This window comes from Ornithorhynchus anatinus, chromosome 11 (assembly GCF_004115215.2).
Source record: "Ornithorhynchus anatinus isolate Pmale09 chromosome 11, mOrnAna1.pri.v4, whole genome shotgun sequence".
Taxonomy (NCBI): domain Eukaryota; kingdom Metazoa; phylum Chordata; class Mammalia; order Monotremata; family Ornithorhynchidae; genus Ornithorhynchus; species Ornithorhynchus anatinus.
This window is the reverse complement of record NC_041738.1, coordinates 16,871,409-17,152,128: the sequence shown is the minus strand read 5'-3', so window position 1 is coordinate 17,152,128 and position 280,720 is coordinate 16,871,409. Positions and strand designations below refer to the sequence as shown.

The window sequence follows — 280,720 nt, the reverse complement described above, 5'->3', positions numbered from 1 at the left end:
TAATAATAATAATGTTGGTATTTGTTAAGCGCTTACTATGTGCAGAGCACTGTTCTAAGCGCTAGGGTAGACACAGGGGAATCAGGTTGTCCCATGTGGGGCTCACAGTCTTCATCCCCATTTTACAGATGAGGTAACTGAGGCACAGAGAAGTGAAGTGACTTGCCCAAGGTCACACAGCAGACAAGTGGCAGAGCTGGGATTCGAACTCATGACCTCTGACTCCAAAGCCCGTGCTCTTTCCACTGAGCCAAGCTCCATTTAGAACCTCTGATAAGGACTCCTCCTGGGCCACCCACTAGCTGCCAGGGTACCCTTTCTTGTCCCCCAGGGGCCAAAGAGGCTTCTGGGAAACTGGCAGCCTTTTGTTACTCGATATTGATATTCATATTTATGTTTATTTGTTGACCCACAACGGGCAACCCCTCCTTAATTATCAGCAATACTTTCTGGGAACACCTCTCTCCTGCTTGCTTTCCCCTTTTTCATGCAGATGGACAGAAAGCAGCCATTACGGAATCACGGGAGCGAGGGGGTTTACCACAGCATGACCCTGCTCCCCGGGGTGTTTGTTTTGAAGGGAGTGCAAACACAAGCAGCAGGCAGCAGGAAGATTTTCGGTCTCCTTCTCAGTCAACTCCTCTTCTCGGGTGGCAGATGTGTGGCACAAGAAGACGTGACCCAAGAAAGTTCTCTTTGACTCCGTTTCAGCTGAGCATAGGTAAGAAGGGGAAGATCTCGGTTGGTCCATTTTGTGAAAAGGAAGGAGAAGGTCTTAAACTTAGGATCATTTAAAAATAGATAAGAAAAATGTAGCCAGTTGTTCACTCTAGAGTTAATTTTGGAAGAGTTCTAGTCCAACTGGACAGACTGGTTTCCCCCATCAGGTACCAGGTCCTAGCATCTCCAAAGCTGACCTCGCCAGGGACCCCAGCAGCTTCTGGGCTGAACCTGGGCTACTCTCTTCCTGTGGACTCATGGCCAACCCAGGGGTAACAAGGAGATTCCTGCAGAGAAGAACATGTGATAATGGCTCCCCCCTCACCTTCAACAATCTGATTCTCCATGCCTCATCCCCTCTTCATGCGTATTCTTCCACTGGCAGAGATCCCCCCAGATGCAGCCTCCAGGTATCCCACAGTGTTCTACAGCCCTAGGAAATGGGACATTTCCCATCCCAAGTTCATTCATTCATCCATTCAATCAGATTTATTAAGCACTTACTGTGTGTAGAACACTTGGGAGAGTACAATGTAAAATAGACGCATTCCCTGTCCACTGTGAGCTTACACTCTAGAGGGGAGAAAAACATTAAAATAAATAAATTACAGATAGATACATAAGTGATGTGGGGCTGGAATGAATAAAGGGAGCAAGTCAGGGCAATGCAGAAGGGAGTGGGAGAAGAGGGCATATTCAGGGAAGGCCTCTTGGAGAAGATGTGCCTTTAGTAAGGCTTTGAAGGCAGGGAGAGTAATTGTCAGAATTTTTGAGGAGGGAGGGCATTCCAGGCCAGAGGGAGGATGTGGCCAAGGGTTCGGCAGCAAGACAGATGAGATCGAAGTATAGTGAGAAAGTTAGCATTAGAATACTAAAATGTGCAGACTCAGTTATAGTAGGAGATTAGCGAAGTGAGATAGGAGGGAGCAAGGTGATTAAATGCTTTGAAGAAAAAGGTGAGGAGTTTTTGTTTGATGCGGAGGTGGATGGGCAATGACTGGAGCTTCTTGAGGAGGGGGGATACATATCCTGAATGTTTTTACAGCACAATGATATGGTCTTCAGAGTGAATTATGGACTGGAGTGGAGAGAAAGAGGAGGCTGGGAGGTCAGCCAGGAGGCTGATACAACAATAATAATAATAATAATGGTATTAGTTAAGCACTTACCCTGTACCAGGAACTGTACTGAGCGCTGGGGTGGATATAAGCAAATCAGGATGGACACAGTCCCTGTCCCACGTAGGGCTCACTCTCAATCCCCATTTAACAGATGAGGTAATTTTACAGATGAGGTAAATGAGGTACAGAAAAGTGATCTGACTTGCCCAAGGTCACAGAGCAGACATGGGGCAGAACTGGGATTAGAACGTATGAACTTCTGACTCCCAGGCTCATGCTGTATCCACTACACCATGGTGCCTCTTAAGTAAACAAAATGGCAGTAATGTGGTAGCGGTTTGGATGGAAAGGAAAGGGAGATTTTAGTAATGTTGTGAAGGTGGAACCCCAGGATTTAGTGATGGATTGAATATGTGGGTTGAATGAGAGAGAGGAGTCAAGGATAACAACAAGGTTACAGGCTTGTGAGACAGGAAGAATGGTGATGCCGACTACAGTGATGGGAAGTCTCCACCACCTCCACCGTCTGCCAGGTGTTCATGATATCCTAGCCCAAGTAATAGCAATGTCAGGGCCCTGGGCCACTTGGCACCATGGAGAAATAAGAAATTGATTTCCTTCTGGAATTTCTTCCCCACCTTCCTCTCTTCTTGGGCATGTCACCAACAAGCCCTGCTGGAGTGTGAGGGACATTATAGAAGTGGTACTGGGGCTGACATCTTGAGAGGGGTGCACTCCTCTCTACCCACAAGAGCGGGTCCATTATATTTAGTAAGCATCTTTAGTCTCCTTTAGGATTTTTCAGGTCTCATTCAAGCATATTTGTGCATATTTAACTTGTAGTTGGCATATACTTTGTGCAGTATGTTCTTTGCCAGAAATTTGCCTAAGTCTACACAGACTGGGGAGTTGTTTCTCAGGCAATCTCCAAGCCCTGTCAAGATTTCATTATTGCTTTTGCCCAGATTTCTCTTCCTAGACCACTTCCCCCACCCATGATCACTAGTCCTGATTTCTTCTCCAAGGATGGGAGAGGCCCTAGGTCAAAATTCAGTGGATGATGAGGCAGGCCAGAAGAGGACAAGACAGGTGGCTGTGACTCGGCACATGGAGGGAATGAGATGTCCTAAGAGCAGTACAAACCAGAGCAGAGATGGGAAGGACTGGATCTGAGGAAGAAGATAGTGAATGAACACGAACAGTGGAAGTCTTCATTTCCTTCTCTGAGTTCTGGATCCACCCATGCCCCACCTGCCCCCTCCCACCCTCTTGACTTGTGTTTCATCTTCTCACACCTGATACTCACCCATCACCCACACATGCACCTGGGCCTTACCCCTTTCCTGCCCAGACTAAAGTGCACCCAGGGCCACCCCCCACCCCCAAGCTGATGAGTGATGAGTCAAGCAGGAGAACTAGGAAGGGATCACCTAGAGTGAGGGGATTGAGTGACATCCAAAAGCAGCCAATTGGCATTCTGAGGAGATTCCTATTTCTAGGGAAAGCCTAGTTCCAGGGAAGGAAAACGGTCAGTCCTCTCTAGGAAAGGTGAATGGAAACCCCTCTCTTGCCATCTGAGAAGCAGCAGAGCCTAATGGAAAAAGCATAGGGCTGGGAGTCAGAAAACCTAGATTCTAATCCTGGCTTTGCCAGTTGCCTCCTGTGTGACCTTGGGCAAGTCACTTAACTGCTCTAGAACTCTGTTTCCTCATCTGTAAAATGGAAATTCAATACCTGTTCTCCTGCTGTGAGGGACAGGGACTGTGCCTAAGCTGATTATCCTATTTAGCTACCTCAGTGCTTGGCATATAGTAAAGCTTTTCACAAATACCACAGTTACTATTATTCTGATAAGATGAGCCTGCCCTGTGCCTGGGGACCTACTATGTTGATGAAGAATTAGAGGAGTTAAGATGGATAGGGATGGCAACCTGTTGTTTTCCCTAACCTCCTCCCCATCGCCAACACATCCCCCTCCCTCCCCATGTCCCTACCTCATGTGTTAGGCAGGGGAACCTGACTGTGTGGGCAACTCTCATGATTGTCTGCCTAGGGCAGCCCCAACCCTGGAACAGGCAAGGGGTAATGGAGAGATAAACTTTGATCTGGATAATTTCTTCACAGTCAAAATGTATTGTTCAAGCCAAACAAACCTCATTTTTCCACCAGTCTACGCGTACTTTTTTCCAGAACTGCTCAGAAAATCACCTCAACATTCCCTTTCATCTAGCCTGTGAAGATCCTTCTAATGCAGCACCGTGAAGCATCTGTCCCTCTCCCCCCTGGGCCTGAGATTTCGCCAAAGGATCAATTAATTAATTAATTAATTAATTAATTAATTAATTACCACTCCAGGTACATGAGCATCCTTCTCATTGCATTATGGGATAACTCCTAGAATGCCCAACTTCTGACTTGGAGCACTGTCACAGACTAAAGTTGACATTTGTTCTACTAAGAAATTCTGAAATGAGGCTGCACAAATGCATACTTCACTAGGAAAATTATATTTCTAGGAAAGGCAAGAGAAGGCAGGCAATGAACTGGCAGCCAAGGGTAGTTAGGAACTCCAAAGTCCTTTAAAGTCCTTTGAAAGGTCTTAAGTAAAGAACAGGGGAAGCAGCGTTGCTCAGTGGAAAGAGCCTGGGCTTCGGAGTCAGAGGTCATGGGTTCGACTCCCGGCTCTGCCACTTGTCAGCTGTGTGACTGTGGGCAAGTCACTTAACTTCTCTGTGCCTCAGTTACCTCATCTGTAAAATGGGGATTAACTGTGAGCCTCATGTGGGACAACCTGATTACCCTGTATCTACTCCAGTGCTTAGAACAGTGCTCTGCACATAGTAAGCGCTTAATAAATACCAACATTTTTATCCCTCCTGGAGGCGGGGGCTGGGGCCAGAGGTGATCAAATGGGAGTCTAGAATGATAAGGTCCTTGACCTCAGAGAGCTTCCCACCAAGCTCGAATGGGGAGACAGACAGTAGTAGGAGTAGCAGTCGTAGTAGGAGTAGTAGTAGAAGTACTAGTAATTAGTAGTAGTAGTAGCAGCAGTAATAGTAATAGTAGTCATTGTTTGAATAGTAATGACATTTGTTGACTGTCTACTGAATACAATCCACAATACTCTGCACTCAGGCAGTACAACAATTGCAGAGAACCAATTCCCCATTCAGAAACAACAATTATCATAATAATTGTGGTATTTAAGTGTTTAGTATGCATTAAGCACTGTTCTGAGAGCTGTTGTGAGTACAAGATTGGACCCAGTCTTGTCCCACATGGGGTGCATAGGGAGAATCTATACAATCTGTACAGTACACAGGTAAACAGGTACAAGACAGTACATAGACTAGAAACTTTGGGGCCTTGAGAAATGATTAGTGGTGTCCCAGAATATGCAATCTGGGAAAATGCATATCTGTACTGGGAGGAAGATGACTTGGAAATGTAAAGGGATTTAGAATCAAGGTTCAGAAAGCCCTGCTAGTAATACAACTGTGAACTTTATTTACTCTTTCCATAGAGTTGGAGGACTAACCAAGAGAAGCAGCACGGCCTAGAGAAGGAGCATGACCTAGTAGAAAGAGCACAGGTCTGGGAGTCAGAGGGCCTGGGTTCTAATCCTGGCTTTGTCAGTTGCTTGTGGTGTGACCTTTGGCAAGTCACTTAACTTCTCTGTGCCTCAATTTCCTCAACTGTAAAATGGGGATTGGATACCTTTTGATCCTCCTACTTAGAGTTTGATTCCCATGTGGGACAGGGACTGAGTCCACCCGGATAAACTTGTGTCTACCCCAGTGCTTAGTACAGTGCTTGACTCAGAGTAAAGTGCTTAACAAATACCATTTTTAAAAAGTTGTATGAATACTCTAGATCTGGAATTTTATCTGGTCCATCCTGTCAGGTGGTTGCCAGAATCCAATCGTGTTCTCTGAAGTGTGACCACAGTGGATAAAGGAACATTAAGATTTCAGATTAGCAGCAATCAGTCATCCCAGGAGTGCTTGCAGAGAGAAGCAGTCTCTGCTTGCCTAGACATCCTTCTCCAGTGTCTGCAGAAATGCAGCCTTGACCTTCACTGCATTAGATACAGAAATTTAATGACAAGACCCCCAAATTTATACTAGAGATTTGAATAAGAATTGTGGTATTTGTTGATCATTTACTCTGTGCCAACCATTGTGCTAGAGTAGATAAGAGATACAGTCCCTATCCCACACAGGGCTCCCAGCCTAAAGGGAAAGGAGAACAGGTATCTTATTCCATTTTATTGATGAGGAAACTGAGGCACGGAGAACTTTAGTGACTTGCCCAAGGTCACATAACAGAAAAGTGGCACAGTTGGGTTTAAAACTCAGGTTCCCTGACTAACAGCATATGCTTTTTCCAGTAGGCAACCCTACCTCTCAATTAACTGGGTTTATTCAGCCTGGAAAAGGGAGAGAAGACTTCAGTAATTATTTTTAAAGTCTGTGAATGATATTAAATGAGAGGCAATTGACTGACTCTCTGTGTAGTACTGTGCTCTGTACATAGTAAGCGCACAGGAAATACCATTGATTGCTGTACAAAGGGCAGGACTTGGTGGGGAAGGAGTTGAAATCACAGCATAAAGGGCTTGGGTTAGACTTTAGGAAGAACTTTACAATTGCATGGGTGAAGAAATCCTGGAATGCATGATTAGTGGAGTCTGTAGAGATGGGAGTAGAGTTCTTCCAGGGAGTGAGTGGATGGGGGCTTTCATTCATTTCATTCATTCATTCAATCGTATTTATTGAGCGCTTATTGTGTGCAGAGCACTGTACTAAACGCTTGGGAAGTACAGTTTGGCAACAGATAGAGACAATCCCTACCCAACAATGGGCTCAACAGTCTAGAAGGAAGAGGCAGAAAACAAAACAAAACAAGTAGACAGGCATCATCCCATCAAAATAGATAAATAGAATCATAGATAATCATACATCATTAATAAAATAAATAGAGCAATAAATAATATATACAAATATACACAAGTGCTGTGAGGAGGAGAAGGGGGTAGAGTGGAGGGAAGGAGTAGGGGTGATGGGGAGGGGAGGAGGAGCAGAGAGAAAGGGAGGGATCAGGCTGGGAAGGCCTCCTGGAGGAAGTGAGCTCTCAGGAGGGCTTTGAAGAGGAGGAGAAAGCTGGTTTGGCAGATGTGAGGAGGGAGGGCATTCCAGGTAGGACATGGGCCAGGGGTCAATGGCGGGACAGGCAAGAACGAGGCACAGTGAGGAGGTTAGTGACAGAGGAGAGAAGTGTGTGGGCTAGGATGTAGAAGGAGAGAAGGGAGCTGAGGTAGGAAGAGGCAAGGTGATGGAGAGCTCTGAAGCCAAGAGTGAGGAGTTTTTGCTTCATGCGAAGGTTGATAGGCAACCACTGGAGGTTTTTGAGGAGGGGATTGACATGCCCAGAGTGTTTCTGTAGAAAGATAATCCAAGCAGTGGAGTGAAGAATAAGACTGAAGCAGGGAGGGACAGGAGGATGGGAGATCAGAAAGGAGGCTGATGCAGTAGTCCAGTAAGGTCATTATGAGAGATTGTACCAGCAAGGTAGCAGTTTGGGTGGAGAGGAAGGGGTGTCTCTTGGTGATATTGTGAAGGTGAGTCCAGCAGGTTTTTGTTACGGATTGGATGTGTGTGGTGAATGAAAGAGCAGAGTCAAGGATGACACCAAGGTTGTGGACTTGTGAGACGGGAAGGATGGTAGTGCCATCCACAGTGATGGGAAAGTCAGGGAGAGGATAGGATTTGGGAGGGAAGATGAGCTCAATCTTGGACATTTTGACTTTTAGGTGGCAGGCAGACATCCAGGTGGAGATGTCCTGAAGGCAGGAGGAGATACGATCCTAGAGGGAGGGAGAGAGAACAAGGGAGGAGAGGTAGATTTGGATGTCATCTGCGTAGAGATGATAGTTGAAGCCGTGGGAGCAAATGGGTTCACCAAGAGCGTGAGTATAGATGGAGAACAGAAGGGGACCAAGAACTGACCCTAGAGGAACCCCTACAGTTAGGGGATGGGAGGAGGAGGAGGAGCCCACGAAAGAGCCCCAGAATGAGCAGCCAGAAGATAAGAGGAGAACCAGGAGAGGACGGAGTCCATGAAGCCAAGGTTAGATAAGGTGTTGAGGAGAAGGGGATGGTTGACAGTGTCAAAGGCAGCTGAGAGGTTGAGGATTAGGATAGAGTAGGAGCCATTGGATTTGGAAAGAAGAAGATCATTGGTGACCTGTGAGAAGGCAATTTTGGTGGAGTAGCGGGGACGGAAGCCAGATTGGAGGGGGGCCAGGAGAGAGTTGGAGTTGAGGAATTCAAGGCAGTGAGTGTAGATGACTTGTTCTAGGAGTTTGGAAAGGAAGGGTAGGAGGGAGATAAGGTGATAACTAGAAGGAGCAGTGGGGTCAAGAGAGGGTTTTTTTAGGATGGGAAAGATGTGGGCATGTTTGAAGGCAGATGAGAAGAAGCCATAGGAGAGTGAGTGGTTAAAGATTGTAATTAAGGAGGAGAAGAGGGAAGGGGTGAGAGTTGTTATAAGATGAGCCCGATTGGGGACCGAAGCACAGGTAGAGGGAGGAGATCTCCTCTGAAGAAACTGCTGGGAAGGATGGAAAAGTAGAGGAGAGGTTTGAGAGCAGGACGTGATGGGGAAGGGGAAGGTGTGACTTTGGGGAGCTCAGACCTGATGGTGTTAATTTTCTTATTGAAGTAGGTGGCCAGATGGTTAGGAGTGAGGGATGGAGGAGGGGGAGGAACAGGGGGCCTGAGGAGGGAGTTAAATGTCCGGAACAGCTAGCGGGGGTGATGGGCATGGGTGTCAATAAGGGGAGAAAAATAGTTTTGCCTGGCAGAGGAGAGGGCAGAGTTAAGGCAGGACCTGGGATTTGGTGTAGGCACTCCAGGATAGTCCTCTCTTGTCTCAGCTTGGATTTATTCCAGGTCAACTCAGTCTTTGTATTCTTCATGGCCCACAGCTTCCTGCTATTACAAAAATAATTTTGCTGTTGGTGCAAGAACCTTCTTTGCATCCTACCCTAGTTTCTTATGCTCCTTGTCCCTTGATCCTCCTGTCCACCTCAGTGGCTGCCAATCTCTCCCTTTCTCGCTATCACTCGGTGGTATTTATTTGAGTGTTTACTGTGTGCAGAGTGTTGTACTAAGCTCCTAGGAGAATACAATGCAATAGAGTTGAAAGTCATGATCCCTGCCTTCAAGAAGCTTTTATCTGACCCACCTCCCACTAATTTCAGCCATGCATCTTCATCTTAAAAAGTGGAATGAGAGAAAAGAGTTAAGGCTAAACCCCAAAATGAAGGTCTAAGGAATGCCTTTCTCTCAGCTAGCCATTCTATAGGGTGAGATAATCCCTAATAATCCTAATGATCCATTTATATTTATGGAATGAGAGAATGAAGGTTGAATCAATCAATCATATTTATTGAGTGCTTACTGTATGTGGAGCCCTGTACTAAACACTTAGGCGACTACAACACAATAATATAATAGATACATTCCCTGCCCACAACAAGCTTACAGTCTAGAAGGGGAGACAGACATTAATATAAAGAGATAAATTAGGTATATATATAAGTACTGTGGGGGGCGTCAATAAATGAGGCAAGTCGGCGATACAGAAGTGAGTGGGGAAAAAAGGAAAATGAGGGCTTAGTCGGGGAACGCTCTTCGAGATGTGCCTTCAGTATGGCTATAAAGGTGGTGAGAGTAATTGTTGAAGTTATGCAGTTTTGTTGGGGTTTTTTTTTTTCACTCAACCAGTCAGAAAGTTCATGCGTCATGACCATTGTCTTCTTGATCTCACCAGAGACGCCTGCTTTAACTCAGCACAGTGACCCATCTTTGAAACAATCGCGCATTTTATCGCTTTCGAGGCTACCAGCAGAGGGCGCATAGCCCCCAAAATAACAAAGCCGGGCCCCCAACCTGTTCGCCATGGTTGCGGTTCAAACCATAGGAAGTCAGTCAGTCAACCAGCATCCATAAGTGTATATAGAAGGAGTGTGGCAACTGACTCCGATTTTCCCTACGGGAATCCAGACCTACTGCTGTGCCAGGCCTCATTCTTCGTGAACATAACAACATAAGGCCAGCAACAGTGCCACAAATAATAACAATAATAATAATTATAATTGTATTTGTTAAGCACTTACTATGTACCAAGCCCTGAAGTAAACGCTGGGATAGACACACTACAACTGGACCTAGCCCTTGCCCATCATGGGGCTCATAGGAGAGAACAGGTATTTAATTCCCATTTTACAAAAGAGGAAACTAAGCTACAGAAAAGTTAAATGATTTGCCCAAGTTCACACAGCCGGTGGAGCTCAGGATTAGATTCTAGGTCTCTAGACTCTGGTGCTCTTTCCACTAGGACATGCTACTCCTCATTAGAGGGCTAGACCATCATCCCTATTTTTTCTACACTTTCAATACTAAGCACTGGGGAGAGTACAGTAGAGGTAGCAGACACTGGTCCAGCTGCAGGGGCTCCCAGGCAACTGGGGTCCCGGGCCTCTGAGTGCCTCAAGGCCAGGAGCTGAGGAGAGAGGTGGGAAAGGTAGCAGATGTGGGGCAGCCAGGCCAGGGCAAGGCCTCAGGGACTGGGGCAACAATCACCGCTGCCGAGGCTGCCATATGCCATCTCCAGGGTGACGGGCCACACAGCAAGATGGCAAAGGAGAAAGACTACACAGAAGCTGTGGTAGCAGAGATCCAGAAGATCAAAGATGCTTTTGAAGTTTTCATCCATGAAACTGTGGGTGTCAGGGTGGTTGATACAATTATCCAGTCACTGGGATGTTGCTGTGAAGGAGAGCTAAATAATCTAATTGCAGAAGTAGAAGACAAGCTAACTGGGTATATCCATTTGGAAAAATTTCTTCCTCTGATGACCAAAGTTTTTATGGAAAAAAGGTATTGAGAATAGGGCTTTGTGAGCCTGTGGGTAACTGCATGTTCCCAGATCTAATTAATTGCAAGTGACCAAATCCCATGGGCATTTAGTCCAGGCCAGCAGGAGTGAAGCTTTAACTCACCTTTGCTTGTTCATGGAAAAGGTTTAGTTCAAGATGAATAATTCTCTGATTATTAAACATCCAATGAAAATACCAATAAATAATATACCCCATTTCAGTCATATTGAACCAGAAAATTATTGCCTGCGAAGTTGTTCCTTCACACGTCAAAATCCCGACTGGGTCTTTGTAAAGAAATTGCAATTTACAGTATGTCAGCACCTTTTCTCAGATTTCTGTGGTTTCTTCTTCATGAATTAAAATAAGGGTCATCGCCCCCAAATTCTAGCAACATATAAGGTCCTTCTAGACTCTACGCTTCTTGTGGCCAGAGGACATGTCTACCAACTCTGTTATATTGTACTCTCCCAAGTACTTAGAATAGTACTCTGCACACAGTAAGTGCTCAATAAATACTATGGATTGATTGATTGATTGATCCAAAGAGAAACAACATAGCCTAGTAACAAGAGCAGGGGCTTGGAAGTCAGAAGACGTGGATTCTAATCCCGTCTCCACCGTTTGTCTGCTGCGTGACCTTGGCTAAATCACTTTAACTTCTCTGTGCCTCAGTTACCTCATCTGTAAAATGGGGGTTAAGACTGTGAACCCCATGTGGGACAGGGTCTGTGTCCAACCTGATTATCTTGTATCTACCCCAGTGCTTAGAACAGTACTTAGCACATAGTAAGCGCTTAACAAATACCATAATTGTTATTATTAATCCTAGTGGACCAATAGTCCATCATGGACCTCTAGACCATGAATTTATCCAAATTCCTTCTTGAACTCACTGATTAACTTCCTGTGGTAATGAATACCATGCTCATCACTCATTGAGTAAAGAAATGTTTCCTTCTGTTTGTTAATATTTTTATGTTTTTGTCCCCATTAGAGTGTAAACACCTTTTAGGCAGGGAACTATCACTTTATTCTATATTTCCCAAGCACCTAGTATAGTGCACAGTACCAAGTAGATGCTGTACAAGAAATCAATCAATCAATGGTATTTACTGATTGCTTACTGTGTGCAAAGCACTATACTAAGCACTTAAGAGAGTACAATGCAATAGAGTTGATACACAGTCTCTAACCTCAAGGATCTTACAATCTAATTGGGAAGATAGATATTAAAATAAATTACAGGTTGAAGCAGTGGAATATCAGTGATGTGGGGGTTGGGATAGGGTGAATATCATAGTGCTTAGAGGGTACAGAACCAAGTGCAGAGGTGATTCAGAATGAAGGGAGGATAGGGTTGGGAGATGAGAGATTAGTCAGGGATGGCTTCTTGAAGGAGATATAATTTGAATAGGGTTGAAGAGGGGGAGAGTTGCAGTCTGTTAGATATGAAGGGGAAAGGAGTTCCATGCAGAATGAAGGTCAAGAGCAAAGAGTCACCAGCAAGAGAGATGAGGTACAATAAGTTGATTAACTTGATGAACTCAATTTGCTTATTTCCACCCCAGCACTTAGTACAGTGACTTGCACATAGTAAGCACTTAACAAATACCATCATTATAATTATTACAATTATTAGGTTGATGTTAGTGGAATGAAGTGTGAGGGTTGAATTGTAGTAGGAGATTACTGAGGTAAGATTGGAGAGGGAGAGCTGATTGATGTGGAGATTTATAAGCAAGCACTGAAGGCCTTTGAGGAGTGGGAAGATATGAACAAAATATTTTTTTAGAAAAATGGTCCAGGCAAACAGAGTGGCCTGGAAAAGGGAGAGGCTGGGAGGTCAGCAAGGAGGCTAATGCTATAGTCGAGGTAGGAGATAAGTGCTAAAACTGCCGTAGAGGCAGTCAGGATGGAGAGGAAGGGGTAGATTCTAGAGATTTTGTAAAGGTTACTTCTATCATTTCAAATTTAATGGATGACCCTAGTATAATCTTCTCTTAAATGATATGAGACACTGAATCCAGTGATCTAAAGTCTCTGTTCTCTGTAAGGGGGTAAATGGCATTGTTGAGTCTGGCCCAATATTTGAATGTGTCCAACTCCAATCTGCCTTCATGTAAACACATTCCTGATAAGCAGTCCAATTTATAATTTTGCATTTGAATGGCTGGTAAATGTATTGAAACTTCATTTTCTTTGCTTTTCTAATCAACCCAAAAAGGAGGTTAACTAGAAGCAGTTGGTCTCTGGATCATGTCTGCCTCTGGAACCTTGATCTGCATCTCTGAGATCTAGCAGCCTAGCTGAGAACTGAGATGGAATCCAGCTTTTCCAACCATGCTTTTCACCTGTTTCCTCAAAGGATAAAGCAGAAGTGTTGCAGATGCATGCCAACATCTCCAGGGCATTTTTCTCTGACTAGTTACTGACATTTCCTTGGAGCACTCAAAGGCTTAGGGCCCACATGCATGGAACGTGGAACCTCCCATTTAAACCCAAATAGAGTTGGTAGTGACCAAACCCCGGGGTCAGAAAGGCTGCTGCATTCATCACTCTATAGTCCACCAGGCTATAAGTACACTAATTTCAAAATAAAAATTTTAGGAGGAAAATGTATTCCTAACTTCTTCCTTTTCGAGTCTTGATACATCTTTACATACAACCCCACGAGTGGTGCTACTTGCATCTGAACACTGCCTGAATGATCTTGCTTTGCAAGCTAAGTGGACTACCAGCAGTGTGGAAAGCCTCAGAAAGCATGGATCTTGGAAAGCATGGATCTCGGAATCCTGGCAGCATTGAACTCTGCTGATAAGAGGGTTGTTAAAGGCTGTTCAGATAAATGGCTGAAAAAGGTGTGTCACGCAAATAAATACAGTGTTTAATGCACTGTGATGGCACAGAGGCCGGAGGCTTTTATGTGAAGGATGGCCAGCAGGTGGATTTGAGTGGGCCAAAGATCACAACAGAGCACAGTAAGAGATGCTGGAGAGGAAAAGAAGAAGGGAAGGGGTTGGATGGGTAAGCCCAGGACCAGGCACATCCTTGGATTCAAGTGACATCTAGGGATCACATTTAGCTTTTGAGAATGGGAGTGTGGTGCTCAGCTCTCCATTTTCCACAAAGATTAATGCCTTGGAGTGACAATCTTCTGTTCCTCCTTTCGGGAAATTCTCAGGCCCACCTTTAAAGGTCAGTTTGACCCAGGAGTCAGAGGTTAATTGGCTGATTTAATGTAAGGCTTACTAATGAAATAGGTAGTGAATTATTCACAGTGGCTCTTTCCCAGAGTTCTTCCACAGATTCTCCAAAGAGAAAGGAAGGCATTTCATTCGCTTTCTTGGGCCTCTGTTGATGATGGAATTTCCCATTAGAAATGACATGCTAGGTGCAGTGCAGTGAAGAAACTGATTTTAGTGCTAGAGATTTGCAGAGCACCCTTGGTAGCCTAGCACAACAGACATTCCCACTTCTGCCTGTTTTACCTCTGCCCCACCACAGTGAGGTATACTGGGACTTTGAGGGGTGCCACCAGGCTCTTTGGCCTACACATAGTAGGCCAAATTATTGTCGTTGTTTTTTCAGTGATTTCCCTTTAGCCAGAAAGAAGACTTGGCTTTCTCCCGGGAAGGAAGTTAAGAGAAATCTCTCATTTTCTTATCTGCCCTCATAATGATCCATCCTAGATAGTTGGAGAGGAGTTCAATATTGCCATTTAATTGATAGAAAAATTAAGGTACAGAGAGGGAAAGTGGCCTGCTAAAGGTCACATAGTATATGAGTGGCAGTACTCAAGATGGGTCCCAGCTTACATTAAGAGGTCAGCACTTTTTTAGCCTTTTACCAAACAATAAGAGTTTGTTTTCTCAAATACTTTTTGACTGTGTGCCCAGGCCTCCTCTATCTCTGTTTAATAGAAGCTCTTAAATCAGTTATCATGAACTGAGCTATTCTGTCATTGGGAGAGGAGAGATGAGATGGGACTGAAGTTTTGAGCCATGTGAAACTTGATGGCTTTGGGTTGAGGGAAGGAATCAAGGAGTTGGATCCTCAGGTGATCAACTGTGATTGCTGAGAAGGCTGGCTGTACCCTGAGACACTGAATTGCCAAGGCCTAGAGTTCAAGTGGCAGAAGGACTGATTTTGCAGAGACTAGTCACCAAGTCTTGACAGTTCTTCCTCCACATCATTTCCAAGAACAGTCCCTTCTTCTCCATCCAAAAGGTTCAGTCACTTGTCACTTCCTGCCTGACTACTACATCAGCCTCTCTCCATGCCAGTTGATTCTTAACTCCTCTATTCAGATCATTTCTAGACTGTGAGTCCACTGTTGGGTAGGGATTGTCTCTAGGTGTTGCCAAATTGTACTTGCCAAGTGCTTAGTACAGTGCTCTGCACATAGTAAGCACTCAATAAATATGACTGAATGAATGAATTAATTTTCTAGAACGTTGTTCTGCATACTTCTCTTCACTCCTCAAAAGCTCCAGTGGGTGCTCATCCACCTCTACATCAAACAAATACTCCTCGCCATTGGCTTCTCCACCACCTTGCCCCTCCGAACTCACCTCATTACTCTCCTTCTACAACCCAGCCCTCACACTTTGCTCCTCCAGCGCTAACCTTCTCACTCTGCCTTGGTTTTGCCTGTCTTGCCGCTGACCCCAGCCCCCATCCTGCCACTGGCCTGGAATGTCCTCCCTCCTCAAATCTGACAATTACTCTCCCCCACTTCAAAGCCTTGTTGAAGACAGATGTCCTCCAAGAGACCTTCCCAGCTAGGCACCCCCTTCCTCTTCTTTACCTTCTGCATCACCCTGACTTGCACCCTTTATTCTTCCCCACTCACAGTCCCACAGAACTTATGAACATGTCTGTAATTAATTTATTTGTGCTGATGTATGTCTCCCCCCCTAGACTGTAAGCTCATTGTGGGCAGGGAATGTGTCTATTTATTGTTATACTGTACTTTCCCAGGTGCTTAGTACAGTACTCTGCACACAGTAAGAGCTCAGTAAATATGACTGCACTGAATTGTAAAACTGTAAAATTCCCCCTTTTATAGTAGAGGAAAATGAGGCACAGGGAAGTTAAGTGACTTGCCCATGGTCTCACAGCAAGTAATTGGCAGACCTGGGATTAAAACCCAGGTCCTCTGACTTCCAGGCCCATGCTCTTTCCACTGGGCCACTCTGCTTCTCTCTCTCCCAACACAACAAATTAGCTTGCACAATTTATTCCTCTCACAGTAATCTACTCACCGTGCTTCATTCTTGTCTCTCCTACAACTGACCTCTTGTTTATGCCCCTCCTGCTGCCTGGAGCTCTCTCCACCTTCATGTCTGACAGACTGTAGCTATCATCCTCAAGGTTAATCAGCCTCCTTGCAGACCTCCCTGCCTCCATCCTCTCCCCCACTCCAGTCCATACTTCACTCTGCTGATGAGATCATTTCCTAAAATACCATTTTGCACACATCTCCCCACACTTCAATAACCTCCAAGGGCTGCCTATTCCTCTCCACAGCAAGCAAACACTTCTGACCCTTGGCTTTAAGGCTCTCAGTCAGTGCCTTTGCCTCTAGTAGTAGTGTCAGAAATAGTTTTATTAAACACTTACTGAGTTTATGGCACTCTGCAATACTTGGTAGCTAGACGAAGTCCATGACCCATCAGGAACTCACAATCTAAATTACTCTCTGTATGTCATTCTCATCATTCTCACCAAGGATCTTTGACTCGTGTTCTCCCTCCTGCTTAGAATTATCTTCACATCCAGCAGAGTCCACTGCTCTACCCATATTCAGAGCCCATCTGAAATCACATCTCCTCCAGAAGGCCTTCCCAAATTAATCTCTCATATCCCCATGCTATTTTCCTCCACTGACCCTCCCACACTTCAACTTCTCCTAAGTTATTATTAATAAGTGTTGTTGAGACATTTCCAATTCATAGCAACTCCATGGATATATTTCTCCAAAACGTCCTGTCCTCTGCCATAATCTGCAACCTTTCTAATGGGTCTTTCGTTATCATTATTATGGTTTCTATCCATCTAGTTGCTGATCTGCCTCTTCCATGTTTTCCCTGGACTTTTCCTAGCATTAGTGTCTTCTCCAGGGAATTAGTCCTCCTGATTATATGTCCAAAATATGCTAATCTAAATCATCATCTGGCCTTCCAAAGACCACTTTGGCTTAATTTGCTCTAAAATCCTTTTGTTTGTTTTTCGGGCAGTCCATGGTATTCGCAAAGCCCACATTTCAGAAGAATCAATGCTCTTTCTATCCTGTTTTTTCACTGTCCAGCTTTCAGCTCCATACATTCTCACAGGAAACACCATAGAGTTGACAATTTGTATTTTTGTGGCAAATTTTGTGGCAAATCTCCTCAGTACTAATCCCCACTCCCTTTAGTCTTTAGACTCTGTTCCTTCCTCCTACCTGAAGTTTACTTTAGTATCTGCTCATCTGTTAGTAAACCTCTTGAGAGCAGGGATCATGTCTATTAACTGTTGTACTCTTCTAACCACTTATACAGTCCTTTATACGAAGTAAGCATTTCATACATATTATTGTTTGGTTGATCGAGGCAGGGGAGGGACAGGGAAATCAGGAAAGTAAGACGAATTAAGGAAAAGCAAAAACACACATCGACCTCACTGTCCCTCTGGTTGCTCCTCAAAACCTGCCACAAAAGGTCAAAACCCATTAAAGCCCATGCCCCTCAGCCTTGAACGGGCAGTCTCAGAGTCAAGGCACCTCCTAAGGAAGGGGTTGGGCCTAGGAATAGGCCCACCAGAGTGCCCTAACCATCCAGGACCTGAGGACATTATTGTCCAAAGAAGAGAACACCAAAAAGGAGATTTAAAATCAGTCTTCAGATATGGGAAGAGAGTATTGATTTATCACAACAGAATTAATCGATTAGTCATAAGGGATATAGGTTAAAACATCCTGATTCTAAGGGTTGTTAAATTTTGAAATGAATCACCAAGGGAACTTGTAGAGTCTCCTTCCATGGGACCCAAGAAAAGACAGCCTGCATGGAGGCAGGGCTATGGACTAGATGACATCTGAAGTCCATTCTAGATATATAATTGCAGGAAATTTTTATCTGCTTCTATGGAATTTTCCTGAAAGCAAGGAGGGATTTAAGTCAGGACCCATTATAATTGTTACCATTATTATTATATTTGTCATGTGCTTACTATGTGTCAAGCACTGTGCTAACCACTAAGATAGATACAAGTCAATCAGGTGGGACTTAGTCCTACATGGGACTGACAATCCAAAGAGTCAGCCATTTCAGTCTGATTATGCTTCTCCCCCTAAAATCAAATATCCAGAAGGAAAAGGGGAATTAGAGGGAGGCTGAAGGCACTGATATAGGGCAGGAGGAAGCCTTCCAAATCTGCTGATTTAGAATTAAGCTTTATTGTTTCTTTCTTTAGTCAGCATTTTCTTAAAGAATGTTTTCAGAATTCTCTGATATAGTTTGAATTGATGTTGATGCAAATTTATCCCAGATGCAGATTTATCCAGATGATTAAAGCCTGGACTGCATTCCAGGTATTCCAGTTTTCTTTTCAAAGTGATGTTTCAGGAGCATGGGTCCTGGGAGAGACTGGGACTCTAACAGCTGAGCCAAGGGTGTGGTGCTTGGCACTGTGGGTGCAGGGATGGCTCACTGATCACCCCACTGGGGTTGCTGGGATACTAGATAAGGTTTAGTGAGTGCAGACAGATAACTGGGCTTCCAGACTTAGAGTGGTTGAATATCCATAGTGTAGAAGATATGGTAGCTGGTTTAGAACAAGACAGTCTGGATTTACAGGCTCTCCAGAAAATTCATCCCCTTCCCTTCTTTTCTCCCTGCTCTCCTGCCCTCCACCTCCTTGCCATGATAATAAGTGTGACAGTTGGAGCTTCAGCTGCTCTGCCCAGCCTCGACCATCAGTTTGGGGGTGTTAACCAGCAGGGAAATTGCCCAAAATGTCAGCTGTGTGAAAACTGGAACATAATCCCTGGAGGCAGAGAGAGTAGGAGGGAGCCGCAGTCTCTAATCAAGGCAGGCAGAGGGGAATCCTGGGATGGTTCCTGATGCTCTTTAAGAACCAAGGGCCAGGAAACCTTGGGAACCCCAAGGAAGTGCTCTTTAGAAGGGATCACTTGGAATCATTTAGTTGTCAGATTGGAAGGGACTTTGAGCTGTTACCTGATCTATTCCCTTGCCTCTTGGAAGGCTTGTGTTTCAACCAGCCCTGACCCAGAGCTGTTTGCCCTTTTCTTTCAACCATCCAAAGGTAATGACTTCCAGCTTCCACCTACTCCAAGCACCTAGTCTGAGCATCATCAGAGGTGAAAGGCTGCTATGATGACAGTGTGTTCAGTCTTTCTCCTTTCTTTAATGGTGACCAGTATTTTGAAGCAGCATATTGCCCCGGGTACATTCAATGACACCTCCACCCTTATTGGAGCAGGGTGGCAAGAGAGTGTGTTGGGCAAGACTAGGAACTGTTTGGTTACAAGATACTGGTACAAGGCTGGATCATAATTGGTTTCTACCAGCTTCTACAACAACAATGTCCCCAGAACCTGAGAGGAAGAAGATGAGGAATGGGCTACTTTTGCTTCAAAATAGAGATTTGACCTTGACATTCTCCTTCTGTTTTTATTGATGAGCTCTGGGCAGACATTAGGATCAGCTCAGGAACAACAAAAGCCCCTCCCCACCTTATCTTTTCACTTGCATGTATCTGAATAGGTTATGACTCTGTATTCTCAATCATATAGTCTTCCAACCATTTCACTGTCTCTCAAGTGAAGCTGTTAGTCAAATGTCTTTTGTTTCTCTCCTCTTCTCTTCCTTTCCTTTCTCTTCTCTTCCTTCCCCCTCTCCACTCCCAAACCCCCCTACTTTTGCCCTCAGCTTCCTTCCCAAGGACTGGTGCTCCCAAGTGCCTTTGAGCACTTTTCTGAAATGACTTTTTGGGGAACTATTGAACAACATGTAAATTCCAGCTTTTTAAAGAGATGAGTGCCTCTCACTGGCAGTTGGGTGCAGAAAACGGTAGCAGAGCAGAAGGCCTCCACCCAGGACATGCTCAATCAAAAAATAAACATTCCTCTACCCCTTTCATATAACCCCTCCCCTCTAGTTCCTCCATTCCCATTTTTCCCAGACTGAAGTTATCAGGAGAAGTCAAAAGGGACTAAAGGCCAGCTCCCTTCTCTGCCTGACTCCACAGTGAACTAAGGACAGTGCTGGGTGCTGGGGGCAGAGGGAAAATTTCCTTCCCAATATCCCCTATCACACTTGGTCTAAAACTTAATCCGTGGTCTGGAAAGAATTGACACTTGATCTTTCAAGAACTGTCCCCAGAGACGTGGAGGTCTCTGGGCACTCATCCTTGCCCCATCACAGTTTGTTGTTCAAGATGCTCTCTCTAAGCTGACTCACTGCGGACAGAGCCTCTGCCTTCTCTCCTCTCCCAGTTAAAGTCAGCTCAGAGCTTCCTAAGTGTCCAGCTTTGATGCAGAAAGCATCCAAACTCTGTCACTGTCCAACAAGGAAAAGTGCATCTCTGAAATTTAGCTAAGAAACTCAGGACAAATCATGTGGGGATCCTCTACATTCTAGCCATTCTGGTCCAACTCTCACAGCTCTCTGTCTCATTGTTTGCCTTTCCAAGAGAGGGAGGCTCTTTAGAGGGGCCTGGATCAATTCAAGAGTGAGCAATCCCTCATGAGTTAATAGAAGGAAAGAGAGAGATATTCCTCTAAGGGTTCTGGTGCCACTGTGGGAGATAGAATGCAGAGCTGGATTGGTCTAGCCTAGGAATGACTTTGTTAATAGTCATATGTTCTTAGAATTCTGGTCATCTCCATTCCCTGAAAACCTCTATTAGACCAGCTTTAGGCCCGGCTTTCAACTGGGGATGCAAGACCCCACTTGGATCTTAACAGGGGAATTGTATCACAAGCTCTTTCTTTGATTCCAGGGATGGACCAAAAATAATTTTTAGTATTTGCCTTGAAGTGGAGGGAGATCAGTTACAAGTCTATGAGCCTTCATGAGGTATGGCTTCAGAACTGAGCTTCAGTGAGAAGGTTGGTGTTAAGAGGAGAGAAGAGTGCAAGCTGGGTTGTAGTAGAAGAGTAGTGAGGTGAGGTAAGAGGGGGTAAAGTGATTGAGAGCTTTAAAGCCAAATATGAGTAGTTTTTGTTTGACGTGGAGGTGGGTGGGCAACTACAGGAATTTCTTGAGGAGTGGGGAAACATGTCCCAAACGTTTTTGTAGGAAAATGATCTGGGCAGCAGAGTGAAGTATGGACTGGAGTGGGTGAGACAATATTTTTTGGCATCGTTATGGCCACTACATTATTCCTTGATGATGCTAATGAGGAGAAAGATCATGAGGAGAGTGACAATAACAATGAAAACAATGGTGAAGATGATGAAATCTTTCTTCACAAAAGACAGAAAACTTCCTCTAGGTAAATACTGACTGGAGAGTCTGAAGGTTTTCCTCCAAGGCTGGAACTGGAAACCCCATAGCATAAGCCTGCAGTCCCAGTCTCCACACCCCTGGGCTTTCAGCTTCTTACCTGAGCCACACAAGTCATTGTTCTAGAAGGAGTGGTCTCCCGACCCCAAGACCAAGCAGGCCAGTTCCTTGCCTCTTAGGTCAGGTCAGGAATGGAAAGTGCATCGCCAGTCGACTGGTGATCTTGGCACCCCATCTGAGTTACATTTAATTGCAGTCTTGCTTTGGCTTGTGTTTAACAAGCTGCTTGACTGGTTTGGAGTGGCCATTCCAAAATAGTTAGCATAATTCTCCATCAAATGTTCTCACTGAGTGGAAAGTGGGTTAAAGGTCTTGAAAAACTAATTTGATCCAGAACAGCTCAAAAGCTATTACCCTACTGAGCTAACTAGAGGTCAGCCTATGCTCAGCACCATAAAAACTTAAGTCTGAGCAATAAGTAGTATTCTGGGGTCAGACCAATGAGCCATCAACCATCTGGCCCATTATCCTGGCTGACTCTGACAGTGTGCCCGGATCCTTGAGAAAACTATGCTTTGATATATGCCCTCCTGGACATCCAACCTCATGACTTGGTTGAACGTCTAAAATCCTTAAACTTTTCCTTCTACATCTCTCACTCTCTCTCACTCTCTCACTCTCTCTCTCCTTAACACATTATGGACTGTTCATCAGTGGACCTATCCAAAACCCCCACACCAATATTTTCAGCATAAGAACAGCCACAGGAAAGAGCCATTGTTAGTCTCTTCTCCAATTGTCCCATTTCTCCTTTTTTCAATACTCTGTTTCTCTTGTCTAGACTAAGCTTCTCGAGAGCAGAGTTTGCATCTACTTAGTCTACTCTCCCAAACACCAAGTACAGTGCTCTATGAAGAGTAAGTGCTCACTAATTGCCATTGATTGCCTGACTCAATTAATTTACCCACATATTTCTTGGACTTTCTCTTCTGTATTGTATCCTCCAAAATCCTTGGTACAGTGCTCTGCAAAGAGTAAGTTCTCAAGAAATACCTTTGATTGATTGGAGCAATTGTAATTTTTTGACTTCCACACTTTCTGTGGTAAATGCCATATAATAATAATAATGATAATGATGGCATTTGTTAAGCGCTTACTATGTGTCATGCACTGTTCTAACCTCTGGAATAGGTTGTCCCATTTGGGGCTCACAGTCTTGATCCCCATTTTACAGATGAGGTAACTGAGGCACAGGGAAGTTGAGTGACTTGCCCCAAAGTCACACAGCTGACAAGCCGACAAGTGGCAGAGTCAGGATTAGAATCCGTGACCTCTGACTCCCAAGCCAGGGCTCTTTCCACTAAGCCACACTGCATATGTTTACTACCTGCTGAGAAGACCAGTTTCCTTATGTTTATTTTTAATCTACTACCATCAAGTTTAGTGGGCTCTTCCAAATCCTGGCCATATATGGGATTTGATAAACAACAATAGTGTGTTTATCCTGCCCATATCCCTTTATAGTTTTGTAATCATTCACTCATTATTCCCTACACATCAGTGTACCTGAAAGATTCATTATCCATCTTTACTTAGAGGGAAATAAAAGACAGAGAGAAGTTAAGTGGTTTCCCAAATATCACAATGAAGCCATTAGAGAAAGGGTCTCACTTCTGGGACTCTTTAACAGAAATAGATGATAATAGTGATAATAATACCCTTGACTTGGCACTTACATTGTTTGAAGAACTATACTGAGTGTTGGGGAGAATACTTGAGCTGTGATTCAGAAAGAATACCAATCTCAGAAAAAGAAACAAAATGCAATACTCAAGTGCTAAGAATGACTGTGGTGTTAATTCAACTATGGTGGCAGGCTAATTAATAAGGGAAGGTTTTTGGGATAAGGTGGAACTTTAAGAGGGCTTTGAAGATCCTCAGAAGCAGTGAGGCTTAGGGGATAGAGCACATACCTGGTTCTAATCCTGCCTCTGCCTCTTGCCTGCTCTGTGACCTTGGGTGAGTCATTTAACATATCTTTGCTTCAGTTTCCTCATCTGTAAAATGAGGATGGAGTATCTGTTCTCCCTCCCCCTTGACCTGTGATGAATGAGATGGGAACAGAAACTGTGTCTGATTTGATTATCCTGTATCTACCACAAATACTATAATTATTGAAAGAGCTGTGGTCTAGCTGATTTCATGAGGATGGAAAGGAACAACATGAGTGAAGGGATGGAAGCAAGAGAGTTGAGAGCAAGAGACAGTTATGAGGGGAGTTGAGAAGAACAAAGAGTGTGAGATGGGGAATAGATGGTAAAGGGAGGTGATATGTAGGATCGGGAGAATCGGAGAGAGTCTTTTGTCAGGCTAGGCTCCTACAAAGATCTGAGATTCAGCCCTCCTTGCACTCCTGGGTGGATCCAGACCTTGCCCTCCCTGCACACTGGAGAAGACATAAGGTTGGGCAGAAGGATGACAGCTGAACTGACCACCATACCACTCTGAGAATTATCCAGAGATCGGGTAGCATGAAGGTTCTTGGAGAATGATAATCTTCTGAGTGACTCTTCTGAGAGACGTCACTTGGTTCTAATTAACCTTAACATCCCAAGTCTGCATGGATCCAGATATCTGCCCACCCTGTGTTCCTGTGTGTATTCAGGGCTCTTCCCATCTTGTCCTCAGGGCTGTCTTCAAATGGTAAGCAAGGTAATCCATCACCTTAGGGAGCCATGTAGCAGAGCCCAGCATCTTGAGATCTTGGAAGTGGCATGGCTTCGCCCAAAGATAGTAGCTGAACAAAGATGATCTGCAAGTAGGGCGCAAGCTGGGGTCTTGGAGCCAAACTATTGAAGGGTTCAGTGGCAGTGTGGTGGCTGGAGTGGCATCAGGGAAACACCTGCACCAAATTTTGTGTGTGATGTCATTATATTATGATATGGATGAGTGCAGCTTGTCATGTTGATGGAAGCAGCGTGGCTCAGTGGAAAGAGAATGAGCTGGGAAGTCAGAGGTCATGGGTTCAAATTCCAGATCCGCCGCTTTTGAGCTGTGTGACTTTGGGCAAGTCACTTCACTTCTCTGTGCCTCAGTTACCTCTTCTGTAAAATGGGCATTAAGACTTTGAGCCCCATATGGGACAACCTGATCACCTTGTATTCTCCCCAGCGCTTAGAACAGTGCTTTGCATATAGTAAGCACTTAAATTCCATAATTATTATTCTTGTAATATGGAACATGGGCACTTAGCTACTTTGGCCCCACCTCAGAGTGGTAGAGCAACTGCAGTTTAGTTTCTGCATGGATTGAGGTCTTTGTACTTTTGGCTTTCCCATAGAAGGTGAAGCTTACTTCCCATGGGTGCTAGGTGCGAGATTGGGGGCAATCCAGCTGTGATTCAGACCACCTGCCATGTAGCATAGAGACCATGTGTTAGGGAGGCTCTGGCTCTCAGGCATCCAGCAACAAAATATTTCCAGTCTTCCCATTAGCCCACTAGGCACTAACATCCTTTTCACTATCTGTCCTTCTATCTGAAACCTAAGGATTGACGTCGGCATTCTGAAGTGTTTGGAGGTTTCTATCACTGTGTCTGGCTTATTGGTATATTTGTGCCTGTGTAGACTCTAAACTGCCCTAAGACAGGGACCAGTGTGACCTAGTAAATACAGCACAGGTGAGAGGCAGAAGGACCTGGATTCTAATCCTACCTCCTCCATTTGTCCCCATTTGTGCCCAAGGTCACATGGACAAAACACTGAACTTCTCTGTGCTTCAGTTACCTCATCTGTAAAATGGGGATTAAGATGGTGAGCCCCATGTGGGACATGGATTAGCTTGTATCTCAGTACAGAGCATAGTACAGTGCCTGGTACAGAGAAAGCACTTAAACAAAATACCATAAAATAAGTCCTATCCCTCCTCTGATTACCCAAGATGGCTAGTCAGGCTCTCTGTATCCAGTGGGTGTTCAGGAAATGCAACTGACTGGCTGGCTGGCTGACTCACTGGGAACCTCTCCTCCCCATTTCAACTGATTGCTATGTTCCCTGTAAGAATGGGGATTCCCGGGCCATATCGTTCCTGCTACACCCTGGAAGCTCCAGCCCCAACAGGAGTGCTGGGCTGAGGCCTCTTTCTCTCCCCCAGTAACCAGAGCCTTTCTGTCTGCACATGGTTGAAAATATGGGGATGAACTGTGGGCCTTTTTTTGCTGGGAAAGGTGGGGATGGCAAGAACATTACGCTTAGGAAGGGCAGAGGCATGACTTTTTAGAGGGTGCTGTCCACTCCAGTGCTCAGGCCTGTGAGTCAATTGTGGGGGCTTCATGAGGATTAACTTTGAAGGGGTTGGGGACGGGAGCTCCTAACATGAGGTGACCTTACAACTGATTTCGAAATGCTAAGCCTCAATGAGAGAACCCGTTATGATCCCACATTTGCCAGCTGCAACAACCTCTGCTTCGTAGCCATCACACACTTTAGAGGGCATTCAAGGAGATCCAGTCACTCTACACCTTCCCTATTCCTGATCAGGGTGTTTGCAAGGGGACACCTGGACCAAGATGACCTCCAGAAGCAGCATGGCTTAATGAGTCTGGGAATCAGAGGACCTGGGTTCTGCCACTTACCTGCTGGTTGAATTTCGGTGAGTCACTTGGTTTCTGTAAAATGGGGATTCAGTACCTATTCTCCCTCCTACTTAGACTGTGAGCCCTACATAAGTCAGGGATTGTGTCTGATCTGAAAGTTTCAGAGAGACTGCATAAGAGCTTGGGTTTGGGAGTCAAAGGGCATGGGTTCTAATCCCGGCTGCACCACTTGCCAGCTGTGTGACTTCGGGCAAGTCACTTAACTTCTCTGTGCCTCAGTTCCCTCATCTCTAAAATGAGGATTAAGACTGTGAACCCCACATGGGACAACCTGATTACCTTGAATCTACCCCAGCACTTAGAACAGTGCCTGGCACATAGTAAGCACTTAAAAAATACCATTATTATTATTATTATTATTATTCAGTTGACCCCTGGGGAAGAGCTGAGCTGCTGGTGTGCAATCCACTAGGAAGGGGAACCTAGATTTTTTGGAACCTGTTTCCTCTCCTGCACAGAGGAAGCAGGAGTGTCAGGAAAGGAATCCAAATGGCCCAAACAACCAGGCTCAGGTCCCCGGTGCCAAATTTGTGGGGAGCAATGCCACCGCACCAGTTCTAGAGACTGGCCCTTTGTTTTCAGCTCATCAGACATAATGACACCATCTGGTTCGGGTTCCAGAACCCGGGAGGAGGGAGAAACCAAAACAAACTGGGTGGCTGCTTCCTGGAACGAGGAGGCGGTAGCCATGATGAAACAGTCCTCCAGAGGAACATTGAAGAGGTTTGGAGCAATCTGCTGAACCATGGGGACCAGAAGGATTTCTGTGGCCTCCAGACTTGGTGTTTTCCTCCCTGGTGGAGAGGATGGACTTAGGTGCCTCCTGATCTGACTTAGAGCTCAGAGCAGCTGTCAGCCAAAGACCTACTTTCTCCTCTCATCTAGTAAACACATTTTAGGTTTATGGGATGACTAATCCTATTAGAGAGATAAGCAGAACTCCCAGTAGCTGAAGGCTCTAATTTGGCTGAGTTACAATAAGGGTGTCTAGCCAAGCTCTAAATTCAAGGAAATAGCATGAACCCTAAGATAACAAACCACACTTCTGGAAACCTCAGTGGGTCAGATAAAGGGCCTGGCAGATGCAGCTCTGTGAAATCAATCCATCCAGCAATCAGTCAGGGGATTAATGGTCTTAACTGGCTGCCTACTGTTTGCAGAGAGCACTGTACTAAGCTCTTGGGAGACAGCCAATTGAGTAAGAGATCCAGTCCCTGCCCTAAATGAAGTTTACAGTCTGGGGAGACTGATAGATACAAGCCATTCACAAATGGTTAGAGGATGAGAAAGAAACAAGATTGAGGCTGTTGATAGCACAAGTATGAAAGGATAAGTGAATAAAGGGAGAAGTACAATAATAATAATTTATAACAATAATAATGGCATTTTTAAGCACTTATTTAAACACTGAATTAGGCACTGGAGGAAGTACTCGATTAGACTGTAAGCCCATCAATGGGCAGGGACTGTCTCTATCTGTTGCCGATTTGTACATTCCAAGTGCTTAGTACAGTGCTCTGCACATAGTAAGCGCTCAATAAATACTATTGAATGAATACAAGATAATTAAATCAGACAGAGTTCCTGCCCCAGGTAGAGCTAAGATTAGCTTATATGTCTCTAGAATGTGCATCAGTAGTAAGTTGGGTAGACATCAATTCTAAGGGCAGCTTTAGGATGGATGCAGCCTGGGAAGATGATGTTTAATCAAGTGAAGTGGATTTAATCAAGTGAAGTGGATTTCCAGGAAGGCTTGGAAATCCATCTTAGGAAGATAAAAGTCACCTCCCCTACCCTGCTGGGATTGTTTGAATAATAATGATAACTGTGGTATTTGTTAAGCAGTTACTATATACCACACCCTGTACTAAATTCTGGGATAGGTACAAAATAATCTGGGATGGCACCTCATGGGGTTTACAGTCCAGAGGGGAAAGAGAACAGGTATTGAATCCCTATTTTACAGTTGAGGAAACTGAAGCCCAGAAAAGTTGAGTTAACCAAGGACACTCAAGGTTCAGGTATGGGTCCCCTTCTATTCTTCATCTACATCCACTCCCTTGGAGAATTAATTTGTTCCCATGGTTTCAACTACCACTGTTATGCAGATGATTCCCAAACCCTACATCTCCAGCCTTGATCTCTCTTCCATCTCACATATCCTCCTGCCTTCAAAACATCTCTATTTGGATGTCCCACCAATATCTCAAACTTAACATGTCCAAAACAGAACTCTTCATATTCCAAACCCAAACCCTGTCCTCCCCATAACTTTCCCATCACTGTAGACAGCACCACCATCCTTCCTGTCTCACAAACCTTACAATATTGGATTATCCTTATCTTCTTTCATTCAACCCACATATTCAATCTATCACTAAATCCTGGCCATTCAACCTTCACAACATTGCTAAAATCTGCCCTTTCTTCTCCATCCAAACTGCTACCACATTAATCTAAGCACTTATCCTATCCCTCCTTGTTTACTGTATCAGCCTCCTTGATGACTTCCCTGCCTCCTGTCTCTCCCCATTCCAGTCTGTACTTCACTCTGCTGTTTGGATCATTTTTCTACAAAAACATTCAGTCCATGTTTCCCTAATCCTCAAGCACCTCTGGCGGTTGCCTATCCACCTCTGAATCAAACAGAAGGTCCTTACCATCGGCTTTAAAGTGCTCAAACACCTGGCCCCTTCCTACCTTACCTTGTTGCTCTCCTACTTCAACCCAACTTGCACACTTAGCTTCCCCAATGCTAAACTACTCATTCTACCTCGATTTCATCTGTCTCACTTCGGACCTCTTGCCCACATCCTACCTCTGGCCTGGAATGCCTTCCCTCTTCATATCCAACAGACAATTACTCTCTTCACCTTCAAAGTCTTATTGAAGGTACATCTCCCTCAAGAGTCCTTCACTGACTAAGCCCTCATTACCTCTTCTCTCACTCCCTTCTGCATCACACTTGTACTTGGATTTGCTCCATTTTTTCAACCCTGCCTCAGCCCCACAGCACCATATCCATAATTTATTTATTTATAATGTCTGTCTCTCCTTCTAGACTTGCAACCTCATTATAGGCAAGGAACATATCTACCGGCTCTATTGTACTGTGCTCTCCCAAGCACTTAGTACAGTGCCCTGCACACAGTGAACACTCAATGAATATGATTGATTGGTTGATTGATTAGTCACTAGGGAGGCAAGTGGCAGAGCCAGGATTAGAACACAAGTCCTCTGACTCCTACTAGGCCATGCTGCTTCTCAAAGCCTCACCAAGCAATAAAAGTTGTAGTTAAATGTAAGAGGGGGATTGGAGAATGTCCCTCTGGTGCCTGAGGTGGAAGACACCTTTAGACAGGTGTACCTGGGGTTGCCATCTCATTTACCTCTGCATACTCCATTAGATTACGAAGCATTTTATTTTAATGGTTTCCTCCTAAAGGTCTCTGTCTTCCCTGCTCTCCCTTCCCCCTAATCAAACTCTTCCTTCTACTTTTCTCCTTTGCATTTAGCTAAATTGCTCCCAGCTTTGTTGGTGCACTACCCTTGATGGACTCCTGAGGAGCTCAAGTTCTGGGTTGTGAACAAAGTCATTCCATGTGCTTTGAACAGTCTCCATCCCAACAGCACACTTGGGCAGCTATGGATCACCCAAGCACTTCTCACATCTCTAGGCTTCAGAACGGAACACATCTCATCTCCACTTCCCAGGGAAAGAGGGTGGGATTCAATATCCCAAAAAGGACACCCATCCTGGCAAAGAAGTTTCCACTGGGATCGTGACCAGTCTAGTGTCATGCCTACATGGGGCTCTTTCTCTGTTACACATGATAGTCAGGGCCAATAATGCCTCCCTTGGACAGGGGAGAATTCTCTGGATGCTATTTGACCCATACACCTGGCAGTGACCTAGGTCTTCTGGATATCACCCTCATAATAATGGTAGTATTTGTGAAGCTCTTACTATGTGCCAAGCACTGTTCTAAGCACTAGGGTAAATACAAGGTAATCAGGTTGTCCCACGTGGGGCTCACAGTCTTCATCCCCATTTTACAGATGAGGTAACTGAGGAACAGAGAAGTTAGGTGATTCACCCCAAGTCACACAACTGATAAGTGGTAGAGCTGGGATTAGACCCCAGACCTCTGACTCTCAAGGCCATGTTCTTGCCATTCATTCAATAGTATTCATTGAGCACTTACTATGTGCAGAGGACTGTACTAAGCGCTTGGAATGTACAAATCGGTAACACATAGAGACAGTCTCTACCCTTTGACGGGCTTACAGTCTTTTCGGGGGAGACAGACAGACAAGAACAATGGCAATAAATAGAGTCAAGTGGAAGAACATCTCATTAAAACAATAGCAAATAAATAGAATCAGGGTGATGTACATCTCATTAAACAAAATAAATAGGGTGATGAAGATATATACAGTTGAGCAGACGAGTACAGTGCTGAGGGGATGGGATGGGAGAGGGGGAGGAGCAGAGGGAAAGGGGGGAGAAGAGGGTTTAGCTGCGGAGAGGTGAAGGGGGGTAGAGGGAGCAGAGGGAAAAGGGGAGCTCAGTCTGGGAAGGCCTCTTGGAGGAGGTGAGCTTTAAGTAGGGTTTTGAAGAGGGGAAGAGAATTAGTTTGGCGGAGGTGAGGAGGGAGGGCATTCCAGGACCGTGAGAGGACATGGCCCAGGAGTCGACGGTGGGATAGGCGAGACCGAGGGACGGTGAGGAGGTGGGTGGCAGAGGAGCAGAGCGTGCGGGGTGGGCAGTAGAAAGAGAGAAGGGAAGACAGGTAGGAAAGGGCAAGGTGATGGAGGGCCTTGAAGCCTAGAGTGAGAAGTTTTTGTTTTGAGCGGAGGTTGATAGGCAACCACTGGAGTGGCTCAGTGGAAAGAGCCCAGGCTTGGGAGTCAGAGGTCCTGGGTTCGAATCCCTGCTCTGCCACTTCTCAGCTTAGAGACTGTGGGCAAGTCACTTAACTTCTCTGTGCCTCAGATACCTCATCTGTAAAATGGGGATTAAGACTGTGAGCCTCATGTGGGAGAACCTGATTACCCTGTATCTACCCCAGCGCTTAAAACAGTGCTCTGCCCATAGTAAGCGCTTAACAAATACCAACATTATTGCCACTAAGTCACAAAGCAGAGACCCTAGTCAGCCAAGTCAGAGACCCTGGTACAGAGCTGTTCCTGGGTCTAGGGGAGCCTGGGGTAAGAGGGCACAGAGTGCCAACCCTCCCTCATAATTAATGCAGAGGTGAGGGGACCCTCTTGTACCACTACTACTGGGGCACTGTCTCAGGCTGCCAAATGGACACCACAGAAAAGGATTGTAGGGAGGAAGTGTTCATCACAGCACTGCAGGATTCGAAGCCCCAAAGGGGCCCAGGCCCTGCCCTGAGTCCTGCCCTGGGTCCTGTAAGAGTGTTCAGAGTTTTGGAGAAGGTGCCATCCCTGTCCTTGTGTATTGTCTTCAACCTGAGCCTGGGTGTAGTCTGTTTTGAATGCAGACATTAGAAACTCCACTCTCCTAGCCCCTGTAATAATAAGTTGTGGTATTTGTTAAGGGCTTGCTATGTGCCAAGCACTGTTCTAAAAGCTGGGGTACAAACAAGATAATCAGGTCAGGATAGTCCCTGTCCCCCACAGAGCTCACAATCCATGTAGGAGGGAGAACAGGCATCGAATCCCTATTTTACAGATGAGGAAAGTGAAGTCCAAAGAAGCTAAGTGACTTTCTCAAAGACACACCACAAGCAAATGGCAGAATGAGCCAGCCAGGTCCACTGGGTCCAAGGCCCATGCACTTTCCACTAGGCCACACTGCTTCTCGCTTGACTGGTTTGTAAAAAAAAAAATTCGTTTTGTGTTTATCCCCATCCTGTCTCTATGCTTTTTGGGTGTTCTTATTTTGTCTTTCTTTTTGTGTCTGTCCCCTTTCCCCTTTTGATTGTCAGCCTGTTGACAATCAGTGTGTCTAATTCTCACTTGGGTGTTCTTTCCCAAAGCTTAGTATAGTGCTTTGCACACAGGAAGAGCTTAATAAGCACTTGCTACAATTTAAACAGAACTGATGCTTCTTTTTTTAAGTTATTTGTTAAATGCTTACTATGTGCCAGCCACTGTACTAAGCTCTGAGGTAGGTACAAGTTATTAAATCAGACACAGTCCCTGCCCCAAATAGGGCTCACCGTCTTAATCCCCATTTTACAGATGAGGTAACTAAGGCACAGGGAAGTCCAAGGTCACACAGCAGACAAGTGGCGGAGCTGGGATTAAAATCTAGTCCCTAGACTGTAAGATCACTGAGGTCAGGGAATGTGTCTGTAGTTATATTGCACTCTCCCAAGTGCTTGGTAAAGTGCTTGGAATACAGTAAGCACTCAGTAAATACAACTGAATGAATGAATGAAAACCTAGGTTCTCCTGACTCCCAGGCCTTTGTTCTATCCACTAGACCAAGCTGTCTCTCCAATTTAGGAAGTTACTTCTCTGAGATAGAATGGGGACCCAGGCTAACGCTGCTTCCTGGAAGATGCTTAGGTACTAGATGAACCCAGTTCAATAAATAATTAGCATACTGTGAAACATGGCTGTTCTCAGGACAGTGCTGAACCTGCCAGGACACTCAGTCAAAATCAAAACAACAGACAAAAGGAACACATAGATCCTGGTAGGTTTATGTCCTGTACCTTTAAACAGACAAAGGGCAAGGCTAAAATATCTAAGCACAGAAAGACTGGTCCCTCCACAACATTGCAGCGATTCTCTATTCACCCCCATCCCATCTCAAGACCCGTGGCCCAGAGTCTTGAAGGCAATCCATTTTCAGGGTGCTGAAGGAGTTAATAGGGATCTTTATGGCTTTTTCTCTCCAACTTCATCACAAGTGGTGACTTGTATCCGCTTCCCTTGATTTAAGTCTGCTTGTGACCTCTTGGAGGACCTGTACCCTTCAGGTTAGGGTGGCCATTGACGACATTCAAGGACCCTGGACTCCCCTATGTCATATGTCAATTCCCTCCATTTCATGCACACAAGCACACACACACACACACACACAGAGAGAGAGAGAGAGAGAGAGAGAGACTGGGGCAGGTTGGCTGAAAACTAAACAAATGGCTACTCTACCCAAGATAGACCTTCAACACTTATTGGTGGAACAAAAAATGGCCTTAAAGGGGCACATAACATTAATGAAAGTCTGTGAAAGTCTTATAAAACCATACTCTCTTTTCGGTAACAACCTACCCCTTTCACCCTGCACTGCACCCCTTCTCTGGCTCTCATCCCATACTCGCAAGTCAGCAATTATTACATTTAATAAGATGTAGTGATTTTCCCAATATAATTCCTGCACTAGGTCCAGCCCACTATTCAGAATAAGAAGCAACATGGTCTTAAGTGGAAAGAGCATGAGTCTGGGAGTCAGAGCACTTGGGTTCTAATCTGGCTCTGCCACTTGTCTACTGTATAACCTTAGACAAGTCACTTAACTTCTCTGTGTCTCAGTTAACTCATCTATAAAATCTATAAAAAAGACTGTGAGCCCCACATGGGACAAGGATGGTGTTCAATCCGATTATTTTGTATCCACCTCAGGGCTTAATATAGTGCCTGGCACATAGTAAAAACTTAACAAATGCCATTTTAAAAAATCCTTTATGAAATCCATAATGGATTACTAGGGGGATGAAGGGATGTATAAGGAAAAGTTGGGAGAGTTGGATGGTCCATTCTGAATTTTAAGATTGGATGAGCAGGAGCAGGAGCCACACATACATAGTTCCTGTAAATGTCCTCTATCTTATGCCAGAGACATACACCTGGATTTGATGGGTCATTGTTCTGAGTCAGTATGGCACTATTTAAGGTTCTAAATGATATTTTTATAATAATAATAATAATGTTGGTATTTGTTAGGCACTTACTATGTGCAGAGCACTGTTCTAAGCGCTGGGAGAGATACTGGGTAATCAAGTTGTCCCACGTGAGGCTCACAGTTAATCCCCATTTTACAGATGAGATACAGAGAAGTTAAGTGACTTGCCCACAGTAACAAAGCTGACAAGTGGCAGAGTCGGAATTGGAACCCATGACCTCTGACTTCCAAGCCCGGCCTCTTTCCACTGAGCCGCAATCATCAGTCTTTAACTCTTTACTGTGTAGAGCCTTTCAAAGTTACACCATCCATGGAAACCCATCCAGAAGGGGCAATGGCCAAATCTGGTTGGCTTTTTTTTCCCAGAACCTCTCCCTCCTAGACCCACTTCTTTACCTGCACTGCTCCTCCCCACTCCTTTACAGGTTAAGCCCCAGTTCTGACTACCTTCCTGCTCCTAATCTCTGCTCCTCTAAATCACCACAAGCTTGGGAAAATGTCAGCTTTCAGATATTTCCTCTTCTGCTTGTCACTGGCTACAGCAGGGCCAAGGGGCTCATTTGTCAGCACTTCTGCACATAGTACATGCTCACTAAACACTATTGATTACTTATTTGATTGGTTTGGTAGCTCAGGTATTAACATCATCCCAGAAGGACAATTAAAGTCACCCCTCCAGCAAGCTCAGAGCAGTTGGAGAAGGAATGCTGAGATCTGGGTCAGTTTTTCCTCTCATTCTCCCTCACTCCCTGGTCACAGTCAGCAGGAATCCTTTCACTCATCACTCCATTCTGGACAAAAATCCCAGAAGATGGAGAGGGGCTGTCTGGAGCTAGAAGCACCAAATTCAGAGAAGGGTCAATGCAGGAGCTGCTTGAGCAGCATATTCAGCTCGGTAAATTTTCATTCACAGCATTCATCCAGAGTTCCTCCATGAATAGGCCTCATTATAGTCAGTACAGACTAGTCTCAAGTCTGGATATCTCTTCTTGTCAGCAAGATGATGAAGAGCCTGAGGAGGAAGTCCCAGTTGGAGAAACTCAAAGCACAAAGAGATTAGGCAACTGATCTAAATCATAGCTAATCACAGGTGGGATGAAAGTAATAAGCAAGTTTTGCTAGCTAATGCAGCTGGGTTGGGGTTTGGGATGCTGTAAAGAGTGAAGGAGCCAAGCAGGTATCTCAGCTGGAACGTTCTGCATGTGCCCGGCAGATCCCCGTGGCTGTTATGAAGAGAATGAAGGTGAGCCCGGTTGGAATTTGAGATAATTAAAGTCTTGTGGTTTCAACTCCACTGTCAGATTTTCCACATCTGCCTGGCAGTTGTAACAACATTTCAAAGGAGAGGTGACATTTCTAGTTCAGTGAGAGGGAGCGGAAGGAGTTGAGGAGGGGAAGTGAGTGGTCCAGGTTGGTGTGTGAAGCAGTTTGCGGCCCTGGAAGTGGGCATGAAAGAGGGAGAGAAAGAGTGGAAGAATAGGGGAGGGAGAGAGAAAGAGAGAGGAAGAGAGAGAGAGAGACAGAAGAGACTGTGTCTGTGCGGTCAGGTGTGCTCCACAAATCGACTGCCCTCCAAACCAAGTAGGAATTCATCCTGTATCTGAAGTCTTCCAGATACAGAAAAGCAGATTCCACCAACCAAAATAGTATCATGCTCCCTCTCAAGGAGATTTCCTTTATTTCTAACTAAATCCTTCAAGCTGCACTGAAACCCACTTCATTTGGTTTGAAGAAGAGGCAGAACTAGCTCCACATCCTGGATAACAACCCTCCTCCAACAGGCTCAGGCCAAGTCCCTGCACTTGACCGTCATGTTGCTTTGAGCATTTTCCCCTTTATTTCATTCATTCATTCATATTTATTGAGCACTTACTGTGTGCAGAGCACTGTACTAAGCTCTTGGAAAGCTCTTGCTCTACCCTGCCCAAAAGCATTTGTATGTATATGTACATATTTATAATTCTATTTATTTATATTAATGATGTGTATACATCTATAATTCTATTCATTTATATTGATACTAATGATGCCTGTTTACTTGTTTTGATGCCTGTCTCACCCCTTCTAGACTGTAAGCCTGTTGTGCACAGGGAGAAGCAGCAGGGCTCAGTGGCAAGAGCACGGGCTTAGGAGTCAGAGGTCATGGGTTCTAATCCTATCACTCCCCTCCTTAAAAAGCTCCAGTGGTTGCCTATCAGCTCCGCAGGAAACAAAAACTCCTCACTCTGGGCTTCAAGGCTCTCCATCACCTTGCCCCCTCCTACCTCACCTCCCTTCTCTCTTTCTACTGCCCACCCCGCACGCTCCGCTCCTCTGCCGCTCACCTCCTCACTGTCCCCCCTTCACGCCTATCCTGCCGTCGACCTCTGGCCCACGTCCTACCGCTGTCCTGAAATGCCCTACCCCCCTCACCTCCGCCAAACTAACTCTCTTCCCCTCTTAAAGCCCTACTGGGAGCTCACCTCCTCCAAGAGGCCTTCCCAGACTGAGCTACCCCTTTTACCTCTGCTCCCTCTGCTCCCTCTCTGCTCCCCCTCCACCCTCTGCTCCCTCCCCTTCACCTCCTCTCAGCTAAACCCCCTTTCCCTATGCTCCTCCCCCCTTCCTTTCCCTCCCCTCAGCACTGTGCTCATTTGTATATATTTTTATTACCCTATTTATTTTGTTAATGAGGTGTACATCCCCTTGATTCTATTTATCGTGATAATGTTGCCTTGTTTTTGTTTTGTTCTGTTTTGCTCTGCTGTCTGTCTCCCCCAATTAGACTGTGAGCCCATCATTGGGCAGGGATTGTCTCTCTCTATTGCTGAATTGTACATTCCAAGCACTTGGTACAGTGCTCTGCACATAGTAAGCGCTCAATAAATACTACTGAATGAATGAAAGTACAATTCAGCAACAAATATAATAATATTAATAATGTTGGTATTTGTTAAGTGCTTACTACATGCCAAGACTGTTCTAAGCACTGGGTAGATACAGGATAATCAGATTGTCCCACTTGAGGCTCACAGTCTTAATCCTCATTTTACAGATGAGGTAACTGAGGCACCGAGAAGTGAAGTGACTTGCCCAAAGTCACAGAGCTGATAGGTGGCGGAGCAGGGATTAGAACCCATGACCTCTGACTCCTAAGCCCGTGCTCTTTCCACTGAGCCATGCTGCTTCTCCCTGCGAACAACAGGCTTACAGTCTAGAAAGGGTGAGACAGGCATTAAAACAAGTAAACAGGCATCAATAGTATCAATATAAATAAATAGAATTATAGATATATACACATCATTAATATAAATAAATAGAATTATAAATATGTACATATACACACAAATGCTTTTGGGCAGGGTAAAGCAAAGGGAGTGAGTCGGGGTGATGGGGAGTGGAGAGGGAGCAAAGGAAAAAATTTGTTAAGCTCTTACTATGTGCCAAGTACTGTTCTAAGCACTAGGGTAGATACAAGATAATAAGGTTGTCCCATGTGGGGCTCATAGTCTTTAATCATTTTACAGATGAGGGAACTGAGGCACAGAAAAGTTAAGTGAGTTGCCCAAGGTCACACAGCAGGCAAATGGTGGAACCGGGATTAGAACCCATGATGTCTCTTCTTCTTTGCAGGATGAGGGGAAGGAGTGGAGGAAAAGATGGAAGTATTTAGGTTGACACAAGGGCTGGCAATGACTTCCTGGGTGCCCTGGTCATTTTTCCTAATACCTCCTGGGTGAAAGAGATCCCACATCATGCCTGCTTCCCTTCCTCCTCTTACCAACTCTGTTATATTGTACTTTCCCAAGTGCCTAGTACAGTGCTTCTCACACAGTACTTGTTTGATTGATTGATATCCTCACCTCTTTCTATTTCTCCCTGCTCTTCTAACAGATAATTTGCCAGCCCTCAACAACAACAACAAAAATCTCTGAATGCTGCTTATTCCACCTTCCAGTACCTTGGCTTCCTTTGAAGGGAACCAAAAAAGTGATGGAAAAGAGAAAGCTGTGTATTCAATTTCCCGGTGCTCAATTTCCTTGTGGTTACTGGCCTGATTTCTGTAGTCCCTGTGGTCAGAATAATCAGACAGGAGTGGTATAACTTCAGTTTAGTAATCAGCGCCACCAAGCGGGCCCAAGCAGCACTTTTCAGCACCATTAGTGCTGGAGGGAATCACGTAGAGGGTACCCAGAACCATGAGATGAAGAGCTCACACTATCGCAGATGTGGTGATAGAACCCCTGGGAGAGCAGAAGCCTACGAGCCACCGGCAGAGGAATGGTCAAAAATGAATTCAGGAACCTCTGTTCCATGAGAAGAACACATTTTTAACACCCATCTCCCACGCCATCCAACTTGCTTGTCATCTCTTTCGTGTGTTGCTCCCGGGACGTAATACTCATTATGAAAAATGTGGTATCTTTATTATTAAAAATAAAATAAATTAATCATTTATTTATTAAATTCTGGAAACCTGTTGGTTCTACCATCACTAAAATCCGCCCTTTCCTCACATCCAGACTGCTACTGGGCTAATACAAGCACTTATCCCTAGTGTGGATATAAGCTTGGGAGCTGGACCTGGGTTCTAATCTTCAGTGGGTTCTAAGCTTTGTCACTTACCTACTGTGTGACTCTGCACAAGTCATTTAAGTTCTCTATGTCTCAGTTCCCTTGGCTGCAAAACAAGGATTCAAAATTTGTTCTTCCCTCCTACTTAGACTGTGAGCCCCAAGCTGGACCTCATTATCTTATATCTAACCCAGAGCTGATTTCAGTACTTGGCACATAGTACATGCTTAACAAATACCATAATTATTATCTTATCCCACCTTGATACTGCATCTGCCTCCTTGCTGACCTCCTTGCCTCCCCAATCCAGTCCATATTTTACTCTGCTGCCCAGATCATTTTTCTAAAAAAAGTTCAGTCCCTGTCTCCCCACTTCTAAAGAACTTCCAGTGTTTCTCCATCCACTTCCACACCAAACAGAAACTTCTTACTATCTACTTTAAAGCTCGATCAGCTTCCCCGCTCCTATCACCTGGGGCTTAACGTCCAAAACAGAACTTCTTATCTTCCCATCCAAACCCTGTCCTCCTCATGACTTTCCCATCATTGTAGATGGAACCACCATCCTTCCTGTCTCACAAACCCATAAACTTGGTGTTATCCTTCAAGCGGCATGGCTCAGTGGAAAGAGCCCAGGCTTGGGAGTCAGAGGTCATGGGTTCGAATCCTGGCTCTGACACTTGTCAGCTGTGTGACTGTGGGCAAGTCACTTAACTTCTCTGTGCCTCAGTTACCTCATCTGTAAAATGGGGATTAAGACTGTGAGTCTCATGTGGGACAATCTGATTACCCTGTATCTACCCCAGCGCTTAGAACAGTGCTCTGCACATAGTAAGTGCTTAACAAATACCAACATCATCATCATCATCCTTGACTCCTCTCTCTCATTCAGCCCACATACTCAATCCATCACTAAATCCTGTCGGGACCACCTTCACAACATCGCTAAATTCCTTCCTTTCCTCTCCAACCAAACTGCTTCATGTTAAGTCACTCATCCTATCCCACCTGGATTACTGCATCAGCCTCCTTGCTGACCTCTCAGCCTCCTGTCTCTCTGCACTCCAGTCCATACTTAATGCTGTAGCCCAGATCATTGTTTTACAAAAACATTCAGACATTTCCCCACTCCTCAAGAAGCTCCAGTGGTTGCCCATCTACCTCCACATCAAACAAAAACTTCTTACCTTTGGCTTCAAAGCACTCAATCACCTTGACCCCTCCTACCTCACCTCACTACTCTCCTATGTTTAATGCTAACCTTCTCAATGTGCCTAGGTCTCATCTATCTGGCCACTGACCCCTCCCCCACACCCTACCTCTGGCCTGGAATGCACTCCCTCCTCGATTCCAACACACAGGATTCCTTTCCCTGCTTCAAATCTTACTGAAGGTACATCTCTTCCAGGAGACCTACCCTGACTAATCCCCCATTCCCTCTTCTCCCATTCCCTTCGGTACCACTCTGACTTTCTCCCTTTGTACTTCTCCTGTTCCAGCCTCGCAACACTTACGTACATATCTGTAATTCATTTATTTATATAAATGTCTGTCTCCCCATCTCTAGACTGTAAGCTTGTTGTGGGCAGAGAATATGTCTGTTTACTGTTGTATTGTACTCTCCCAAGAGCTTAGTACAGTGCTCTTAATACAGTAAGCACACAAAAAATATGATTGAATGAATATCTTCATTGATGATCAATGAATCATCAATGAATATCTTCATCCTCACTGATTTCTTACTACAGCCCTTCGCTCCTCTAATGCCAGGTTTCTCATGGTGCCTCAAACTCATCTGTCTCACAACTGATTCCCACATCCTCCCTCTGTCCTGGAATTCCTTCCCCCTCCATATACACGGGACCACCACTCTTCCCACCTTCTAAGCCTTATTAAGATTGTATCTCCTCCAAAAGACCTTCCTCAATTAAGCCCTCTTCTCACCATTTCCTCTCCCTTCTGCAACATATATGGTCTTGGATGTTTGATATTCACCCCTCCCTTAGCCCCACAGCAGTTATGTACAAATCTGAAAATTATTTATATTATTGTCTATCCCTCATTCTAAACTGTAAACTCACCATATGCAGGGAATGTAACTACCAAATCTGTTGTATTTTATGCTCCCAAGTGCTTAGTACAATGCTCTGCACACAGTAAGTGCCCAATAAATACCACTGATTGATTGAATGATGCGAGGGGAAGATTGAGAAGCATGACATCTCTTATTGAAGGGGATTTCAAAAACAAGAGAGCTAATCTGGCTGGGATGGATTAGCTGCAGCCCTTGCTTGAGGGTAGGCAGATAAACCAATTGACCTCTCCCAAGGCTACTTCCAGCCATAGAATGGGTGGATATGAATGGCTACTTCCAGCCATAGGTGTCTCAAATCACCAATGCTGTTCAAAGCCCTAATACAATGGACAATCATTGAGACATCACTTAGATATATCTTCTTAGATACCAGAATGAATTGGCATCTAGTACTTTGACAATTACCTCCAGAGTCGCTGAGCCCCTGAAGGCCCCTGGGAACAAACCAGATCACAGCTGGTTTTGAACCAGTTCCAAACTCCCTACTCTTTTTCGTCTCCCTCCCATTTTATTTCTGGAGACATTTATATGAAGCAGGCTTTGAGTCTGTTCTACTTTCAGCTCTTCTGACCGTTTCTGGATCTCTTTCTGTTTTCTGTCCCTTTGACCCCTTCTTCCCCAACCCTGCAACTCCTGCCCCCTGCTCCTCACTTTCCACCACAGCATGCTTCCAGCCTGCCTCTGAGCACTAGTCACCCATCCCTCCCAAGTGCTCCAGTGTCAACGTTATTTGTTCCTTCAAAGAACTAAAGGAGGAAAATTCAAAGCACTCTGCTCTGAGATTTTGCTTCTTTCTCCGCCCTCCTGACTGCTGCCAAAACTCCTACCCCAAACTGCACATCTCAAGCTGAGTAATTATGTAAGATGTTCACCAGCCAAGCCCAGAGTGATTTGCTGGCCTGAAATTGCAACTTGGCTCTCTAGAACTCTCTTTTTTTCTCTTGGGTCCTGCCTTCAACTCCCATGTGTTCCTGCTGCTGGTGGCCTGTCAGAATCCAGGGTATGCCAAGATACAGAACTGAGTAAGATTTCTAAAGAACATTTCTGGGACTGAGACTTGGGTTTCCCAGAGGAGGAGTTAGGTATGGAAAGGAAGATCTGGAGTCATCTAAGTTGGAGTTAAAAATTACAAAAATTACAATTACAAATATGTTCTCCTAGGCTGAGCTCCCCAAATCCTCTGTTTAGCCCTCTGCTCTGTCCACCAAAAGTGAAAAATAGCACAATAACAAAGATGTCTTGGACTCCTGTGGTTTTATTTTTCCCAGAAACTTCCTCCTCCAACCTCCTTGTCAGGTTGAGAGGGGCAAGAATCGTCAAAAATAATGACAGTACTTATTAAACACTTACCTATGGGCCACCTGCTAGGATACGTAACAAATAATCAAATCGGAAACAATCCCTAACCCACACAGGGCTCACAGTCTAAGCAGGAGGGAGAATGGGTATTTTGTCCCCATTCTTTTCATTCATTCATTCATTTAATTGTATTTATTGAGTGCTTACTATGTGCAGAGCACTGTACTACGCACTTGGAATGTACATTTGGGCAACAGATAGAGACAATCCCTGCCCAACAGCAGGCTCACAGTCTAAACGGGACTGTGATCCCATTTAGATGAAGAAACTGAAGCACATAGACATTAACCTGCCCATGATTACCCAGCACACAAAGCCAGAACTAGAACCCAGGTCTCCTCACTTTCAGTCCCTTGATTTCCACAGACCACACTGCCACCCCATGAGCCACCATTTTACAGGTGAGTAACCTGAGGCCTGGAAGGATTAAGTGATTTCCCCCCCCCCAGGCACACAGCACTTCAGTGGCAGAGCAGGGCATGAAGCCAGGCTTCCAGACTTCCTGACCCCCAGCCTTCCCCTTTCCCACAGACAGCAGTGCCACTGAAATCTGCACAGTTCCTTCAGATTTGGAGTAAGTATAGAACTCTGACAGCTGACTGGGAAGAGGCCTGCCAGTGCTATTTCCCTGGGTTGAGAGAGGCTAAGTGTTAGGTGTCTTAGAGGGTCAAGGATGCTCTGCTCAGCAGCTCACCTTATCTTCCCCTTCCCCTACAACATTAGAGAAACCCAACCCCCAACCCAAACAATTGAAAAGCCCTCTCCTGCTCCATCCTGGTCAATTGTCCCCAAATACAGTATGTTTAGGTATTTTCTGAGGGTACATAGAGTAAATAGCCACACCTGAGGGACCAGGAATCCATGATCCTTACCATTGAGAAGCTTATAGTTTATCAAGAGCGAACCCTCTCCAATGCATCAGGAGGGTTTTCAGGATCTCACAGGAGATGTAATCATTCTCATCTCCTGCCCAAACCACTTCTTTCCTTCACCTCTCTTCTCTGGCTGTAAATACAATTGAAGCCACATTCATCCTCCTCTAACACTTCCCCTCTTTACAGCTGGTCTTGGCTGCAGGCTGGAAATCAATACCAGCCTCTTCCCTCTTCAGAGCACCACCCTGTTAAATGTAAGAGCAAGATGTGATCTGCGATCAGAGGAGATGAAATGCGTAGGTTACGTTCCTCCTCCTCATGAACAGTGAACGGAGAATTCTTGCCAACCTTCTTAATGTGGCCCAGCATAGCTTAGTCAAAAGATCTCAAGCCTGAATATCAGAAGACCTAGGTTCAGGTCTCACTTGCCTTATGGGTGACCTTGGGCAAGTCACTGAACTTCTCTGTGCCTCAGTTTCTTCATCTGCAAAGTGGGGATAAAATAACTGTTCTCTCTCCCTTTTAGACTGTAAACCCCATGTGGAGCAAGGAGTGTGTCCAATCTGATTATTTTACATCTAGCACAGTACACATACTAAATGCTTAAAAAATATTATTTTCATTATCATTATCATTATTGTTATTATCTTAGTGGAGGCCAATATCACACTAACAGCATGATGAGGTCATATTTGCTTTATTTTCCCATGTTCCCATATTCCCATGTTGAAAATACTTATAAAGCCATTATAAAGGTGATTGAGTGCTTTAAAGCCAATGGTAAGGAGTTTCTCTTTGATGCAGAGATGGATTGCTAAACCCTGGAGGTTCTTAAGAAAGGGAGAGATATGGACTGAACATTTTCTTTTAGAAAAATGATCTGAGCAGCAGAAAGTGGGAAGAGATAGGAGGCAGGAAGGTCAGCGAGGAGGCAACTGTGGAAGTCAAAGAGGGAAATGGTAAGTGCTGGGATAAACATGGTATAAGTTTGGATGGAGAGGAAAGGGTGGCTTCTAGAAACGTAGTAAAGGTAGAACTTACAGGATTTGGTGACGTTGTATATGTGGGTTGCATGAGAGATGAGTCAAGGATAATGTTTAGGTTATGGGCTTATTCATTCATTCATTCATTGAATAGTATTTATTGAGCGCTTACTATGTGCAGAGCACTGTACTAAGCACTTGGAATGTACAATTCAGCTACAGATAGAGACAATCCCTGACCATTGACAGGCTTACAGTCTAATCGGGGGAGACAGACAAAAGCAATAGCAATAAATAGAATCAAGGAGATGAGACAGGGATGACTGTAGTGCTGTCTTGCTGTAATGGGAAAGTCAGGGGAAGGAAAATGTTTTCAGGGGAAGATGAGAAGTTTTGTTTTGGACAGGTTGAGTTTGAGGTGTTGGTGGGACATTCAAGTAGAGATGGTAGGAGGTAGGAGGAAATGTGAGACTACAGAGAAGGAGATCAGAAATAGAGGGGAGTGGTAGATTTGAGAGTCATCTGTATAGAGATGGTAGTTGAAGTCATGGTAGCGAGGGAGTCCTCCTAAGGAGATGGGAATCCAGAACAAAGCCTTTTTTTTTTATGGTATTTGTTAAGCATGTACTATGTGCCAGGCACTGTACTAAATGCTGGGGTAGAGACGATGTAATCAGGTTGGACACTATCCATGTTCCACATGGGGCTCATAGTCTTAATCCCCATTTTACACCCCACAGTAGGGGAGTAAGAGGCAGAGGAGGAGTCTGAGAGATTGAAAATGAGTAGCCAGAAAACAGGTATAAGACAGTGTCAGTGAAGTCAAGGTTCGATAATGTTTCCAAGAGAAGGGGGTAGTTGACAATGTCAAAGCAGGAGGATTCAGATGAAGTAGAGGGCATCGGATTTGGCAAGGACTTGTATTCCCATAAACTTTTATCTCTCCTCAGAACCAGCCAATCTCTTGCTTTACATTAGCCACTATTTTTTTAGAGCTAAAAACAGTAATAATAATAATTGTGACATTGACTAAGAAATTACTATATAGTAATAATTGTACTAAGCACTGAGTTAATTCAATATGATCAGATCAGAGATAGTCCATACCCGACATGGGGCTTGAGGGGGAGGGAGAACAATTAATAATGATAATAATAATAATAATGTTGATATTTGTTAAGCGCTTACTATGTGCTAAGCACTGTTCTAAGCACTGGGGAAGATACAAGGTAATCAGGTTGTCCCAGATGGGGCTCACAGTCTTCATCCCCATTTGACAGATGAGGTAACTAAGGCACAGAGAAATTAAGTGACTTGACCAAGGTCACACTGTTGACAAGTGGCAGAGATGGGATTAGAACCCATGACCTCCGACTCCCAAACCCATGCTCTTTCCACTAAGTCACGCTGCTTCTCAACAGTTATCTGATTCCCATTTTGAAAAGTGAGGAAATTGCGGCACAGAGAAGTTATCTCCGTTCCTGAAGAGCCAGTGGTCGGGCCCCAATGACTCGTGACCAGGCTTATGGTCAACTACCTCCCGGATGGACCCTCTTACCAAGGACACCGGGATCCACGCCCAGGACACCGAGGCTCCCCCACCCCCACCACCCACTGGCCCCAGGGCTGCTCAGAAGGGCATCTACCTCCAGGATGGACCCTCAAGAGCCGATGCCTTTGCTGACCATCCAGCACCCTGGGCTGGGAAGCCCTCCTGTGGTGACTAGAATTCACTCTTTGAAGTGACCACTGCCCGACCAGGTCACCAACAAGAACTGTGGGACATTGTGTTCCCCAGCTTCCCCCAACTCCGAGAAGCGGCCATCCTCCTCCCCCTCCCTCTTTCCCTGATTTCGGACCAGGTGTGGTTGGCTACTCCTCCCTAAAAAAAACCTTCCATTGACTCCACAGCCCCCTCCAGTTATTGCCCCATCTCCCTCTTACCCTGCCTTTCCAAACTCTTGGAGAGAGCCATCTACACTCGCTGCTTCAAATTCCTCTCCTCCAACTTTCTCCTGGAGCCCCTCCAATCTGGCTTCTGTCCCCTCCACTCCACTGAAACCACCTTCTCAAAGGTCACCAATGACCTCCTTCTTGTCAAATCCAACAGCTCCTACTCCATCCTAATCCTTCTCGACCTCTCAGCTGTCTTTGACACTGTTGACCATCCCCTTCTCTTCAACACGTTATCCAACCTTGGCTTAACTGACTCCATTCTCTCCTGGTTCTCCTCATCTCTCTGGCTGTTCATTCTCCTTCGCAGGATCCCTCTCCTCCTCCCATCCCCTAACTGTAGGGGTTCCTCAAGGGTCAGTTCTATTCTCAATCTACACTCACTCTCTTGGTGAACTCATTCACTCCCTTGGCTTCAACTATCATCTCTATGCAGATGATACCCAATTCTATATCTCATCTCCTGTTCTCTCTCCCTCCAGGCTCGTATCTCCTGCCTTCAGGACATCTCTACTTGGATGTCCTCCTACCACCTAAAATGCAACATGTCCAAGGCTGAGCTTCTTATCTTCCCTCCCAAACTCTGACCTCTCCCAGACTTTCCCATCACTCTGGAAGGCACTACCATCCTTCCCATCTCACAAGCCAGCAACCTTGTTGTCATCCTTGACTCCGCTCTCTCATTCACCCCACATATATAATCCATCACTAAAGCTTGCCACCAAGATCATCGCCAAGATCTGCTCTTTCCTCTCCATCCAAACCGCTACCACAATAGTACAATCACTCATCCTATTCTGACTGGATTACTGCAGCAGCATCCTTTCTGACCTCCCAACCTCCTGTCTCTCCCCACCTCAGTCTTTATTTCACTCTGCTGCCCGGATTATCTTTCTACAAAATCTTTCTAGGCATGTCACCCCCCATCCTCAAAAATCTCCAGTGGTTGCCTATCAACCTCCATTTCAAGGAAAAACTCCTCACTATTGGCTTCAAAGCTCTCCATCACCTAGCCCCTTCCTACCTCACCTCTCTTCTCTACTTCTACATCCCAGCCCACACACTCCTCTTCTAATTGTACCTCATTCTCACGTGTCCCACTATCGACCCATGTCCCACCTCCTACCACTGCCCTGGAATGCCCTCCCTCCTCAAATCCTCCAATCACACTTCCCACCTTCAAAGCCATACTGAAGGCTCACCTACTCCAAGAGTCCTTCCCAGACTAAGCCCCCCTTCTCCTCAGCTTCCTCTCCCCTCCCCATCACCCCAACTTGCTCCCTCTACTCAACCCCTCTTCCCACTCCACAACACTTGTGTATATAGGTATATATCTATAATTATATTTATTATATTTTTATATTATAATTATTATAATTATATTTATTAATATTAATGCCTATTTACTTGTTTTGATATGTATATATCTATAATTCTATTTATTTATATCGATACTACTGATGCCTGTTTACTTGTTTTGATGTCTATCTCCCTCCTTCTAGACTGTAAGCCCGCTGTGGGCAGGGATTGTCTCTATTACTGAATTGTACTTTCCAAGTGCTTAGTACAGTCCTCTGCACACAGTAAGTGCTCAAAAAATACAATTGAATGAATGAATGAATGAATGAATAAATGGATTTATCCAGGGTTATAAAGCAGGCAAAATGGTGAAGCTGGGATTAGAGCACAGGTCCCCTGAACCCTGAGGTCCAGAATCTTTTCATTAGGCGAAGTTGCTTTTTGGTACAGTAATCATTTTTCCACATATGCATCCATCCTAGGTACTGCACTTTGTCAAAGATGGCTCTTCATCATAGTCCACCATCCATGACAACACTTCCCAGGCCAATAGTTTTTCAGGAGTGTGCATGTGGCAGACAAGATCAATGCAGGACCAGATGTCCTTCCCACTCTGCAGGCATGTACAGATTTATCCCATAGCTTAAATATGAAGTCAATAGAATCATACCTGGAGCAAATTGTGACTGCTTCTGAAATGCAGGTCCTGCTGAATGCATAGCAAGAGTCTCTTGGTTCCCTTTGGCCCCAGGGTGGAGATCCTAGAAGGGGATTGAAGGGCCTGACTGCTGGGAGTTGCCAGGAATCAACCATACAACACCTCCCCTCTTCCCACCTCTAGCTAAGCATGCTAGAAAACATAAATCAATCCATTTTTCCTTTCAGCATCTTTAAAAGAGGATCAAGAAGGATGGGAGAAATCTATCTGTTTCTCTTCCTTCTTAGCAGTTCCGAGAATGGTCATCATAAACCAGGAGGCAGCTTGTCTGTAGTGGCCAGCTCTGTTTCTGGTTTTTGAGAATCCAAAGCAAGAGAAAGAAAAGACATATTAAACCCTGTTTGGGGACAAATTCCTTTCTGTCTTCAATTTTTTCCCTCATTGACGCTCATGCCTATCACCCCCGCCAATTGTTCCAGACATTGAACTCTCTCCTCAGGCGCCCTGTTCCTCCCCCTCCTCCATCCCTCACCCACAATGATCTGGCCACCTATCTCATTACAAAAATTAACACCATCAGGTCTGAGTTCTCCAAAGTCACCCTCCCCCTTCTCCATCCCCCCTGCTCTCAACCTTCTCCCCTACTTTTCCTTCCTTCCCAGCAATATCCTCAGAAGAAATATCCTCCCTCCTAGCAAGTGCCACTCCCTCCACCTGTGCTTCAGACCCCATTCCCACTCACCTTATAAAAACTATCACCCCTTCTCTCCTCCCCTCCTTAACTTCCATCTTTTACCACTCAGTCTCCAATGGCTTCTTCCCCTCTGCCTTCAAACATACTCATGTCTCCCCCATCCTAAAAAAAAAATCTCTTGACTCCACTTCCCCTTCCAGTTATCGTCCTATCTTCCTCCTGCCCTTCCTTTCCAAACTCCAAGGAGTCATCTACACTCTCTGCCTTGAATTCCTCAACTCCAACTCTCTCCTGGACCACCTCCAGTCTGGCTTCCGTCCCCTTCACTCCACCAAAACTGCTTTCTCAAAGGTCACCAATGACCTACTCCTCACCAAATCCAATGGCTCCTACTCTATCCTAATCCTCCTCGACTTCTCCTTGAAGCAACATGGCTCAGTGGAAAGAGCACGGGCTTGGGAGTCAGAGGTCATAGGTTCTAATCCCGGCTCTGCCACTTGTCAGCTGTGTGACTTTGGGAAAGTAACTTCACTTCTCTGTTCCTCAGTTACCTCATCTGTAAAATGGGGATTAAAACTGTGAGCCTCATGTGGGACAACCTGATTACCCTATATCTCCCCCAGTACTTAGAACAGTGCTCTGCACATAGTAAGCGCTTAACAAATACCAACATTATTATTATTATTCTCAGCTGCCTTCGACACTGTCGACCATCCCCTTCTCCTCAACACTTTATCTAACCTTGGCTTCATGGACTCTGTCCTCTCCTGGTTCTCCTCATCTCTCTGGCCACTCATTCTCGGTCTCCCTCGCGAGCTCCTCCTCCCCCTCCCATCCACTAACTGTAGGGGGTCCTCAAGGGTCTCTGTTCTCCATCTGTACTCGCTCCCTTGGTGAAGTCATTCACTCCCACAGCTTCAACTATCATCTCTACGCAGATGACACCCAGATCTACATCTCCTCCCCTCTTCTCTCTCCTCCCTCCAGGTTCATATCTCCTCCTGCCTTCAGGGCATCTCCACCTGGATATCTGCCGGCCACCTAAATCTCAACATGTCCAAGGCTGAGCTCCTTATCTTCCCTCCCAAACCCTGTCCTCTCCCTGACTGTCCTGTCACTGTGGGCGGCCACTACCATCCTTCCCGTCTCACAGGCCCACAAACTTGGTGTCATCCTTGACTCAGCTCTCTCATTCACCCCACACATCCAATCCGTCACCAAAACCTGCCGGTCTCACCTTCACAGTATCGCCAAGATCCGCCCTTTCCTCTCCATCCAAACTGCTACCTTGCTGGTACAATCTCTCATAATACCCAGACTGGATTATTGCATCAGCCTCCTCTCTGATTTCCCATCCACCTGTCTTTCCCCGCTCCAGTCCATTCTTCATTCCGCTGCCCAGATTATCTTTCTAAAGAAACGCTCTGGGCATGTCACTCCCCTTTTCAAAAACCTCAAGTGGTTGCCTATCAACCTTCTCATGAAACAAAAACTCCTCACTCTTGGCTTCAAAGTTCTCCATCACTTAGTCCCTGCCTACCTTACCTCCCTTCTCTCCTTCTACATTCTAGCCTGCACACTCTGTTCCTCTGCCACTAATCTCCTCACGGTCCCTCATTTGTGCCTGTCCCGCCGTTGACCCATGGCCCACATCCTACCACTGACTTAGAATGCCCTCCCTCCTCTCATCTGTCAAACTAACTCTCTTCCCCTCTTCAAAGCCCTAGTGAAAGCTCACCTCCTCCAGGAGGCCTTCCCAGCCTGAGCCCTCCTTTTCCCTCTGCTCCTCCTCCCCTCCCCATTCCCTCTACTCCCTCCCTCTGCTCTTTCCCCTTCCCCTCCCCACAGCATGTGCATATTTGTACATATTTTTTATTACTCTATTTATTTTGTTAATGATGTGTATATATCTATGATTCTATTTATCTTGATGATATTGACGCCAGACTACTTATTTTGTTTTGTTGTCTATCTCCCCTGTTTAGACTGTGAGCCCGTTGTTGGTCAGGGATCGTCTCTGTTGTTGAATTGTGCATTCCGAGCGCTTAGTATAGTGCTTTGCACAAAGTAAGCGCTCAATAAATACAATTGAATGAATAAATTAATTTCAATCTTTTGCTAAATCTTATGGGTTCAAACTCCACAATATTGCTAAAATCTGCCCTTTCCTGTCCATCCAAATCCAAGCATTTATCCTATCCCTCCTGGATTACTGTAATCAGTCTCCTTGCTGTCCTCCCTGCCTCTTGCCTTTCCTCACTCTAGTGCATACTTCACTCTGCCACCTGGATCATGTTTTTTACAAAAACATTCAGGGCATGTTTCCAATTCCTCAAGAACCTCCAGTCACTATCCTTTCCCCTCTGCATTAAACAAAGATTCTTACCAATGGTTTTAAAGTACTCAATCACCTTGCCCTCTCCTACCTCACCTCACTACTCTTCTACTACAGCTCAGCCCATACCCTTTGCTCCCTAATGCCAACCTTCTCACTGTACCTCAGTCTCTCTATCTTACCATTGATCTCTCACCCACATCCTGCCTCTGGACTAGAATGCTCTCCCTCTTCATATCTGACAGTTACTCTCCCCCTACTTCAAAGTCTTATTGAAAGCACATCTTCTCCAAGAGGCCTTTCCTCCTGACTAAACCCTCTGACTCTAAGCTCTAATTATTATATTGTACTCTCCCAAATGCTTAGTACAGTGCTCTGCACACAGTAAGCGCTCAATAAATATGATTGATTGAATGATTGATTTTCTCACTTTGTGAATCATAACCCTGGGAAGGACCTCAAGTGGTCACTTTGTCCATCTCTTAGCCACCGCCAGATTTGCTTATTGACTTTTCAGGTATACCCCTCAACCTTCTCCCCTGTAAGGTAGGTCTCACCCCATCCAAAAACTGTATACAACACAAAAACGTGATGTATTGAAACTGAATCATCTTAGTTCGGAAACATGTTGAGATAAACTGATTTTTTTAAAGTACATTATTTGGGTATATTTTTAATGAAAGTGGATTGTATTAACAAACCAGTTTGGCCAAGCTGCCTCTTAGGTAAGGTTATATGGTTACTCCTCAGCACACAGCTGATGTGGGGAGGTCACTTGGCCTAGTGGTGAAAACATGGAACTTGGAGCCAGAGACCTGGGTTTTTGTTATGGATCTACCACTGGCCTGCTCTGGTTCTTACTTCACCACTCTGGCTTCATTATCTTCTAAATGGAGGCAACATATCTGTTCTCTCTAGCTTTCTGATTATATCTGTTCTTTTTATTTTGCATCTGCCCAGAACTTGGCACACAGCAAGTGTTTAATAATTGATTAATAAGCTTGCTTGTATGGGTGTATTTATGCTTGCCTTCCCAAATGGACTGTCAATTATTGGAGAATGGGGATTGTGGCCTGCCTTACTTCTGTACCTTTCTCCTGTGCCAGTGTCTTAACTTCACAGGCAATGGTTAGTTAACTGAATCAATCTGTCAGTGAATCATATTTATTGAGCACTTACTGTGTGCAGAGCACTGTACTAAGCACTTGGGGGAATACACTATAATAGAGCTGGTAGACACATTCCCTACTCACAACAAGCTTACAGTCTAGTAGGACTCATTCAAGTCTCATGTGTTTCATTGGGTATCTCATACATTCTCTAGTCAGTTGGTCTGTGAAAGAACTCATTTTGCGGGGATGATCTCTTTTAACTCCTATTCAAGAAAGACTGGGGCTCCACTGTCCAGTTTCTGGGGATTTGTACAGGACTAGGGATTTGTACAGGACTAGATAAATGTAGGAAACATTCCCAGCTAAAGGAATAAAAGTGACTCCTTTTGTCTCTAGTGAAAGTATTTCAGATTAACTTGTCCCAATCTGGAATCTCTGCCAGGGAATTGTGATGCCTTTCCCTGAGACATTCATCTCTTCCCCGTGAGGGCACATAGATTAGAAGCAGCGTGGCTCAGTGGAAAAGAGCCTGGGCTTTGGAGTCAGAGGTCATGAGTTCAACTCCTGGCTCTGCCACTTGTCAGCTGTGTGACTGTGGGCAAGTCACTTCACTTCTCTGTGCCTCAGTTACCTCATCTGTAAAATGAGGATTAACTGTGAGCCCCATGTGGGACAACCTGATTCTCCTATGTCTACCCCAGTGCTTAGCACAGTGGTCTGCACATAGTAAGCGCTTAACAAATACCAACATTATTATTATTATTATTAGAAGAGAGGACTGCATAGAGTTGTCCTCTTCCAGAAAGATTTTCCAGGTTTCTAAGAAAATATCTTTTGATGCCTTTACAGATTGCTCACTTGGTTCTTCTGAAGTGGGATGTCTCCAGGACACTTCAATCAATAGTATTTTTTGAGTGCTCACTCTGCAGAGAATTGTACTAAGCACTTGAGAGACTACAATAGAACAGAATTTGTAGACAGGATCCCTGCCCACACCAATCAATCACTAGTATTTATTGAGTACCTGCTATGTGCAGAGTACTGTATTAAGTGCTTGGGAGAGTCTAATAAAATCAGTTGACATAATCCCTACTCTCAAGTAGTTTACAGTCTAGCTGGGGAGAGAGACACTAAAAAAAAAAATCACAGGAGGAAGCAGAAAAAGGAGAGCTTTTGCTGAAATCCATGAGTTAGTGCTGAAGTAACAGGGTATACAATAGCACATAAGTACTATAAGAGGTTAAATGTATTTTAAGTGCTTAGGTGTCAAGGAAATACTGCAGTGTCAATTGGAGAGGATATAGCCTGAGGGATTAGAAATCAACTGGGGAAGGCCTCATCATCAGTATTTCTCATGTGTCCATCATGTGCAGAGTATTATTGAGACTTTGAGCCCCACATGGGACACTGACTGTGTCCAATCCAACTTGTTTGTATCTACCCCAGTGCTTAATACAGTGCCTGGCACATAGTAAGCACTTAACAAATACCACAATTATTATTACATTAAGTATTTGGAGATTTCAAGGAAAGTAGAAGACAGAGTCTCTGCCCTTGAGGCATTCAGAGTCAGAAGGTCATGCGTTCTAATCCTGGCTCTACCACTTGTCTACTGTGACCTTGGATAAGTCACTTCACTTTTCTGTGCTTGTTACTTCATCTGTAGTATGGGGATTGAGAATGTAAACACCATGTGGGATAAGGACTGTGTCCAACCTGATTTGCTTGTATCCACTCCAGCGCTTAGTCTAGTGCCTGGCACAAAATAAACACTTAACAAATACCATTATTATTATTATTAATAATAATAGTAGTAATAATTGAGGAGAAAAGCAATGTGCCCTAGGAGAAAGATGACGAGACTGGGAGTTAAGAGACCTGGATTTGAATCCTGGCTCCTTCACTTGCCAGCTCTATGACCCTGGACAAATCACTTAATTTCTCTGTGCCTCAGTCTGCATCTGTAAACTGGGAAATTAATAACTGTCCTCTCTTCTCCATTAGCTTGCCATGTGACTCAGACTGTCTGATCTGATTGTACTGGCACATAGTAAGTGCTTAACAAGTATCACAATTCTTATAATTAGAGGGCATCCATTAATGGGGAGAAAAGGAAAAACAGATATGCCTGGCACCCACGAAAATAAACAAAAAATGAATAAGTGAAATAAATAAACAGATTGCCACGTGTAAGAACTAAGGTCGATTGATGGCCATTGCCTGATCTTCCCCTCTGTCTTTCTGTAGTGGGGCAGGGGGAGGAAAGACAGGCTGGACAAATGAACTTGAATGAGGTGGTAAATTGTTCAACTTCCTTTATAAGACTGCTCTATGGAAAACATTACTATGGGTCTTATTGAGGAAGCAGTGTGGCATAATGGCTAGAATATGGCCTGAGAGTCAGAAGGACGTGGGTTCTAATTCCGGCTCTGCCACTTGTCTGTTGTATGACCTTAGGCAAATCACTTCACTTCTCTGGGCCTTAGTTACCTTATCTGTAAAATGACAATTGAAACTGTGAGTCCAATGTGGGATATGGACTGTGTCCAACCCGAATTGCTTGGATACACTCCACAGCTTAGTACACTGCCTGACACACAATAAGCATTTAACAAATACTACACTTATCATTATTATTATTATTATTATTATTATCATTAATAATGGAGCCAAGTGGTGGCTCGGAAATCAAATGGTGGGAGCAGTAGTAGAAATGACATTTATTGACCTCCTTCTTAATACAGTGCGCTGTACTAGGTACTTAGAAGGTACAATAGAATCACAAGTACAGCATTCTCTGCGCACAAGGAGCCCTCCGGTCTAACTGGGGAGACCAGGCACAGAGCTAACAAATATGTTTATAAAGACAAGTCCTGAGAATGGATATAAATAAACACAAAAGTGCAAGATGGGGCTGAAAAGTTGCCAAGATTTGGCGTATTGATAATTAATCAAGGAATAGCTTGTTGGAGGGGACAGGATTTTAAGAGGATTTTGAAGGCAAGGAGGTGTGCCAGATTTGGAAGGGAGTTCCAGGTCCAGGGAATAACCTGAGCAAAGATACAGATGAGGTCAAGAGGAGAGCAGGATACAGTCAGGAGGGGGGCTTGAGATGAGCAAATAGTGTGAACAGGTGGGTATAGGGTTAGGATAGCTAACCAGTGAGGTGGAAAGAGCAGATCATGAAACTTAAAGCCAATGGTAAGAAGACTTTACTTATTGCATAGATGGGAATTGAGTGGAAGGGGGGAAGAGGATGCCAATGTCACCCTCAACCAATGAGAAACCACGAAACTTGACAGACAGTTGCTTCCGTGGGAGCATCTTAAGGAGCACCAAGGGATCTGACTGTGTCAGCTAGGGGAGGGCTTGTGCAAATGAAGGGATATGTTAAACTCTGCCCACCCATGTAACCAGCCAACCTTTAGTACCTAGACCATTCAGTGTCTGGTCTGCCGGTAGTGCTTTGAGCCCTCCTGGTAGGAAATGGAATTAAAGATGCCTGACATGGAGTGAGCTGTGGTCTCTGTGTTCTCTACGCTACACCTCATCCGGAGTGGTAGCAGTCAACATCTGAATCCTCAGGTGTTAATTTGTTCCCAACACGTTGTTAGGTGTCATGTGGGAGACATTGAAGCATCAAGGAGGTTGTTAATTCTAGAATTTGGTGTGTAGACCAAATGTTTCTGGGCAGGGTTGTGGGGACTTTTTTTATTATTATTACAGTGGACAGTGCCCAGCTGCCTTCAAGTCCATAAGGTAGCAGGCTTCAACCACAACATGGGTGATAAAGCATAGGCAACAGGAAGCATGTGACAATTCTGAGATTTGTGAAACCCAAAGATGTATTTACTGTATGTTTTCTGTGTGTAGAGCACGGTCCTAAGCACTTGGGAGAGTACAACTGATTTGATAGACATGTTCCCTGCCCACAAGGAACTTATAGTCAAGAGGGGGAGCATACATTAAAATAAATTGCCAATGTGTACTTAGGTGCTCTGGGGCTAAGGATGGGATGAAAATCAATGCTTTGAGAGTTCAGATCCAAATGCATAGGTGACATACAGGGAGAGAGAGTAGGGGAAATGAGGGCTGAGTCAGGGAAGGCCTCTTAGAAGAGATGTGATTCTAATGAGGCTTTGAAAGTGGGAAGAGTATTATTTTGCATCCCGTCTCTCCTCTGTGGGTCTTTGAAAAGGGATAGATTTTCTCCAGGGTGGTCCTGTCTGGAGGCAGGGGGATGTACTGGATGATCTCTGAAGTTCCCTCCCAGGCCAGGGTTTCTGTGATTTTTGGGAACGGAGGAGTGAATTACGGAGACTATATTTTGAATCTGAAATCAGTTCTAGAATCACCAAGTCTTACCAGGATGGCCTACACATCTGTTCCCCTGTCTCTTTCTCCTTCCAATTCCTATTCTGCAAGAGCAAGAATATAGAAACAGAGAAGAATGGAGGAGGTTGCCTGGCACTGAGCTGAAAGCATTTGGTCTCCATGGAAACATATCCTCTGGGTCTGGCCCTGCGCTGGTGCCACCTGGCATTCGCAGGCCATGAGATGTTTCAAATTTCAATGGGAAAATACAAAACTTGGCAGCCAGGGGCAACTGGAACCAAACATTCCCCATAGCAGGGTGGGGGCTGGTGGGTGGAGTGGTTCAGTAGACAGAGAGAGAGAGAATGAGAGTGTGTGCTCGTGTGTGCCTGTGCATAAGAGACTGACCAATCACTCAATCACTTTGCCTCCTCCGACCTTACCTCACTACTCTCCTATTACCTTCCGGCCCAGGACATTACCTCACTAATGCCAACCTTCTCACTGAACCTCACTCTTGTTTATTTTGCCACTGACCTCTTGCCTTCAACCTGCCTCTGGGATGTATTGCCCTCCCTCTTCATATCTTACAGAACTACTCTCCTGCCCATCAAAGCCTTATTAAAGACACAGCTCCTCCAAGAGGCCTTCCCTGACTAAGCCCTCTTTTCCTTTTCTCCAACTCCCTTCCATGTCACCCTGACTTGCTTTCTTTATTCATCCTCCAACCAGCCCCACAGGACTTATTTATTTATTTATTTATGTAATTGTTTGCCTTCCTCCCTTAGACTAAGTTCACTGTGGTCAGGGACTGAATCTATTACATTATTATATTGTACTCTCCCAAGCACTTAGAACAGTGCTTTGCACACAGTAAGTGCTCAATAAATACAATAGACGAACTAACTGATCAGGCATTGGAGTCAGACCCCAAGGAATTGGGTTTGAGAACCAGGCCTACATTGCAGCTTGAGGGATTTAGTGGACATGAGGAAGAACTTTCCCACGCTGGCTTTCTCCTACTGGGCATGAGTAATAAGGAAATTGTGGAATTTCCTTTTTTGGGGCTCTGAAAAACAGGAATAGTTTTAGGGCTCACCTAGACAGGACCCAGGGATTCTTTCTACCCTACAATTCTATGATGGAGGGGAAGGGAGGTGGGTGTGGATATTTGAAGATTCTGGGAGCATGGAGCTGGGAAATCACAGGAACATTAGAAAGGTTGGGGATGGGGCTTAAATAAGCCCAGGATAAGCACAGGGATAGGAATTACACTGGAGATTAATTACGTTGGAGTAAGTCAGTTCTGGGTGCCCAGAGTGGTATAAGAGCAAATCCTAACCTTCCGGGGCAGAGGGAAGAGTGGCAGGTGGGAGGGAGGGGGAAGGATGGAACTACATGCCAGTAGACAGGCTGAAGACTTGACAATCTTCATCCTCCACCTTGACATCCAGACAGCTGTCCGACTGGCTCTCTGTCTTTCTTCAACAGGAAGCTGCCTTTAGGCTCAGTAACCATTTGATTTGGGGCTAGTGACCCTTCTGGCAGCCGGAGGGCTCTGTGAGACACTAAGTAGCAGCTGGCCAGCCTCTTCTGGCAGGCAGGAAGCCTAGCCAGCCCAGAGATAGGACCTACAATGGAGTCCTAAAGCCCTATAGTCCAGACGTGAACCGAAGCCCCAAACCAGAATGAAGCTAAGCCCATTGACTTGGGGAACTGGAAAAAGAGTTAGGGGATGGTGAAAATAGCTCCCCCTTCAGGTTTTGCTGCCTCTCTGTGTCCTCAGGCCCACGGGGACAGTCCTGAGGTTGTAGGGCTCTGGCTTTTTTATAAGGTCTCCTGACCTTATAAAGCTCAGGGAGTGAGTTCCAGTCTTCACCATGTTGAGTGGAATAGTGGAGTTCCCTGGAAACCTGTTCAGAAGGAGGTGATGCTTCTCTTAGTCTTCATCTCTTGGCCTCTGTTTTTACTAGCCAATCCCTCACCAATGGCAGCACATGAGGTTGTCAGCTGCAGAAAAGAGATAAATTCTCTCTTCAAAGAGCTCCCAGCACTTTGGGAGGGCTTCTGCCCCAAACTGCACCCCGATTCATTTGGAAAAGAGTCTTCTCCCAGAACCTGTCCCTTCAAGATTTTGGGCTCCAGATGATTGGCCAAGATAACAGGAGCTGAAGGAGGGAGGATATATCTGGGCTTCTGCAGCATTTCCACCTGAAGATCTCAAGAGCACTTATGCACACTGTCATTCATTTACCGGTCCTTTATTTATTTTTATATTAAATATCTGTTTAACTATGTAATCCTGATATAGTTATTCTACTGTGCCAAGTACTTGTACATTATTTCTATCTGCTTCCCCTACTAGATTATAAATTATTTGAAGGCAAAACATGTGGCTTGCTTCTGTTGTACTCTCCTAAGTACTTACTACAGTGGTTAACATTCAGTAAGCACTCAGTAAGTATCAATAGCAGCATGGCTCAGTGGAAAGAGCCTGGCCTTGGGAGTCAGAGGTGATGGGTTCAAATCCCGACTCTGCCACTTGTTAGCTGTGTGACTGTGGGCAAGTCATTTAACTTCTTTGTGCCTCAGTTACCTCATCTGTAAAATGGGGATTAACTGTGAGCCTCACGTGGACAACCTGATTACCCTTTATGTATTTCAGCGCTTAGAACAGTGTTCTGCACATAGTAAGTGCTTAACAAATATCAACATTATTATTATTATCAATGATGGATTGATTGATTTAACAACTGCTACTCCACTTGTCTTCACAACATCCCCCAGAGGAATTATTGTTAGACCCATTTTTTCAGCTGGAAAACCCCAGCCCTAGGCGATGATGTTTCCCAGATGACACAGCAGTGAAATTGAGACTTGAATCCACATTTGAACAGTTGCAGTCCAGTATTTCCTACCTAGCTCTCCTGCTCTGTATTTATTAGTAATGCTCCCTTCAATGACCCCAGAAAGTGAAATTCTCTGGGCTTTGCATACACGATGGGTGGAGAGTATACCCACGAGGTTTGAATGATTGCCCCTTTTAGGGTCAAGTGGCAGCTGAGAATTGTAAGTAAGAAGATTTCTGAACAAATTCCCTAAAGATTTAATCCCCCAACACTCAGTGATCAGAGAATTCACACCAAACCTAACCCTTCAACCATGCTATCTTGGATAAATCTTGGACCAGGGCTCTTGCATTTCTCTTTTCATTCTGTCAAACAACCAGCAGTATTTACTGAGCATCTACTATGTGCAGAGAATTGTATGAAACACCTAGGAGAGTACAATAGAGTCAGTCGACATGATTCTTGCACTCAAGCCACTTACAGTCTTTCAGGGGAGACAGGCATTGAAATCAATTACAGATAGGAAGATAGGACAAAGTAATAGAGTACAAAGATGTGTACGTTTATAAATGCTGAAGTGGATGGCCATGTGTGGACCCAAACACTTAAGTGACGTGACAGAGCTGAAGTGTCAAAAGGAGGGGAAATAAAGTAAGGAGATGAGATTAACTAGGGAAGGCCTCCTGGAGAAGATGTGATTCAATAGGGCTTTTAAGATGGGGCATGCTAACGACTTCAGATGTGAAGTGGGAAAAGTTTCAGGCATGAAGGACACCAGGTGCAAGAGGTCAGCAGTGGGAAAAGTGAGGATGAGGCCCAGTGAGTGGGCTGGCTTGAGAAAAATGAGGTGAATGAACTGAAATGTAGTGAGAGAAGGCAGTGGTTAAGCATGGCGTAGATTTAGAGCTAGAAAGAGCTGATTGAGTATATTGAAGCCAACTTTAAGGAGCTTCTGCTAGATGCAGAGCAACAAATGAGCAGTTGTTTTTGAGGAGTGGGGAGATATATGCAGAACATAATTTAAGAAAAATGATCCAGACAGCAGAGTGAAGTATGGACTGGAAAGGGGAGAGACTAAAGACAGGGAGTAATGAGAGGACTACAAAGTGGATTACAGGTTGTAATACTTTCACCTTCTTCTCCTCTTCCTCCTCCCCCTCTTCCCTTTCTCTCCTCCTCCTCCTTCTCTGTCTCCTTCTCCACCTTCTCTTCCTCCTCCAAGAGTTTAGGGGATGCCCTAAATGACCTCTTGAGATCCACAGCCCTGAGATTCTGTGGATTCCCTCACACATGAAAATTCCTTAACACTTTGGCTCCATATTCTCCCCAATAAGTGGTGATGTTCCAGCTGGCCTGCCAGATTCACCATTGCATCACTGTTCTTGGCTTGACATCTGATGAGCTACTTTACTACATCTGGCTACTACCATTCTGGCTAGTTTCCTACAGTCCGAAGAAAAAGTCTGCTTTCCAGAATTAGTCACACCTGGTTCTAACTTTCCAATAATTTTATTTTCAATTCCTCTTTTCCATCACCTCCCACCCCCGCCCACTCTCTCCCTGATTTCTCTTTTCTGTCGTTGACTTGTAATCGTGCCAGGGTTGGAGGTAGAGCCCCCAGAGACCCCTTCTCCCTGGCAAGGCTCTCTCTAGCTCCGTAGATTCTGTAAACCCTTCTGATAGATTATAAACTCCTTGAGGGCAGGGATCAATTCTATTAATTCTAGGGTACTCTCCCACTACAGTGGTCTGCAAAAAGTAAATACACTTGTCATGAGCCCGTCACTGGGGATTTGTCTCCCCTAAATATCACGCGCTCAATTTATGAATGCTTCACTGGGGATTTGTCTCCCCTTAATATCAGGCATTCAGTCTATGAGCCCTTTCCTGGGGATTTGTCTCCCCTGAATACCCTGAAATTTCCAGGGTATTTGATGCCACATCACCCCAATGCTTACATGTTGCAGTGTCTAAAAAACTGTTTTGTCAAAAAGTTCAACAAAGATTTAACCCTGGCCTAGTGGAAAGAACACAGGCCTGGAAGGCAGAGGACCTGGGTTCTAATCCCAATTTGTTGTATTCTACCAACTCGGTTGGCTATATTGTACTTTCCCAATAGTTTAGCCCAGTGCCCTACAATAATTTTTTATTGAGGGCTTTACTGTGTGCAGAGCACTATGTACTTGGGAGAGTTGGTAGACACTTTCCCTGACCACAACAGAGTTGGTAGACACTTTCCCTGACCACAACAAACTTGCAGTTTAGAGGGGGAGACAGACATTAATATAAATAAATTAAGGATGTGTACATATGTGTTTGGGGCTCAAAGTGGAATTAATAAAGTGTGCAAATTCAAGTGCAAGTTCAATGAAGAGGGGAATGGGAGATGAGAAAATGAAGTCTCAGTCAGGTATGGCCTCCTTGAGGAGATGTGCTTTTAATAAGACCTCTTGGGAAGAGGGATTGTCTGTCAGATGTGAAGGGAGGGGGAGTTCCGGGTCAGAGACAGGACATGGGTGAGGGATCAGCAGCAAGATAGTTGAGTTTGAGCTACAGTGAGTACATTGAAATTAAAGGAGCTAAGTGTGCTGTGGGGCTGAGGGAGGAGTGAAAAAAGAGACCAATGCAGAAGGAAATGGGGAAAAAAGGAAATGAGGGCTAAGTCAGGGAAGACCTCTTGGAAGAGATGTGCCTTCAATAAAGTTTTGAAGGAGGAGAGAGTAATTGTCTGTAGGACATGAAAAGGGAAGATGTTCCAGGTCAGAGGCAGGGTGTGGTCAAGAGTTCAACTGGTGAGATAGACGAGATCGAGGTACAGTGAATAGGTTAGCATTAGAAGAGCAAAGTGTGCAGGTTGGGTTGTAATAGGAGAGCAGTGAGGAAGGGGCGAGGTTATTGAGTGCTTTAAAGCTGATAGTAAGGCGTTTCTGTGTGATGCAGAAGTGGATGGACAGCAACTGTAGGTTCTTGAGGAGTGGGAAAACATGGACTGAATATTTTTGTAGAAAAATGATATGGGCAGCTGAGTGTAAGCTTGTTGTGGGCAGGGAATGTGTGTACCAACTCTGTATTCTTAAAGAAAGAAGGCAGGCTGTGGTCAGATAGAGAGGGATTTCATAGTTGGTGAGGGTACAGAATGGGCAGTGACTAGAGACCTTTGGTGACCTTTGAGAGGGCATTTCTGTAAAGGGGTCAGAAGTGGGATTTGAAGGAGTCAAGGAGCAAATTGGAAGAGAGGAAGTGGAGACAGGTGAACACAACTCGCTCAAGGAGTTTAGAAAAGAATGGGGTAGGAGGCAGATGTGATAACTAGAGGGAACTGTGGGATCATGGGAGGTTTTTTTTTAGGATAATAGAGATTCAGCATGTTTGAAAGCAATGGGGAAAAAGCCATTGGAAAATGAACAGTTGGAGATGATGGTCAGGGAGGGAAGAAAGGAGGGGGCAAGTGCTTTGATAAGGTGTGAAGGGATGGGGTTGGAGGTGCAGTTGAAGGGAGTGTATTTTGAGAGGGGGTAGACTGCCTCTATGAGACAGTGTTAGGAAAGATGGGAAAGTTGAAGAGCAGCATGGTTTAGTGTAAAAAGCATGGGTTTAGAAGTCAGAAATCTGGGGTTCTAATCCTGGTTCTGCCAATTCTTATCATAAGACCTTGGGCAAGTCACGTTAAGGGATTAAATGTCAGTTGCTCCCCACACTTAGATTGTGGTCCCCATGTGGGGCAGGGACTGTGTCCAAGCTGATTAACTCGTACCTACCCCGGCAGTTAGAACAGTGCTTCACACCCAGTAAGTGCTTAACAAATATGGTAATAATAGTAATGATAATAATAATGCTTTTAATCCCCATTTTACAGATGAGGAAACTGAGGGATGAAGAGGTTAAGTGTCTCACAGCAGGTAGGTGACAAAGCTGGGATTTGAACTGAGGTGCCCTGACTCCCAAGCATTATGGCCTAGTGGAAAGAGCACAAGCCTGGGAATCAGCAGACCTAGAGTCTAACTGTGGGTCCATCAATTGTCTGCTCTGTGATCTTAGGCAAGTCACTTAATTTCTCTGTGCCTCAGTTTCCTCATTTGTAATGAGGGAAGCAGCGTGGCTCAGTGGAAAGAGCCCGGGCTTTGGAGTCAGAGGTCATGGGTTCGTATCCTGGCTCTGCCACTTGTCAGCTGTGTGACTGTGGGCAAGTCACTTAACTTCTCTGGGCCTCAGTTCCCTCATCTGTAAAATGGGGATTAAGACTGTGAGCCCCACGTGGGACAACCTGATTCCCCTGTGTCTACCCCAGCGCTTAGAACAGTGCTCTGCACATAGTAAGTGCTTAACAAATACCAACATTATTATTATTATTAATATGGGAATTCAATGCTTGTTCTCCCTTCTTAAACTGTGAATTCCATGTGGGACAGAGATTGTGACTGATCTGATTATCTTGTATCTATCCCAGGGTTTAGCATGGAGTAGGTGCTTAAATGTTATCAGTATTATTATTACTACTATTTCTGCTACTACTAGACTAGGCTGTCCTGTCAGTCTTCTTCCCTCTACCGGCCTTCATCTTTTGCTCCCACCCAGTCATAATTTTGACCACATAGCCGGGGTTCCTCGGCCCTGAGCGTGGGATGAGTTATATTTTGGAAGAAGGGACGAGCTGTGATCGTCCCTCGGCCCACGACACCTCAGTAGTAACCTTGACAGTCCATCCGCAAGGGGAAACGTAGGCCTCAGCGGTGGCCGTCCCGAAGAAGGAAGTTTATTGATCCCTCCGACGCTCTGTCCCGGCAGGGCAGTACATAAAGAAGACCTCAGGAAGTGTTGCATAGAGAGGACTTCCTCAGGCCCTGGTCACTAAGCTTCTGTGCTCTTTGGGAAGATACAGTCCGAGCCAAGCCCTCCCAGGGGCCCTCTGCCTCCTGTTCGTTGATAGAGGGGAGGGGGCGGCAGCACAGGGAGAAGCCCAGCATTCATCCATTCAATAGTATTTATTGAGCGCTTACTATGTGCAGAACACTGTACTAAGAGCTTGGAATGTACAATTCGGCAACAGCATCTGTCCCTTCAGCCAGTGGTTCCCCCGTTTCAACTTTCTCCGCGGAGCCCCGAGGCGGGAGGGGACAGCCCCGGCAGACCAGACCGCAGCCGAGCTGAGGGGGACCCCGCTTCGTCCCTGCCCGCTCTTAGGGAGTGAAAACTGTGACGCGACAGGGGAGGGGGAGGGCGTGCGAGCAGATCCCTCCGTGCCCCCGATCAGCTTGGTGGGCTAGGAAGAAGCTGGAGTGCAGGGTTCGAAGCAGGGCCCTCTCCCCAACCACCGATCCCCGTCCTCCTCCTCCCGCCCCCTTCCACGCTGAGCGAGCCCGGCAGAGCCAGGGGGAGCCAAGGGAGGAGTCGTTTAGGACAAGAGACAAAGTTGAGAGTCTGTGGAGACGGAGGGATGGGGGCTGCAGGGGCGGGGGAAGGGAGCTGTGTGCTGTTGCTGGGAGAAACCGATATGTCGCGCCCGAGAAGCACCTTTCCGTCACTCCCCCTTTCCAGGAACGAGGCGGGAATGAGATCAGTCGCGTGAGGTTGTGGATCCGGCTGGGTCCGCCCGAGGATGTGCGGAGGGCAGGATGGCGGAACGACAGGGAAGCGAGGCGGGGGATGGAGGGCAGAAACAATTGGAAGCTGCCGGGGGGGGGTGGTCTCTCCCGCGCCGCCCCCGGCCCGGGGTGGATGGAAGGGAGAAGTGGGGGCGTGCTCATTGGCATTCACGGGGAGGGGCGGGTCGTGCCGCGCGCGCGCGTTGGGAGCGGGGCGGGGTGGGGGGGCTACATAGGTTGAAGGGTACATACGTTGAGGGGTGGATCCCGCTGCTAAAGCGGGGCCGCCGGGCGAGGAGAGCCGACTGCGCATGTCCGCGTGGAGGAGCACACCCGTCCGACGGACTCCGACGCCGGGCTTCGGCCATTCGAGGTCTGGAGCGCAGCCGGCCGGCGCCGACCTTCCCTCTCTCCCTGGCCGATCCGGACCCGCCGGCCGCCGCCCGCCGCCGGCCGCCCCCCGGTCCGGCCCAACCCCTGCCCCTGCGTTCTGCGAGATTCCGGAGGCCGCTGCGCGAGGCCGACCCAGCCGGCGGTCCCTGGGGTCCCGGCCAAAGGGCGGCACTGGGGAGGGGCGTGGAGTGCAACGCCCCGGGGACGCGCCGGGCTCCGGGGCTGAGAGGAGGTGTCCGCGGAGGGGCGGAACCGGCGGGCGCTATCCGAGGTGCTGACGTCGGGCGGAGCGCGGGCATCGACGCCGCCGGGTCCGCCCCCTCGGGCCCCGGGGCGTCTCCGTGCAAGTCCCCCGGAAGGAGCAGCCTTGGGAGGAGATTCCCTCAGCCCCTGCTTAGCCCCTCACCAAGCCCCGTTCAGCCCCCTCTCAGCTCCCGCCCGGTCAGCCTCCTCCCAGCTCCCCGCTAACCCCCGCCTCGGTCCCCTCCCGGCCCGCGCTCAGCCCCCGCTCCGCTGCCCCTCGGTCCCCGCCCAGCTCCCCGCTCAGCCCCTCGCCCGACCTCTGCTCATCTCCCTCCCTGCCCCCGCCCAGCCCCCGCCCAGCCCCGGAGCCTGGCCACCAGAGAGGATGGCGGCCGCCAGCAGCAGGTTTCCTCGAGCCGCCTTGTTACTCATCTGCTGGGGTAAGTGCCAGCCCCCGCCAGGGCATTCGTGGCTAATAATAATTGTCACCAGACTGCAGACGGGCAGGGGTAAGGGTCTCCTCTCCGGCACCTGGGCTGAACCCCGAGCGTGGGCAGTTAGGTGTCTGCCCTCGTCGTCCGCCCCTCCCCCTTTTGGAATTTCCTGTTAGTTCGGAGTCCACTTCTTCTGTCTCACTCCTAAAAGGCAGGGAAATTGAATCCATTATGGAAATCACGTTAGGGGTAGCAATTACTTGGCCATTCCCTTTCTAATGAAGAGCCAATCCTCTTGGAAATCCCACTGGATTTTCATGTCGGCTTTCCCATTGTCCTCAGAACGGCTGCCTTCCATACCAGCAAGAACCCCCCACTCATCCGCTGCCTTACTTACTTACTTTTAGAGGTGAAGGCAGGTCAGCGCAGCATTTTGCGTGGCTGGAGAAAATGTAGTATGTGGGAATCGCTCTGATTTTGGTAAATACTTGAAGTAGAGTTGCGTTTATCTCTAGAGTGATGGGATTCTTGTGCCCAGATATAGAAACCCCAGAGTTGGACCTACATCTCTCCCTTTGTTGAAACGGGACTGTGGGCTGTGTCCTCAGAAATGGCATGTATTTGGGTCAGCTCCCGCCCTGTCTGAAGTGCTCACACGAAGAGTCTTCCTGTTTTGGTATTTATTTGTAAAATCTCCAACATACCCCACCAGGCTGCCAGGGTGGCTGGGCATGTGAGCTGGGCAGAGGAGAGGCAAAGAGCTTTGTTAAAGACCAAAGCTTGATTAGGGAGGTTGGGGAGGGGGGAGCGGAGGGGGAGGTTTGGAGAGGGCAGTGGGATGGAAGAACATAGCTGAAGAAAAAAAACCAGGTTACCAGCCTTGGGACTGAGCAGGCAGTCAGCTGGCTGAGAGGTTTCCCGCTGGAATTACTAGGGGCGAGTGGAAGGCCAGAGAAAATGGGTTTCAGACCCTGGACTTCCTTATGGAGGAAGACGTGAGTTGTGACGACTGCCCAGATGAAAGCCCATTTGGAATAAGTGTGTGAAGTTGCACGTCCACTCACCCTTGCCCCTCCTTGATTTGTATTATTTCAGTGCTTTGTAGTCAACCTGCAGAGCCATTACCAAACCACAGGGCTGGGCAGCAGGGCTCTAGGAAATCCTAATTGTGGGAGTTTAGGGAGGGAGTCTCACCTCTGAGCTTGTGTTGCATTTTATTTGCACCTGGCTCGAGCACCAGGCAGAGAACTCTCCCTTTCTAGTTTATTGTTCAATTTTAGCTCCATCTAGAGTTTGGAAATGTTTCACCTCCTTCGTTTGCAAGTCAGTTGGTATAGACTGACCTCTTATGTGCAGAGCCCTATCAGGGCACTGAGAAAAGAGACAGAAGATGAAGAAAAAGACACGATCCTTTCTGGAACTGACTTTCTAAAGTGGGGGCCAGAAGAGACACACAGACACCGAATACAAGTAGGTGTTAAGTGGCAGGGGCCTTGGCTATAATGGATTCACAGGAATTCCAGGAGAAATAGGCAATGAGAGAGGCATGAGAGAGAGAGAACCTTTCATAAAGCATCTCTCTTAGAAAGCTAGTATCATCAACGGTATCCAAATGGCACCTTTTCTTCTAAGGCATGCAAAGGTTCTCTCACTATCCCCTCAATTCCAATATCTCTTGTGTGGGAATGAAGCAGCATGGGCTACCAGCCCTATTTTAGAGTCCCTCAAGACTCCCTGTGGAGCTGAGATTAGGTCCCAGGTGAGCCAGTTGACTAGGACACACAATCTCGCTCACTTGTGCTGTACCATCTTCAACAGTTCCTCTAGAGAAAAAGACTGCAAGTCCCCAAACAGCCGAGAAAGACAAAAGAAACTAACTCTGCAGACTCCCAATTGAATTCTGACATGGGGATAGGGTAGGTAGACTTTATTTCCACTGAGGACTAAGATGGCTGCCAATCCCTTCCTTCTTCTCTCCTCTGGAGAAATTCAGTGCCAGGCAAGGCTGGAATCAAGCACCCAAATTAATTTTCTCTTGTCAACAACCTTTCCCTGTCTGTGTGGAGCACGCATATGTTCATAGCCACAAATAAATCCTAAATGTATGTGGTTCTCTTTTCACTCGCACCATGGAGCAATGAAAAAGTAGTGTATTTTGCTGTAACAGAGAATTAATTCAGTGTCATTGAGTTTGGCTGGGTAAAATGGAATGTCTTATCATCTAATGGTATCTGTATATGTACCTTCCTATTGTCTGGGGGCATCTGATTGACAGGCGTTGCCTGGGAGCCTTGGCAACTCTGGGTTAATCCCTCTCCTCACTGTTGTTTGCACTGTGAATTTCTCCAATGCTGCAGCAGGATTAGAGGGGGCTGGTCTTGGAACTGAAAAAGCTCTACATTCTGGCTAACAGGTGGATCTGCTTATATCAAGTAATAAATAGATGTTATTTTTAAGTACCTATTGTGTGCAGAACACTGGAGGAAGTTAGAGAAGCAATGTGGCTCAGTGGAAAGAGCACGGGTTTAGGAGTCAGAGGTTGCGGGTTCTAATCCCGGCTCCACCTCTCAGCTGTATGACTTTGGGCCAGTCACTTAACTTCTCTGTGCCTCAGTTACCTCATCTGTAAAATGGGGATTAAGACCATGAGCCTCATGTGAGACAAACTGATTACCCTGTATCTACCCCAGCGCTTAGAACAATGCTCGGCACATAGTAAGCACTTAAAAATACCAACATTATTATTATTATTTGCAGGAAGAGGAGGAGAGAAAGCCTTGGGAAAGAGCTAGTGGTGCATGATTCCAGGAACACTTCTTTTCTGTGTGGCCCTCTTCTGCTAGGCTCACCAATGGTTAGATCAGCCTCCTGCAGACCCTGATTACAAGACTTATTTTCCCCTAAAAAAAACCTATAAAATTCCCCTGGGTCTTGTCAGATCCAGCCAAGCCTTTTCCTTCAAGCAAGCCCATATTGAAAGGAAAGGGAGTTGGAGGGAGAGGGGCAGGGGAGACCCCTTATACTGACAATGAGGATTAAATTGGCTATATTATTTGGATTGTTCAGGTAAAAAAAAACTTCTTACCAAAATTATCCACACACCATAATTCAAGCCAAAAATGTCCTGGGGTGGATTTAGGCTTAGGTTCATATTTCATCCTTCTCCATCCTCAACCCTCTGGCCTTTGGTCTTCCGTCCCTTCTCTGATTCCGGATGTACATCCTCCCTGATCCTTCTCTCTCCAGTGAGCATCGGCTCTCCAGTATGCGTGGAAGTCCCGTCTGAGACGGAAGCTGTGCAGGGCACTCACATGAAACTCCTGTGTATCTCTTGCATGAAGAGAGAAGAGGTGATGGCCACCACCGTTGTCGAGTGGTTCTACAGACCTGATGGTGGTAAAGACTTCCTGGTATGTATCTCTGCTGACCATTGCTCCTGCTTAACTCCAGGGCAGTAAAATAAATCTCCCAAATGTCTGGAGAAAAGATTATTTGACAAATGAAGCTTTCCCTCTTTAAGGAACTAATATGGTGTGAGTAAAATCAGCTATCAGGAAAACAAAGAGCAGCGCTTTAACTTCTGTGGTAATCAACAAAGGAAAGCATGGGTAATTGAAACCTACTAATAATCCAAAAAGAATCATCAAAGGTCAAGGCATCATTTTGAGCCTGGGGTGGTAAGGGTGACAGGGATCTAACAGGGGATAAAGGCCAAAGAGCTACAGGCTGAAAGCCACCATTTGGGGTCTTTTCAGCTCTGACTGGAAACCCTCAAGTCTAATCAGAGCCCAGCTCAGAAACCTGTGAGGCAATTACCCCATTTTCAACCTCCTTTCCTTCCAAAGCTGAAAAACAAGCAAAGTGAGCTGCGTTGAATTTCATTTCTTTCTGTTCCTATGTCTCCTCCAGTGAAGAGATGTAAATGTCAAATCACATGTCTGAGAGGAGAGGCTGGAGGATATTTAAAAATAAGTTCGATTCTCAGTTGCCTGGTATTTGGCTAATGTCTATATTGGAGAACTGAAATGTAGTTTGAAAAAAAAAAACTGAAACAAATCTGTTTGGGTTCTGCTGTTCGGTCATTATGGTGCCAACCTTGTTAACACTCAGTGATAACAGACTTGTAAATTCACACTTGATCCATGTCAGCTCAATTCACCTTGATAATACCAGGTTGGCTCATAGAGTGAGGGCAGTGGAGTCTGCTTCCTTGTGTAAGTCCCTCAGGTGGCTGAGATTGCACAAATGAAAGCTGCTTCTAGGGCTGCTGATGGCCCAACCCTTTTCCTTCCCTACCTTTCATTCATTCATTCATTCATTCATTCATTCATTCATTCATTCATTCAACCAGCTGGCCAGGACTTTGGTCCTTAGGGCAACAGCAGAATGAGAATATGGGAAAAGATGACCAGAAAATCTTGAACCTTTCAATCAGGGGGCAGGGAAATGTCAGAATTCCAAAGGTGAGCTCAGAGAGTTGTCATAATTCTGAAGGTGGGCTAAGGAAGATGTCAGACTTCCAGAGATGAGTTCAGAGAGTTGTCAGTGTTCTGGAAATGGGTTCAAGGTGTTGTCAGGGTTCTGGAAACAGACCTGGGGCTCTGGAGATGGGCTCCGGGAGTTGTCAAGGTCCTGGAGGTGGGCGGCTGAGGGAGTTGTCAGAGTTCTGGAAGTGGGCTCAAGGAATTGTTGGGGTTTCAGAGGCAGGCTTGGGGTTCTAGAGGTGGGCCCAGGGAGGTGTTAAGGTTCTGGAAATGGACCCAGGGTGTTACTGGGGTCCTGGAGTGGGCTCAGGAAGTTGTTGGGGTTCCAGAGCCTGGTTCAGAGGATGGTCATTGGAATCACCTACTTCATGCTTAGGCTTTTGCATCCCTCCAGCCCAACACAACGTCAGGAGTCAGACACAGAGTGTTAGGCTTGCCCCAGCAAGGCCCACAGTCTAAACAGAGTTTTCTTCTGAAAAACTCAACTTTTTGAAAAACTCAGTAGAAGAACCAGAATCTCCTATAAACACAATCACTATGTGATCCTTGCCAAAGGTGCGTCTAGAAAGTCCCACAGGGTCGTGTCCAACTTGAGGTTCCAGGTTTCTGGGATTTGATATCCTCTCCCTGTCCTTTCCTCAGTGGTAGCAGCAGTGCCATAAGAAGTAGGAGGAGGAGGAAGAGTAGGAGGAAAAGGAGGAGGAGGAAGAGGAGAAATAGGAGTATTTATAGTATTTATTAATCACTTGCTTTGCGCAGAGCACTGTACCAAGCACTGGGAAGAGTATACAGGTGGGAATTAGACATGGACCTTATTCCTCAAGGGCCACATAATCTATGAAGCAGCACCCTGATCTTCCTGAGTTGTTTTTTCCCCCTGGGTGCTTCTGATGCTTCCCCCTGCAGAAATTTTGGGTTGGGATGTCAGACTGGAGCAGGGGAAAGCATAATAATAATAACTGTGGCATTTGTTGGACATTTGCTATTCCCAAGCACTGGCAAAGATACAGTTCAATCAGATCGCACAGTCCCTCTCTCATATGGGGTTCACAGTCTAAGCAGAAGGGAGAGCAGATACATAACCCTTATGGCAGATGAGGAGACTGATGCCCAAAATCACACCAGGCAAGTGACAGAACCTGGATTAGAACCCAGGTATCCTTACTCTGTCTTTCCTATAAGCCATGGTGACAATTAAGAAAAGGGAAACTGAGCCTAGCCTAGCCTCCATTTTCTGGTCTGAAAAGCCACTGGAGAGTTATCGGGGCTCCTCTAAGAGCCACAGGTGGCTGCTCTTGCTGAGCCCACCCAAGGGCCAGAAGGTAGTGCTGCGGGTGCTTCTATGAGTTGTGGAGATAAATACCCTTATAACTACTGCCTTATCCTCTTTCTGTGTCTTTGTCTCATTCCCTCCCCCTCCCTCTGCTCTCTTTCTCTCTCCACCTGTTGCTCTCTTTGTGCTTTTCTCTCTCTGTGTCCCCATCTCTATCTCTCTGGCCCTTGGGTTTTCTCCATCACTTCAGATTTACGAGTACCGAAATGGCCACCAGGAGGTAGAGAGCCCCTTCCAGAGCCGGCTCCAGTGGAATGGGAGCAAAGACCTGCAGGATGTCTCTATCACCGTGCTCAATGTCACACTCAATGACTCTGGGGTCTACACCTGCAATGTCTCCCGGGAGTTTGAATTTGAGGAGCACCGCCCTTTTGTGAAAACCACCCGGCTCATCCACCTCCGGGTTACAGAGGAGGGTAAGGGTGAGCAGGTCCGGGGCCCAGAGTGTGGGCCAGGACCCCCACAGTGCATCCCCAAATCTCCACCCTAGGGAGCAGGCCTTTTTAGGACTGATTCTTAGTGTTTTTGTGGGGACACGAGGGTGTATGTTAAGGAAATGCTTTAGTAAAGGACCCGGTTGTTAGAAACACATCAGAGCATCTTTTCTCTCTCCAAAAGGCAGGCCTCAGTGCCCTCAGAGGTGGGAGAGCAGCCTTCTTATAATGAGCAGGGCTCCAGGCAGTCTGGCTGAAGTTTCTGAGGCTCCTTCCCTCTTTGGGACATCGGGTCCTTGACAGGGATTCTATACCATACTGACGTCCAGGCATGATCCTACACAGACGATTTCTCCCTTTGAAATCTCCATGTGGTTGGAAAGTTCTTCGTAAGGGTTAACCCGCACACTTCCAATGGCAGTTTGAACCCAATCCCTCTTGTTCTGCCCCAGAGGATACTCCCTACATACCAGAAGCTGGATGCCCCTCAGCCTTGTACTCTCCAGGTTAAGTAACCCCCACGTCCTTGAACCTCTTCCTTTTTCCCAGCTCTTCCCCCACTGCCATCACTCTGAAAGGGAGACAAGGGGTAGGGAGCCAGCCCAAGGGCAAGAAGAAATGCAGTGGGCTTGGAATGTGGCTGTCCTGTTCACCGCATAGGGTTTTCTCCTTGACAGAGGTCACTAGAACTGAGCTCATTTGTAACCAGATCCCTGCCAAAGGAACAAGACTCAACCTATAGCAGAAGCGGAATTAGCATCCTGACTAAAGCTTGGAGATGGGTGGTTTCCAGGCCCGGCGTCCATTTAGAGTCCATGTCTTGGTTTAATCACTGGTGGCACGCTCTCTTAGGGCGATGGGGAGGGAACTGCACCACCCCCTGTAGAAGCAAGACAGAAATGGTTCTCTGCTCCTTCTTCCTGGTCTCTCCCCCCAGCCTGCGATCCACCCCCACTCCCCTGCTTCTCTATCCCCTCCCTTTCTCCCAGCCTCAGAAATCCACCAGTAGATGCTGTGAAGAGGCTGAGGCAGCCTACAGAATACCTGCATACCTTGATCCAGCAATCAATCAGTCAGTCAATGATTCTTTTGAGTCCTTACTGTTTAAAAAGCACTTGGGAGAGTACCATAGAGAAAGTAGACATGATCTTTGCCCTGAAGGGTCTTACAATCTAGCAGATCATATATATATAGTGTTTTTATTGCCAAAATGGTTTCTAGGTTATACTTATCTCATTTTTGCCTTCACAACAACTCTTTGAGGTAGACAGAAAGGCAGATATCCCCACTTAGCTGTTGAGGAAACTGAGATACCGAGAAGCTAAGTGACTTGCCCACAGTCACACAGTCAGAACTCAGACTCAAACTCAGGTCCCCCAGCTTCCAGAGTCATCTATTACACTAAATTGTGGGCAGAAGGTTGTGGTAGTCCAGGTGGGGATTGGGGGAAAGGGGAGAATGGCATTGTTATGCTCCCACTGCTTGATTTTCATTAGGCCTACTGCCTGATTTTCTGGGAACCTGTCCAGTGCTGTTTTTGCATAGCTTGTTTAACCCAGAAGGTCTCCTGAAGTTGGTGGCTCCAGATTCCTTATGACAGGGCCACTCTAACTCCAACCCCTTGACCCTACAGCTGGAGAAGACTTCACATCTGTGGTCTCAGAGATCATGATGTACATCCTGCTGGTCTTCCTCACTTTGTGGCTGCTCATCGAGATGGTCTACTGCTACAGGAAGGTGTCCAAGGCAGAGGAAGCTGCTCAGGAGACTGCGTGAGTCCCAGGACTCCCCGATTCCCACAACCTAGGCCCTGGGCATCTAGTCCAGTGGGCAGATGGGGCTAAGACAGCCACCCCATGGAGCTTCCAACCTGACCCCTCAGGAGCAATGAGGGAAATAGAGTAGGACTGGAGGGTCCTAAGTGGGAAGGGTGAGTAGCTTGGGGTAGATTCAGAAGAGGCTGACATCATAGGTGTTACTGGCCAGTTAGCGTTGATCATTTGGAGTGAACGACCCTGGAGTTTTGGGGACTGGGGCTCCTGCAAATCCCTGGATCCTGAGGGGACACAGCCTGCCATTTTGGATACCACCAGCTCATCTGGAGAAGAAAGCCAATGAGTTTCTGTGGTAGAAATGGTATTTATTGAGCACCCATTGAGTGCAATGCAATGTACTAAGTGTTTGGAAAAGTATAACAGAAACAGCGGACATGTTCCCTGTTCTCAGGGAGCTCAAAAGTTTAATGTGGGAGATGTAAAAGATGTTTACAAAGTGAGGAATCTTAATACATAATTGAAGTTACAATTGAACAGTGTCCCTCCATGAACCCAACAGCAACGGATCCACCTGGCCAAGGACTCACTCCCCATAACCTGGCCCCTTTTGTAGATGTAGCCACCTTGCCTTGGACGGCATCGAGGCCTTGCAGTCCACCAAGTTTTGTAACACTGCCCACCTCCTGGGGCATGGAGGAGGGGGCGGGGAAGGGTGAGGAGGATGGGAATATTACAGGGGCAGACCTGGTTGGCACATGTCCCTGCTCAGGAGCCTCTGTTCCTCCAGCTTGGCCTCTCCTGCCCCCTCTCTGAACTGTGGCTGATGATTTCCTTTTCTCCTCTGCCCCCAGGTCTGACTACCTCGCCATCCCATCAGAGAACAAGGAGAACTGCGTGGTGCCGGTGGAGGAGTAGGTGGCAGGTGAGGCATGATGGGGACAGGGGGAGGGGCACCGAGGGGATGCTTAAGACCTGTAAGTCCTGGGGATGGTCAGAATCCATTTCCCCCGGCTCTGGATGTAGTGGGAGTTGCTGGCCACTGTTGGCTGTGCTGAGTCCTACCTTGAGATTGGCTATCTGCAATGCCTCCTCCCACCTCTAAGTCCGGACTTCCCATTTCAAGCAAGACTAGTGAATGTTGGGCAAGGAAAGAAGCTGCAAGGGAGCAGGCCAGTTGCAGTGTGGCTGTTTCAGCTCAGATCTGGGGACATTGAATCAGTAAAGCACAATCCAGTGCTTGTGTGTGAGAGAGAGAAAAAAAGAGACATTGGCTTAGGCTCCCTGTCAGCGAGCCAGGATTTCCCCAAAGAGATGGAATTCCTGGGATGGCAAGGAGGAAGATGGTGACCAGGTGCTGTAGCTAGTCCCCCCAACACTGGGTCTCGGCTGGTTAGACCTTGGGCAGGAGCCTGGGGAGGGGTGACCACTTGAGCCTCCTCTCTCATTGGTAGGCATGATGAACTCCTCTGGACCCAGGGCATGGACAGGCCAGCCGCCTCTGGGCAACACTGCAACTGAAGAAGGGAATCCAGGCAGGGAAATGAAACCTCTTCTCCAGGGACTGGACACACAGTTTGCTGGCCACTACCACCTCCTAGGTCGGTGCTCCCCTAGGTGTGTTTTGCCACAAGATGTCCTACCCCGGGTACCAGGTTCTGCATTCAGCTCTCCTCCATCTGCATCTCTGTGCTGCCAAGACCAGCGGCCCCCCCCACCCCAAGCCCCATCTCCCATCACGGCTCTGCAGATGCTGGTAACATATCACCCCCTTCCTACCCCAGCCGCCCCCCTCAACACCTGAAGGGGCTGCTCCCAGCAGAACTGGACAGAGTTGGCATCTGACAACTTCTCGGAAGAAGGCTCTTCTCCCTGGGTTAGACTAAGCTTTGGTTAATTTTCCATGGGCTTTCCTAGCAGGGTAGGTCCTCACTCGCTGAGTCAGCCCCCTAGGGAGGCAGAGTCCCTGGGAAGTTGTAGCCGGAAGTGCTGGAAATTAGCAGGACCATTGGAGGCAGTTGGAGCCACATCCCCTGAACCACCATGATCTCCGCAGAAGCAGGTCTTCCTGGCCGGGCTGCTTCCTGGCTTTGTTGTCCATGGCCTCTGCTCCTGCCCCACCTTGGATTTACTGGCCAAGAATGAATGGGTTGGGCTGAGGGCTGTGTTTCGGGGTAGGGATTGGGTGGTTGGGAATCTATTTAAGGGGCATCAGGGTAAGACCTCCGGATCCCCAATTTGGTCAAGTTGACCATATCCATTAATCATCTGTCTCTGGTCCAGTGAGAACAGAATCCTTTTCCTTATCTCCTGCAGTCCTATCTTCTTACCTCTCAGTGGGTGATTGTACTCGTCTCCTTGTTTTTCCACTGAGGGGAAAGAGGCACAGAGAGGGGCTGTGACTTATCCAGGGACACGTGGGAGTATGGGGCAGAGGGGAAATGATAATTCAGATTCCCATGTGGTAACCCAAGTTGTTCTTGCTAGGGATTTTTTTGGCTTTAAGAACATAACAAATTCCAGGACACAGTTAATGGGAGAGGAGACTAACACAATATGTGAGGCTCAGATACCAGGAGGACAAACGCTAGGGTAGGAAAAGATCAGAGGGAGGAGAAAGTTGTGGTTTTTTTCCTTTAATTTTCACGCTCCTCCACCTTCAAATAGTTCCCCAGGACCCAGCTCCAGGTCAGTATTATGGAGGAATCTTAGCTTCCCCAGAATACTCCACAACTCACCCTACTATTCCATCCAGGCTAACAGTTCCAGGAACATTTTCTTATGAAAAGCAAGCCCTGGTTTCTCGGCTGAGACACTTTCCCTTATGTAATTAGGTTCCCCTTCTGTCTCTCCCATCCCCCAACATGTTCAGAAACGTGGAGCCTGAGAGTAGAGGGAGGAAGGTCTAGCTGTCTGTCTTGACTAAAGTGCCAGCACCAGAACAAAACCAAATGGAAATAAATTGCAGCAGGTGAAAAAACTGGAGAGTTGAAAAAGTTAACTAACTCCCTAGGGCCCTTGCAGAATTGGTGCAGCCTTGTCTGGAGACAGAGAGATGGTCAGGTTGAACTTTGACAGGCTCTCCTAGGCCTGCAAATTCATTCATTCAATAGTAGTTATTGAGCGCTTACTATGTGCAGAGCACTGTACTAAGCACTTGGAATGTACAATTCAGTAACAGATAGAAACAATCCCTGCCCATTGACGGGCTTACAATCGGACTGAAGAGATCTCAGTTTCTGCCGTAGTTTTGGGAAACCAAGAGAGAACAGTCAAGAAAGATAGTTTCTAGGTTAGGAAGCCTGAGCCCTTAGAGGTCTGAGCATCTGTGGCATCTAGAACGAGCTGACTTTCTGATTTCAAAGTGTTAGAGTGCATGTGGTGAAATCGCCACCTAGTGCCCCCAAAGGGATAAACCCTTGTATTTTAAAGGAAAAATCTTGGATTTGACTTCCCATTGGCGACGGAGGGACAAATGCTTTTCAATCTGGATTATTTTTGGAGACCCCTTTGAAAGCATTTTTAAAAGAGCACCACCAATCATACAGAGACAACTGAGAACTCCAGAAAGCTAAAGCCGGAGGGAGAGTGCCCTGTGAAATCTGCATTGTCCAACTATCTTCTCAGCCCCTACACGCCTTTAACCTGTAGACATCACTGGGAGTTTCTTTTTGTGGGAGGCGCCAGTCTGGTTCTTGACCTGACTTGGCGTGAAGTTCCACCCCAGTGAATAACTAGTGCTAGGGAAGTAGCTCTGCACCAAAGGGTTTCTTGCTGTTTCCATGGAGGAGGTCCATTGCCTCATTTGGGAATTGATATGATTGAACCAGCACATTTCCAAATCCTTCATACTCTGAAATCTAAAGGGAGTCGATAGGACTCCTTAATATTCCTACTCTTCTACCAGTGTGTCTCCTCTTTGTCTATTCCCACAAAACCACTTTGGGATAAGGGCCAAGGGGAAGGGAGAATGGAGAGAGGGTCCCAAGGCCACATGCCAAAGGATTCTAATCCCACCTAGTGGAGAGGAGATAGTGCGGGAAGCAGAGAAGAAAAAGTTCATGTTTTCCTCCACCGATCCTCCAAAAAGGTGAAGCAGAAAAGACCCCTCTCCCATACCCCTAATGGGTCCTTCTAGGCTGTTCACTCTTCAAAGCCAAACTGCTGGCTCCAGCCCCTTTTACACCTGTACACAGCCTTAAATAGTTGATTGCTGGGTGGCTCCAAACAGATCTGCCGACAAGCACATCATGATAAGGGGCGCAATGTGGCACGAGGGGACACACCAAAGCAGCAGATCCCTGTGTTAGGCACAGGAATTCAGACTGATTACAGAGAGACAGCAGAGAGGTCAAGGAAAGCTACCCATAAAAATTTGTCCTCTCCATATGAGCTACAATCACTCGGCCTGGTTCTTGGTCCTGATGTACACCGAGAACCCACATTCCCAGTTTAACAGGAAGGACCAAACAATCCCGTAGCAACAGCAAGAACTGCAGGGAAAGCACTTGTATTCGAAAACTCTGCCTGACTTGTTGATTGGCTAAGCACCTTCTAGCCTCCTATTGACAAGTTCCACATCCCCCAGAAAGCATTAGTCCACCAGATAATTCTTCGTTAGAACCCTTTAGAGCCTGAAAAATACATGGCTCTCATAAGAGGGGGAACTGGAATTAGCTTCCTACAGCTCCTTCAGGACACTTTATTTACAGTTCTGCCTCCATTAGGGTGTCCTGAACCCTCTGAGAACAGGAAGTAGGGATGACTTTGGAAAGAGGAAAAAGAGGCAGATATGTTGAATGACTGGGGCCCCCAGCTAGAAAGCCACAGAGCCAGACAAGATCTTAGGTCTCCATGTGACTCCTCCATTGCTCTCTCCAGTTAGGGAACTGTCTCAAGGTACCCACGGGGGCAGCTGACCTTCGGGTTTGTTTTTTTTAAAGAAACTCTACCCTGACCACCTACTGCCAGGTGGCTGCAGTGAAGACTGAAGCTTGGGGTTCAGAGCTGGAGAATGGGAAGATTTGAGGGAGTAATGGATTTCTGGAACGGGGCAGAGAGTGCTTCCCTGTTTATATCTCTTAGCTGGATTTTGCTGTTTTCTGGGCCATTTTTCACACTGCTTCTACTAGACCTGCTCTGGGCTAAAGCCTCTCTCTCTTTTCCTCCCATTCTTGGTTCTTCAACCAGCCTTCTTCCTCCTTCCCCTTCTCCTCTCCATATCTTCTGCTCCTTAGAGGGTCAGGAGAAAATTGAGCCTCTTGAACCAAGGAAATTCCTAGAAATCTTACACACACACACACACACACACCCCACCCCACCCACCCCGGGCCCTCATCCACCAATATTTAACACACAAAATAGAACATGAGCAGTAATAAACAACTAAAAGCTCTGGGAGCAGCTGAGAGCAAGAAAGTGTAAAAGGGTGGCAGAAGCAGTGGGGAGTGGTCTTGAACTCTCCATTCCCATAACCACCTCTTGATTTCCCCGTTCCCCCAGAACCAGTTCATCTACCTCCCCAAACCCACTTCAACACCGCTTCTCCCATTCTGGCCTCTTATGTCCCCTCTGAGGTGCTCAGTGCCTCTGTCTCTGCCCCTTCCCCTTTTTTTACCATCTGCCTTTGGAGTTGTCTCATCCTTCAGTCAGCTCTCCTTCACTCATCTGGACAGTTTTCCTACCCTTTTCTGACCCCAGCTCAAAGGGAATCTGTCTCATAGGCTTAAGCTTCCTCTTTTCTAAAAATAATAACTGTGGAACTTAAGTGTTTACTATATACCAAGCACTGTACTAAGCATTGAGTAGATGCAATGCCATCAGATCAGATACAGTCCCACGTAGGGCTCACAGGGGAGGGAAACAAGCATTTAATCCCCATTTTACAGAAGAGGGAACAGAGGTACAAAGAAGTTAAGATCACACAGCAGACAAATGGCAGAGCTGGAATTAGAACCTGATTTTCCTCTCAGGCCTGTGCTCTTTCCCATAGTTCTAGTAGAGCCCCATGTGGCCTACCTGAAAGTTTAAAGGATATACCTCCCCCTACCCAACCAGAAAGGGTATCTTGTTGCCACTGGTTTCCTGAGGTCACCCTATTGCCTGTCCCAACCCAGGATGGGGAAGGTTCCCTTCCCTCCTCTCTTGGGATACAAGGCCAACCTTTCCCTGCCCTGGAAATTCTGCCTGAGGAAATTGCTGTTCAAAGAACTTAAGAATTGTTCTCCTCGGCTGTGTGACCAGGTCCCAATCACAGGCCCAGGTGCGATTCCCAGAGCTTCACAAACAGATTCTAAGTCAAGGGGAGGGCTAGGGGCAGTGGAGGAGAGGGCTTTCCTCTACAGAAACTCAACCACAAGCTTCATACCCAATCACCCCGAGTTTTTGCTACTTCCTGCCATGTGAGAACCACTTCATGGAGGGAAATGCCTTTATCCCAGCTCTCAGAGAAGCTCTGGCCTCTAAGATCACTTGAGTGTCTTCGCCTATTTGGAACAGGAGATGTTGCTCTCCATTTCCCCACTATATTTCCTGACTCTTCTCTGGGGGCTGCTCTCCCAGCTTGGGGGCCCCTACCAGCCTGGGGAGCAATGGCAAATTTTTCCAGGGTGCCCAGGGAGTACAAGTGGTGGCCGGGATGCCATGGAGCTGAGGAATGGTGTCAAGAGGAAGCCTAACAGCCTTACTTGGTCAGCTGAGGGAACCAGGCCAGGCTCCACCCCTGAGCTATGCCAAGGTTAAGCTACCAGCGCGAGAAAGGGAGTAGATACATGCCTCAATACCAGAAACGTGGTTGGATGAAATTCCTCAGGTCACATGACTGCAACCAGGGCTCGGGGTGTTCCTCCTTTCCCACCTCAGTTTTCCCTCCTAGCCAAGGACAGAGAGAAAGGTGAAAGAGCAGGCCTTCACTTCCCTTTGGAAATATCTTTGTCAGCGAGCAGCACCAGGGCATCAAACACGGACACCCGAACGGTCTTTACTAATTCCACCTAGGACCCAAATGACAGGGTGTCCCTGCAGGCAAGGTGAGGTTCTGGGTGAGTAGCCACCATGTCCAGCCAGACTGAAACCCACAGGCAAGATATTCCCCAAAGGCTACTGTCTCCTTGAACAACCTTGCCTCGTACATAGACTGAGTATGACAGGCAGGTATGCCCCATGCGGGGTCATGTTGTGGACACAATGCAGACATCCTTGAAGGTTCCAGCCAAATGATCACTGGCCCAATTTCAAGTCTCCCATAAAATTGCACTGTTTCTTGGCTCATCACTGCCACTATTGTCTGAGTACTGCAGCTGCTTCACTGGAGCCTGACCAGCTCTCACTGTACCAAATTTTTTTGAGGGGGAAGAGGGTGGGCTTCCTGTTCAATCCAATAAAGGTGTCCCTATGAATATCCCAATCAGCTCTTGATTGATTATAGGAAATGACTGATAGACACTGATTCAAGTCGATGAGCATTAGAGGCATGTGTCAAAGGTGGTGAATTGGTTCTCTCCTGGACATCAGTGAGCCATCTGGAGAGGGGTGCTAGCTCTTTGTAGGATCAATCCATCAATCAATCAATGGTATTTATTGAGTACTTACTGTGTGCAAAGCACCATACCAAGTGCTTGGGAGAGTACAATCCAGAGTTGGTAGACAAGTTCCCTGCCCGCAAAGAGCTTACAGTCTAGAGGAGAGACAGACATTATAATGCATTATGGATATGTACTTAAGTGCTGCCAGGGAGAAACCCAAGTAACATTTCTATTGGTCTGACACCCAGTGTTCTCATGCCTTGGTAATATGTTGTAAGTAGAGATGCCCAGCTGCACTGGGACAAAAGAGAACAATACTCCCGGGCCCTGAAGTGACATCAATCCAGATCCCTGCCCAAGCCCAAAGGGGCTGGGAAATCCCATCCAAATCAGTTCTTTACGACTCATCATTTCTTCTAAGCCTGCCCACTTCTCTCAAAGACCAACCTGCATGCCCCTGCACTCAGAATGAAAAGTTGTGGCACCTCCAACCACAAGATGGTTTAGAGCAACATCCATCCCAAAGCGCTGGATTTTCCAACACTGTCCATCAGGATAGTCATCAGTTTAGTGCTGACTTGGGCTGATGTGCTGGAATGAGCTCATGGCACTTCAGTAAACCCCAGGGTTTCCATTCCAGTGGCTACAAAGCCCCAGCAGGAGAGCAAACCAGCACCTAGACCCCCAATTCCTGGGACAGCATGGAGGCATAATTGTGGTGCTTGTTAAGCAATATGTGCTAAGCACTGTAGGAAACACTAGAGTAGATACAAGATCATCAGGTCACATAGCCTAAGGAGGCGGGAGAACAGGTATTGAATTCCCATTTTACAGTTGAGGAAACTGAAGCCCACAGAAGTTGTGTCTTGTCTGACACCTGGACTCCAGGAGTATGGAAAGGGTGAGGTCCCTGGTGAAAGGAATATGCCTGACCTTGTCCCGCTCCCCCAACCTTCTTCCCAAAAGGGGCAGGATTTTTGGAGAAGCAGGGGGCAGTTCAGGCTATCATCACACAGTCCCTCCCAGTGGCCTGGTGCCCCTCCTAGAGCCTGAGTCCGATGTCAGCTTGATGTCCAGTTGGTTTGTCAGGCTGGCACGTCCCACAGTCTTGGGTTTTTATGGTGTGATGGAGTTGCATTAAGTAGACCAGAATTGTCTGGGGCGATGAAATAAAAGAAGCTGGCAACAAACCCACATACCATTTCAATCCTTTTTTTCTTTTAATTCAGAAGAGACTTTCATGGCTCTAGCTACTTTACAATAAGATGTGGCTTGGGAGCCTTTAGAGTTCCTAGGTTCTAGCGGTAAGTTTCACGTTTATCCCACCTAGCGCACAGCACCAGGCTAATACAGGTATTGAGCCAAGCTCAGGTAGTCAAACAACATCAACCCAATTGGCCTTGTTCCCTTCCGTGTGCAACCTGGCTTTAGGGTTCAAAACCACCTCGGCAGGGTCCACTGTGGCCCTTGGCCTCTCCCCTCTCCCCTACTGCAGAGCCAAGGAAGAGTAGGACAGAGTAGCTGGGGTTGGGGAGCATGATCCGTCCAGATCCTGGGAGTTCTGGGGGGTTGCGGGGCTTGAAGATGTGCAAATTCCCTGGAAAATTCTGCCCCTGGTTTTTGCAGCCAGCAACCCACTGCAAGGTGAGTTGCTCAGCTGGGTATCTCCCTGATCTTCTATCTGCTGCCCCTTCCTTCCCCCAGAGTGGGGGGTTTGGAGGGGTGAGGGCCTTGAGCGCCACGTTGTATTGGAGAGGAGTGAAGAAGTTGGGGTAATGAGGTGAAAGCTTTCACATGGAGGGAAGGAGGCCTTCATCAGAGAGAGTCGCTTCAAGTTAGCAGCCGCGACACTGGTCCCAAGAAGACTGGGCCCAAGACCCCAAGTGCTCCCACCCAGCCCAGAGACCCAGAGTTGAGCACTCACATCCAGGATGCGGGTTTTTCCAGAAGGAGTCATTGAGGTAACAGGATGGGCAGAGAGGGGCAGAGAAAGGAGCTCACGAAGTAGAAGTGTGCCAATTGACACTTCCATCAAAAGAAAGCTGTTAAAACCTGATCTTCAAGGAAACAGCCCCTTCGGCCAAGAATGTCTTCCTGGAAGGAAATCCTGGGTGGGAGGGAGTGGGCCTACTCGGAGGGAGGAGGGGGTGATTGTCTCATAGTTGAGACACGGTGAGGGGAGACTTCAGGAGGGGGCTGGCAGGGAGGAGGAGGAGGAGGACAGGAGGAAAAGCTTTGGGGAATCCCCAAAGCTGACTCTCCCTCATGCACTCCCTGCTGGGGAGGCAGGGTTGGGAGAGGAGAGTGCAGGTAGGGCAGTCGGAGGACTGGAGTGGTTTGGGTCAACATGCACTTCTCAAAAAGGGGCACGATATGGCACAGAGGGACACACCCAAACAGCAGCATGGTCTAAGATCCCCACCCCATTCCCCTCACCTGATTGCTAGCAGCTGCCTGAAACACCCCACGCCAGGCCTGAGTAGCCACAGGATTCTCCACCTCCCCCCACCCCATCTCTTGGCCCCTTGCTCAGCCCCAAAGTCCCAGGCTAGCACCTGAACCACTTTGTGCTCCCAGACCATGTTGGAAAATGCTGCCCCACTCAGCTCACAGCACAGATTTCACAGTTCACACAGATCCAGGGCCAGGTTTCCATAAAAGCAACAGCAAGTTGGGGGTCTGAGGGACAGATGGACAGGTGGGGTATAGGAGAGGCTGCAGCAGGATGGGCTGTTTCTAGAGGAGGTTGACTGGTGGAGCCAAAGCTCCCACCCTGACTCCAAACTCACAAAAAGTCCTGGTGAAGAAGCACCTTTCAAAAGAGTCCAGGCAGCCACCCAGTGAGGAGGCAAGAAACCTTCGGGACCTTGCTGGATCTCTTTCATAGCCTGAGTCTTTAAAGCAATCCTACAAAGGGGTCCTAGTCCACCAGGAACATCTCACCAGCCAACCCACCTGCCAGGAGGTATGCGGTGGGCTGCCTGAAACCAGCATTCTTTGTGCTCACTCAGCAAACATTTTACTTGCCCAGAGAGAGTGACTCAATGCCAGGCTACTTTAAAGAGTTTCTTAGGTAAAAAAGAGGCCATTGTTTTGATCCCGCCTTGCAAGCCAGCTATAGACGTAGGCTCCCACCAGTAAGCTAAAGTACAGACTGTTAATTTTCTTGGTTTTACTCTCTGGCCAGTGTGTGATTCTGGGAGAAGGGAGCATCGGATAACTTGGACAGGTAGACCCAGAGGGTCAGATCCCCCCACCACAGTCTTTCTGCTGGATTTTTTGGGCAAGGGAAAGAGGAGACCAATCACTGCCTCCTGCTTTTCAACCACTATGGAGCTTCAGGTCCAGAGTAAAGCATTGCCACCACAGTCTGTCGTGGTGCCTGGAGGCATGGCCAGTGAGGTGGGGGCAGGGTCTGGCTTCCCAAACCTAGGCAGCTGGTCCATCATGACATTGAACCCATGGTTCAGATTGTCCTCAGCGATCCCTAGCACCGCCCACCCCCCCAAAAAAACTCCTTTTAGTGCATACTCAAATTCTCCTAGGTCTCTTCTTCCTTCCACCTTATCTCCCTTGTTCCTAGCTCTAGTTCAGCTCAGTACCTCCCTCTGAAGCCAGGGCCCCTTCTCTCCCAGGACAGATTAAAATTAAATAAATTAGAAAAAAGAGAATAAATTAGATAAATTAAACTGCCTTCCCGGCCAACTTGCAGGGGTGTTTAGCTATCCTGTTCAGGCCTATCCTCTATTTCCTGAGAATAAAGGTCCGGCAACTCCTCCCTCCCTCCAACCTCTGGACTGGCCAGCAGAGCCCGGGGGGAGCAGGCCAGAGAGGTCTTGGCCTCTGGTGTGGTGCCAGTGGAGATAGGAGCCATAGGAAGGTACTGAGAGGAGCTCGAGACACCCGGAACCCGATCAAATCCCTGCATCCCTCCATTGGCAGGAAGGGGAAGTTAGCCTGTCCCCAAGCAGCTGTCCCTGTTCCTTCTACAGTCCCCCCACCCTTCATCCAGACCCCAGCTCTCCCCAAGCAGGCAGGGCTGTTTGCACACAAAGGCTCACCATTTGGATAATTCACTAAGCTCCACTTTGACAGAGTGTGCTAGACCAGACAGAAAAACCTGCAGTCTCTTCCCCTGACCTGTGTCATATTCTGCTCTGGGATCCTCTCCCTGACCTAGGCTTTCCCAGAATCTGATAGAAGCACACTGAATTCCCCAGGGACCCCTCCCTCTAGGCCCAGTCCCTCCTCTGAGGCTGAATGGCCTCTTTGGGCCAGCCTGGGATGAACAAGATCAGAAGCTGGGGTCTCCACTAGAGGGAAATAACATCAGTGGCTTGAAAATAAATTTTAACTCCCTTAGCTCGGGCCAGGATGGCATTACTTGGCTAGATGGGCACGTTGGCTAACAGAAAGCCCACCTGGATTGTGGAGAGAAGGGATGGGGCTGGCAAAGGACAAGAGAGGTCTAGGAGGGGCCCAGAGGGGGCAAACAGCTATGCACAGAGCTCCAGCCTGAGGGAACAGCCTGAGAGGAACAAGGAAGAGAAGCTGAGATCCCAAGGCTGGGGGCCACAGACAAATGAGAAATGAGAAAGGGGACCCTGACCAGCAGGAATTGAGGGCATCAGGGGAAGTAGGGAAGAGGCCCTCCAGGGTCCTCAGTAACAATGCACTGTCTTCCCACTCCCCCCAGCTGGGCTTAGCAGTTTGAAAGTCCTCTCTCTGGTAAAGCTGCAGTCCAGCCCATTCTTGTGATGGCGCCAGGTCGCCCTCAGAGCCCACCCTCTTCAAAGCCTGGCATCCCCTTCAATTAGGAGGCCAGGGTGAGCTTGAGCTCCGGGCTCGATGTTCAGTAGCATCGTACGTACCAGTGTCCCAAGAAAACCAAGCAGGGGCAGGGTGTTTTGTTCTCAACTGCTCTTGTTCTGGGGTGGTTTTGGCCTGCCAGCAAGGGGGTGGGCTTAGGGTGAGGAGTGGGTAGGCCCCCACTGCAGTCACTGGAGCTTCGATTCCAGATGCTCTTGGACCAGGGCAGAAACACTTCTCCATCAGGCAGCAGAGTGGACAGCCTTGCTCCGTGACCAGGTACATAGGCTTTATCTCTTTTAAAATCTGTATTAATATATATTTATATTCTGTATATATATATATATATATTTATATATATTTATACGGTCTATGTACAAGTATTGCACAGAGGCCCCCCGGGCCCGCCCTGGCCCCTGCCTGGTCAATGGAAGCGATGCCTCTTCTCCTCCTCGCTTTCTCGACACATAGTCCCGAGATTCTGATGCTGTCTCTGCAGGTTGACCAGAGAGTCTTTCATCTGCAAAATGAAACTGAATGAAGTGGATGCTCCCAGGGTGTCTCAGGAGAACAGTCTCCCTACTTCTCCACCCCCCTGATCTGGCCTGGGAGCCTTGGGATGGCAGAATCCCCCAAAGGTCCTCACAACCCAGCCCCTCGCTTTCAGATACATCCCCTTAAACGGTGTTGCAGTGGAGGACAATTCCAGCCGACCTCCTTCAAGGAACCTGTTCCAATGTCCCCTGGCCTGTTGGGCTGAAAAGTCCTTACCAATATCTGCCCTAAATCGCACTTGCAGTCAATTCAGGCCATTTCCTCGAGGTAGTCGTCAGTGGGACAGTACTCGCCCGACAGTCCAGTAGAGGTTTAGGCCGGGAGCGAGAGGCAAAGATGCCAGTTGGGAAAGGTGGGGAGAGCTATCAGTCAGGGGAGCCTTAACACTTCCTCTTGGATTGGGGAGGCCCTGAGAGGTGAGAGGGGTTCTCACCTGGTCCAGCAGCATCACTGAGGATTTTGATTATTTCCTTCCATTTTGTAGCTCCGTGTCATTGATACTTTTTGTTGGGAATCTAAGAGTTGGGCGCCATTCCGTCTGGGATTGTGGTTAGCCTGGAAGTTGGATCAGGGAGAACAGATGAAGCTCTGCTCAGAGGGTCACCCTCCATCCCTGGGACCGCTAAAAACAGAGAACTGCAGGGCAGGGCAGCAGAGCCCAGAGCCCTCCCAAAGCCCTTGCCTTCCCTTTGGCTGAGGTCCAGTTAGAGGACAGCAAACTGGTAAGCTCTACATTGGTATGCTCCTTGAGGGCAGAGAGATGTCTACCAACTCTGTTGCACTCTCCTAAGTACCCTGGCACGTGGCCTAGAAGATACAGCAGGGGGCCAGGGGAGTCAGAAAGACCTCGGTTTAAGTCCTGGCTCCATCGCTTGTCTGCTGTGTGACCTTGTGCAAGTCACTTAACTTCTGTGTGCCTCAATTACCTCTGTACTAAGTGCTGGGAATCGATACAATACACATCATCATCCTCATCAATCGGTACTTATTAAGCACTTACTATGTACAGAGCACAATACCAGGTACTTGGAAGAGTACAACAGAGTTGGTAGACATGTTCCCTGCCCACAATGAGCTTAGTCTAGAGGGGAGAGGGACATTAATATAAATACTTAAAATATATCAAATTTAAAGACATGTACATAATTGCTGTGGGTTTGAGGGTGGGCAAATATAAGCATATTGATCCCAGTCCCTTCCATGGAGTTCACAGTCAGGGAAGCTTCCAGAAGAGCTGAAGAGGAGGGGATAGAGCAGACAGGAGCTGGCTTACCTCTCTTGGAATCGTTTCAACCCCTGCCCACAACCTGTAAGGGTCTGGGTGGTGTGATTCCAACATCCAGAGCTTGTAAAACAGCAACAATTCAGAATGACAAGCAGCACCAAACTGAGGGAGGCAGAGAGCAGAGAGAGAGAGATATGAAACCATGACACTTTAGAGAGGCAGAGACCTCAGTCAAGGACAACTGGCATCTCCTCCACCTTCAGAAGTTCCAAAACCCGTGCCTTGCCCTCCCTGGAGCCCCCCCTCCCACCCCAGTTCCCTAGGGAAAGAGGAGACGAAGAATACTTCCTCTGTCATGTGAAGGAGAAAGTGAAAAGATGGGAGGTGTGGGAAGAGGGAGGAGAGGGAAAGGGAGAGATAGAGAAGAGAGAAAGGGGACAGAGAAGAGTTACAGAGACAGTGGGGAGAGGAATGGACACACGGCAGAAGGGGCCAACCCATAAGGGTGCAGAGTGCAAGCCCAAACACAGGGAGGAAAATAAAGAGGTAAAATCAGAAGACAGTACCTGGAAAACTAAAATCCTAATGGGAGCAGGGAGAGAAAATAGAGGGAGGAGGAGGACATTAGGAGAAACAGGCTGAAGAGGGAGAAGGGAATGCAGAGGAGAGGAAGAGATATTACACTGAAAGAGACAGGGAGAAAGGAGAGAGATTACTGGGGCAGGTGGGCCCCCACCTGAGGGAGTTCAAGCTCAGAAAGAGTAGCTTCCTCAGCATGAGGAGTTTGCTCGACATCTTTTTTCCTTTTCGCCTTATGAAGGGCCAATGCCAAGGTTAAGCCCTGTTTTTGAAGGGTCTACTGGGGTTTTACCGACCAATAGGGGAGACACATGAAGATGGCAGCAAGCTGGGCACAGAACTTTCTTGACGGTGCTGCAGTTTAGCTGGACTGCAGGATTCGGAATCCCTAGAGAACCATCAGTGCCAGAGCCGCAGGGACGCCTATAAATACTTCTGGCTGGGACCGTGTCCAATTCCTGCCCCTGGCAGGGCCTTAAGAATCAGGGCCTATATTGAAGGGCTAGATGGGAGTGGAGAGTCACAAATATAGAGAGAAGCAGAGGCCGAAAAGGAAAGTGAGGACAAGAGACAGAAGCAGAGAAAGACTGAAACGACAACAAAAAAGAGAGATGGTGGCTAGAAGGAAGAGAATTAGAATGAGGAAGAAAGACTGATGGGCAGAATGCAAAAAGAGGAAGTGAAGGACAAGAGGAACAAAGAAGAAAGGAGACAGAGGCCAAGAGAGGCAGTGGCCAATAAACACAGAGACAAGAGACAGAGGGAGAGGCTGATAGTCATACACATACATACACGCACACACGTTATAGAGGCAGAGATACGGACAGAAATCATTAAACACAGAGGCAAAGAAGTAAAGGCAGAGAGAAACAGAAGTAGAGGTAGAGGAGGCAGCAGAGGAAGACCAGGAGAACCAGAAAGGGCACTAAGGTAAAGAGCAGACAGCGAAATTGAGAGGGACAGAGAAAAGAAAGAGACAATCGACAGAAAGGGAGGGAAGAACAGAGGGAGAGCTGGACTGGGCGAAGGGGCTGTGACTAGCCTCAAGCCACTAGCCACTTGGGGTGCGGCAGGCTGGGGGCAGGGAGTTCCTTACACACAGCTGATAATGAGCAGCAGCTTGGAGACGCTCTGCAGGTGGATGCCTTCGGAGTTCTCCTCGGGGATGAGCCGCGTCTGTGTGGAGCCTGTGAAGAGACCGCAGTGTGTCCTTCCTTCCTTTGCCAGCCAGGGAGTGTACCCCACCCCTTTGGGAGGGGCAGGCACGAAATTAGGGAGCCCGGGGATCTGAGCAGTGGCTGATTTTGTAACTACCAAACCCGGGTCCTGGAATCGCAGCCCCCATGTTTCCTCATTATTATTATTGATAATAATAATAATAATGGTATTTGTTGAGCACTTACTACGTGTCAGACACTGTACTAAGCACTGGGTGGATACAAGCAACTCAAGTTGGACACAGTCCTTGTTCCATGTGGGGCTCACAGTCTCAATCCCCATTTTACAGATGAAGAAACTGAGGCACAGAGAAGTAAAGTGACTTGCCAAAGTCACACAGCAGACAAGTGGCAGATCTGGGATTAGAACCCATGACCTTTCTCTTGCAGAGGAATTGGTCCAGCAGCCCCCTTCATTTTACTCTATCCCCAGAGGGACTGAGTGGCATTGCTCTGGCAGCAAGCTATGTGGAGGGGCCTGAAGGGAGATTCTGGCCTCGGCTGGTTCCCAAGCAGGGGAAAGGGAAGAAGTGAGGAGGGGCAGGGGAGATGGGGAGGGTGAGTATTTGGACATGCAGATCATAGGCAAAGCAACATGCAAATTAGCTTCTATTGGAGGTGAGAGGGAGGGACATCAAGAGTTCAAGTTCATCAATTTCAGGGGATTGCTGGCCTTTCTCCCGGCCCACTGTGGCCCTGCGCACCTGCCACGTGCTTGGTTCTGCGCCCCACCTCCTCGTCGGTGGGGGTGGTGACGGGGCTCATCACCTCCTCAAGTGGGGGACACGCAGGTGGGGTGGGGCCTCTTCCTCCTCCTCAGGGCAGAGACTTTGCCAGCCTTCTCCTTGGGGATTGTCGATGCACTTCTGCCAAATAGGTGCTCTCTGTTTTGGTCAGCTCACTTTCTGTCATGGGGGAAAGACAGTCCCCATTACAGGCCTGAGTGGGCCCCAGCCACCCTGCCACTCTCCCTGCTCCAACCCAGCATTGCCCGAGCTATCCTGCTGCTCTCTGGGCTCCATCCCAGCATGCTTCTAGCTTCCCTGAGGCTCTCTTGCTCCATTCTGGCACCCCTTGAGCTTCCATGACACTTCCACCTCCAATCCCAGCATCTTCCAGTTTCCCTGACACTCTCCCAGTTCCATCCTAGCCACCCCCTGAGCAACAGCCCACTGCTCTACTGGCTCCACCCCAGCATCTTCTCAGCTTCCCTGCGTGCTCTCCTGGCTCCAACCTGGCACCTCCTCAGCTTCCATGCCACTCTTCCAATTCCATCCCAGTAGCCCTGAGGCAGGCAGGGTTGCTGGGACCCTCTCCTCAATGCTTCAGCTGTGTGTAAAGGCACCTTCGGGCCTCTAAATGAAGTTTCCGAGCTTCCAAAAATTCTCCAGTCTTAGGTTCTAACAGACCCTTTCCCCTGGCTGCGGAGAGCCATGTGGCTGCTCAAACATGCTAGGCGAGAAGAGTATACACACACACACACACACACACACACACACACACACATTCATTCATTCAATTGAATTTATTGAGCGCTTACTGTGTGAAGAAAACTGTACTAAGCACTTGGGAAGTACAATAAATAGAGACAATCCCTGCCCACAAATGGGCTCACAGTCTAGAATCAGGGAGATGGACACCAAAACATGTAAACAGGCATCAGTAGCATCATTATAAATAACCACACATCAGTGTGGGCACACACACACCACACATAGATGCAAACACACTACAAACACACACACATGCCCACACATATGCACTCTCTCCCTCACCCCAGTTAGATCCCTCCTTTCACACTCCCCACTATTTCCATCCTGTTCCTGCTCCCATCCTTCCCAAATAGTGACTCCAGCCTTACCCAAGTGGCGGAAGTATTCCTCCAGACCACTCCAAAAGTTTTTTTCGATGAAGGTCTTCACCAAGCCCCAGGGCTGCTTCCTGTAGCGCAGTTCTGTTGAAATCCTGCGAACAAACCCAGAGGTTCAAGCCACATCCCCAGGAGCAGTCTTAGCCTAGAGCAAGACCAAGCCACTTTCTCCCCCACCATCATGAGGCCCCTATGGGGACTGCACCTGGTTGGGCACTGATGCGGCCGTTGGAAATAATAATAATAATAATAAATAATGTTGGTATTTGTTAAGTGCTTACTATGTGCCAAGCACTGTTCTAAGTGCTGGGGTAGACACAGGGGGAATCAGGTTGTCCCACGTGGGGCTCACAGTCTTAATCCCCATTTTACAGGTGAGGTAACTGAGGCCCCGAGAAGTAAAGTGACTTGCCCAAAGTCACACAGCTGACAAGTGGCTGAGCGGGGATTCGAACCCATGACCTCTGACTCCAAAGCCCATGCTCTTTCCACTGAGCCACGCTGCTTCTCTGTTGCTTGGAAGAGAGGCAGCCAAATGATAAGACCACACATCCAGGGCAGATCTGGTCTGAAAAGAAACCAGGGCCTTATAACCATGACTTGGTTTCAGTGATCCAGTTTAGAGCAGGAAGGTTAGAGCTGAGACCCTGGGAATTTTAGGCAGATTGCTTAATTTCATGTTCCCAAGATGTTTCCATTTGACCCACATTAATTTCCCTTTCCCAAAGTTATTTAAAGTCGCCCCACCAGGAAACTGAAATTCAGGGTCGGGGGCAGGTCTGAAAGGGAGAGAGGGAGAGAGGAGAAGGAGAGAGAGAGAGAGTGTGTGTGTGTGTGTGTGTGTGTGTGTGTGTGTACTGAAGTTGAATGTTGCCCCTGATAGTACAAGTATAGAATGGGGTGGGGAGGGGTAAAAGAATTCAACAAGGGCAGATAGATGCTGACCACCACCCTGATCTCAATCCCTCACATCCTTCTAAAGTTTGCAGCTTTGATGGCATCAGCACAATTTCAGGTAATCTGATGGGACGTACATGGGAAGGGCAACCTTATAAGGCCCTGCTCCTGGCCCCCAGGCCTTCACTCCTGCTCTGCTACTCCCTCTCCTTTTCCCTTCCAGTGGTCCCCTGTTCCATGCTCTGAACCATACTCCTTGCGCTCCAGTGCCTTTTGAATGCAACCGAGGCAGGCCAATGGACATCAGCTTCCTGTTCCTTCTTAGGGACTCACTATTTATCATTCCAAGGTGAGGCTTCCCCAGACAATGGGCCAGAGCAGCTCCTGGCCCATTTGTTTGGCTTGCTGCTTTTTAGCAAGTCTGGAGATTAGTCGTTCCATCCACCACCCACCCAGGACCCATAAAGGAGAGTCTGAGATGCCCCCTTCTCCTCTCCCAGATGGAGAGGAGAGAGGCTAGAACACCCCAGTCTTCCTAGTCGATCAATCAATAAACCAAATTTACTGAGTGCTTACTGCGTGTAGAATACTGCACTATGTTTAGTCCAAGAGAAGGCTTGGGAAAGTACACCAGAGTTAGCAGATACGCCCAGCCCTGCACCCAAAGGAACTTGCAACCCAGAGAGATCTAGACCGGCAGTGGTTTGGGAACCTGTTTGTGAACCAAGTCTGTTATATTTGGTCAGACTCAGACTATCTGCTACCTTTGGAGAGGGAAACCTGATGATGTTGGATCTCTCCAAGTACTCAGTGCAGTGCTCGGCACAGAGTAAGAATTTAACAAATATCACAGTTATTATTATTATTATTGCCATTCTCCCCCTGAGTCCACAGGACCTGTCACCTCACACTCCCCTCACCCTCACTAAGGCCACCCCCGCGCCACCAGAACATCCACCTTTCTCGAGGGAGGTTGGGAGAAGGGAACATACCTGAGTCGGCTCTTGTTCCTGGCCACACGGGTCAGGGTGTAGCGGTTGATTGTGTAGAAGTAATCATGGTAGGGAACGTCATGGGTCAGCACCTCTGCATCGATCACATAGCACTCACTCTCCTGGCTGGCCTTGTACATGGTCTGCAGACAGGGATGAGCCAGGGGGATTGGTATGAGAGCAGGCCAGCAGCCCTTGGGAGAAGGGAGCTTGGCAGATCACCCCCAACACACACCCTCAGAATCCTGGGCTGCAGAGTGATGGTTTAATTCTGCTATCCCTGATTCACTGGATGATCTGGGGCAAGTCACTCATCCACTCTGGGCCTCAGTTCACCATTCATAAAATGGGGGTTAAAATCCCCACCTCTACCACTTTTTGGAGAAGCTTGGGAAGTACATTAGATGAGGGGTATAATAGCTTTGGAATCTTCATTAGAAGATAGTGCTAAATACAAGATGGGAGGCCGAGGTGCATGAGATTATCATTATTGTATTGTCTGCCAGAACCGAAACTGTTCCCCTTGTTTTGAGTAGCATGAGGCACTCCTGGAGGCTTTTCACAAGACACTCACGGAACAACTTAGGAATCACAATTGTTTGATAATTAATTTTTTAGCTGTTTCCCCAGTTCATCCAAGCCAACAAACTGACCCGCCTTGAGTTGGGGTAGGAGAGGCGATTTCCCTCATGTAGTAGTTGGGAAGCTGAGGCCTAGTAAAGGAAAGCAGGCTGTATAAGATCACACAGCCCACAAATCCACAGCCCAAGTGTGAGTGGAATCCAGACATCCAGGATCCCAGCCCAGAGAGTCTTTAATTAGAAGCTCCCATCCTGGGAATTTGAGGGCAGCAGAATTGCTGCAATTACCCAGACCTCAGGTCTGTTCAGCTCTCCTCAGTGTCATTTATCCTATCATCAAAATTCTCAAGCTGCAGTCTGGTTGCTTCCTCTTGGTGTGGCACTCACCTGTGTTTCTGTGACCGTGGCAGTTTTGGGAGCCAGAGGGTTCGTGAGGGTGATGGTGTAGAGAATGACCCGGCTCTGGTTCCCACTCTCCTCTTTCTTCCACGGATGAAAAATTATATCTGGGAGCAGCAGGGGAAAAAAGGCCACACTGTTTTCATTTCTAGTCCAGCCCCGCTCCTCCCAACTGCTCTTTGAGTTCTTGGGAGCAGCCAATAGGAGCAAGAGCAGGAGGGAGGGAGAGTAAGAGAGGGGCAAGAGGGGGAAGGAGGGGAAGAAAGGGGCAGGGTGGTGAGAGGGTCAGAGAACCTGAGCAGAAAGAGCCCTATTGTGGCATTGCTGGGATTCTGGAATAAACTCAAGGAATTTGGACCTTTCTCGGGTAAGGGCAGGAAGCCTTGGGACCTCCCACTTAGCTGTTGATGACACTAAAGCTACTGTGTGATGGGGGTGAGGGCGAGGGACTGCTCCCCTGGGACGGGCCTCCACTCCCTCTCTCAGAGCTGCCCCACCCAACCACCCACACACATCCTGGCAGAGCAGTGAGAAGAGACAGAGAAGGGTGGTTTCCTGGGCAGAAGGCCCTTCCCTCTTCTGAGGCCATGGCAGGGCCTGGGGAGGCACAGTGGAGGGGCCTGACTCCATGGGAGTCTGGGAAAGGAGGCTGGGGGAGGCAGGGCCTGGAAATCTGCTCAGAAGGCTCACTGGAGTCTGGTCCAACTGACCAGAGAAGCGGCGTTGCTCCATGAAGTCCGCTGGAAGGGTGAGTCGGTGAAAAGCAGGTCGTAGAGTTTGTCCACACTAAAGTTGAACACCTCATTCACGTACTGCCGGCCACTCAGGTCCTCGTAGAAAGCCTGAACTTCCCTGTGACCCAGAGCAGAAAGCTAAGGATAAGGGAATCTCCCAGGTTGGTAGTAAGGGGGTCCAGTCGGGATTCCCATCTTTTTTACAGCAATCTCGTGGCCGGTTGGCCCCCTTCCTTCATTCAATCGCATTTATTAAGCACTGTTCTAAGCGCTTGGAAAGTACAATACAACAATGACCCTTGGATCATTGCGGTCAAAACAAAGGGTAGCTGGGCTTTGCAGTATTATTTGTTCTCTAGTCTGGACTATCATTACCCACCAATTGGCCCGGAGGAGACCCTCTCAATAAGGAATCAGCTACTATCATTTGCTCCTCTGGAGTCAGTGGTGACTTTTCTTCTCTTGGGCAGAATTTGGTAGTTTACTGATGACTGGGCATTAGGGTGGTTTGCTCAAAACCAACAGAAAGAAACACTTCTTCCCTAGTGGATGGTGAGCTGATGGAAAATGTTCCCACAGGAGTTGGGGCTGGAAAGGTAGGCTGGTTCAGAGGATTTGGATAAATATATGGGCTCTGGGTACCCAGTGATTATTAAGCTGTGAAGTATGGCCTCGAAATAGTCATGCCGAAACATGAGGGCAGCTGTCCACGAGGGCAACTATTCACTGTTCTTCCAGCATCTTTGGGTCGCCCATCAGGGACCGAGTACATTTGCACGTCGGCAGCCCAACCTTTTGGTAGTTCTACAGGGCAGTTTTTTCAGCTTTCTCTTTATGGTGTGGTACTGGACTAATCTCCTCCTGTACCCCTGGAGATGGTGGGAATGATGCAAAAAATTCAGGACAGTGATAGAAAACCACATGGGGGCAATGCACAACAAACAGTAAACACTCCTTCACTAAAGAACCCATAGTTTCCTGGTTGAAAATCTCCATCCCGGCCTTCTTTGTGACAAGGGGATGAATCAGGCCCTGGGCTCCCCCAGCTCTGCCTTCATCATGAGTGTCCGAAGAGTCGCTGAGCTCGGTGGGAATGTCCTCTTGTTGTAAGTCCAACGAGGGTGAGTTGACGCCGATCATCTCGATTTTTTTCCTCAACTGATGTTGGCGAGACTGAGCTCCGGCTCCAGGGGGCATCCTCCTCCAACACCTCTCCTCCAGGGGCAGACCATCAAACTGGATTGGGGAAACATTGGGGAGGATCGAATTCTTTCCCAGGGGACTGCCTCCCAGACCATGCTACAGGAGGGGTTAGGCAGTGCCCGGGCCCAGGCCATCCTCCAGGAAAATGCAGCTGTCTCTGCAGTGGACCCTTCTTTGCCAGGGGTTGGCAGGAAGTGGGACATCCTGGATATTCTTGGTTTTCCAGCCAACTAGTTGTGGATCCTCTCGGTGAAACTATTCAAAGCCCCTTTGGGACTTGAAGAATATTCCAGGGGTTCAAGTCAGCCATGACTTGAGGAGTCGAGAGTCAACCAGAACCACTTAGGAGGCCCCAGAAATGCCTCAGGCCTTTTTGAAGGTAGAGGCAACCAAGAAGAACCAGTCTAATTCCGGTTCTAAACCAGCTCCGCCATTTATCAGCTGGGTGACTTTGGGCAAGTCACAAAACTTCTCGTGCCTCATCTCTAAAGACTGTGAGCCCATGTGGGACAACCTGATTACCTTGTATCTACCCTAGTGCTTAGAAAAGTGCTTGGCACATAGTAAGAGCTTAACAAATAACCATCCATCAGCCCAGGTGGAGTGGATTAAGCAGGAAGGGTGATTGCCCTAACCATCTTCAGGGCAGGAGTCCAGAGTGTTTTGAAAATTCCAAGGGACACATGTTCCCTACGACACTCCGGAGTTTTAACAAAAAGTCCTTCCTAATGTTTTCCTACTGAAACTCTTCCAGGGATTTGATAGTTTGGGCATGGAGAACATGCACTCAGAAGCCTCTTCTCAAGGGTTCTGGGAAGGGGGATACTGAATGGAGGTTCTGTGAGATCCTCCCCATTGTTTCAAAGCCCTGGGAGGGTGGGGGGTTGTTGGCTTAAATAGACTCCTAACCCTAGGCTGCCAGTGGCCCTGGAAACAGGAAGGCCTAATGCTCCTAGATTCCAAAACACTGACCTGGCTTCATGTTTGCAGCACCTCACTCTTCCCTGCCATTCCCAGAAATAAATTAACAAGGCACCTTATTTCATATGTGGGGAAAACAGGAAGTCCATCAAGTTCCATGACTCTCTCTGAGACATCCAGCCGAGTCCTTGGAGCCAGGATCGGCATCTGAGTTACTGAGTGGCCCGGCAACAATCACAGGCAGCAAAGAATGGGTTATAAGTGAAGACTGGGTTGAGGGTGGTGGGAGACTGGGACTAGACTGGGGAAGCAAGGCTGGCCATCTGAGTGGAATAGGGGCAAGAGCTGGGGCCAGGGCTTCCTACCGAAATAGGGGCTTCGCTGCTCCCGGTGGAAGTGAGTGTGCTGTTGGTGATGGATTTCTTAGGAATCTGTGGGCTGGCATCTGCCTTGGCTTCCACGCTGCTTTTGGAAGAGCTGTCGTTCACCTCGTTTTCCTCGACTGGGATTTCTTCACAATAGCTGGCAGAGGACCGTGGGGAGGAGAGGACAGATAGAGACCCATCAGTGAGTCCATCTCTCCACCATGAGGTCAGCACTCAGCACACCGCTCCCAGGCCCCAGACCATTGTGGGGACCAAGAAGAGTCCAGCTCACTCTTGCTGAGTGCTGTGGCCAATGCACTGCAGTCCTTAACTTGCCCTCTGGTAGCTGTGGGCAGGATATCCTTGCTTAGATAAAAGGTATCTGCCAGGCTGGGTAGAGTAGTAGATATGGGCTAATGCACCAGTGTGCATGGCTAGTTCCTCATGGAATCACAAAAGCCTGGGCTGGAAGGGACAAGGAAGGGACCAGGCAACTGAAGAGATCACCCAGACCATCTCCCTGCCTCCAGAGAGGGCCACCCCTGAACCATCCCAAGACCTCCAACCTAGTCACTAGTCATTATCAATCTTTTAGCCCTGAACACATTATTAGTTAGTGTTCAATGAACTTATGAAGCAGTATGGTCTGGTGGATAGAGCACTGGCAATGCAAACTTAAATAGTAAACACTCCCTTCAGAAGGACCTAGGTTCTAGTCCCGGCCACACCACTTGTCTGCTGTGTGACCCTGGGCAAGTCACTTCACTTAGCTGTGACTCAGTTCCCTCATCTTTAAATGGGGATTATGACTGTGAGCCCTATGCGGGACAGGGACTATGTCCAACCCAATTGGCTTGTATCCCCAGTGCTTAGTACAGTGCCTGGCACATAGTAAATGCTTAACAAATACCTTAACTATTATTATTTCTATTATTATAACTGCTATTTCTTCACTGCCCTGGCCTCACTCTGTTGGAGACAGAGTGAAGATTAGAACAAGAGCTCTGAGGTCTCCAGACTTAGAGAGTGTCTCCCACTCACCATTCCCAACTGGAAAGACCTAACCAGATCAGGTCCTAAGGGGCAGGGACAGGAAGCATCCAGCTCGTCAGCCACCCAATCTGGCCCAGGCTCACCCCATGGTGTTGAAGTCATCATCAGGTGGCACATAATCCTCATCGTCACTGGTCAAGCCCAGTTCATTCCCATAACACTGATGGACGAAGTGCCAGAGCTCCTTGGGACAGAGGGGCTGTGGTGGGGAAGGAGATGTGTCTTTGATCAGCCCATGCCATGCCCCCCACCCACCCATGTACCTCCATGCCTCTGCTATGCATTCACCTGCCACTATCAGCCCTCCCTCCCCATTACCCTTTGAAGGGACCAGCCATAGCTCCTGCCTGTTTTCCCCAACCCCATCCCTCCTATCCCACCTCCCCAGGGGGCAGTCTCAGGTTTGGGCTGATTTTGTACTTCTGGACCTGGATGCTAGTAATTCTAAGGGCTTGACCCTTCCTTGCTAGCTCCCTGGATGGGAAATGTTTAACCCTTGCCTGGGGGCAGGCTGAGGAACTACAGAGAAGTTGTGTGGCCTAATGGAAAGAGCACAGGACTGGGAATTGGGGAACCTGGGTTCTAAGCTCAGCTCTGCACTTGCCTGCTAGGTGATCTTGGGCAGTTGACCTCATTTTCTTCAACTGTAAAATGGGGACAAAATACCCATTATCCCTCCATTCCTGCCTCAGACTGTGAGCCCCATGAAGGACAGGGCCTGTGCCTACCTTACTATCTTGCTTCTACTCCAGCACCTGGTACAATGCTTGGAACATAGAAAGTGCTTAGCAAGAAGCATCGTGATTGGCCGAGTGTATAAGCTAATGTACAAATTTAAAAACCTAAGCACTGGACCTAGAGCTCGAGTTTGGAAGTTAGCCAGTGGCCATACAGAAAATGGAATATCCCTTTTTATGGTATTTGTTTTGAACAGTGGTTGACTACTGTTCTAAGTGCTAGGGTAGATACAAGATTATCAGATCAGCCTCAATCCCTGTCTTTCATGGGCTAAGGTCTAAGAGGGAAGGATGGAGGGAGAATGGGTATTTTATCCCATTTTACAGCTGAGGAAAATGAGGTGACCTGCCCAAGTTCACCAGCAGGCAAGTGGCAGAGCTGGGCTAGAACCCAGGTTGCCCAACTCTCAGTCCTGTGCCCTTTTCATTAAGCCATGCTGCCCTCTCAGGGGGTCTCCAGCCCATCCCCACTCAAGGGTGCTCTTCTACCCTTCAGGCTCGCATCTCCTCCTGCCTCCAGGATGTCTCCACCTGGATGTCGGCCCGCCACCTAAAACTCAACATGAGCAAGACTGAGCTCCTCATCTTCCCTCCCAAACCCGGTCCTCTCCCAGACTTCCCTATCACCGTGGATAGCACGACCGTCCTTCCCGTCTCTCAGGCCCGCAATCTCGGTGTCATCCTTGATTCGTCTCTCTTGTTCACCCACACATCCTATCCGTTACCAAGACCTGCCGGTTTCACCTTTCCAATATCGCCAAGATCTGCCCTTTCCTCTCCACCCAAACGGCTACCTTACTGCTACGGGCTCTCGTTATATCCCGGCTAGACTACTGTGTCAGCCTTCTCTCTGATCTCCCCTCCTCCTCTCTCGCCCCACTCCAGTCTATTCTTCACTCCACTGCCTGGCTCATCTTCCTGCAGAAACAATCTGGGCATGTCACTCCCCTTAAACACCTCCAATGGTTGCCTATCAACCTCCACTCATAACAAAAACTCCTCACTCTAGGCTTCAAGGCTCTCCATCACCTTGCCCCTTCCTACCTCTCCTCCCTTCTCTCTTTCTACTGCCCACCCCGCACGCTCCACTCCTCTGCCGCCCACCTCCTCACCGTCCCTCAGTCTCGCCTATCCTGCCGTCGACCCCTGGGCCACGTCCTCCGCGGTCCTGGAACGCCCTCCTCCTCACCTCTGCCAAACTAATTCTCTTTCCCTCTTCAAAACCCTACTTAAAACTCACCTCCTCGAAGAGGCCTTCCCAGACTGAGCTCCCCTTCTCCCTCTACTCCCTCTACCACCCCCCCTTCACCTCTCCGCAGCTTAACCCTCTTTTCCCCCATTTCCTTCTGCTCCTCCCCCTCTCCCTTCCCATCCTCTCAGCACTGTACTCGTCTGCTCAACTGTATATATTTTCATTACCCTATTTATTTTGTTAATGAATTGTACATCGCCTTGATTCTATTTAGTTGCCATTGTTTTTACGAGATGTTCTTCCCCTTTACTCTATTTATTGCCATTGTTCTTGTCTGTCTGTCTCCCCCGATTAGACTGTAAGCCCTTCAAACGGCAGGGACTGTCTCTATCTGTTGCTGACTTGTTCATTCCAAGCGCTTAGTACAGTGCTCTGCACATAGTAAGCACTCAATAAATACTATTGAATGAATGAACGCTTTTGTTTCTATTCCCTTGGGCTTGGGTTTCTGAAATTGTCTGGATGGGACCTGGGGAGGGAGCTCAGACTGTGTGGGTTTGCAGGAGATCCCACCGGGACAAAAAGGTAAAGAGGGGAGGTAGGAGGAGTGCTCGAGGGAATGTGGACAGGATAAAGCAGATTTTGCTACAGAATCCACCCTGTCTCATTAAAGGCTCTGTAGCCCGCATGGAAGGCCTTTCCCCTCTCCATCAGGTCCTTCCCTCCCCCCCCCCCCCCCCGCTCCCAATCCCCAGGGACAGGGAACCCATGGGCTGGAGATTTAGCCACTCCTGCTCAGGGACAGATCCAAAAGGCACCCAGGCCACTGGGCAACAGAAACAAACTGACCTTTAACACACCAAGGTAGAGGGTCAGCACAAACCTTATCGAGAAGGGCATTCTGCCAGAGTCGAAACATCATCATGTATGTCCTGTCCCGAGCGCCAAAGGATGTGAAAAAGTGCTGTGGGGAGAGATTGAGAGAGAGGCTGGGACAGACACCCTAGTGGCCCAGAAGCCCTAGTGGCCCTGGACAAAGGCTTCAACCCAGTGGGACCAGAATACAACTGACAGTCCATCATGCATGGTAATGGGGACCTGAGCAATGGGGATATCTGAGGTCCAGTTGAAAGAGCCCGGTCCTGGGAATCCCAGTTCTAATTCCACCTCTAGCATTTTTCTATGTGTGACCCTGGGCGAGTGACAACTTCTATGGGCTTCCATTTCCTCAACTGTGAAATGGGGATTTAATTCATTTTCTTCCTTTTATTCAGCATGTGAGTTCCGGGACAGGAACAGTGTCAGACCTGATTATCTTGTTTCTGCCCCAGTGCTTAGTATAGTGTTTGGAGGACAGTAAGCACCTCACAAATACCACAATTATTACTACTTATTAACAATCAATATATCTCATTTTAGCCAACAACTTAATCTCCTTTCCCTTCCAGCATGGATGGATTTAAGCTTTAGCTTCTTCAGTGCCTCTGTCCACTTCTGCTGCAAAGAGAGCCCAAGGCAGGAAAGTGAAGGAGAGATCTTTATGGACTAGATAACCCACAAACTACCTCATCAGTCCCTTGTTGATCAAGATTTAGCAGGAGAGGGAGGACCCAGCAGGAACCAAAACTGTCCAGTGACCCCACATCCCTGCCCTCATACTCCATGAACCTTCACTATCACAGGGCTTGGGTCCAACCATGCTGGCCACATTCAGGTCTAAGTCAATCACCTGTTCAGACATCCCACAGTCACAACCAAGGAAATTAATCCCTATTAAATAGGGATTATAACCCATGCTCCCATCTCATCCATGAAGTCCCCACTGCTTTACCCAAGGGCAAATACCTCAATCTGCTGCTTGGAAGTCCCTGAGGGCTCACCAACAAATTCCCTGGAGTAGGAAGGGGGAAGGACTAGAAACAGGGATGGGTGGATAGAAGGGGAATATGGGGAGGCATAACTGTGACCCTGGAAGTCAGAGATCTCTGGTTCTAGTCCCACCTCTGCCACCTGTCTACTGTGTGACCTTGGGCAAGTAACTTAACCTCCACATGCCTCACCCAGCTGTATATTGGGGATGATAATACCTGACCCCTACTTCGCAGGGATGTTGTGGGGAGTAAATAAAATAACTAATGTAAGGTGCTTTGGCAATAAAAGCACCAAGTAGAAATCCCTCTAGACTTGTAAGCTCGTTATGGGCAGGGAACCTGTCTGTCAATTCTGGTGTACTCTCCCAAGTGCTTACTATAGTAAGCGCCCAATAAATACCATTGATTGATCAAAGTCTCTTGAGCCCAACCTGAAAAGGAGATGGGGGTCTAAGAGTGAAGGTGGCCAAAACAAAAGGGTAGAGAGGGGAAACCATTTGAGAGGATCCAGGTTGTACAGTTTTAGCCAGAGAGGTGCAAGTCTACACAAACATCATCAGGAGGTGCGAGACTCATGAGACCTGGCCCATCCAGCCAATATTCTATCTCTGAGTCATAGAAGAATTCCTGGCCAACAGTGAATGGGCCTCAGGAGGGCTGCACCAGGGTTTTCTATTCTCCTGAGAGTCAGGTGTCATGGGGCCAGGCTGGGCGTCTGTCAATGGATTGTTCCCACATCCTACACCAGGGCGAAAAATCCCTCAGACCACCTGCTACCCCAGGGCCAGGGAACCTGGCTGGCAAGATGCCTGCCTCTTTCTTTCCCCCTAAGCAGCTGGGCCTCTCAAAATATCAACAGAGAACCTGGCCCCCTCCTTCAAAAGCTGAAATCATTCCTCGTGCAGCAAGCTGGCTAGCTCTACCTTTTCAGTGTCCGTGCAAACTTGGATGGCATTGGGAATAAGCCGGGCGGTTTTTTCCTTGGTCATGGAGCAGATGTCTTTCAAACGGACCGTCAGCTGTGGCCCCCAGGCCAGAGGTGGAACAGGAAGATAATAGGGAGGAAGTGTTAGTACGGTCGTTCAAGAGAGTTGGCAAAAATCATTCCATTGGGAAAATTCCCCCAGGCTGCCAGCATTGGCTTGCATGGGCTCTGCCCACATTGCCCAAAATATCCCTCTTCATCAACCTCACTTTCCCCTTCTCCCAGATACTCAGAGCTTCACCACAGGTAAAAACACGCTGAATCCCTCCCACCAACCTCCAAACCACTCTCTAGGAAAACAGAAAAGGGAAGTTCCATTTCTTTCATCCCACTGCCTGACTTCTCTGGCTCATTTCTTCCTGAATTTGGGTATTTAGGAGTCTCGGTTAGTTTCACAACTCCTTCAATATTTGGGGCCAGGCTTAGCATTAGCCAGGAAAAAAGACCCAGGCATCGAGACTGGTCAAGGGGAAAGGGAAGGAAGGGGAGGTGAGAGAGTCTTTACCAGAGTTTCCCAGCGGAAGATGTTGCTGTAGAAGCAGATCCAGTTTTCGGAGAGGTAGAGTCGGCCCTGGAGGAGAATGTCTCTCTGAAGCGCACATGAATAATCTGGAGAAAGAGCAGGGACACTAAGGGTGTGAACATCCCAAAACCTGGGCAATCTAGGCCCAGTCTTAACCACCATATAGGGACAGGATGGACCCAGGGAACATGTCACAGCAATTTCTCCAAGAATCATGAGTCTCACAAGGTGGGCTGGGAAAGGCAGCTGCATCAGCTTTTTGGGTTAGCTTGGGATGGGGGTCAGAGCAGCCCTAGCCAGAGGCTATAGAATGGATGAGATGACCTGAGGAGCCTAGAGCAAGAACAAGCAGTATATAGAACGTGATCCAAAGCAGTGCCCCACAGGTTAGAACTGCAGGAGAGAGAGAAGAGGTCATCCAATGCCAGCCATTCTGAATCAGACCCACAGTTCCTCAGCCTACAATTCTGTCTCTCACTGTGGCAAGAGGATGGTTGGAGAAACCATTTAATAGCTATTTTCTAGTCATCCATCCTCATGGACCTATGATCTCTGTGTTTTTCTCCAAATCCCTAACATACCCTCAAAGAACACATTACGGACGCTACATCCATGGATTTATCCAAAACCTTCTTGAACCTGCCAGTATCTGTGACAGCACAACTTCCTGGGGGAATGAATTCCATATGTTCATTCTTCCCTGGGGAAAGACAAGTTTCTTTCTGTTTTCTTTGGACCCCCTAGCCACTCTAGCTCACTAGGCAAAGAGTTGGGGGAAGATGCCAGAAGATTAGCAGAGGAGCCTAGATCTGCCTCCAGGATGTCTAGGTGAATGGCAAGGCTGCAACTGTGCTGAGAACAGCCCAACAGCCAATAAGTTAGTGAACCTCCCAGCCCCCTTGAAAATTCCCGAAGAGGTTGTTCCAGGCTGGGGAACCATGACTCAACCATGGACTTCCAGCACTCATTTTGGGCGATACTGGAGCAAGTTCCACATGCTAACTTCCTTCCTTCCCATAATACTTCCCTCCCCCTAAGTCCCAGGCTTTCTCCTCCTGCTGGCTGGTCCAGCCACCTCACCCTCATCCACACTTCAGGCCACACCACCATCTGCTCTGCCCCTTCTTCCATACTCCAGGCAGAGCCCACCCAGGCTCACCAACAATGAGGCGCTCTGTGTCTGGAAGTTGTTTGAAGAGTTTCCTGAAGTCTTCATTCCTCTGCTTGTAGGTCGGCTTAATACCTGTGTGTGAGAGCCAGGTGAGCAGGTTAAGGGGAAGGGGCAGAGGGGAAAGACTGGGAGAGCTGGAGGAGGGAAGGTTGGGAAAGGGAGCAATAGCATATCGGAAAGAATGGCGTTCATTCCATGTATTAGGCAGAAAGGATGAAGCATTACTATTTAAAGACAGGCTCACTGAGGAGGGTTATACACACAGTTTAGTGAGTGAAAACAGGGTCTTTGACTCTACTTCCACCAGAAAGAGAAAGTCAGTCAACAGCCAGCCCATTCAACAACATTTCCCGAGCACTGTCCATCTAAAGGGAGAAGTCTCAGCCTTTCCGATGGCCACAGAGGTGAGAGAGGTCAGGCTTGCGGTATGCTCATGACATCCTGACCTGCCCAGCAGGGCATCATCCCTAATGTGTGGCGTCACATGGCTAAGGGGGGCCTACTCCCTTCAGCTGGCGAGCCCTGCAGAGGGAAACAGAGCATTGGAAGGTTGCAAACCCAGTCAAGAAGACCCAAGACTTTTTCCCATTCCAAGGATAGGGTACTCCATCCCCCCACAAGAGCATTGGTACCCAGTTTGGCTGTCGAACTCTATCCGATGGAAATCTGGCCACCAACTGTCTTGATCCAGTCCACTATCCTGGCCCAGGTCAAGTATGCTCAGAAGGCCAGGGCCCTGTCTTCCAGTACCTTGCAATCTGAGACAGACTTGGCGCCACCAAAACAATGCTCCCAGATGCTGTTGGGACCAAGGGCCTCATCCCAGCAAGGAGGTCTGCTAAAAATAAACCCCCATTCCCTCCGGGCACAATGCTCATGAGAAACCCAAGAGTCGAACAACGTGCTCATGGAGTTGGGAGGGGAGGGGCAGGGCCCACTGATCCCCTCCCCAATTCACTCTTTGGAGCCATCCAGCGCTGCAGAGGAACCCCTGACTGTCCCCTGTTCCCTGCTCCCAGCCCCAGCTGCTTTAGCCCCTCATCCAGGAGGTGGAGTCTGGGGGCCATGGGGAAGATAGAATTGCGTCTGGCAGGCACCTTGATCCAGGACACCCCCAAGCCCCGCTGTGTGCCCAAGGCAGCCCACTCTGCAAGGACCTGCCAATTTCCTGGCGCTGGGCCCGGAAGGAGGAGGGGAGAGGTGATGTTCAATACCTGTGAGGGGTACGGGGGTTTTCTGTAATGGGCTGGGTGCAAGCAGCAAGAGAAAATTGGGTGTCATGGGGAGAGGTGCAGGGAAACCAATCGGATCGGTTGAGGGAAGGCAGGGGAGGAGGTGGGATTTCAGATGTTATCTGGGTGTAATCTGAACTTTAATACTGATGGCCCTGGTATGTTTACAAAACAAATCTGCTTGCTAGGTCAAGTGTTCTGTGAACTTCAGTCTCACTAAAGATGGTACCACAGGCTCACAGGGGTGAAAGGAGTCTCAAAACTCCTGTCCAGCTTCCTGTCTCCACTAGCAGCCTCCGACAGCAGGTATGCTAGGTCTGCTCAGTAGCCTGCAAATCTCCTCCATCTCTTCACATGCCACGAGGTTCCCAGCTCTGAGCTGGAGAAGCAAAAGGGGCCCGGGGTTTGGGAAAGAGGCCCCTCTTCTCCCAGATTCCAATCCCTTGCAGTTTTCTGTATGTGCCAAGGCTCTTTGAGAATGAGATTAATGCCATACTCTTTGCAACCCCTCCTTGCACCTTTCTAAAACTGGCCAGGCATTCTGGAAGAAGCTGAAGCTTTAGAGTTGGGAGAGGAGAGAAGGGAGGGGAAAGCCCCCTTTTCTCACACAGGCTGGGAACCATTATTAGAGGTTCCTAGAAGAGGAGTTGGATGGCCAAGTGGAAAGATTACAGACTTTGGATCAGAGGACTTTCTAATCCTGATCTGCCACTTGTCTGCTGTGTGAACATGGGTGAGTTACTATTTTTCTAGGTCTCAGTGACCTCATCTGTAAAACAGGGGATTAAGTCTGTGAACCCCATGTGGAACATTGACAGGGCCCAATCTTGATTATCTTGTATCTACTCCAGTGTTTAGTACAGTGCCTGGCACTTAGTAAGTAAGTGCTTACTATGTGCCAGGCCTTGTACTAAATGCTGGGGTGGATACAAGCAAATTGGGTTGGACGCAGTCTCTATCCCGCAAGGGGTTTAAGTCTTAATCCCCATTTTACAGATGAGGTCACTGAGGCATAGAAAAATGAAGTGACTTACCCAAGGCCACACAGCAGACAAGTGGCGGAGGCAGGATTAGATCCCATGACCTCTGACTCCCAGGCCCATGTAAGTGCTTAACAAATACCATAAAAAAAAGAGGAGCAAGATGGGGTTCTTCCCTAGAAACAAATAAAACTTCCTAGGAGCAGAGACATCTTATTCACCACTGTTCCTTTCATTCAGATCTTGGTGCCACCTACAGCTCTAGCAGGTTGGGCAACCCTGGCCCTGAACACTATAGGGCAGACTGGTACCTGATCTTTCAAGATATCTATGATGAAGACTCCCCATCCTCCCTTGACAACCTGCTCTGGTGTTTGACATCTCTCATAAGTCCTTCTCTTTAGCTCTAACCAAACCCTCTGTGCACAAGCCCCTGAACTGTCCTCCAAAAACTAGTCCTGCTGAGAAGAAGCCACCTGCAGGCCTTCCAAGGCCAGTTACCCCAAGAGACTACAAAACTGGATATTTGCTCTGTAACTGGGCATCTGAACTCAGACTGGACTGGTTCCACAACCACCAGACTGACCCTGGGGATCTGGAACTTGCCCAGTCCCCAGACGCACCACTACTGGAATCTACTATGGGGGAATCTACCATGGTCATCTCCCGAAGCTACTTTGGAGAGATGGGTTCCCACTCCACTCCTCCCTCACCCTTCCCTTTGGACACAGAAAGGGTATTGCTATCCTCCCAGCAAAGAGCCCTGGAGAGTGGAGGCTTGGGTGTGATTATCAGACACAGAGAGGATGGGCATCCTTCCTTCAATCTATTCCCTGGCCAGGTGCAGTTAGCAAAGAGACTCGGCATGACGCCTCCACAGAGATTCAGTGAGGAGAACAGGGTGGATATGCCCTCCCAGCTGTGCAGAGTAGCCCTAGCCCACCAAAATGATTGCTCAGTGAGATCTCCCCTGGGGATTGGAATAGGTCTATCGATACACCGGGGAATATGAAACAGTGAGACTTCCTTCTCAGTTGCTGCAAAACTCACTGAATCTGTACCCAGGCTCCCCATGCTCTCTCTCAAGGTTTCTGCTCCAGGGGAACTCTCCACCCCACCCACGGTCTCACAACAAGCTCAGGGATGGAACCTAGTCCCTTTTGGAGCATTTGGAGAGGAGGGGATGGAGGGGAAAAGGCATCAGCAAAGAGAGGAACTTATATCAAACAAGACCCAAAGGCTGTGGTTTCCCAAACTTACAGCTGGGATTTCTTCAGATCCAAGATTCTTCCAGGTATCCTGGCCCGGGAGGGTGCTGTTGAACCTCTGCAGGGAGCACAGCAGGGATTTGCTGTCCTGCTGCAGAAGGAGGCTCAAGAGCACTCCAGACTCCGTCAGAGAGTCCATGGCTTCCCAAGCCAGTCCCAGGGATGGGCTCTGGCTCGGACCCCGCGTGAGGGTGGCTAGGGAGGAGATCTGCCTGCCCCGCTGCACCTCCAGATTGTGCCGCCCCAGTACAGGGCTCCTCTGGCCAAAGGCTCCCGGGGCAGGTCCCTGTGTGCGTCTGCTGGTCGGCTGGCTCTCCCTGTGCTTTCTGTCTCCGTGCTCTGCAGCTCCCCACCACAGGGGGGACACTGGAGGGTGGCAGGTCGTAGCACCGCCCCGGGCAGCGGGGCAGCTCCTCCCAGGTCGGGGGGGGGGGGGGGGGGTGGGGAACGGGGAAGGAGAAGGCAGGCACACCCGGGAGCCCCAGACTGGAAGCAGGGACGTGGGGGATTACTCTGGTGGCAGTTCAGGAGCCTGACTCTGAGTTTCCGGGTACTCACTGCGTGGGTCCGAACCTCGGCTCACTGGTGGTCCAGCCTGATTCACTGCCCCAGCGGGAGAGGATCCCAGGGGACTCCCAAATGAACCAGAGCAGTCGGGTGAACAACAGACCTCCGACCCCAAGACAGGTGGTTGTGACTCACAACTCCTTTGCCTGTAGCTGTGACCACAGTGCACTGCGGAACCTCCTCTCCCCTCCCCTCACTCCTTCACCCCTCCTCTGGAACAGCCTTCAGCCCCTCTCTCTCCTCCAGACCGTCAGCTCCCCAGCTGTCCAGCCAATGACTCCTTTGTTACTGTGGCTTGGGGGGAGAAGCAGAGAGTGGGGAGAAGTCTGCCGCCAGGCACACCCGCTCCGAGTTACAGGACAAGCTGGGGGATGGTCTTGGTCAGTGCCCTGCAGTAACCTCTCACTCAGCCCTGCACCCCCAGCAGATGTTTCCTGCAATGGAAGTTGCTGGACAGAACAAGCAGTGGGGAGGGGGAGATCAGAGAGGTGAGAAGGAGGGGAAGAGGAGACTCCATGGACACTACAGAGATGATGAAATCTGAAAGGTGAGACTGAAACAGCTGGGAGACTCTGAGAGGCTGCCTCCCAACCCAGCAGGAGCCCAGAGAGAATACAGGCCTCGCCCACTCCAGATCCAGTTTCAGGCCAAAGGGGGTCTAGGACACCTGCTTGGCCACTGATCTTTGCTCTCCAAGGAGGCTTAGGGCAAAGCCCAGGGGTTGTCCCAGGCATGAACTCTCACACCCTTTCCCCAGAGTTCAGAGTCCAGGCTGAAGCCAAATGCTAACCCTAAAAGTGACCAGGGAGGTGCTCAAGACTCTGGCAGGGGAAGGCAACGGAAAGCCCACTGAAAGACTTGGGACCCTGGGAGGTAGAGGTGAAAGGGAAGGGCTTCCAGGAGCCCCTGCCTCCTCAAATTTGGCAAAAAGCTGGATGCTCACTCTGGCACCTCAACCAAGGACAGGGGGTCAAGATATGGAGTAGGGAAGTCAGGGGTACCAGAGAGCCAGGCCCTGGGTGAGAGGGGAGGCAGGAGGCAGGGCTGCCAGAGGACCAGACTCCAGGCAGGGGGTAGGGCTGCCAGGCTGGGGTGGATGGGATCCAGTTTGGCCCTGAAGGCCCCTGCACTGGGCATTCCCAATCACAGAAGTCCCAGCTTATGTCAAACTAATGCTTCCCAAGGCAAGGGCTGACCAAGTGGATGAAGACCCACCTTCTCTTCCCCTGTCCTAACCACCCACTCCAAGCCCACACCACCTTTCCCCATAAAACATCTGGCTTCTACATGCAGGAATGTTCTTGCTTTCGCTCTCTCTCCCCTCCCAACACCACCCCCCTCCCCACCCCCCCGACTCAGCTCACCCTCCCCACTAACCACAGTTACTCACCCCCCACCATTCCTGCCATCACAAATGCTAGTTGTTGATCACCCTCTTTGAACTCTGGACTTAAGTACTAGGGTCTTTTGCAGAGAAAGAATGGTCAGGAGCCCTGGCCTACACTCCCTGACCCTCCTATTCCCCTGATATAATACAACTGGAACTGGACCAGGTTGGGTGGGGATGTCCCATTCTCCAGGTTCCATGGCGTTAGGTTTGCTGGATGCCATCAGACCTCAGAGTGGAGAAGCCTTAAGCCAAATAAAATCATTTGAGGATTACCCATGCCTAGCCTCAGTACCCCTCAGCTTGGGCCAGCTCCCAAGACCTAGGGGCCAGGCAAGGTAGGAAGTCTACGGCTGGGTTTTCAGTTACTGCTGCTGGAACATCTGTGGTAGGTTTGGCTCAAAGAAAGAAAGAAATAGTTACGTGTTTTCTCCTGCCCTCCCTGCTGAGCTCGGGGATGGGAGGTAATCCATCCCGGAAGCACCCAGGTAAACATTAACCCTACAGCAAACAGAAGGAGCCGGGACTGAGTGATACCTGCTTAGTCTGGGGGCAGCAGAGGACCTGGGAGAGGATGGGGCAGGGGCTCTGGGTGGAGCCCTGACCTTGGTTAGAAAAACCAAATTAATAATTGCCCCCTGGAAGGAAATCTAAAGCTTCCTGCTTCGACAAGAATGTTGGGGTTAAGCGATGGGGGCAGGAAACCACTTAATCTTCACTATGGGGGAAAGGTGTCCTGGACATTTAACCCCCTCCTCAGGTTTCCTGATCCTCCCCCTCCTCCATCCCTCACCCCCAACGATCTGGCCACCTACTTCATTAGGAAAATTAACACCATCAGGTATGAGCTCCCCAGAGTCACCTCTCCCCCTCTTCCATTCCCTCCACTCTCAACTCCCTCCTCTATTTTCCCATCCTCCCCAGCAGTATCTTCAGAGGAGATCTCCCTCCTCTCAAGTGCCACCCCCTCCTCCTGTGCTTCGAACCCCATTCCCTCTCACCTTATAAAAACTCTCACCCTTTCCCTCCTCCCCTCCTTAACTTCCATCTTCAACTGCTCACTCTCCAATGTCTTCTTCCCTCATGCCTTCAAACGTGCCCACATCTCCCCCATCCTAAACTCGACCCCACTGCCCCCTCTGGTTATCACCCTATCTCCCTCCTACCCTTCCTTTCCAAACTCCTAGAGTGAGTCATCTACACTCACTGCCTCAAATTCGTCAACTCCAACTCTCTCCTGGACTCCCTCCAATCTGGCTTCTGACCCCCTCCACTCCACCCAAACCACCCTTTCAAAGGTCACCCATGACCGCCTTCTTGCCAAATCCAATGGCTCCTACTCTATCCTAATCCTCCTTGACCTCTCAGCTGCCTTTGACAATGTTGACCATCCTTTCTCCTCGACACGTTATCTAAACTTGGCTTCACAGACTCAGTCCCCTCCTGGTTCACCTATCTCTCTTGCCATTCATTCTCAGTCTCTTTCGCGGGCTCCTCCTTCGTTTCCCATCCCTTAACTGTAGGGGTTCCTCAAGGGTCAGTTCTCAGTCCCCTTTCGTTCTCCATCTACACTCACTGCCCTGGTGTACTCACCGGCTCCCACGGCTTCAACTATCATCTCTACGCAGATGCCCCCCAAATCTACATCTCCTCCCGTTTTCTTTCCCTCCCTCCGGGCTCGTATCTCCTCCTGCCTTCGGGACATCTCCACCTGGATGTCTGCCCGCCACCTAAAACTCAACGGAGCTCCTTATCTTCCCTCCCAAACCCTGTCCTCTCCCTGACTTTCCCATCACTGTGGACGGCACTACCATCCTTTCCGTCTCACAAGCCCGCAACTTTGGTGTCATCCTTGACTCTGCTCGCTCATTCACCCCACACATCCAATCCGTCACCAAAACCTGCTGGTCTCACCTTCACAATATCTCCACGATCCGCCCTTTCCTCTCCATCCAAACCGCTTCCTTGTTGATACAATCTCTCATTGACACCCAAATCTACATCTCCTCCCGTTTTCTCTCCCTCCCTCCAGGCTCGTATCTCCTCCTGCCTTCAAGACATCTCCACCTGGATGTCCGCCCGCCACCTAAAACTCAACATGTCCAGGCCTGAGCTCCTTATCTTTCCTCCCAAACCCTGTCCTCTCCCTGACTTCCCCATCACTGTGGACGGCACTACCATCCTTCCCGTCTCACAAGCCCGCAACTTTGGTGTCATTCTTGACTCTGCTCGCTCATTCACCCCACACATCCAATCCGTCACCAAAACCTGCTGGTCTCACCTTCACAATATCTCCACGATCCGCCCTTTCCTCTCCATCCAAACCGCTTCCTTGTTGATACAATCTCTCATTGTATCCTAACTGGATTGCTGCAACAGCATCCTTTCTGATTTCCCATCCTCCTGTCTCTCCCTGCTTCAGTCTATACTTCACTCTGCTGCCCAGATTATCTTTCTACAGAAATGCTCTGGGCATATCACCCTCCTCCTCAAAAATCTCCAGTGGTTGACTATTAACCTTTGCATGAAGCAAAAACTCCTCACTATTGGCTTCAAAGCTCTCCATCACTTTGCCCCCTCCTACCTCACCTCCCTTCTCTCCATCTTCAGCCCAGCCTGCACACTCCGATCCTCTGCTGCTAACCTCCTCACTGGGCCTCGTTCTCGCCTGTTCTGCTGTCACCTGGCCCACATCCTACTCTTGGCCTCGAATGCCCCCCGCCTCAAATCCAGCAAACTAGCTCTCTTTTCCCCTTCAAGGCCCTTCTGCTGCTTCTACAAAAGGGAAAAGTAGGAGAAAGAGAGGATCGGGGGGGCCCTGAGAGGATGTCGAGGGGCGAGATGTGAAATGGGCGGCTTGGGCAGGCTGTTCAACGGGGTTGAGGGTGGCCTGCAGCAGGGAGACCAAGGATGGAGTTCTCCAGAAGCAGGGTAAGTTTGTAGCAGGGCAAAGACCTGAACTGCTCTATGCTCCCCACTGCACCTCTGCCTTGAGAGCCGACGGGCTGGCTGAACCAACAATCCTGGCAGGAATGGGAGCTAAGGGCAGAGGAAGGTTTGAGGCAGCCTGGACTCCTCCAACCAAGACTGATAGCAGCGATGCCAGGTCCTGAGGCCTCCCTCCAGAGAGATGCTTGGAGGCAATGCGAAAGACTCTCTAAGCCCTGGGATTCTGCTGGGGGCAGGTGGAGGTCTCCCAGTTACTGGGCAAAGTCTGTCTCCCCTTTAGACTGTAAGCTCATTGTGGTAGGGAATGTGTCTGCTTATTGTTATACTGTACTCCCCCAAGTGCTTAGGACAGTGCGCTGCACACAGAAAGTGCTCAATAAATACGATTGAATGAATACTTCCCCATGATTGACTCCATCTTGGGCTCCCCACAACAGAGCCTTCTCTGCCTGGCTCCCGTCACTTCCTCACCCTTCCTCACCGTCTCTCAAGCTCCTGGGAGAGGCTAATGGGTGAGAATGATTGGGTGAGGTGGGGATTATGACTATCAAGGTGTGGCTATCAGACTATTTTCTTTCCCCCCCAACCTGCCACTCCAAGTCCCCACAAACACCTCCCTTCCTCTCCCTTCTGAGGCCTTGACTGAGCAAGATGCTTTGGGGAAAGATGCTTCCTCCAGCAGTGTCACCCATCCTTAGCCCCTTCCTCCCCAGTGCCCCAGATCTCCGGTTGCTTGCCTATCCTTCAACTTCAGTCCTCACTCACCTGAGGCCCCTGTCACCTATCTAATAAGCTCTGGGTTCCCAAGAAAGAATCCTGGCCATGGACATGGTAATGACCAGCCCCCCGCTCTTGTCCATGGTTCTTGAAGTTCTGAATATAGGGTAGGAAAGGGGGAGGGGCTTAGCCTTCTTTGCTGCTAAGAGAGAGAAGGGTCACAGCTGCCAATGTTCAATTCTGGTGTGGCTCCATCATGGGCTGGCCATGCACCCTAGGCCTCCAGTATCCCACAGCCCACTGCCTCCTCTAGGGCTTCTGCTCTTGCTAGGTAGCCATTCTATGACTTGACCCTAGAGTGACCAAAAGCCTATTTGGGGAGGGGGGGGAGGGGGGGAGGGGGAGAAGGGAGTCTTTCCCCCTGGGGGTGGGTACCCACCTCCCAGGCCTACGTGCAAACCACCCAAGCGTTCAGAGAGAGATGGCATATCAGGGTGCCCAGCCTGGGCCAAAGGGACATGGAATGGAGTCCTAACTTCCACACAAGTTTCAGAGCCAGCTTGGACAGCAGGGCTGGGTGGGGGTGGGGCAGCGGCAAAAAAGTTACTCTGAAAGCCAACCTCCAACATCTCAAAAGCCAAAGGGGATGCAGACAGAGATAGGGAAGGACACTGAGAGGAGGCGGGAACCAGGAAAACCAGCCCAAAGCAGCACGGTTAGCCAGAGCTCCACAGAAGGGATCACTGGGGAGAAGGCAAGACAGGCAAATCCAAGATGAGTAAGTGCTTGTGCACACATTAGTATTTAGCATATGGAGACATGCACGTGGGTGCATGATGTGCTTGAGGTTTGCTGGAGCATATGTTGCCCAGGTGAGTTGGGCTGGCTCCCTGCACAGGCAGGAGAAGGAAGGGGCAAGTATGGGGCCATGGATCCTGCACACAGCATGCTTGCCCACTCCCACAGTTCCTTTCTCCCTGCCAAGATCCCATTATGGGCTGAGATCAGAACGAGGGAACTGGTGGGGGTGGGGAGGGCATGGCTGAGTTTCAGGGAGCAGACCTGCCCCTCCATGGGGCCTAGCAGAGGCTCAAGTCTGCTGCCTCCCCACTCCAGGGTCCTCTACTCCCTAGCCCCATTCCCCATGCTGCTTTCAGCTGGTCCCAGTCCCCAGAGGTGCTACCGTCTAAATGGTGTACAAAGAAGACAGCCAGTGCTTACTCTCCGGATGTGCTGTCTTCATGCCTAAACACACAGGAGGAAAGACAGAAAAAATATGAGAGAGAGAGAGAGAGAGAGAAGAGGATCAAACATGAGAACAACAGATACACAGCAACATGCAAAAAGAAGCTCCTCAGGGCCTGGGCCACCTATCTGAGCTGGCTGCTTATTGACTCAGCTTACCTTGCCCTTCTAGTTCAGTTTCTGTCTCCCTCTGTGGTCTTTCCTTTTATTTCCCTGTATTTTCCAGTTCCCCCCTCCTTCATTCCAGCCAACTGATTTCCACCTTGGTCCCCTTTCGTAAGTCTGGCCTCACTGTCTCCCTTCCCCAGTACCCCCTGATTTTCCACCAAGAAGAAAAGAAATGAACAACACCTTAATCCTTAGCCTGAGTGGGTTAATAATAATAATAATAATAATGTTGGTATTTGTTAAGCGCTTACTATGTGCCGAGCACTGTTCTAAGCGCTGGGGTAGACATAGGGGAATCAGGTTGTCCCACGTGGGGCTCACATCTTGATCCCCATTTTACAGATGAGGGAACTGAGGCACAGAGAGTTAAGTGACTTGCCCACAGTCACACAGCAACAGTGGCAGAGCTGGGATTCGAACTCATGAGCCCTGACTCCAAAGTCCGTGCTCTTTCCACTGAGCCACGCTGCCCAGAGGTGTGAGGTGATGAGGGCTGGTACTTATCTGCAAGTCTCCTTTAACTGGAGAAAATACTTGCCAACGGGGCTTTAGGTAGTTCCAGAATTGAGAATTTAAATTACGATCAGAGGATAAGCATACCCTGCTAGGTTCTTTCTTCTGTCCTGTCTTCTCACTCATTGATCAGTGCACCTTTTCAGTTTAAACTGACTCTGGCCCACTCAAACAGTGCTTGGGGATGGGTAGGGGGAGAGGTAAGGGATGGTGGAGGGGGAGGTAAAGAGAGAGATAGAGAGAGGAGAGAATGAACAAGTAGGAAAAAGAGGGGGTACAGAGGAAGGAGTGGGGGAGCCACCGAGGAAGGAGTGAGGAGGGGAGGAGGGAAGAGAAAGGGATGGAGAAGAGGATGAAGAAGAGCCAGGAGAAGGAAAGAAAGACATGGATAGGGTGAAAGAGCAGAGGAAAGAGAGGGGACAGGAAGAAGAGAGAAGGAAGGAGGGCGGGGGGAGGGATTTCCATTTTCTGAAAAGCAAACCCTTTTAATGATGTGATTAGTCAGTGTTGCAGCTGTGTCTTTTCTGCCCCCCTCCCATGTTTCCACCCACAGGGATGGCACACTGGTCTCTTGGGGATTTCAGCCCAAAACCCATCAATCCTAAGGGATTGGCCCAATCCAGCCCCTTACTCGTAGTGAGCTCGGCTGTCCCTGGCCAAACTGGAGCCTCTGGTTCAGGGCTCGAGGGCTGGGGAGAGAGGAACCAGGGAAAGACCCAAACAATTGTCAAACTGATACTGTACAGGAGTGCAACAGCAGCAGTAGCCTGGTGCTCTTCCAAGGACCATCTTCCTGCCCCACAAGGGGCCAATCTGAGGCAAATTTGGGCCTAACTCCCCTCAGGCTGGCCACTGAGCACCAAGAGGGCAGAGACTGACCAAGAGGAGAGAGGTCTGGGGACAGAGGACCTCAGCCAGAGCCCCAATCTGCTAAGGAATCTGATTAACTTGTTAACTGATTCACTTCTAAGCTTAGAACAGTGCTTGGAACATAGTAAGCACTTAATAAATACTATTATTATTATTACTGGGTTGGGTTTCAATTGGGGAATTGCTGTACACACACACGTGTGTGCACGCTCGCCCACACCCACACACACACACACAAACACAAAATTGGCTTTGGCTCAAGGTTCCTCTCTGAAATCAGGCTTCTCCTAACACTAATATCTTAAATGAGCCCAGGGTCCTAGGCAGCCTGTCCCCTCCATGCCTAATTCCACCACCCACTTTCCCTTTCTGCCTTAACAGAGGTGTCCCTTCCCATCCCCGCCACTGAGGCAAACAGATATACAGGCATCACCTCTCTGCTCAGGGTGGGGATGGAGCCAAAACAGCTGAGAATGGGGAAGGGGAGCCCAACGGGCCACTTGCTGGAGGAGGGGTGAGGGAGGATTCCACCCAAGGAATGGTGACAATAGGAGCGGGTCGGCAGTGAAGTTCCCAGTGCTGGGCAAAAGAGAACCGCGGACAGGTGCTTCCTGAGAGGTTCCAAGTTGAAATCCACCAGCAGGCGGTTCCTGGGGCAAAGTGCTTTAGAGCAGGGGGCCTTGGCCAGGGGTTGAGGGCAATAGGGCCACAAGGGAAGGTCAAAACACTGCAGGACAGTCAACATGACCCAAGTGGCCCAGGGACGCTGCCTTCCTTGGCCCAGAAATGACAGACTGGCGAGGGTGGGGGTGGGTGGATGCAGGGCAAGTGGTGAGAAGCCGTGGCTCCTGCTGAGGAAGGAAGCCCTTAAAGCTGGAGTTCTAGAAGCTTGAAGGGGACCTGATTAAAGATGACTGTCTGGAGGGAGAAGGTCCGCCATCCGTTCCCTCAGGAACCCTGGGTTCCAGATTCTGGGGTGGAAGGCTTCTCCTGAGGAAACGGCAAGGAAACTTTGGTCAACGGGGCAGAAGAACTGGACAAGCATTGGGGGAGGGGATCGGGGGAAGGGGTCCCCCACTATCACCCTTCCCCTTTCCTCTGGACACGCTGGCCCTGCCCGCTGCCAGAGAAAGAAGCCAATGGCCTGCCCTCAACCCTCGTGACCTCCCCTCCCTTGTCTCATCCCCACTGTCCCACCCTACAGTACCCAGGGAGAAGAGAAACATGAGTACTTACATTATACCAACTCTGGCTTTTCTGAAAGGATAAAATAAAAGAGAAGGATTAGTGAGAACAGAGACCACAAGAGCAGCCAGAGGGTCACTGGTTTGAAGGGTCAAACGCACAACGTGGGGAAGGGGATGGTTTGAAACCCAACCCAGCCACCAGCTACCTGCACAAGGGGTGGGATGGGGTGGGGCTTCTGGGGGATTGAAGAAAGGAGCCAGAGGGACAGGGTAAAGCTACAGGATGAAGCAATCTATCATAGGTGAAGACTGGAAGCTCCTTAAGGTCAGGGCCTGGTAACGTCTGGAGTTTGTCCCAGCCCCAGTTCAGTGGCCTGGGCCCAGGGACCAAAAAATGTTGTTGAAGGCCGATGAGTCATGACACATCCATATTTCAAACATAAGCCGGCAGGTGTCCTACTGGGGGGTGGGAATCATCCAGTATCAGGCCCCAGACCTCTTCCCTACAGGAGCGATAAGAGTGGAAGCCCCTTCTTGCCCACAGCCCCATGGATATTGGGTTGCCAAGCAGCTGCAGGGCAGGGTTGGAAGGACACAACAGGCTTGGTGGAACGTCCGAGTGGGAGGGCAGGTAAGGCGGGCTGCATGAAGCCCCTGACAACCTCATTCACACTGTAAACGCCCTTCCAAAGGAACAGGCAGAGAGTCACAGACCTCTTCTGAAGAGGACGCAGTTTAGGCTCAGTGGAACTAGGTCTCAACACCCAGTGCTCTTCTCCCACTTCACTGGTGGAGGGATGTCCTTGCCTGCCCCAAGCCTCTTGATCATCCTTGTCCTGACCGACCTCCACCTGCTCAACCACAAAGAACACTATCTCCTGGGAGGAGTGGGGCTGTCCCAGGGAGACCAGATCCCCAGCTCCGCCTCAAGTGCCCTTAGGCACGAGGGCTTCCTCGTTGGCACCATTTGGGGCCCCAAGGAAAAGGAAGGCCAGAAAACAGCTGCCTCTGCCATCCCGGATTGGGGCCTGGCTGGCCAGTGCTGGATGAGGAGCTCGGAACAAGATGCTTCCACCCAACTTGTCCCCAGTGGGTTCCTGCGGTAAGCGGGTTGAGGTGCTTGACCAGGTTCTTTACCTTTTTTTTTTTCTACTCCTCCTCCCCTTGCCTCCAAAGGGCCCCAGGTGGGGTGGGAGGCCCTCACAACCCCGACCCTTATCATGGTGGGTCTGAACCCCTGGATTTGGACCTCTGGGCCGGGTGGGAAGCATGAGGATTCTGGGGACAAAAGCTGTGCAGCAGGAAGTCATCAAGGTCCTCATAACTGCTCTGGTCCTGATGCAGCTCGCCAGTCCAGTCAAGGTTACCTAGCCATTCTGTTGTTAGAGGAACAGTCCAAACATTTAAGGGTCCATCCCACCAGCGTGGCTTTGTCAGGTAATCAGTTAGTCGATTGTATTTATTGAGCATTAACTGTGAGCAGAGCACTTTACTATGTGCTTGGAAGATTACAATATAACAATATAACAGACACATTCCCTGCCTACAGTGAGCTTACAGTCTAAAGGAATTTAGGCTTAGACTCCTCAGGGCCTTTATCTAAGGTCTATAAACCTAAAAACGGACTAAGGACACTATCACCCATGAGACCAAAGGGGTCAATATGGTCACTTGCACCTATCTCTGTGGAAGGTAGGCGTTATTTTGAGAGGTGGAAAGCCCACATCAATAGGCATTTCCCCTCCCCAAGGAGAGGAGAGAAGGATTGGATGGGAAGAACAAGGAGGACCTGGTTCCAAAGTCCACTGCCCCTAACTCTGCTGTTACCCTGAAGTGGGTAAACACCCTGTACTGGTCCCTGGAGCTGCTATGTGAGAGGTCGGAGCCTGGAGGGCAAAGTGTGAACACTCTCCCTCCTATCCCCAGCTTTTTAATCTCCTACCCTTTTCCTTTCGTTTTCCCCTTCCTCTAACTCTCTCTCTGCTCCTCCACAACTATTAGAATTCATTCATTCATTCATTCAATGGTATTTATTGAGCGCTTACTATGTGGCAGAGCACTGTACTAAGCGCTTGGAATGAACAAGCGGCAACAGATAGAGTCCCTGCCATTTTGACGGGCTTACAGTCTAATCGGGGGAGACAGGCAGGTGATCCTACCAACTAGGGTTGGGGTTCAAAGTGGTCTACAGCACCCATCTCCCCTCCCCCCGCAGTGGTGACGGTTAAACAATGTCAGTGCTTCCACCCCACAATTCACTAGCTGGGCAAATCCCAGCAAAACGTATTTCTACACACTGTATGTCTTCACAGTATACTTCCTTAGTCTATAGCCTTCTGAATTCCCAAAATCACCCCAAGCAATCTTAGCAAAGCCCCATCAGAAAAGAATGAGAAAGACCTGGACCAGTAAGTAAGACCGATGGATCCACCCAGCCCAGTGTTCTCTGTCTGCCTTTGACTCAAAAGGATGCTTGGAGGTTAAGTAACAGCTCTGCGTTAATACAGTCACTTATCCTATCCGCCTTGACTACTCCTTGCTGACCTCCCAGCCTCCTGTCTCTCTCCATCCCAGTCCATACTTCACTCTGCGCGCCAGATCATTTCTGCTTCAAAAACATTCAGGACATGTTTTCCCACTCAAGGAAACTCCAGTGGTTGCCCATCCAACTCCACATCAAACAAAAACACCTCACCATTGGTTTCAAAGCATTCAATCACCTTGCCCCTCCTACCTCATCTCTTTACTCTCCTATTATAAACCTAGCCTGCATATCTCACTCCTCTAGTGCTAAACTTCTCAATGTACCTCTACCTCATCTATCTTGCTGCTGACCTCGTCCATGTCCTGCCTCTGGCCTGAAAAACCCTCCCAACTCAATTCCGACAGACAGTTTACTTTTCTCCTGCTTCAAAAACCTTACTGAAGGCACATTTCCTCCAAGAAGCCTTCCCATGACTAAGCCCCTTTCCTCTTCTCCCACTCCCTTCTGCTTTCACGATGACTTGCTCCTTTCTTCATACCCCCGTCCAGCTCCCATAGCACTTATGTACAAATCGGCAATTTATTTATATTAATGTCTGCCTCCCCTTCTACACTGTAAGCTCATTTGGGGCAAGGAATGTGACTTTTATGGTTTTGTAAGTACTCTCCCAAGTGCTTAGTACAGTGCTCTGCACACAGTAAGTGCCTCAATAAATACGACTGAATAAATGAACAGCTAATAGAAATCCATCCTCACAAGTAAGAAGTATTGGCTATAACCTCCTTGGTGTTTCTCTTTCAAGTCCTTCATGGCATTACCATCCATGGGCAGGGAATGTGACTGTTGTTGTATTGTTCTCTCCCAAGCACTTAGTACAGTGCTTTACACACAGAAAGCGCTCAATAAATGATTGAATGAATGAATTTCCACAAAGCTCTCTGGAACTTACTGATATTTTTTCCCCATACGGACTTCCCAAGTAAACACATTTCATACTCCTTCCCCCAGATGAATGAAGAAACATATCCTCCTGTTGGTTTTGCACCCAGCCTATTGCAGCTTCACTGGCACAGGGTGATGTGGGATTGGAACAGACCAATTGTTGTGTTTCACTCTGTCCCCCCACCTTTCACTACGGTGACACTCTCCGACTCTTCCGTTGGGCCCCTTCTGAGACCTGATACCCATGGTTATGGATCAGAATGAAACTCCTCCAACTTGGCAGTTCGCTGCCCTCTCTGCAAGGGCAGGAAGGTTGGATGCCAGGGCATCTCAGCAATGCTTTCAACTCTCCCATTGGAGCCTTTCAGTTCTCCACCTTGTAGCAGTGAGGAAAGAGATCACATGCTCAAACTCTGGTAGACATAGAAAATCACTACTTTTCTGTCAGTCCTGCTCCACAGAGTTAAGGAATGGCTTGGTTATCGGCCTGCTCTTTCCTCTGTGTTCCTTGGCCAGTGGAATTGCCAAATTCTCAGATGGCGAAGAGCCCCGAGGGATCATTTGATCCAATCTCCAGCCTCAGGAAGTCCCCAGAGAGCCTAGGACTCTCCTTATGGGCAGAGAGAAAAACAGAGGCTCCTTAGGAGCTGAGAACACAGGTGGCCTGCTTCCCAGACCAGTGCTCTAATCTAAGGCCTCCTGGTCCAGCAAGAAGGAGCCCACTATCTCAGTCAGGGAAAGCTGGGGTGGGCACCACCAACCCAGCAAAGATGTGTCTTCTGGAAAACTGGGCCAGGCAGGACCGGGGTTTGACCCATCACTGAAACCTAGCTTTCCCAGAAGACACAGTCTCTCTAGAGGGGACCTCATCAGGAAAGGGGGAGGAGTTGGCTTCCTTCTTGATCCCCAATGCCACTTTCATTCCATTCCATTTCTCCCATTTCTCTTTCCCTTCCTTCAAAGCCCATATCATCCACCTCTACCACCCACTCCAGACAATAGTCACAGTCCTCTGCCACCCCCCAGGCCATAGCTCCAACTTTCTAACAAATTTGATGCCTTTCTCACATTACATCTTCTCCATCCTTACATTGATCCTTGAGACATCAATATCCACATACATTGTCCTGATGACCTTACCCGCAGCTCACTTTCTATCACTTCCTCAACTCCACTGACCACTACTCCACCCCAGCTCACCCAGTTGGACAACACTTGATCCATCATCTCTAGTCACTTATTGCAATCCCTACACTCAACCAACTCCGAAATTTCTCTGACCACAGCCTCATCTGGCCTTCTCTCCCACACTTCTTCTCCCTGCAATCTAAAACCCCCAATCATTAAGACCCACCCAATACCTTATGTAGTCTCTCTATCCAAACTACCTTACTTTGACGGCCAAATTGACGCCCTCAACAGCACCCTCTCCACTGAATTTAACTTACTCATTCCCCTAACCTTCAGTGACCTCATACCACTATCCCACAGCCTGGATCACCTTTATGGTCCACTTCCTTCACTCCTGTGCATGAGCTGCAGAGCTCTGCTGATGGACATAGAGCTATCAAGCCAACCAATGCACCTCAACTTCATCGTTGCCCTGTTTAATTCTGCCCTGCAACATTATTTCTCCATCCTTAATGACTCCCATATCCATTACCCTCACCAGTTGTTTCAAATATTTAACCCCCTCAACCCACCTAACCTCCTTTTCCCCCATCTGTTGCCCCTTATGACCTGGCTGTGTAACTTTTCTGAGAAAACTGAAACCATCAGGATTGATCTTCCTAAAATCTTCCCTGCTCCTCTCCAATCCCTCCCTCCTCCTACCCTTCCAACCCTCTCATCTTTCCCTCCTAGCTTCTCTCAAATTCACCAACTCCACTTCACCTCCAACCCCATTCCTTCACACCTTATCACTTGCCCCTTCCTTCTTGCTCCCAGACCACCATCATCAATTATTCACTCTCCAATGGCTTCCTCCCCACTGCTTTCAAACATGCTCACGTCTCCCCTACCCTAAAAAAACGCTCCCTTGAACCCAATGCTCCTCCAGTTATCATCGCCATCTCTTGCCTACGATTCTTCTCCAAACTCCTTGAGCGAGTTGTCTATATCCACTCTTTCAAGTTTCTCTCCTTCAATTCTCTACTTAACCTCTCCAATCTGGGCTTCTCTCCCTTTCAATCCATGGAAACCACCTCCTCAAAGGTTCACACATGATCTCCATCCTGCAAATGGCCTCTACTCCATTCCTAATCCTCCTTGACGTCTCAGCTGCCTTTGACACTGTTGACCACTCCCTTCTCATTCACTCATTCATTGATTCAATCAATCATATTTATTGAGCACTTACTGTATGCAGAGCACTGTACTAAGTGCTTGGGAAGTACAATTTGGCAACATATAGAGACGGTCCCTACCCAACAATGGGCTCACAGTCTAGAAGGGGGAGACAGACAACAAAACAAACAAGTACAACATCAATAGCATCAAATAGATAAATAGAATTATAGATATATATACACATCATTAATAAAATAAATAGAATAATAAATATGTACAAATATACACAAGTGCTGTGGGGGGGGGAAGGGGGTAGAGCAGAGGGAGAGAGTAGGGGCGATGAAGAGGGGAGGAGGAGCAGAGGAAAAGGGGGCTCAGTCTGGGAAGGCCTCTTGGAGTAGGTGGGCTCTCAAGTAGGGCTTTGAAGGGGCGAAGAGAGCTAGTTTGGTGGATGTAAGGAGGGAGGGAATTTGAAGGCCGGAGGCAGGATGTGGGCCAGGGATCGATAGCAGGACAGGAGATAACGAGGCACAATGAAGATGTTAGTGACAGAGGAGTGGAGTGTGCAGGCTGGACTGTAGAAGGAGAGAAGGGAGGTGAGGTAGGAGGGGGCAAGGTGATGGAGAGTTTTGAAGGCCAATAGTGAGGAGTTCTTGCTTCCTGCTAAGGTTGATGGGCAACCACTTAAGACTTTTGAGGAGGGGGGTGACATGCCGGAGTGTTTCTGTAGAAAGGTCATCTGGGCAGCAAAGTGAAGTATAGACTGAAGTGAGGAGAGACAGGAGGTTGGGAGGTCAGAAAGAAGCTGATGCAGTAATCCAGTAGGGATATGATTGAGAGACCTGTACCAGCAAGATAGTGGTTTGGATGGAGAGGAAAGGGCAGACCTTGGCGATGTTGTTGAAGGTAAGACTGGCAGGTTTTGGTGACGGATTGGACGTGTGGAGAAGAATGAGAGAGCGGAGTCAAGGATGACACCAAGGTTGCAGGCTTGTGAGACGGGAAAGATGGTAGTGCTATCCACAGTGATGGGAAAGTCAGGAAATGTTAACCAACCTCATCTTCAATGACACTCTCCTCTCCTGGTTCTCCCCCTATCTCTCTGGCCACTCATTCTCAGACTCCTTTGCAAACTCCCCCTCTGATGTCTACCTAACTGTGAGTATCCCCATGTCTTCAACTACCATCTCTATGCAAAGGATTCCCAAATCTACAACTCCAGCCCTGATCGCTCTCCCTCTCTGCAGTCTCACAATTCCTCCTGCCTCCACGACATCTTACTTGAATGTCCAGTCATACCTTAAATTTAACATGTCCAAAACAGAACTCCTTATCTTCCCACCCAAACCATGTCCTCCCCTGAATTTCCCATCACTATAGACAGCACCAACCAACTTTCTTGTCTTACATGCCAGTAGCCTTGGCATTATCCTTGACTCCTCTTTCTCATTCAATTCACATATTCAATCTATCACTAAATCCTGTCAGTTCAACCTCCACAACATCAGTAAAATCTGCCCTTTCCTCTCCATCCCAAACTGCTACCACGGTAATCCAAGCACTTATCCTATCTCCGTCTTGGTTATTGTATCAGTCTCCTTGCTGATCTCCCAGGCTGTTGCCACTCCCGAGTACTTGACGCTGCCTACCAGATCATTTTCCCTATAAAAATGTTCAGGCCATGTTTCCCGACTCCTCAAGAGCCTCCAGTGTTTGCTCATCTGCCTTTTACCATCAACTTTAAAGCACTCAATCACTTTGCCCCTCCTACCTCACCTCGCTATTCTTCTATTACAATTCAGTCCTCACATTTTGCTCTTCTAATGCCAACCTACTTGATCTTACCTTGATCTTATCTATCTCACTGCTGACCCCTCGCCTATGTCCTGCTTCTGGCCTGGAACACCCTCCTCTTCATGTCTGACAATTACCCTCCCCACTTTCAAAGCCTTACTGAAGAAACATCTCCATCAAGAGACCTTCCCTGTCTAACCTTCACTTCCTTTTCTACCACTTCTTTCTTTGTTGCCCTGATTTGCTCCCTTAATTCACCACCCCCTCTGCTCCAGCCCCACCATACTTACGTACATAACCATAATATATACTTATGTTAATGTTTATCTCCCCCTCTAGACTGTAAGCTCACTGTGGGCAGGGAATGTGTCTGTTATATTGTTACATTGTACTCACCCAAACGTTAGTACAGTGCTCTGCACATGGTAAGCACTCAATAAATATGATTGGTTGATTGATTTATCGATTGACCAACCCAGTGGAAGCCCACTCCCAGTTCCCCATATCACTGAAGAGTAAGCAGGGAAGTGGAGGAAGATTTCTGTTTGTTGAAACTCAGATCCATGGAACAGCTGGGGGATTCCCCCAAGTCAATGGCCCCCAGGGCCATGGGGAAAAGGACCCAAGCCCAAGGCCTTCCCATGCAGCACTGGTTTGGCTAGGAAGCTCTCCCTCCTCTTGACGATGCTCCCTGGAGCTTCAGAATCATCCGAGGGGCACCCAGCCCAGCCCCTTCCCACCAAGCCCTACTGTTACCAAGAAACTCCTCTGCCAATCTCCCAAGACTCTGCCCCTTTACAGGGCCTGTGCAGACACTCAGGGCTGGCAGGGACTCACTGGACCAATCCTCTCTTGGAACAGCCATCAGCCTCTCCAGAGGGTCAATCTCTGGATACCCACCTCCTGGGAGATGGGTGGCTGGCTGGCACGTGCACCTATCCTCTGGCACAGTGTGGGCTGACCTCCCCACAGCCCCATGTCCCTACTGGGGAAGGAGTAAGGACTAAGGAATTAACCTGAAAGTTCATTGTGGGCAGGAACTGTGTCTGTTTACTGTTGTATTGTACTCTCCCAAGTGCTTAGTACAGTGCTCTACAAATTGTAAGTGCTCAATAAATACGACTAAATGAATGAATGAGCGAGCCAAAGAGGTTCTACCATCGCTGAACACAGAACCAGAGGGGTGATTTGGCCCATCCCTGGCACAGTCCAGAGGGAATCAAGATACTGACTTCAACACCCACCAAGATAGCCAAAGGCATCTCTGGACTCCTCCCAGCCCCCAATCAGAGGAGGTGGGACTATAGAGATGGGGGCTTTTCCTATCTAACAGGTAATAATAATAATAATGTTGGTATTTGTTAAGCGCTTACTATGTGCCGAGCACTGTTCTAAGCGCTGGGGTAGACATAGGGGAATCAGGTTTTCCCACGTGGGGCTCACAGTCTTAATCCCCATTTTACAGATGAGGGAACTGAGGCACAGAGAAGTTAAGTGACTTGCCCACAGTCACACAGCCGACAAGTGGCAGAGCTGGGATTTGAACTCATGAGCCCTGACTCCAAAGCCCGTGCTCTTTCCACCGAGCCACGCCTACCCCTCCCACCCTATAATCTCTGCAATTTCTGTTCTTGAGGCCTCGTCTTCTCTCTCCTTAAAAGCTCTCACCCTCAGCCTTAACCTAGGGGCTCTGGGCCTTTGTCACCCCCAGCCTCCTTCAATAATTGACATGGCTGGTGCCCGGAATTCCCAGGTTGGTGCCCACAACAGAAGGACACAGTCTGGGGCAGGGAAGCCTGAGAAAGTCCCAAGCCAGGCCAGGGACCCTGGGGCCTGGTCTCCCCCACCCAGAATTGAATACCCCTCTTTGATCCCTAGAATCTGATCCCCTTCACTCCCCTTCCTCCAACCCCACCCTTGTGGAGAAAGGGCACAGGAGGCAAGGAAACGGAGCCAGGAGTGGGGGAGGAGGCAAGGATGGATTCTAGGTGAAGATGGAAGTGACTGCAGCATCATCAGAGCCACAGAGAAAACGGTTAGGGAAGCCACCTTCACCAACAGCCTAAAAGTCAGGGAAACACTTTCTGCTCTCCTTCAGGCTGGACCAGAGAACCCTAGGGAGAGCTCAAGGACCCAGCTGGCTCTGTCCACCCGGGGGGAAACCCACAGCTCAACTAGGATTCAGGACCAAGTGCACACGGGGGGACGGGGGGCACTGGTGCAGCCATGGAAGGGGAGAAAGAAATGGCTTCTTACTTTGATCAGGTTAAGTCTGTCATACTGGAAAGAAAAATCAAAACAATTAGAACTGGAAATGGAAGAAAAGTGAAATAGAGTGGAGGAGGGTGGTTGAACCATGAGGGATGGGGAGAGACTCCCAGAGCACTCCTAGAGCCAGGTCCCCTGGGTCACTGGGTAAAGGCACATGCTAAACACCCACTGGCCAGGGCATGGGGTTTGCCATGACTTCAGGTAAAGCAGTCCTGGAGGGGAACCTAGCAATCTATGGCTAACTCTTCCACTCTAAATCACCTACCCCTGAAACACCTTGGCCAGAGCTGTAATTCAGATCTATAACACATCCAAGGCACCAGCTTTCAGGAAGTGCATCTAATGTCTGCATACCATTTCACTTAACTAGAATTATGCCCTGAATATGTCCCAGTCAGGTCTTTCATGAGGCATCTGGGATAGGAGTCTCTGGGGAAATTGGGATCAGTCCTCCCACTGTGTGGGTCTGTCAGAATCAAACACAATGAGGTGGCAGAAGGAATGGTTTAGCATGGATGCCTGGCACTAGACATGGTGGGAGTGATGAAGTGAGGGTTTTGTGAAATGTAAGGTCCCTTGGGAGCATAATCCCCGAGTTACAGAAGACCTCACTGTATAGGGCTGTAAAAAGATATTCCGAAAGCCCTTTCATGTTACTGCTTTCGTTTTCATTCATCCTCCAAACATCCCAGAAGAGGCAGGCATTATTATCCTCCTTTTACAGATGAGAAATGGATGCCCAGAAAAGTTAGGGGACTCGCTCAAGGACACCCAGCAGGCCAGGGACAGGACTGGCTCTGGAACCCAACCAGGTCACCTGACTCCCAGGCCCATGCTCTTTCTCCTAGACCACATGGCCACTTTGGGTTTCGAAGGTATGTGGGGACCACGGGGAGGCTCCAGTCCGATCCTCCCCCGTTTCATCCTTGTCTCATTTCTCAGTCAAATCTTAATTTCCCAGGTTGGGGAACCAGCCCCGGGGTGCCAAGGAGAACAGGCCCAGGAATCTGGGGACATAGGCACCCGCCCTTGCCTGCACCTGATGGTCACGCAGTTCTCTGACTTCGGACTAGACTGGGCCTGGACAGGCAGCCAGAGGTGGGCAGCGGCCGGAGCTGGGCCACATTGGAGAGGGAGCTGGACCCATTTTCAGTCTGCCACCATCCCAGTTGCCAGGGCCAGAGTTCCCTGGAGGTGGTGATTTCTGCTTCTGTCAAGCCTCCAGTCCCACCCAGCCAGGCTGTTGAAGGAAAGAACCGCAGCGGGCTAACAACACAGCCTTATAAATAAGGACTAGCACTTACCATCCCACAAAAGTTTTCCACTTGCCCAGCGAGTAAACCGAATGGCACTGACATTCTTTTCGGCTGCACCGCCTGCTCTGTTACTCTCCCAGGAAGCTGGAGGCAAGGGGGCAGAGCCAGCCTGCTGCTACAGGCTACCGTCTCCTTGAACAACTGGCTCATGGCCTGTGAGGTGGAGCAAACAGACTCAGTTGCTACTCTGGCAAGAGAGGCTCAGACTGTCTACACCTAGGCCTCGCCCGCTGCATCAGCTGTTGCTTCCCTTCCTGTTGGTGGAAGCAGGCCTTGGAGAGGCAGCAGAGGTTTCTTCACCCTGACCGAGCCTGCTTTTAGCTGGTGAGTGCTAAATCGGGTTGGTGGGCCTGGCTGCAGATCTTTGTGTGTATGTATATGTGTGTATATGTGAGCTACGAGTGGGGACCAAGGAGTCTGCCCTACGCCTCACCCCCATCCGCTTCTGGTCTGCCCCAACTTTCCCAACTGTTCTGAGCCCACTCATGGTGCCAGCAAGAAGAAAGGCTGGGGAGGCAGAAGGAAGGATCCCAAGACCACTCATCTCTCTGTACCCATGTGGCTGAGGTCCTGAGGAGGGCACTGGGGGCAAGTGATGCCACACTGAGTCCAAGCGTAAGGGAGTCCTCCTGGGGGCTGGGCATCAGGTTTGTCTTGTTTGGAATCAGGGCTGAGAGTAAAGTCTCTCTTGAAAACTGAAATTGGGACTGATTCCCAGTACTGGTATGGACACAGTTCTACCAGAGTCATGTGAATCTCCAACGCAGGGTCTAATGGCTGGCTGGGCTTGGTTGGGGGCTCTGAAAGGAGTTGCTGACAGAGGGGAGACAGGCTCTTCCCCAGCCCCACTGCCAACCCCACTCCCAAAATCCCTGAGCTTGCAGTGGGTGCCATGAAAACAAGGCAAAGTGTGAGCCTCTGGTTTGCTGGGCAGAGAGAGGGGAAAGTCTGGAGGGTCAGGTGACTAATATCCTCATCATGTGGCTACGGAGATTTCTCTCCAGCCCAAGAACAGGGTTCTGAGAAATGCTAAACGACCGGTACTGTGATTCCCTCTGGTGGTAAAAAGGCATCACGACAAAGTGGCTGGGTCCAGAGGAGAGGAGGTTGGGGAGGGAGGGTAGTCCTCATTCGGGAGGGAGAGAGGATGGTCACCACCTCTGGTGTCAGACCTCAAGTCCAACTCTTAAACTGTCCAGGTGGGAGAGCCCTCAGAACGGTCAAGTCATTTCCCTACCTCCAGACACTTCTGCATCTAAATCAAGGTTGGGACCCCAGTATCATCTAGCGAGGCCTCTGGGGCAGGGCAATCAGCCCACCGGGGAAGGATTGTGAGGGGCTGTGCCTGGTGTTTGGTAGGGCTAGGAGAAATGGGAGATGTATTTACCTAGAGCTCTCCCTCCCAGGGCAGATTAAGGCTTTCCCAGAGTTGAGCAGAAATGCTCTCCCAGTTCTTCCCCTCCTCCTCCACTCAGGACCTTTCTGCCAGGGCTTCCCAAGCACCCTACTATGAGGAGCTCTGACTGGGGCTATAACCCAGGAACTTCCCCACGTTTCCCTCAATCTCCCTGGTGATCGTAGCCCCTCTACATCACTCCAGTCTTTCCATCAGCCTGCGGGCTCTGGCTAGGCTTGCCGGGGAGGAGAGTGGGTAATAATCACCACTTCCATTCCCCTGCCTACTGTTCCATGGCCCCAAGCCACCCAAGATGGCTTCTCATCCTATACATCAAGCCAGGGGCCCTGGCAAGGCTCAAAGGAGCAGTTACAGGTCTCAAGAGCCCTCTCAGCTGGGAAGTTCACCCCTTACAGTTAATCCAAATTCCTTGATGCTCCCTGTGGATCAGTCCTCCATGCTGATCTCCTGGGAGCCAGTCACCTTCCTCCTACCAACAACTCTCAAGAGCTCAGGATTGCAGTCCCTCATCTTCTCTTCTCTGTGTGAAGCAAGCCCAGGTCCCTACAAGTCCTGTCTCTCAGCCCACTCTCACTGCACTGCTGCCCAACAGGGTCCCACATTTGGTGAGTCTTAGACGGACTGGATCTGAGCACACCTTCCCTTACTGACACTGTTTCAGCCAGGGGCCCCCATATCCAGGGAGCCCTAGATGGGCTGGGGCTGGGTACCTTCTCCCTCACTGGACACAGCCCTAGCCCATACCAGGCCCTGGCCATTCAGGCTGAACTCTTGGCATTCCCTCACCAGGGGTCTTTGACTGCCTGCACTCTGCAGGGCAGGTGCAAAGCTAAGCCTATTAGTTAGAAAGAGGATATCAAGGGTTACAGACACTAATGTGCCATAGAAAAGCCTCCCAGTGAAATTCTCCACCCCCTGTAGACTCAGAGACCACCAGGCATCAAGATCTTATCAAAATGCCCAGGAGATGCCCTCTTCTACATCTTTACCCTTTGTCTACATCTTTACCCCTTGGGTAAGGACGGAGGCAACAGAGTCACCAATCCCACAGGAAGGAGAGAGACATTTGGCAGTTAAATTTCCTCTGGAGATAAGATGAGGCTTGGGGAATACTTGGCAAGCCTAGAGGACTGGGATGGGAAGCCCGTGGTGTCAGGGCCCCTGTGACCCCAGGCAGACCAGGCCCAGAGGGGAAAGACAGAAGGAGGACACCTGATGATGGGGAGATGTTCATGAGACTGGGGCAGTCAGAGGAGGGAAAGAGATGACGAAACAAAATGTCATCGGGTGGGGAATGTCCCCCAGCAGGGGCCAGAACTCCACCTTTTCTAGAGTTAGGGGAGCAGAGTGGCAAGTGGGGAGGTTGAGAGGTTAGCCAGGCCCAGGAGTTGGGGAGGAAGGGCCAATGGTGAAGAAGTGGGCAGGATGGGGCTCTGAGGAAGTCCCTAGGGCTGTCTCAAATTGGTGGAAGCCTGTGACTGACAGACCAGTTTCCCGCCACCCCCCCCCCCCCTTGATTTGCCTTCCTGAGGCTCCCCTGGATGCTCTGGGCTCTGCAGGAATGCAGGAGCTTCTACCATCCCTGTCCCGGAGGGAGGTATCTGGGGGCAAAAGATCATGGGGTTACAATTGCCCCATTCTTCAACAAGGGCTAGATGGGGAACTGGTATTTCCCAGCCCCTGAGCTGCCTAGGGCCTGTAACCGCTAACCTTTGCCCCTTGGGTCACACATTAGGAGAATGGCAGGCCCCAGTCTGCATGGGGCAAAGCCAACAGCCTAATGAAGTCCTTATCACCCTGGCTGGCTTGAGGATCTCTCCATCATTGACTCCCAGGCTCCTGCTCTAGCTGTTGGCATGCAGGGGAGCTATGGTCCTCGCCAGCCTCTACAGAGAGCCTCCTGCCCCTGGAGTCCACCCTTTCTCTTCTGCAGGGTAGAGGCTCTCTGCTTCCTTAGCAGTCGGACAGCAGGGCAGCCAATAGGATTCACAGGAGAACCTGGCTTCGTTAATTTCCCAGGTGGACAGGAGGCACCAAGCATCATGGAAGTTTAGCTGAGGATGGGTGAACCACTGTTTTTGGGTGTCTCATTGCCTTGGGGCTTTTCCCCATTCTGTGCAACTGGGAGCAGGGCATCAGTGCATTGACCCAGTCTGTAGAACTAAAACAACACTTAAAGGACAAAGCAAATTTGAAAAATTTGATGATGCTTTCTTTTAGAGAGACTCACATGTTAGGTTTTTGGTTTTGTTTTTTTTTCAAAAAAAAGTAAACCTTTCACCCTTACTGTCCCTCAAGAAAGCAAATTGTATAAAAGTTTGGCTGAAAGGCTTGGTCTGAGAACCATTTGGCTTGTTGGTGACCACTGCGGGAACTGCACTGTAGGCACTGCACTGGAGGTGTGGCACTAGAGGCACTTTGCTGGAGGCATGTACTTAACTGTACAATAAACAATGCACTGGAAACATGTCCCTGGAAGCCCTGCACTGGAGGTTCTGCAAAGTGCTCCATCCTTCCCTCTTGTCCCCCAAACCCATGCCAGTGGGTCCCAGGCCAGCCACCAGCCTCACCTTGGAGTTCTTGCCGCCACTTCGGCCCGACTGGGAGGAGCAGCTCCGCTGGACACCCTGCTCTGGCGTGGATGGAGATTTATCCGAGGAGTGATCCGAGCCCTTCTCCACCATGGCGTCACCGTCGGGATTCTGCGGCGTGGGTGAGCGTGAACGTTTGCGGAGGATGGGGGAGCAGGCAGGCGTGCTGCGGTTTGAGTTACTGGCAGTGCTGTGGGGGTGGACACAGGGAGAGAGAGACACAGAGAGAGAGAGAAAGAGTAGAGTTAGGGGCAGGCCGCAAGGAGCTAGCTAAGGAGGAGTAAAGGGAGGAGCCTTCCGGAAAAGGATCACATCAGGGGAGACTCTCTCACGATTGACTTGGGGGAGCAATATACCACTGCCCAGCCAGAAGAGACTACTAAACAGCACACAAGACAAGCATGGAGTAGGAAGTAGGTTCCATCTCTAAGATATCTTTTGCAGGGGTTTTGCAAATGTCACCTCAATCTTCTCTGACTATTCCAATCGAGTTACACCCAGTTCCTGGGGGCATGAGCTTCCTGGAATCCACAGCATACGATAATCGGTGTAGAGATGAGCTCCTGGTTCCACCCACCACACCAATATCAATATCAGTACTGGCTCATAAGCCACTCACACCAATGTCTGTGAAAATGCCTGGGCTTCTTGGAAAAGGATACGTCTAACTGTCGCCACTACAGTCCATTTTCACTTCAACCTACTCAACCTGCTGTTTATGCTGCCATGTGTGGGGAGACTCATATGGCATATAACATAGTTAATAGTCCACCACCACCTCCCTGGAATTATAAAACATGTTTATCCTGTGTAAATCAAAGCCCTTCTGCATCAACTGCCTAATCTCACCCTGTGAGGAAAGGAGGGGCAAGATTAGTTGCATTTCACAGATAAGGAAATCCAGGCCCAGTGAGGCTAAGTGACTTGCCCTAAGACATAGAGCAAGGAGCCTGAATCGCTACCCAGACTGCGCAGCTCCCAACTCAACAATCTTGCACTGGAATGTTGCTGCACGCACTGGGAATGTTGTTGCCACTGAATGCTATTTGAAGAAGAGACAGTGCTGTCCACCAGTTCCAAACCTATCCATTACTGCACGGTTTCCACCTTATTGCCTGAGGACCCATTCCCAACTGCAGGGCTAAATTAGCACCAACCCGTGCTCTGCTTCTACCTCCTCCCCCATGATGAGAAAACAATACAAATTTCCCCGTCGAGGGTGGGGATGGGTCCCTACTAACACAGTGTTCCTCTGCTATCTGAACCCCAGCATGCCCTGGACATAGCCACTCAGAGCAGGCCTGGTATCCCTCCTGTGAGCAGGAAGTGACCTGGCTGTGGCCTCTGGTCCAGAGAAGGAGACAGTACAGGTAAAGTACCACCCTGCACCCTGCAGAGGTCTGGAGGGACCCAAGCAGGGGGCTAAGACTCTTCCATCCCATACCCCACTATCTTCAACCTCTTTCTCATAAATGACTCCTTTCCCTCAGCCTTCAAACATGCTCAATTCTCCTGCCCCCATTTCCCAGCTCCCCTTTGGGTCCAAATTCACGGAAAGAGTTGTGCACCCAAGCTGCTGTCACTTCCTCCCCACTAACCCTGTATTATTATTAACAGTAATATTAGTAATAATATTTAAGAAGCATCTATGTGCAAGGACAGTGCTAAGTTCTGAAGTAGATTCAAGATAATCCAACTGGACACAGTCACACACAGAGGGAGGAGAATGGATACCTTGTCTCCATCTTACAGATGAGGAACAGAGGTACAGAGAAGTTAAGTGACTGCCCATGGTCACAGAGCAGAGCCAGAACTGGACCCACAACTCCTGATTCTCGAGTCTGTGCTTCTTCCATTAGGACATGCTGCCTCCAACTACAATCAGGTTTTCTTCTCTTTCACTGCACAAAGACCTCACTCTCCAAAGTCACCAATGACATTTTCAAAGCTAAATCCAATGAGCTTCACTCTGCCTTAAGCCCTCATTACCTGGGCAGCCTTCAACCCCGGGGAACGTCCTGACACAATCCTCTCCTATTTCTTCTCTTACCTCTGGGTTCTCTTCTTCTGACCCTCTATCACTGGATACCCCAAGGTTCAAGTCAGGGTCCCTTTCTCTTTTCAAACTACCCTCATTCTCTTGGGGAGCTCATCCACTTTCATGGCTTCAACTACCACCTCTATGCTGGAAACTCCACAACACTTATGTATGTATCTTTAAATTACATATTATAAATTATTTCTTTACATTGTCTATGTCCCCCGTAGATTGTAAGCTCACTGTTGGCAAGGAACATGTCTACTAGCTCTGTTTTACTGTACTCTCCCAAGAGCTTAGTACAGTGCTCTGCCATAGTAACAATCAGAAAATACACTGATTGATTGACTGATGACTTCCAAATCCACCGCCCTATCTCTGATCTCTCTCCACTGCAAAATCACATCTCCTCCATCTTCCAAGACATATTTGCATGGCTGTCTCAATGGAACCACAAGGTCAACATGTCCAAATCTGAACTCACCTGACCTTTCCAAATGCTCTCCGCATTTAACTTTCCCATCACAGCTGGTAACACTATTATCCTCCCATTTCTCAAGTCCATAGCCTTGGTATTATCCTTGACTCTCAAACTGTCTCCAAATCGCCATATTCTGTGTCATCAAATCCTGTTGATTCTTCTGCACAAAATCTCCAGAATCCACACCTTCCTCTATATACAAATGGCCACCACATTGGTCCAAGCATTTGTTCATTCATTCATTCATTCATTCAAAAGTATTTATTGAGTGCTTACTATATGCACAGCACTGTACTAAGCGCTTGGAATGTACAATTCGGCCACATATAGAGACAATCCCTACCCATTGATGGGCTTACAGTTTAACTGGGGGAAACAGACAGACAAAAACAATAGCATAAATAGAATAAAGGGGATGTACATCTCATTAACAAAATAAATAGGGTAATAAAAATATATACAATGAGCGGATGAGCACAGTGCTGAGGGAAGGAGAAGGGAGGGGGGAGAGCAGAGGGAAAGGGGGGGAAAGGGGGCTTAGCTGAGGGGAGATGAAGGGGGGGACAGAGAGGGAGCAGAGGGAAAAGGGGAAGCTCAGTCTGGGAAGGCCTCTTGGAAAAGGTGAGCTCTCAGTAGGGTTTTGAAGAGGGGAAGAGAGTTAGTTTGGCAGAGGTGAGGAGGGAGGGCATTCCAGGACAGTGGGAGGATGTGGGCCAGGGTCGATGGCGGGATAGGCGAGAACGGGGGATGGGGAGAAGGTGGGCTGCAGCGGAGTGGAGCCTATGGGGTGGGCAGTAGAGAGAGAGAAGGGAGGAGAGGTAGGAGGGGCCAAGGTGATGGAGAGCCTTGAAGCCTGGAGTGAGAAGTTTTTGTTTCGTACAAAGGTTGATGGGCAACCACTGGAGGTTTTTTAAGAAGGGGAGTGACATGCCCAAAGTGTTTCTGCAGGAAGATGAACTGGGCACTGGAATGAAGAATAGACTGGAGTGGGGAGAGACAGGAGGAAGGGAGATCAGAGAGAAGGCTGACACAATAATCCCAGCCGGGATATTATGAGAGCTGTACTAGTAAGATAGCCGTTTGGGTGGAGAGGAAAAGGCGCATTCCATTCCTGTCTGCTGCATCAGTCTAGTATCTCAAGAGAAGATCTCTTGCCTTCTCTCAAAATCCACCCCCTTCACCTGCACATTCAACCCCATTCGACCCCATCCCTTTGCACCTTAATCAAAACTTTGCCTCTTCCTTTCTTCCCTTTCTAACCTCCATCTACAACTGTAGGCTCCCCAGTGATTTCTTCCCCACTGCTTTCAAACATGCCCATGTTTCCCCTATCCTAAAAAAATCCACCCTTGAACCCATGGCTCCCTCCAGTTATTGCCCCATCTCCCTAGTACCATTCCTCTTCCAAACTCCTTGAGCGAGTTGTCTACACCCACTGTCTTAAGTGCCCTTCCTCCAGTTCTCTCCTTGATCCCCTCCAATCTGGCTTCTGGCCCCTTCACTCCACAGAAACTGCCCTCTCAAAAGTCACCTTTGTCTTCTTGCCAAACACAATGGCCTCTACTCCGTCCTAGTCCTCTTTGACTTCTCAGCCACCTTCAACACTGTTGACCAACTCCTTCTCCTGGAAACATTATCCAATCTCAGCTTCACTGACACTAGCCTCTCCTGGTTCTCCTCCTGCCTCTCTAGTCACTCATCCTCAGTCTCTTTCATGGGCTCCACTTCTGCCTCCCAGCCCCTAACTGTGGGTGTCCCTCAAAGTTCAGTTCTGGGTCCACTTCTATTCTCCATCTACACCCACTCCCTTGGAGAACTCATTCGCTCTTGTGGCTTCCCAAATGTATGTGCATGATTCCCAAATCTATATCTCCAGCCCTGCCACTCTCTCTCTCTCTCTCTCTCTCTCTCTCTCTCTCTCTTCAGTCTCGCATTTCCTCCTGCCTTCAAGACATCTTTACTTGGATGTCCCACCATAACCTCAAACTTGACATGTCTAAAAAAAAAAACAACTCCTCCACTCCTTACCTTCCCAGCCAAACCCTATCCTATCCTATAGATGGCACCACCACTCTTCCTGCCTCATAAGCCAGTAACCTTGGTATTATCCTTGACTCCTTCCTCTCATTCAACCCACATAGTCAATCCACCACTAAATCCTGTTGGTTCGACCTTCACAACATTGCCTAAAATCCACCCTTTCTTCTCCATCCAAACTGACAGCACGTTAATCCAAGCATTTATCCTATCCCACTTTGATTACCTTATCAGCCTCCTGCCTCTTCCCACTCCAGTCCATACTTTACTCTGCTGCCCAGATCATTTTTCTACAAAAACATTCAGACCATGTTTCCTCATTCCTCAAAAACCTCCAATGGTTAGCCATTCATCTCTGCAACAAACAGAAACTCCTTACCATCAGCTTTAAAGCACTCAATCACCTTGCCCCCTCCTACATCACCTCCCTACTCTTTTATTACAACCAGCTCACACTTTGCTCCTCTAATGCCAACCTTCTCACTGTCCTTGATCTCATCTATCTCACCACTGACTTCTCGCCACATCTTGCCTCTGGCCTGGAATGCCCTCCTTCTTCATATCCAACAGACATTTAGTCTCCCACCTGCAAAGCCTTATTGAAGGCACATCTCCTCCAAGCAGTCTTCCCTAAGTCATCTTTTCTTTTTCTTCAAATCCCTTCTGTGCTGCCCTGACTTGCTCCCTTTATTCATCCTCCTTCCTAGTCCTATAGCACTTACGTACATATCTGTAATTTTATTCCTTTATATTAATGTCTGTCTCCCCCTCTACAGTGTAAGCTTGTTGTGGGCAGGGAGAGTGCCTGTTATATTGTAATATTGTACTCTCCAAAGCGCTTAGTACAGAGCTCTGCACAGTAAAGCATTCAATAAATACGACCAACTGAATGACTGACTTGCCTCCAGCCTCCCTCTGCTGCTCAGATTATTTTCTAAAACATCGTTTTGCATGTCCCCCATGCCTCATAAACTTCCAAAAGCTCAGTACAGTGCTCTGCACACAATAAACACTTAATAAATATGATTGATTGATTCTTAGCCTCCCTTCTTTCTGACCTTGCACTTCAGTATTTATTCATGCCCAACCCCAGTCCCTGTATGTATGTAAATATTTTAATACGACCTAGAGGGCAAAGCTCCTTGTGGGCAGAGATCATGATGACTCTTCCTTTTGTTACACTCTTCCAAACACTTATTATAGTGCATTTCCCCGGTGGGGACCCCCATAAATATCATTACTCCTTCTCCTCCTCCTGATGAGATGGCCACCACTTTCAGCCAGGAAGTACTCATTGGAAGGGACTGTGTGGGTAATCCTGGACGTTCACTGCCTCTAGAAAGGACAACTTCTTCAGGAATGTTTCCTGGTAGTTTTAGAGGCCTCTAGGGAAGGAAATTCCAACATACTCCATGGTTTTCACAAAGTGCTTCCTCACAACTAACCTGAATACATCTTGCTGTAGAATGTATATTTCTAGAGGGATTTTTTCCTTTGAAATCTGCTTGAGGAAAGGCCAGTGCTATGCACTCTCCTAGTCATCTGAATTTATGCTGGACTGTCCCCCACTGGGTATGGACACCTTTATGTCCAATCTTCACATTTGCAACATCCAGCCTCTTGCCACCTCAAATCTTGGCACTAGGTTCTGCACTCAGATGAGGAGCCTCACTTTCATTCAATAGTATTTATTGAGCGCTTACTATGTGCAGAGCACTGTACTAAGCGCTTGGGATGAACAAGTCAGCAACAGATAATAATAATAATGTTGGTATTTGTTAAGCGCTTACTATGTGCAGAGCACTGTTCTAAGCGCTGGGGTAAACACAGGGGAATCAGGTTGTCCCACGTGGGGCTCACAGTCTTAATCCCCATTTTACAGATGAGGGAACTGAGGCACAGAGAAGTTAAGTGACTTGCCCACAGTCACACAGCTGACAAGTGGCAGAGCTGGGATTCAAACTCATGAGCCCTGACTCCAAAGCCCGTGCTCTTTCCACTGCACCACGCTGCTTCTCACAGATAGAGACAGTCCCTGCCGTTTGACGGGCTTACAGTCTAATTGGGGGAGACGGACAGATGAGAACAATGGCACAGGGATGAGGAAATGGAAAGAAACAATTAAGAAGCAAAGTAGGGGGCCTTTTGGGGGATTCACCACAGAGAAACATTCTAGGTTCAGGTGCTTGCTTGGAGAACTTCAGCAAAATGGCGTGGGTGATGACATCATACTAGGTCACCTTCCCTATGTAAAGCATGTAATATCCCATGAGTCAGAGTGGAGGAGTTGACTTCTGTCCACCTTCAGCAACTCTCCTTCCCTTAACACCTCTCTTCTGCCAGTCTGTTCTCTGCCAGTCTAGCTTCCCTGTTCCCTAGCACTTTCCTGCCCAACAATATCCCCCTTCCCTACCCCCAGCCGGTCTCTTGGGTCCCTGAAGGTGTCCGATTGTGGAGGATGGTCCAGCTGGGATAGAGGTAGATTTTGGGGTGTCCTAGGTCACCAGCCCTCCTTGACCCTCAGGATTAGCCCTTTGCTGCCTCGGTCAGGAGACCATCATCAGGTTACCAGGTTCAGAGCTGTGACTTACCCCAGAATTACGGGCAATTGAGGGGATTGCGGAAGTGCTCAAAGCTGTGCAGGGGGGTGTCACAGCTCCAAGCCAACTACCTCCCAGATGCTTTTCATTCCTCAAATCCCCCCCATCCCTCCATTTCCCCAGCGAATCTGAAGTCATCACAGTGTGGGTCATTGGGGATTGGCTCCTTGGGAGAGAAGTGTTGCTTGGTTTTTCATCAGATAGCCTGTTGGCCCATCCCCCGATCAAAAGGAATATGGCCTTAGACACCTTCGGCCAGTTATTTAATTTTCTGGGTCAGGCACCATGGGCTGTACTTCCTGCCTCTGAGACAAACAGACTCACAGGGACCTGGAAAAGGAAGACAGCAGTTCTGAAATACGTGTGGGGATGCAGTCAGGGTTCACTTGATATAAATAAGCTCAATTTGGGAGAGTTGGACCAGAACTGGGAAAGTAACTTCATCAGATGGAGTTCGGATGACACTTGAAGGGCCTTTTTGAGGGTTGTCGCTGGGAAATATTATCCAACCTTGGCTTCACTGTCACTTGTCCTCTCCTGATTCTCCTATCTCTCTGGCAACTCGTTCTCAGTCTCTTTTGTGGGCTTCTCCTCCACCTCCCACCTTCTAAGCTTGAGGGTATCTCAAAGCTCAAGGTCCCCTTCAATTCTCCATCTACACCCAACTCCTTAAGAGGACTCATTCACTCTCAGGGGTTCAACTACCATCTCTACGGGGATGATTTCCAAATCTGCCTCTCCAGCTTCTCTCCTCTGTAGTCTTGCATTTACTCCTGCCTTCAGGACATCTCTATTTGGATGTCCTGCCGACATCTCAAAACTAACATGTCCAAATCGGAAGTCCTCAAACTCTTTCCTCCTGCTGAATTTCACAGCACTGTAGACAAGATGGTTATCTTTCCTATCTCACAAGCCTGTAAACTTAGCTTATGTTTGACTCATTTCTCCCATTCAACCCACTTACTCCATCTATCACCAAATCCAGGACCTAGTGGATAAAGCCCAGGCCCGGGAATCAGAAGGACATGGGTTGGACACGCTTAGGCAAATCACTTCACTTCTCTGTGCTTCAGGTACCTCATCTGTCAAATGGGTATTAAGACTGTGAGACCCATGTGGGACAGGAACTGTGTCCAACCCAATTTGCTTGTATTGATTCCAACGTTTAGTACAGTGCCCGGCACATAGTAATTGCTTAACAAATACCTCCATTATTAAATCCTGTCAGTTTTACCTTCACATCTCTAGGCTCCACCTTTTCTTCATCACCCACACTGCTACGATGCTGATCCGAGTATTTACAATATCTCTCTTTGACGACTTTATCAGTCTCCTAATGACCTCACTGCTTCCTGTCTATCCCCACTCCAGTCCATATTTCACTTTGCTGTCTGAATCTTTTTTCTAAAAAAATTCAATCTGTGCCTCAGTTTCTTCATCTGTACAATGGGAATTAAATCCTACATCCTGTGACTTAGACTGGGAGCCTCATGTAGAACAGTGACTGTATCTGACCTGATTGATTTGTATCTACCCCAGTGCTCAGAACAGTACTTTGACACAGAGTAAGCACTTAACAAAACCATTAAAAAAAAAAAAAGCAGTGTGGCTCACAGCCTAAATAAGTGGGACAACTGGTATTGAATCCCCACTTTACAGATGAGGAAACTGAGGCCCAAAGAAGATAAGTGACCAACAAGTAAGTGACAGAGCTGGGATTAGAACACAGGTCCTCCAAATCCCAGAACTGTGCTCTTTTCATTAGGCCACACTGTTTATCCATGAGACAGAGAATGAGACTGACAATGAGACTGAGAAGGACCAGCTAGAGAGGAAAGAGAAGAAGCGGGAGAGGACTGGGTCAGAAAAACTGGGGAGAAGGGAGCAGTCCACAGTATTGAAGGCAGCCAAGAGGTCAAGGAGGATTAAGAAAGAGTGTTGGATTTGTCAAGGAGGAGGTCACTGGAGGCCAGTCTCAGAGGAAAGAAAGGGACCATTCAGTCAACGTCTCCCTTATACGTCAAAAACCTCATACGTCAAAAACCTCCGATGGTTGCCCTTCTATCGCTGCATTAACAGGAAACTCCTTACAATCAGCTTTAAGGCACTCAATCATTTCTTCCTTATCTAAACTCACTAATCTCCTACTACAACCTAACATGCACATTTCACTCCTCAATGCAACCTACTCACTGTCCCAGTATTTCATCTGTTTCGTTGATGAGCCCTCATCCTCCCTCTGACCTGGGACTCCTGACAGACTACCACTCTCCCCACCTTTAAAGCCCTCATAAAATCACATCTCCAAGAGGGCTTCCCTAAGCCCTCATTTTCCCTACCTAACCTCCCCTCTGCATCGCCTATGAATTCAGAACCTTACCCCTTAGGCACTATTCATCCCACTACCACTCAAGTACCTACCCTTATATTTTGCCCTATCTGTAATTTATTTTAATGTCTGTCCTTCCCTCTAGACTTTAAGCTTCTTGTGGGCAGGGATCTTGTCATGTCTATGATCTCTACTGCATTGTACATTTTATGCTGATGATTTCCAAATCTTCATTTCTAGCCTTGACCTCTCTAGGCTCACATTTCCTCCTGTCTTTGGGACATCTCTACCTACACTATCTGTTGCCGAACTGTACATTCCAAGCGCTTAGTACAGTGCTCTGCACCTAGTAAGTGCTCAATAAATGCTATTGAATGAATGCATGTCTCACCAACACCTCTCCCCCACTTCAAAGCCCTATTGAAGGCACATCTCCTCCAGGAAGCCTTACCTAAGTCCTCCTCTCTTCTTCCACTCCCTTCTGCGCTGTTCATACTTGCTCCTTCATTCATCCTCCTTCCCCCACAGCACAAATGCATATGTCTGTAATTTACCTATTTATTTATTTATATTAATGTCTGTCTCCCCCTCTAGACTGTGAGCTCATTGTGGATAGGGAATGTATCTAATATTATACTGTAATAATAATGTTGGTATTTGTTAAGTGCTTACTATGTGCAGAGCACTGTTCTAAGCGCTGGGGCAGATACAGGGTCATCAGGTTGTCCCAGGTGAGGCTCACAGTTAATCCCCATTTTACAGATGAGGTAATTGAGGCACAAAGAAGTGAAGTGCCTTGCCCAGAGTCACACAGCTGACAAGCAGCAGAGCCAGGATTCGAACCCATGACCACTGACTCCCAAGCCCGGGCTCTTTCCACTGAGCCACGCTGCTTCTGTACTCTCCCAAGCGCTTAGTACAGTGCTTTGTAAACAGTAAGTGCTCAATAAATATGATTATTATTAATGATAACAATAATAACCTCAAACTAAACACATCCCCAAAAAAACTCCTTATCTTCCACCAAAACCCTAACCTTCCCCTGTCTTTCCCATCACTGTAGACAATACCACTATCCTCCCTATCACATAAGCACGTAATCACATAAGCACGTAACCTCGGTGTTGTCCTCAACTCATCTCTCTCATTCTATTCACATATTCAATCTGTCACCAAATCTTGTAGGTTCTATCTTCATGACATTGTTAAAATCCACCCTTTCCTCTCCATCAAAACTGCCCCTACCCTAATCGAAGCACTTATCCTATCCCACCTTGACTACTACATCTACTTCCTTGCTGACCTCCTGGCCACCTGTCTCTCCCACCTCCAGTTGGTATTTCACTCTGCTGCCCCGATCATTTTTCCCAAAAGACATTCAGTCCATTACTCCTCACTCCTAAAGAACCTCCAGTAGTTGCCCATTTACGTCTGTATCAAACAAAAACTCCTTACCACTGGCTTTAACGCTCTCAATCACCTTGCCCCCTCCTACCTTACTTGACTGATCTCCTTCTACAGCCCAGCCCCCACACTTCGCTCCTTCAGTGCCAGCTTACTCACTGTGCCCTGAATTTGTCTATTTTGCCACTGAACCCACATCCTCCCTCTGGCCTGGAACTCCTTCCCTCTACACATACTCCAGACCACCATTCTCTCCCCCTTCAAAGACTTATTAAGTTCACATCTCCTCCAAGAGGCCCTCCCCATTTAAACCCTCTTTTCACCAGCTCTTTCTCCCTTCTGCATCATTTATGCACTACACCACTGGGCATTTTGTATTCACCCCACCCTCAGCCCCTCAGAACTTATGAACAAATATATAAATTACACATTATTTCTTTATGTTAATGTCTATCTGCGCCTCTAGACTATGAGCTCGTTGTGGGCAGGTAACATGTTTACCAACTCTGCTTTACTGTACTCTCCCAAGTGTTTAGTACAGTGCTCTGCACAAAGTTACTGCTCAATAAATACTATTAATTAAGTGACTGACAGAAACCAGAAGAGGGAAGTTGGAATTGCTGTTTTGCCTCCCCCGTTTAGACTGGGAGCCCATCATTGGGCAGGGATTGTCTCTGTTGCCGAACTGTACATTCCAAGCGCTAAGTACAGTGCTCTGCATATAGTAAGCACTCAATAAATACTATTGAATGAATGCATGAAAAGGAGTGGCAACAGTGATGTATACAACCTATTAGAGAAGCGTGGACAGGGTTGGGAGGGGGAGATAAGAGGTTTGCATGGTGAGGTGGGATACAAAGAGTATTTTTTAGAACTGGGGAGATGTGGGTATATTTGAAGGAGAGTTAGGCACCGGTAATGAATGTTAAAGAAGGAAGAAGAAAGTATGAAAATGTTTTAGAATGTGTTAAGTGATGGGATTGGAGGTACAGGTGATGGGAGTAAATTTTTAAGCAGGTGGGAGGTCTCCTCTTGAGACAGTTGGGAAGGATGAGAGAGTGGATGTACAGATTCAGGGGTTGGAAGGTGAGAGGGAGTTTTTTGGGGTGCTCACACCTTGTTTAGATGTTATTACCAATTTATCTGGCAAAATCATCAAGGACCAGTGGGTGGAGAAGTATGTTGGAGAACAAGAGGTTTCAGGGAGAGTTAAAGGTCAGGAACAGTAGGTGAGGGCAGAGGGCATGAGAGTTGGTGAGGAAGGAGAAGTAATGTTGCTGAGTGGAACAGAAGAGTTATAGCAGGTATGGATGAGTGTGAAGGGGCCAAAGTCAGCCCAGTGCCTGAATTTCCACCAACAGAGCTCCATGGCATGATGCAGGAGCAGAAGAAGCATGCTGTGGAGGTGATCTGGGGTTGGGGATCGGTGGGGCGAGATCACCAGAGGGGCAGGAGGGAGAAGGAGTTGAATTCAATGGAGACAAAAATGCCCTAAAGTCCACTTCCCTCATCTTGGCCATTCCCACTCAAAGCCAGAGAGGAAAGCATCATTAAATAGAGGAGCCAGGCTTTCCATCAACCAGGCCGTGCCAGGCTGTGCTCTCGCTCCCCACCCCAGGTCTCCAGCTTCTTCTGTTCAGATGCAGACTTTGGAACACGACCCACAGAACAGCTATGACAAACGCTATTTGCTGTTGCTATGGAGACCGAGGCCCATGACCAAACCCGGATGCTACGCTTGAAATGCCAAAATAGGCTGACCCACTTTCCCCCCACCACCTTTAAAGTCAACAAAATATAACTTGGCTTGGCCTTTTTAGGGCTCAAAGAGGGTCCAGAGAGCCTGTCCTGCCTATGTGTGGTTTGGAGCAGCTAATAGAGAAAAGGAGGGGAAAGGGAAGGAAAGGAGAGGAGATTCAGAGACACAGTTGAGCCTTCCTGGAATCACCCAGGAGACCCAAGTCCACCAGGTAGCCACCAAGGAGAACTGCAAACTGTAGACTGTCAGCTCCATGTGGGACAAGGTCCATGTCTAATTCTTTTTTTTTTAATTGACATTCATTAAGTATTTACTATGTGCCAGACACTGTACTACAAGATAGGTTGGAAACAGTCCATGTCCTACATGGGACTCCCAGTTTTCATCACTCCCATTTTCCAGATGAGATAACTGAGGCACAGAAGTGAAGTGATTTGACCAAGGTCACACAGCACACAACTGGAAGAACCAGGATTAGAACCCGGGTCCTTCTGACACCCAGGCCCATGCTCTATCCATTAGGTCAGGCCACTTCCTAGTTATGTACTCCTTTCCAGCACTTAGTACACTGCTTGGCACCCAGTAAACACTTAATGACTACTACCACGCCCCCTGGGGCAGTGCAGTGAAGAAGAAGGTGTTTACTGAACAGGAGGGGAAGAGGAGCAATTTCATTCTCTTTTAAAGGGGAAAATGGGCCCAATCACCGTTAGATAAGTTATTAATATTATGGATTATTCATGGATAATTTCCTTCTTTTTAAAGATCTCACTAGTTATGACCTTGCCACCCTGACCTGGCCCATCCTGCTGTCATGGCTCCTTCCAGACATCCAGAGCTGTCCATTCTCACTGCTCAGGCAAGTCCTGGGGCATCCTTCCTGTTACCTAGACTGGGCTCCAGCACCTACATCCATTGGGTATTATCTGTTACTTTGTATAATCTTGTATTAGCACTAATAATAATAATGTTGGGATTTGTTAAGTGCTTACTATGTGCCGAGCACTGTTCTAAGCGCTGGGGTAGATACAAGGGAATTAGGTTGTCCCACGTGGGGCTCACAATTTTCATCCTCATTTTACAGATGAGGGAACTGAGGCACCGAGAAGTGAAGTCACACAGCTGACAAATGGCCGAGCTGGGATTCGAACCCATGACCTCTGACTCCAAAGCCCGTGCTCTTTCCACTGAGCCACGCTGCTTCTCTATTATTCTCTACTACTCACTATTCACTACTATTCACTACTATTCCTCTCCTTCAGGAAGGCTTCCCAGATTGATTTATCTCCCCATGCTCTCAACTCCACTCTCTCCACTGAACTCAACTCCCTTGTTGCCCTGTCCTTCCACTGATCTTGTACTAAGTGGATTGGGAGAGTACAAAGTACAATCAAGCAGCAGCATGGCCTAGTGGCAAGAGCACAGTCTTGGAAGTCAGAGGTTATGGGTTCTAATCCCAGCTCCAGCACTTATCTGCTGTGTGACCATGGCCAAATCACAACTTCTCTGTGCCTCAGTTACCTCATCTGTAAACTGGGGATTAAGACTGGGAGCCTCATGTGGGACAGGGACTTTATCCAACCTGATTATCTTGTATCTACCCCTGTGCTTAGAACAGTGCTTGGCATATAGTGATTAATAAATATCATAATTATTATTACAAAAGAGTTGGTTTAAGACTTTTAAACCCTTTCTTAAAAGACCCATTCTCCTGCCTCTTGCCCCAAATTGATCTTGACATCTACTTCCTCAATTAAATTGAAACCATCAGGAGTGAACTCTCAAAAATCTCCTGCTCCTTTTGAGTTCCACCCTCCTCCTCCATTTTGACTTCCCATTCTTCACCTGCCTCTGCTTAAAATCTACTCCTTCCATCTGTGCCTAGGAGCCCATAGCTTCAAACCTTATTGAAACACTTGCTCCTCCCTTCTTTCTTCCCTGACCATCATCTTCAACCACTGCCTCCCAAATGACTCTTTCCCCACTACTTTCAAACATACTTACAAATGCACATCCTAAAAAAAACACAAAAAACTCCCTTGACCCCAAACCTTCCAATTATCTCCGCATCTCCCTCCTAGTTTTCCTTTCCAAACGCCTCAAGTTAGTTGTTTATACCCACTGCAGGACTTCCTCTTCTCCAATTCTCTTTTTTGACCTCCTGCAATCTGGCTTCCTCCCTCTCCACTCCACGGAAAATGTCTTAAGGTCACCATTAACATCCTTCTTGCCAAATCCAATGGTCTCTACTCCATCCTAATCCTCCTTGATTGATTGATGTTGGTATTTGTTAAGCGCTTACTATGTGCAGAGCACTGTTCTAAGCGCTGGGGTAGATATAGGGTAATCAGGTTGTCCCACGTGAGGCTCACAGTTAATCCTCATTTTACAGATGAGGTAACTGAGGCACAGAGAAGTTAAGTGACTTGCCCAAGGTCACACAGTTGACAAGTGGCAGAGCCAGGATTCAAACCCATGACCTCCGACTCCCAAGCCCGGGCTCTTTCCACTGAGCCATGCTGCTTCTCTCAGCTCTTGATCCTCGATCTCTCTGGTACCTTCCACCCCCTTTTCCACTGACTCATCCTCTGCTTCCCACACCCTAACTGTGGGGATCTTTCAAGGCTCAATTCTGGGTCCCCTATTTTCCATTGACATCCATTCCCTTGGAGTACCAATTTGCTCCCAAAGCTTCAACTCCTTCTCTATGAGGATAATTCCTAAATCTCTCTCTCCTGCCTTTACTACTCTCCTTCCCTGCAGCCTCACATCTCCTCCTGTTTTCAGGACATCTCTACTTGGATGTCCTGCTGACACCTGAAGCTCAACATAGCAAAACAGAACTTCTCATTTTCCCACCCAAACTTTGTCCTCCCAGGGACTTTCCCATCACAGTAGACAATATCACCATCCTTCCCGTTTCTCAGGCCCATAATTTTGGAATTTATTCAAACACATACTCAGTTTGTCACCAAATCCTGTCAGTTTGACCTCCACAACAGCTCTAGAATCTTCTCCTTCCTTTCCAGACACACTGGCCCAGGAACCTGTCATATTCTGCTTCAATGACAGCATCTGCCTTCTCACTGCCCTTCTGGCCTCCTGTCTCTCTCCTCATTCCAGTCCACACTTCACTCTGCTAACAGGATCATTTTCCTGACAAAATAGTTCTGCACCTATCTCCCCACTCCTCAAAAACTTTCAGTGATTGCCCATCTATTTCCACACCAAAACAATATTCCTTTCCATTGGTTTTAAGGCAATCAGCTCACACACTTTGCTCCTCTAATGCCAACCTACTTACTGTACTTAAATCTTGCCTCTCTATCCATCAACCCCTTGATCATGTCCTCCCTCCTGCCTGGGATTCCTTTCCTCTTTATAGCCAGCAAACCAATCATATTTATTGAGCACTTACTGTATCCAGAGCACTATACTAAGTACTTGGGAAAGGACAACACAACAATATAATAGACACATTTCCTGCCCTTAATGAGCTTACAATGTAGAAAGGGAGACAGATATTAATATAAATTACAGCTATGTACATAAATGCTGTGGGGCTGGGGAGGCGGTGGTAAATACAGGGAGCAAGTCAGGGTGACACAGAAGGGAGTGGGAAAAGATAAAATGAGGGCTTAATCAGGGAAGACTTCTTGGAAGAGATGCGCCTTCAATTAAGCTTTGACAGTGAGGAGGGTAACTGTTGGATAGCTCAGGGAGTCACGTAACTAGATAGCCATTTTACCCATCTTCAAAACCCTACCAAAATCACATCTCTTCAAAGAAGCTCTTTTGATTAACACCTCATTTCCCCATACTATTCACCTTTCTTTCTGCTTCACCTATGCACTAGGATCTATTTCCTTTAACTAGTTTGATTCTTGATTCATTCAATCATATTTATTGAGCGTTTACTGTGTGCAGCAGAGCACTCTAAGGACTTGGAAAATACAATTCAGCAATAGAGAGAGACAATTCCTGCCCACTCCGTGCTTACAGTCTAGAAGGGGAGAGACAGACATCAATACAAGTAAATAGGCATCATACTCACCCCACTCTCAGCCCCACAATACCTATGTACATATCCTGCAAATATACATTCCTACCACTTCCGCTATGTGCAATTTATATTAGTCAGACTCCCCCATCAGTTTCTTTCTTTTAATGGCATTTAACCACTTACAATGTGCCAATCACATATATTGAGCACTTACTCTATGTATGGCACTGTACTAAGTGCTTGAAGAGTGCAATATAAAAGTCACATTCCCTTCCCCAAAGAACTTACTGACTAGAGGAGGAGAAAGACATGAATAAAAATATAGTACAGATATGTATATAAGTGATGAGGGGCTGGGGGGGAGGTGAATAAAGGAAGCAAGTCGGGGTGATGCAGAAGAGGAAAGGGGGTCTTAGTCAGGGAAGTCCTCTTGGAGATGTGCCTTCAATAAGACTTTGAAGATGGGGAGAGTAATTGTCTGTCAGATATGAGGAGAGAGGGTGTTGCAGGGCAGAAGCAGGATGTGGGTGAGACGTTGGCAGCAAGATAGACAAGATCCAGGTAGTGAGAAGGTTGGCATTAGAGGAGCGAGTTGTAGTGGAAGAACAGAGAGGTGAGGTAAGAAGGGGTATGGTAATTGAGCACTTTAAAAGCCAATGGAGAGGAGTTTCTGTTTGATGTGAAAGTGGATGGGCAACCACTGGAGGTTCTTGAGGAGTGGGGAAACATGGACCAAACGTTTTGTAGAAAAATCCGGGCAGCAGAATGAAGTATGAAATGGAGTGGAAACAGACAAGAGGCCAGGAGGTCAGCAAGGAAGCTGATTCAGCAATCACGGCAGGATACATGCTTAGATTAACAGGGTAGCAGTTTGGATGAAGAAGACAGGGTGAATATTAACAGTGTTGTGAAGACTGAACTGAAGGATTTAGAGATGGATTGGACATGTGGGTCGATTGAGAGAGATGAGTCAAGGCAGCTTTGTGAGACAGAAAGGATGGTGGTACTATCTACAGTGATGGGAAAATGAGGGGGAGGACAGGGTTTGGGTGCGGAGATAAGAAGTTCTGTTTTAGAAATGTTAAGTTTGAGGTGTTGGGAGGACTAGAGATGTCTTGAAGGCAGGAGGAAATGCAAGACTGCAGAGTGGGAGAGAGATCAGGGCTGGAGATGTAGATCTGGGAATCATCCACATAGAGGTGGTAGTTGAAACCACGGGAGAGAATGAGTTCTCCAAGGGACTAGGTGTAGATGGAGAATAGAAGGGGAATTGAAGGACACCCACAATTAGCGAAGGGAGGCACATGAGAAGACTACAAAAGAGACAGACTGCAAAATGAGCAGCAAGGAAGATAGGAGAACAAGGAGAGGCCAGTGTCAATGAAGCCAAGATAGGATAATGTTTCCAGGAGAAAGGGGTGGTTGACAGTGTTGAAGGCAGCTGAAAGTCAAGGAGGATTTGGATGGAATAGTGGATTTTGCAAGAAGGAGATCATTTGTGACCTTTGAGAGGGAGGTTTCTGTATAGTGGAGGGGATGGAAACCAGATTGGAGGGGGTCAAGGAGAGAATTAGAGGACAGGAATTTGAGGCAGCAGTTGTAGATGTGGATATTATATTAATGACTGTCTTACCCTCTAGACAGTAAGCTCATTGTGGGCAGGGAATGTGTCTGTTTATTGTACTCTCCCAAGTGTACAGTGTACAGTGCTTTGTACACAGTAAGCACTCAATAAATATGACTGAGTGACTGATTTAGGATAGGGGAGACATGGGCATGCTTGAAAGCAGTGGGGAAGCAGCCATTGGAGAGCGAACTGTTGAAGGTTGTGGATAGGGCGAGAAGAAGGGAAGGTGCAAGTGTTTTGATAAGGGCAAAGGAATGGGGTCGGATGCAGGTTGAGGCAGGTGGATTTTGAGAGAAGGCAGGAAATCTCCTCTAGAGATGAAAGATGGGAGAGTCGAAGAAGGGGCAAGAGTGGAGAGGGACTGGGGACGTGCAGGAGAGATTTTAGGGAGATAACATAACATCTGATATTGTCAATTTTCTCAATAAAGTAGGTGGTCAGGTCGTTAGGGGCAAGGGATGGGGGAGGTGGGAGGACAGGGGGTTTGAGGAGGAAGTGAAACATCTGGAACAATTGGTGAGGGCAATTGGCATGGGTATTGGCATGGGTGTCAATAAGGATGGAGAAATCATTTTGCTGGGCAGAGGAGAGGGCAGAGTTAAAGCATGTAAACGTACTGAAATGGATGAAATCAGCCTAATGTCTAGATATCCACCAGCAGCATGCTGCGGCTCAGGCTCAAGAGTGAAGGAGGCAGACTGTGAAGGTGATCCAGGGCTGTGGGTTAATGGCACGAGATTAACCAAGGGACAGGGGAGCAAGTGAGTTGAGTTGAGTTCAGTAGAGAGGGTGGTGTTGAGAGTGTTCATTTGGTCATCAAGGGAAGGTAATTTGGATAAGGAGGCTAAATGGGGCAAGATGACTTGAGAAATTGGATGGGGTCAAAAAATCAGAGGTCTCTGTGGGGGAACAGCATAGATTTGCAGGGAGGAGGTGTGTGGGAGAGAAGGCAGGTGAGGAAGTTGTGGCCAGATAGAGGGATTTCATAATTGGTGATGGTAGAGCCTGTGCAGTCTTTAGCTTGTGCTAGAGATGATGAGATTGAGAGTGTGTCCAAGTTGGTGAGTGGGCGTGGTGGGGAGGAGCAGGGTGTCAGTGGAGTTGAGGAGCGATAAAAAGCAGGTAATGGAAGGGTCATTAGGAACATCTATGTGGATACTGAAATCCCCAAGGATCAATGGAGAGATGGAGATATACAGAAGGAATGTGAGAAAGGGATCAAAATGATTTAAAAAGTTGGAGGTGGGACCTGGGGAGTGATAGATGACTTACTAGAATCTGGAGTTGGGGATAGAGGCGGATGATATGGGCTTCAAAGTAAGGGAAAGAAAAGGATGGGGGAGGTTTAATAGTGTGAAAGCAGCACTGGGGCACAAGAAGGAAGCCAACACCTCCCCCTTGCCCAGTAAGTCTGGGGGAGTGGAAGAAGATCAGACCCCCTTTGGAGAGAGCAGCAGGGGAGACTGTGTCACCTGGGGAGAGCCAGGTTTCAGTAATGAGAAGCAGCGTGGCGCAGTGGAAAGAGCACGGGCTTTGGAGTCAGGGCTCATGAGTTCGAATCCCAGCTCTGCCACTTGTCAGCTGTGTGACTGTGGGCAAGTCACTTAACTTCTCTGTGCCTCAGTTACCTCATCTGTAAAATGGGGATTAAGACTGTGAGCCCCACGTGGGGCAACCTGATTCCCCTGTGTTTACCCCAGTGCTTAGAACAGTGCTCTGCACATAGTAAGCGCTTAACAAATACCAACATTATTATTATTATTATTATTAATGGCGAGAAGAAATGATGATTGGTCAGGAACAGGTCAAGGATGAAGGGAAGCTACCCCATGATGGAGTGAGGGTTCCAAAGGCCACACCTGGTTAAGAGTGTGGGGGATAACTGGAGGAGGGGATGACCGAGAGGTGGGAAGGGGTAGGGAGGCGCTGGACTAAGCGCTGGAGTAGATACAAGATAAATATGTTGGACACAGTTCATGTCCCACATGAGGCTCACAATCTTAATCCCCATTTTACAAATGAGGTAACTGATGCACAGATAAATTAACTGACTTGCCCAAGGCCATACAGCAGAATAGTGGCAGAGAAGGGGTTTAAAACACAGGTCTCTGACTCTCGGGCTGGTGCTTTTTCCACTAAGTTAAGCTCCTTCTTGAGGGCAGGGGTCATGTCTACCAAACTCTATCAAAATATACTGTACTCTCCCAAATGCTTAGAACAGTATTCTTAACACTGTAAGTGCTATATAATTACTACTGATAGATTGCTCTCCTCTCAACTGCCATTTCATCACTTCCAAGCAACCTAAACAATTCAAGTACTTACAACCCTGAACAGTACTTATGTCCTCATTTTTATGCTCTACTGTTTCCACCTATCTGTAGTTTAATGTTTGTCTCCCCTACAGGATTGTCAACTTGACTTGGAATTGGGCCTGCTAACTCAGTTGTATACTCTCAAATGCTCAGTATAATGAAGCAATGTGGCTTAATGGAAAGAGTACGGGCTTGGGAGTCAGAGGTCATGGGTTCTAATCCCGGATCCACCACTTGTCAGCTGTGTGACTTTGGGCGAGTCACTTAATTCCTGTGTGCCTCAGTTATCTCCTCTGTAAAATGGGGATTAAGACTGTGAGCCCCACATAGGACAACCTGATTACCTTGTATCTTCCCCAATGCTTAGAACAGTCCTTGGCACATAGTAAGCGCTTAACAAATACCATCATTATTATTCCCTCAGTAGGTGCAAAGGGGAGACCACTGATGGACTGATCTGCACCATTCCCACTTAGAGAGAATAAGAGTTGCAGCACAACCTTGAATTTTTGCAGTTTGCAAAGGTGGGGGTGGGTGGTGCAAGGTAGAGAAGCAGCACCCCCTAGTAGAAAGAGCACAGGTCTGGAAGTCACAGGAGCTGGGTTCTAATTCCAGCTCTGAAAGTCACAGGAGCTGGGTTCTAATACCAGCTCTGAAACTGGCCTGGGCAAGTCACTTAAATTCTATTTCCCTCAGTTTTCTCATGGCTCCTTCCCCCTGCTTTCAAGCATGCCCATGTCTCCCTTATCCTTAAAAAATCCTTCCTTGAGCCCACGGGTCTCTCCAGTTACCCCCCATCTCCCTCCTACCATTTCTCTCCAAATTCCTTGAGTGAGCTGTCTACACCCTCTGTCTCAAATTCCCCTCCTCCAATTCTCTCCTGGACACCCTTCAATTTGGCTTCTGTTATCTTCACTCCAGAAAAACCTCCCTCTCATAGGTCACCAATGATCTCCTTCTTACCAGATCCAAGGGCCTCTACTCCATCCTAATCCTCCTTGACCACTCAGCTGCCTTCAACACTGTCAACCACCTCCTTTCTCCTGGAAACATTATCCAACTTTGGCTTCACTAACACTATCCTCTCCTGGTTCTCCTCTTATATTTCTCATTCTCAGACTCAGACTCATTCTCAGTCTCCTTTGTAGGGCTCCTTCTCTGCCTCCCACTCCATAACTTTGGGGGCCCCTGAAGGTTCAGTTCTGGGTCTTCCTCTATTCTCCATTTACATCCACTCCCTTGGAAAACTCATTCACTCCCATGGCTTCAACTACCACTTCTATGCGGATGATACCCAAATCTATATCTCCGGCCCTGATCTCTCTCCCTCTCTGAAGTCTCCCATTTCCTCCTGTCTTCAAGGCATCTCAACCTAGTAGTTGCTTCCCCCTACTTCGAAGCATTACTGAAGGCACATCTTCTCCAAGAATCCTTCCCTGACTATGCCCTCCTCTCCTCTTCTCCCACTGCTTTCTGCGTAGCCCTTACATACTCTTGTCATTCATCCTCCCTCCCATCCCCACAGCACATATATTACTTTCAGAGCTGGAATTAGAACCCAGCCCCTGTGACTTCCAGACCTGTGCTCTTTCTACTAGGGGGTGCTGCTTCTCTACTTTGCACCACCCACCCACCCCCACCTTTATATGTTTATATGTTATTTATAAATTATCTGTAATTTATATTAATGGCTGTCTCCCCTGCTCTAGACTGTAAGTTCGTTGTGGGCAGGGAAGGTGCCTGTTTGTTGCTTTATTGTAGAGTTTAGTAAAGTGCTCGTCACACAGTAAATGCTCAATAAATACGACTGAATTGAATGAATGGTTTAATCTGTAAAAGAGAGATTAAATATCTGTTCGTTCCTCCACACTAGACTATGAGCCCCACAAAAGACAGGGACTGTGTCCCACTTGATTCTAATATCTACTCCTAGTCCTAAGTACAGCATTTGACACATAAGTGGTTAACAAAAACCATTATTATTATCTGCTTTTCATCACTGCATGAAGGATTAGTTGAAACTGCAGCAAAAGGGATTTAGACCTAAAACACAGAATTGACTATGTGTTGAGCCACCTAAACATCTTACTATGAGAAACTGCTGTGTCCACCTCTAGGATCCTTACTACATTAGCCTGCTCTCTTAGGGTGGCCTGGGCAATGCGCCTGGAAACAGGGGGATGGACTAGAAGGCCATGTTCTCTCAAGAATTCCTGTGGGCAGGGAAAGTGTCTACCAACTTTATTGTTTTGTACTCTTCCAAGCACCATACACAGTAAGTACTCAGTAAATACCATTGATTGATTGATTGATTCCCAAACTGTGAATCACATCTACACTGCCATCCACACACCTATCGGAATGCTTCCTAGCGGGAGGCTAATTAAGTCAGAGTCTGTATGCCCTACCCTCCCTGCAGGAACACCAACCACAGCTCTTCACTCTTCAACCATTTCTTCTGGACAGTCAGATGCAAATGAAATCTCCAAGACTTGGACAGAGGCTTTCAGCCTTCCCTGACTATAGGAGCCAAGGGATTTATCCAGACCAATACTGCAAAGGTTGGGTGCTGTCCTAATTAGGAAGAGCTTAATCTACCGGTTTAAATAGCTAATTAAGGAGCAAAGTCTACATTCCATACAGTCTTAGAGACCAAGTAGCCAACAATCCAAAGGAGGACCATAACAAGCAGCGTGGCCTAGTGAATACCGCATGGACCTTGGTTCTAATCCTGGCTCCATAACCTTGGGCAAGTCACTTAGCTTCTCGTCTGCCTCAGTTACCTCACCTGCAAAATGGGGATTAAGACAGTGGGGACATGGACTATGGTCCAACCTGATTAGCTTATATCCACCCCGGCACTTAGTACAGTGCCTGGCTCACAGTAAGAGCTTAACAAAAACCATTTTAAAAAACCCCAAAAATGTAGGGTAAGAAAGAGACAACCTTGGATGTCTCAGCATGACTGAAAACTCAGGAGACAAAAATTTTGGTCCTCATGCTGCTGCATGATCCTGGGTTAGTTGATGTCCTCTCTCTGTTCTCCTCTGAGCAAGGCAAGTGACAGTACCTACCAAATTCGAGGGAGTTTATGAAGAATGTAATGGACTATTGATTCCTTCCACAAAATAAAGTGTTCTGTAAATCCTTGAGTCACAAAAAAACCGTGTGGTGGGACAGAGGGAAGGAGGAAGGGAAATCCTCACCAAGAATTCCTGAATAGGTGTCAACAACTTACTCTAGTGCTTGACACACAGTAAGCATTCATTCATTCAATAGTATTTATTGAGCACTTATTATGTGCACAGCACTGTACTAAGCATTTGGAATGTACAATTCGGCAACAGAGAGAGACAATCCCTGCCCATTGACGGGCTTACAGTCTAATCGGGGAAGACAGACGGACAAAAACAAGACAACTTAATCACGATAAATAGAATCAAGGGGATGTACACCTCATTAACAAAATAAATAGGGTAATAAAATATATATACAAATGAGCACAGTGCTGAGGGGAGGGGAAGGCAGGGGGAGAGGAGCAGAGGGAAAGGGGGGAAGGAGGCTTAGCTGAGGGGAGGTGAAGGGGGAGCAGAGAGGGAGCAGAGGGAGCAGAGGGAAAAGGGGAAGCTCAGTCTGGGAAGGCCTCTTGGAGGAGGTGAGCTCTCAATAGGGCTTTGAAGAGGGGAAGATAGTTAATTTGGAGGAGGTGAGGAGGGAGGGCATTCCAGGACAGCGGAGGACGTGGGCCAAGGGTCAATGGAGGGATAGGCCTGAACGGGGTACAGTGAGGAGGTGAGTGGCAGAGGAGCAGAGCATGCAGGGTGGGCAGTAGAGAGAAGGGAGGAGAGGTAGGAGGGGGCAAGGTGATGGAGAGCCTTGAAGCCCAGAGTAAGAAGTTTTTGTTTCGTGCGGAGGTTGATAGGCAACCACTGGAGGTTTTTAAGGAGGGGAGTGATATGCCCAGAGCGTTTCTGCAGGAAGATGATCCCGGCAGCAGAATGAAGAATAGACTGGAGCGGGGAGAGACAGGAGGAAGGGAGATCAGAAAGAAGGCTGACAATAATCCAGCCACAATATGAGAGCTTGTACCACTAAGATAGCCATTTGGATGGGGAGGAAAGGGTGGATCTTGGTGACATTGTAAAGGTGGCGGCAGGCATTGGTGACAGATTGGATGTGTGGGGTGTATGAGAGAGCTGAGTCAAGAATGACACCAAGGTTGAGTGCTTGAAAGACGGGAAGGATGGTCGTACCATCCACAGTGACAGGGAAGTCAGGAAGAGGACAGGATTCGGAGGGAAGATAAGGAGCTCAGTTTGCACTTAACTAACCCCACAATTATTGTTAGAGAAGCAGTGTGGTATGGTGGAAAGAGCACGGGCCTGGGAGGTAAAGGACCTGGGTTCTAATCCAGACTCCATGTGATCTTGGGCTAGTCAACTTCTCTATGTCTCAGTTACATCATATGTAAAACTGGGATTAAGACTATTAGCCATTTGTGGGTCATGGACTGTGTCCATCCTGATTACCTTTATCCACCCCAGCACTTAGTACAGTGCCTAGCAAGTAGTATTTTAACTAATACTACTTAAAAAAACCTCCCCTTTCCCCAACAGACACAATAAAGTCCTATAAAATGGATCTTGCCACATCCAACCTCATATTCAACCTCGGCTTCAATGACACTGTCCTCTTCTGGTTCTTCTCATATCTCTCTGGCCCCTCATTCTCAGTCTCTTTCACGGGCTCCTCCTCTGCCTCCCACCCCATAACTGTGGGCATCCCTCAAAGGTCAGTTCTTGGTCCCCTTCTATCTCCATCTGCACCCACTCCCTTGTAGAATTCATTCTCTCCCGTGGTTTCAACTACCACCTCTATTCGGATGATTCCCAAATCTACGTTTCCAGCAGTGATCTCTCTCCCTCTCTGCAGTCTCACATTTCCTTCTACCTTCAAGGCATCTCTATTTGGATATCCTGAGTCATCTAAAACTTAATTTGTTCAAAACAGAACTCTTTATCCTCCCACCCAAACCCTGTCCTTTCCTTCACTGTCCCATCACTGTAGACACCAACATCCTTCCTGTCTCACAAGCCCAAAACCTTGGCATTACTTTACTTCTCTCTCCAAATATTCAATCTGTCACTAAATCTTATTGATTCAACCTCCACAACATCGCTAAAATCCAACCAAACTGCTACCATGTTAATCTGTACATTCATCCTATCCTGACTTGATTACTATATCAGCCTCCTTGCTGAGCTCCCAGCTTCCTCTCTCTCCCGACTCCAGTCCATACTTCACCCTGCTGCCCAGATCATTTTTCTAAAAAAACATTTAATCCATGTTCCCTCACTCCTCAAGAACCTCCAGAAGTTGCCCATCCATCTCCACATCAAACAGAAATTCCTCACCATTGACTTTCAAGTGCTCAATCACCTTACACCTTCCTATCTCACCTCCCTACTTTCCTACTACAATTCAGCCCACACAATTAGCTCCTCTAATGCCAACCTTCTCACTGTACCTTGATCTTACCTATCATGCCGCTGACCTCTCTCATCCTACCTGTGATCTGAAATGCCCTCCCTCCTCATATCCTACAGATGATTACTCTCCCCACCTTCAAAACCCTATTGAGGGCACATCTCTTCCAAGAGGTCTTCCGACTAAGCCCTATTTTCCTTTTCTTCCACTCCCATCTGAATCATCCTGACTTGCTCCTTTTATTTATCCCCGCCTTCCACTCCCAGCACTTATGTATATATCCATAATGTATTTACCTTAATGTCTGTCATCCCCTCTAGACTGTAAATTTGTTGTGGGCTGAGAATATGACTGTTATACTGTACTCCTAAGTGCTCAGTACAGTTCTCTGAACACAGTAAGTGCTCAATAAATACAACTGATTGATTGATCTTCAGATATTCTCCACTTCCATTACAGTCAGAGCAAGAAAAAAGAAGATTCTAATTACAGCAGGCAAGATTCAGATCCAACATAAGAACTTCTTGGCAGTCAAGTTTTAGACTTTGGAAGGAACCTATGGAGTCTCCATCCCTAAAAATGTGAGCAACTGATGGCATGTCCAAACAATAGTAATAATATTTATTAGCAACTTATGTGCCCAACACTGTGCTAAGCACTGGAATCTTCTTCAAATTCCGTCAATTCATTTCCGACCCAGAGCGACTACAAGGACACACCCTCTTGAGAACGTCCCATCTTCTGTCATAACGTCGTTATGATATGCATATCCATAGAGTTTTCTTGGGAAAGATATGGAAGTGGTTTACCACTGCCTTCTTGCGTGCAGTAAAAACTTGAGCTTCTTCCATTGTCTTTGATCAATGTTGTGATCACTTGGGTTATCTGCCTTTGACACTTTCCCATGCCGCTGCTGCCCAGCACAGGTGAACTGACTTTGTCTGATGCTTTGACTTAAACTTTTCCATTATAGGTAGCCCTACATGGCACAGTTTTAAGCTTCATCAGCATACGCAAACTCTCCTGCCATCATAAGGCATTGATTCATAGGAGAGAAGCACTGGAGTAGGTGCAGGCTAATCAGATCAGACTCATTGCCTAGCCCAGGGATGGGGAACAGGACCTAGAATTTTTTTCCTCATTTGACATGAGGAAACTGAGGCCCAGAGAAATTAGGTGACTTGCCCAAGGTCACATGGCCGGCAAGTGGTTAGAACCTAGGTCTTCTGACTCCCAGTCCCATCTTTTTTCCACTAGACCGTACTGTTAGAGAAAGAGTTCAAGTTCTTCCTGTTGGGAGATAGCAGGTGGCTGGGGTAGGGCTGGGCTGAAGACTTATCCACTCCCTTGCCTGCAAAAATAGGGAAGTACTCTCCTGCCCCTTCCAAAATCCACAACCCTGGGAGTTCCTTATCCTCCCCCATCCAAAATTTTGCCAAATCCACCCTGAAGTCTTCCAAAGTTAAGCAGGACCACGATGCTAAATTAGCAGTATAATGATTAGGTAAGCTTGAGAGGAATGAAAAGTGCAAGCTGGGTTTAGGGACACAAAATGGACAAGTAGGTGGGATAGAGCCCACTTGATGCTTTAAAGTCAATGGCCAAGAGTTTCTGCTTGATGCAGAGAGGAAAGGGCAGTCTAGTGGTACTACCCATCCCCCACACTGAGTCACTGTATAAATGGGAGGGTGACTACTAGCCCATTCTGAGTCCTGAGGGAGAGATTCTAAATGGAAGACATTATTAACACAATTAATAGTAATTTCCGCATCAGTCATGGGAGGGGAAGAGTCATAGAGCCTTTTATTTTTCCTAGAGAAAAATGCTGAGATCCTTCAACCAAATCCTGGAGGAGCCAGAAATGGAACCCAGGTATTCTGAACCACCAGCAATTTTAAGGTCCAGCAGACCTCCTCCCACCGGCGAGGGCGGGGTCACCTCCAGAGTCTGAAGTGGGTTTGGAGAGGGGTCAAGCCCCAGAAAGGGTCAGAAGGGCAGTGCTATCTCCACCCGACAGTCCACCCTGCCTCTTGGCCCAGAGTAGCCTCCCGCTGCCAAGACTGCCCAGTCCTCTGTTCTTGTTGTTGGGAGAAACAATGTGGCTTAGTGAATAAAGCATGGGCCTGGGAGTCAGAAGGACCTGGGTTCTAATCCCAGCTCTGCCACATGTCTGTTGTGTGACCTTGGGCAAGACAATTAACTTCTCTGGGACTCAGTTACTTCATCTGTAAAATGGGGATTAAGAGTGTGATCCTCATATGGGACAGGGAATGTGTCCCACCTGATTAACATATCTACCCCAGTTCTTAAAACAGTGCTTGGCACAGAGAGGGTGCTTTAATAAGTACCATTATTATTACTAGCATATCTCCAGCCCTTCTTCCAACTGGAACTTGTCAAAGAATAGTCATGTTAGACTTTATGCTCTATTTTGTATTTCTTAGGCACTCAGCACAATGTTCTGCACACAGCATGCATAGGATAAATGCCTGTGCTGCTGCTGCTCAGCCACATAAACACCCAAACAAGCCCTGGAGGAAACTCCTGGAACAGGGGGAAGCTGAGGAGTTTCTAATCCTAGAAAACACTGAACCAAGTAGGAGCACCACCCCTCCTGGATGGATTCGACCTGGAGGCAGGAGGCTGGATGAAGCACCAAGCAAGGTTCCTTTCAGACTTCGGGATCTTAGAATGGCTGTCATGTTAGAGACTCATTTTGAGAAGTTCCCTGGTCCATCCCTCCTGCCTTCCTGGAGAAGTTGGCCTGAAACCACCCCAGGCAAATGAGAACTCTTCCTGCTTGTGAATACAAATTAAGAGAAGGGATTCCAATATTTCCTTCCATAAAGCATATCTTGGGTCTCACCTCTTTTCTCAATGGAGGTGGACACTGGACATGGGGAATGACCCTTCATTCATTCATTCAATAGTATTTATTGAGCGCTATGTGCAGAGCACTGTACTAAGCACTTGGAATGAACAAGTCGGCAACAGATAGAGACATTCCCTGCCGTTTTGATGGGCTTACAGTCTAATCGGGGGAGACAGTCAGACAAGAACAATGGCAATAAATAGAGTCAAAGGGAAGAACATCTCGTAAAAACAATGGCAACTAAATAGAATCAAGGCGATGTACATTTCATTAACAAAATAAATAGGGTAATGAAAATATATACAGTTGAACAGACGAGTACAGTGCTGAGGGGATGGAAAGGGAGAGGGGGAGGAGCAGAGGGAATTTCCTCTATGGTAGAACGGGATCAGCGATACCAGCCTGCCAGGCAGGTAAAATCATGCACTTAAGTGGGAAAATACTAGAGGTGTCAGGTGGAATATCCTTAACCCTGTGGTTGAATCTCAAAGAGGGCAGGTTCTTCCCACTCAGCGGGACATCGGGCTGGTAAACCACTGCCCTGGCTCAGGATGGCATTTCTAGGTCCCTTCGGCAGGCGTACCCTTCAGTAACTCAAAGTCCATTACTGAGATGTCCCTTGAGCTTGTTTTGAGCAGGGAACATATCTACTAACTCTGTTGCACTGTACTTTCCCTTGCACTTAGTAAAGTGTTCTGCATGCAGTAAGTGCTCAATAAAAACCATTGATTGATTTTCTCTTTTCCAGACTGAAAATCTCAAAAGCAGTGTGACCTAGTGGAAACAGCACAGATCTGGGTTCTAATCCTAGCTCCCACTACTTGCCTGCTGTGTGGCCTTGGACAAGTCACATAACTTCTCTGCACCTTGGTTACCTCATCTGTAAAATGGGGATTCCTGTGAGCCCCTCTTGGGACATGGACTGTGTCCAACCTGATTAACTTCTACACTTATTACAGTGCCTGGCACACAGTAAAAGTTAACAAATACCTTTTAAAAAAAAAAAGTTCCCCTAACTGAAATTTATCAGTCAAATTTCATGGCCACTTTCTGAACCTCTGAGCTGGGAAATCCAAAGTCTTCAATTATATTCAGACCAGACTTTAAAAGCTGGCCCTGGGCCTCAGGGTTTAGTTCAAGCCAAATGGCTGAATTGCCTCCAAAATTCTGCCTAAAACTCAATTTGCAGCAGAGAGGACAAAGATAATGAACATAATTGTGGTATTTGTTAACTGCTTACTATGCACTGAGCACTTCACAAGCATTGGGGTTGATAGAACTTAAGCAGATCATACAAAGCTCATGTACACAAACACCCACACCCACTCCTCCCCCTATTCCCTCTAGGCTCCAACCTTGACTATGGTAAGAAGTTAAACCTCCTCAGGACTTGCACTACCCAGCCAGGAATCTGACTCTTTCTGACTCTCCCACAGCAACAATTTCGGCCCTTTGAAGTCTTTTATCTTCAGGTATCTTCAGTCCTTTATCTGAGGACTTCAGGTCCTGTGCAAATGTGACTGGCTATGCTTCTCTGCACCTCTGCAAACAGACTCCCCAAGAGAGGTCAAGGGGTTTGTGCTCACAGCAAGCTTGGAAATCTCTCTCTCTCTCTCTCTCCTCACACACACACACACACACACACACACACACACACACACAAACACATTAACTTGAATTACTATGCAGGGATGACAGTTGGGGGAAGAGGGTTGCTCAAACAGAGACTTAGGTGGGGAAGGCAGCATATTCTAGGCAAGCTAGAAGCCCCTGAGATTCTAGTTTCAGCTTGCTGCGTGACCTTGAACAAGTCACAAGCAAGTTCCGTTGTGATCTTCAGCGTCCTTTCCCCCCACCCCAGCATCCCTCCCCGACGGCCCTGGGCTTCCAGGAGACAATGCCCAAGGGGACATTTGGGCTCTGGACTAGGGCTGCAGGGAGAACACTAGAGATCATCCATCTGCCACTGCCTCCAACACAGCTCAGAAAGGAGACTGAGGCCAGATCCCAGGCAAGAGAATTAGAGGGTGGAGCAGGAGGGCAAAGAGGCAGCTGCCACCTTTCACCACCTGCTCCCAGGTCTGCTGTTCCTCCCCTCGCCAAGTCCCACTGCTGGCTTCAGGAGATCAGGTCCAATGGACCAGATCAAAGCACTCCTCCGCTAATTCCTCCCTCCCTGCCTGAGCTCTTCCATGGCACCTCTTCCCTTACTGACCCTCACCAAAAGACAGCTCCTCTGTTTGGTAACATTGGGGCTTCGGAGTCAGTGGGAGAAAGGGGAGAGGAGACCCTGTCTCCTCTCTCCATTACCATGGGCTGGCTCTCTAGGTGTCATCCCCAGGGTGGCTCTCTAGGTGTCATCCCCAGGGAGAAGCCTGGCAGTGGAGAAGTCCCTCTAATGGGAGGAAAACCCCCTTTGGCCTTCAACTCTCCCCTTTGTCCTGGGCCTTAAACCACCCCCGTTGAGGCAGTGGCAAAGGGCAGGTCGGGGGCGGCAATCAGTGGGCCTGCAGATACAATCCACCAATCCACTACCATATGGCAATGGAGAGAGCAAAATGTCATCTGGCTCCAGAGCCACCTCCCACAACCAAATGCTTCGATTGCCCCAACATATCGCTTCCATGCCCCCCAGAAGGATAATCTGACCCTAACACCCTCCCCAAATGGAGAGAAAGCTGCCTGTGCAGTACCCGTGGGGCAGGCTGAGCAAGGATCCAGAACAGCCTTCTCTCTCCTCCCCCAACCCCTACTCGGCCCAGCTTCACCCCTAGCCTACTCCCTGCTCCCCAGGATGGAGCTGACCCAGGAGCTAAGTCAGTGGGGGCGGGGGGTAGGGGGGTGTTAAAATAAGCTCACAGACAGGCACACACACATGCAAGCGCATGCTTGCACACCCCCATGTCATGACCCTCTGACAGCAACAAGCCGGGCAGCCACTGTGCATCGCATTCAAAGAAACCATCCGTCCATTTCTTTCTCTGGATTCGAGGGTGGGAGGCTGAGGGAGCCCTTCCCTTCTCAGCACCCCAAAGAAGGACCTGTCAGAACCACATACCCCTCCCACTGCCGGCATTGCAACTGCAGAAAGGAAGGGGGTGAGGGAGGGAAAATCTCAAAGGGAGAGAGGGGAGGGGGGAATCCGAGGCATCTCTCTGCATTATGATGTCATGCTGGCTGTTTTCTGGATCCCTGGACATAGGGGCAAAAGATACCGATTCTGAATCTGGTCTGCCTGGTAAAGTGGCTGTCCTGAGTAGCCTACACCAGGCAAGCAGAGAGGTACACACACACACACAAAACACACACACACACAATGCACCCCTCCCCCACCCCTGGAAAACAGCACAAAGAGAACCACAAGCTTCAGCACAAGGCACAGGAGCCAGCACTAACCTGGAAGCCATCAGGACCGGTAGCAGAGAGCACTGCAGTTAGAAACTCACTCATTCATGCGCTTAGGGGGTGGGGAGCAGGGGGGCGCGGGGGGGGGGGAGGAGGGGGAAGTGGAGTAGCTGGGGACAAATACCCTCCAGACCATCTCCACAGCCCTGCTTTAAAGGGAAGGGGCTAGAAGGCAGGTCCTCCGTTCTCAGCTATCTTGCAGAGCTCTGCTTCTTTAAGAATGATTCGCTCTCCTTTTATTTCCCCCTTTCTGCCTCATCCTGCCGCTATGGTATTTTGTTGTGGTGGTGCAGTCGAAATGAAGCCTTCCTCCCTCTCTCATTTCCTCCCTCCCTCTTCCCCCCCCCCATTCTCCCTCGCACAGCTGCTCTCTCGCTCATGCACACACAGACACACATTCCCACTGTGTATACACTCACAAACACATACCCCCAATGAGTGAGCATGCGCGTGAGCACACACATACATAGATACACACACACAGTGCACACGCAGACATGCACACACAGATGCATGCATGCGTGCAGGCTTCCAATTTACATAATGCTGGTCTTTGGTGTAGTCCTGTCAGTGTGCTCAATTATTCATGTTGGCAGAGCTGCTGCTGCTGCTGCTGCTGCTGCTGCTGCTGCTGCTACTGCTCCCCCTCTTCTTCCTCCTGCCCTCCACCACTCCTCTCTTTCCCTGACTCTGATACCACTTAAAATGCCAGTCCCTGTGGGTTTTGCTCCCTTCGCTGCTGCCAATAATATCCCAGGTGTGGGCTATTAGACCGAGCTGTCTCAAGGAGGAGACACTAAGTAGAGAAACACAGGTAGGGATAGTTCTCTTTGACTCTCCTGCACCCTTCTTCGATCCCCGTAAAATCCTGGGGAAGGGGCAGCTCAGATTTCTGAAACCCAGGAACAGAGATCAGGATGTGAGTCTGAATTTGGGATACCTGATAAAGGAAAACACAGCACTCAGCAGAGTGAGCACTTGACAAATACCACAACTATTAATATTATTAGTTCATAGTCATGGGTGCATGGGTGCACCCATGACCAAGAAGAGAGCCTGGGGGCTCATTAATTTTCTGTTTATGGTTGAGATATACAGCCCTGGTGGGCATCCCAGTCTCACCAGTCCACTACAATGTAACAATCATTATCATCATTATCATCATCATCATACTTGTTCTGGGCTTACTATGTGTCAAGCACTAGGGTAGATACAAGATCATCAGGTTGGACCCAGTCCCTGTCTCACATGGGGTTCCCAGTCTAAGGAAGAGGAAGAACAAGCATTCAATCCCCAATGCCCAGAGTCACACAATAGACAGGTGGTGGAGTCAGGATTAGAACCCAGGTCCAGACATCCAGGCCCTGTTGCTTCTCTAGTATGGAACACATACTCAGCCACAAGAATCATAGACATAGAGCAAGATGATCTGGAGAGATGAGTATGAAAATATAGCCTGGGCCATTGGCTCAAATGGAATTAGAATTTGCACACATCAGTTAAGGAAACTGTACTCGAAAAGAGAATGGAACTAAAAAAGCAGTGAGGATTCGAACCCAAGGTGGTGATGCAAGCAAGGAAAAGTAACACTCAGTGCTGGATAGATCAGAAAAGGGAGGAATATGACCGAGTGCCCGTTTACCTCCGGAGAGGTACGAGTGACACAACAGCCCCCCTCTCCTGTTTAGCTGTGCCTTTATTTGCAACATATAGGAGAAGTAGCCAATCACAAAAGAGCTCGGACAAGTATGTTTTCTTCAATGACAAAAGAGACTCTTCAAGCAGGCCTTATCTGTTTTGGGTAAGAAGCAATCTCCTGTCCAAGCAGGCCTTATCTGTTTTGGGTAAAAGCAATCTCCTGTCCCCCGGAATTTGGAATTTGCGGATGTGATATACATCCCACCTGAAATGGGGGACTTCCTGAGACAAAAAAGAGAGTCATTTAGATCAAGAGCTGCTATGCTCAGAATGCTGTTTTTAACAGAAATAATTAGCTCTTTTTGTTCAAGAAACACTAATTCATTTACTGGACAATCATTTGAAATCAGGAAGGCTTGGGAAGTTCCCAAGCCTCCCCTGCCCTCACCCCTACTCTCTTTATTCATTCATTCATTCATTCAATAGTATTTATTGAGCACTTACTATGTGCAGAGCACCGTACTAAGCGCTTGGAGTGAACAAGTCGGCAACAGTTAGAGACAGTCCCTGCTGTTTGACGGGCTTACAGTCTAATCGGGGGAGACAGAGAGACAAGAACAATGGCAATAAATAGAGTCAAGGGGAAGAACATCTCATAAAAACAATGGCAACTAAATAGAATCGAGGCGATGTACATTTCATTAACAAAATAAATAGGGTAATGTTTAAGCAGAAGAGTACAGTGCTGAGGGGATAGGAAGGGAGAGGAGGAGGAGCAGAGGGAGATGAGGGGAAAAGAGGGTTAAGCTGCGGAGAGGTGAAGGGGGGGTAGAGGGAACAGAGGGAAAAAGGGGGGAGCTCAGTCTGGGAAGGCCTCTTGGAGGAGGTGAGCTTTAAGTAGGGATTTGAAGAGGGGAAGAGAATTAGCCTGGCGGAGGTGAGTAGGGAGGGCATTCCAGGACCGCGGGAGGACGTGGCCCAGGGGTCGACGGCGGGATAGGCAAGACTGAGGGACGGTGGGGAGGCAGAGGAGCGGAGCGTGCGGGGTGGGCAGTAGAAAGAGAGAGGGGAGGAGAGGTAGGAAGGGGCAAGGTGATGGAGAGCCTTGAAGCCTAGAGTGAGGAGTTTTTGTTTGGAGCGGAGGTTGATAGGCAACCACTGGAGGTGTTTAAGAAGGGGAGTGACATGCCCAGAGCGTTTCTACAGGAAGATGAGCCAGGCAGCGGAGTGAAGAATAGACTGGAACGGGGCGAGAGAGGAGGAAGGGAGATCAGAGAGAAAGCTGACACAGTAGTCTAGCCGGGATATAACAATAATTATAATAATAATAATGTTGGTATTTGTTAAGCGCTTACTATGTGCCGAGCACTGTTCTAAGTGCTGGGGTAGACATAGGGGAAGAGCCTGTAGCAGTAAGGTAGCCGTTTGGGTGGAGAGGAAAGGGCAGATCTTGGCGATATTGTAAAGGTGAAACCGGCAGGTCTTGGTAACGGAAAGGATCCCCACCTCATATCCACCCTTTCTTCATTGATGCCCTAGTGTCCTGAGATTCCTCCTGTTTCTGTGGCCCTCTGCTCCCACAACTTCCAGTTGTTTTCTTGGAGTTCAGATTTAAGGTGAGACTTCAGGGGCAGGGATGGAGACCAGAGCAGATGCCCTCATTTTACAGGGATGGATTTACCTTTCTCTCCACACCTTCTCCTCCCCCCATTCTAAGGTCTTACTCCATATCTATCTGGTCTCTACCAAAGTTCTCTTCTTTGTACCCGGAGTCCAGGAGGCAAGTCTCAGGATGTAAGATTAGTCTGACAGCAGGAGGGGAAGAAGCACACCAGGACCATGTTCCATAGAGACCAAAATCTGACTAGTAGATATGAGTCACTGCCCTGGCATCTCCTCCAGGAAGACTTCCCAGATTACCTCAAGTCTCCAACCACTCCAGTATGCCTCAGCAATTTTGAATCAACTTTGGAGGAATTACTGAATGTTTCTTGACATGTGTGTGGAGACACAAAATCACACTGTTTATGTAACTCACTTATTATAACATTTGTCCCATTTGGGCATAATTTTTGCATTACTAAAGCAGGGGCAAAGCAATTATGGGGATAACAGAAGAATTAAATTAAGCAATGATTTAATTGCTTGAGGAGAAAAAGAAGAAAAAAGGACAAAAGGAGGGGAGAAGGAAGGGAAAAATAAAGAAGCACTTGAGACTGCATCTTTTATTTATGTTCACACAACTAATTTACTTAGATTAATGCCCACCTCCCCCTCTAGACTGTAGGCTCTTTTTGGGGAGTGAACACCTCTACCAACTCTGCTGTATTGTGTGCTATGCCAAGCCTTAGTATAATACTCCACAACAGTAAAAGCTCAATAAATACCATTAGTTGACTGATTAGTGTACTTTTTGGAGGGCTGCATACAATAGGCAATCAATGAATTAACTCCCAGCCATGCTGGATTCTTTACTTTCTGCTCCTTCTCCTGGGGTCCTGGTCTGCTTACAGGTAAGGGATGCAGACATTAATCAATCAGTGATATTTATTGAGAACTTCTGTGTGTAGAGCACTGTACTAAGCACTTGGGAGAGTACAGTATAAAAGAGTTGATAGACATGTTCCCTGCCCCTGCCTAGAGGGGAAGACAGAACTTGAAATCAATTACAGATATGCACATACATGTTGTGGGGCCAAGGATGCAGTTAATTGATATTTTATTTCTTCCTCAAAAATTTGGGTGGGGCAATTACACAGAAGGCAATTAAATGAGTGAATACCAGATTTCTGTTTGTCCTCTCTGCCCATGGTGAACTATAAATGCCTCTAGGGCCAGGTCAGTGTCTTTATTCTTCTCTATAATTCCACAATCTAGGATACACACTGTAGTTGGAGTGTCTCCAAAAAGGGGAAATTACCCAGATGCCCACTTCAGAATAATCTACCTTTGTTCATCTGATCTCTTCTATATTCCTAGAGGGCAGAGAATTTAGGCGCATTCCCAGCAGCTGCAAGTTGCCTAGGCCTGGGTGGATCAGTCATGAGGTCACCTATGCCCTATTCCACTGCTCTCCAAGCTGGCACTTGGAGAAACACTAATGCTTCTTGGACATCTGGTAGCAGTGGGGAGTGCCAAACTCTGCAGGAAGATTTTACGAGGTCTTTCCAAGACAACTCCTGTCTGCAGCACATTGACAAAACAGCAGCTTCATTGTGCCTGGAAAGCCAATGCATTTAGCAGTAAAATGAACTCATCTATTCTGGACCACCCTATTGTATGCTGGGAATTCCTATTCCAAAGAAAGGTAGCAGGGCAACTCTGCCTCTGCCCTACGAAGCCAAGGACTGCCTTGTCCTCTCAGGAGGCAGCTCTGCTATGGGAATAATAATAATAACATTTATTAAGTGCTTACTATGTGCCAAGCACTATACTAACTCCTGGGGTATATACAAGATAATCAGATCCCACATGGGGAACACAGTCTAAGGGGGGAATGAGAACAGGTATAAGGGAACTGAGGCACAAAGAAGTTAATTGACATGCCCAAGATCATGCAGCCGAGCCAGGATTAGAACCCAGGTCCTCTGACCTCCCCCACCCCCAGGCCTATGTTCTTTCCACCAGGCCATGCCGCTTCCCTAGGCATGCTTGGCATAGAGAAGCAGCATGGGCTTGGATGTCAGAGGTGGGTTCTAATCCTGGCTCTGCCACTTGGCAGCTGTGTGACTTTGGGTGAGTCACTTTACTTCTCTGTGCCTCAGTTCCCTCATCTGTAAAATGGGGATTAAGACTGTGAGCTCCATGGGACAAACCGATAACCTTGTATCTAGCCCAGCATTTAGAACAGTGCTTGACCTATAGTAAGTGCTTAACACTATCATTATTATTATTTTAGAGTGAAAGAAACCTGTATTCTAATCCCAGCTGTCCTGCGTTTCAGAGGACAAGCTTCATAACCTCTCTGGGCTTCCATTTCTCTAACAATAGAAAATTAACAGCTTTTGCTACGAGAATGAAATAACTAATGTGACTGATCTCTGGAGGAATGAGCAGGAAGAAAGTACTTTAAGACACTCTCTTAAAGTACTTTAAAGTATTTTAAGACAAGGTTGTTATTAATAGTTCATTCATTCATTCAATAGTGTTTATTTAGCGCTTACTATGTGCAGAGCACTGTACTAAGCGCTTGGAATGTACAAATAGTCAACAGGTAGAGACAGTCTCTGCCCTTTGACGGGCTTACAGTCTTATCGGGGGAAACAGGCAGACAAGAACAATGGCAATAAATAGAGTCAAGGGGAAGAACATCTCATAAAAACAATGGCAAATAAACAGAATCAGGGTGATGTACATCTCATTAAACAAAATAAATAGGGTGATGAAGATATATACAGTTGAGCGGATGAGTACAGTGCTGAGGGGGTGGGGCGGGAGAGGAGCAGAGGAGAGGGAAAGGGGGGAGAAGAGGGTTTAGTTGCGGAGAGGTGAAGGGGGGGTAGAGGGAACAGAGGGAAAAAGGGGGGAGCTCAGTCTGGGAAGGCCTCTTGGAGGAGGTGAGCTTTAAGTAGGGATTTGAAGAGGGGAAGAGAATTAGATTGTTGGAGGTGAGGAGGGAGGGCATTCCAGGACCGCAGGAGGACGTGGCCCAGGGGTCAACGGCGGGATAGGCGAGACCGAGGGATGGTGAGGAGGTGGGCGGCAGAGGAGCGGAGCGTGCGGGGTGGGCAGTAGAAAGAGAGAAGGGAGAAGAGGTAGGAGGGGGCAAGGTGATGGAGAGCCTTGAAGCCTAGAGTGAGGAGTTTTTGTTTGGAGCGGAGGTTGATAGGCAACCACTGGAGGTGTTTAAGAAGGGGAGTGACATGCCCAGAACGTTTCTGCAGGAAGATGAGCTGGGCAGCGGAGTGAAGAATAGACTGGAGCGGGGCGAGAGAGGAGGAAGGGAGACCAGAGAGAAGGCTGACACAGTAGTCTAGCCGGGATATAACAACAGCCTGTAGCAGTAAGGTAGCCATTTGGGTGGAGAGGAAAGGGCGGATCTTGGTGATATTGTAAAGGTGAGACCGGCAGGTCTTGGTAATGGATCGGATGTGTGGGGTGAACGAGAGAGATGAGTCAAAGATGACACCAAGGTTGAGGGCCTGAGAGACGGGAAGGATGGTCATACCATCCACAGTGATAGGGAAGTCTGGGAGAGGACCGGGCTTGGGAGGGAAGATGAGGAGATCAGTTTTGCTCATGTTGAGTTTTAGGTGGCGGACAGACATCCAGGTGGAGATGTCCTGGAGGCAGGAGGAGATGCGAGCCTGAAGGGAGGGGGAGAGGACAGGGGCAGAGATGTAGATCTTAGGTTCATCTGCATAGAGATGGTAGTCAGAGCCGTGAGAGCGAATGAGTTAACCAAGGGAGTGAGTGTAAATGGAGAACAGAAGAGTGCCAAGAACTGACCCTTGAGGAACTCCAACAGTTAAAGGATGGGAGGGGGAGGAAACGCCTGGGAGGGGGAGGAGGCACCTGCAAAGGAGACCGAGAATGACTGGCCAGAGAGATAAGAGGAGAACCAGGAGAGGATACGGAGTCCGTGAAGCCAAGGTGAGAAATAGTTAATTGCTTTGTGTTTGTGCAGCCCTGTCCACTTCATTAGCAGAGACTATGTTTGTTTCTCCACGTGGCCAAGACATACCTGATGTGTATTCAGTTTCCCATATTTTGTGATAGAAGTCTGTTTGCCCAATCTTTGAAATTTGTCTCTAAATTTCCACTGGTATCACACCCAAATGTTGCCACCAAATTCTTCATCCTAGACATTACCCAGTCCAGTGATGCCCATATAGGCAAAGAAGAAAAAAACTGAGGAAAAAAATTAGGGTGTACTTGAGTTTTTCCAACACTGGGCATCAATCTTCCTCTTCACTTGCCAGAAGCTGATTTGGGGGGAGAAAAAGGGGAGATTTGTAAATCTGAGAGAAGTCTTCAACACAACCTCTTAAAGATACGGAATCCGGATCTGTGCAAATTTAATTTTCAATTCATCAGTAGTATTTATTGAGCATCTTCTGTGTGCAGAGCACTGTACTAAATGCTGGTGCAATATAATATTTGGTCACTAGAAAGCTCTAAGACCCCGATAAAGGTAAACCCTTGGCTAGGATGACTAGATTTCAATCTGGCCTGGAGGCAAGGTTTGGTGGGGGAGGGTGGAGGCGGGAGGAATAGGATGGCAAGATTCGTCCTCTGCTCGTTGCTCCCCAGGGAAGAGGGTCCAGCACCACCTCAGGGTTCAGAGCTCCCAGGGCCAAAAACTCCAAGGGTGGCATTGTGAGTAGGAGTGGAGGACAGGTTGGGGGTGGGGGGTGCTGACTGGCTGGGTAAAGAGGGGAGTTGAGCGTGCACACATGAACACGCACTTGTGTGCACACGTGAACACATTATTTCATCTTGCCCCCTCCTAACTCACTTCCCTTATCTCCTCCTACAATCCAGCCCACACATTCTGCTCCTCTGCCATTAACCTCCTCACTGTGCCTCATTCCCGCCTGTCCCACTGTCTACCCCTGGCCCACATCCTCTGACTTTGGAATGCCCTACCCCCTCACATCCACCAACCTAACTCTCTTCCCCTCTTCAATGCCCTATTGAGAGCTCATCCCCTCCAGGAGGCCTTCCCAGACTGAGCCCTCTCTTTCCCTCTGCTCCTCCTCCCCTCCCCATTGCCCCTACTCCCTCCCTCTGCTCTACCCCCTTCCCCTTGCTACAGCACTTGTATATATTTGTACATATTTATTGCTCTATTTTATTAATAATGTGCATTTATCTATGGTTCTATTTATTTATTTTGATGGTAGTGATGCCTGTCTGCTTGTACCTGTTTTGTTTTGTTGTCTGTCTCCCCCTTCTAGACTGTGAGCCTGTTGTTGGGTAGGGATCGTCTCTATCTGTCGCCAAATTGTACTTTCCAAGCACTTAGTACAGTGCTCTGCACACAGTAAGCGCTCAATAACTATGATTGAATGAATGAACACATGCTTGCACACACATACACACACACACACACACACACACACACACACACACACACAAGTCCCAGTGACCAATCAATCAGTGGTATTTACTGAGCGCTTTTAGAGCACTGAACTTAGCACTTGGAAAATTACAATACAACAGATTTGGTAGACACGTTCTCTGCCCACAACAACCTTACAGTCTAGAGACCTCCACATCTGGAAGCTGCCTCATATGTCCTCTCCCAGAGCCAAGACCTCAAAATCCCAAAAGCAGGGGACCCTGGCCGGGTGGTGGCCACCTATAAACCAGGGGGTTAAAGCCCCCTCCCCCTCTGCCTTGGTGCCATTAAGACAACCTAATGAGCTGCCTCCACTCAAAAGCAGCTGGCCTCTCATTAATCCTGGATTAAGTTCTTATCTGGGGGGAGAGCTGCTCCTTGGGTGTCCCAGTTGAGACTGGATGGCGACATCTTGTTCTCCACGATGGAACCCAGCTGACCCTGGTCCCCAAACACCCATGGCTGCAGACCCAGGATGGCTGGGCTTCTTCCCCTACTCCCTCTCCCCCTCCCCTTGGAGGGAATCCCGCCCTTGGCAGATGGAGCAGTCAGGCTATGAAAACACCATTGTCCAGCCAAGCACTGGAAAGAGGCGGGAGGTTGGGGGGGGAGCAGGGAGGAGTGGGGTGGGGGGTGGGGGTCAGGATGGGGCATGTCACAGGGGGTCGTTTGCCCTTTGTATGTGCCAGAGAGGAGGAGGCTGCCTCATGACCTTGCTCCCTTCACCCACGGGTCTCTTGGAAGTCCCATCCGCGTGGCCGGCCTTGGCAGTGGGCCTGCAGGCTTCTGGGATACCCGATGTCTGGAACATTGGAATGCACCAAGCAGAGCCTGAAGTGCTTCACTGCCGCCCGCACCCCTTCATCCATTCAGTGGGGGAGGTGGGAGCTACTGCCCAGAGGAGTAAGATCCTCATGGAACCCAAGCCAATACTGAAACTGAATTTTAATATCTGTCTCCCTTACTAGACTGTACGGTGTCTTATCCTTTTTCTATACTTTTCCTAAGGGGTCAGGATCATGCACTCAGAGAGGTACCAATTCACTGCTACTGAAGATGAAAATGTGTTTAAGGTCACGAGGTGCCTTGGCCTAAGCCAGATAAGGCTCGGTAAGGACCCCTCTTCTCAGTCTTGAACTGGGCAGGGCTGAGTCTGGGCCCGGTTGTAAACTAGATTGTGAGCTCCCCAATAGGATGTAAGCTCCTTGAGGGCAGGGATCATATCTACCAACTCTATTCAATCAATCAGTGGTATTCATTGAGTGCTCACTGTGTGCAGATCACTGTATTAATCACTTCAGAGAGTACAACAGAGGATGGAGACACAACCCTTTGGCGCAAGGTAGTCTCAATAAAGTAAGTACTCAATAAGTACCATTGTTTGATTTATTGATTGAGAATCAGCATTTGACAAATAACACTAACCTCTCCCTCTCTCCTCCAGCCCAAATTATTTGACTAGAACTTCTCACAATACCCAACAGGAATGATTTCAGCTTGCTGTCTCTTCTTTGTCCCTCTAATGGTGCCTAATCAACCAATAATATTTGCTGACGACTTTTTCTAGGCAGAGTGCATTATATTAAAATGCTTGGGAGAGGACAATACAATAGAGTCAGAAGTTAGAATCCCTGCCCATAGCCTGTCAATGGGCAGGGACTGTCTCTATCTGTTGCCGATTTGTACATTATAATAACAATAATGTTGGTATTTGTTAAGCACTTACTATGTGCACAGCACTGTTCTAAGCGCTGGGGTAGACACAGGGGAATCAGGTTGTCCCACGTGGGGCTCAAAGTCTTAATCCCCATTTTACAGATGAGGTAACTGAGGCACAGAGAAGTTAAGCTGATAAAGGACAGAGCTGGGATTTGAACTCATGACCTCTGACTCCAAAGCCTGTGCTCTTTCCACTGAGCCACGCTGCTTCTCACATTCCAAGCACTTAGTACAGTGCTCTGCACATAGTAAGCACTCAACAAATACTATTGAAAGAATGAATAAGGGGCTTGCAGTCTAGAAGGGGGAGACAGACATTAAGCTCCCTAGGGGACAGGTACCATGTCTAATTCCCAGCTGTGTAGTCTTTCCCAGTGCTTAGTACAGTGCTCTGCACTCAGTAAGTGCTTAAAACACTATTACTATAGTTATTACTACTAGTAAAATAAATTACAGATAGGGGAAGTGGCAGAGTATAAGGATATATACGTAAGTGCTGTGGAGCTGAGGATGAGGTGAATACCAAGTGTTTAAGGGATACAGATCTAAGCATATAGGCAACACAGAAGGGAGGGCAAATACAAGAAATGAGGTCTTAGAGAGGGCCTCTTGGAGGATTTGTAACTCTAGTAGGGCTTTGAAGGTGGGGAGAGTGGTGGTCTGACAGATGTGACCTCCTGCCTTTCCCCACTGCAGTCTAAACTTCACTCCACTGCCCTGATTATCTTTCTACAGAAACGTTCGGGGCAAGTCATCCCGCTCCTCAAAAATCTCCAGTGGTTGACTATCCATCTCCGTAGCACACAAAAACTCTTCACTAATGGCTTAAAAGCTCTCCATCACCTTGCCCCCTCCTACCTCACCTCCCTTCTCTTCTTCTACACCCCAGCCAGCACACTCCATTCCTCTGGTGCTAACCTTCTTCCTGTGCCTCGATCTCACCTGTCTCGCTGCCGACTCCTGGCCCTCGTCCTACCTCTGGCCTGGATCGCCCTCCCTACTCAAACCCGCCAGACAATTACTCTCCCCCACTTCAAAACCTTACTGAAAACACATCTCCTCCAGGAGGCCTTCCCAGACTAAGCTCCACTTTTCCTCAGCTCCCCCTCCCTTCTGCATCACCCTTTGCTCTTCCCTCCCTTCTGTACATATACATATGCATGTACATATTATATTTCTATATCTATAATTCTATTTATTTATATTGATATCATATTGATGCCTGTTTACTTGTATTGATGTCTGCCTCCCTCCCTTACACTGTGACCCCACTGTAGGAAGGGATTATCTCTCTTTATTGCTGTATTGTACTTTCCAAGTGCTTAATACAGTGCTCCGCACACAGTCAACGCTCAATAAATATGATTGAATGAATGAATGAATATGAAGAAGGAGGGAGTTTGGGGACAGAAGGCGGATGTGGGAAAGGGGCTGGTGGTGAGACAGACACAATCAAAATACAATGAGTAGTAGGTTGGGGTTAGAGGAGCGAAGTTGGGTTGTGTTAGGATACCAGCAAGGTGAGGTAGGAGGGGAGAGCTGACTGAGCTCTCAAGGAGGTTTCCATCAAGTGGACCAAAAGGTGACACCAGGAGGCCAAAGGAGTAAAGAAATAATTTACCATTTTTGGCAAAAGCAGAGTTGATTCCTCTGGCCCCAGTGAAAAAAATGAATGCACCAATCCATTATCCTACCTTGTGCTACCAGTTTAATCTGCCCATTCTGGAGGTTTGTCCTCTCTCCCTGGAGACATTAGGATCGGAGCTTTAATCATCTCTAGGCACTTCACTCACAGATGCTAATTTCCTTGGTTCATTATCCATCGCCAACAAAAACATGCCTAGAAATCACATCAACCCCTCCTCCCCTCCCAATCAATCAATTGATAGTATTTACTGAGCACTTACTCGATGCAGAGTGCTGAACTAAGCATTACCAGGGACTCAGCCTGCTCCATTATGCCCTTCAGTGTCCTACACACTGTTCCTTTGCCACCATCATCTCAAACCTGACCCCTCAAGGATATGATGCTGCCGAGTTTCCCAAAGCCCCTCTAGAAATGATAAATAGCACCATCTGAATTTTCTCTATGTAACAATGAATCAGTATGTATTGAGTACTTACTGTTTGCAGAACACTGTACTCTAGGCTTGGGAGAGTACAATATGATAGAGTGGTAGACACGTTCCCTGCCCATAATGAGCTTACAGTCTATGTAGTGGCACCTTCTTTTACTAGTCAGCAAATGCTGCCTATGCACGACTGAACTTCAGTCATCGTCCATCATCACAGTCCTGTAAGGAATAATAATAATGATGATGGTATGTGTTATGCACTTACTATGTGCCAAGCACAGTTCTAAGCACTGAGGTAGAAACAAAGTAATCAGGTTGTCCCATGTGGGGCTCACCGACCTAATCGCCATTTTAAAGATGAGGTAATTGAGGCACAAAGAAGTTAAGTAACTTGCCCACAGTCACACAGCTGATAAGTGGCGGAGTGGGGAGTAGAACCTAGGTCCTTCTGACTCCCAGGCCCGGCTTTATAAACATAATTATGGCATTTGTTAATCACATACTACTTGCCAAGCACTGTTCTAAGTGCTGGTAGATAAAAGGCAATCAGGTTGTCACACGAGGGGCTCACAGTCTCAGTCTCCATTTTCCAGATGAGGGAACTGAGGCCCAGAGAAGTGACTTGCCTAAGGTCAAACAGCAGATGATTGGCAGAGTCACTCGGCCTTGCTGCTTCGGGGGTAATAATAATAATAATAGTATTTATTAAGGGCTTAACCAAGCACTGTTTTAAGCACTGTTTTAAGCACTTGTGATAGATACAAAGTAATCAAGTTGGACACAATCCCTGTCCCACGTAGGGGTCACAACCTCAGTCCCCATTTTCCAGATGAGGTCACTAAGGCCCAGAGAATTAAAGTGACTTGCCTAAGATCACACAGCAGACAAGTGGTGGAGCCACTCGGCCTTGCTGCTTCTGGAGTAATAATAATAACAGTATTTATTAAGGATTTACTCTGTGCCACACTGCTCCCACCCCACTGCCCCCACCCCACCCCTCACCCATGTGATGGCCAGCGGGCAGCAGGATTCATTCGCCATGTTGGGCCTCTGGGCCCGACCCCAGTCCTGTCTGCGGCCTGAGCCGGCCAGAGCCATGGCAGCAGTGGTGCAGGTGGTGCGTGTGGTGCGGGGGCCCAGCGCCAACCCCCACATGCCCCACACGGGCCCCCCCGACGGGGCAGGGCAGGAGCCCCTGCAGCAGCAGCCCTGGTACAGGCCCCGCCACATTCCCCATAGGCCCCGCCACATTCCCCATAGCTCCTCCAGGCACCCCCAGGCCACTATGCAGGGAACATGGGGGTAGTCCCCAGTAAGGGAAACAGAGGCCCAGGGAGAGAGGCAACTACTTTCCTACAGACACAATCAAATATGTGTCTTTGGACCTCCAGGGAGGGAGAAAGGAGAAAGGAGTCCTGGGGAAGATTGGTGGGGGGGCGGCAGGAGATGGGTAAGGGAGAAGGGAAACCTGCTGGATGAGGAGAGCCAGGGTCGGCCTGCTGGTGCCCTGTGTCCCAAATGGAGGTGTCCTCTGAGCAGGGAAGCAGCAGTCAGGATAGCTAGGGTGGATCAATGGGTCCAGTCTCATGAAGTCTACTTTCTTTCTGGTTGGTCCAGTGGACATCAGTGGGTGGTACTTCCCCTGTGGTCAGAGAGGCCCAGAAACTCCTTGCTAGACTGTAAGCTCCAGAAGGGCAGGAATCATATCCACCAACTCTATTGTATTGTACTCTCCCCAGGGTTTAGTACACTACAGTGCCCACAGGAAGTGCTCAGTAAACATCACTGATTGATTTATTACTCCCAAAGGGGTAGAAATCTCTATGGGCTCCCCTGCTCCCAGGCAGAGCTCTCCAGGGAGAGAGGAGTCGCCTGCAAGAGACTCCGAGAAGCCCTGAGCCAGCCACCCAATAGGTCACACTAGGCTCGCATGTGCCTGGGGAAGAGCCCAGCCTCCTCCGCCTTTCCCGGGGGTGGACATTTGTGCATAAAACTGAGTGTCACGAACAGAAATGTCAGTTCTGAACACTTCGGCTGCTTGGTTTTCTTTCCCTCTTCTTGAGACTTGGTTGCTGCCAGCCATACCTGCCCTACAAAATCCCGATCGCCTCCACTGAACTGTCCGGTCATGTAGTTTTGCTGGAGACAGCATGGTTCCCAGCTGGTCAGTCCCCCGTCTGGCATGGACTCGGACACAGTACCATCCAATATTTCTATTTTCAGCACCCAGCCTCCCTCTCTCTCACCTCCTGCCACTTAATTCCCCAGCACTGAAGCAGTAGCTGGTTCTGAGGGACCTAAGAAGAGAATGCAATGATTCCCTACAGGCTGTAAGCTCCTTATAGGCAGAGACTGTGTCTACCATGTATTATTCTCTCCCAAGTGCTTAGTATACTGCTCGTATGTAGGAAGAGCTCAAAAAATACGGGGAGTGGGTGGGGTCCCCCAGAGAAACACTCTATGCTTGGGTGGATTCTAGTGGAACTGGGGTATCCAAACAATGTCAGCAGGCTACGCAAAGTACCAACATAACACATGTGACCTCACGGGCATCCCAGAGTCAAGCTAACAATAATAATAATTGTGGCATTTATTAAGCATTTTCTAGGTGTCAAACACTGCTAAGAGCTGGGCAGATAGATATGAGATCATCAAGTTAGTCAGCTCTGTCGAATGCCATCACGGACCAGGCTAGCTCTGGCACCTTTCCCTGGCAAACCCCAGAAAGCTTCAAGGAAAGCAGGCTGAGCCTCAGGGAGTTTGGCCTTTCGGAGCCCAGGAGGTTTTGGTGAGCCTGGCCTAGCCAACCAGGCTGGCACCTTAGGAATGCTGCTCTGGCCCTGGAGTGAGAGCGAGAAAAAAAACAGAGTAAAGGGGCAAAGAGAAGCCTTGTGTCAGAGACTAAACATGGAAAATCTCAACCCAAAAGAATAATTTTCTGTAAAGACCGGAGTGAGCCAAATTAAAGGGTTCATAATTGAAGCCAGGATGCTTGCCTACTGTGTTCATTATGGCCTGATTGTGTGTCTGTGGGAAAGGCCCCGTTGCTGCTTTGGGGGGTTTTCACGTACATATCAAAGAGAGCTTCAATCTTCTCTATTTCCTTGAGGTTGGGAAGAATGTGTGCAGGGACAGTTAAATTTAGCCAAGGGGCACTGAGAGCAAGAGAAGGGGTGTGGGTAGTAATTATGATACCTGGTATTTATGTCTAGTTATTCTGGCCTATTGCTTTCTCCCTTATGTTCCAAGGTCTTCTCTAAAGATGTCACACTTTCCACGTTTCCATTTCTTGCAGTGGGAATGGGACAAGGATTCTTCTCTCCATCCTCCAGCTGGGAGAAGCAAGGCATAGAGCAGGAACCTGGTGAGCCCAAAGTCAAACAGCAAGTTGGTGGCTGAGCTATGTGTATTTAGGTTTACAAGTGTGTGTCAGGGGAGCACTGGAAGGTAGATCAAGCCTAGGGTTTTGGGCCTGAAGTACTATCTTTGAATAGCATGGCGCTCAGGTGATCCAGCTTCCTGGATTATTCTTCTTAATCAAGGCCAAAGACCAAAATGGCTCTCTACAAAATGGCTCTCTTCTTGGGTGGTCATTACACCAGCCCTGCCCTCTTGATCAGAGCAAGTGACCATTCAGGGAAGGCACATAAAAGAATGCTTGTTTCAAGCACTTGGCAATTTGTCTCACCTTCCAACAGGTGTGGCTGGTAGTCTGTTTTTCTCTTCTTTGCAAGGTTGTCTTACACCACGAAGTTGCCCCAGAGCTCTAATTAACCTGCTACAGCCAGCAGGGAGACACACATGGCTGACAAAGGGGAAAGGAAGAAAGATTTGTCAGCCCAAGCACCATCTCCCATTGCTGGAACAAAGGCCCCTTTACAGGCCAGGCATCTGAACTGGCAGCTGTCCATCAGGAAAGAAAAGAGCTCACTGTCCCTTTAAGGATGTCCTTCTACTCCGTAAAGGTCAGTGAGGCTGGTTAGTCCTGCACATTCTCTGTCCATTCTTCACCACTGCAAATGTCTTGGGAGCAAGTGGAGAGCAGTAGGGCTTGGTGGAAAGATCATAGAACTGGGATCAAGGAGGCCTAGTTTCTAGTTCTAGCTCTTCCACTTTCCTGCTGTGTGACCTTGGGCAAGACCCTTCAATTCTTTGGGTCTCAGGTTCCTCATCTCTAAAAAGGGTTAAGGTTCTTGCCTGCCCTCTCTCTCAGAATATGAGCCCTCTGTGTCTGATATGATTACCTTTTACCATCCTCAGTAACATTTATCGAGCACCTGCTGTGTGCAGAGCTCTGGGCTAAGCACTTAGGAGAGTACACAGGAGTTAGAAGACATGATTCCTGCCCTCAAGGGGTTTACACTATAGGAAGAGAGACAGGATTGCATGATATGCACTCGAGGGTTATGGGGGCTGTGGAGATGCAGTTGGAGAATGCAAAGTGGGAAGATTAACAATTCCTTGGGGAAGGCCTCCTGGAGATGATGGGATCTCAGAAGAGTTTAGATGATAGGGAAAGCTATGATTTGTTTGACATGAAAAGGGAGTAAGAGGTTGGTGATGGAAGAGACAGAAGAAAGCTCGGTGAAAAAGTTAGCTTGAGAGTGTGAGCTGGGGTGAAGTGTGAGAAGAGAGTGGATAAGTAGGCAGGAGAGGCCTAATGGAATGTCTCAAAGCCAATGGTCTATAGTTTTTGGTTGATGTGAAGAGTAATGAACATTTTGAGGAGTGGGAAAATGTGTTCAGAATGGTGTTTTAGAAAATTAATCTCTGCAGTAGAGTGAAGGACAGACTGGAGAGGGGAGAGAGTAGAGCCAGGGAGCTCAGTTAGGAGGCTAAGACACCCATCAAGATGACACATGACGTACCTGGACCCCAGCACTTAGCACATACTAAACACCTAGTAATGGTCATTTTTCCAAAGGTCTGGATGGGCTTAGCTTCCTGTGCTTAGCTTCCGGTAATGTATGGGGTATGCATCACCCCGTACAATGACCCATATGTGCTATGGACACCATTTCACCAAGTGACCCTAGGGGACACCACTTCACCAAGTGACCCTAGGAGACCCCTCCTCCCCTCCTCCAGCCTATTCCTAGAGACCTGAACACCCTGCTGTTCACAGACTGTGAGCCTGCTGCTCACGGGTCCCAGTGGAGGTCAAAAATGGTGCCTCCATGACAAATAGAACTGGGTTGCGGTTGCAGTGGGGGAACCTTTAGAAGGGCATAAGGAGGCCCAGGCCCATTGAAAATCAGGACAGGCCTCCAGAATTAGCATCAAAGGACAATGACTATTTTGACTGCCCAAACATCAGCATACAAACTAAATCAACCAGAGAAAGGCCCTGATATCTGGGGGAGCCCCAATAAAATTAAGTCACCCTCCAAAGCTGCCACTTGGTCCCAAAGAAGAAAGAATCCTTGAATTTCTTTGGCCCTTCTGTTCTCCAAAGCACTTTCACATCAGTGATGTGAGAAGCACTATGGCCTAGTGGATACAGCAGGGGCCTGGGAGTCAGAAGAACCTGGATTCTAAACCCAGCCCTACCACTTGTCTGCTGTATGACCTTGAGGAGGTTGCTTAACTTCTTTGTGCCTGGTACCTCATCTGTAAAATGGGTATTAAGACTGTGAACCCCATGTGGGAAATGGACTGTGTCCAATCTGATTAGCTTGTTCATTCAATCGTATTTATTGAGCGCTTACTGTGTGCAGAGCACTGTACTATGCGCTTGGAAAGTACAATTTGGCAACACTTAGAGACAATCCCTACCCAACAACGGGCTCAAAGTCTAGAAGGGGGGGAAAGACAACAAAACAAAAAGCTTGTATCTATCCCAGGGCTTAGTAGAGTGCTTGGAACATAGCAGCTCATAGCAAATACCATAAAAAAAGCAATCTCGTTCAGCCCTTGGATGAACACCTTTCCCGTTTTACAGATGGCTAAAGTGAGTTTCAACAGAGGGGAAGTGTCATGTTTAAAGTTCTGCAGTAAGATAGATAAGAAAGGAACCTTGGTGTCTGGCCTCCTGGCCTGAGTTTTTCTCCACAAAATGGGTAGACTTGCTGGTGGGCCACCACCAGGTAGAGTCAGAAGTGCATTTTCTCATCCAGTCAGGAAGTAGCTGGGAAGCTACTGTCCATCAATCTGAGTTGGAAGAGGCCAGAGAGGGAAATCAGAGAGTTTATTAAGAGAAGCAACAGAGAAGCAACAAGCCCCATTTCAAGAAACCAGAGGCAGAGTGAAGTGTAGCCAGCAGAGCGCCACAGCACTAAAGCTGCAAGGTTCAGTAGGGTGGACACATAGTGAGCACTTAATAAATCTCATAAAAACAAAAAACAAAAGAATGGTAGTAACACACAACAAAAAAAATGAAAGCAATGAAATAACCAAGAGACAGTTGTCGCTCAGGCGGCTGAAGGGGTGATAAGGTCCTGAGTGTGATCTGGGAATCTCCTTCTGAACCAGGGTAAGAGGGACCAGAAGGCCTAAGAGTTCATCAGCCCTGCCATGCAAGTCTATTGGTCAACAGTTCCAATGTCTGCGTATGTTAAGTGGTGTATCTATGTGGCGTGGTAAGTATTCATTCATTCGATCGTATTTATTCATTCATTCATTCATTCATTCAATAGTATTTATTGAGCGCTTACTATGTGCAGAGCACTGTACTAAGCGCTTGGGATGAACAAGTCGGCAACAGATAGAGACAGTCCCTGCCGTTTGACGGGCTTACAGTCTAATCGGGGGAGACGGACAGACAAGAACAATGGCACTAAACAGCGTCAAGGGGAAGAACATCTCGTAAAAACAATGGCAACTAAATAGAATCAAGGCGATGTACAATTCATTAACAAAATAAATAGGGTAACGAAAATATATACAGTTGAGCGGACGAGTACAGTGCTGTGGGGATGGGAAGGGAGAGGTGGAGGAGCAGAGGGAAAAGGGGAAATGAGGCTTTAGCTGCGGAGAGGTAAAGGGGGGATGGCAGAGGGAGTAGAGGGGGAAGAGGAGCTCAGTCTGGGAAGGCCTCTTGGAGGAGGTGATTTTTAAGTAAGGTTTTGAAGAGGGAAAGAGAATCAGTTTGGCGGAGGTGAGGAGGGAGGGCGTTCCAGGACCGCGGGAGGACGTGACCCAGGGGTCGACGGCGGGATAGGCGAGACCGAGGGACGGCGAGGAGGTGGGCGGCAGAGGAGCGGAGCGTGCGGGGTGGGCGGTAGAAAGAGAGAAGGGAGGAGAGGTAGGAAGGGGCAAGGTGATGGAGAGCCTTGAAGCCTAGAGTGAGGAGTTTTTGTTTGGAGCGGAGGTCGATAGGCAACCACTGGAGTTGTTTAAGAAGGGGAGTGACATGCCCAGATCGTTTCTGCAGGAAGATGAGCCGGGCAGCGGAGTGAAGAATAGACCGGAGCGGGGCGAGAGAGGAGGAAGGGAGGTCAGAGAGAAGGCTGACACAGTAGTCTAGCCGGGATATAACGAGAGCCCGTAATAGTAAGGTAGCCGTTTGGGTGGAGAGGAAAGGGCGGATCTTGGCGATATTGTAGAGGTGAAACTGGCAGGTCTTGGTAACGGATAGGATGTGTGGGGTGAACGAGAGGGACGAGTCAAGGATGACACCGAGATTGCGGGCCTGCGGGACGGGAAGGATGGTCGTGCCATCCACGGTGACGGAGAAGTCTGGGAGCGGACCGGGCTTGGGAGGGAAGATGAGGAGCTCAGTCTTGCTCATGTTGAGTTTTAGGTGGCGGGCCGACATCCAGGTGGAGACATCCCGGAGGCAGGAGGAGATGCGAGCCTGAAGGGAGGGGGAGAGGACAGGGGCGGAGATGTAGATCTGAGTGTCATCAGCGTAGAGATGGTAGTCAAAGCCGTGAGAGCGGATGAGTTCACCGAGGGAGTGAGAGTAAATGGAGAACAGAAGAGGACCAAGAACTGACCCTTGAGGAACTCCAACAGTTAAAGGATGGGAGGGATGCAGGGATTAAAGGATGCAGAGCACTGGATTAAGTGCTTGGGAAAATGCAATGCAGCAATAAAGAGTGACAATCCCCACCCACAGTGAGCTCAGAGTCTAGAGGAGGGGAAACAGACATCAGTACAAATAGACATCAATATAAATAAATTACAGATATATACATATGTGCTGTGGGGCAGGGAGACGGGGAAGAGCAAAGGGAGCAAGTCAGGGCGACGCAGAAGGGAGTAGGAGATGAGGAAAAGTGGGGCTTAGTCTGGGAGGGCCTCTTGGAGGAGATGTGCCTTCAATAAGGTTTTGAAGGAGGGGAGAGGAATTGTCGGGCAGATTTGAGGATGGAGGGCTTTCCAGGCCAGAGGTAGGATGTGGGCCAGGGGTCGGTGGTTGGACGCGGCCACAATCTCCCCATCCCCACCATCAACCCAACTGAAGACTCCAAGGCCTCGGGGTATATACTGTGTGGTGGGGGCAGGGGAATGTGTGTGGGTGTGTATATTTAGGAGCCACCTGCCACCACACTCATTCTATTCTCTATACTGAGCTGGGACCCCTACTGTTCAGAGTCTAGGCTGGGGTGGCCAGTCATTTTGCTTCCAGCTATGCCGTCCCCCATCCTGTTTCTGTTGGGCTTTCAGTGTTGGCGGTGAGCCTTCCTTCCACAATGGCTCCTGCCACTAAGCTCCCTGACTTGGACCTGCCACCAGACTTCACGCTGGCTGGAGAGGGGCATGACAGGAAACAACAGGGGCCGGTGTGTTTAGAGGTCCTCCTGGAGAAAAGCTTGAGGACCACAGACTTTAGACTTCGCAGACTTTAGGACAATGGTGCCAAGCACTGGGACAGGTACAGTGAGATCAGAACAGGCACAAACTCTACCTGAAATGGGGCTCACAGTCTAAGCGGGAGGGAGACCAGGTAGTTCATCCCCATTTTACAGAAGAGGAAAGAGAGGAACAGAGTAGTCATGTGGCTTGCCCAAGGTCACACAGCAAGCTGGGATTAGAACCCAGGTCTCCTGACTCCCATTGCTGTTCATTTTCCACTAGATCCCACTGTCCCCACTGTATCCTCTAAGGGACTGGGTAACCTTCTGCAATCAGGAAAACAGGAAGGGCTGTGTTTCTAGCCCACCAGGGTTATGAAGGAAAGGTTTGGGGACTGTCTCTGCATCCTGGAATCCCGCCATTTCTCCCCCTCTTCTGAGGACAGAACATGGGGAAATGGGCAAAGTTGCAGCTGGAGATACAGAGGTTAGATATCAGAAAGAACTTCTTGGCAGTGAGGTTGTCAGACCTGGGGGTGCTTTAAAATCTCCCATTCTGGAAGCTTCCGGAGAGATCCCATTTAGGATGATCACTAGGTAGGGGAATGGGTTAAATGATCTCCAAAGACTCTTCCTGAAGTTGTCACGATAATTTGAGAACTGCAAAAAGTGGATCTGGATATTTGGTAACTAGACAGAGAGTTTTTCCTTAGAAAAGCCCTTAAAGCAGATTGCAAATAAGAACGACGCTTATCGGCCCCAAGTCATAATTCATTTTACGAGACAGCCTCTCCCTCTCTGCAGGGGAATAAATGGAATGAATCAGCTTTTGAGACTACTTGATCTTGTTATTCAACCCTGCAGGGCGGCCTCAGCAGTACCGGGGTTTGATTAAAAGCACAAACCAGTGCGAAAATCAAACAAGACCTCAGCCTTGATAGAATTTAGATGAAAGATGCTTTTTCGCTATCCAGGGAGCCAAGTTAAAAGACATGGGGAGGAGTTGTGGGGAAGGCAGCAATGTGGTGGGAGGGGGGTGGGGGCAAGCTGGCATGAGGAGGCCCAGGGGGAGAGGAGGCAGGAGGGCTCAGCCAATCCCTGGTCTCTCTGCCACTGTATCATCATCAGTGGTATTTTCTGAGTGCTACTATGCACAAAGCATTGTACTAAGCGTTTGCCCTTACACTATACTAAGCAATAGATGGACGCTGACTCTTGTTCACATCCTTCTTCCTGCCAGAAATTCCCTGCCACTTCAATTCTGACAGACCACCACTCTCCCCATCTTAAAGCCCTTCTAAAAACATATCTCCACCAGATAGCCTTCTCTGACTAACATCTCGCCTCCTCACCCTATTCTCCCTCTTCTGCATCGTCTATTCACTTGAGGCAGTACCCACTCAGAACTTTAATACTCATCCCATTCCAACCTTCACAGGACTGAAGTCGCCATCCATATACTTTCCATATGTTTTCCCTATCTGTAATTTCTTTGAATGTCTGTCTCCCCTGCTAGATTGTACGCTATTCAAGAGAGGGAATCATGTCTACTTCCTCTGTTGACCTCTCCCAAACATTCTGTATAGTGCTCTGCATAAAATAAGTGCTCAATAAATACCACTGACTGATTGACTGGAAACACTCAACTCACACACAAAGGTCTTTGATAATGAACCATCCCCCATGCTGCCTCAGTGGAGCAAAAACTACATCTCTGCCTTGTTCTGGAGTTTCTTGGCTTTGCGCTATGCAACGCTTCCTGGGTTCTCACTAGGGTCAGTTCTCCAGAGACACTGGCTGGGGATGCTTGGGATGCAGATAATAATAATAATGGTGTTTGGTAGGTGATTATTATGCACTAAGCACTGTACTAAGCACCGGGGTAGATACAAGTAAATCAGGTTGGGGACAGGCACTGTCCCACTTGGGGCTCACAATCTAGAGGAGGAGAATGGACATTCTGTCACTTACTTCACTTTGCTGCCCAGATTATCTTTCTACAGAAAAGTTAAGGCATGTCACACCTCTCCTCAAAAATGTCCAGTGGTTGCCTGTGAAGCTTTGTAGCAAACAAAAACCCCTCACTATTGGCTTCAAAGCTCTCCATCACCTTGCCCCTTCTTACCTCACCTCCCTTCTCCCCTTCTACATCCCAACCAGCACACTCTGCTCCTCTGGTGCTAATCTTCTCACTGTGCCTTGATCTTGCCCGTCCCACTGTCAAACCCCTGGACCACATCCTACCTCTGCCCTGGAACGCCCTCCCTCCTCAAATCCCCCAAACAATCACTCTTACCCCTTTCAAAGCCCTAGTGAAGGCTCACCTCCTCCAAGAGGCCTTCCCAGACTAAGCCCCCCTTTTCCTTAGTTCCCCTTCCGCGTCACCTCGACTCACTCCTTTTGCTCTTTCCCCCTCTCCCTGCCAGTCAGCACTTATGTATATATATATAATTCTACTTATTTATATTGATGCCTGTTTACTTGTTTTGATGTCCATCTCCCCACGCTAGACTAACCCCTTTGTGAGCAGGGATTTTGTCTCCATTGCCGAATGGTACTTTCCAAGCGCTTAGTACAGTGCTCTGCACACTGTAAGAGCTCAATAAATATGACTGAATGAATGAATCCCTGTTTCACAGATGAGGAAACTGAAGCACAGAGACTTAAGTGACTTGTCCAAGGTATATAGCAGGCAAGTGGTGGAGCAAGGATTAGAACCCAGGTCTATGTTCTTCCCACTAGGTAAGTAAATCAAATTTACATGCACATGTGATCCCGCTCTTTCCAATGTCGGGGCTGGTCCATCTATTTCTGGGAGCCTAGGACTTTGTAAACAAGGGAGTAGAGTTGCTTGACTAGAATTTCACTTTAATATAATGCTTGCTATAAAGTTGTACAATAAAAAATGCATAGCTTAGTCCAGTCCTGCTGCTGAGAAGTCAATTCCACAGGTACAGATTTATTGTGTTTGTTGATGTCAAGAAAACGGGGGAATAAGATACAAGAAACATTCTGCTAATAGAACTTGAAGCTCCAAAAACAGCCCTCCACACACTGAAGGCGGGCTTTGGAAAGCGAAAAGACAGCGGGAAGAGAGAAGCACAGCTTCACTGCAGCTTCCCAGGGAAGTCTCCGCCTGGCACCTCCCAACCTTGGCAGCGCACGACTGACGACAGAACTCTGCGGCAGAAGGACGTTTTGCATTCGGATGTGGGGCAGTTGGCCTTGGAAAACAAGTCATGAGGCTGCTGCAAGGAGGCCTGCCCATCTCAGTGAGAATGGCCTCAGAGCCCTGGCTGGAAGTACAGCAGCCTCTCCAGAAGCCTGGCCTTGGGCACTGGCTTGCTCTACCTCGTCTCCTCTCTGACAGATAGGGGCTGCTCCTCGCCAGTACTGGGTTGCTTAACTGAGCAGGGGCAGTCAGAGTTGGGAGGAGGGATAGGAAAAGAAGCAAGGCTGGAAAAGAAACCCTTATGAAAGAAAGCTGAAAGGAACCACGATTATTTGAATCAGTGGAAAAGACTGCAGTGTGACTGAATGCACAGGATTGATCTTCCCGATCAATCCTGGAGACAGAAGAGAAAAAACACGGATAGAAGTTGCAGCCTGACATTGCAAAATCAGGAAAACTTCCTGACATAATAATAATAATTATGGTACTTGCTAAAGGCTAAGCGCTGGGGTAGACAGACGATGATCAGGTTGGACACAGTCCCTGTTCCATATGGGACTCACAGTCTTAGTCGGAGAGAGTAGGATTTAATCCCCATTTCACAGATGAGGAAACTGAGACAGAAGTTAAATGATTTGCCCAAAGTTACACTGCAGACAGGTGGCAGAGCCAGGATTAGAACCCAAGCCCTCTAACTCCCAGGTCTGTGTTCTTTCCACTCGGCCCTGCTACTTCCCATTGAGGGTGTGTGGCCCTGGACTATGGTAGGTTACCAAAGCCGGAGAATGTCCTTCCCAAGGGAACAGCCTTGGAAGGGAGGAGCTAGCAAGAAGGAGAGAGGGATGACTGAGATGACCTCTCAAAGCCCCTTTAAAGACAAAGGCTTTACTTTATATTACGACTTGGGGAAGCCCAATAACATCTGATTTCCGACTGCTCCCTCAGTCTGTTCTATATGAGCAAGGGGATAAGGGTCGAGGCAACACATCCAGCGTGGTCTAATGAAAAGAGTACAGACCCAGGGATCAGAGGACCTGGATTCTAACCCTACTTTGATCATTTACCTGCCCAGACATTTAACTTCTCTGTACCTCAGTTCTGTCTGTAAAATTCTTCAATTCTCTCCTTGACCCCCTGCAATCTCGCTTATTCCCTTACCATTCCATGGAAACAGCCCTCTCTAAGGTCACCAACAACTTCCTTCGATCCCAATTCAATGGTCTCTTCTGCTCTATCCTAATCCTCTCAGCCGCTTTTGATCATCCCCTTTCCTGGAAATCCCATCTAACCTTGGCTTCACTAACACTGCCCTCTCCTGGTTCTCCTCCTCTCTACCCACTCCTTTTCAGTTTTTTTCACCAGCTCTTCCTCTGCCTCCTACCCCCTACCTGTGGGAGTCTACCCTGGATCAGTTCTGGGGCTTCTATTCTCCATTTACACCCACTCCCTTGAACTCATTTGATTCCATGGCTTCAACTGCCATCTCTATGCAGATGATTCTCAAATCTACATCTCCGGCCCTAATCTCTCTCCTCTGCAGTCTCCCATTTCCTCCTGTCTTCAGGACATCTCTACTTGGATGTCCTGCTTACAATTCAAATTTAACCTGTCCAAAATAGAACTCCTCATCTTCCCACCCAAACTCTGTCTCCTCCTGACTTTCTCACCACGGTAGACCACTTTTCTCCCTGTCTCACAAGTCCATAACTTTAGCATTTACCTTGATTCATCTCTCATTCAGTCAACAAATTCAGCCTGTCGCTAAATCCTCTTGGTTCTATCTTTACATTTCTAGAATTTGACCCTTTCTCTCCATCCAAACTGCTATCTTGCTTATCCAAGGACTTATCATTTCCCCCTTGACTTCTGCATCAGTCTCCTCATTGAACCTCCTGCTTCTCCTCTCTCCAGCTCATACTTCATGCTGCTACCTGTATTATTAAAAAAAATAGTCCACATCTCCTATTTCCTAAAAACTTCTAATGGCTGCCCATCTATCTCTGCATCATACAGCTGCAGCTTTAAGGCATTCAATCAGCTCTCCCTGACCCACCTTACCTCAGTGATCTCCTACTACAATCCAACCAGCACATTTTGCTCCTCTAATGACAACCTATTCACTGTACCTCAGTCTTATCTGTCTCACCAGTGATCCATGACCTGTTAGGCAGTCAATCATATTTATTGAGCATTTACTGTGTGCACAGCACTGTACTATGCCCTTGAGAGAGTACATGTAACAATAATAATAATAATAATGTTGGTATTTGTTAAGCACTTACTATGTGCCGAGCACTGTTCTAAGCACTGGGATAGACACAAGGAAATCAGGTTGTCCCACGTGGGGCTCACAGCCTTAATCCCCATTTTACAGATGAGGTAACTGAGGCACAGAGAAGTTAAGTGACTTGCCCACAGTCACACAGCAGACAAGTGGCAGAGCTGAGATTCGAACCCATGACCTCTGACTCCAAAGCCCGTACACTTTCCAGTGAGCCACGCTGCTTCTCCAATATAACAGACATGTTCCCTGTCCACAACGAGCTTCCAGTCTAGAAGGGAAGACAGACATTAATATAAATAAAATTACAGATATGTACATAAGTCCTGTGGGGCTGGAAGTGGGGGATGAATAAAGGGAACAAGTCAGGGCAATACAGAAAGGAGTGGGAGAAGAGGAAAGGGTGGCTTGGTCAGGGAAAGTCTCTTGGAGGAGATACGTCTTCAGGAAGACTTTGAAGACAGTAATTGTCTGTCAGATATGAGGAGGGAGAGACAGGCCAGAGGCAGTATGTGGGCAAGAGGTCAGCGGTGAAAAGGATGAGATGTAGGTACAGTGAGTAGCAAAGTGTGCAGGCTGGGTTATTGTAGTAGAGTAGTGAGGTGAGGTAGGAGGGGGCAAGGTTATTGAGTTCTTTAAAGTAGATGGTAAGGAGTTTCTGTTTGATGAGGAGGTGTATGGGCAACCACTGGAGGTTCATGAGGAGTGGGGAAACATGAACTGAATGTTATTTTGAAAAAGACCTGGAACTTCCTCCAAAGCCCTATTCAAATCATACCTCCACCAAGAAGCCTTCCTTGACTAAACCTTCACTTCCCCTATTCATGCTCCCTTCTGCTTTGCTTATGCACTTGGGCCTGTTATCATTAAGAACTTTGATTTTCATTCCATGGTCAGAGCACGTTTGTATTTTATTTTAATGTCTGTCTCTCCTTCTAGACTACAAACTCCTTATGGGCAGGGATTGTGTCTATCAGCTCTATTGTACTGTACTCTCCCAAGTCCTTAGCACAGTGTTCTGTACACAGTAGCTGCTCAAAAAAATACCACTGATTGATGAAAATGGAGATTAAACACCCTTTTCTCTCCCCCTTGGACTGTGAGCTTCATGTGGGAAGGGGATTGTGACTGATCTGATTGTACAGTAGCTACCCAAGAACTTAGCACAGTACATTTTAAAAAAATGGCTCTTGTTAAACACTATGTGTTGTTGTAAGTGTTCTAAGTATACACTGTACTAAGTGCGAGGGTAGATATAAGCAAACCAGGGTGGAGAAAGTCCATGTCCTGGGTGAGGCTCAAACCATTAATACACATTTTGCAGATGAGGTAACTGAGACACTGATAAGTTAAGTTACTTGCCCAAGTTACACAGCAGAAAAGTGGTAGAGCCAGGATGAGAATCCAGATCCTTCTGACTCCCAGGCCCATGCTCTATACACTAGGCCATGCTGCTTCTCAGTGCTTGACACATAGAAAGTGCTTAAGATGTACAATTATTATTATTATTATCATTAGGTTTAAAGGCACCCAACACTAACCTCAACCTCACTAGGCCTCATGGGATCCGAGCTCACTTTCCTGAAAGAGACCATAGTCGAGCCTTCTGATCAACGGCAAAGGGATAGATTACCATGGCAAATGCTCAGGTGTCGGGTGGCTTGTAGAGTGAGCTGGGGAAGGAGATGCACCTTTGTCCTGTCCATAAACCCACTGGCAGTGCTAGCCCTGAGGACCTTAACAACCCCCAAGAGCATCTCCACTGGAAGCTCCACTTTTGTTTTGGCATACCCTGGAGGGACAAAGTCTACCCTACATTTTCATAGTAATTTGCATGCAGGGCTATGGCTTTGGGAGCCTGGGATATCCACATACATCTTGAAAAGAAATAGCCTTGCCCTGCAGAGGCAATCTACTTCAGACCCAGTCCTCACAAGTTCTTCTCTCATGCCAATCACAACCGGGAAAGGAAACCCATCTGCTCACTCACCATGCATAGCACTCACACCACAAATCTGTGCAATCAATATGACAAAGCTGTACAGATTTGTTCAAATAAGTGTTCCCCTGTTTACAGTCAGGATGCTTGAAAAATAAAAGAACCCTCAACTGCTTCAATTTTGGGCCACCCAAGCTAGGTCTAGAGGAAAAAGCATGGGCTGGAAGTCAGAAGGCCTGGGTTCTAATTTCTGCTCTACCACCTGCCTGCTGTGTGACTTTGAACATGTCATTTAACTGCTCTATGTGTCAGTTTCTTCATCTGTAAAATGGGGGTTCAATGCCTGTTCTCTCTCCTACTTAGACTATGAACCCCATGTGGTATGGGGACCTTGGCCAACCCGATAATCTTGTATCTATACATAGTCAGTGCTTAGCAAATACCAGAAGTCTTATTATTTACAATCCTTTCACTCCATACCAACCCAGGTTACTGACATCTCTCACATGTCTAATTAATGTTTGCCCAAATTTCCCTGTCTCTCAACAACATATACTGTGATCCAGAAATACTGTGATAATCACACTCAATTGTGTTAATAATGGTTTTTATTAAGCGCTTACTGTGTGCCACGCACAGTTCTAAGCGCCGAGGTAGATATAAGGTAATCAGGATGTCCAAGGGGAGGCTCACAGTTTTAATCTCCATTTTACAGATGAGATAACTGAGGCATGGAGAAGTTAAGGGACTTGTTCAAGGTCACACAGCAGACAAGTGGCAGAGCCGGGATTAGAACCCATGTCCTCTGACTCCCAAGTCCATACTCTTTTCACTATCCCCAGTCAATTGTCATTTTCACAAAAGCCATAATGATAATATTTTGGTTAAAAAAGAGCATTTTCCTAATTCTGTTCCTTAGCAAAACTGAGGAAGTTTCAATATAACAAACTCTGAGAATTACAAGCACAATTATATTGCCCTCTGAGGTTCATTAAAAAGAGTTTCCTATCTCAGCAGCTCACTGGCCCTTTACCAACAACGCAACTTTATCTGCTCACCATTCTTCTAGGTTTTATGAATTCAGCAGATCATGCAACTCAGAAGAGCTACAGTCCTTGTTTAGAGGAGTAGGCCTTCCTCCTAAACATTCCCATAGAGAAGGACCCTCTGTAATCCATTCCCCTGCCAGCAGTCTTGGCTTCACCTAGACTAGGCTGCTAAGTGTCTATCCTCTTCTCAAAGAAATGCTACTGCCAAGAAGCTTTCCCTCATATTTAATCTAAGACCAACCTGTGCCATTTCAGCTCACTTCTGCTTTTCCTCTGGATTCCATCATCCATTCCTTCACAAACTCAAGAGAATAGAAAAGAACATCAGTCCTAGAGCAATACCAAACTGGGTCTCTACTCAACTTCACACCATCTCTCTTCCACTCTTTGGGAATAATTTTGCTCCATCACCCATAGCATGCATGCTCTGTCTCTCTCTCTTTCTCTCCATCTCTCTCACTGTGCTTCCCAGGCCCTTTAGAAATCAGCATTGTCTCAGCATTTGCATCTTGGAAACGGAAACTCTCAGAGATCAAACCAGCTGTATCATTCCCTAAGATCATTCAGCCCTGTATATTTACATCACTTCTTCCCTTCCCTCCATCCACCTCCTCCTTCTCCTCCTCCTGCCCCCAATTCCTTTCCTCAGCCCCACCCCCCAATCTCTCTTTCTCTCTGGGCTAGGAACCATCAGGAAACGGGTCACTTCAATGAGAGGGGAGTGGAGGCAGTCATCTCCCTGCTTGGTGGCCTCCAACTCTCTGTGGAACAAATGTGGGCACCTGGACTTTGGCTCCAAGCTCTGAGCATGCCCAGGAGCTGCCAATGGTCACTGGCAGCCTTTGAGGATACTGGACCCAGGACCCCAATGACACTGCAGAAGGACATCACCTGCAATATTTGCAGAAGCCCACTCGACCTCACTTGAACCTATGGCATTTCTCCGGTGGTTCCCTGACTCTTCTGTTACTCCAGATCTTCCTTGTCTGCCTGACAGGTCCCACTGAACTTGGATACTGTCGCTGCCCCATGGGGACAGCAGAACCAGGAGGGAAGCGGCCAGGTGCCTAAGGTAATCATTCTGGACTAGGGAGGTAGTGTTCTGCTGGATGGACTGGCTGGAAACCAGACTGTCAATTCTCAGTCTGGACAGACGGTCCCCCTACAGTCTCCGCACACTCACTCAGCCGTCCATGTTGGCCCTGAAGTGTCAGGCCTGCACAGCAGGCTCAGGCTGCAGGGTATCACGCGGCAGCTCCTCTCACAGAATGGACCAGAGCAATGATGCAAGGCAACAGCTTGATCTGGCGGGTCACCTCAACACACTCATTCACGTGGATGGGGATCAGAGGCCTCAGGGAGCTGACCCTTGATCTCAGCTTGCCTTTTATTGCCGGGACCAGGCCTCATAGAGCAGTCCACGTCCAATGATCCCCAGACCACCATCTGCCAGGCTTACAGTCCAGGGGTGTCCAATGCTAAGAAAGGGGAGATTGGGTTTGATCTAGCACTCCACCAAGAAACTGTGTGGCCTGGTGGACAGAGCACAGGGCTGGGAGTGGGGAGACCTGGAAACTAGGATCCATCACTTGCCTGCTCTGTGACCTTGAGCAAGTCTGTGCTTTGATTTCCTCATGGGTAAATAGGGATTAAATGTCTGTTCTCCCTATGCCTTAGACTGTGAGCCCTGTGAGGGATGGGGACTGCATCTGACCCGATGATCTGTATCTACCCCAATGTTTAGTACAGTGCTTGGCACTTAGAGCTTAAAAGACAAACTCCCTCCTCAAATCTGCCAGACAATTACTCTCCCCTTCCTCAATGCCTTATTGAAGGCACATTTTCTCCAAGAGGCCTTCCCAGATTAAGGCCCAGTTTTCCTCATCTCCCACTCCCTTCTGCGTCACCCTGACTTGCTTTTTTTGCCCTTCCCCTCCTCCCCACTCCACAACACTTGTGTATATATCTGTAATTTCATTGATTTATATTGACGTTTGTTTACTGGTATTGATATCTGTCTCCCCGCGTACCCAGACTGTGAGCTGTTTGGGGGCAGGGACTCTATTGCTGGCTGTACTTGCCCAAGCGCTTAGTACAGTGCTCTGCACACAGTAAGCACTCAATAAATACGATTGAATGAATGAGCAAACATCACAATTATTATTATCGTGCCCGGCCGTCCCCACCATCTGAATTCCAGGTCTCCTCCCGCAGAGGGCAGGAGCTCTGGCACCCCAACTCCCAGGACACACTAGGCCCCCTGCTAACATGGCTTATCTCAACCAAGCAGGGAGGCTGATTCCAAAGGGAGTTTAGGGACAAACTGGTCTGCACTGACTGGGCTCCCCTGGGCCTGGACTGGGCTCTAGTATATAGGGTATGTCACCCAACAAATTCAACAAATTCTGATGACGATGATGATGACAACAATGACGACGATGACAGAGATGCCGATCGTCGGTCACCCTTCTGAACCCCTACCTCCTCCCAGGTGCCCCAGCAAAAGAAACTCGGAGCTGACTGCATCAGGAAGCATTTCCTTAGAGTTCACCAACTCCATATTCTAGAGGGACACATTTTCTCCTGCAAAATGCAGTCTGGGGATGGGGATCCCTGACTCTCTATCCCAGGCTGCAGGAACAGAAGGCCCAAGCCTGGGGAGAGGCAGGGTATCTCCTGAATGACCAGTGTTCCCTCACCACGGCACTGGGATTCTTGTCAGGCCTTAATTAGCTCCAGGAAATGAGCCTGAGAGGCAGCCTCTGCCAAACTAAGTGCAGCATGTCAGAATCATGAAAGAAACTCACTCTCAGCATCCAAACAATGGAGAGCCGGGAAGCCTGGGATGGCTGGGGACAGTTTCTGGGAAGGGCTGGGAGACAAGGCAGTGACTCTGTTGTCAGTGCCACGGTTGTGTGCGCGTGCGTGCGCGTGCACACACACACACACACATACACGTTCACTCAGAGAGCCAGGGATAGGTCTGCCTGCTCCTCATCAAAGACTAAATTTCTCCCCACTCAGTAGTGACACTTCTCTTACTGGGCAGATGGAAGGGTCATCCTGCTCAGAAGAAAGGGGATGTTATAGCTGGCCCCTGGAGGTCTATTACAGTCAGAGGAACTGAAGATCTTCTCAACTAGTTTTACAGGGCCTGACAGTCAATGCTAGGAGCTAAAGGGTTAAATAGTGTTCACAGCAAATGCTAGCTACAGGAAGTTCACCCCAAATGAGGTGGAAGCCAGGTGGCATGGTGATTTGAACCATATCTGAACTGTTCACTTTGCATGGATCCCAAAGCTAAGTGGAGTGCTCAGCCCAGTGTACATAGTTATAAATGCCATTATCAATCAATCCTGAATCCCCACCACATCTCCCACCCAGCCATAAAACACATCCCCTCTGGAAAAACTTTCTCATTTGCAATCCTAGATGTCCACTCCAGGAGTTACTCCATACCCCTGGCCCCATATAAAGAGGTTCTAAGAACCACCCTGCTTCCCTACCAGATAGAAAGCCAAATCTCAGATCTAAGTTGGTAAGGGGAGGAGGAGGAAGAGGAGGAGGATGAGGAAAAAGAAGACAAGGAGGAGCACGAGGAGAAAGAGGAGGAGGAGGAGGAGGAGAGCAAAAGTAGAAATTTTTTTAATGGAAAAAAATTAAATCCAGAGTAAACATATTCAGAGTACCTTTGCCAACTGTGGGATTAAAGAGAGCAGTCTGAAACCAGCCACCCACCCTCTGCAAACAGAGATGTCACTCAAAGCCTCCCGCTGCCCTAGCACTTCCGAGAGAGAAGGAGCCTCTCAAACAGCAAAGGCCTCCCCTCCCCACCCCCTAATCCAGAGCCCAGAGCACTCCATCCTGGTGTCCCAAGGGCACCTTGGGAACCCAGGGCTTCTCGCTCACTTTAAACAGCCTTTGAGTCCACCACTGCCTGCATTTTAAATAGCCTAGAGAAGAATTCTGAGGAGTTGGGGGCTGAGTGGAACCATAAATGGCCAGCTGATCCAGGCCCCTGCCGCTGGGCAGCAAGGGAGAGATGGTGGGATGGGGTCTAGGGCCCAGGCTTCTCAGCAATGTCCCTGGCTGTGACGAGAGAGGGGAGAGAGGCGGGTGGAGGGGACCGTGGCACTGAGAACTGAGCCCTGAACACTGAAAAAAGGACCACCCAAACCCACCAGCAAACACTTTCCCAACTCTCTCCCCAAGACAACAGCCCCACCTGGGCTGCAGTCTATGCCCACCACCTCTCTCTGACCAGATGCTCGTGGCCAATGCTGCAATGAAACATCCCTGCAGGGGATGGGGTGGGGCAATGGGGGAGGGAGGGTATCAAAGGCAACTTTGTAGAGGGGCAATGGGGGAGGAAGGGTATCAAAGCCAAGAGTCCAATTCCTCACTATCCCGGCCCTGCTGGATCCATGGGGTTTTGGCCTAGTTCTCCCAGCTCCAAGCTATGCCTCTGTCTGAGGACGGACGCAGAGGCACAGGGAAGACAAGGGAAAGAGGGGATGGGCAGGTCAGGAACCCCTCAGCTGCTTACCAGGAGAGCTTGAATCCTTTCATCAGTCCAGCCACAATAATCCGATGACCATGTCCTTATATGTCCCCTTACAGAGCCAGAGGTCCCAGGACATAATGGACAAGAAGACAGAGTCCCCCAAACTCAGAGTCCCATGTACCGCGTCTCATAAGCAGAGACGGTGTGGGGCAGCACGACTCCTTCTTCCGTCCCTGCTCCCTCATTCCTCCTTCCCCAAATGGAAGCTCAGTTTCGTGGCACAGAGACCCAGGACAGCACCAGCTCCGGCTCCCGTTCCCCTGGCCGAGAGCTCCAGCCTCTGGTTTGTGTTGCTGACAGAGCCTCCTGAGCATGTGCGACACTGGCAATGCTGCAAAACAAGACCGGATGGCAGCCTGCCCCCTGGCTGGCCAGCCAGCCCACCCACCCGTCCTCCCACTGCCCAGTGACTGACCCTTCCACTGCTCGGCAGTGGTGACAATCCCAGACAGAGGTGGGAGAAAGAGCCTGCTGGAAAGCCACCTCTATTCACCAGCAGCTACGACTGCCGCTCCTTATAATCTCCTAATCAATGCAGTCAGTGCCCAAGCACAGCCAGCCCTGCCAGCCACTTCCGCCCATTTAAAGACACAGTACATGTTTTGTGCCTGGAGAGAATGGAGTGGGAAAGGGGAAGGGAGAGGAGAGGAAGGAGTGGGAGGGGGAGGAGAGGGATGGGGAGGGAAGGAGAGGAAGAGCAAAAGAGAGGGAGGGGGAGGGAGGAGAAGAGGAGGAGGGAAGGGAATGGTGAGGAACGGGGAGAAAATGGGCGGGGTGGGGGGAGCAGGAGGAGGATGGGGAGAGGAGGAAGAAGAGGAGGAGGGGACAAAGAGATCTGAAGTGGGCCTGCAGTGTTGGGGAGCAGAGAGAATCTGCTATTCTCATTCAACAACAATGAGGAAACAAGATGGGGTGTGATCCAAACACCCTAGAGGCTGCTTTAAAACGCCAATCCTTAGGTTCTTTGTGGGGGGTGGGGGAGCGTGGGTGGAAGAGTATGGCTGACTCCTAGTTTACAAGTTCTTAGCCAGGCGATTCTCTTCTCCTGCAGAGGGAAATGCAGGCACTTCTAGAGAGGAACAGAGTGCAGACCAAACAAAGAGCTCATCCCCCTGCTTGAGAGAACATAAAAATTTAAAAGGAGCCAAGAGCCATCCTGGAATAAGCAAATATTTCATCCAGTAAGACAAGGATTCTCAGTACGACCATGGCACCTGGATGCTTGGAAGAATGGGTGACGGCTATTACCCTCTGGGCCACCTGCCCCTGTGGCTAGTGACGGACCACTGAACATCCCTGATTTCCCTACTTGCTACTGACTGCCTCTAGCAACCTATCATGGGCCTCTCATCCATGAATGTATCCCAATCCCTTAGCCTACTCCTATTTTTGTTTTACATGATTTCCTGTGGGAGCAAATTCCATATGTTAACCACCCACTGAGTAAAGAGGTGTTTCCTTTTGTTTGTTTTTAATCTCCTGCCTTCAAACTTTGATGGGTGCCCCCTCATCTTGGTGATAACATGGAACTTGCTGAACAACAGTATTTTGTTTGTCCCTTCCCACAGGCTTCATAACTTTGAAAACCCCAATCATGTTTCCTCTTCACCTTCACTTATCTGCTCTTAAAATCAATCCTAAATAGTGGAAGGAGCCCAGGCCTGAGAATCAGCAGATCTGAATTCTAATCCTCGATCTTCCACTTGCTTGCTGTGTGCTCCTGGACAAGCCATTTTATCTTTTTGTGACTCAGTTTCTGTCTCTGTAAAATAGGGATTCAATACCTGGTTTCCCTCCCCTTTAGAGTGTGAGCCCAGTGTGGGACAGGGACTATATCTGACTTGATTATCTTGTATCTACCCCAGACCTTAGTACAGTGCTTGGCACACAGTAAGCGCTTAACAAATACCACAATTATTACCATTCTCATTGTTATTATTACTATTATCACTCTTTCAGTCTGTCCTGCAGAACCCCTATCTTTGATGCTGAGAGACTGAAATCTTTTAGAATTTGGCCAAGCCCCCAGAAGGAAGTGTATCCTAAAGGCCATTCCAGAAGACACAAGATACACTGAAAAGTAGCTAAACCTCATGCTTCTCCAAAGCATAGCTAGAGGGCCACCAGCCAGCCATCTTCTGATAACCTCTTCTGACCTCCCAGAGAAGGAACGACAAAGAGAAAATCAAAAATCTCCAAGGGACTTTGAACAGAAATTTTACTTGAGGAGTTGAAAAAGAGATGACAGAGTCCAGGTAGGTATTTGCGGACAACATCCTAAACACCTGTGTGGTGGCCCCATAATGATTTCAACCACCTAGGTGTGGCACTTGGAGGAAGCTTGGCAGAGAATGCTGAGCTGCCAATGACCGGTACCACCTCCAACACTCTGGAAAAAAGACACCCAGTGGCAGACACGATGCCTCAAATCCACCAATCACTCTTCCCCCCTTCAAAGCCCTACTTCATTCAGTCATTCATTCATTCATTCAATCATATTCACTGAGTGTTTACTATGTGCAGAGCACTGTACTAAGTGCTTGGAAAGTACAGTTTGGTAACAGATACAGACAATCCCTAACCAACAATGAGCTCACAGTCTAGAAGGGGGAGAGAGACAATGAAACAAAACAAGTAGACAGGCATCAGTAGCATCAAAACAGATAAATATAATTATAGATATATACACATCATTAATAAAATAAATAGAATAATAAATATGCATAAATATACACAAGTGCTGTGATACGGGGAAGGGGGTAGAACAGAGGGAGGGAGGAGGGGCGCATCTCCTCCTAGAGGCCTTCCCAGATTAAGCCCTGCTTTTCCTCAGCTCCTCCCACCTTCCGCGTCACCACGACTTGCTCCCTTTGCTTTTCCCCCCTCTCCCCACCCCACAGCACTCACATATATATGTATATATCTATAATTCTATTTTTTTACATTGATGCCTGTTTCCTTGTAAGGATGTCTGTCTCCCCCCACCTCTAGACTGTGAGCCCACTGTGAGCAGGGATTGTCTCTCTTTATTGCTGTATTGTACTTTCCAAGTGCTTAGTACAGTGCTCTGCACACAGTAAGCACTGAATAAATGTGACTGATTGATGAATGAATGAATGAATGAATGAATGAATGAATGACTTTAGCTTTTGGGAGATGCCAGAACCATCTAAACTCCTGGCTGGGAGGTGTATTTCATCCTCCTACATCAAACCATTTCCTTTCTTGAAAGGCTCAAAGGCACTCCCAGGCCCAGCTGGCTGGTCCAGCCAGGTGTGTGACCACAGTTTCTAAAGGTCTCTCCAGTCAAGGTCTTGTTTCCCTTTCTCTGTCACTGCTTCAAGGATCGATCAATCAATCGTACTTATTGAGGGCTTACTGTATTAAGTGCTTGGGAGAGAACAATACCCCAGAGTTGGTAAACACATTCCCCGCCCATAAGGATAAATAAATGGTACTTTTGCAATTACCATATGGTAATTTTGCCTCCCACATAGTACACACTTTTTGTTCACCTCTGCCTTTCCCTCTTCTCCAGCATCAGATTTGTTTCTTTATCTCTCCCCAGGATAGGATTCCATTGCCTCTCTAATCCTAAACCCCTGGACAAGCAATCAGAACCTCTCCACTTCCATCACCATCAGCCATGCAAATCAGAATGAATCCACCCTCCCCAAGGCCCAAAAGGGACCTGGCAGAAGGTCTGAACCAAGTATGTACTTGTTCTCTCCTTTTTAGAAGGAGGACTAAGAGGAAGCAGGTGAACTCTCAGAGTTCTGAGATCGGAGGGTAAAATGATGGAGAGTGTCATTGGTAAAGATGAATGGAGCAAATGAAGACTTGGCAGACTGGTAAATGTTCTGCAGAAAGACCTGGAGATTTTTAGAGTCTCTCTGCAAGGCTAATCTATCTTCTTCAATCAGTGGTATTTACTGAGTTGCTTACTGTGCACAGGACACTGTACTAAGTGCTACTCCAGGTTGAACACGCGATGGTCATTCTAGTAGTAGAGAAGTGGTAATGGGTCTTATTGAGCACCTCCTGGATGCAATGTATGCCACTAGGCCCCTGAGAAAGTACAACACAAAGTAGGGACATGTTCCCTACCTACAGGATCTTACACTCTAATGGGGGTGACAGACATAAAAATATTTACAACTGGAGTATGAATTAAATATGTACATTTGAATATACATATCTGAACACATTATACACACACATGAGCTACAGAGGTCAGGTGGGCTTGTACAACTTTGGGTATTAGTAATTGGACCAGAAAGGAGGAGCCAGGATTTTAGGAGAGTTGAGAATGCAGGGACAGCTGTGGTCTGTTGGATTTGGGAAAGAGGCAGTCCAAGCCTGGAGCAGTGTGATAGAGGAGGGTTTAGAGAGAGGTACAGTTAGAAGGTGATCTTGAGAGGAATAAAGAGAGCAATCTGCAGACAAAGAGAGAAGATAGGGAGATGGAGGAGAGTTGTTGGAGAGTCTCGAAGTCGATCATGAGGAATGTTTGTTTAATGGTTTCTGTCATCCTACACTAGGGTTGACGAGGCCATGTCCACAATCCTCCCCCGCTCTCTGAGGATGGAAGGCTGAATGCCATATCACCTTTCTCAAGGAGAAAAGCTGGGTGTTTGGTTCTTTGCTTCTGAAGCCGTTATTCTGAATCCCTGTGGGTTTCTGAAAGCAGTGAAGGCTTAGGAGTCTGGAAGGACACTGACCTCATCAAAGTCCGGATGTGGCACCCAGACTCCAATCTTGGCTATGAGGAGGTTCTTAGAATACTCTGACTCACATCCTCCCCATCCTTCATCATCATCATCGCCATCATCAATGGTATTTATTGAGCGCTATGTGAAGAGCACTGTACTAAGCACGTGGGAGAGTAGAATGCAACACAGTTGGCAGATACTTTCCCTGCACTTGGCCAAAAAGGGTTTAAGGAGGGTCTTGGGCTGCAGGATCTGCAGTCTCCAGCCACGGTCCTGTTAGGCTGGTCTTAGTTCTAACTGATAGGACAGTGTGATGACAGCCTTAAGAGCTCCACTTTCTTTTCTCTCTAAGGAGCAGTCAAGCTGGAGGATATCAGTGTAAATCCTACCTTGGTCAGAGCTGTCCTTCAGCCCCATGGGAAGAAAGAGGCAGAAGAGAATAAAGAAAACGGAGGGAGGGAGATTTTAGAAGTCAGGGTAAAACTATCTGACTAGAGCCAAGGACGGAAGAAAAGAATCTGGGGCCAGAGTGGACCACAAGCCAAATATGAATCTTCAGAATACCTGGAGGCCTCAACCAAAGTATGACATACAAAACTCTAAGAGGGCCCCTCTACCATTCTCTGCAGTGGTCAGATCATTGTTTGGGGTCTGGGTCTAGTTTGGGTCACCAGACCTTAAAAAAGATGTGGAAAAACCAGAGGGGCGTCCAAGGAGATTATAAAGGAGCTGGAAATCAGATCCTTGGGAAGAAAGTTTCAAGGAATCGGGATTGTTCCATCTACACAGAGGTGACTAAACTGCAGTCCTCCAATATATGCAGGCTTCAGTGCTGACCAGCTCTTCCCTGGGGAAATGGGCTTAATTAAAAAAGGAGAGGTTTCAGCTCCTTAAAGGTAAGAATCGAAGTCCAGTGGTCCCTGATGGCTTTGGCATTCATTGGCTGGGAGGCAGGGAGTTTGACCAAATGACCTTTGGAGGTCATTCCCACCCCTAGAATTCTATAATTTCTTTTATTCTAAACCTACTTGGTACCTTTGTCCTCCCGGGGGAGGAAATTCCTGTATGCTGTTGCGGACCGCCGCAAGATGGCGATGGTGAGGCCAGCCTCAAGCCTACGTCATGGAATCTGCGTCATTGCTATAAAATACCCGCGCCATTACCTGTGCCATGTGGACTGTAAAATGGCCACGCCACGTGAAACCCCTCCACCATGTGCTACTTCAAACCTCGCGCACCATTCTCGCGCGGACCGGTCGGGTGTCACGGGATCACGAAAGTGCTTACTGATTGGTTACTGTTACTAGGTTGTGCCTAGCCCCAATTGGGTGCCCTGTACCAGCAGGGGGTTTCGCCGTACCAATAAAGCTGGCAGGGTAGCCCGGGATCGGGGCGCTGCGGTCACTCGTACCCCACTGGGGTGAACGGGCCGCTCGCCACTTTCCTACTGTCCTGTTCTTTGACCCGTTCTCTCGGAGTCTTTCGTCTCTTCATCGACTAAACGAACCCTTTCTAATTTGTCTAATTTTTGTCGATAACAATGCTCAGAAATCTTTGTGGACTAGTCAATGTTGTATTCTTTCAGAGAACATTCAAATACTCTGGGCTTTATTTCCTGTACTATCCAGATCCCTTCACTAGGGCTGCCTCCTTATGGCACATCTGGATATCCACCTGAGGGGTTAAAATTCAAGTCAGCCAGTTTTTGTCCTTGGGAGTTGTTTTGGAAAAAAGACTTGTAAGGGAGGAAGGTTGAAATTATTCGAGGTAGGTTGAAATCATTTGTTAAAATCAGATGGTTGGGTTATCTGTGGATTTGTGAGTTAAATGGACTTGCTCAAATTGAAATGGGGATGACCTGGGTTTTTCCTCACTGCTTGCTACCCAGACATGTATGCATATTTGTGTTGGTCTTGAAATATTTTCTATGTGGTCTCACCACCTTTAATGACTTGTCCCCTTTCCAGGTTTAAAGTTCATGTCCCCCCCTTCACACACACAAACACACACACAAACACCCTCCCCCGCTCCCCAACTATCAGAATCATGTTTGCTTTGAAGGAGAAAACTTGCTGCATATGGTGGGTCAAAGAGCCCTTAGCAGAAGGAGCCTGGATATTAAGCTGTTCAATCTTCTCCTCTCCCTCCCTCCCTCCCCAAAAGACAAGCTGCAGTGCTACAGCCTGCTCAGAGCCCTAAGCAGCCAGCAAATCTGGGGCAGGCCAGTGTGGCAGAGTCACACGTTTGGAAAGCAAGACTCAGGACACAGAGGGGTTGGGAGGCACACAAGCTGTGGTGTATTTCAGGAACACTGGGGAGGTCAGGAAATGAGGAGGAAAGAGGCGGGTGGGGTTAGAAGGGGGCGGAGGGAAGGGGAAGGGAAAGAGGAAGCTGCCTCCAGAGATACTCCCCTCACCCCCACCTCAGGAGATTCCTTCCCCATTAAGACAGAATTGTCTTCCAGCATCCAACTGGAATTGACAAACCCAAATCTTCGTGTAAGGGAGTCGGGGTGGAGGCAGCCATCAGCCACTCAACCAGGGTGGAGGTCAGTCAGGTGATGTGCGGCTGCTTCCACAGCTTTCCTGCCCTGCCTCTCCCCCCCCCCACTGCCTCTGTCACTGTTAGTTACAGTCTCTGGGGTGACATTCATTCTGAGTTTCATCCACTGGCCTGGGTCAGTCTGCCTGTGTCAGCTTTCAGCCTGGACCCTCCCCTCCCCCAGCCCCTCTGCCCCACAGGCACTCCTCAGCCCCCATCCGCCTAGAGGAGTGAGCATTAAATATTAAACCCTATAACTTCAAAGGAAGTGACTGGAAACAGCCCTAAGCCGCCCAAAGGAGACCATGGGCCCCGTGACCGTTTTGGGTACCTTCCAGCCACAGAGATGTTGGTCTCAGATCAGCTAGGGTCCTGGGCTCAGTTCCTCAGGAAAAGCAAGAGCTCAGCTCCCATATGCACTTTAACACCTTACTAATCCAGAAACTCGTGCCCAGAGCCCAGCAGCGGACTTTCAGCTTGAGACCAGATCTCAGTTCATGACCTTCCTCCCATAGTCAGCACGCAGATGCTCAGCTGGCATTGACTCCGACTCTGGTGCCCCAGTGGTCAGGGGACACCCAGATGACAGCCTGGCTCCCATAAAGCCATACCTTCAGGAGCTTGGGCCCAGCCTATGAAAAGTCCCTCAGTGATTTCCTATCACTTCATAGGAAGGACCCAGGGTAGGGCAGGAGGAAATTGGTACCCACACCCCCCCTGGGGATCACGTTGCCCTCTCCTACTTCACCTCACTTCTCTCCTTCTACAACCCAGCCCACATACTTTGCTCCTCTAGTGCTAACCTTCTCACCTGTCTTGCAGCAGACTCCTAGCCCACATCCTACTTCTGGGCTGGAACACTCTCCTTCCTCAAATCCGACAATTACTCTCCCCACTTCAAAGCATTATTGAAGGCACATCTCCTCCAAGAGGCCTTCCTAGACTAAGTCCCACTTTTCCTCAACTCCCACTCCCTTCTGTGTCACCCTGACTTGCTCCCTTTGTTCTTCCTTCCCCCCAGCCCCACAGCACTTATGTACATATCTGACCTTTATTTATTTGTATTGATGTCTGCCTCCCCCCTTCTAAACTGTAAGCTCATTGTGGGCAGGAAACATCCCTGTTTATTGATGTATTGTGCTTTCCCAAGTGCTTAGTAGAGCACATAGTAAGTGCTTAATAAATACGACTGAATGAATAAATGAATGAACCAATCCACTGGTATCCTGAGTGGGCAAGGAGGCAGGCTGTGGCAAAGAGGAAAGATTCAAAGAGACTCAGGTTTGCGGCAATTATTCTAACAAGTAGGGCTCTGTGGCTGTACTGGGGCTCTCTGGGAGCAGAGGGGCTCACTGGGCTGCCCCTAGAAGCAGACAACAGGGAAGATACGAGAAAGACCTAAATGCCGAAAATAAATTGCCAAGAATCAGGAGAGAAGAGCCCTGCTTGGCTTCTCTCCTTGCTCTAATTACTGTGCGGAACAAAGGAACACAACCTCTTGGGCCAGATGGAACAAGCAGAGCAGGTTTCTAATTATCCCCTAGCTCCTTCACGTTTATTCCCCTGCTTTCCCAGGGGACAGAGAGCAAAAGGTGGGGTGGTCCCCAGGGTTTGAGGGGGACCTCCCCTCCACCTGAGTCAGGGGACATGCCTCCCCCCACTCACTGCACTCTTGCAAAAGGGTAAGTTCCATTTGTCCAATAATACTTCTCAGATCAATGAATCTGTTCACTGCATTAGGACAACATGAACATTGGAGATCTATGTTAGAATCATCGAAGGTTGGGGAAAACTTTCCCTGGTTATGGGGCAGGGTTCAGCGGTTCCCACCTCTGGACTGTGGATCGGGTCAATTGAATTCTCACTCCCTCAAGGTATTTGATAGTGAATAAGGAATCACTCCACTCACTGAAACAATAATGGATTCTGTGTTTTGCTGAGACTTCATTCTCCTCATTTGTTTCAGCTGCCTACCTATCTATATGAATCAATATGGACAAATTTATAGTTGGGGCCAGAGTGAGGGAAGAGTCCATTTTTTTACTGGTCTGGTTCAGAGTGGAAGTTTCTCTATTCTGGTACCATAGGTTTCCCTGGCCAAAATAGTAGGATCATGACCACTGGTATTCACTGTGATGGAGATTACTGTTCGGCGCACACCTGAAGCAAAAGACACAGTCCCGGCTCCATAAGGACATGCAATCTAATGCAGGAGACAGGCAAACTTCAATTACTTGGAAATATTAGGACTAAGAGGAAGAAATAGGAAATGGAGGAAAATTCTGTGTCTGACCTGATTAATTTGCATTATCCCAATCAATCAATTATTTATAAATTTTATTTATTTATTGTATGGTTACTCTTGCAGAGAATTGTCCTAAGCACTTGGGAGAGTGCAGTGTAACAGAGTTGGTAGTCACATTTCCTGCCCAAAATGAACTTACGGTCTAGAGGAGAAGACAGACATTAATATAAATAAGTAAATTACAGACATATACATAAGTGCTGAGGGGCTGAGGGAGAGGTGAATAAAGGGCACAAATCCAAGTGCAAAGGCCATGCAGAAGGGAGTTGGAGAAGAGGAAATGAGGTTTTAGTCAGGAAAGGCCTCTGAGATGTGCTTTTAATATGGCTTTGAAGGTGAGGAGAGTGATCATCTGTCAGATAAGAGGGAAAGCGTTCCAGGCCAAAAGGCCAGAGGTCAGCGGCAAGATAGACAAGATTGAGGTATAGTGAGTAGGTGGGAATTAGAGGAGTGAAGGGCTGACTGAAGTAGGAAATCAGTGAGGTGAGGTAAGGTAAGAGGGGGCAAGGTGATTGAGTGCTTTAAAACCAGTGGTAAGGAGTTTCTGTTTGATGCGGAAGTGGATAAGCAACCACTAGAGGTTCTTGAGAAGTGGAGAAACATGGAGTGAACGTTTTTGTAGAAAAGTGACCTGGGCAGCACAGTGAAGTAGGGAAGAGACGGGAGGCAGGGAGGACTGCAAGGAAGATGCTGCAGTAATCAAGGCAGGATAGGATAAGTGCTTGGATTAATGTGGTAGCAGTTTAGATGGAGAGGATAGGGCAGCCTTTAGCGATGTTGTGGAGGTTAAATGGACAGGATTTGGTAACAGATTGAATATGTGGGTTGAATAAGAGAAATGAATTGGGATAACAGGGCAAGCTTGGAAAAGTGAAACAGCGCTTAGAACAGTGCTTGATATGTGGTAATCGCTAAATACCATAATGACAAGTATCATAATAATAATTACCATCATTAAAATAAATTTGGATAATAATAATAATGATATTTGTTAAGCACTTATTATATGCCCAGCACTGTTCTAAGCACTGGGGTAGATACAAGGTAATCAGGTTGTCCCACATGGGGCTCACAAGTCTTCATCCCCATTTTACAGATGAGGTAACTGAAGTTCAGATAAGTCAAGTGATTTGCCCAAGGTCACACAGCAGACAAGTGGCAGAGCCAGGATTAGAACCCAAGACCTCTGACTCCCAAGCCCGTGCTCTTTCCACTAAGCCACGCTGCTTCTCTAACTGACTAAACTGGGATGAGCTGACTAAAAGAAATACCTGAAATGAATCCCCATTCCCTTCTCCCCACATACACACATATCAGTCTGTGGGGAGTGGACCCTCAAGGCTAAATTCAAGAATGGGCCGAGTGAAACAGGCAGAGATGCCAGAGACCACTCACTCACTTTCTTAGGCTGAAATTTAGGCTAGAGGCAGGCACAGGCCACAGACCAAGGCCACCTTCTCCCTCCCTGGTCAAACACAGCCCCTCCTCTCCCAAAAATCATCTTGCCCCAAAGTGGAAAGGGGCAATGCTTCCCAATGTGATCAATCTCTCACAGCAGCAGGAAGAGGGGAGTAATGGCACTAGAGATGGGAAGTTAGGAAGACTCGGAGATGGGGAGTAACGGGAATAGAGACAGGAAGACACAGAGCCAGGGAGATTGGGATTACTGGGACTAGAGATGGAGAGACACAGAGATGGGGAGCACAGAAATGGAAAACATGGAGACGGGGAGACACGCATGTGGGATATGATCAGAAGAGACAAGGTAATAATAATAATAATGTTGGTATTTGTTAAGCGCTTACTATGTGCAGAGCACTGTTCTAAGCGCTGGGGTAGACACAGGGGAATCAGGTTGTCCCACGTGGGGCTCACAGTCTTAATCCCCATTTTACAGATGAGGTAACTGAGGCACAGAGAAGTTAAGTGACTTGCCCACAGTCACACAGCAGACAAGCAGCAGAGCTGGGTTTCGAACTCATGACCCCTGACTCCAAAGCCCATGCTCTTTCCACTGAGCCACGCTGCTCAGAGAGACACAGAGAGAGGAAGGAACAGGGATGGGGAGAGATGGGAATAGGAATGGGGAGACGTGAAGATGAGGAGACCAGGAGACAGGTCTTGGCACACAGTAAGCACTTAACAAAAACTATTATTATTGTTAATAATAATAATTTTGGGAGACAGGGAGACACGGCTCCCAGGGAGTGATGAGAATAGAGACAGGGAGTCAAGGAGACAGGGAGACATGGAGACAGGGCATGATGGGAAGAGACCAGGAGACGGGAAGTCCGGGCGGATGCACGCTGGCTAGTTTGCAAGAGGTGAGTGAGGCAAATGACAGAAATGAAGATGGAGGTGAAAGCCCAGTGAGGCATTCCAAAAGCAGCATGGTGCCGGTCAGACACATACTGGGAACAAAACACAGCTGCAAATGCCTAGCCTCAACCCATTCCCGGGCACCGCCAGGGAATCGAGGAGGCCCAGGCTGGCGGGGAGCCCAGCCAGCAACCATGTGTTTCTGGCACCCCCTCTCCAAAGAGCAGCAAGTACAATTGCAGGCATGAGCTCATTCATTCTGACAAAAGGTCTGCGGGGGGGGGAGGGGGGGGGGGGGGGAGGTCCTCTATGCTTTGCACCACTTTTACAAAAGAAGGGAAACAAGGTTATCTTAACTCTAGTCCCCCAGCAAGTGGGCATAGAGTGGAAAGGACTGTGAACCCCCTGCCTAGTGCCCTAACAACAAAATCACACCGTCAGACACTGTAATATTATCTCACTACCTTGTCACCCTGCCCCCGCCACAAACACACCCACATACCTTCCCCCGCCACCACCCCCGCCGCCGACATAGGCATAAACCCAACCTGGTCCATCCGGCCATGATCCTGAAGTCTGAGCCTTGTCCAATTTTCCATCTCTGGGGGAAAGGTGACCCTGCCATCTGACCACAAAGAGCCAAAGGAAAGGCGATCCGGCAGATGAGGAGACCACCGGCTTCTCCCGGACAATGGGACTGGGGAAGGGGCTGCTGATTCAGCACCCTCGCCTCCCCCTCCCCACCCCCCACGCCCCTTGTCTTCAATCACACAAGGCAATTTCCAACTGGAGTCGATAATCCCAGCTTCGAGGCGCCCTCTCCTGTCCCTTCTCCATCACAGCCGTGCTGCAGCCCAGATGGCATGCCACAGTGGTACCCAAGGCCTCTACCTCCTGGAGCAGGGGAGCGAGGAAGGGTTGTTCTTACGACAGCATTGGGCACTCCGGAAATCAAACGCTACCCCCTCCACTTCCATCTAAACGAGGCTGCCGGCCAGAGGACCGGGCCTCTTTCCTAACCTACCCTATCCCCACCTTCCCAACCAACCCGGCAGAGTGAGGAGAGGGAGAGAGCAGCTGGGAAGAGCTAAAGACAGAAAGAGGGAAAAAAAAGGGCAAGAAAACAGAAAGAAAAGAATTTGAAGAAAAGTTTGTGGGGGGGGGAGGCGGGGGGAAGACAGAGGAGAGGAAGAACCAGAAATGGAAAGAGAAAGTGAAAGGCAGCAAGAGGCAGAGCAAGGGACTGAGCAAGAGAAGGGCACGAAGAGAGGCAGCGAAAGGAAGGAAACCCAGGACCAGAGAGTGGTAGAAAATAAGGAAGAAAAGGGGAGGTGTGTACTGGAAGCAAAACAAGACAGAGAGGGACACTGACTGCTGCAAGGGCTGGCAGCAGAAAGGGTGTGAAAAGCAGCAGCAGACGCAGCAAGACTCAACTCCCAACACCCACAGCTGAGTCCTCTCCTCCTCCTGCCACCAGCAGGGGACCTGGGGGGGTCTGGAAGTCTGAGGATCTGGGGGTGGGCAGTGGGGAAGAAGACGGGTAGGGAGGGGATGGTAAAAGTTGCCAAGCGAAGCCACTTACGCACAGTGCGGCCGGCAGCATTTCCATCCTACCTTTGCTGTTGCCATATCAGCCGGCTCCATGATTTTGGCTTGGCCTGGGCCAGGGGGCAGCACCATCCGGAGAGAAAGGCAGAGGAAGTCACCACCGGGCCAGTTGGAGCAAGACAGATCACCCCAGGGAGGTCGGGACTCTCTCTCCAGCAAGGAGGACAGGAAGGAGTTGTTGGGTCTGTCCCCACTCCCCACCTCTCCCCAGTGAGCCTCCCGGATGCACAGGGCAGCATCCCAGTATCTGAGTCCTTACGGCTTAGGGGAACGTCCGGGTCAGCAGGGTCTCAGGCCCAGCCTCCGGCTGCCCCCACCTGAGGCAGGATGAGGCACCCCTCCCTGCCTGTCTGGAACTGGGCCACACAGAGGGAGGGGGGTAAGCAAGAGGCATCCACCTGCTACAGGGGGAAGAGGGGGCTGGGTGGGAGCTGGGGCGGGGGGGGGGCAGGGGGAGGGGGGAAACCACAAGCTGGCTGTGAACGCTGTGGAGTCAGGTTGGAGGGAGAGAGAGTTATGGGGATATGGGCGAGTAGGGGGAGCGGGGAGGGGCTCTCAAAGAGGGGCCTCCTGAGCTGGGGGTGAAGCACAGGCGGGCCTGCTGAACACACTCACCTGGCAAGAACATTCAGACTGACTGAGGCCTGAGGGCCACGAGGGAGTGGGAGGTTCACACCCTGAGCTCCGATCAGAGGAACTCCAGGCCTCGCCTATGGCGCCCCGGCTCAACCCGAGCAGCACCCGCACCAGAGGCCGGCAGCCAGCAACCGGCAGCCAGGCAGCCGGCTGGCTCTGCAGAGGCCCCTGCTTCTCTGGGCGCAGGGGCCTGATTGGAGGAGAGAGATGACTTCACCCGGCCCCATTCATCACTCTATACTTCCGGCCCAGCGGGGACAGCACTGCACCAGTGGGGCCTGCGGCGCTCTCTCTGGCCTACTTTCTCTGGGAAATCAGGCTGGGCCTCCTGGCCAGGGCTGGTCTGGGAAAACCGTCCAGGAAGCCTGGCTATCTGCTTGCTCAGAGCTTGAAGATGAGAGCCGCCCAGCCCCACAGTGACACAGTAGCCAAACACCCACCCAAGAATAATCAAGCAAAAGCAAAGCTGCAGCAGAACTGAAAAGCAGTTGGCACTCCCATAAACTGACTGGGTTCCCAAACATGCAAAACACTGCTGAAAAACACAGGTCCTGTGGCTACAGTGCATCCACAGGCATTTAGCCAATTCACCCATCAGTCAATATCCTGCAATGCCGCAAGGGTAGGGTGAGGGGCCCCAGCACCTTACTGCAGGGTCCTCCCAATGACAGGGACCCTCCCCACTCCAGTTCCAAAACTCTGGCTCTCTACGGGGTTTTTTTCTCGCCACCATAGAGGACAGACATTGGTCTAACCCAATGTCACAGCACTCCAAGATGTGCTCCAACTCCACAACTCCAGCGTGGAGGTAGGTGGAATCTTGGTGATCCTCCCTGGGGTGCCCAGGGAAGGGGAGGAGAGAAGAGGAAGGGAGGAGGAGGAAGAAGAAATGAGGGAGGAGGAAGAAAGGAAGGAGGAGAAGAGGCGAGGTGGAGGAGGTGGAAAATATTGTCAGATTCCTTTGGTTCCCCTTCCATCTGACTACAACACCCAGCCACCCCCACAACACGGGAAATTCCAGCTGTCTCCATACCCGGTGTAGGGCCCAGACTGGAAAATTCCATCTAGCCCTACTCTCAATTTTCAGAGCCACCCCTTCCTTGTCTTAGCACCCACGCCTCCTGCCTCTGCTCCCCAAAACTCCCCAGTAGTCAGACACACTCCACATCCCCCACAGAAACCCAACCCAAAAGGAACTGAAAGGAGAAGCAGAGGTTATCCAGTTTATTTTGGGCCCACTGCCTGGTTTCCTTTCAGCTCAGCCTGATTTCTTTTAGCACTGAGCTGCTGATTTAAGACTTAAGTTCCTGGCTTTATAAAACCTGCTTAGAAATTGAAGCACCCAAAGGTATCTGTATTCTGCATGAACACAAACATACAACATGTGCACGCATGTGCTCGGATGCCCAGCCCTTGGGACAGGGCAGGGTCTACCCACTGGCTACATTTCTCAGATGAGACTTTGGCCCAGGATCTATTCTGGGCCCTTAGTAAGGCTTGGGCTCACAAAGACAGGCCCACCTATCCCGTGCCGGCAGCTGTGTGGGCAAGCAGAGAGCATTTGGAAAGCCAGGGGCTGGCCCTGGACACATGCTCCCACATGGCTGCCTCACCTGCCACAGGGGAATACCAGGCTCACTGGTGTGGGAGTGATGGAAAAGAGGCTTCAGGTACCTATGCCTCTTCTCCCTCTCCCCAAGTGGCAGCGAGTCACCATTTCTTGTGCAAACTGGGACATCCTAATGGAGTCTGCTGTCTGCCCAGGGGACTGCCTGTTTAGGGGACTTCTGCCCAAGGGACTCTCACCCAGGGGCTTACCCCCCCATGACTTGCCAGTTGCACTTTACAAACCATTTAGACCAGCCCAAGGCTTAGGCACTTCACCCTTAGGTGTCCAGCCCAGAGGTGAACAAATGAATTATCCCAGCTACCTGTTAGATGGGAGAGGAAATGAGCCAAGAAAAACTATTGGAGAGTTTTGTGGAGAGTGAGTGAGGAGGGAAACCAAATCTTAGTGAGTGAAAAATCCCCCAGAAAGAGGTGACCACTCCAAGAGGAGATCATAAGGTCTATTCCCTTGCATCTGGGCAATAACTGCATCTAAACCATCTCAGGTGAATTGATGACTTTCTTAATCTTAAAGCTCTCCAGGGGAAGAGTTCTCCACTCACCACTTATAACTCACTTGGTGCCTTGCTAACAAAATTCTTCCTGCTGTCTAATTTGGGTCTCTCCTGATTAAACCGCTTCCTTTAGTTGTGATTTCCAGTCTCCTTGGGGCTTACTCTCCCCCTCTCCCCCAACATACACCTACATACCCTTCACTCTCCTCTTTCTCGGCAGCAGGGATGTATCCTGCTTTCCAATATGAGATCTTTTCCAGTGGCTTTGCTGGGGGCTGGGAAAAGGCCTGACTTCTTCTGTCCCTCAAGGAGAGAAGAATGAGTGTGGAGGGCCAGAATGGAAGGGTGTGGCAGAGGGCTGCCAGCACCAGGGACTGTTATTTGTTAAGTGCTTACTATGTGCAAAGCACTGTTCTAAGAGCTGGGGGGATACCAGGTGATCAGGTTGTCCCACATGGGGCTCACAGTTTTAATCCCCATTTTACAGATGAGGTAACTGAGGCACAGAGAAGTTAAGTGACTTGCCTAAAGTCACATAGCTGGCAAGCAGCGGAGCCGGGATTAGAACCCATGATCTCTGACTCCCAAGCCCGGGCTCTTTCCACTGAGCCATGCTGCTTCTCATGGGGGTGAGGAGTGAGAACACAGCAGCATCCAGCCTTCTCATCCACTGCTGCTACTCCAGGCTGGTAGCCCCGGTTTCCTGAAACAACTCTCAGTGCCTAGGAAACCCAGGGAGGATGAGTTTGAAATCCAGCAAGGATGGGTGGGCACATGTCTCCCTCACCTGTGCACCATGGGAGCTGTAGTTCTTCAGGGATTTAGGAAGAGCTGTTTAAGTCAATCAAGCAATGGTACTGAGTTCTTACTGTGTGCAGAATGCTGACCTAAACACCTGGGAGAATAAAAGACAACAGAGTTGGTAGACACGGTTTAGCAGCCAATTTAGAAGCCCCACTTCAGTCTATACTTCCCTGGGCTGCCCGGATTATCTTTCTGCAGAAATGCTCTGGGCACTCCCCTCCTCAAAAATCTCCAGTGGTTGCCTATCTACCTTCGTATGAAGCAAAAACTCCTCACTATTGGCTTCAAAGCTCTCCACCACCTTGCCCTCTCCTACCTCACCTCCCTTCTCTCGTCCTACAGCCCAGGCCGCACACTTTGCTCCTCTGCTGCTAACCTCCTCACTGTGCCTCATTCCCACCTGTCCCGCCATCAACCCCTGGCCTACGTCCTACCTCTCTCCTGGAAAGCCCTCCCTCCTCACATCCACCAAACTAACTCTCTTCCCCTCTTCAAAGCCCTACTGAGAGCTCACCTCCTCCAGGAGGCCTTCCCAGACTTAGCCCTCCCTTTCCCTCTGCTCCTCCTCCCCTCCCCATCGCCCCTACTCCCTCCGTCTGCTCTACCCCCTTCCCCTTCCCACAGCATTTCCGTGTATTTGTACATATTTATTGCTCTATTTTATTAATGATGTGCATTTATCTATGGTTCTATTTATCTATTTTGATGGTAGTGATGCCTGTCTACTTGTTTTGTTTTGTTGTCTGTCCCCCCTTCTAGACTGTGATCTCATTGTTAGGTAGGGATTGTCTCTATCTGTTGCCGAATTGTACTTTCCAAGTGCTTAGTACAGTGCTCTACACAAAGTAAGCACTCAATCAATACAAATGAATGAATGAATGGAGACTAAATCAGTCAGTCAATTGTATTTATTGAGCACTTACTGCGTGCACAGGACTATATTAACACTTGGGAGAGTACAATACAACAATATGACAAACACATTCCCTGCCCACAACAAGCTTACTGTATAGAAGAGGAGACAGACATTAATATAAATAAATTACAGATATATACATAAGTGCTATGGGGCTGGGAGAAGGGATGAATAAAACGTGACACAGAAGGGAGTTGAAGAAAACGAAAAGAGTGCTTAATCAGAGAAGGCCTGTTGGAGATATTCCTTTAATAAGGCTTTAAAGGTGGGGAAAGTAATTGTCTGTCAGACGTGGGGCATTCCAGGCCAGACACAGAAAGAGGTTGGTGGCGAGATAGATGAGATTGAAGTTGAGTGAGAAGGTTGGCGTTAGAGGAGCGAAGTGTGTGGGCTGGATTGTAGGAGGAGAACTGTGTGCCAGCTCAACCCATGCATATGAACCCAAAGCCTCCGGCTTTGCACTTCCCTCACTCCCCATATACTACCCTAGAGAAGCAGTGTATCCTAGGAGAAGGAGTATGGGTTCGGGAGTCAGAGGACATGGACGCTAATCCCACTTTCCTGCTAGGTGACCTTGGGCAAGTCACCAGTGTCTCAGGCTCCACCTCTGTAAATGAGGGTTCAGTGGCTATTCTTCCATCAACCTGTTAATCTTGTATCTACTCCAGTGCTTTGAACAGTGCTTGGCACACAGTAAGCTTTAACAAATATCATTACTATTACTAGATCCATCCATTAGTAGATTGCATCATTGAACAGGCCTAGAGAAATTGGCATGATGAAAAAATAAGAACCCAGGACTGTGATGAACCTCGAAAGAATTTTTCATCCATTCCTCTGCCTTCTGGCAGGAATAGAGTTCTGCCATGTGCACTTTCAACAATCCAGCTAGGGTTCCACCTGTACCCCTCAGAAAGTATTTTCTTGTTTTCCTTCTCTTAAAGCTCTCCTCATCATTTCCTCTTACAGGCCCTTGGATGAAGGGGAGAGAGGCCAGCCACACTCCCTTGGGTAGGATGATATTTGTTTTTTCCTTTGCCTTTGGTTCTATTGCTGATCAACCAATCAAGAAATCAATCAGTGGTATTCAGTGAGTGCTTACTGAGTGCAGAGCACTGTGCTGAACACTTGGAAAAGTTCAATAAAATACAATGGATAGGTATGATCCCACCCCGTGAGACAGCCTACATGCGAAGACAGATATTAAATTAAACTACAGATAAAAGAGATAATAGAGTATAAGGATGTATACAGAAGCACTGTGGAACTGGGGTGAGTTACAGAAGTAGCGTGGCTTAGTGGAAAGAACACAGGCTTGGGAGTCAGAGGTCATGGGTTCTAATCCCAGATCTGCCACTTGTCAGCTGTGTGACTTTGGGTAAGTCAGTTAACTTCTCTGTGCCTAAGTAACCTCATCTGTAAAATGGGGATTAAGACCGTGAGCCCCACATGGTACAACCTGATTATCTTGTATCTACCCCAGCGCTTAGGATAGTGCTTTGGCACATAGTAAGCACTTAACAAATACCATCATCATCATTATTATTATCAAAATACTTAAGGAGTACACAGGGAAGTGCACAGTAGATACAGAGGGGAGGGCAGGTGGTGAAATTAGGGCTTAGGAAGAGAAGACTTGTTGGAGGAGATGTGATTTTAGGAGGACTCTGAAGGTGGGGAGAGTGGTGGACTATTGGATGTGAAGAGGGAGGGAGTTCCAGGCCAGAGAGAGGATGTGAGAATGTGGTCAATGAAGAGGAAAGTGAGATCGAGGCCCAGTGAACAAGTTGGTGCTAAAGGAGCAAAGTGAGTGGGCTGGTTTATCATTGAGGTAAGGTAGAATGGGGCAAGTTGATCGAGTGATTTAAAGCTGATGGTAAGGAGTTTCTGTTTGATGCAGAGGTGATTGGGCAACCATTGGAGGTTCCTTCAGGAGATATGGACCGAACAATTTTCAAGATAAATGATACAGGGCTGCAGACTGGAGAAAGAAGAGACAGGAGGCAGGGAAATCAGCAGGATGGCTGATGCCGTAATCGAAGTGGGAAATAAGAAGTGCTTGGCTCGTAGTGGTAGAAGTTTGGGTGGAGAGGAAAGGGTGGATTTTAGTGAGTTTATGAAGGTTGACAAGATTTGGTGACAGATTTAACGTGTGGGTTGAATGAGAGAGATGAGTCATGAATAAGGCCAAGGTTATGGGCTTGTGATGCAGGGAGGATGGTGGTGTTCTCTACAGATAGAAAAGTCAAGGAAGGACATTGTTTAGGTAGGAAGTTAGTTATGTTCTATCAATGTTAAGTTTGAGGTGTTGGCAGGACATCAACGTAGAGATGTTCCTGAATGCAAGAAGAAAAGCAATACTGCTGAGAATGAGAGAGGTCTTGGTGGAGAGTTAGATTTGGGAATCATTTGTATTGAGATGATAGTTGAATCTGTGGAAGTGAGTGAATGAATTCTACAAGGAAGTAGGTGTAGATGGAGAATGAGAATGAGGAGTCAGAGAGATAGGAGAATCAGGAGAAGACAATATCAGTGAAGCCAGGATTAATGTTTCCAAGAGAAGGGGTGGCCCAGAGTGTCAAAGGCAGCACAAAAGGCAAAGAGGATTAGGATGGAGCCGAGTTTTAGCAAGAAGGAAGTAATTGGTGACCTTACAGAGGACTGCTTTTGTGAAGGGAAAGGGGCTGAAGCCAAATTGCCAAGGTTTTGGAGAGGGTTGGAAGAGAGGAAGTGGAGGAGGTGAATGTAGCCAACTTGCTCAAGGAATGGTGAGGAATGGTAAGAGGGAGATGGGGTGATAACTGGAAGGAGTCATGGAGTCATGGGAGGGTTTTTTTTAGGTCAGGGGATATATGGACATGTGTGAAAGCAGTGGGGAAGGAGAGTGAATGGTTGAAAATGGTAGTATGGGAAAGACGAATGGAGAGGAGGGGCACAGAGGCACAGGTGGAGGTGATAGAATGTAAGAGGAGATGAGAAACCTCTTGAGACACTGCTGAGAAAGACAGGAGAGTTGAAGAGGGGACAGGAGGAGGGAGTGACAAGAGAGAAGAAGGGGAGATTTTACGGAGATCATGACTGATGGTTTCAATTTTATCAATAAAGTACATGACCAGGTCATTAGGGACAAGAGATGGGGGAGGTAGGGAGGACAGGAGGTTTTAGAGGGGAGTTAGAAGTCTGAAACAGTTGGTGTGAACAATGGGTATGGGTGTCAACAAGGATGGAGAAATATTGCAGCTCGTGCACAAGAGTGATTCCCCTGTGTTTACCCCAGCACTTAGAACAGTGCTCTGCACATAGTAAGCGCTTAACAAATACCAACATTATTATTATTATTATTATTAAGAGTGGAGAAAGTGTACTATGGAGGTGATCCCGGGTTCCAGGTTACTGGTATGAGATGGGCAGAGGGACAGGGAAGCGAGGAAGTTGAGTTCAGTGGAAGGGACAGTGTTGAAGGTGAGGATTTGTGGGACAAGAGTGGCAGGAGGAAATGCAAGACTGCTGAGGAGAGAGGTCAGGGTCCTCTGTCCATTAAGGGAAGGTAGGTTGGATATGGAGACCAAATGAGGCATGAAAATTGGAGGGGATCAAAAGATCAGAAGACACTGAGGGGGATCAGGATAGATTTGTGGGAAGGGGAGTCTGGGAGAGAAGGCAGTTGAGGAGGTTGTCAGATATAGGCATTTCAAAGTTGGTGCTAGTAGACTGTACCCTCGGCTAGGCCCAGGGTGGCCTTATGGACAGAACACTTAGACATGAGAGTCAGGGGCCATGGGTTCTACTCCCAGCTCTTCTACTTGCCTCCTGTGTGGCCTTGGGCAAGTCACTTAACTTCTCTGGGCCTCAGTTTCCTCATTTGTAAAATCAGGATTAAATATTTGATTTTCCTCCTACTTAGACTATGAGCCCCCATGTGGGATTGAAGCTGTGCCTAACTTGATTATCTTGTATTTACTCCACACTTAGTACAGTGCTTGGCACATGGTAGGAACTTAACAAATGTCATTATTATTATTACTATTGTTATTATTATTAGGATTAACTGGAGCCAGGGGATACAGGAAGACCCATGATACCTCCCAGAATGGGCAAAACAATAGAGGGAAGAGAGAAATCATGGGGTTCCAGAAGGGAGATGCAAGGGCTCCGTCATGGAGAAGGGGAGGAAATCTCAAAGGAAATGGAAAGGAAAGGGAGGCAGTTTGGGAGGAGGGCAGTACCCAGGCCTGGTACTGCTTTACAGTTCAAGAGAAAGAGGTTCAGTGGGAGCCTCCAGGGAAACAGCAGTCCCAGAGCCCCTGGGCCTGACCTCAGAGGGAAGGGATCCAGCCAAACCCTGGTGGGCATGGAGCAGGGAGAGATCAGTCAACTAATCAATGATATTTATTGAGCACTTACTGTGTGCAGAGCTCTGTACTGAGCACTTAGGAAAGCCTATTACACTAGAGTTGGTAGACACGATTCCTGCCCCCAAAGAGTTTACATTTTAGAGAAGGAAACAGATTAAATAAATTACAGATAGAGGAAATTGCAGAGTATATGTATGTAAGTGTTGTGGGGCTGAAGATGAGATGGATAACAAATGCTTAAGGGGTATAGGTCCAAGTGAATAAATGATGCAGAGGGAGAGGGAGTGGAGGAAATGAGGGCTTAGGCAGGGAAGGCCTCCTGGAGGAGATATGCTTATACGATGGCTTTGAAGTGGGGAGAGTGGTGGTCTGTCACATATGAAGGGGAAGGGAGTTCCAGGCTAGGAGGATGTGGGCAAGGGGTTGGCAGCAGGATTGATGGGAATGAGGTGTAGTAAGTAGGCTGGCAATAGAAGAGCCAGAAGATGGAACAAATGGGAAAGGCTACAACTACTCCCTGGAGGGAAGATGGGAAGAAAACAGGTGAACACGAGATATGAGGTGGAGGAGAAAGTGGAGACAGTGGAGCTCCCTGTTAAAAGGAAAGGGAAACATTGGTGAGATGGAGAGTTCCATGTTTCCCTCTCAGTGAGATGCTGCATGATCTTGAGCAAGGGCTTAACCTCTCTGGCCCCAGGTCCCAATTTCCAACCCAGGGGCAAAAGTCCACCTGGGATTGCGGGTTCATCCTCCCATTAGAGAGGACTACAGAGAACAGAGGCTTCCTCCTCCTCAGATGTCAGCTCCTCTTTGCCAGTGCCACCTAAGTCTGCTGTCTCCAGGTGAAACCATTTCTTGCTTGTTGCTCCTCTTACTCCATCACTTCCCTGGTCACAGGCTGGGTGAGAAGGACCCAGTCCCATCCACCACTGCCACTGCCAGGAATGAGATCTTGACAGTTTGCTGGCTGAGAGCTCTAGAAGGGTTCACTTGGTTTCCCAACTTGGCTGCTGACTGAGGATTCCAGGTAGAATTCCTGGGTTCTAGTCTTGCCTGGGCACGTGGCCCCAAACCAGACCCATCCCCTGACTCAGTTTCCCCCAGATATTTGGAGAGCTGACTGAGATGACGTGGACCCAGATAGCTGAAGGAACTGAGATTTACCTTCCAGCCCTCTTCTTCCCTACCAATTGCTGGGAGTGAACTAGAACTGAGTGTGAGTGGAGGGACCTGGAATGGGGGGGAGGGGGTGCAGGATCCAGAATTAGATCTGTTGTCCTTGAAGTTGGCCAAAGAGCTCCCCATCCCCATCCCACCCCGTTTCCAGGAGCAGTGGGGTCCAGGCCTTCCACTCTTCAAGAAACTGGAGGCTTCCTTGGCTGTTGCCCGGAGTGCAGGGAGGGGCGTACACAAAATCAGGAGTAAGTGATTCATCCATTTCCGTCTGTCAATGACTTTAAGCCAGACAGAACTCAAGGCTTCCTTTCTTCTCACCGGGAAAGGGAAATGAGGGCATGAAGTCAGCTGGTCGAGAAGGTGGGAGCGGATGTACTTCTTTCCCTTCAGGCCGGAGGCTACCTTTTCCCCAGGGATTCAGACCCCCCCCCCCCAAGCCTTTCTACTCCCCTCCTCCCCCCACAGCTTGGCATGAAAAGCTGATGATTAGTGCCCCACCCCATGCCCCATCCCCCAGGGCTTCTCAGCAGTGTGGCGGTGGGGGCAGGGCAGACCCAGTGCTAACTCTAGCTTGGTCCCCACCTGATCATGTGCCCAAACCTCCTTACCTCTCTGGATCCCCACTAGTCTTGGTGATGTTGGGGTAAGGGGACTTGGAGGGGACCCTTGTTGCAGCCCCTCATCCCTCTTGCACCCCAGCCTGGCTTCACAGTCTTGGATCCAGGTAAAACTACAGCAGGAAAGATTGAGGCTAGACAGGAGGCACAACTTACTGCTTTTAAGGCATCTTTAAGAAGGGGACCAACTCTATTCTATTTATTGTCCAAACTGCCTAGAACACTGCTCAGCACACAGTAAGTGTTCAATAAATATCATAGACTGGCTGAGTGATAGGAACAATGCCTCATTGGCACTGACTGGTTCTGATGTGCCTGGAAGCCAAGGTATATAGGTCAGTGGAAAGAGCATGAGTCTGGGAGTCAGAAGACCTAGATTCTAAAACTGCTGCCTGCTCTGTGACTTGGGCATGTCACTTCACTTCTCAGTTACCTTATCTATAAAATGGAGGTAACTTGTTGTGGGCAGGAAATGTATCTGTTCATTGTTTTATTGTACTCTCCCAAGAGCATAGTACACTGCTCTGCACATAGGAAGCACTCAATAAATATGACAATGAATGGGTGAAATACCTTAGTCTGTGACCTCACGGTAGGACAGGGACTGTTTCCAATATGCTAATACTGTGTCAACCTCAGCACGTAGTAAGCACTTAACAAATTTCACAATTTTTGTTCTCATTATTATCCTGCCAGGACCTGGGCTCTCTCTGATGGAGCCATAGGCCTGTCCACTCCTCTGGTGACACCAGCCCTTTTGAAGAGGAGAGGAGACTTGTGGAGGAGAAAAGAAAAGTGTCCCTGATGGCTTCCAGACTCCCAACCAATGGGTTTAAGTCTGGGGTCAATGTTTCTTCTTGATCACTGGGGTTGGGGGTGGGTCCAGAACCACCAAGCTGACCCTCAGGGCAGACTGTTTGCCTCTCTAGGGTGATCTTCAGTTTCACTGTTCTGTGCAGTCAGTCAGTCAAGTGATGGTATTTTTTGAATCAATTACTTGTGCAGAGCACTGTACTGAGTGATTGGGAGAGCCAGTAAATCCAATCCCAGCCCTCATGGAACTTAGTCAAGTGGGGATAGACATTAAAATACATTCCAGCCCTCCCCTCCCCCACTCCCTGAGCTAGCCAGGAGTAGGCAGGAACCCAGGGCCCCTCCCCTCCATGCTTTGGGAAGCTGGGTCAGGCATTCAGTTGAGTTGGAAAGAGATAAAATTCTTCCCCCTCCATCACCCCACCCTGATTTAGCTCCCTCCACTCCTCCCTTGGGGTTCTCAGCTGCTGGCCTGACCTGTTGGGCAGTGTGCGGGGGCAGAGTTATCAGGCATTTAGTCCTCCCCACCCCTCAAAAGCAAGGAAGGAGCTGCATCTGATTGGCTGCCTGGGGCTGAGCGGGACTTGGAGGTGAGCTGGTAGGCAGAATGCAAGCCGTGACTGGAAATGGCATATGGTTCTTGGGCAAAAAGGGGTCAGGAGTTTGTAAGTACCAGGGAAAAGCCAGTGAAGGAAGCAAGCAGAACCGCAGAAAACAATCTTGGAATGAGAGAGCCACTAATAGGGATTTCATATTCGCTCCAATTCCTCCCGAGGCCGGGTTCTTGGGCTTGGGCCTGGACGCCCAATCTCTGTCTGATCTGCACCTTCCCTGGGACCCCCGGCCCATTGCCAAGTGACTCAGAGGAGCCTGGCAACTGCATCTCTAAACTTCATTCCCCAAAATGAAACCCAAGAGTTTGGAGAAAAGGGTGGCCAGTTCAGAGACGCCTTCCCAGCTGGCTTCCCGGCTGCTCCACTTCCCTCCTCTATGGCCCTGAGGGCAGGCTGAGGACTGGCCTGACTTCCGCTGGACAAGGATCTGTAGCTTTTGTTGCCTCACTCCACTGTCCACTTCATGGCTTCTGGCTCTGCCCGGGGGCAACAGGAAGTGTTGGGAGGGCCCTGGCTGGGGGAGGGAAGACCCAGGGTCCTCTCCAGCAGCTGGGATGCAGTGAGGCTCTTTTAGAGAACTGGGAGAGCATTTCCCGGAAAAAATGGCAGCCTATGGGGCCCCCATTCACCATGTTCCATAGAAAGAGCGAGCATTGAGCTTGTCTGTTTCCAACCTCTCCCCTTCCCCTCTCCCTGGGACTACCCTGGGACCCTCCCTGTGGCTCCCGCTCCTTAGGCCCTCAGATCCAAACTGTTGTGAAGCTCACATGGCTCCTTCACCATTTGTTTGGAACCCTTCCTTCCAGACCCTCTGCCCAGATGGACAATCAAGCTGAGGCACCGTGGATATTGCTGGGGCAGAGTGGGGACAGAGGGATCTCCTGGCTGGTTTCCACAGCATCTCTACCCCTTTCAGGTTCCCCCTTGAAGTGAGTGTGGATCTGGGCGTTGGGATGGAGGGGATGATGCTCCTACACCACCTTTTGCGTACCCTGGTCTCCATTACTGCTTCCCCAAACCAGGCCTGCAGAACTCTCCCTGCCCTTCCTTCTGTGTCTTTTCCATATTCTGCTCCACCAGGCCGTTACCTTGTCTCCCCCTCAACCTAGCCATTAAAACACTCTCCCATTTCTTGCATCTCTGAGGGGCCCCTCCACATTCATCCCTTAGTTTCTAACCCTGTGGCTTTGGGTCTTAGAGCCTGGGCATTGTCACCTTGCCATCTCAGCCCTAGGGGATCAGCGAAATCACAGGTCCAGAGAGTTGTAAACTTCTTGAGGGCAGGGAGTGTGTCAACCTACTGTACTGTGCTCTCCCAAGAGCTTAATATAGTGCTCTGCACCAAATAAGTAATAAAGTAGTAAATATCACTACTTGACTGACTGATGATTGGGGAATTAGAGAAGCAGCGTGGCTCAGTGGAAAGAGCACGGGCTTTGGAGTCAGGGCTCATGAGTTCAAATCCCAGCTCTGCCACTTGTCGGCTGTGTGACTGTGGGCAAGTCACTTAACTTCTCTGTGCCTCAGTTCCCTCATCTGTAAAATGGGGATTAAGACTGTGAGCCCCACGTGGGACATCCTGATCCCCCTATGTCTACCCCAGCGCTTAGAACAGTGCTCGGCACATAGTAAGTGCTTAACAAATACCAACATTATTATTATTATGAATCCAGGGGCAGGTCAGAGGAGTAGCTGCTGGCTGGACCCTGGGATTGAGCAAGAAGGAATGCTTATTACTTTGAGCTCCTGGCAGGAAGAGCCCTGGTATTAACATTTCACCCAGGGGCCAAACTACCAGGCAGGGTTCAAAGGAACCTGTCGGGAGGGGGCTGTGGAACTACTTCTGCTCTCCGGGGTCCTGATCCTGGCAAGGAGCTCCCACTGCCATGACCCCACTGCACAGCCCATTACTTAATGCAGGCAAGGGAGGAGCCCAAGGTGAGAGTTACTTGCCATTCAAGGCTGCCAGGTCTCCTGGGCATATGGACCTCAACTAGAGCACCTAGTCCACCTACTCCCTGAGGAGACCAGGCAGTTCAGGAAAGCCCCATGGGTCATGGGAAGACTCTGCCAGTCCATCCATAGGACTCTAGGGTGTTGAGGTACACCTCTGGGTTCTGTCTGTGTGACCTCAGACAAAGCCACAGCCTCTCTGAACCTGTTCCTCCATCTGTAACTCAGGGGAAGCAGCTCCAGGGGAAGAAGAGTAAACAGAAAGAAATGCAGGCACTCCTGCCCAGCATCCTATCTGAAGGTCCATTCCCTCAGTCCAACACCTCCCTTGGCTTCTTGGAGAGAAGTCCCTGTCACTGGAGGTAGGGAGACTGCCTGGGAGAGATGGCAATGCTCTCTCTCCAACCTCCTTCCTGAGCTTTTGAAAAAAGACACCTCATCACTGCCAGAGGGAGCATCACCCCTCTCACCACCACCCCAGCCTCCCCGGGGCAGCCCAATTTTCCCAGCTCCTCTGGCCTCAAGGAGGAACTGGGTCAGGAGGCAGAGGAGGGTCAGCACCCTGGCGTCAGTTACACATCATTAATCACCTGGTCATCAGATCCTCCAACATGCTCGCAAAGGATCTCTGAACCTTGAGCCCCGGCAGCTCTGAGACAGGACAGGAAGTTGCCTCGACCATGAACCGAGGCACAAGAGGCACAAAGGGCTGGAAGCCTAGGCAGAGCCAGGACTGGAACATAGGAATCCTGGGGCCTAGGTTTGCATTTTGCCCCTAGGACCAGGCCACTGTATGTTCCCTTGGGAGCGAGCTCTCGCTGAAGGAGGATTTAGAAGCATCGACCTGCCCCTCTCCCGGGAATCGGATTGCCGACTTGTTTATCCCAAGCGCTTAGTACAGTGCTCTGCACATAGTAAGCGCTCAATAAATACTATTGAATGAATCGGATCATCCCAGAGCCAGCTGGCTCTCGCCTCCTCCTCCAGAAGCCCCCAGCCTGTCCAGCCCATTGGAGCCGGGCTTCCACTGCCAGCTCTCCCCATGCCAGCCCTGCTCCCAGGACCCCAGCCACCTACTTGGCTCGCCGAAACGTCAGCTTCTTCCTCAGCGAGGAGACGTGGGAGTGGCAGGCCCGCCTCACCGCACCACTGCAGAAGATGCCCCCTGAGCGCGGATTCTGCACCATGGCAAGGTCTCCAGAGGGGCCAAACTACCAGGCAGGGTTCAAAGGAATCTGTGGGGAGTGGGCTGTGGAGCTGCCCCTGCTCTCTGGGGTCCTGATCCTGGCAAGGAGCTCCCACTGCCATGACCCCACTGCACAGCCCATCACTTAACGCAGACAAGGGAGGAGCCCCAGGTGAGAGTCACTTGCCATTCAAGGCTGCCTGGTCTCCAGGCCACATGGAGCTCGACTAGGGCACCTAGTCCATCTGCCGCCCCAGCTTTCAGCATCTAGCTGGGGCCTGGCTGTTCTAGGAGCTCCCTCGTCTTCCTCCTCCTCCTCCTCCTCCTCCTCCTCCTCCTCCTCCTCCTCCTCCTTTCCTCTGTCCTTACTAGGCAGAATGGGGTAGCAGTGAGCACTTATTGCCAGAGATGTCAGTGGCGTGAGCCAGAAGGGAAGAGCACAGCAGGATACCGCTCCCCCAGGGAGCTTTGCAACTTTAAGAATCAGCTAGGAGAAACCCGCAGCAGCAGAGTTGGGGGGACCAGCAGGGGCCAGCCAGGTACATGCAGGTAGACAGCTCCAGGGAGTTGCTATTTTAAGGCTTATGTCCTCGATCTTAATGGGGAGAGGAAAGGCAGAGCACAGAATAGCATTCCTCATGCCCAGAGCTCACTCAGAGCCCACCCTGAGCCCCTACAAAAACCTACAGCCAAGGAGGAAGAGGAGGAGGAAGAGGAGGAGAGGGAAAGAAGGGAGGATGTATGGAGAGTGGAGTTTCCTCCTCCCTCCCACTCAAGGAGAGGAATCCACCAAGAGAACAAATGGTTTGGAGTTCTTCCCACCCAAGCTCTAACACTAGCCCAGCCACAAATCCCAGCCATCATCCAATACTCAGACACTGGGCCTTGTCCTAGTGAGGGATTGACTGGATCAGCAATGCAGAATGACGGGCCAAAAGTCAGAAATATAAGACAAATTCCTAGCCTTAAGAAGTTCAATCTAACAGTGCAACAACACGACAAAAATTGCTGAAAATCTTATAGCTAAAAGAGCATGGGAAGAGGCATGTCCTAGAGGATAGAGCACGGGTCTGGGAGTCAGAAGGATCTGGGTTTGAATCTCAGCTCTGCCACTTGTCTGCTGCATGACCTTGGGTAAGTCATTTAATTTCTCTGTGCCTTAGTTACCTCATCTATAAAATGGGGATTAAGACTCTGAGCACCATATGGGACAAGGACTGTGTCCAACCTGATTAGCTTGCATCTACCCCAGCGCTTAGAACAGTATTTGACACACATTAAATGCTTAACAAATCATTATTATTATGAAGATGATAAGAGGTACAAACAAGAAACCCAAGGGGTTAAGCAGTAACAAATTAAAAGCCAGGCAAGAATGGTGGATGTTGGGAAGGCGGAGGGATTGATCAGGGAAGACTGCCTGGAGAAGGTGGCATGGGAATAGTTGCACCAAGCAGAAGCAGGAGGACATTCTGGGTAATGGGGGTTGGGGGAGGGGGATGGGAAATGGTGAGTAAATGGTTAAGAGGCAGCGGTGAGGAGATCCAGCAGTGTGGCACAGTGGATAAAGCATGGGCCTGGGAGTCAGAAGGTCATGGGTTCTAATTCTGACTCTGCTACTTGTCTGCTGTGTGACCTTGGGCAAGTCACTTCACTTCTCTGAGCTTCAGTTACCTCATCTGTAAAATGAAGATTGAGGCTATGAGCCCCTTCTGAGGCAGGGACTCTGTCCAACCCGATTTGCTAGCATCCACCCTGGCACATAGTAAGCACTTAAATACCACAATTATTATTATATTATTATTATTATTATCCAGGACATGACTTGGGAGGAGTAAAGGGCTTGCACTGGGGAGTTCTCTTCTGAGTTCTGCAGTGGAGTGGGGCTTACTCCACACAGTGTGTCCTAAATTACCCTCCAGGAACAGCACGTCCCAAGCCTGTTACAGAGCGATGTATTTAGGTATTGAATTGTAACACATAAAAGTCCGGATCTAGCGGACAGGCACAGCTGTGACCTAGAAAAAGTTTGGATTGCTGAGTCTTCCCAGCAGAATCCAGAGATGGGACTTGAACTGCCTAAGCCAAATCGCCAGGTTCTACCAGGCATGGCCCCGGAGGCAGAATTCAAATCCAGCTGTTGATCCATTTAGAAGCAGGAGTGGGACCTCACCTGCTCCTCAGGGCTTGTGGCTTAATTGTTCTGTCTAGACACCTAATCCCATGAGTTTAGGTTTACAGTATTTGCATAAACTATTTCACCGAATCAGCCAGATGTTATGGGCTGAACTCCTAAAGAAAGCTGAGGTGATGTGTCAGCCTGTCCCGGGGAAGGCATACACACCAACAAAATGCTTCCTTGGCTACACAGAGCTGAACACTGTCATGGGATTCTGTTAACTAGGCAGCCCCCTAACCAATGGCATAACAATAGGTAAGGAAGTAGAAAAGTGAATCAAGAAGGCCAGCATATCCTTCATATCCAGCATATCCAGCATATCTGTTTGAGACAGTCAAACAGAGCAACATCCTTTGAGACAATGTCAAACAGGACAGGATGGCAGCTTGCAATCTCCCCCCTTTTTAGACTGTGAGTCCCACATGAGACAAGGACTCTGTCTGACCTCATTAGCTTACATCTACCCCAGCGCTTAGTCCAGTGTTTGGCAAACAATAAGCCCTTAACAAATACCATTTAAAAAATATTATTATTATTATTATTATTATTATTATCATGCTCCAGACCAAACTACAGTTCTACAGTGCTGTAGTATTGTCCAACTTTCTTACAACTGTGAGACCTGGATATCAAACAGGCATCACATTTAGCTCCTTGAGAAGTCTCTTACTGCTTCCATTGGCATCACTTTTGGGCCAGACTCAATATCCAGTGGCCAGCAAGATCCCAAACAATGGATCCTGAGGTGTAAATCCATCTCACAGCATTGAAGCTGTGCTCACACTAACACAGGTGGAACACATGAGGAGCATGATATACATACAGCTGTACTGGGAAATTGGGAAGCTGAAAGCCAGGAAGGCCAAGGAAATGTTTAAACATGCAACCTTAGACAATGCTGTATCCCACTTAAAAACCAGGAATCAACAGCTAAGGAGTGACCAACATGGCCCACTGCTGTGAATAAAGGAGTCGCTCTCCTTGAGCAAAGAAGGAAGCAGAAGAGAGAACAGCAAAAGGAATTGCACATATTCAACACAACAAGGGACATCTTTGTTGTGTGCCTTATTTTACCTTCAGTGGGACGGTTCTTCCCCAAGTTCTCAGGACCTACCGTTGCCCCTCCCAATCACTACATTTTTAAGTTTCATTTACCTTCCTTTGCTTTTAGCTCAGCACTGTGGGTCTAAAGGTAAATACTCAGCAGCACCATATACCAAAACACATAACTGATCTTCTCCCTTCCCAGCATGTCCCTCAGCTTCATCTTAGAGCATGAGCCCTAAATGGGTCAGGGATGGAGTCCAATCTGATTATTTTGTATCTACTCCAGCACTTAACTCGGTGTTTGGTATATAATAAATAGCACCAATACCATAATTTCAATTACAGAGAAAGTGACCCACAGAAAGCAGGGTCCATTTAAAGCAACAGAAGGTAAATTGAGGGGATATCTGAATGGGTCATCCTGAGAATTTATTTAGATCCAGGACACCTGAGCATGATTCACCTAGGGTCCTTCTGAAGAATATCTAGAAACAGAAACAAATCCCCCCAAAACAGCAGTAATCCACAGAATCCCAGCTCTGCCTTAGTTCCCGAGGCCAGGCCCACAAAGCAAACCAGTCAGTAAAGAAAAACAGATTCTTCTTAAAAAGCCTTTCCATAGCTGTTCACTCTTTGCTCATGCTATCAACAGTATTATTTAGTATCAGGATGTGCAGAGAACACTGGACTGGGCACTTGGGGAATACCAGTGAGATGCTGCCCTCCTTAAACCTCTTAAATAGAATCATCAGAGGATTCTCAGTCCAGGAGGCATCTCGCCAAGATCATCTGCTCAATTCCCCTGTGTCAACCACCCCTGTTGTTATTTCAACCCACCTTCCCATTTCTGCCTGACATGAAGGTTGAATATGCAGCATGGTCAATGTTCAATCCAGTTATTTTGTACCTACCTCATGACTTGGCATAATTCTTTGACATGTAATAAGTGCCTAATCATAAATGCTACTGTTATTAATCCAAAGAAGCAGTGTGGCCTAATGGAAAGGGCATGGGCCTGGCAGTCAGAAGACCTGGGTTCTAATCTGGCTCTATCACTTATCTGCTGTGTGACCTTGGGCAAGTCAGTTGACTTCTCTGAGCCTCATTCCCTCATTTGTAAAATGGGAATTCAATACCTGTTCTCTCTCCTACTTAGACTGTGAGCTCCCGGGCAAGACCTGATTATCTTGTGCCTACGCCAGTGCTTAGATAGAACAGTTCTTGGAACATAATAAGTGGTTAACAAATACTACAATTATGATCATCATTATTAATAAATGGGATTCCCCCACCAGTCCAGCCGATAGCCAGGCCAAGGGTCCATCTGTCTCACGACACTGTCTGCAGCAGAGGCATTATAGTGGAGGAATGCATGGGTGGAATGGGAAGCAGAGGGGTTTTGCCATTGTGGACCCCTCTGAACCAACACTCTTCACATGACTTTCCCCGAAGTCACATGCAGCATGATGCAGCATGGAGGGGCTTGGGTAGGCACCAGGCTAGGCACCTGGCATGGACAGACTGGCAGTACAATCAATACCCAAAAGCTCATTCTAAACCCAGGACCACCTTCAGGTGAGTCAATCAGAACCTCATACCTCTGCTCCCACCATATTACTCTTCTCTACTGCACCCTCTCTAAGTTTTCCACCCCAGTAGGTCATCGCCAGCCAAACCCTCTGCCCTACCATATAGTCTCAACTCCCTGCTCTACGTGCCTCCCAACCTTTCCCTAAGTTTCACCTCACCTGGATAGGGGTCAGAGGTGGGCTGCCTGGCTCCCTTCAGGGAGCCATTCCCCCAGGTGTCACCCCTGCCACCTCCAACCTTTACCTTTCCTCCCGCGTGTTGGGGCTCAGGAACCGGCTGGAATCATCATCACAGCTGCTCTGCAAGCTGCTCTGCAGGCTGCTGTGGAGAGACATAAAGACAAGCCATCAGGATTCAGGGCAAGACCCCAGACCAGAACAAGTCCCACCAGGTGCAGCACCATGGAGAGGAGGGGCCCAGTGGGCAACAGGAAAGGTCAGCGACAGAGATAATTTGGCAGTGTGATCCGACCCCAAGATCAAGTTACACCCAGCTTGTCCAGCAGCCACTCCACCCTGACCCCAGGAGGTGGCAACACAAATGCAGGGATGGAGGTGGAAAAGACAAGGAAAGATGATGCCCGGGAGTGCGTGACCTGTGCCTCTCCCACTCCCCTTTGGAGCCCTCTCTTCTTGGGTGCCTCTCGAGCTGCCTGGAGCAGCAACATCAATCTGAGGGGCGGGTGGGAGAGAGAAGGGGTGGAGGAAAGAGGGCAAAGGCAAAGAATGTGCCAATGAGGGAGATGTAAAAGGGAGAGAGGGTAAGTGTGGGATGGAGGATGTGCCAGAGTGGACAGTCTGGCCCCTTGACTTGGGCACCTGCTCCTTCACAGCAACAGCGGTGAGGGGGCCAGGAATGAGAAGCAACGTAGCCTTAAGGAAACAGCACAGGACTGGGAGTCATGCGACCTAGATTCTAATCTTGGCCCCACCACTTGCCTGCTGTGTGTCCTTGGGTGAATCCCTTCACTTTCATGGCCTCAGTTTCTTCCTCTGTAAATGGTAATTTCCCTCCCTCTTATACTGTAATTTCCCTCCCTCTTATACTGTAAACCCCAGGTGGGACAGGTACAGGTACAGTGTCTAATCTGACTGTACTGTTGTTATCTCAGTACAGTAAACAGTAATGTTTACTCTGCAAGACACAGAGTAAACATTTAACCAATGCCACAATTACTGCTCAGGGTTTGTGTTTGGGACAAGTGTCACTGTTTCTGCCTCCTTGGCAGGGAAGGGTACCCACTGAGTCTCCCAAGGAACCACCAAGGCCTCACTCATCTTGACCCATTGTAGGCTGTAAACTCGTTATGAGCAGGGAACAAGTCCTCTAATTCTGTTGTACTGTACTCTCCAAATCGTTTAGCATAGTGGTCTGTACTTAGCAGGCACTCAATAAATATGGCATGATTGCTTAATTGATTGGGCTGGAGGTGCAGCATCTCATTCCGCTAAAGCAGCACAGGACTGGGAATCAGAAGGATTAGACCTGGGTTCTAATCTGTCTTCATCACTATGCTGCTGTGTTACCTTGGACAAGTCACATCTGCCTCAATTCTATGTGCCTCAGCTTACCTCATCTGTAAAATGGGGATTAAGACTGAGCCCCATCTGGAACATGGACTGTGCCCGGCTTGATTAGCTTGTATGTAATAATAATAATAATGGTGTAAGCGCTTACTATGTGCAAAGCACTCTTCTAAGCGCTGGGAGGCTACAAGGTGATCAGGTTGTCCCACATGGGGCTCACAGTCTTAATTCCCATTTTACAGATGAGGTAACCGAGGCCTAGAGAAGTGAAGTGACATGCCCAAAGTCACACAGCTGACAAGGGGCAGAGCCAGGATTAGAACCCATGACCTCTGACTCCCAACCCTGGGCTCTTTCCACTGAGCCACGTATGTACTCCAGCACTTTAGTACAGTGCCTGGAACACAATAAGCACTTCATAAATACCATAAAAAGGAAAAAAAGGAAAAAAAAAGTCCAAGTTTAAGCTTAACCACCGGGCCAGAAGGAAGAAGCACAAGGGACTGATTTCTGAAAATTACATTATAACTTGGGTCCACTAGGTGTCATTGTTTCCTTCCAAACTGGCCCCAGAGCCGACCAAAAACCAGGAGATTGAGGTGAAACCAAGCAACGGACCAGCTGAATCTGGCTCCTCCTCTTCAATCAATCATGGTATTTATTGAGATCTTACTATGTGTACAGCACTGTACAGAGCTTGGAGAGTACAGTATAACACAGCTAATAATAACAATGGTATTTGTTAAGCGCTTACTAGGTGTCAAGCACCGTACTAAGCAGGTAGGTTCCCTGCCCACAAGAAGCTTAAAATCCAGAAGGGGAGACAGACATTAAAATAAATAATGGATAGGTATGTAAGCTCTGTGGGTTTGAAGTTGGGATGAATAAAGAGGGCAAATCGAGTGCAAGGGTACCACAGAAGGGAGAGGGAGTAGGGGAAATGAGGGCTTTAGTCGGGAAAGGCCTGTTGGAGAAGGTGTGATTTTAATAAGGCTTTGAAGGTGGGTAAGAGTGATCATCTGTGAGATATTAAGTGGGAAGGGAGTTCCAGGCCAGAGGAAGGATGTGGGTGAGGGGTCGGCAGCAAGACAGATAAAATCGGAGTACAGTGAGTAGGTTGGAGTTAGAGGAGTGAAGTGAGCGGGTTGGGTTGCAGAAGGAAATCAGTGAGGTAAAATAGGAAGAGCAAGTGGTTGAGTGCTTTAAAAACTCTGATTGATGCAGAGGTGGTGGGAAACCAATGGAGGTTCTTGAGGAGTGGGGAAGCATGGATTCAGCTTTTTTTTTTAGAAAAATGGTCCATGCTGCAGAGTGAAGTATGACCTGGAGGCAAAGAAGGTCAGCAAGGAGGCTAATTCTATAATCAAGGCAGCATAGGTTAGGTGCTTGTGTCATCTTGGTTGCAGTTTAGATGGAAAGCTCGAATTGTGTACATTCCAAGCGCTTAGTACAGTGCTCTTCACATAGTAAGCGCTCAATAAATACTATTGAATGAATGAATGGAAAGGAATGGGCATATTTAAGTGACACTGTGAAGGTTGAAGCTACAGGCTTTAATGACAGACTTAATATGTGGTTTGAAAGAGTGCTGAGTTGAGGATAATGCCAAGGTTATAAGGCCTGTGTGATGGAAGATTTTGGTGCTTTTTACAGTTATGGGAAAGTCAGGGGGAGAACAAGGTTTGGGTGGGAAGATGATTTCTGTTTTCTACATGTTAAGTTTGAGGTGTTAGCAAGACATCCAAGTAGAGATGACCAGAAGGCAGGAGGAAATACCAGACTGCAGAGACAAAGACAGATCAGGGTTGGAGATGATAACTTGGGAATCATCAGCAGAAAGATGGTAGTTGAAGCCAGGGGAGGGAATGAGTTCTCCAAGGGAATGGTTATAGGTGGGGAATAGAAGGGGATCCAGAACTGAGCCTTGAGGGACTCTCATAGTGAAGGGGTAGAAGGCAAAGGAGGAGTCCACAGAGGAGACTGAAAATGTGCAACCAGAGAGGCGGAGAACAAGGAGAGATCAGTGTCAGTGAAGCCAAGGTTGGAAGAGGGTGGTAGACAGTGTCAAAGGGAGGTGAGAGGTTGTGGAGATTTAGGATGGTGAGAGGCTGTTAGATTGGGCAAGAAGATCATTTGTGACCTTTGAGAGGATGGTTTCTGTGAGTGACGGGCACAGAAGCCAGATTGGAGGGGGTCAAGGAGAGAATTGGAGGAAAGGAAGTGGAGGCAATGGATGTAGACAACTCACTCAAGAGGTTTGGAGAGGGATGTTGGGAGGGAGATGGGGTGATAACTGAAGAGGGCTGTGGGATCAAGGGAGGGGTTTTTACATGATACCATGACTTGTATGTCCCGACACCTCAAACCTCACATGTCCAAAACAGAACTCCTCATCTTCCCACCCAAACCCAGTTCTCCCCTTCATTTTCCCATCACTGTAGATAGTACCACCATCCTTCTTGTCTCACAAACCTGTAACCTTGGCATTATCCTTGACTCATCTCTCTTATTCAACCCTCATATTCAATCATTCAACCTTCACAACATTGCGAAAATCCACCCTTTCCTCTCCATCCAAATTGTTACCATGTTAATCCAAGCACTTATACTATCCTGCCTTGATTAGTCTATCATCCTCCTTGCTGTCCTCCCTGCCACCTCTCTCTCCCCACTCCAGTCCTTATTTCACTCTGCCTCCTGGATCATTTTTCTACAAAAACATTCACTTAGTGTTTCCCCAATCCTCAAGAACCTCCAGTGGTTGCCCATCCACCTCCACATCAAACAGAAACTCTTTACCATGAGCTTTAAAGCCTTCGATCACCTTGCCTCTTCCCACCTCACCATGCTGCTCTCCTACTATAACTGAGCCTACACACTTGGCTCCTCTAATGCTATCCTACTCACTGTAGTGTGGCTCAGTGGAAACAGCACGGGCTTTGGAGTCACAGGTCATGGGTTTGAATCCTGGCTCTGCCACTTGTCAGCTGTGTGACTGTGGGCGTCACTTCACTTCTCTGTGCCTGTTACCTCATCTGTAAAATGGGGATTAAGACTGTGAGCCCCATGTGGGACAACCTGATTCCCATGTGTACCCCAGCGCTTAGAACAGTGCTCTGCACATAGTAAGCGCTTAACAAATACCAACATTATTATTATTCTTACCTTGATCTTATCTATCTCACGTCCAAGTCCTTGCCCATGTTCTTCCTCTGGCCTGAAATGCCCTCCCTCTTTATATCTGACAGACTCTCTTCACTTTCAAAACCTTATTGATGGCACATCTCCTCCAAGAAGCCTTTCCTGATTAAGCCCTCATTTCCTCTTCTCCCACTCCTTTCTGCATCCCACTGATTTGCTCCCTTCATCCACCCCTCCCATGGCCCCAAAGAATTTATGTACATATGCATAATTGATTTATATTAATGTATGTCTCCCCCAACTAGACTGTAAGCTCACTGTGGACAGGAAATGTGCCTTCTAACTCTATTATATCGTTATGCTGTATTCTCCCAAGAGCTTTGTAAGCACTCTGTACACAATAAGTACTCTATATATGCAACTGATTGATGTTTGAAATCAGTGGGGAAGAAGCCATCGGCCAGTGAACAGTTGCACATGGCTGTCAGGAAGGAAAGAAGGGAGGGGGCAAGTGTTTTGATAGGGTGCAAAAGAATAGTGTTATAAGTACAAGTTGGGGTAGATTTCAAGAGGAGGCAGGAGATCTACTCTTGAGATCCTGCTGGGAAAGTGGAAGGGATTGGAGGAGAGCAGGGGAGATTTTTAAGAGCTTATATCTAATTGTTTCAATTTTGTCAATAAATTATGTGGCCAGGGCATTAGGAGCAAGAGATGTCCTGAACATTTCTGTAGAAAGATGATAGGGACAGCGGAGTGAAGTATGGGCTGGAGTGGGGAGAGACTGGAGGCTGGGAGGTCAGCAAAGAGGCTGATACAGTAATTAAGGTAGGATAGGATGAGTAATTGTATTAACGTGGCAGCGGTTTGGATGGAGAGAAAAGGGCGGATTTTAGCAGTATTGTGAAGGTAGGACCAACAGGATTTGATGATAGATTGAATATGTAGGTTGAATGAGAGAGGGAGTCAAGGATAATGCCAAGATTACAGGCTTGTGAGATGGGAAAGAAGGTGGTGCCATCTACAGCGATGAAAAAGTCCATCAGAAGACAACAGGGTTTGGGTGGGAAGGTAAGGAGTTCCGTTTTGGACATGTTAAGTTTGAGGTGGACCAGAGGACATCCAAGTAGAGATGTTTTGAAGGCAGGAGGAGATGTGAGCCTGGAGAGAGGGAGAGAGATCAGAGGAGGAGATGTAGATTTGGGTATCATCTGCATAGAGATGGTAGTTGAAGTCTTAGGAGCAAATGAGTTCTCCAAGGGAATGAGTGCATTTGGTGAATAGAAGGGGACCAAGAACTGAACCTTGAAGGACCACCAAAGTTAGGGGGTGGGAGGCAGAGGAGGATCCCACAAAGGAGACTGAGAATGAATGGCCAGAGAGATAAGAGGAGAAGCAGGAGAGGACAGAGTCAGTGAAGCCAAAGTTGGATAACGTTTCCAGGAGAAAGGGGTGGTCGACAATGTCAAAGGCAACTGAAAGGTCGAGAAGGATTAGGATGGAGTAGAAGCTGTTGGATTTGGCAAGAAGGAGATCAATGGTGACCTTTAAGAGGGCGGTTTCAGTTGAGTGAAGGGGACAGAAGCCAGATTGGAGGGGGTCTTGGTGACCTTTGAGAGGGCAGTCTCAATGGAGTGAAGGGGACAGAAGCTGGATTGGAGGGGTTCCACGAGGGAATTGGAGGAGAGGAATTTGAGACGGCAGGTGTAGACGACTCATTCAAGGAGTCTGGAGAGGAATGGTAGGAGGGAGATAGGGCGATAACTGGAGAAATTTGTAGACTCAAGGGAGGATTTTTTTAGGATGGGGGAGTGATGGGCTTGTTTGAAGTCAGTGGAGAAGAAGCCATTAAAGAGTGAATGGTTGAAAATGGCTGTCAGGGAGGGAAAGAGGGAAGAGGCGAGAATTTTGATAAGGTTTGAAGAAATGGGGTCAGATGCACATGTAGATGGGGTGGCATTTGAGAGGAGGTAGTAGATCTCCTCTGGAGATACTGCTGGGAAGGACGGCGAAGTTTAAAAGGGGGCTGGGAGGTGTGGGGGAACTGAGGAGAGGCAAGGGCTCACACCTGATGGTGATAATTTTCATAATAAAATAGATAGCCAGGTCACTGGGGGAAAGAACTGGGACACGTGGGGAGACAGGGGTCCTGAGAAGGGGGTTAAATGTCTGAAACAAGTGGCAAGGGTGATGGGCATGGGTGTCAAAAAGGGAAGAGAAATAGTTTTGCCAGGCAGAGGAGAGGGCAGAGTTAAAGCAAGCAACAATATACTTAAAGTGGATAAAGTCAGCTTGATATTTAAATTTCTGCCAGCAGCATTCTGCAGCTCAAGCACAAGAGTGAAGGAGGTGGACTATGCAGGTGATCCAGGACTGTGGGTCAGTGGTACAAGAGTGATGAAGGGATGGGGAGTGAGTGAGTTGAGTTCAGTAGAGCGGATAGTTTTAAGAATGTCTATTTGTTCATCAAGAGTGGGTAGATTGGGTATGGAGGCTAAGTGGGGCGTGACAATTTGAGAGGGTTGGATGGGGTTGAGAGATCGGAGGTCTCTGTGGGAGAATAGCACAGATTTACAGGGAAGAGAAGTGTAGATGAGGAAGCAAGTGAGAAGGTTGTGGTCAGAGAGAGGGATTTAAGAGTTATTGAGGGTAGAGACTGTGCAGTGGTTAGAGATAATGAGATCGAGTGCGTATCCAAGTTGGTGAGTGGGGGAGGTGGGGTGGAGCAGGAGGTTGGCGGAGTTGAGGAGTGATAGAAGGTGGGAGGCAGAGGGGTCATCAGGAACATCTACATGGATATTGAAGTCCCCAAGGATCAAAGTGGGCATGGAGAAAGAGAGAAGGAATTTGAGAAAGGGAGCCCATGTGGGACAGAGACTGTGTCAAACTCAATTAACATGTATCTACCTCAGCACTTAGAACAGTGCCTGGCACATAGTAAATGGTTAATAAATGCCATGAAAATAAGAGTAATAATAATAATAATACCACCATCACATGGCATTAGCAGGGCTTACCTAGGGCATTTTGGGTCCAACTTGGAGCTCAGCAAGGGAAGCAACCTGAGGGTAGGGGAAGAGCAATAAACATCATAATACAGTCTATATGCTAAAGAGAAAAAGTTATAGGAAGCTGGTCCTGGACTTGAAGAGGGAACTCAGTTCCAGTTTCCAAGGGGGTAGGGAGGGTTCTCCTCAGGTCAGGACAAGAAGAAATGACAGAAAACTGATGCAATGGGCTATAGGCTCTTCATAAGGAAGAGTTTACTCCCTTTGGAGGTTGTGAAATAATTGGAGAGATGTGGAATCTACTTGGCTGGAGGGCTTGAAGGTGAGAAAAGGATATTGTCTGAGAGATTGAGGTGAAGATTGGCTTGGGGGGGGCAGTGCATGAAGGGGGTAGATGTCACATAGAGGTCACTTCCAGCCTTGGGCCCTGGATCCTGAGCAATAGCACAGGCCGAAGCATCAGGTTTCAGGCTTCTCGCTTCATATTACCTTGTACAAAAATTGTCCAGGGAGCCTGTCAAACAGTATCATCAAATGGGCCAGCCTCCTCCCTCAGAATGACAGATGACACTGCAAATGAGGAGGTGGGACCTTGGCCTGGATCACTAGGGAGGGAGCCTAGGCCCAGCTGGTCAGAGGCCTTGAACAGGATTCCCCCAGCATCTATACTGAGCAATCAATGGTATTTATTGAGCACCTAGCAGGTGCAGAACATTATACTCTGCGCTTGAGAGAACATAATCCAATTAATACAGCACATAGAACAGCACTTGGCACATCATAAGCACTTAAATACTATTATTATTATTATTGTTATTATTAATATTAATAGATATAATCCCACCCACAAGGAGCAAACAATCTCGCAGGGGAGAGGGACACTAACACTAAAATTGTATTACCGTGTTAATATATTCACTCATCCTATCCTGCCTGGATTACTGCATAGGCCTTTTTGCTGACCTCCCAACCTCCTGTCCACATATCACTCTGCTGTCCAGATCATTTTTCTACAAAACATTCAGGGTATGTTACCTTGTTCCTCAAAAAACTCCAGTGGTTGCCCATTTACGTCCACATCAAACAAAACCCCCTCACCACTGGCTTTAAAGCACTGCAAAACCTTGCCCCCTCCTACGTCACCTCACTTCTCTCCTTCTAAAACCCAGTCCGCATATTTCACTCTTCTACTGTTAACCTTCTCATTGTGCCTCCATCTTGCCTGTCTCACCGCGGACCCCTAGCCTCTGGCCAGGAACGCCAACCCTCCTCAAATCCCACAGTTACTCTCCCCGTCTTCAAAGCCTTATTGAAGACACATCTCCAAGAAGTCATCTCCTACTCCCTTCTGCATTGCCCTGGCTTGTTCCCTTTATTCATCCCCCCCTCAGTCTTAAAGCACTTATGTACATATCTGTAATTTCTTTATTTTAATGTCTGTCTCCCCCTCTAAACTGTAAACTCATTGTGGGCAGGAAATGTGTCTGCTTATTGTTACACTGTACTCTCCCAAGAGCTTAGTACAGTGCCCTGGACACAGTAAGTGCTCAATAAATATGATTGAATGAATGAATGAATAAAATGAAATACATGCTACATGAGGCAGCAAGGCCAAGTGAAAAGAGTACAGGCCTGGAAGTCCTGGGTCCTGGGTTCTATACCAGCTCAGCCAATTGCTTGTTGTGTGACCTGGGACAAGTCATTTGACTTCTCTGTACCTCAGTTTCTTCAACTGTAAATTGGGGATTAAATACTTGTCTCCTCTCCTGCTTAAACTGTGAGCTCCATGTGGGGCAGGAACAGTTTCCAACCTGATTATCCTGTATCTACCCTAACACTTAGAACAATGCTTGACATCTAGTAAGTGCTTATGCCATTAAACAAATATGAGATGAAGAAAGTATAAGGATATAAAGAAGTGCAATGGTTCGCAGCTGGGAGGGAGTAATGGAGTGCTTAGGGCACATGGAAGGGAAGTGGCACATTTGGGGGATGTAGTTTGGGGAAATGAGAAATTAATCAGGGAAGACATCTTGGAGGAGATGTCATTTAGAAGGGCTTTGAAGATGGAGAACCATGGGTAATGGGTGAATAAGGGGCTCAGGACAGAAGAGAAGGTATGAGCAAGAGGTCAGGGGCAGGGGAAATGAGAAGGTGGCACAGTAAATAGGTTGGCTTTAGAGGAACGAAGCATGCCCGCTGAGGGTCTCCTGGGAGATAGCTGATCGAGTACTGATGCTTGAGTGCTGAAGTGCTCCCTCCAGTTATCGCCCCATTTCCCTCCAACCATTCCTCTCCAAACTCCTTGAGCAAGTTATCTACACTCACTGTCTCAAATTCCTCTCCTCCACTTCTCTCCTAGACCCCCTCCAGTCTGGCTTCTATCCCCTTCACTCTAAAGAAACAGCCTGCTCAAAGTTCACCACTGATCTGCTTCTTTCCAAATCAAACAGCCTCTACTCCATCCTTATTCTCCTCGACCTCTTGGCTGCCTTTGACACTGTCGACCACCCTCTCCTCCTGTGATTATCCAACATCAGCTTCACTGACACTGTCCTCTCTTGGTTCTCCCCTTTTCTCTCTGACTGCTCATTCTCAGTCTCTTTCCTGGGCACTTCTTGTGTCTCCCACCCTGTAACTGACGGGGTCCCTGAAGGTTCAGTTCTGGGTCTCCTTCTACACCCACTTCCTTGGAGAACTCATTCTCTCACGTGGTTTCAACTACTAACTCTATGCGGATGATTCCCAAATGTATATCTCCAGCCATGATCTCTCTCCTTCTCTGCAGTCTCGTATTTCCTCCTGCCTTCAAGGCATATCTACTTGGATGTCCTCCCGCAACTCAAGCTTAACATGTCCAAAACAGACCCCGTATCTTCCCACCCAAACCCTGTCTTCCCCATCATTTTCCCATCACTATAGGGTGATGCACCACCATCCTTCCTGTCTCACAAACCCATAACCTTGGCATTATCCTTGACTCCTCTCTCTCATTCAACCCATGCACTCAATCCATCACTAAATCCAGTTGGTTTCAGCATCGCTAAAATCTACCCTTTTCTCTCCATCCAAACTGTTACCATGTTAATCTAATCACTTATCCTATCTTGCCTTAAATACTGTATAAGCCTCCTTACTGCCCTCCCCGCCTCTTGTCTCTCCCTACTCCAGTCCATACTTCACAATGTTGTCTAGATCATTTTTCTACAAAAATGTTCAGGATATGTCCCCCCACTCCTCAAGAAAAATCAGTGATTGCCTAGCCACCTACACATCAAAGAAAACTCTTCCCCACTGGCTTCAAAGCACTCCATTACATTGTACCCTCCTAGCTCACCTCCCTACTTTCCTACTACAACTCCACCTGCACACTTCACTCCTCTAATGCTACCCTTCTCACTGTTCCTTGATCTCGCCTGTCCCACTGCTGACCCCTGGCTGGCCTACATCCTGCCTCTGGCCTGGAACACCCTCCCTCCTCAAATCCGACAGACAATTACTCCCCCTCACCCCCCAGCATTAGTGAAGGCACATCTCCTCCAGGAGGCCTTCCCTGACTAAGTTCTCCTTTCCTCTTCTCCCACTTCCTTCTGCATTACCCTGACTTGCTCCCTTTATTCATCCCCCTTCCCAGTCCCACAGCACTTCTGTACATATCTACAATTTATTTATTTATATTAACATCTGTCTCCCCCTCTAGACTGTAAGCTCATTGTAGGCAGGGAATATGTTTGCTTATTGTTATATTGTACTCTCCCAAGTGTTTAGTACAGTGCGATGCATACAATAAGTGCTCAGTAAATATGACTGAATGATTGAATGCAAAGAGACAACTATTGGAGGAGTAGGAAGACTTGTTCAGAATGGCATTTAAGAAATATGATTAGGGTGGCAGAGTGGATATAGATTGGAATGGGGGAGAGACTGAAGGTAGATAGGTCAGAGAGGAGGCTAATGTAGTAGTTGAATAGGGTAATGGCAAATGCCTGGACCAGGGTGGGGGCAGTTTGGATGGCAAGGAAGAGGCAGATTCTGGAGGTGTTTGGAGGATGAACTGCTAGGATGTAATAACACACTGCATATGAGGATTGAAAGAGAGAGAGTTGGTATCTTGATACTGCCAAGGTTACAGGCTTTCAAGATGGGAGAATGGTGGTGTTGTCAACTGTGAAGGGAAAGTGAGATGAGGAGAAAATCTGGGAAGGAAGATGTAGAGTTCTGTTTTGGACACATTGAACTTGAGGTGCCAAAGGGAAGGAGATTTGGGACTCAGTGTTTGTAACCATGGAGGAATGAGCTTCCCAAGGCAGTGAGTGAAGATTGAGATGAGAAGGGGACCCAGAACTTAGACCTGGGGTCTAAGTTAGATACTGTGGAAGTTGCATTTAGATTTTTAGGCCCAGATGACATTATTAATTAATTAATTAATTAATTGTTATCTGGTAAGCACTTTCTATGTCAAGCACTATTCTAAGTGCTGGTGGAGATACAAGTTAATCAGGTAAGATACAGTCCCTGTACTACATGGGGCTTGCAGTTTTAGTAGGAGGGAGATCAGGTACTGAATCCCCATTTTACAGATGAAGAACCTAAGGTACAGATAATATAAGTGACTTGTCCAAGGCATGAGAGGGAGCCAGGTTTATAACCCAAGTCCTTTGACCACTAGGTCCAAGCTCTTTCCTGCTGCTCCTCAATTTCAAATTCAAATTCAATTTCAAGGAATTCTGGTTCCTTCTGTAGATGGCGCCTACAGCAAATTTGGTAGCTCCAAGCATTTCAGTCCCACTGCCAGACAGAGCATGGTGGACTGAAAGGTTGAAGGGTGAGCCAGTAATGGCATTGCTTATTATAACACAGGTTGGTAGTTTTGGGGAGAAGCTATGGGCTGGTTTGGGCTTTTGGAAATCTGAGAATGAAGTAAGCCAGGAGAGTGGATGGGCTGACTTACTGTCCACAGTTAACTGTGGTGTCTAAGTGTTTAATATGTGCCACACACTGTACTAAGCATTGGGGTAGATACAAGACAGTCAGGTTGGACACAGTACATCCCAAACGGGGTCACAGTCTAAGAGGGAGGGAGCACAGAGCAAAATAGTGAGCCTGTCTTCTTCAGTGACAGGGGGGCGAAGGCTCAGTGGCCAATACACCAGGCTCTCCTCATAGAGAAACTGGAGAAACCACAGAATACTCCGACTGGATGAGGGAATGAAGGAGGAGGGAAGAGAGGGATAGAGAAGCAGTGTGGCCTAGTGAGAAGCAGTACGGCTTAGTGAGAAGTGGCATGGCCTAGTGGATAGAGCACAGGCCTGGGAGTTGGAAGGATCTGGGTTCTGATCCCAGCTCTGCCACTTGTCTGCAGTGTGACCTTAGCGTCACTTAACTTCTCAGTGCCTCAGTTTCCTCATCTGTAAAATGGGGATTAAGACTGTGAGCCCTGTGTGGGATGTTAATTGTGTTCAACCTGATTAGCTTGTACCTATCATAGTGCTTAGTACAGTGCCTGGTACTTAGTAAGCATTTTTAAAATACCATTAAAAGAGAGAGAGAGGGAAAGAGAAGGAGAGAGGAAGAGAGGGAACAGGGATTGCTTGGGTATTGTGGAGGATCAACAAGTCCAATTTTCACAACAGCACTTCCAACACCCAGCCTCTCCCAACCAATAAAGCTCAAAGATGCAAATAATAAGTATAGAACAGGTGTCTCTAATTCACTCCATGGGGTGAGAACTCTTGGGTGAAATGGGCCTCCAGAGAACAGAGTTGTCCCCAGGCTCAATCCTGCCTGCCCCATTGATAAACATCACGAGCTCCCTCCCTTCCCAGGAACAACTTCTTGACTCTATTCACCTTTACCAAGCAATACTAACTCCTCATCCACATGTGCTTTCCATCTCCAGGGCTGCCTCCATGCCTCCGGGTAAGATGCCCTCCCTGTCACCTAAACCACCTTTCAGAGGCACTTTCTTCTCAAGTCTTGAGCCTCTCCTGAGGACTACACTTCCTGGAGGAGAACAGTTGTAGAGGTATTTATTGAGTGCTTACTGTGTTGTACTAAGCACTTGGGAGAGTACAATATAATATTTAACAGACCCATTCCCTGCCCACATCAAGCTTACAGCCTAGAGGGGAAGACAGACATTAATATAAGTAAATGAAATTACAGATATGTACATAAGTGCTGTGGGGCTGGGAATAGGAATGAATAAGGGAGCAAGTCAAGGCAACACAGAAGGGAGTGGGGGAAGAGGAAAGTAGGGCTTAGTTAGGGAAGGCTTCTTGGAGGAGATGTGTCTTCAATAAGGCTTTAAAGAGTGGGGAGAGTAATTGTCTGGGGGATATGAAGGCGGGGGCATTCCAGGCCAGAGGCAAGACATGGGTGAGAGGTTAGCGGCGAGATAGACGAGATCAAGGTACAGTGAGCAGGTTGGCATTAGAGGAGTGAAGTGTGTGGGCTGGGTTGTAGTAGGAGAGAAGCTGACTTCAAAAAGTCAGCCAATCCATCAATAACATTTATTAAGCATCAAACATAAACTCCTTACCATAGACTTTAAAGCCCTTAATCCCCTTGCCCCTTCCTACCTTACCTAGCTGCTGTACCACTACTACCCAGCCCACACACTTCACTCCTTTAATACCAACATACTCATTATATCTCGATCTTGTCTATCTCGCCGCTGACCTCTGACCCCTGACCCATATCTTGCCTTGGTCCTGGAATACCCTCCCTCTTCATATCCAACAGACCATCACTTGCTTCAAAGCCTTATTATAAGCACATCTCCTTCAAGAGGCCTTCCCTAAGCCGTCATTTCCTCTTCTCCCACTCCCTTCTGTGTGCCCTTGCACTTGAATTTGCACCTTTATTCACCCCTCCCTAAGCCCCTCAACACTTATGTACATATCCATAGTTTACTTATTTTAATGTCTGTATCCTCCCTCTATATTGAAGTTCACTGTGGGCAAGGAACATATCTACCAACTCTGCTATACTGTACACTCCAAAGCCCTGTACAGTACTTTGCACACAGTTAATACGCAATAAATACAACTGATGGATTGAGCATCTACTGTGTGCAGAATAGGGATAGTTCCACTCAATTAGCAAACATATCCCCTGCCCTCAAGGAATTGATAATATAGCTAGACAGGTAGACACTAAAGTCATTTATAGGTAGGAGGAAGAAAGAAAATGGGAGGTGTGCATGATTTAGGGCTTAAATAATTGGGACTGAAGATATGTTTATAAATGCTAGGGGCAGTTATGAGTACACCAGTGCCTAAGTGAAAGTTGACTGGAGAGTTATAACCTGGGGAGTTAGGAGACTAATTGGGGAGGGCTTCTGGGAAAAAATGTGATTTCAGAAGGGTTTTGAAGTTGGAGAGAAGCAGCATGGCCTCCTGGAAAGAGCATGAGCCTAAGAGTAAAAGACTCTGGGTTCTAATCCCGGCTCCTACACTTACGGGTTATGGGACCTTGAGCAAGTCAATCCACGTCTCTCTGCCTCTGTTTTCTCATCTGTAATATGAGGATTAAATCCCACTCCCTTCTACCTAGATTGTGGGCTCCAGGCAGGACAGGGACTGTGTCCAAAGTGATAATCTTGTATCTACCCCAGCATTTAGAACAGTGCTTGGCACATAGTAAGCATTTAACAAATACTATAATTATTATTATTATTATCATTATTTGAAGAGAGCTGTGGTCTGTTTGATCTGATGGGGAAGGGGCCAACCCAGTAGATTTCAGACATCCAGGGCTGGCTCCGAACTTCCTGTTTAACTGCCAAGATCCTCTTCTCAGGCTGAACCTGGGCATGGCAGGTGCAGAGACCCTGTGGCTGTCCTCCAGGTGACCGCATCAACCTTGTGGAAAAATCTCTGGCCATGTCATCTCCCACATCCTCCTCACTCTGTCCCTTCAGTGCTTGCCAGTACTCACATCTGCTCCTCGTGAGCATCTCTGGGCAAAGGTTTGGGGGAAAACGAGGCCAAAGCTGCTGGCTCAAATGCTTTTTTGGAATCATCTGTAGACTACCTATGTTCGTCATTCATTATAGGGGATCTCCAAGAAATGGCTAGACATCCCATTATTTATCCACTAGGCCACTGGGAGAGGATCCCCTGCCAAACACTGAGGGGCCCACCCCAAGCTGTAAAGCTGAGAAGACCGAGGTTTCTCCAAACCCAGGAGAAGTCAGCCCCACTTACCCAACTCTAGCTCTCCGTTCAAGCCAGGAGGCAGAAAAAATGGGGAAGCCAGGTTCTGAGAACTGCATTTCACCTCCCTGAAGACGGAATGCAGGACCTCCTACCTGGCTCCAGTTGCCCAGAACTTTTGCTGGGGTTTTCTCATTAAGTCTCAGGAAACCCTTAGAGAGGGTAGGCACAGATTAACCAGGTGGCTTAATAGTAAAACTCTGTTCCTAGTAAGAGGGAGATCACGTAGCTTGCAGTCTGGGTTCCAAAGGGATTAATCAAACCTTAGAGGAGGGTTCAGAGGCTCCAGGGGAAAGGTTACCCTTCTCCCCACCCCGCCCCAAAGTCTTTCTGAACACGGGTACAAAGTGCTCTGCTTGGCTTAGGTCATGTTTCCAGACTAGATCTCTTTCAACTGCCCTGCAGATGGATAGTAAATTCTTGATTAATTGATGGCCTCAGTATTGCCGATGAGAATGGAAGGAGGAAATTATAAAGTAGAGAGTCACCCAAAGGACTCCCTGAAATGTTTGAGATGCAGCTGTTTCACTAAGATGGCAGGTGGGAGCAAGCAGCCAGTCCACTTGGCTGCACACAATTTCCCAGTTGTTGCTGATTTTTAATAAGTGTTTATGATCTGAGCTGTCAGAGACGAACCCAATGCACTGGACATATCCTGGTTTGGCTGACCACTGGGTTGTGATTCTGGGGGTTGAGTTAATGGGGACAGTCAACTGATTGCCTGTTTTTCCATCTCCTGGTTTCTTCACTTCTCATAATTCCCACACCCTGCTTTCCTCATTCTCTAACTAATAAATAGTAACTGTGTTATTTTTTAAGCATTTACTATGTGCCAAGCACTGTACTAAGTGCTGTGGGGAGTCTTCTTCCTCTATTACAGGAAAGAGTGGAAATCTGTAGCAAGCCATCTCTCCTGACCCCTCCTGCCCAATAAGGGCCCTGATGATGATAATAATAATGATAATAATAGTAGACAGCAAGATAAGACAAAAAAAAAAGTAATAATTTTTAAACACATTCTGTGTGTGCCAAGCACCACACTAAGCACTGTGGCTGATGCAAGATAATTAGGTTGTACACAGTCCCTATTCCACACAGGGCTAAAGGACTAAGTAGGAGGGAGAACAGGTATTAGATCCCACATTTTACAAACGGGGAAACTGAGGGGCAGGGAAGTTAAATGACTTGCTCAAACTCACGCAGCAGCAGAGCCAGGATTAGCACCCAGCTCCTAAGACTCCCAGGCTTGTATTCAAACCCCAGACCATGCAGATTCCTGATGCATTCAAGAGTATCTGACCCTGATAGCAGCATTATTTGCCACCCTTGATTACAGCAAAACTGCCTAGTCCAACAGCCTCGGTGCTCAGGAAAGGCTATTGCTCCTGGAGGTTATAGTGGGGTCTCTTCACGAGCACCAGCAAGGGCCCCATGGATGGTTTTGAGTTTAATCTCCAATTGTTTAATAACTACAATTTGTTAAATGCTCACTACGTGCAAGCACTGTAAATACATGATAATCAGGTCAGACACCCATCCTACTTGGGGCTTCCAGTCTAAGGAGGCATTTGGCCTGGGGAAAATGGTCAGGAGGTTGGGAACAGCAAGGAGATGGTGAGAGAGAGTGGACTGAATGATCCCCCTTCCCCTCTGCCTCTTCCCCTCCCCTCCCCACCCTCTGCTCCTCCCCCTTGCCCCTTCCCTTCCCCTCGCACCCTGCTCATTTGTATATATTATTTATTACTCTATTTATTTTGTTAATGAGGTGTACATCCCCTGATTCTATTTATCGTGATAATGTTGCCTTGCTTTTGTTTTGTTCTGTTTTGCTCTGCTGTCTGTCTCCCCCGATTAGACTGTGAGCCCATCATTGGGCAGGGATTGTCTCTATCTGTTGCTGTACTGTAGATTCCAAGCGCTTAGTACAGTGCTCTGCACAGAGTAAATGCTCAATAAATACTATTGAATGAATGAATCCACTAGGTCCCTGGTCCTCGCAGCATTGACAGTTGGCAGAATCAAAAAATAGGTGGTCGACTGGGCCCCAGGCTGAAGGATCATATTTTACCTGCCTCACTCACTTAGTAAGTGCATACAATGGATGCCCCTCCTCTTATCTTGTCTTCTCATTTCCCTGGGGACCACTCCTTCCCCAAGTGAGCACTTGGGCTCCAGGGTTCTTTATGGCTGCCTGGCTCTTGGAGAGGATAACAGCCTGTCCCCAGGGCAACTAAGACAGATCACAGACTCCAGGAGAATTAGAACCTGGACTAAATCAGGTGAAAGGTCTCCAGGGCTTCCTCCTTCCTCTACAGAGGCTTCCAGAAAGGGGTTTTACCTTTGGACCCCAGGCAAAGGGCTCAGAATTCAACTGCTTTTTTTTTAATTTGGAAAAGGAAAAGAAAAAATTTCCTTTGCCACCTGTCAGACCTCTACTTCAGCAAGAGACAGATTTGCTCTCCTGAGGGCAGTGAATAGGACGGCAACCAAAGTATCCTGGCTTGTTACTTTCAGGCTCAGTTTCCCCATCTTCCAAATTCAGGAGGTTGCTCTGAATTCTGTCTCTTCCTATTGGAACACATCTCCCCACACATAAAAACGTTGTTCAGTCCTGTTGCAATAGTGTTTATAAAGTAAACTCCTCCAGTAAACTTCATGAGTGGTTTTTCATCAGCCTCACAAACAGATTTATCTCATTTTTCAAGCCCAAATCCTTGCCTCCTACCTCCAGGTAGGTTCTCTGGAAGGGAAATGTCAAACTGAGGGTTTCTTCATGACCCAGTATAACCTATCAAGCTCTCCAGAGCTGAGATCTGAGCTGGCAAGACCAAAGAAGAACCCCAAAGGCATCCAGAATCCTGTGCTTCTCTTCTGTCACTAGAAATTGGCTCTGCCGAACAGATCACCTTAATCCAACTGTTCCAGTGTGACAGAGAAGGGAAACCCAACTCTGAGGCATAGGAAGCATCACAAAAGGGCCAGCTCATGAAGATGTTTCTATTTCCATCGTGAGTCAATATTAAAACCATGTCCCAGCCACTCAAAATTCTCTCTTTCTCGGCTCCACCACGTACTGTGGTTTGGTGGAAACCATACAACGGCCTCTTTCCTCTCTCTCAGGGTTGGTTCCATCTAAATGTGAGAAGGTGATGTGACTGAAACTATCCCTGACCATTCCTCCAGCAAAGAAGTAATTGCTTATCATCAAGGGCCTAAGATTCTGTCATGAGGCTGGAATTCTCTGAGAGGGGAAAAAGAAATTCTCTCTCCCAGTCTAGACTGTAAAGCTCCTTTTGGGCAGGGATTGTGCCTACCTCCTCTACTCTCCTCTCCTAAGTGCTCAGTGCAGTGCTCTGTACAAAGTAAGCTCTCAAAAAATACTAGTGATTCAGTCAGATCAATGGGCCCCAGACACCAGTTTAGGAACCAGCCATCACCTCCTAACCCATTTCCATTTCTCATTATTGTCATCAATTAATCTTAGAATCCTAGAATAAAAAGCACCTTAGAAAGGTCTTCTAATGTAGCTCAAGGGAATACACAAGCACTAAGGACAGATAGGGGGCATCTGTCCCTTCTTTAAAGCTCTCTAGGGATCCAGAAGAAGGCAAAGGAGCAGTAGGCTGGAAGAGGACCATGTTTCCAAAACTGCAGCCCCTTCTGCTCACCCTCTGCTGGGGTGAAATGGCCATGAGAGGCAGGGTAGGGCACTTACAGAGGGGCAAGTTCCTCCCCTCCAGAGTCTCCATCCAGCTAGCAGTTGCTCCAGCAGATGTAGGTGAGGAAGGTCCAGTTGGATCAGGAGCCTGCTCGGAGAGTCCATGCCAGGTGAGGAATTTGGGACAACAAAGTAATGATGCTAAATCCTACACTGATGGAGCAGCCATTCTGGCTCTCTGCACTTTTAACTGCTTTCTCCTAAATCTCATCCCTGTGGTTTTCAAAGCTCTCAAGAAGAGGTTTTGACAGGCTGTCTTCATGTCCCCAAAGAGGCTCATTCTACGTTCTCTCTCTTCTCCACACCCAGACCTCCTAATTATAACTCATTCTAGAGAGCATCACTCATCTCAAGCTCAGAATCTGTCTCTGTCCCATATTCTGGCAGGTGCCACCCACCAACATTCCTGCAGGCTACTTGGATTATGCTATTCCAAATTCAGACATGTGGAATCCCACCCTCCGGCCATTAGCAGCACCTGGAAAGGCCGGAGACCGACAAGGGTCAGAGATCACTGAATGTATCTCTGATCATCTCTGCTGTCCCCAAGGTAAAAGTCTGTTCTCAGATCAGGTACATCTCACTTAGCCCCAGTAGTCAGGGCTATGCCACTTGCTGGTTGTGTCACCTTGGGCAAGTCAGTTTCTCTGTGCCTCAGTTTCTTCATCTGTAAAATAGAGATTCAATACCTCTTCTTCCTGCCTCTTAGACTTCTAGTTCCATATAGGATAGGAACTGTGTCTGACCTGATTACCTTCTATCTTATCCCAGTGCTTACCACAAGGCTCGCCGCATAGTAAGTGCTTAAAAAATAGAAACAGTGAGGCCTAGTGGAAAGAACATGGGTTCTAATTCCAGCTCCACCACTTGTCTGCTGTATGACCTTGTGCAAGTCACCATGCTGCGAGGAATTGTGTGGTCTAGTGGAAAGAGCAAGGGCTTGGGAATCATAGGACATGGTTTCTAATCCCGGGTCCACCATGTGTCTGCTGTGTGACCATGGGCAAGTCACTTAACTTCTTTGTGCTTCAGTTACCTCATCTGTAAAGGGGGGATTAAGACTGTGAGCCCCATGTGGGACAGGCACTATGTCCAACCTGATTAGCCTGTATCTACCCCAGCACTTAGAACAGTGGTTGGCACACATTAAGTGCTTAACAAATACCACAATTATTTCTTTACTTCTCTGTGCCTCAGTTATCTCATCTGAAAATGGGGATTTAAAATTGTGAGCCTATGTAGGTCATGGACTGTGTCCAATCTGATTAGTTTTTTTCTAGCCCAGCGCTAAGTAAGAGCTTAACAAATACCATGAAAAAAAAAACCACAATTATTCTTACGCCTTACAAATTCAAGCCTTCTTACAGCTTTATATATGCACATGGGCATAGTGTAGAACACAGATATAACTAAGGCTAAGATATCCTGGTTAAGAATCAAAGCTTCTTTGGATTTCACATAGACAGAATCCAGTGACATCCCCACCACTCTCTTCTTATGTGACCCTTAGAGTCTCCTAAACACATTTAGGTTTAGTAATTCTATTATATTCTATCTAGTACTCTATTATTTTGGTGCTACATAAAATACTATGGATTTTGACTGACCCTTTCTTTCCCAGAGCTCAGGGCCCTTTCTCATCAATTATTTCAGTTACTCTTGCATGGGTCATGGAAATTGAGACACTGAGAGGTAAAGTGGTCTGCCCCAGCAAATGGGGAAGGGAATCAGGACCAAAGTCCAAATCCCAACCCTCAACCCTCTTTCCAGACTGGTCCAACTCACTTCTGCACAGCCACAATTGGGTCAAAAGAGGGAGAAAAGGTGAGTTTGAGTCATTTTTCAATTTATTACCCCTGACTCTGCTTTGGAAGGAAAGACAAAAAAGCTAGTGAAAAAGGAACTGCAAGAAATTGCCTCAACCCAGAGGGCATGCTAGGGAAACCCAAATGTAGAACTTTCTGGATCTAGTGATACCTGCATTTCAGCCATTCATTCTTTGATCGAGTATCGCTATCAAAGACTTTTAGGGCCAAGGGATTGGCCCTGTGGGGGACTGGGGATTTTTGCAGAATTTAGGGTGTGGGGAGGAGGCATTCAGACTAGGATCTGAATAGTAATAATCACTGTGGTATTTGTTAACTACCTATTATGTGCCAAGCACTGTTCTAAGCACTAGGTAGAAACAAAATAAACAGATTGGACATAGTCCCTGTCCCAAACGAGGCTCATAATCTAAGGGAGAAGGAAAACAAGTATTAATTTTTTTCTACCTCAGTACTTAAAACAGTGCTTGACACATAGTAAAGTGCTTAATAAATACCATGAAAAAATACAATAAAAAACAAAAGAGTAAATTGATGAAACCATACCAAAATGTTTTGAATACCTAATATACATATTGAAGGATATACACTTGTAAGACAATACAGAGCATTCCATCTAAAACACATAATGACCATTTACTAAGGTTCTTCTACTGAAATGACTGGGAACACTGTATTCTGCAGTCAACCCTCTTCACTGGTGTTTGAATTTTTGGTTGTTGGGGAACTTAAGAAATGAGATTTTAAAATCTTCTCCTGAAATGGAAAGGCTTACACTGGGGGACTCTGACAGAGAGGAAGGAAAATATGCTGTAGTCACTCTGAAACCACACTTCTTCCCCCCAGAAGACAAATGGAGACATTTAGGGTTGGTAACAAAGTAGGGGAGGAAGTGAATGGGGATCTTGAGCAAGTTATTTAACTTTTCTGCATCCCAGTTTCTTCAACTGTAAAATGGGGATTCATTACCTGTTCTCCCTCCCCCTTAGACTGTGAACCGAATGAACCCCATGTGGGACAGGTACTATATCCACCCTGATTATCTCCATATTTACTCCAGGGCTTAGCAGAATGCTTGACACAGAATAAATACAATTTTTATTATTACTATTATGATTATTATGTCTTAAGGCTGACTGATCTCTTCTTTGTCTCCGCAGGACAACCAGTGTGGCTGCATCTGCCCTGCTCACCAGAGGGTAGCACCGGCCAAGGCAGGTAGGCATGTCATCAACAAGGCATGAGGGAGCTTGGGCAGGAGATGGGGTAAAAATCTGCCCATTACAGAACTGCCTCTGCTCTCAAAGCCACAAATGGGCTACTGAATCTGGCCTGTTTCTCTTCCAGGCTTCCTTCCCCCATCTCCAGTCTTAACAGGGCTGCTAATGGAAAGGTGGAGCTTCCAGCCCTCTTTCTGGTAGGGGAATTTATGAGGGGTTTAACAGTCTCAAATAAAGCAGCCAGACCAAGACAGTGAAGCAGAGGTCTGGATTATCCACCAACCAGATCACTGAGTCCTGGAAATTCATCTGGGTCAGGTCGCTGGGGTAAAGAGCTTAGATAGAAGTTGCTAGGGACTGCTGGTAAGCAATTTTAGTTCAACCAACCCTTAAACATTCAAGCCAAGATGATTCACAGCCAGACACTTTAGGCTACTGCACATTAACAACTTATTTTTACTCTTTTCCTTTTGTCCATTCTTTAATACTTAGAGCCAGCAAGACCAAGCTCTCTGTGTGTCTTTCTCCCTCTGCCCTTGCCCCAGCCCACCACACCCAGAGCGGACAAGATAAAAGATATGAAACTCACACCCTTTGCCTTGTAGAAATAGCTCTCTGGGATTGGGTGCAGGGGGAGGAAAGCTAAGGGGATTGGCGAGACAGGGAGGAGGGCTGAAGTGGAGATTTAGGAATTGAATAGTAATAATAATAATTATTGTGGCATGTGAAGTGCTTACTAGGTGCCAAGGACTATACTAAGCACTGGGGTAGATACAAGAGAATCTCTCTGGATTTTTTGTCTCTTTTTGTTTCTTTTGGTTTTTGTTTCTATGGTATTTGTTAAGCACTTACTATGTGCCAGGCACTGTACTAAGCCCTCAGGGTAGGTTCAATCTAATTAGGTTGTACACAGTCCACTGGGCTCATAGTCTCCATTTTACAGACAAAGTAATCGAGGCACAGAGAAATCAAGTTGACTTGCCTAAGGTCACAAGAGGCAGAGCCAGGATTAGAACCAAAGTTCTTCTGACTCCCAGGCCCATGGTCTAACCACTAGCCCACACTGCTTCCTACTGGTTTCAATTAGGAGCACTCCCCCTGTCACGTTGGGGCCCCAGGCCAGTGAGATTTGTCCTGACCCTTCCTACTCTCTGCTAGGGCAGAGACAGGAGGCCGAACTGCAAGGGGAGCAGTTACCCTGGAAGCCAACAGATGTCTCAGCAGCTGCGGAGAGGGATCAGAGAGAGGACAGCATAACCACAAGAAACACAAAACCTTCTCGGGTTTCCCACCCCAGGAGAGGAGAAAGGAGTAATCAAGCTGGGTCTCGGGACATTCTGGCTGGTTTCTTTCTGGGCCTCGCTGTGGCAGAGGGAGGTGGGGGAGGGGGCTCCAGCCCCGGTCCCATCCACTGGCCCCTAAGCTACCACTTTGGCTCACAACAAATGCCACCAATGATTCATATGAGAAGAGCCCAAAGCGGGAGCCAGTAGTGGCCCCCAGTGTGAAAGCTGGGTGAGCAAAAGATATCCTGTTGCCATGGTAACTGCCGCTCTAAAATTCAAAGCATCATTCAGAACTGTCACTGGGAGGGGGAACATCCCGTTCTCTTTTCCAGAGGAACAGAAGCTTTGGGTCACGATTTGGAGAGCCCATTCACACCAGACCAGCTCCAAAAACAGCTCCTGACTGGCCAGGGGGAGCTGGCATGGCTTAGGTTCATCAGTGAGCACCCACAGACTGCCCAGCCCTGAAAACTTCTGTGTATTTGTGTAGTGAATTGAAGGAAGAAGTTTCACTTTTTTACCCCTTCCCAAAAGGAGCAGGCAAAAGGTCAGGGAGGGAAATGGGGAGCAATAGTACCTCTTAAGAATACTACTAGTATTGTTTTTGTCTGTCTGTCTCCCCCGATTAGACTGTAAGCCCATCAGTGGGCAAGGACTGTCTCTATCTGCTGACGATTTGTACATTCCAAGCGGTTAGTACAGTGCTCTGCACATATTAAGCGCTCAATAAATACTATTGAATGAATGAATAATAACTGAGGCATTTAAGTGCTTACTATGTGCCAAGCACTGTATCAAATACTGGGATAGATACAAGAAAAGCAAATCCAACACACTCCCTTGTCCCCCACAGAGCTCCCAGTCTCTTCCCTACACAGTTGGGATGTCACCTCTAGGACCTCCCCCCAGGAACCTAGCATCATAGGAATTTGTCCTGCTATGGAGTAGAGGTAGCCTGATCCTACTGCTTAGGGTTCATGTTGTTAAATAAGTACTGACCTTACTATCAATTAATAGTATCTATTGAAGACTTGCTGTGTGCAGAGCACACAGTACTAAATGCTTCAGAGAAAGCAAAATAAGTAGAGGCAAACCCTGCCCTTGAGGAGCTTAAGGAATTTACAGGCTAATAAATTTGGTGAAACCGATTTCCATGTCATGGCAACTCCAGCAAACCATATCCCAAGGTAGCCTCTCCTAGACCATCTTTTTGCCATTCCCCTTGTCAAAGACATCATTAAACTGCCACAGTCTCAGTGACCTGGAGATTTATGATGATGATGATGATGGCAATTAAGCGCTTACTATGTGCAAAGCACTGTTCTAAGCGCTGGGGAGGATACAAAGTAATCAGGTTGTCCCACATGGGCTCACAGTCTTAATCCCCTTTTTACAGATGCGGTAACTGAGACCCACAGAAGTGAAGTGACTTGCCCAAAGTCACACAGCTGACAAGTGGCTGGGTTGGGATATGAACCCCTGACCCTCTCAGGACCCCCAACTCCAGGAGGACAATCATGCCGGTGAAGGCCCCATCTTCCCAATGGGTCCATCCAGGGCATAACTCCTCTCTCCAGCTAACCTCTGAGACAGAAAAGAGCAAAGCGATGCACTGACCCGACCTGTTCCATTCTTCTTTACCTGGCTCTCTTAGGTCCACCAATTGGGAGGACAGAGTGAGAAGAGAGGATGTCTGCTGCTCTTCCTGACTAGCATTATATGGGAAGTTACTGGAGTTACAAGTCAGGAGAAAAGTAGTGTGGCCTAATGATGATGATGGTATTTGTTAAGTGCTTACTATGTGCCAAGCACTGTTCTAAGCACTGAAGTAGATACAAGGTAATCAGGTTGCTCTTAATCCCCATTTTAATCCCAATTTTACAGATGAGGTAATTGAGGCACAGAGAAGGGAAGGGACTTGCCCAAAATCACACAGCAGACAAGTGGCCGAGCTGAGATTAGAACCCATGACTTCTGACTCCCAAGCTCGGGCTCTTTCCACTAAGCCAAGCTGCTTCCCTGCGAGAATAATAATGTTGGTATTTGTTAAGCGCTTACTATGTGCAGAGCACTGTTCTATGCACTGGGGTATACAGGGTAATCAGATTGTCCCACATGAGGCTCACAGTCTTAATCCCCATTTTACAGATGAGGTAACTGAGGCACAGAGAAGTTAAGTGACTTGCCCAAAGTCACACAGCTGACAAGCGGCAGAGCCTGGATTCGAACCCATGACCTCTGACTCCCAAGCCCGTGCTCTTTCCACTGAGCCATGCTGAGAAGTAGTATGGTTCAGTGGATAGACCACGGGCTTGAGAGTCAGAAGGTCATGGGTTCTAATCCTGATTCTGCCACTTGTCTGCTGTGTGACCTTGGGCAAGTCACTTCATTTCTCTGGGCCTCAGTTACCACATCTTTTAAAATGGGGATTAAGATTGTGAGTCCCACATGGGCCAGGGACCAGATCCTACCCGATTTGCTTGTATCTACCCTGGGGCTTAGCACAGTGCCTGGCACATAGCAAGTGCTTCACAAACACCATCATTATTATTAATGGATAGACACGCAGTGGGAGCTGGGAGGCCTACATTCTAAATCCAGCTCCACCACTTGCCTGCTTTGTGACCTTAGACAAGTGGCATCCAAGTAACTTCTCTGGGCATAAGTATCGTCATCTGTAAAATGGGGATTAAACACTTGTTCTCCCTGCCCCTTACACTGGGAACATAATGTGTGCCAGGGATATTGCCCGACCTGATTATCTTGCACTTACCCCAGAGTTTAGCAAAGTGCCCGGCACATAATAAGCATTTAATAGATACTATTATTGTTATTATCATTATTACTACTCCTAGAGGAAGTCACCTTCAGGACCCAGAAGAACCAACCCAAAACACCATTCTTTTTGCTAGTGCTCTACCACAGAATGGTTGCTGGCCATTTTCAAGCTCCATGGAGCTCGGAAAAAGAAGAAATGTGATTTGGGCTAATCTTCAGGAAAGCCCCAACTGTGAGGGACGGTGAGGCAGAAACAAGGATTTCCTTTTCTGTGACAGTATGGGGGGCACATGGAAGGGAGAAGAGGGCTAGAAGGGTGGTGGGGGTGGGGGGCTCGTCTTAGAAATCCAATGAGACCCTCTTGTCTGGAAAGGAAGCAAGGGAATGGACTGGATCACTGTTTTGAAAGAATGCCCGCTCATCATCATATTGAATAAGAACCAAGGCCAGGTGAAGGCATTTGGGCTCCACAGGCAAAAGAAAAGGGATGGGAAGCAAAAGTCATACAAAGAATAGTGCTCCTGGCAAATTTCATAATTAGCCAATGGAGTAGGTCCAGCCCTGCCTCCAGCCCAGGATTCTACTTCCAACAGAGGTAATTGGTTAGCAAAAGGTGACCCAATATCCATGACTTTTCCAATTCCTCTTGCCTACTCCCCAGTACCAGCTGCTACTCCCGATCACTACTCCAAGAGTCCCTATTGAGGGTGGGGATTAGATATGAACAAGCAGCTTGCAATTAGGTTTTATTTATTTCACTCTGCCCGCATCATCTTGTTGCCTGTCCTGCTTGGGTAGCTGAGAGTACACTCTCCATCTTTCCATCTCAGAGCAGTATGGTGTAGTGGAGAGAGCATGTGCCTGGGAGTCAGAAGGTCATGGGTTCTAAACCTGGCTCTGCCACTTGTCTGCTGTGTGACCTTGGGCAAATCACTTGACTTCTCTGTGCCTCAGTTACCTCATATGTAAAATGGGGACTGAGACTGTCAGCTCCACATGGGACAGGGACTATGTCCAACCCACTTCGTTTGTATCACACACATCCCCAGCACTTAGAACAATGTCTGACCTTTTTATAGTAAAAAATACCATAATTATTATCATCTCAGAATCCAACATTTCTCCAGCCTTGCTGAACAAAACACTCTCCTCTAGAAGAGCGGCCCTCCAGGAAAAGCCTAAAAACCCTAAATCAAATGGCTCCTCAGGTTTCTAGGATTTCTGGATTCTGGAAAAGAGGAGAGCCTAAGGGTCTATCTGCCCCTTCCAGAAACCACATAGATAATCTTCACAACCAAACCTGGGGCCTGGAAATCCGCAGCTTGAAATCCACCCTCTGGGAAGAAAATTCATTTCTTAGCAAATTCCAGCTCCTTTTAGCTCAGCCCCTGGACCTGAAGCATCCCTGGAGAGAGGCTCTGCTGAGGTTGGGGAACCCAAGCAGGAACAGAACACAAAAGGTACAGATGATCCAAGCCTATGAATAACTAGCTGTATTGGGTAAGGGCACCATGTGGGCAGGGATCATGCCTACTGTACTGCATTGTTCTCTGCTGAGTGCTTAGTATAGTGCTCTGCACAAAGTAAGCATTCAGTAAATACCATTGATTAAGTATCCAACAGCACTTCATATACATCCCTTATTTATCTACATCAATATATTTCTACCCCTCTAGACTGTAAGTTCATTGTGGGCAAGGAAAATTTCTACCAACTCTGTTATATTGTACTCTCCCAAGTGCTTAGGTAAAGCAAATGGTATGTGCTCAATAAATACCAATGATTTGGGGCACGTTGCATGTCAGAGAATCCCATTTTCATGCTCCACCTACCTTTCCTGGGTGCTGAATCAATTAGGCTTTGCCCAGGTCCTGAGAATTCAGAGGAAAGGGACACAACTTCTCAGCAGTCTCTCCCAAGCATCCTTCCCCCAACTTCAACCCAACCCCACACCTAACAAAAGGGCAATAGTTGATCTGTTGTCCTTGTTCACCCTCCCTCAACCCCTCACTTCAAGGTCCTGACCACAGTCAGCTGCAGCACAGTGGGGAAATGCTGCCTGGGGCTCTGGGGGCACGGGAGCGATGAGGAAGGTGGAGAGGAGATTGCCCAATCTTCTGAGGAAACAATGTCAGGGACTTAAAAGACCAGCTTCAAGTACCTTCGCATCCAAGAACGTCATCAGATCATTATCAAAGAACCCTCCTGGACTGCCTTACCCTGGTCCCTCTCTGAGCCTTGAACAGGAACAACCTGCCCCTATAAAGCTGTCTTTCAAGGGCTAAAATGAAGCTATTGATGGTGAAATTCATGTGTTCCTAGGTGTGACTGGAGGATCTAGGGGCACAAGAACAATCATTTGCAGAACATCTGTTCTCTACAGCACTGAAGCTGTTTTTGATTCTGCTTCTGGCTCACATGTTCTGACCAAATAATACCAACATCATCATCACTACTACTTTATCATCCTCCTTCATTCATTCAATCATATTTATTGAGCTCTTACTGTGTGCAGAGCATTTTACTAAGCACTTGGGAAAGTACTATACAACAACAGTGACATTCCCTGCCCACAATGAGCTCACAGTCTATAGAATGGGGGAGACAGTCATCAATACAAATAAATAAAATTACAGATATGTATATAAGTGCTTGGGGCTGGGAGGGAGGAAGAACAAAGGGAGCAAGTCAGGGACACAGAAGGGAGTGGGAGATGAGGAAAAGTGGGACTTAGTTTGGGAAGGCCTCTCAGAGGGCCTTCAATAAGGCTTTAAAGCCGGGGAGAGTGGGTGCCTTTTGGATTGTTATTATTTTCGAAACTGCTGCTCTAACAAAGCTACCACCTTCCTGACTGTGTAACCCCAAGTTGCTGCTGCTCCTTCCCCCAGTCCACAGCTCAGCTATATCCTTGGTCCCGTTCACTTCCTGGGGACAGTCTATTTGGGACCCACCTTAAGTCCTTTGCAAGAAAGATGCATTTCCACCCAACGGAAATAGCCCTCATAGAATTATATCCTGGTCCTGGAGAGCAAATTTCAAAGATCCTCCCTAATGTCTCTTGCCCAATCCTCCGACAAAAACTGGGGTTCTGAGGGAGGTCACAGAAGAAATACGGTCCATCAATTTGCACCGGCTCTAGAGCTGTGTGCTTCCCTTCTCCCAGACCCCTTCTCCCTAGCCCACCTAAAAAAATGGGCTCCGAACAGGTACTTGCCTCACCAGTCTATCTTAGACTGGCTGGACCCCTGCAAAGCAGAGATAAACATAGGGCCATAGAAAAGCTTCCCAAACTGCAGAAAGCACTGTGTGCAACATATACACATCCACCCTCTCCCTGTCTCCCCCACCAACGCCCCCACCACCACTCTGTTTCTTTTGTCTACAGCCTGAGAAGCCATATTACTGACGTTCTCAGAGGCTGGGCTACCCACATGCTTCCAAGTCCTCATGCTTGACTGCTGGGGGTGGGCAGGGGGGTCAATCAGAAAGATCCTCTAGATTGTAAGCTCACTGTGGGCAGGGAATGTGTCTGTTATATTGTTATACTGTACTCTCCCAAGTGTTCAGTTCAGTGCTCTGCACACAGTAAGCGCTGAATAAATACAATTGATTGATTGATTGACAATATCCCACCCGCAGGCCTTCAAGGAAATAGTGCTGTGAACACCCATAGCATTGATAAGCATAGAAACCGAGGCAACGATAGTCATCTCTGAAGGCCACCATGGCTGTGCCCCACCCTGCCCCAGCCTGCAGGGAAAGCACACCAAGCTCCTGGCAGAAACCGTCCCAACACTGACCCTTTTGAAGCTGGACTCGGGCAGGGGCAGGGAAAAGAGACACCCTTAACCTCATTCGGCTGTTTTTATTTCTCACAGAGGCTTCTATAAACCACATCCCCTGCTCGTGGTGAGATCGCTCTCTCCCTAAACAATTCACCTGTTCCTGTCATGGCTGCCCTCCACAAAGGCTTCTCAGGAACAACACCCTCAGGCCCCCTCCTCCCGTCAAATGCTTTAGTCACCTCCTCTTCCCCACCCCGACCCAAAGAGGTGCTAAAGAGCTTCCTTTGGTAAGATCTTATAATAACAATAATAATAATGTTGGTATTTGTTAAGCGCTTACTATGTGCAGAGCACTGTTCTAAGCGCTGTGGTAGATACAGGATAATCAGGTTGTCCCACGTGAGGTAGGATAGATATTCACCTCTACCCCGTCCTGTGGTGAGCCATGTGTGAGCTTGAAGAGACAGACAAGTTTTAGGGACGTTTTTCTAACTCTAACGCATTTGGGGTGAATAGAGCCTCTGTAAATATGGCTGCTCAGATCTAGCCTGAAGCCTACTAATCAATCAAAAGTATTTATTCAGCGTTTACTATGTGTGTAGCACTGTACTAACCACTTGGGAGAGTACAAGACAACAGAATTAGCTGGCACAATCCCTGCCCATTCATTATGACCACCAACCTTTGACTGAATGGAATTCATCATGTAAATTATGCACATTCATCACACTTGGTTCAAGAAACCATTCCACCAAAATGGCTGGCAGCAGGGAAACAGGTTACTATCCAGAGGGTGGGGGGGAGGCCCTGGTCCCTGAAATGAGGCACTGAAAGGAAGCAGGAAACCAGGTGAGCAGTTGGCGGGGGAAGATTCCAAATCCCAAATCGGGGTACAGAATGAGCACCTGGGAATGTCCTACTTCTTCCACTGGATTAGATGAACTCAGGCTGTAATCCTCAAAGATGTCTCTTCCATGAAGCTCTTCTTTATTGACCTCACCCAAGAACCAAATACAGTGGACTGAACTATTACTATTGCCACTGCCGAGCACTTAGTTGAGTGCCCCACGCACAGTAAGCACTCAATAAATACCGGTTATGGATGATCAATTACTTCCACTACCCAAACCTAACCCCTCTCAGGGTCGCACCGGGAAAGTTTCCAGTACTCTACCAGTCTCGACTATGGGAGGGAGAGTCAAGCAGAGTCATATCCATTCCATTCCATTCCTAGCTTGGGCAGTGGCTAGCTACAAGTCAAAGCTCACCTGTGCTGGGCAGCAGCGGCACGGGAGAAAGTCGAGAGTGGAAGCTCAAGTTTACCGCGCGGAAGTAGGCAATGGTAAACCACTTCTGTATTTTTACCAAGAAAACTCTATGGATAAACTACCAGAACGAGTGCGGATGGAGGGGGGAGCACTCTGGGAAAGATGTGTCCATAGCGTCACTAGGGGTCGGAGACGATGCGACAGCATATGACAAGGCAAGACACAATCCTAAACACATTTCCAATCCACTCCTTCCCTGATTTTTTCTTTCTCATGACCACACCTATCGGGACAAAGTTCCATATCCCTGGTACTCTGCATTTTCTTTGTTGTCTTTCCCCTGTTTGACTGAGAGCTGACCTTTAACAAGGATCCAAGCCCACTGTACAGGGAGACCCACTTTGAGTATACTCGGTACGGTCTGTTTAGCTGACTAATGGGCAGACTGTGCTGCTACAATCAGATCCACAAAAAACTTTAAGGACTCTCAGCACAGCACATGGGGACTTGCTTCCCAGCTCACTGACTCTGGAAACTGCCAAGAAAACTGGAAATGTTCCATCCTCTTCCCTCAGGTTTCAATTTCAGGCAACTGGTCATACATATTCATTCATTCAATAGTATTTATTGAGCACTTACTGTGTGCAGAACACTGTACTAAACGCTTGGATTGTAAAAGTCGGCAACAGATAGAGACAGTCCCTGCCCTTTGATGGGCTGACAGTCTAATCGGGGGAGACAGACAGACAAGAACAATGGCAATAAATAGAGTCAAGGAGAAGAACATCTCATAAAAAGAATGGCAAGTAAATAGGATCAGGGTGATGTACATCTCATTAAACAAAATAAACAAAATGAATAGGGTGATGAAGATATATACAGTTTAGCGGATGAGTACAGTGCTGAGGGGGTGGGATGGGAGAGGGGGAGGAGGAGAGGGAAAGGGGGGAGAAGAGGGTTTAGCTGCGGAGAGGTGAAGGAGGGGGTAGAGGGAGCAGAGGGAATAGGGGGGGAGCTCAGTCTGGGAAGGCCTCTTGGAGGAGGTGAGCTTTAAATAGGGATTTGAAGAGGGGAAGAGAATTAGATTGATGGAGGTGAGGAGGGAGGGCATTCTGGGACCGCGGGAGGACGTGGCCCAGGGGTCGATGGTGGGATAGGTGAGACCGAGGGACGGTGAGGAGGTGGGTGGCAGAGGAGCGGAGCATGCGGGGTGGGCGGTAGAAAGAGAGAAGGGAGGAGAGGTAGGAAGGGGCAAGGTGATGGAGAGCCTTGAAGCCTAGAGTGAGGAGTTTTTGTTTTGAGCAGAGGTTGATAGGCAACCCCTGGAGGTGTTTAAGAAGGGGAGTGACATGCCCAGGACATTTCTGCAGGAAGATGAGCCGGGCAGCGGAGTGAAGAATAGACTGGAGCGGGGCGAGAGAGGAGGAAGGGAGATCAGAGAGAAGGCTGACACAGTAGTCTAGCCGGGATATAATAAGAGCCTGTAGCAGTAAGGTAGCCGTTTGGGTGGAGAGGAAAGGGCGGATCTTGGCGATATTGTAAAGGTGAGACCGGCAGGTCTTGGTAACGGATCGGATGTGTGGGGTGAACGAGAGGGACGAGTTAAAGATGACACCGAGGTTGCGGGCCTGAGAGAGGGGAAGGATGGTCGTACCATCCACGTTGATAGGGAAGTCTGGGAGAGGACCGGGTTTGGGAGGGAAGATGAGGAGCTCAGTCTTGCTCATGTTGAGTTTTAGGTGGCGGACAGACATCCAGGTGGAAACGTCCCGGAGGCAGGAGGAGATGCGAGCCTGAAGAAAGGGGGAAGAGGACAGGGGCAGAGATGTAGATCTGCGTGTCATCTGCGTAGAGATGGTAGTCAAAGCCGTGAGAGCAAATGAGACCAAGGGAGTGAGTGTAAATGGAGAACAGAAGAGGGTCAAGAACTGACCCCTGAGGAACTCCAAGAGTTAAAGGATGGGAGGGGGAGGGGTCTCATCAAGACCCCACAAATCAGGAGAGATAGGCTCTTGGCAATTTCATATTGAGTTCCAGTTCCAACTCAGGATGGGAAGATGGAAGCCCCTATGCTTGGATGGGGTGAGCACCAACCTGACTCAGATGGCTGCCCCCTCCCTCAGCTCCCCCAGAGACAAGATGCCTTGGACGGGATGTTCTGGGTGGAAGACCACTCACAGGGGAGCAAGTAGAAGTCTGGCAGATGCCCCCCCCCAACATTCTCCACCAGGTTTTCCAGTGTGGCACCATGAGGTTCATTCATTCATTCAATCATATTTCTTGAGCGCTTACTGTGTGCAGAACATTGTACTAAGCAATTAGGAAGTACAATTCAGCAACAAATAGAGACGAACCCTGCCCACAATTGGCTCACAGTCTAGAAGGGGGGAGAGAAACAACAAAGCAAGTAAGCAGGCATCAGTAGCATCATTATAAATAAATATAATTATAGATATATGCACATTAATAAAAATACATAAAATTATAATTCTAAATATTTATATATATACACAACTGCTGTGGGGCAGGTAGTGGGGGGTAGCGCAAAGGGAGCGAGTCGGGGTGATGGGGAGGGGAGGGGGAGCTGAGGAAAAAGGGGGCTTATTCTAGGAGTGCGGTTATGAGCATCAGTAGTGGCTTCGGGAGTCATCAGGTACGACCGTGGCCAAGTCATTTAATTTCTCTGTGCCTCAATTTCCTCATCTGAAAAATGGGATTCCATACCTGTCTTCCCTTCCACTTGGACTGTGAGCCCCATGTGGGACAGGAAATGTGGCTGTCCTGATTATATTCTCTATACCTCAGTGCTACCTCAGTGCAGTGCTTGGCACATAGTAAGCATTTAATGAAGACCACAATTATTATTCTCCTGAGAACTGTCCCGAGAGCTTACTTCCCACTCCCTTTGTCTCTGCCCACTCCCCTTCCCAAAGAGCCCACTGATCCCCTTTACAATTCTCCACTTAGACTGTGAGCAGGAGCCCTGTGAGAGACAAGGACTACTTCTGATTTAAGTATTTTTATCTGAGAGACAAGGACTACTTCTGATCTAAGTATTTTTATCTACCCCAGTGCTTACTAAAGACCACTTATAACTAGTTACACCCAGGGCTCAATAAAAACTGAAAATCCGAGTCCAATGTTCAGTGATCCCCATTAATGAGGTTGACCTTTCCTTACATTCCCTGTACCAAATTATCCCTGGTCACCAGCATCTCCCCAGCTCTGAAAGTCCTCTGACTGAGGGAGTTCCAGGGCCTTCCTTCAGTATCCCAAAGTAGTGGCAGGCCACTCTATCGCCCAGAGAAATACTTTCTGGAGCATACACATTCCCGTTGCCTCTTCCAGCTGCTTAGTACAGTGCACTGCACCCAGAAGATGCTCAACCAATACAATTCCCTTCACCTACAATTTAAGAGCACCTCTGGCTAGTCTGTCCTCAGGGGTAACAGAGGAGTTTCATGGGTAACACGCTCTCTCTATAGACCCATGAGCAGAAGGCAAACCGTCAAAGGAATCTTCGGCTTAAGCTTGGCTCCCATAAGAGTGAGGGAGTCACGCAGCTGTCTCACCAGACCAGACCTGTCTCACCGATCCCACTGCAAACACACCAGGAGGAGTTAGTTGTGAGGCAGACCCGAGGGAAATGACTTTCTGGGACAGGGAGAAATCCAGTCCCAGCAAGGCCAGGGGCTGCGGCGGGGAGTGGTGTTCCGGCACGTCCTGAGAACTCGGTCTCAACACTTTGATGGGAAAGTGGTCGGGAATTTTCAGTGGGATGAGTGCAGGGGAACCCGGGGAAGGTTCCAAATTCCTGCCTCGGGCCATGTGGCCCAAACGCTGGGGTAAGACCCCAGGGGCCGGTGTGACATCCCCCAGGAGGGCGCTGGAGGATCCAGCCCAAACATCCCCAGGGGTCGAAGTGTGTTCGTTCCCTCTGTCCACCAACCTTCCGAGCTTCAGCTTTCGAACGAGCCACGTCAGCTCCCACCGTCCCACCCCGAGATCGACTGAGAGCTGGGCGGAGACACGGGGGATCCAGAAGCCCTCTCTGGAGGAGCTTCGGCCTCAAAGACGGAGAAGACGGAGAAGACCGGGAGGGGGGGGTGGGGGGGCATCCCTACCCCTGCCTGGCAAGGCGGGGAGGCCGCGGGATGCTATGAAAGGCGGTACCTCCACCTCCGCATCCAACAGGCTGGGCCCCGCAGCCGCCCCGCCAGGACCTCTCGATGGGCCGGGGCGGGGGCGAGCAAGAGAGGCCCGGTTGGGCCCGGCGGCGGGCAGCCTCGGGCCCATCGGGGAGCTCCCGTCGGAGCGGCCCTCCCGGGTGGGACGTACCTGCTCTCACTGAGCTCCTTCCGCTCCCGCACCCGCAGCCATTTGCGCAGAAGGAAGCGCTTGCGGCGGGGCGAGGCGCTAGGCGTGGAGCAGCTAGACCAGGGAGCGTCCTCGTCGCTGGAGGGCGTGATCTCGATGGAGGGCAACTGCAGGAACTCCTTGCCGGGGGGCGAGTGCGTGGGCGAGTCCCGGCCCGGCCCGCCCTCCCCGCTGGGGTCCTGGACCTTCTGGGAGCGGTGCATCTTGAGGCGTCTCCTCCGGAGCGTGGGCGTGGAGGAACTGGACCACGCGGGGCTGGGGCCGGGACCCCCCTCCGGCCCCCGCCGTCGCCGGTCGGGCACCCGCAGGGCGGGCGGCTGGAGGCTCTCGGTCATGTCGGCCGCTGGCATCAGGCCTGGCGCTCCGCTCGCACTCCCCGCCACCGGCCTCCGAGCCCCGGCCCGCCTCCGCTCGCGCCCCGGCTCAGGCCCCTCGGTCCGCCCTCGGCTTTAGAAACGCGTGCCCGCCGCAAAGAGGAAGAGCAACTTTCCTTCCCGGAGTGCGCCGGAGGGGTGGGGCGGGGAGGGGCGGGCGAAGGCGGCTGCCCCGGGGCCAACTTTGCCCCCTCCGGCGCCGGGGATCGCCCGTCCTCCCCGACCGGAGTCTGCCCGCCTCCCGGGTGCCCCCCGGGACTCCCCCCGGCTCGCTCTCTTGTTTTTCTTCCGCTGCTCTGCGCTCGCCCGCTGGCGTCTGTGCCCGAGCGGAGGCTCAGGGGTGCGACGGCCCCCGGGGCTGCGCTGCCTGCTCAGCCGCTACCGGGCCGCCGGAGCCCGGGGCGCGGAGCCGACTCGGAGCTGCAGCGGAGCGCACAGAGACAGAGAAAAGAAAAAAAAAAAAACCAGACAGAGAGAGGGGTGGGTGGGAAAGCAATGACACCGGATAAAATTAAAAAAAAAGGGGGAGGGGGGAAGAGGAGCAGGGGGTGGCGGCTCCTCTCTGGAGGGGATCGGGCGTTTGCAAGCAGCAACCGCTAGTGTAACTCTACTCCCGCGCCCCAGGGGACGGAGGACGCCGGACCGCAAAAGCTGCTGCCAAGCAGCCTAATGAAAGCGGATAAGAAACTAAACTTTATCTGCCCGGCAATTGGGCGGGCCTTCCTTGGTCCCGACCCCCTTCCCCTCCTCCCACCTCCCGCGCCCACCGGCGGGGCGGGGGAGCGGAGATGGGGATGGGGGCGCTGGGGGCGGAGGATCCGCCAGCCGCGATTGCGGATCCAGCCTTCACTTAGGTCTCTCCCCTAGGGAGGGGATGGAGGGAGTCGGGCAGCTTCCCAAACGACCTGCGCCTGAGGGGCGGAGATTCATTCACTAGTATTTCGTTCAATAGTATTTATTGAGCGCTTACTATGTGCAGAGCACTGGACTAAGCGCTTGGAATGTACAATTCGGCAACAGAAACAATAATAATAATAACGGTGGTATCTGTTTAGCGTTTACTATGTGCAAAGCACTGTTCTAAGCGCTGGGGGGATACAAGGTGATCAGGTGTCCCTCATGGGGCTCACAGGCTTCAACCCCGTTTTACAGATGAGGTAACTAAGGCCCAGAGAAGTTAAGTGACTTGCCCGAAGTGACACAGCTGAGAAGTGGCAGAGCCGGGATTAGAACCCATGACCTCTCACTCCCAAGCCCGTGCTCTTTCCACTGAGCCACGCTGCTTCAATCACTGCCCAAGGACGGGCTCACAGACTAAACGGGGGAGACAGACGTCAAAGCAAATCAGAGCAAGACAAAAACAAGACAATATCATCAAGATAAGTAGAATCAGGGAGAAGTACAACTCATTATCAAAATAAATAGGGTGATAAATAATATATACAAATCAGCACAGTGTTGAGGGGAGGGGAAGGGGGAAGAGCAGAGGGTGGGAGGGAGGGGAGGGGGAAGAACAGAGGGTGGGAGTGAGGGGAGATCCCAACCAGGGGAATGCCACCAGGGCCACAGGCGACCCACCAGGGGGAGAGCAGGACTGGGCCGAGAGAGTCACCAGGAACCCAAGAGCAGCCGGAGAACTTAGCGGGAGGTTCGACGGCAAGTCCCCGTTCGTGACCCCAACCCCCAGGTTCAAGCCAGAAACCCACCCAGGGGAGGCAGGTGATGCAGTAGAAAGCAGAGGATGCGGGTTCTGGTCCGAAGTCTGCACCTAGCCTGCCGTATGACCTTGAGCAAGTCACTTGACTTCTCTGTGCCTCAGTTTCATCAAATGTAAAATGGGGATTAAATACATCTTCTCTCTGTAACCCTTGAGGAGTGCCTGGGGCAGGGACTGTCTAGGAGCTGCTTATAGTGTACCTATCCTAGTGCTTGGCACATAATATGCACTTAACAGATATCACACTTATTATCTGTGGTTCTTCTGGAACTGGAATGGTCCCTGCCTCCTCCCAGGTCTAGCCCCACCTCCAGCCGCCCCACTTCCAGACCCAGAAGGATTGACCTAGGATCTTCCCCTCACTGTTGAGTTTTCTGGGGTGGGGGCAGGGGGAAACACAGGAACATTTCAGCCAGAGCAGGACAGTTGCTTGGGGAGTGAGGGGAGGGAAGAAAGAAAGCACTGGCAGTCATCTGAATCCACCTTATCCATCAGAGAAGCAGCATGGCCTCATGGATAGAGCACGGGCATCAGAAGGATCTGGACCCTAATCCCAGCTCTGCTGCTTGTCAGCTGTATGTGACCTTGGATAAGTCACTTCACTTCTCTGCATCTCAGTTATCTCACCTGTAAAATGGGGATTAAGATTGTGAGCCCCATGTGGGATATGGACTGTGTCCAACCTGATTTGCTTGTATCCAACCCTGTGTTTTAGTACCCTGCCTGGCACAAAGTAAGTGCTTAACAAACACCATTTTTAAAAAAACCTGCTTTGCTTCACACCTCATTTTCCACCATGCCTCAGCTGATACCTGAGCCACCCTAAAAAGTAGGAATCAACCTGACATGGGCTCTGCAGGGCTACTCCAAGGACCGTAAAATCCGCTCTCTCACATTTCTTGAAGAACACACAGTCATTCACTGAAAGCAAGCACCCCGCATTGAGGGACCAGACAGGAAATACAAGAGTTGTGACTTCTTCATGCCTTGGGACAATAGCCAATGGTTTAGCTGGATTTCATGCAGGTGCTGGTGAGTTCATGGTCACTGGAAAATCCTGGTTTCATGTCCTTGAAGAAGCTTAGGCCTCTAGTTCCACTCCTCACCTGCTGCCTGAAGGGAGGGCCAGGCTAGCAAAATGTTCCCTTGGTTCTCTCTGGCCTCTCCAGAGTGGATTGTTTAGCTTTTGATATTGACCAACACTGCAAAGTGACACCCCAAAGAGGAAAGAGTTGGGCCAGGATGAACCCAAGCTGAACTCTAGTCCTCAAGAAATTTCCAGTCTCTGGAATTTCCATGGAAGTTGTTCTCAGACAAGCTCTCAGCACCGGAGAGGAGCCCAGACTCTGGATAGTCATTTGTTGGTTTTTCAGACTCTCCATCCTGGATACTCCCAAAAGAACAAAACTCTGAAAATCTTACTGATTGTTGCCCACTTCCATGGGACCATTTGTCCCTATCACTGGGAAGCAGTGTTGCCTAGTAGGAAGAACATGGGCCCAGGAGTCAGGAGACCTGAGTTCTAATCCCATCTCCAGCACTTGCCTGCTATGAGAACTTGGGTAAGTCATTTGACTTCTTTATACCTCAATTTCCTCATCTGTAAAATGGGAAGCTCGGCACAGTAGGCGCTCAATAAATATGATTGATCGATTGACTGTTCTCCCTCCCTCTTACACTGTCAGCTCAGTGTGGGACAGGGACTGTGTCCAGTTTGATTACCTTGAATCCACCCCAGAGTTTAGCACAGCACATGGCATGTAGTAAGCACTTCAATCACTATGATTATTATTGTTATTGCTAATGCGTCACTGAGGACTGTGCTGCCTAGTCAGAGATCATGGGTTCGAATCCCGGCTCTGCCACTTGTCAGCTGTGTGACTTTGGGCAAGTCACTTAACTTCTCTGTGCCTCAGTTACCTCATCTGTAAAATGGGGATTAAGACTGTGAGCCCCACGTGGGACAACCTGATTTCCTTGTGTCTACCCCAGCGCTTAGAACAGTGCTCTGCACATAGTAAGCGCTTAACAAATACCAACATTATTATTATTATTAATGCCACTGGGCAAAGCTCTAACCTGGTGCTTGGGGGGAATGACAGGGAATTTCTCCCTGCAGAATTCACTGCAATCCAGAGTTGGGAGGGATTTCTGGAAAGGGTCATCTAGTCCAGTGTGTTGCCACTAGGCAGGTGAATATTTAAATTCCAAGAAGAGGGGCTATTCATTCATTCATTCAATAGTATTTAATTGAGTCCTTACTATGTGCAGAGCACTGTACTAAGCGCTTGGAATGTACAATTCGGCAACAGAGAGAGGCAATCCCTGCCCAATGACGGGCTCACAGTCTAAACGGGGGAGACAGACAGCAAAGCAAAACAGAACAAAACAAAAACAAGACAAGATCATCAAGATAAATAGAATCAAGGGGATGTACACTTCATTAACAAAATAAATAGGGTCATAAATAATATATATAAATGAGCGCAGTGTTGAAGGGAGGGGAAGGGGGAGGAGCAAAGGGTGGGGAGGAGGGGAGGGGGAGCAGAGGGAAAGGGGGGGCTCAGTCTGGGAAGGCCTCTTGAAGGAGATGAGCTCTCAGGAGGGCTTTGAAGAGGGGAAGAGAGTTCGTTCGGCGGACATGAGGAGGGAGGGCATGCCAGGACAGTGGTAGGACGTGGGCCAGGGGTCGACGGGGGGATAGGCGTGAATGGGGGACAGTGAGGACATAAGTGGAAGATGAGCAGAGTGTATGGGGTGGGCAGTAGAAAGAGAGAAGGGAGGTGAGGTAGGAGGGGGCAAGGTGATGAAGAGCTTTGAAACCAAGAGTGAGGAGTTTTTGTTTCGTGTGAAGGTTGATAGGCAACCACTGGAATCTATGAATTCATAGGCTATGAATCTCACCCCCTTTTCCCTGCATCCAACTAGATTCCCAATTTGAGATCCTGGGTAATTTAGGCATTAGGAAGACTAATGAGGAACACTGGCCATCTCCACCCAGCTAGGCTTCCTCCTGGGGGCTGGTTGGGGGTTGGGGGTGCGGGGGGGTGGGGGGACGGATAAGCTTCCACTGGGAGGGAACAGGGAAAGGCTCACTCAATAGCATTAGCACTTTACCCAGTATTGTCCCTTTCAATTTAACCCTCTCTCTTCACCCACCGCCATCTATTCCCTTTCACCCCTTTTCCCAACCCTCTATCTCGATAGACTCATCAGATAGAGAAAATCCGGGGCTTGTTAGAGCTGTGGAATCCATGGTCATCCCTTTCTCAGTCTCAGAATAGCCCCCTGCAGCCCTTGTGCTCAAACTCCCCAGCTTACCAGAGGTATCAGCAAGAAGAGTAGGGATTCCTGGAGCTCCTACTGGGGGTTCAGCGAGCTGACACTTGGTGTCCCTTGATCTCTGAACCCTGACCCGATGCCAGGCACTGGTTACATTTGCAGAGGATTGAAGGCTCGTCACCAACCAGCCTGACCACTGAAACCAGCAGCCTCACCCAGCAAGGATCCAGAAGACTAACCTGAGTTGAGCCCAATTGAACGCATCCAGTATGGGACACACAATGATCACCAAAGGTCGGTCAGTAAATTGTATTTATTGAGAGCTTATTGTGTGCAAAGTACTGTACTAAAACCTTGGGAGACTACAATATAGCAATAAATAGACACATTCTCTGAGCACTTCTTCCCTACATCCCCACTGTGCAGATGGGGAAGCTGACTTCAGCTTTTCTGGCCCTGGGAGGGTGATGCCCCAAATTGCCATTGGGACAGTTTAGGATTGGCCAGTCAGTCCCAGATCCCTAGGAAGCCACGTGACTGGCTCATGCCGGGAGCCCACCCAGAAAGTTCCATTCCCACTCTGGGCCAGGGCAGTAATCCATCTATATTTGTACATTACTCTACCATCTCCAGGCCCCCATTCTGGTGCTCCCCCTGCCAGACTGCCAATCCGACACCTTTCATTCATTCATTCAATTCATTCAATAGTATTTATTGAGCGCTTACTATGTGCAGAGCACTGTACTAAGCGCTTGGGATGAACAAGTCGGCAACAGATAGAGACAGTCCCTGCCGTTTGACGGGCTTACAGTCTAATCGGGGGAGACGGACAGACAAGAACAATGGCACTAAACAGCGTCAAGGGGAAGAACATCTCGTAAAAACAATGGCAACTAAATAGAATCAAGGCGATGTACAATTCATTAACAAAATAAATAGGGTAACGAAAATATATACAGTTGAGCGGACGGGTACAGTGCTGTGGGGATGGGAAGGGAGAGGTGGAGGAGCAGAGGGAAAAGGGGAAAATGAGGCTTTAGCTGCGGAGAGGTAAAGGGGGATGGCAGAGGGAGTAGAGGGGGAAGAGGAGCTCAGTCTGGGAAGGCCTCTTGGAGGAGGTGATTTTTAAGTAAGGTTTTGAAGAGGGAAAGAGAATCAGTTTGGCGGAGGTGAGGAGGGAGGGCGTTCCAGGACCGCGGGAGGACGTGACCCAGGGGTCGACGGCGGGATAGGCGAGACCGAGGGACGGCGAGGAGGTGGGCGGCAGAGGAGCGGAGCGTGCGGGTGGGCGGTAGAAAGAGAGAAGGGAGGAGAGGTAGGAAGGGGCAAGGTGATGGAGAGCCTTGAAGCCTAGAGTGAGGAGTTTTTGTTTGGAGCGGAGGTCGATAGGCAACCACTGGAGTTGTTTAAGAAGGGGAGTGACATGCCCAGATCGTTTCTGCAGGAAGATGAGCCGGGCAGCGGAGTGAAGAATAGACCGGAGCGGGGCGAGAGAGGAGGAAGGGAGGTCAGAGAGAAGGCTGACACAGTAGTCTAGCCGGGATATAACGAGAGCCCGTAATAGTAAGGTAGCCGTTTGGGTGGAGAGGAAAGGGCGGATCTTGGCGATATTGTAGAGGTGAAACCGGCAGGTCTTGGTAACGGATAGGATGTGTGGGGTGAACGAGAGGGACGAGTCAAGGATGACACCGAGATTGCGGGCCTGCGGGGACGGGAAGGATGGTCGTGCCATCCACGGTGATGGAGAAGTCTGGGAGCGGACCGGGCTTGGGAGGGAAGATGAGGAGCTCAGTCTTGCTCATGTTGAGTTTTAGGTGGCGGGCAGACATCCAGGTGGAGACGTCCCGGAGGCAGGAGGAGATGCGAGCCTGAAGGGAGGGGGAGAGGACAGGGGCGGAGATGTAGATCTGCGTGTCATCTGCGTAGAGATGGTAGTCAAAGCCGTGAGAGCGAATGAGTTCACCGAGGGAGTGAGTGTAAATGGAGAACGGAAGAGGGCCAAGAACTGACCCTTGAGGAACTCCGACAGTTAAAGGATGGGAGGGGGAGGAGGCTCCAGCGTAGGAGACCGAGAATGATCGGCCAGAGAGGTAAGAGGAGAACCGGGAGAGGACAGAGTCCGTGAAGCCAAGGTGAGATAAGGTACGGAGGAGGAGGGGATGGTCGACAGTGTCAAAGGCAGCAGAGAGGTCAAGGAGGATCAGAATGGAGTAGGAGCCATTGGATTTGGCAAGAAGGAGGTCATGGGTGACCTTAGAGAGAGCAGTCTCGGTAGAGTGGAGGGGACGGAAGCCAGATTGGAGGGGGTCTAGGAGAGAATGGGAGTTAAGGAATTCTAGGCATCGATTGTAGACGACTCGTTCTAAGATTTTGGAAAGGAAGGGTAGTAGGGAGATAGGACGATAACTGGAGGGGGAAGTGGGGTCAAGAGCGGGTTTTTTTAGGATGGGGGAGACGTGGGCGTGTTTGAAGGCAGAGGGGAAGGAGCCCTTGGAGATTGAGTGGTTAAAAATAGAAGTTAAGGAAGGGAGGAGGGCAGGGGCGATGGTTTTAAGAAGGTGAGAGGGAATGGGGTCCGAGGCGCAGGTGGAGGGGGTGGCACTTGCGAGGAGGGAGGAGATCTCCTCTGAGGATACTGCAGGGAAGGATGGGAAAGTAGGGGAGGGGGTTGTTGGGGGGGGAGGGGAGAGGCGGAGGGGTGACTGTCCCAGGAGATTCTCTGAGCACCTATCCCCACCTGTTCCAGGGCCCGACTTTAGTGGAAAGAGCATGGGCCTGGGAATAGGAGGACCTGGGCATTTTCATTACCCTATTTATTTTGTTAATGAATTGTACATCGCCTTGATTCTATTTAGTTGCCATTGTTTTTACGAGATGTTCTTCCCCTTGACTCTATTTATTGCCATTGTTCTTGTCTGTCCGTCTCCCCCGATTAGACTGTAAGCCCGTCAAACAGCAGGGACTGTATCTGTTGCCGATTTGTTCATCCCAAGCGCTTAGTACAGTGCTCTGCACATAGTAAGCGCTCAATAAATATTAGTGAATAGTCCCAACTCCACTACTTGTCCTACATGTGGCATTGGCTGAATCATTTCACTTTTCCTTGCCTCAGTTTCATCATCTGTAAAGTGAGGATTCATTACTTTGTGAGCTACACGTGAGACAGGGATCATGTCTGACCTGATATCTACCCAGTGTTTAGTACAGTGTCTGGCATATGGTAAGCGCTTAACAAATATTATCATTACCATCAAATGATGGTATTTACTGAGTGCTGACTATGTGCAGAGCACTGTATTAAGCATTTAGTACAGTATTTATCATTGTTATTATTATTTTCATTATTATTATTATCCCACTCCCCAGTCCCTGGTTCCAGCCTCATTAGCCAGCCTTTTAGCTTTACAGGCAAGGAGCTCACATTACCCAGTAACTGTTGTTTACGTCAGTTGTGCTGGCTCTGTTTTCCACTGGACACAGGACACCGAGCACCTGTCTATTGCTTTTGCATAGGAAGACACATCCATGTGTCCCAGTGTCCCAAGGAAATTAGGCAATGGACCTAAAGAAAACATTAATAGATACCAACAAAGCCTGCCACCCCCAGCTTCAGCAGCTTCTGCCTGCCAACAGAGCACATCATCTTTCGTTACCTGATCCTCTCCCCAAAATCCAAGGGAAAGCCCCAGACAAGGGAGACTTTGAAACAAATGGGAAAAATATCGGCAGGCTTCCACCCCAGGATCACCAGTGGGTATTTCTTCTGAAGCATCTTTCTGGAAGACATATTCAAGACTGTGTGGCATCACTCTCAACACTTCTCCCTGAGGTTCATTCATTCATTCAAAAATAATTATTGAGTGCTTACTATGTGCAGAGCACTGTACTAAGCGCTTGGAATGTACATTTCGGCAACAGATTGAGACAATCCCTGCCCATTGACGGGCTTACAGTCTAATCGGGGGAGACAGATGGACAAAAACAATAGCAATAAATAGAATCAAGGAGATATGCATCTTATTATCAAAATAAATAGGGTAGTAAAAATATATACAAATGAGCAAATGAGTACAGCGCTGAGGGGAGGGGAAGGGAGAGAGGCAGGAGCAGAGGGTAAGGGGGGAAGGGAGCTTAGCTGAGGGGAGGTGAAGAAGGGGGCAGAGAGGCAGCAGAGGGAGCAGAGGGAAAAGGGGAAGCTCATCTGGGAAGGCCTCTTGGAGGAGGTGAGCTCTCATACTGAAAGCTCACTGAAAGGGCTTTGAAGAGGGGAAGAGAGTTAGTTTGGCGGAGGTGAGGAGGGAGGGCATTCCAGGACAGCAGAAGGACGTGGGCCAGGGGGTTAGGGGTCAGGAACATTATTTACCACATAAACCCCAATCAATTAATTGAGGATATTTACTGAGTATTTATTGTGTGCAGAGCAATGTAGTAAGCACTTGAGAGACTGCAATACAATATAGTTGGTAGAAATGGTCCCTGCCCATGAGGAGCTTACAGTCCCAAGACAGGGAACCTGAAGGACAGGGAAGAGGACTGCACAGTTCTTGTCTACATGAAGGGTAGGATAATAATAATATAACAATAATAATCATCCTTATTTTTATGGCACTTGTTAAGCACTTACTGTGTGCCATGCACTGTTCTCAGCGCTGGGGTAGATATTAGATAATCAGGTTGGACACAGACCCTGTCTCACATGGAACTAATAGTCTTAGTAGGAAGGAATAGGATTTAATACCCATTTTACAAATTAGGAAACTGAGGCCCACAGAAGTTCAGTGACATCCATGGTCACATAATGGAGGTCACTTGACGGAGCCAAGATTAGAAGCCAAGCCCACTGACGCTCAGATCCATGCTCTACCCACTAAGCCACAAAGCTTCCATGATGGCCACCTGGACCGTGATTCCTGGACAGGACAGAGAGTTTCAAACATGTGCACTGCCTGGTTTGACCATGTGGTTCTGCTGAGCTGGGAACAGTCAGTTCTCATGATTTGGACTGTACATTCCAGGTCATAGAAGTGATGCAATCAGTTCCTCAGAGAGTTGGGGGCCAGGGCTACTGCAGGTGTCCCAACAGTCCACAGGGTCATCCAAATCTATCTGCCACTGCTCAGGTGTTGTCAACTATCCATCAATCCATCAATCAACTATTTTTAAAAGTAATAACAATAATAACACTCGTTAAGTGCTTATTATGTGCCAAGCACTGTTGTAAACACTGGGGTAGATACAAGATAATCAGGTTGTCCCACGTGGGGCTCACAGACTTAAATCCCCATTTTACAGATGAGATAACTGAGGCACAGAGAAGTGAAGTGACTTGTCCAAAGTCACACAGCGGATAAGTGGCAGAGCTGGGATTAGAACCTATGACCTCTGACCCCCAAGCCCGGGCTCTTTCTAATAAACCAAGCTTATTAAGCATTTATTATGTGCTAAGCACTGTAATAAGCACTAGGGGAGATACAAGATATTTTCTTTGGATTATTCAGTCTGGAGAAGAGACAACTGAGGCAAATCAACATGTTCTTTCCTAAGTGCTTGGAACAACACTCTGCACAAAGATAATTGGATGTAATATAAGCCCATTGGACCCAGTCCCTGTTCCACACAAGACCCTCAGTCTATGGGGAAAGTAGAACTGGTATCTTATTCCCATTTTTACAGATCAGGAGTCTGAGGCACAGAGAAGTGAAATGATTTACCCAAGATCACATATGAGTCAAGTGGTTGTGATGGGATTAGAACCCAGGTCTCTTGACTCTTAGACCCTTGTTCTGTCCACTAGGCTATGTTGCTTCTCCAATTATAAAAAGAATCTTCAAAACCATTAATTCCTCCAGAGTGTAAATTCTCTCTAGATTCTCGTTCAGACTGTGAGCCCGTTGTTGAGCAGGGATTGCCTCTCTCTGTTGCCGAATTG

The 280,720-nt window shown here is 48.2% G+C and overlaps 2 protein-coding genes across 3 annotated transcripts; one reads left to right on the top strand and one right to left on the bottom strand.

The window, feature by feature from the left end:
* Window positions 1–65,479: 65,479 nt before the first annotated feature.
* On the top strand, window positions 65,480–99,785 carry SCN3B (sodium voltage-gated channel beta subunit 3). 2 transcript variants are annotated; one of them, XM_029074431.2, is made up of 6 exons: window positions 65,480–65,573; window positions 68,814–68,977; window positions 71,575–71,800; window positions 73,452–73,590; window positions 74,445–74,515; window positions 99,747–99,785. In XM_029074431.2, the coding sequence occupies exons 1-5, from the start codon at window positions 65,519–65,521 to the stop codon at window positions 74,506–74,508; spliced, it is 648 nt and encodes a 215-aa protein (XP_028930264.1). In that variant the 5' UTR covers window positions 65,480–65,518; the 3' UTR covers window positions 74,509–74,515; window positions 99,747–99,785. The 2 variants fall into 2 exon arrangements, with proteins under 2 accessions (XP_028930264.1, XP_028930263.1); XM_029074430.2 differs by lacking the exon at window positions 99,747–99,785 and adding an exon at window positions 75,045–75,896.
* On the bottom strand, window positions 82,310–270,438 carry GRAMD1B (GRAM domain containing 1B). The gene is given in 27 exon segments (XM_039913485.1): window positions 82,310–86,442; window positions 86,911–86,992; window positions 87,751–87,864; window positions 89,378–89,468; window positions 90,203–90,274; window positions 90,277–90,294; window positions 90,297–90,350; window positions 90,353–90,403; window positions 91,360–91,463; window positions 93,258–93,400; window positions 94,226–94,344; window positions 94,948–94,980; window positions 94,983–95,090; window positions 96,024–96,207; window positions 97,461–97,617; window positions 98,597–98,712; window positions 101,326–101,406; window positions 103,237–103,332; window positions 103,804–103,907; window positions 104,981–105,064; window positions 113,126–113,201; window positions 118,125–118,145; window positions 129,161–129,325; window positions 133,160–133,370; window positions 233,513–233,590; window positions 240,951–240,995; window positions 269,380–270,438. Coding segments are annotated over 27 exon segments (2,892 nt in total). The 5' UTR covers window positions 269,769–270,438; the 3' UTR covers window positions 82,310–86,346.
* Window positions 270,439–280,720: the final 10,282 nt, after the last annotated feature.

Excerpts from the sequence above, each read along its gene's own strand:
- SCN3B (XM_029074431.2), top strand. The coding sequence starts at position 65,519 with ATGGCGGCCGCCAGCAGCAGGTTTCCTCGAGCCGCCTTGTTACTCATC. Across the intron at positions 68,978-71,574 it reads ATGGTGGTAAAGACTTCCTG|ATTTACGAGTACCGAAATGG; the intron begins GTATGTATCTCT and ends CCATCACTTCAG. Across the intron at positions 71,801-73,451 it reads CCTCCGGGTTACAGAGGAGG|CTGGAGAAGACTTCACATCT; the intron begins GTAAGGGTGAGC and ends TTGACCCTACAG.